The sequence below is a fragment of the Pantherophis guttatus genome, chromosome 6 (genome assembly GCF_059756535.1).
Source record: "Pantherophis guttatus breed Tessera chromosome 6, ASM5975653v1, whole genome shotgun sequence".
NCBI classification, from domain to species: domain Eukaryota; kingdom Metazoa; phylum Chordata; class Lepidosauria; order Squamata; family Colubridae; genus Pantherophis; species Pantherophis guttatus.
In genome coordinates this window covers 43,089,637-43,312,065 of record NC_142068.1, presented here as the reverse complement: position 1 = coordinate 43,312,065, position 222,429 = coordinate 43,089,637, and the positions used below count along the sequence as shown (strand labels likewise).

Sequence of the window (222,429 nt, the reverse complement as noted above, 5' to 3'; positions counted from 1 at the left end):
ACTTTTGACTGGTCCTCACACTTATGACCATCCTCACATTTATGCCCGTGCAGCATTCTTAACAACCATGTCACTCATTTCACAACTGCTTCTCTTCACCATGATGACAAGATAGGGCAAAAATGTAAAATGTGAGGACAGTCGTAAGTTCGAGGACTGGTCAAAAGTGCGAGGACCAGTCAAAAATAACTTTTTCAGCCCTCTGAGTAGTCCATATGCATAAAAGGATACAGTAATAGAGAGGGATGAAGGAAGGGAAGGGAAATTAGAGTAGGAGTGACGGTTAAGAGAGGGAGGAAGAGAGGAGGAGGAGAAAGGAAGAGGAAGTAGGGAGGAGAAAAAGAGGGTGGGGGGAAGAGAAAGTAAGAAGGAAAGAAAAGAGAGGTGGTAGGTTTGAGGAGAAAGATTGCTGTACAATAAAAAAGATGAAAGGGAAGAAAGCCAACCCCAAACAAATATAAAGATATTAAGATAAAGAATGAATTGTTAAACTTTAAAGAATAAAAGAGAACAAATATGAATAAATAGCAATAATTAGAAACACACATACATACAACGTATTTTCTTTGAACAGAATATTTGGCTGGTTCACAAATTTAAACAGTGTTTAGTCATTTCAATTAAATTTACAATTTCTATATTTCCTTTTTGCCATATGTATTCCTCATCTATTTTTTTAAAAAAACAATATTACCCTTCATCCTCATCTCTAATCTTAATCAAATTCAATTTTTCCCTTCTATTCTATTTTATACCCCTTCCCATTGTCATTTATTTTTATATCCATCCTCACATTGTTTAATTATGTAATTATGTAATACAGTTGTTTAATACAAATTCAACATTTTAATATAAATCAATTAGTTATATAACTATCTTTTTTGTATATTAATCAATATGAACATGAATATTCCAATTATTTCCATGCAATCCAATTTCTTACTGTAGGAAGTTAGCACCCACCCCTCTCCTGGAAGAGTGAAATATTTTAGGAAATATGAAAAAGGCAGAATATTATATTTCCCTGGGATAAGCATGTTTTGAAGCAGCTCCCATCTTCCTGCCCCCCACCCTTTGTCAATGGGCCATTAAGGCCTGGGCCAGTCTACTCTACATAACAAAGATCTACCTCCTTCAGGCAGAGCCATAGTAGGAATTGTCAAAGATAGGATTAGCCCTCTACACAATAGCAACAGAAACTAACACAATGGGACCCATCTAGACGAGGCTCACCACATGGCACCTGGGAAGATTGCATCAGCCAGCAAGACCCCCACCCCCTGGGAGTCTGACAACCAATCAGGATACTCTTTCGTGGCCCCAAGAAATGCAGAGCCAGAGAGCGCATAAAAACCCGAGGATTTACTGTATCTGCCCCTTTTCTGTTCAGGAACTCAAGCCATGTGATCCTGTCCACCATTAAACCATCTTTCCAAGCAGTCTCCATGTTTCCAGTGTCTGTTCTCCCCACTTGGAGCAGAACCCAGAAGGATGTTTCTTCCAACAATTGGCGACCCAGCGGGACTCCAAGCTAACCTAACCAATGGACCAGGCCCAGGTAAGCCTCCCTTGCTAGCAGCAGACCCATTGAGTCTGTGGGCATGTTTTCATGGACCTTGGCCATTTGGAACTAGGTTTTAAAGGGGTTTTGAGTTTGAGCTCAAAGGCTGCTTGGAAAGAAGGTGAGTACCTCTAAATTTTAATTTTGAAGTATGGAAAAGCATGGGGAATTTGTGTATGCCTGCATGTGTGTGAGTAAAGGCCCGTCTCCCAATCACAGTTGGATCTTGCTTTCTCTGTGCATTTCCTAGCCGCAGAAAGACTAACAGTCTGGAGAGCATGGGGGTTTTGCCAGAGCACAGGACCTTCTGTTAGGGAAGGAGGAAGTGTGTGTGTGGGATTCCACCTGGAAAACAGTCTGATTTCACCTCTTTGAGTGACCTCTAGCCGCCCCTCTGCCTACTGCTAGCTCCACCGAGCCATGACCGGTAGGATAGAGAAAGCAAGGGGGGGTTGCCAAACGTGGAACTTTGTGTTTAAAAGGAATGGAAGCCGAGTGAAAGCCAAGTGTATGAAGGGGGGGAATAAATTGTGAAAGGGAAACCCGGTTTTGTCCAGCCCAGACACGGGGCGAGCATGTGTGTGTGAGAGGAGGTGCCAGTACCACCTGCTGGGGTCAGCAGGTCCTCCCGGATCCCCTTTTTGGATCTGAAAAACTACGGCGATTCCCTAAGAGGAAGGGGCCCATACTTCGTAAGGGAATCGAAGTCCTTCCCAGAGCTTTTTCTCTGAAAACTGATGGCGTGCCACCCGGCTAAGTCGAAGTGATCCTTCTGGAGAAAAGGAAAGGGTCATGGGTAGCGATAGTTCGCGGGTGGCGGGGACCCCTGTGGAAGAAGTGCTCGCGGCCTGGGACGCCAGGCGGGTGCCCATATTGAGGGGCATGTATAAAAGGAAATTAGGAAAATTGTGTCAAAAAATGGGCTTTGCTAAGAGACAACACCGGGAGACAAATTTGGCTAAATAAAGGTACTTAAAAGAAAAGGGAAATATATAAATAGGAATGTTGGGGATTTTGTTTGTTTTGTTTGTTTGTTTTGTTTGTTTGTTTGTCTCTCTGTCTTCTATGCAACCACGTGGTATGTTTAAGATTTGTGCCTTCCCTAATTTAACTGAGATTTATGTGGGAATGATCAGTGTGTGTGAAATCTCAGAGTTCTGTTTTCTTCTCTTTGTCTTCCTTGTTTTATGTGTGTGTGTCTAAGTCTTTGTGCGCCCTTGAGGTAATTGTAACTGTAAAATGTATCTGATCTCTAGAGACAAGAATTTTAAATTGTTAGAAAAGGAAAAAAAAAAAGGTTGAAACAATGAAAAATGGGGGAGAGAGAGAGAAAAAAAAAGAAAGAAAGAGCCTTTGCCCTGTGTTTGTCTGGCCAACAAACACAGATTAAAGAGAGCATTTCATTTCATTTCTGTTTTTTTTTTCTCCTTCCCTCTCTGTATCTTAAAGTAACAACTCAAGTTTATGAGGAAACGTTTTAAGTTTGTTTACAAGGAAAAAAATCAGTCTTGCATTTACTGTATGTGTTTAAATGGGTTTACCTGTTCATCTCTTTCCTGAAGCATGTGAATCCAGTTTTTTCTTATCTGTTGTGTCTCCATTTTGTTGAAACTGCATTATCTGTTTAGTAACTGCAATACTGTGTTGTTTCTTTTCAAACTCTGCTTGCAAGCTATCTACAACCCCCCCTCCCATCTCTAATCCTGTTACATTGCCTTATCCTGGGAAGATTACCAACAAAAGGGGGGAGGGGACCCTGTTCTAATGTCTTTCAGCCTTGCACAAAGGACTCTGCAACTGTGGAAGCAGAGCACATGGATCCAGATGCTGCCTCCAAAGGAGACCTTCCATCGGTTTGAACCAGAAATTGGGTTTGAATCCAGTCTCCACTGAAAGTCAGCACAGCAACCAGAGTGGAGCAGACCTTTCCAAGCCTGACTGACCAGCCTTACCACCAAGCATTTTACCAGCAGACATGAAAGAAAAGACCCTGAGATGTACAAGTAAAGACCAAAAGACTTTTTTCAATTCCCAGAAGACAGCTGAAAAGACTATGGGGGGAGGGTGGAAATTCATTGTAAGGTTTTCTTTCTTGTCTCATTTATATTGTAATCAGTTTATTGTAAGAATTGTATTTGAGAGTGATTGCCACAGCAAGTTATGTACACTCTAGATTTCTGTCTGGTGGAGAGGAGAAATATGTCCAAAATGTTTGTATTGTCTGTATTGTAAAAGTAGCTGCATACACATGCACACACAGAGAGACACACACTATTCAGAATTAGATTGAAACTATTCCCTTCCCTTACCTCCACACAAAGCTTCTCCTAGGTTGATTTTTGCTCTGTGGCACTAAAAGCCCAAGGAGTCATATCTCCCTGCTAATTCGATGGGGGAGGGGGCAATCCCCCCTCAGGCAATTCCCTCACTTGAAGAGATAGCAGAAAAGTGATCTCCAAAACCCAAGCCCTGACTGTGACTCACAAATGATGCTGCCCAGTTGCCCAGTAAAGGAAGATATATTGCACTGGTGGTCTCATGAGTAGAAATCCCAGGGCTCATTATGTGTAACACCCAAAAAAAAAAAAAAAGAATGGATATTGTACACTGGCTAACCTCAATTTGGACTCGCAAATCCTGGATGCACCACAGTAAGAGCTAGGGCAGGTTCAGTAATCAACCCATGAAATGGGCAGCCTGTAATTTAAAGGAAAATCATGGCTGTGAAAAATTTTGGGACATGTGTTTGCTTGAAACCTGACTGGAAGCTCACAGAAAGTAATATCTGAAGTCTGAAATTAATTGGCATGGAAAATTGGATACTGTAAAATTCTTACCAGAACTTTTTTCCTGGCTGCTAGACCTTCATGGTTGAAAGCTTTTGGAAGCCACTGAAGGAATCCTTTTCTGTTGCCTCTATCAATGTCTTTCCCCTTTGCATTAGAAAATTAAAAGCACCCATTAAGCCTCCCTGATGTGATCAATTTTAATCTTTTGCCAAGAACTTGTTTCAAAACTCACGTTTTGAAAAAAAAAGAGTAGGGATTGTAGGAAGTTAGCACCCACCCCTCTCCTGGAAGAGTGAAATATTTTAGGAAATATGAAAAAGGCAGAATATTATATTTCCCTGGGATAAGCATGTTTTGAAGCAGCTCCCATCTTCCTGCCCCCCACCCTTTGTCAATGGGCCATTAAGGCCTGGGCCAGTCTACTCTACATAACAAAGATCTACCTCCTTCAGGCAGAGCCATAGTAGGAATTGTCAAAGATAGGATTAGCCCTCTACACAATAGCAACAGAAACTAACACAATGGGACCCATCTAGACGAGGCTCACCACATGGCACCTGGGAAGATTGCATCAGCCAGCAAGACCCCCACCCCCTGGGAGTCTGACAACCAATCAGGATACTCTTTCGTGGCCCCAAGAAATGCAGAGCCAGAGAGCGCATAAAAACCCGAGGATTTACTGTATCTGCCCCTTTTCTGTTCAGGAACTCAAGCCATGTGATCCTGTCCACCATTAAACCATCTTTCCAAGCAGTCTCCATGTTTCCAGTGTCTGTTCTCCCCACTTGGAGCAGAACCCAGAAGGATGTTTCTTCCAACATTACAAATCAATTAATTATACTTACCAATAATAATAAACCAAATAAGTTCCCCCATATATTCCTCCAAACCACAACTTAACCATTTCTGCTTTCAACACAGTATACAATTAATAGTATCTCAATTATTACAATTCCCTAGTTAAAAAGAGCTTTTTTTTCTTTTGTGTTTTAAAATCTTGAACTCTCCTCTTTTGCCCTAAATAATTTCCCATTGTTTACACCTACCTTTTTTGGTGAGGAAAAGGAAAATAAATCTGCTGCCTAATTTTCCAACGTTGCAAGCAAACAGCAAAGCCAACAGCCAGTTTCACTTTCGTTTTGAGCTTGGTTTGCACAAAGAGAAAAAAAAAACTGCTGGAGCAATTTAGCAAGAGCAGAGCCCTGCGCAAACCAGCTGAGAGGGGGAAGCCGAGCTAATCAACGTAGGGCGGCCCTTTGAAGCCCCGCGGCAAGAGTTTAAACAGGTTTTTTCCCTCTAGCCAGCAGCGGGGATTCAGGAGGCAGAATGAAAAATCGGGACTTTTTTAAAACGCCGCGGGACGCGGGACAAATTGCTCAAAAGCGGGACTGTCCCGCCAAAAGCGGGACGTCTGGTCACCTTAGTCAGATGCAAAGGGGTACAGCAATGCTGCAGTACTTTTTCTTGTTGTTTTTAAACATACCTATGGAAACACAAGCCCAGAATTTAAACTTTGCTTTAAACTTCAACCAAAGGACTCCTTTACCACTTTGGGGATACAGACTTAGAATTTGTCCTTTCTGGCTAGGTTCTTAATCCTGACATGATTCAAGTAAAAGAAATGAGTAGTAAAAGCAAGGAGTTGAAGAACTCTTTCCCTATATGTCAACTCAGGTGTGAATCAATGGGAATGTACATTGTGATGCAATCCTTCTCTATGGTTCCATTCAGCAGAATGAATAGGAAAATTCTTGGACCTAACAGAATTACTAACCACAATTTTCATATGAGCTAATCCAATGTTTTTCTTCCTAATGTTTTCATGGAAGTGCAGGGTCTGTTGTTTTTTTAAGACCGATATGCATATTACCAACGAAATAAACTCTCTTCTCATAGGATTATTAAACCCAGTTTAAAATTAGTGATTTGCACCTCTGCCAGATGATCTTACTTTTTCAGACAGAATCCTTGCTAACAGACAAACAAACAAGAGCTAGACAGGGCTCAACTTGAAGCAGGGAAATGCACTTCTACTCTGGGGGTATGCTTTCACTATAGGGTCCCATGTTTCTATTTTCTTTACAATGTAAAACAGAAGTATGTCTATTCCATGTACATCTCTATAAACTCACACAGACAAAGAAATGTATGGAGAACTATCACTTATATTACTGTTGGGAAAGAGATAGTAATCTTGGCATGACACTCATAGGAATATTATGATAAAGTATTTGTTCCTTTTTTACATTTCTTCTCCAGGTTTATTCTCAACATGGATATTTTGATTTGACATAGAAAGGACAAAAATATTTTAACTATGTAGGCAGAATGCAAAATGTTGGTAGCATTTGTGGTAAGTGTAAAATTAGAAGCTATGATTTTGCATTGTCTTCTTTCTTGAAATGTTTCTTAGTTCTATTTGGGTACTTCATTAGGTGTGGGTGTCTTTTTACAGAAATTTTGAAAGATTAATTGGTTGTGTTCCCTTCCATTCTTACTTTGAATGGTGAATCAGTAAATCATGTCTTGCTAAAAGCCTCTGAAATTGGTCAGAGCAAGCTGTGTTCCAGAATGGTTTTAAAAGTTTAATTATCAGTGAGGACAAATATTTGTGCTTCTCTCTCATGTTTATCATACTTATTTTTCTGTATAAATACTGCAGACCTTCCTAGAGGTATGAAAATAAAAGTAATCATAAAAGGGTTGAAGGACAACAAATGCTTCTGTTTTCAAAATTTTGTTCAGTATGAATTTAGACTGAAAATGATTCTTCTGAATTAAATTGTATATTTCAACAGGGGTTTTTCTTAAATACTGGTTCAAGTTAGATACTGTACATGTAGAAATTATTACTAGAGTTATCTGTATCCTATTTAAATACTTAATTAAACTATCAAGCTCTTCACTAATACTAGAAGTGATCATTTACAAGGGACAATGATTTTATGACACTGATGAAGAAGTCTGAACTCTCTGACTATATTAGGGTGAATGAATCACGAAGTTTCCTCATGAGTTAATTAGAAAGTCATTTTCCTAATATAATGAAGTTGTACTTGATTACATAGGATTGCTGTGGCTGTCAGATTTATTACATCTCCAGATGGTCTGCTGAGCATCTATTCCACCCACTCTCCACAAAGTTTTTTCATCATATTATGAGGTGAGACTATAAAGTTATAATACCAATCAGCTTCTGTTGGATTAATACTTCTTTGAGAATTGCTTCTAACTTGGAAGGAGGGAGGAACCTCAAGAAGGTACAATTTACTTTTTGGGACTACAATCAGTTCCACATGACAGATGATTAATTGTCTGACAAATGACAATTAATTAACTTAGACAGAGGCTGTTAAGAGCCAATCCTAACGAAACATTATGATTATTATAGACAATTTGTCCCTTAGATCAATGAGAACTGTTCCGTTCTTAAACTGACTGCTTATCATAAAGACCATAAGCTTAGAAAGAATGAAAACTGAGGGGTGGAAAAAAAGTTTAGATTTTCATAACAAGAAAAAAATGTTCCCAGGATGTTCCGTTATGATCTTGGCACATGATTGTTAGGATATTTGTTTATTTTTTTCCCCAGGGACCAATAATTACAAAACAATTCTCCCAAATGCTTTCCCTAAGATGTTAACCACTGTGCCTTCTCTCTTCCATCAGGATCTAATTATGTCATTGCACAATCATTATTATAAAGTGAATATCTTCTTAGAGTTATTGTGCTCCTGCCCTCTGGAACATTTTACCCACTGATGTGAAGTTGGCCCCAACCCTCCTATCTTTTCGTAAGGGCCTAAAGATGTGGCTTTGCCAGTCAGCTTGGGGCCCCAGTGGATGAACAGTGCAATGGAGGTGGTTGATTAATAACAGATCCTATCTCCCCACACACACACTCCCCCCCTCCTTATTTGTCTTTGGTTTAAATATTTGATTTTAACTTTGTAATGTTTTAACTTAGATGTAACTGTTAGCCGCCCAGAGTTACCGTATGATAAGATAAATTATATATATATATATATATATATATATATATATATATATATATATATATATATATATATAATACAAGTGGCATATAATTATTATTCAGTATTTGTGATGATCTAATACATTCTTAAAATTTTATGTTGAGGAATAATGTCTTTCTCGATGTTTATTCAAAGCACAATATTTTCTGTTAGCTAAATATCCCGCCTAAGAAATTGCCCTTATTCTTTCAGTCACCTACTTGATCTGGCAAGGAAAGACAGATACTCATGAGAATTGCTTTTTACTAATTGGTCTAGAAACAAAACACTTCTCACCTTTATCATATCTGAACCACCTCTAATACAGAAATGCTCAATTGCATTGTACAGAAGATACCATTACTAATTGGGCTCCCACATCTCAATTTCCCAACCTGTCAATTTCCAGAATTACAGGTACATACTCCCAAATTGGAATGCTAAGGAATTTTTATAATCGTAATTTGTATCTGAAAATGTGTTTGTATCTGCCAGCCTATAAACTGCTATTCCATAGCAACGCTCTACTATTCCATAGCAATGCTCTACTATTCCATTCGCCTTTTTCTTCATTGCTTCATTAAAATAATTGGCACATACTTATCCTTATTTTAAAAGAGCAAGAAAAATAGAAATGCAGCTACTCCGCCATTCATATTGTGTTCACTTGGTATTTCAATATTAAATTTAAATTATAGTCCGTTGGCTGTCACTAATCATCTGGAAAATATCTTAAAAGTATCAATACAGAGACCTCATTAGATTTTTTTTCTCAAGAAAAATGTCCCTCCATACTTGTAATGAATAAGATAATATAAATATCACCAGTTTACATTACAGCTTTTAGTATGGATTGGCAAATAATGTATATCTCTGCATTTTAAGAGAATTGTCTCTTACTCTGGGAGAATTAATACCTAGATGTGCTAACAAACTTGCATATATATACACAAGAGAAAGACCACTATTAATTCATAATATATTTTACAATCAATATGCAAAAAAGATACATTTTAAATTTAAAGAACAATATTATTTTCTTGGTTTTTCCTGATGCATGTACATCTTTAAAAATCATTTTAAGGCATTGTTTAATTTCACAATCAAAATTCAGTTCAACTAAATTTCTTTGCTGTATAAGGTTCAGCATAATATATGTTCCCAATCTATCATTGATCCGTCCTTATTTATTCAGCGATCAATAGGGAAAATTTAAACGGTGTTCCAAATCTTTCCTAATAGACTTTGAGGTCAGTAGAATATGTTTTTGTTTTTTCAAATAGTGATTGTTTTAAATGTGGATCACTTTTCATAATTTAGCCAATCACCTGTTAATTCACTCAGGTTATATTGTATTCTCTGTTTCTGTACAAAATATGCCCAACACAGCAATTGATCCATAATTAGAAGGAAAACCATGATGTCTGACATAATTATCAGCATATTTGAATCTGTAATTACAAACAAACAGAAAAGTCAATACTAAGTGGGGACCAGAACTTTCCCATTCTTTGTTATAATTCTTTCATGAATTCAAGATTTACCAATAGAAACAACACCATGCTTAACTGTTATCATTTGCTTTGCTCATCATTAAATTAATATTATGGATATTCAAAGCATTTATAGATCATGGACTTCTAGCCCGTACAAAAAATGTAAATATAACAATATTGCTTCTGAGAAGTCTTGATCATTTATGCCATGTGGATGGATTTCCCATAGATCTCAAGAGAATAAAATGCTGGGCCTTGGTCTGATTCACAAGTTTTTGAGAGCCATTGTTTTCAGTTTAAGCGGTATCATTAGAGCATCCACTGTTATTTTTATTTGGAAACGTACAGCTTTCAATGGGAGTTATTTCTTAAAGCAGTGTTTTTCAAACTTGGAAGCTTTAAGATATGTGGACTTCAAGTCCCAAAATTCCCCCACCAGCAATCTGGAAGTTGAAATCCACACATTTTAAAGTTGGCAAGGTTGAGAAACATTGTTTTAAAGTCATCATGTAATGCATATTATTCAAACTTACCATTTGCAAAATCTCTATCATAAATGAGTAGGTGCGTCCCCATACAGAATAGACAGCTGTAACATTCTGTTGACACATCTATAAATACATTATTCATTCATTCCTATGAGTTATTAATGACCACATGATTCTCAAGTGACATCGAAAATCCTGTCCACAAGCAAATGATGACAGATAATAAATAATACAAATAAATAATGTATCACTAGCAGTCAATGAGTGTTTGGCTTAAAGAACAATAATCTTACTTTTGTTGTATTTATTTTTTCCAAAAACGTAGCCTCTATTCCACAGACATCTCTTATTTGGTCATTCCATGTTTCTTGGTCAAGTGTATCTTATCTCTGTCAGCAAAGCATTGAACCACGAAGGTCAGCATTATTGGAAAGAATCATGTTATTAAGAAGTTGTTTTTTTTTTAAAAAAAGGCCCTGAAACATAAAAGTCAAGACTATCTTTGCTTCAAGCAGCTCTAAAATGAGCATTCAGGAGGGAATAATTCTGTTCCAATATACTGTGGAAGATATTAGCTTTGAATGGGGCAACTTGCCAAAGCTTTTAGCAACTTATAAATCTTGTGCACATGGAAAGTCTAGATCTCTACATCTACGTAATAAGTAAGGTGTGTAGATCAGTGTAAATCTCTGTGGTTATATCTCTCTGTGTTACCAAAATGGGAAGGAAGTTGTTTAAGATTTGTTTTAAAGTGCATTTGATTAGAAAAATCTGCTTTCATTAAGAATTTTCTCTGACAGGACTTCCGGCTTGCTTCTCGTCGCTGCCAGACGGTCCCTCGGGACCGCCAGCCCCATCGCCTGTAAAGAGCCGCCTTTACAACGGAAAGGCGGCTCGAAAAACTCCATTTCCAGGAGGAAATGTGAGATAGAGCAGGTGAGTGTAGGTAGAGCTTTCCGCGAAGCCCCCAGAGTTTTTTTTTTTTACTCTTGGGGGCGAGCGGATGAGGCTCCCTATATCACTCGCCGTTCGCTCCGGGCATTGGGAGACCTCTGCTTTTTTGCAGAGCAAGGCGACGAAAACAAGCTTTTCAAGAAAACTAACAGACTAAGTAAAGAGGATGAGATTTGGACCTGGACCTGTGACCCTAAATCGCAAGTATTTATACTTATTTTGCAAAGGATATTGAACAAAGTAAAAAAGAACTTTTAAAATGGCGACTGCCGAAGTTTGAGCAGGGAAGCTGAAAAGGGAAAGTCCTTCCGTTTCTTATTAAGCTACAAAGTAGCGAAATAAATACTCCTGGCTACAATTGAAGTAAAAGCTCCACTTTTGTGCTTTCTCTTTCCTGGAGATTTGATATTGATCTTGTTTGGAAAGAAACTTTTTTCTCTTTCTTTGTTTTTCTTTTCTTTTTTAAGAGAGTTTGTCTGTGTGGAAATATGGCGTTCAGACTTACAAAGCCAGACAAACAAGCAGTGGGGGGGGATTCCCCCATCTATAAACTACATGAAAAAGTTCTAAACCTACAGACTCAGAAAACTGATTTTAATATAATTGAATTTCTCTTGGAGGAGATTGTAAGAAGGGATGAGATTGTGAATCAGAACTCTGAAAAATTTAAGCAGGAAATTAAAGAAATGGTGCAATTAAAGTTTGATATTTTGCAACGAAAGATTGCAAAAGTGACTAATGGTTTTTCAGAAATTGTTATGAAGTTGGGTACAAATATTGACTTATTAGAGTCTAAAATGGAGGAAATTGAGGATAATTTGGACAATAAAATACAAAGAACTGAAAATAATTTGATAAACACTCAAGATAATAGCTTAGAAGAAAAACTTAAAATGGAAGCTGATCATAAGACTTGTAATGCAGAAAATATAAAACAACGGATTGAAAAAGAAGTTTTAATGATGCAATATAATCTCACAGAATATGCGATTAGACTGAGAGGATTACAGGAAAACAACAGAGATGACTTAAGGAAAATATCTTTTGAAATTCTGGCTGGGATCTTAAAGGTTCATCCTGAGGAAGTATTTTGTAGGATTGACAGAGTTTATAGAATAAACTCCTGGATTGCAAAGCAAAGGCAATTGCCAAGAGATGTGGTGATTTATTTTACAGACAAAGAAATAAGAAATAATATTGTACAAAAATCTTTTAATTCTACTCTGCATTTGTTTGGAAGAAAGATTTGGATATACAAAGAGCTACCACCTAAGATGTTATTGGAAAGAAAGAAATTTGGTTTTCTGGTGACTGAGCTTAAAAAGCGAAATATTCTATTTAGGTGGGATACTCCAGTTGGTATAATATTGAGATATCAAGGAGTAAGATATCAATTCAATACTGTTGAAAAAGCGGAAGAATTTTACCAAAAAATTTTGAAAATGAGTTCAATATTTTTATGCACAACACAAGATAAGCAGAAGGAGTTGAAAATAAAGGAAAAATATTGAGCTACAGAGGCCCCTGTAGATGAATCGCCTTTGGATTCTTTAGATACCTCAGCTGGATTATCCATAAATAAAAGAGATGTGGCATTGGATTCTAATGTGATGATTCATCAAGTCACAGACAAGCATGGAAATCAATTAGTTGATACACAACTTATAGAAAAGAAATATGAGTCACAAAAGCAAAACCAACAAGATCAAGTTATAAATCAGAATGAAAACCGATTAGTCGATATACAACTCGTAGAAAGGAGATTAGGATGGAAATCAAACCCACAACAAGTCAAGAAAAAAAGAAATAGATCTCGCAAAAACAAAAATTTCTAAATTAGGCAACAGTGAAGCCAGTTATTTAAAAGATGACTGAATACATGAAAAGATAGTTGAGGCGAAGTATTGGTCAATATTATCCTGAGGAGAGTGACAGACCTCTGCAATGCTGTAATTTTGGGATGTGAAAAGGGCCTTAAATTGTTGGATTGGAATTATCCATTTTGGACTTTTTTTTTTTTTTGACAAATATATCATGCTTATCCTGAGCTATATGGCAAGAGAGCTATGCTGGGGCATGCAGAAGATCTGGTTGTTACCCCATTATGATGGTGGGAATTAATAATCTTGAAGAAATCCACTATTACAGATATTATATGGAATACAATTATAATGTCACTCGGGTGGTTGTTTTCCTTTTTTATATACATGAAGATATTTATTATTGATGGGGGCAGATGATAACTGAGGATTTTGAACATTTTGTTGCAATCAGGATGCTATGTTACCCTAATATGGGTGATGGAGTTAACAATCCAGTGGAGAGACATCAAAGAAGATATTATATTATATGGATTATAAATTTAAAGTCATTGATTTTATCTATAAAAGGGAATACTTTTTTTTAATAGGGTGGGCAGAAGAATAAAGATATTAAGAATTGTTATGTATGGTAATTTTGTAGGAAAGTGGGTGGAGACAGGTTAGTTTATTGATCGTTTAGTTTAAGAAAAGGGATGCTTAAGAGATACATTTATGGGAGTGGAGGAAATGGATAGAGCTGAATAAATGTTAAATTAGGATTTATTATATAGCTTTTTAGGGGAAGGCTGCTTTGAAATGTTATATTAATATACATTAAAGATTAAATGGTAAAATAGGATTTATTATATAGTTTTAAAGTGGAAGGTTGTTTTGAAATGTTATATTAATATATAGATATATGTATGCGGGAGGAGAAAAAGGGCAGATTTTTGCTAAATTGGGAGTTATAATAATGTTATTATGCTAAACCAGAAGTTATTACACAATGTTACAGTAGAATGTTATTTTGAAATGTATGGTAAAAGGGGGATGTAATAATATTATTAGAAAGAAAGGGTCAGTATTTGAGGAATGGAGTAAGGGGATGGTAAAATATTATATAATCTGTTACGAATTTGGATTTTATTTTGAAGAAGTCACAGAGGGATGGGTGGTGAGGGGGGGTTAGGGAGGAGGGGGGAGAAAAAAGGGGGAAAATTTGTATTTGAAAAACTTTTTCAAAAAAAAAAAAAGAATTTTCTCTGACAGAGCTGCTATTCCCCACACTACCCCAATATATATAGCCCTTAGCACCATTTAGCCTTCTCTGCTGCAGCACCTGCCCTTTGTAACATCCTACCCTCTAGGGTAAGAGCTGCCCCCACCCTCTTGTCCTTCCACAGGAGTCTGAAGACTTGGCTCTGCCTCTTGGCCTGGAGACCAGATGGTGGGGGAGGGGGAATTTCACCCTGAAGGTGGCTGCTGGATTGATGGCATACCCCACCCCCACCTTGCTCTCTGCACTCCACAAGTCCATCTTTTTGTTATCATATTAATGTATTCTCATTGTTTTCTTTTTCATTATTTTTTTTTGTTCTATTATTTTATTTCTGTTTTGTTTAGGCTCTTTTCCTGTCTTCCTTTTTATTTTGAAAGCCTCCTAGAGTAGCCCGACAGCAAGATAGGCAGTATATATACATTTAATAAATAAATAAATTTGTAATGCAAATGTTTCAAGATGCGTGCTCTTTAGACATAGTCTTTTATTAACAATAGCCATTTTAAATGTAACTAGCTTTTTAAAATTTCATTTCAGTCATTATTTGGTAAACACAAGTTTCACAAATAATGTGAATGTGATGGGAATGCTGCCTGATAGACAAAAGAGATTCTCAGTAGATTTGGTTCAGTGTTGTTGCACCCTTTTTATGTCTTTTACTCTGACAGGTTTCTGTCACATTTAGATTCCTAATACAGAGACACATTCCTAATTCAGAGGCACCCCTGCTTTCAAACTGTAATCGCTATACACTTCCCATGGTAAGGTACAGCCCCATATGCAGTTCATTATCCAGTACATGCTCTATATTTCAATGATATTCTTACCCAGAGGAATATATATATATATAATACCATTAAAAAGAGGCTTATTCCTTAAGGTTGTAGCCACGAAATAGTGTCAAGTTGCTAGTTTTCTGTCTAGATATAGAACTAACCCAGAGATTGTTATCTGAAACACATTTATGAACATGTCCAAAGTAAGGCTTGGGGAAGTTATCCAAACCCTCATTTTAAGGGAAAAATGCTTTGACAGAATATAGAAGTTAAGCACTACCTTCCATCCTCTCTGTGCTCCACCAGACAAACAAACTGTACTTGGAATGATCAGTTTGAGTTAAGGGCAAATAGCAGGGAATAAACTAGATAAGCCGCTTCTCACATATTCACAAAATATCTTCTCACAGCAGAGGAAAAAACAAGTGAAAATGAGCTGATGAGTTGGCAGGAAAGGAGAAAGTTGCAATTTTGTAGGGGAAGAAGGTGGTTAGGGAACCAAAATAGACCTAGACCCATGATGGCGAACCTATGGCACACGTGCCACAGGTGGCACATGGAGCCATATCGGTGAGCACCCCAGCTGATTTTTGGCCCCACCAGAAGTTGGGAATCAGGTAGTTTCCGGTCTCCAGAGGGCCTCCAGGAGAGTGAGGAAGGCCGTTTTCGCCCTCCTCAGGCTCCTAGAGAGCCTCTGAAACCTGGGGAGGCCGAAAAATGGGCCTACCGTGTCATCACATGCCAAAAGTGGGGGGAACGCAGAGGGGGTTGCATGTGCATGCATGAGGGGGGCAGGGCGCATTGAATTATGGGTGTGGGCACACGCATGCGTGAACCCCCTGCACTCCCCCCGCTTTTGGCACGTGATGGCAAAAAGGTTAGCCATCACTGACCTAGACAGTGGGGATCTTGAAGATCTGCTGGTCTCGGGATAAATAAAGACCACAGAAGGGTTTTAGGGGGAATAGAAAATAACTGAGGATGGGGAAGGACCAGAACATAAAAGATCATTAACATGCCAGGGAGAGAAGAAGAAAATTCAAAGAAGGAAAATCAGCATCCTATTAATCACCAATTACCTGCTAAGCATAATCAATACTGTTGATTAACTATAAGGAAGGAGTTTAGAACACATAGTTCCCAGGTTATGATGGAAATTGGGACTGGACTTTCCCTTGCTAAGCGATGTGGCTGTAAAGGGTGAAATCATATGATTGCATCACTTAGCAATGGCAATCCTGGTTGTCCCCATTACCATTGCTAAGCAAGGACTACAGACCATTAAGCAAGGATCTCCCTGCAACTTCCTGCTGACTTCCAACAGGCAATGGCAAAACTGACAGGAAGTTGCACATCTCAGGCAGCTCACAATCAGGCTGGTAGGGAGGTAAATGGCTGCTGCCAAGTGGGAGAGGGCTATGAGTGGCTGGTGCAGTGTGAGTGGCTGTTGTGTGCAAGAGGGTGTGCAGGTGGACATAATTTTGAACATTTATTGAACAAGTGGTCATTAAAGAAGGACTACCCATAGCTAATATAGAAAACAATAGAATAGACTAGGCACAAAGACACTTGAAAAAACTGTAATTTGTCAGGTATGGAAATAACTATCCAAGAAATATTAGAGGAAGTAGCAATAAATCATTGTTTTTAATATATATGAGAGTCTTTAAGGCAGAAGCTAAAAAGGGGAGGAATGTTTGTGAATGTTTGAGCTAAAATATACCTATGCTGCCTTGTACGATCCAAAGAGAATCTAATTTTTTTACCTTCCAAAAATTTATGAATAAAGCAGGAGTAGAAAAAAGTTCACATGAAAGTTTTACATGTTGACATTTGTCTGGTTGGCTCCTAAGACCCTATTTTTCTCCTCTTTCGGGTCTCCTGACACTTTTTAAAATGATTTTTTTCCCTACCTCCACAAGGAAAGGTAATAAGCACCTACTAGGAATATACTGGAACGTTTTGCTCTGAATCTTCACAATTCTGGGAGTGGAAGGCCACTAAGGTTGAGAAAGACTAGGTTAAACAGAATATCAGGCTATTACTGTGGACAAAGAAAAAGAAAAACGTGTCTTAAATATGTTTCCTTTCCAGCCAAATTACACATGGGAGTCCAGCATCTTAAGCTTGCAGTAGGAAAAGCCATTGTTTAGAGGTGGAGAGCGGAATGCATTCTAAGCACATTCTCCCCTTCTCAGCAATATGGAAAACTGCTGCACCACAGGCCCAAAGGCCAAGCTTCTGGTTACCCATAAAGGAAAAAATAAATAAAAAAGCAAACAGAAAAACAAAATAAATCTGTTTTCAAATACTGTAGCAGCTGAGACTTGCTACTGCAAACTGAAGGGGGTGGGAGGAATAAACAATTAAGTCTGATTTCTTTTTTGTTCTTCATCCCCTGCCCTCATCATATTCATGAGTCACCAGCATTTTTAAGTCCTCTGGAGCTGCTTGTTTTTCCAATGCTTCAGCAGCACCTAAAATCTGAAGTGCATTTCACACATTGCCCAGTCAGCCTACTGGAGGACACTGTCCGAAATCGGTGCGCTCTAATTTTGGGGACAAAAGGTACAGTATTTCACTTGGAAGGCATAATAAGCAAGTAAGCAGCCATTAAAAAGAAAGCATCAAACTGTTTTTTGGCAGCTAGAAAGTCAGGCCATTCCACAGTGAGCTTTTGAAGAAACAAAGTGACAGTTCCTTTTGTGGGCTTTTCCTCTGTTCAAAAGAACTCTTTCAAAGAACGACCGAAAGAACTCTGAATGAAAATGCACCTTTGCAAAATATTACCACTATTTGTCATACCATTTTCAAACAGAGTTGTATTTATGAAACACAGCTCTTCTTTGATTAATTCCATAAATGAGAAATAAACTTTTTTTTTAAATTCCATTGTGACAGGAATGACTGCAAGAAAGCCCTTTGTGTAGCAGATTAGATAATGGCTGCAAATAAAGTGGCAATGTAGGCATCACTAAGAAAGGGAAATATGTCATCAGCCAGCAGCAGACAAAAGTACAAAACAAAAACACAGGTAAATTAATTTATAAAAGGTAGGTGCTAATTTTAAAATAATTATGATCATTATATAAAATGTAAGTACACTTCAGGTGATTGCATGTTCATTAGCTTGTTGCCTAGGTGCTATCAATTCCATGTTCCCTGCTCTTTCTGTTTATGATTTATTATCTTTAAACTGGACATGGGAGCCTTACAAAACTGTAAGTACATTGAACAACCACCCTACTGTAATTTAACCCCTATTTACTAGGGAGAAAAGAGAAAACATTGTGATTAGCCATGCTACTGGATAAATGTTCAGGAGTAGAGAGCAACAGTGATCTGTAAATGAATTTGCATCTTAATGCTTAAACTGTATTCCCATCACACCTTTTTGTGTCCATCCCACAGATCATCTAACCAATCTTTATGGTTTGTTACATTATCCATTTTGAATGTCCAGACACCAGGTTTTGTAACCTCAACAAGTCTTAGGGACAAGTCATAGTTTCCAGAAATTCAAAATGGCATGACCAACCCGGCAACACCCCCCTTCAATCAGATGCCGTATCTTCAAGTTATTGGATGTCCACAAGGTGGCAAAGACAGCAAAGTTATCAGGGTGGCAATTGACGCTCTGCCCCATTTTATATGTGCAGTGCACGGGCAGTGCACACATAAAAAAAACAGCCAGAGTTTCAATTGCATCATTGCGTCAACTCACATCTTGACTTTTTAAGTTACACTTTGCAGACTCCATTTGTGTATCTGCAGTGCACAACACACAATAGCTGGGTCTTTTATGAGCTAACTATTTTTACAATACTTTCAGTTGGTAAGAAATCATTTTGTCATTTCCTAATTTAACATTATTTTAAATAGAGGAAAGTTAAAGAAAAACCTTGTGGTATAATCAGGGTCAGTGCCAATCTTGCCAATTTGGAGCGGGGGGATTACCTACCTGGACCTGTGTCTTTCCATTTTTCCTGACACATATCCTGTTAAAATTCAGTTTGCACTATTTACAGGGGGAAGAAGAGGGGGGGTGGCATGGTGATGCACACTTGTTAACTGAGCTTTTAAACATAGGTAGGTTTTTTTTTATCACATCTTTATTTTCTGCCATTTAAGGAGGCATACATGAAGCCCTCTCTCCTGTTTTCCCCACAACAGTTCTATAAAAGAGTGACTGGACCAAAGTCAATCAGCTGATTTTCATGCCTCAGGGAAGACTAGAACTTACAGTGTCCAGTTTTTAATCCTGCACCTTTACACTAGTTGTGCTATGTTATACTGCATGAACACAGCTTTGTTTTCTTTGTTTTCACTCAGTTTGAAAACAGACCTTGTGGTGATAATACAAGAACAGAAAGAAAATTCAGATTTCTTATTTCAAAGAAATATTTCATTCACTGAGGAATAACAAGGTTAGGTGACATGTAAGAAAATGAAGTGCGTGAGTAGCAACTTGAAATTTAACAGATTTTCAAAAGAAGGAAAAAATAGAATTTCATCCATGCTTCCTGACTGAAAAGGAAGGATTATATTGATAGCATTTAAATGTTCCCCAGATTGGGTATGGCTCATCAGAACATGTTTTTTGGCAAGAAATTGTTTCTGGATGTATGGTACCATATGTTGAAATACCACCTTAGTCTTTAAGGACATAAATGAAAAATTCAATGACTGGAACATGTGGAGTTTTTTTTTTACTGTGAAATTTGTCCTTTTTGGTGTTGTAAGGCTTGGTTGATTCCTTTTCCTACTTCAGGATGGCAGAATTTGATTTATGAAGTCTTCTACAAAGGAAAAGCCATTTCCTTTCATTTGTATACTGGCCATCTCAACATGTGACTCTTGATGGAAAACAGTATTAAAGAATTATTTCATTCAATAATTCTGCATTATGAAAATGTACTCAAATTCTTATATATATAGAACATAGAACTTTTAATGAAAAATATTTCCTCCCTTGTAAAAAAAATCCCATAAAAATAAGGGTTGGGACGGGGTGAAATGCTCCCAGTTCGGACCGGATCGCCTGATCCGGTAGCGATGGAGGCAGGTGGTCGGAGAACCGGTAGCAAAAATCGCTAACCCCCCCCCCATGCCCAGCTGAGCAGCACAATCATCAGAGGCTTTTTTTTAATTATTATTTTTAAAAGCATTTTTTCTACAACCTCTTCAACCTCAGCCAAAAAATGCTTTTAAAAATTAAAAAAAAAAGCCTCTGATGATCACATGGCTCAGCTGGGATCTTCAAAGGCTTTTAAAAGAAAAAAACCCTTTTTTTCTTTTAAATGCCTCTGATGATCCAAGCTGAGTTCCCTGATCGGCAGAGGTTTTTAAAAAAGCCTCTGCCGATCAGGCAACTCAGCTGGGATCGTCAGAGCCTTTTGAAAGCATTTTTTACAACCTCTTCGCCGAAGAGGTTGTAGAAAAAAATGGTTTTAAAAGTTAAAAAAAAATTGGCCATGCCCACCAAATCACATTACCCACCACTACCAAGCTATGCTCACAGAACCAGTAGTAACAAATTTTAGATTTCACCACTGGGTTGGGACTATTCCATATGGTTTCCCTAAGAACATTACTTCCTTATTTCTATTGGAAACATTACTTTCCATATTTGGAGGAAGGTGACAAAGCCAAACAGAGGGAGGAACCAGTTTTGAAACCACCTCATTCTAGCCCATATTTCTGTAATTCTTATTTATTTATTATTTATTTATTAATTTTATTTCTATACCGCCCTTCTCCCGAAGGACTCAGGGCGGTGTACAGCCTAATTAAAAACACAAAGACAGACAAAATTTAAAAATAATTAAAATTATTAAATAATAGGCCCAATGTATAAAACCTCAAATTTAAAATCCCATTTAAAACCAATTAAAATCTTTACATTGATAGCCCAGCCTGGCAGAACAACATGGTTTTGAGGGCACAGCGAAACACACAGAGATCAGATATTTTACGAATTTCTGGGGGCAGATCATTCCAAAGGACAGGGGCTCCCACAGAGAAGGCCCTTCCCCTGGGTGTTGCCAGCCGACATAATTTGGCCGATGGCACCCTGAGGAGACCTTCTCTGTGGGAGCGAACTGGCCAGTGGGAGGCTACTGGTGGCAGAAGACAGTCTCAAAGGTATCCAGGTCCAATGCCATGGAGCGCTTTAAAGGTGGTAACCAACACCTTGAATCGCACCCGGAAAACCACTGGGAGCCAGTGCAGCTCGCGCAGGAGGGGTGTCACGTGGGCACAATGAGTTGCGCCCATAACCACCCGCGTGGCCGCATTCTGGACCAGTTGGAGCCTCCGGGTGCTTTTCAAGGGGAGCCCCAAATTCTTACCTGCACCATTAATTATTTCTGTCTTCCCTTATATTCTTCCTGCAGGTGTGTTGGATGGATGGAAAAGAAGCATGAAAGTGATGAATGACTCCAGAATGGCAGAAAAGCATTGGGCCTCAGGAAAGTTATGGGTAATCTTTGATTTATGATCATTCATTTAGCAATTGAAATCATGATGGTACTGAAAAAAGTGACTTATGATTGAACCTTGTACTTATGACCATCACAGAGTTCCTGTAGTCACAGGATCAGAATCTGGGCACTTGGCAAGCGGCATGTGTTTACAATGGTTGCAGAGTCCTAGGGTCACATGATTACCATTTGCATCTTTTGCAGCTGGCTTCTGACAAGCAAACTCAATGGGGGAAACTGAATTTGTTTAACAAGTGCACCAAAAAAAGGTTGTAAAATTAACATGATACAATACTTAAACATATAATTTAGCAGTGGAAGTTCCCAGTCCCAGTTGTGGTATAAATTGAGGACTATCTGGATTACCTTTGCCCCAGGCCCATTTGAGGGAATTCATAGATAGCATCCATATTATAAAGCCTCTTCCCTCCAAATATCTGAGGTATCATCTGTTAAACCTGATTGGATGAGGTTTTGTATTGATATTGGATGCTTTCCTAATTATTTCTACTGTATTTTATTTTTTTCTTTGTTTTCTATTTGACACTGTGAATGGCTTTGAAATTGGGCAGTGTCTATATCTAAATAAATAAATAGCTCCTCACAGATGTGTAAATGTCCATTCCTCACATTCTTGAATTGGCAAAAAAGAATGTCAACACAATTTGCATTCTCTCTATAGCCAAGTTTTACTGTGCCTCAACAAAACAAATATTTAACATGGGTTGATTTCAAAGCAGTAGCTAGTAGAGTTGTATTTTTGTTGCTGATAAACACGTGTTGCAAGCAATTTTCCTAATACTCATTTTTCTTCATATTTACATAATTAAGTATGAAGTACGCATCTATGAATTTTATGTTCTATATCAGTACGTATCAAAAGTTTTGCTCTGTTTAAAAGTGGTTCCAAAAATAAAAATTAGATAATTTCTTATGCAAATAAAACACAATTCTCTCTCCCTCCAGTGTTATTTCCTGCTGTTGCATAGAATTTGCTACTAAACTGTTTATTCAATTTAACAGCAAACAATTACCATACAAACTTGAATTCATCTCTAATTTCTTGAATTCTGGATTTCTAATGTAAATTCTTCCACAGATGAAAATATGCCACATTATATCATTATATGTAGCACTTTGATGGTACAAGTATTCCATCTATAGGTTTTTCACTGTTCCTTTCTTGTCCTAAAAACAATGGATGCATATTATTCCTATTTCATTAGCTGAGCCTAAAATAGGAAAAGCTTGAGGCAATTCACTTGGATAGTATTATTACTGGCAAAATATTGAAATGGCTCCTGGATAGATAACACTTTCTCTTTGCCTAATCTCTTTTTATTTTGTTTTGTGCCTTTTATAATTTTAAAGTTTTTAATTTTAACAATATTAATTTGTATATTTTCTTTTTAACTGTGTATGCCACCCAGAATCACTTGATTGTGAGATATGCAGCTATGTAAATATGATAAATGAATGAATGAATGCTCCTAGTAATCTATTTCATGACATGGAATTTCCTCCCCCCAAAATTGGTAAATTTCTCTGTAGCATCTGCTGCACCTATTGCTATTTTTTCCCTAGAAATGTTGCAATGATGCTTGTTTTAGGTTAAGTTTTAATTAAATTGGCTGGGATAAAATTCCAATTCGATCTCTGCCAACACAAACATCCAGGCTTCTGGCTGGTGGCAGCTAAAGCCTATTTTCAATGCCATCATCATATTTACCAGAGTAGATTCTCCTAGAGTTTATTTAGTTTGAAAATGGCAGAATCTATTACAGATTCAAACACAACACAAACACAGAATTAATTAAAAATGCTACATGGTATAAATTTCATTGGGATGTAATCATTGGTATGGATTGGGAAATATTTATCTGATCTAGATGGATTGGATCAGGTCTACAAAATGCAGGTTCTCTATCTCTGCCTTACATGTTTTGTTTGTGTTAAGCTTGGATTCTTAACATTGTGGCCATGGCCACAAAATGCACCACCAATTAATAAAATAATGGATAATAATGCACTGTAAATTTAGTACTTTATGAAGTACCGGTATGTGTTTATGCACAGAAAAAGAGATAAATGGAAGAAATATCTTATAGAGGTTGACAATGAGCAACCCAATATTTTTGAGTAAAAAAAATACTATTTTGTAACTGACTACATCCATCTCAACAGTTACATCACAACATGAGGCAATGCTCTCCAAATGCCAAGCCTGCCTCCTAGCCCACAACACTTGGTGTACCTTGAACTAAGTGCTACCATTTATTTAGAGAGTTATCTTTTAAGTCATGTTTTCAGTCTTAATTTGACATACAAACTAAAAACAGAACGTTTTTATTGAATGATTTGTCTACTTGAATCTGAGACACCAAGGATCTGATTATCCAAAATTTCCCAAGTCCTCCTAAACTCACAGCCCCTGCTCAAAGAGCAGGTGGCCGCCACAGCTAGGGAAACTTTTATGAAGATTCATCTTGTGTGTCAATTGCACCATTTGCTGTACTGAGAGGCCTTGCTCATAGTCACTCACATCCTGATGACACCATGTGGCTGTCTACATAGGGCTACCCTTGAAGACCATCCAGAAATTACAAACTGTCTAGTGTGCAGCAGCACATGCAGTTTTGGGTGCATCACGGTTTAGCCATGTTACACCATTGCTGTGAGAGCTGCATTGACTTTGTTTCTTTTTGGGTGTGGTTCAAAGTGCTGGTTATCAACTTTAAAACTTTTTTTTGGTAGCAGAGCAGGCTGTTTGCAGGGCTACCTCTCCCTGAGGGCATCTGCCAATTCCACTAGGACTGATAGGTTGGGCACACACTCTCTTCTCTTAAAAGTTGCCATCCAGTGGGATCTAGGTAGCACACCTCTTGGTAGCTGCCCCCATCCTTTGGAACACCTTCCCCTGTGAGTTCCATAGCCTCCTACAGGCCTGGCTTTCCTGAAGCTGTAAAGATCTGGCTTTTCTCACAAACCTTGGAAAATTTCTTTTTAATGTGTGGGAAGGGGTTGTGTTTGGGGTACTGGACTGTTATTTTGTTGGCTTTCATGCTTTTTATTGTTTTTGTTTTTTTACTATTTTATTGTTATTTATGAGTTGTTATGTAATATAGATAGCTATAAAAATCTGTTAAGTAAATAAAACCCTGTCCCAAAGGTTCTTTTTCAAAAGGATTTTGTTGATTTTGGACTTTGTTTTTCCTTGAAGATGTTTCACTTCTCATCTAAGAAGCTTTTTCAGTCCAAACTTAAACCCAATGAAGATATTTCTGTGGCTTGCCTTAACAGATTTAGAGTTGGTTAGTTTTTATTCTATTATTCATAGCTGTATGTTTACAACATAATGTATTTGATCTTGTGGTTTTATTCACATATTTAAATTTTAATGCATTATGTTGTACTGAAACATTCTACAAAGGGAGACAAATATATCCAATAAAATTGATTATTTTGAATTGCTAACAGAAAATGTCAGAATGATAGTGATAATTTTCTAAGTAAAGAGATTAAAAAACACTATTATTTAACTGATTTAACAGATTTTAATTCCAAGAGATAAACACCTATTAAAATGTGCATGAAGAGGAAACATGAAACGTCCCTTAGCACTAATGTGGTAGGGAAAATAAACAAAAATTAAAAGGTACTGATGAAATGTTGAAAGGGATGAGACATTGTTTACATTTTAAAATATTCAACAGCATGGAATGGATAAGGATTTGTTTTTCTACAATCTTCAAAGGTGAGGGACCATGCAAATGTAGCAGCTGTCTGCAACATTTTTAAAAAGCCATATACACTCCTTGGGAGAAATGTAACTGCTTAAGTTGTTGCAGACAGATGCTCTGTTGATACTCTAAGGCAGTGTTTCTCAATCTTAGCAACTTTAAGATCTGTAGACCAAAACTCTGCATGCTGCCTGGAGAATTATGGGAGCTGAAGTCCACACATCATAAAGTTGGCTGAGATTGAAGAATACTGTTCTAAAGCATCTTTTCTAGACTGAATTCAAAGCACTGCACAAACCAAATATATCACTCAATAATGGTTTTGGAAGCCAACCTCTATTTTTATCCAACTAGGTTTCATAAACATTTTTACCAATATCAGTTCCCAGAAGTGAAAGTGCACAAGCTTGGAAATAAGCAAATCTAAATATAAAATGTAACTAATATAAGTAGAGAAGTCAGGATCAGCTGTAGCCCATCCTTCATTAAAAACCACAATTGATTTAACAAGGCTTTTATATTTCCATTTATTTTCAGGTCCTTGTTAATTCTTGATGCCTCTTCCTAAACATGTAACTCACAAGCCATTATTTCCTGCTAATATCTAAATATCAAATTTCACTAGAACATTTACTAAAGGCTTTAGTTCAGGGCTGTCAAATTCAAGGGCTGTCCTGGAAACAGCGAAGGACCAGCCCGCTGTGCCTCTGCCAGGGAAATGGAGCTCGGGCGTCCATTTTCACTGGCAGAGTGCTTGCCACCACAGGCACACACATACAAGTGACATCAAGCTGACCACACCCACCCTGGCCATGCCCACCCCAGCCCCTGAGGTCAAATGCAACGCTGATGCAGGCCTCAATGAAATCAAGTTTGACACCCCTGCTCTAGTTTCTCCCTTGAAGATAAGAGCCAATAAATGGTAGGAAGGACAGGAAGTATTCAAAATTGGCATTTTTATCTTCCATTTGTCTTGGAGCTGCTAAAGTTAAGAAACAATAATTCAAACCATTATGACCTGTATATCATTTGGCATGACTATATCAATTGTAATGTAGGGGTAAGGGAAAACCGGCTTCAATTTTACTTTTATTTTTCATTTTTCTAAAACTGACACCATATATCCACAATCAGGATATATGCCATGTTAAAAGAAATCTTGTTTATAGGTAGATAAAGCATTCAGAGTAGCTAAAACGAATTTATTAAGGCTTTCCAAGTATCACCTTTTTAAAAATGTATAACAGTATTATACTTTATGATTCATTGGCAGTAAATACATAAAAATCATAGTCCAATTTTGAAAAGTATAAATTGTGAAGCTCCTAGCTTATTCAAGAATTTTAAATCTTTAAATTAAATCTTTATTTACACTTAAGACTTTCATCATATCATCCTGATTAGGATAGGCACAAATCTTCATGTTGAATCAAACGTTTGAGATGACAAATTCATTTTCCTCAGTTGTCCTCGGTGCTTCTTATTTTACCATATACTGTACATTACAAATAATAGTACAAAGATGACAGAACTAATCTGGAGCTAAATGCTTGCTTATCTATATGCACAAGAAAAAACAATCTGTAAGGGAGTTTGTAAGTCTTTTCTTTAGAGAGTATGGTAAGCCACAATTTATTCCATCTTTACAAAAAGAAAATAAAACTCTCTGTCCTGAATATGAGATGCTATAGTGCACCAAATTCCATTCTACATTACTTACACTGTGTTTATTTTCAGTATTGAGAATTTAAAGACACCCATTTTCTATTTTTCAGGCCATAACAGATAGCATGTATTATATACTTCTCAGGCTCCTAAGCAGCATTTTAAAAAACCCATAAAATTTGGATCATTAGTATACTAACCAGCATACTGACATAGTTGTATCTAAAATATTAAATAATATTAAGTTCAATCAGATTTTAAAGCAAAATATTAATGCTAGAAAATATTGTCTCTGTAAATTTACTAAAGATTGAGAAGGGCTAGAAGTGGCTGATAACTGGTAACTCATTTGAAACTAAGGATCTTAAACTGGTCACTTATGAATTCATACACTCTGAGTTTTGCATATACTCAGTGCCCTCATTTAAAACATTCCAGTTAAGATTATCTCATGTACCTGTATATTCATCTAGTTGTGCACTACAAATATTGATGGCTGTGTCTATGTAGCTACTCTGCATAATTCATTGGAATTTAATGGAATGTGTGTCCATTATTGCAGATGTCACTATAGGATGAATAGATGGGATTCTGATGGTGTTGGGCAGGGATGGGCAACTGTGGCCCTTTTACAACCTGTGGACTTCAACTCCCAGAATTCCTGAGACAGCTTGGCTGTCTCAGAATTCTGGGAGTTGAAGTCCACAGATTGTAAAAGGGCCACAGTTGCCCACCCCTGGTGTTGGGGAAAGTTTGGACTCTTAAAATGATAGCAGAAGTTTACTTTTATCAGAATGAATTGGATAAAGATGGGCAGCTACAACCATCACCTGACTGCTTAAATTACACAGCCCTAAGAGACAAAAAGCAAAATATCTGGTTTGGTCTCAGTACAAAATTTTATGAACCAAGATCATATGAGAATTAACCAAATGCACACCACTCACCAACACCTTGGATTCACACTGCCATTAACCCTTATTTCATGTAACAAGAGGGACAAATCAGTAGTTCAAAGTAACTTTCTCATTAACATTAAAAGGTGAATGGAATGACTTTAGAAATTGTTTAACTGTAGGATGAAGGGATAAATGCCACAACTGACTTTTCCAATGTTAGTATTAAGATCAATAGAACAGTTTCAAAGACCAGAAATGCATCATTCTCAACTGGGATTCTGCAAAACCCTGAGATTTTGCAAGGGATCAAGATTGAAAAAAAGCCAAATCCTTTTTGGACTTTATACACTGCACAGTGCACAATCAGAATTTTCACACACCACGACTCAGCTGCCAGCCTGCAGCTTTGATGTTGCTGTAAATGTTGTAAAATGTGGATTATAGAGTAGAAATGGAGGAGGTATGTATGATTTTATGTAGGAATTCCTTGAGACCTGAACATTATTTCAGTTTCCTCCAGGATAAAAAGATTGAGAAAGGCCATTCTAAAACAATTGATCCACTTAGGTACAGAATTTTATCAGAGGCTTGTCCTTACATGCTACTTAGATACTAATTCTCCAAGAGTGGCAACAAAGTATCCTGCCTCCAGTCCTCACTTACTGACCACAATTGGGACCAGCAACTGTCACCAAGTGATGTGGCTGTAGTTACGTGACCACTTATGACTTCAGTTCTGACCACAATTGTTAAGCTGTGATATTAAGCGAATCACCTGTGGTTGTTAAGTGAACCTCATGGGTCTGCGACTTTTAATTTTCTGCTAGTTCCCCCATTGACATTGCTTGTCGGAAGTGGTCTGTGAGAGTTGCAAATGGCAATCATGTGACTGCAGGATGTTGCAAGCAGCGTGGTAAATGAAAGCCATGAAAGCCAGCTGGGTGACTTCGGGCCAGTCACTCTCTCTCAGCCTAACACACCTCATGTGGGGAAAATAGGAGGAGGAAGGTTGGATATGTTCACTGCCTTATTTGTGAAAATAATAAAGGTGGGATATAAATAAAAAATGAACAAGTAAATAAATAAATGTGTGCCAGTTCCTGAGCACCTGAATCGCAACTGTGTGATTACAGAAACGTTGCAACAACTGCGACTTTCAGGACCGGTCATAAGTCTTTTTTCAATTGTGGTCAAACTTTGAATGGTCGCTGACTGAGTGGTTAGCAAGTGAGGACTACATGTATTTAGCTTATTAAACATTTCAACACAAACCAAAACACGACTTTTCAAATGAGGGATTATAGTGTGTCCTTGCATTATGATACAATTTTACAATGTTTTGAATCTTACAAGACTGCACTTTAAATTCTACTCTGTAGAATAATAGATAATGTGATAATAATAAGAATTCATGGAATTCATAATATGAATGCAAAATTAGAAATTATTGCTTGCACCGAAAAGTTTGCAATTTGTTCTCAATATCCAGTATTAGATGTGAATTGCAAACACTTTTTTTCTCTCACAGATTAAATTTTAAGTGGTTGGTGGTTTTTTTCTTCTTCCTGATGTTAATCTTTCTAGCAAAGGATATTTTCATATTAAAAAAAAACAAGTTATAAGTATTTGAAACCATTTCAAACTTGTAGGCAGTTGTTCAATATATCCACAATATGATGTTTTTCTACAAAAGTTGCTTATTTCATCTGAAAAGCAGTAACAAAAAGTATTACAAGTGGGGAGGAGGGAACATTACAAGATTGAACATTCCTTAGATACCATTTTACATAAATGTGTTTGTACAATTAAAAATTTGACCAGAAAGTTCTGCATATATAATATGCAAAAACAAGACAGCTACTACAAATATCAGATCCACAAGAGAAGAATTAAAGAAAAAAATATAGGAACTCTAAGGCTTTATTTACCTGACATCGCTGTTTTTGAGGGGAAAAAAAATAAACTTATCAAATTTACATAATCAAAAAATTTCCACAGATTTGCATGAACAAAAAGTACATTCAGTGAACGATGACAAATTACAGCAGTCTTAATGCCCTAATAATTTTGCAGTTTTCAATAAATTGGAGAGAAATGTCCTTTTAGGTTGTCAGTGGAAAAAGATGTTAAGAACCACAGAAAGTCTGCTTCATTAAAATACACATTTGCAAATATATATTTCAAAAGTTGTGGATTGCTTTGACATTTTTGCTCAGTAATGGGTTATCTGAGGTGATATTCACAATGTAATATATTTAAATAAAGAACTGTGACTTTCCCATTAGGACAAAGGCTATGATAAAAAAATCCATTTGACTTCTGACTGCATTAATCAGTCCAAAATATCATAAAAATCCCTGTGCAAATCTGAAAGAGCACTCTCTATTTCAGAATCTTGAAATGATGGAAATGCCTGTATTCTCCATATTTCATCCTCAAGGTAGCTACCCTTTCTCTGGACTCCTGAGAAAGGTGTAGAGATGTATTGACATAGATTGGTATAGCGTGGTAGACTTGGCCATAAGCTGGTAAAAGAGGCTTTTCACCACACTTCTTTTTTACTCAATTTCCATATCCTTCTGTAGATTCTTCAATCTCCCACAGGTGCAAAGAAAACCAGTTCAGCTAATTCAAATAATCCAGTTCCCACTCAATTGAATTGCAATTAATATGCATGACCCACACCTTCCAATTTTACTCAGCAGTTTTGCAAGTGTATTAAGAAAAACTAGTATTTGATAGAAAAATTGTCTATGAAATAGTCTCAGTCGGTATGTCACCATGATCATAATTCCCCATGCAATAGCGTGTCTGTAGAAAAAAACAAGAGAGAGAGAGAGAGAAATATGCAGGTAAATATGAAGAAGCACAAATATAATAACTGCATATCATTTAAATGCCATTAATAGCATAGGCCTGGCAATTAAGGTATTGTTATGGCAAAAGGATAAAATAAACAAGAGTACCATTCCTTCTATTACATTTTCTTATTTCTGACAGAGAAGTCTCAACTAGAAAACAAACATGGTTAAATTACACAACAAGCTCTACCTACAACTAATAAAGAGGCAAATGCAGAATGGTTCATTTTCAGAAAAAAAACTTCAAACTCATAAATGGACAATTATGCAATACATTCATGAACAATACTCCTGGTAGTCCTCACACTGATAGTAATTGAGACTGGGAACTTGGTTACTAAGTGGCATGTTTGTAGGGCACAACATCCTGTGACCACTCCAATTTACAATGGCAATTGTTGCAGTTCCAGTTGCTGTTATTAGGCAAATCCTGTGTTGATGAAATTTTCCGCAGTCAGCTGATCACCATTTGCAATCTCCTGTTGGCTTCACCATTGACTCTGCTTGTCAGAAGCCAGCAATGAAGCTCACAAAGGATGATCATGTCATGGTGGGATGCAGCAACATCATAATTTTGGGTTAATTGCCAAGCCCACCAACTGTGATCATGTGAATGCAGGGGCACAACTACAAGGACCGCTCATAAGCATCCCTTGTTCAGAGCCATCGTAACAGTCGCTGAATGAATGGATATTAAGCAAGGACTACCCATAAACAATATTAAGAAAAAGAAAGTTCCATTTCTATACTTTCACTGAAGTGAAAGCTTAATGCCTATTCAGTTAAAAAGGACTCAAAAAGTTACATATCACCAGTTCTTGAAGTATGTAGCTTACATTTAAGTTCTCCTCTAAAAATGGAGACTCAATGGCTTTAGTCCCTTTCTACTTTCTTACAATCATGTATCTCCTGACTTCTATGGGAAATACTGTATATATTTCTTAAAATAATGAATGCCATGAAAAATAATTACCTTTCTGACTTTGGGATTCCGTTTCATTTGTTGTAATTAATACTCCCGACTCCTTCTCTTGATGGAATTGATTATACAACTGTTTAATTTCTTGATCATAATCCTGCCATTCAGGGACAATCCTCATTGCTGCCTGCAGCTTGGGTTCTTTTGTCATTGGATTATTACACTGCAATATAACACATGCGTCAATGGCAATGGAGACACATAAGGGAAAAATGTACTGAACACTCCCTGAGAACTTAAGATTCAAGCATAGAATCAAACAGGGTTGGAAGGGACCTTGATATCATCTATTCCAATTACTTGTCTGGTAATGGGCTTCACTATTGCAGTACCCCTGACTGATAGGTAGGCTCTGCCTAAGACCCTTCGATGAGGAAACTCTACCATCTCCAAAGGCGATATCTCCCACTGTTGAACAGCTGTTGCCTTTATCATTTCTCTGATGTCCAATCAGAATCTTCTTCCTTATAATTTAATGCCATTGTTTCCTGATGTCTTTTGAAATAATTCTGAATAATTCTGCCCGATCTTCTACATGACAGCCCTTCAGATAACTGAAGACAGCTATCATGTTTCTGTAAGTCTTTTCTCTTTTAGAGCATGATTAATAAAATCTATAAATATAGCAATAAAATCGCTATATTTTTATTATACTTTTATCAACATAGCAATAAAAATCAACATTTCACTTCTTTTTCAGTTTCATTATTACTACATATAGTAATAATGAATAGGCTGCATTTTTTCCAGATTTGTAAAATCTTATCTTTTTAAAAAAATGAATTCCTAATAATGTCATCCACAAAAGGATACTGTAATTATACCTTTGATTTTTTACTGTATCATCAAATTTAAAACCTAGATATGATAAAATAACCAGCCAATGATGAGTGGTCCTTAATGTTACCTGGTTTGGATAATGAAACTTTTGCAAGAAAACAACAAAGCTCCGAGAACACCAAGGACCAGCCAACAAATTCATTGGTAAAGAGGAGTAAGAAGAATTGGCTTAGTAGCAGCTCATATGAGATGGACCTAAAAATGCTTTTGGATGCTAACCATGAATAAGCAGCATGGTCCAGAAGCTAATAAAACCACTGTAGTCCTTAACAAATATAACGAAGCACTGTGTCCAGTTCATAGAAGATAGTAGTTCGACTGTACTTTACACTGGCTAAACTATACTAGATATACTGTTCTGGGCACTGGCCTTCAACATGGAAATATTGGTGTTGGTTTACAGAAGAGCTATCTTGAGGAATAGTTAAGGAACCTGGGGGTTGTTTAGCTTGCAAAAGAGAAAACTAAAGGGGATAAAAATATCTGAAAGGATGCCATATGCAACAGAAGGCAGACCCTATTGAAACTGAGACAAGGACAAAAGGCTTGAAATTAAAAGAAAGTTGATTCAGGTTGAATATTAGGAGGAACTTCCTTAAACTAAGAGCTGTGAAACAGTGGAACAGTCTGCCTAAAAACATGCTGGACTCCTTCCTACTGGAGATTTTCTTTGGCAGGCCTGGTGAATGCCTATCCACCAGATAAGCTCCCCCTCCACACACAATATAATGAAGCAACTTTACCAGATCAATAGTCTTTGCTCTCTTCTTTGAAGCATCATCGCACCAAGTTTCACACCAAAGCCATTCTTGTGGTAGTGATTTAATGGGGACCTGATGGATCATGTTATTGGGCAAATCCTATAAAACATAAATTTACAGTTCTTTGCATATTTTCTTTAAAAAATTCAGTGTATTACAGTTGCATATAAATTAAAATTAATCCATTACAAATGGATTACAGACATTACGAAATGTCTGTTGATCAAATTTAAAAAACAAAAACAACAAAATATGCCCTAGGGGCAAGCAATTATATTGAGGAATACACTGGAGCTGTATTGCTCAGAGCATAGAATACGTAGACTAAAACAATAAAACCTTAGGATGAGCATGCTAGAAAAGACCAAGCATCAATGAAAAATATTTATCTTTAATTACCTTTGAGCCTACCTCATCCGCAACCATATCACTGAAGAGTTCCAGAAGTTCTTAAATTATATTGAGTTATTGTACCTTGCATTTAACAGATGGCAACTACGGCTCATCTGCGTGTCTATAGCAGATTAAGGGATTATACTTTGGAAGTTCATATATTCTAAAGCTCTATAAAGCACTTCTCTTCTTGCAGTGAGTAGCAGGGGGTAGGATTCTAACCAGAAGAAACAAATGGATGCTTATTTTTCTCCTGAAGCCTTGGCTGCAAGTCCCCAGAGTATCAAGAAATGAAGGAGCAGATTTCTTAACTGGGTTTGGGATTTCAGTCCTATGGCAAAAGTCCTGAGAGAACTGAAAGCAGTAAGATAAAGTTGGAGGGGAAGGACAGCAAAAGAATTTTGGTGTTGGCTTTGTGTATGTGGGATGAATTTCAGTGCTGTTTTACTCAGCTGTAAAGTTTTACATTCACTTGTACTTTCTTTTTCTCTTTCTGGGTTAATAGTTGCCACCTGTTGTATATAGATCTAAACTGCCTACAATTTGACTCCATTATGCTATTTCCCAACTGTATATTTTGATCTATTTTTAACATTAAAATCCTTTGTCACTACTCTAATGTTGTGTTTGTACTGCACCATACATTCCGAAGTTTTTGGCCATATTCATCCTGTCACAAGAAACAACACGTTTGTTTAAAAACCTAGTCCTAGGGAAGGGAGATTTTCTGTACTGTCCCATCTAAATTCCTGAAAACAGATGGCATCTGCTGAATCAAGAATAAGGATGCCAGCTTGACTAACCCAAATGGATTGCATTTGCTTTCAGCTATATCCATATACTCCAGAAGGTAGGCAGAAGGGATGGGAAGGTAGTTTGTGAATGCCTCCTTTCTACCATGCCTATCCTGCAGACCTATAATCAGTACTCCAGATGCCACTAATACATATTCCTATTTGTCCATCTACTAGTAACCATAATGCATATTCATGAATCTCTTCACAAAATATTATCTTCTTTAACTTCTCAGTATTTGTTATTCTTAACCTTTCTTATGTTTGTATTCCACAAAGCTTTATAGCTGACTGCCCATTCTACAAGTTTCTAATGGTTGATTTTGCAAAGAATAGCAATGTGTTTGCAAAACTCAAATTTTTGGAATCTGATATCTGCCACGAATGAGGGAAAACTCTCTAAAAATGCAGTATTACTGTAAGATTTGCATCTATTTTGAACAAAAGATTGGAAGTATACATATAAAAGATATAATTACTTGATCAAGATTGGAGAGGCTATTTGGATCCTGGCTAAGTCCTTGATATTGTCCCCTGAGTCGATCTCCAGCAGCTATCTTTCTGAACTTTTTTAGGTCTACAACATAAAGAGCACTAAGAACAAAAAAAGAACAGCTGTTAGATTCACTTGTACCTGAATTATACACTAAATAAGTAAAATGCAAAATAAATTCAGATTGGAATTTATTTGTAACATTCAAAATAAATTTACTATTTACTCTCATACTAAATAGATCAGAAATATTTGGGGTGCAAACATATCACCTAATATGATATTTTCTTCCAGCCAAGTGGCTTGCCCAGTATCCTGACTTCCAGAATCGGTAGCCATCCATCTCTCTGCGGCTTTCACAGAAAGGTGTATAACCATAAGGTGCTCCATCCAAGTTGAAATCTCTTAAATCCTTTAGGTCTGTACGCACAATCTAAAGAAAAAATAGTTCAGTTTAAAATTTTAGATATTCCATAGGAAATGTGGAATTTGGATCTCAATCTATCCACTTTCCTCTTAAATAAACATGATCTGTGGCAACAATACCTTTCCATCCATTCCCAAAAGCTATACCCCAAATATATGGACTTTTATGGGAAAGGGTACGTCCAAAATACTATTACATGACCGCAACCTTGGAGCTGCCTTCAGAAGAGGAATAAGGAATCATGTCCATTATCTCCACTTGTAGTCTATATATTACAAATAGTAAAACAAAAGCCATCTTGAACTCCTAGCATGGTACATATTTTTTAATCAATTAGTTTAATTTAATATACTTTAATTTTTTTTTAAATTAAATTATTTAAGTATATTAAGAGGGCCTATAGATTTAGGTGAACCCAAATAACAGACACCAGCAGAAATGAATTCATATCAGTTCTTACTAGAGATCACAAACATTTAAAATGTTTAGCCTGACAGCAATTGTTGTTTAATCTCCTACGATCATTTGAGAGCTTGCTTGCAAGTTAGAAGTTTTCATATCACCACTCCTTTTCATTACAGTTTCCTGCGACCATCATGCAGTAGATCAGTACAGACGAAAAAGGTTGTTCATCACACAGTAAACTTTATGCTGATTTTTAGTATTTCTTTTCTGAGTATAGAATTAATGAAGGCAACCAAGTTCCAAGTTTTATAGGGGGAAAATAATACACGTCCAATCAGAAGTCCAGGATATGATATGCAACTCCCGAAATAGGCGGGAGATTACTGTATATTCATTTGCTAGATATGTCAAATATGGTGCCATTCTTTGGCATGTACCAAATATGAGAATTTGGTGGATTAATTCTGATCTTACCTCAGCACTATCTCCTAAAAGATGGTGCTAAAGAGAATATTATCCCACTGATTTGTTAGGATTCCCCTAAGAATCCTAATAGATACTCTCATTACCGGAGATAAATCATCCTGAATTCTGGGGTCAGCTCTCATCATTTTCTTGTCATTAAGAAGGCTATGTAAATCATTAATGTAGGAAGCCAACAATAATCAATCAGAAGTGGTTTAAGGCAAGCATACTGTTGGTCAGTAGATAATCTAATGCAGGATTGAGTTTTTGCAGCTTTGGGCATTTGGTATCAATCATGAAGGATCGGGTGACCCTATAGTGGGTCATCTTTTATTTGTGGCTCATCTTGGAACTAGCCATAGCAATCAATACCTTAAACACCATTCAGATTACGAGCTGTGTTACATGTAGAGCTATGCTAAAAAGGTTTTGGAAACTGAAGTTATTGTGAAAAGTGGCAACCAGACTGCTTTCTGATTTGTGCTTTTGTTTAATTATGATTCTAGATCCAATTTCACTGGCTGCCATTGTGTTTCCAAGCATGTATCCAAGAGGCTGATCTTATAAAGCCTTAAACATTCTGGATTCTAGATCTTAGTTCTCATAGGAGTCTGTTTCGGATACACCTGTGAATGTCCCACCATCAACAGCGGATAACTTATGAAGACAGTGGACAAGGCCTTCTGTATATTAGCATTTAAACTGTGAAACACTCTCTTTAAAAAATTAGAAATGTAGTTTCTTTCTTTAGATTTAACTGTGCTATTAAATCATTTTATCCCATTTAATTTTCAAGAGATTTTACATTTATCAGCTATTTTTTCTACTTATGAATACCCGTGAAGTTTGTAAATTATTTTTAACATTTAAAATATAAGTTGTAGGGTGCCCTAGCTAAAAAAGACACCTCAGACATTCTTTTTAAAATAAATAACACTTGAGTCTTCAAAACCACTTACCTGGTCAGCATCTACAAAAAGGAATTTATCAACAGCGAGGGGGAAAAGCACATCCAGAAAAAGAATTTTGTAACCCCAAATAATACGTTGCTTCTCTGTTTGCTGATGAAGCCAGCGTGGCCACTTGTACTGGACAAACTCATACTGGAAATTGTACTTTTTAGCCATATATGGGATGAATTCCTGGAACAAAATATTAGTTACTGTCCTAACATCTTCTAATACAAATTACCAAAAACCCCATAAAGAACATGTTACATTATTCTTAACAAAACCAGATATTTGGCTATGAAAAATATTCAAAGATAATGGTAAATATGCAAGGGGTAAAAGCAGGAATCTTCACATTTTGCCTAAGTCTCATAACCAATGAAGTTTAATTTTCTTGCCTTCCTATATTTCTTATAAGCAAAGACTTTTGTGTGGAAAAATGATTTTAAGTAGATGAAATTAAGAAATATTGGTGTATTGTCCTTTCTACTACCCAGCAAAGAGGATTTTAAACTAGGAACAAAAACACCAACAACCAGGAATAGAGGTTTCAGTACACTGGAACATATCCACAGGATATTCCAGCGGAGTATTATTCTCAAAGAAATTATTCTTAGTTATCTATGCTGCCAAACGGGTGTGTGTGTGTGTGTGTGTGTGTGTGTGTGTGTGTGTGAGAGAGAGAGAGAGAGAGAGAGAGAGAGAGAGAGAGAGAGAAAGCTTTTCTTCCAACTCACTAGAATTAAGCTCATTCCCACAATAGTATTTGATCTCCACTTATAATGACTGTAGCAATTTCATTTCCCATCACTATTCATTATTGCTTTGAAATATGGTAGAGAAACCACTTTTAACTTGTCGGGAAGCTATTCACGTATATATAGTATATATATAGGTATATATAGGTATAGATCTGAGAGCCTGCTTACAAGATAGATGATAGATAGATATAGACAGACAGACAGACATACAGACAGACAACCATGTTTCCCCGAAAATAAGACCCTGTCTTATATTTTTTTGAACCCTGAAATAAGTGTTTGGCCTTATTGCCATGCGCTCAAAAGCCCGATTGGGCTTATTATCAGGGGATGTCTTATTTTGGGAGAAACAGGGTAGATAGAGATAGAGGTAGAGGTAGAGATATGCATGTTGTTTAATATATGTATGAAATCTGACACATTTTCCACCTTTATCAATGTACTCCTGGCACAAGAATGTGTAATGATTCTAAAATGTAATTTATTTTCCAGTTTGAGGAAAGTGAATAATGAATTACATTTTCTTACATTATTTGATATTCTGTGTGAAAAAAATAGCTAGGAATATGCTTGTAGTTCTAGCAATAAATGAGCCACATCCTAAATTAAACATATGTCTCCAGACTAATTGCATTCTAACTAGCTGCATTCTTTAGCTGGGATTTCCTATAACCTGGATCCAAAATCTTACTCCCACCTCTCAACCATTCTAACTACCTATTATCAAACTGAAATGATTAAATAAGAACAGATGGGAAAGTGTGGGAAAATGAATGGATGGGGACCTGGCTGTTTAGAAAAAATGAGAAACAGCCATGGAAAGAAAATACGGAACATGGAATAGTTGAAGATCTTGGGATACAAACAACAAGAATATGAAAAGGAAAAAGAAATCAGGGACATTCGGAGTTTAGAAAAGAGATTTAGCAGATGAGTTGCTTGAAATGCAGAGAATTTGTTTTCTATGGATTGAATGTTCTGCTGAAGCAAAAGCAGAAGCATTTCTGCTTTTTAAGCAAGTAGCTTATGGTTGAGCTCACTACTTTGCCTGTGATTATTTTGGACAGTTCTGTTTGTCCATATTACAACCCTGTTGTTGACTTGACATAACTTACAGTTTCTTTCCAGTGTAATTCAAGATGCAGGTTATTAGCTTTAAAGCCCTGTATGGGATGGGGCCAAGTTATCTGAGGAACTGCTTCTGCCTGGGTATATTTGCATATTCCACCAGGCTGGATAGGATGGCACACTCCGGGTACCTTCTCTCAAATGCTTTCATCAAGTGAGACCCATGAAATGCACCTTCTTAATAGTGGCCCTGCTCTAAGGAACACTCTCCCCTTCCAGATCCACCAGCTGGCTTAAAAAGCTGGCTTTCCCCCAAGTATTGGGACAGGCTGAGGCTGGAGCCCAATTTTGTCTATTGAGGTTTAGACACAGGAGATTTTGTGTGTGTGTGTGTGTGTGTGTGTGTGTGTTTGTTTGTTTGTTTTTTACTATTGCTGTGAGCCACCTAAGTTATGATTTGGAACATGGGCAACCATATGTTATTATTAAATAAATAAATGTAACTAAAATTCTTAAGAATATAAAATAGAAAACTTATTTTCTTACAACAAACCTTAACTGTGGGCGATAAATAATTCTTCAGAAACCAGAACTTCACCGGAGTTTCTGTGTGTTTCAGCACGGACAGCATCATTATGCTATTAAAAGATATAAAAAAATAATATAACAAATATTATAAATAACTAAAATACAACAGATAAAATCTAGAATTAATTTAAACCTTTATGTGTTATTTTTCACCCATTTTGTAACTGTAATTGCAAACTTATGAAAAATCTTAACAAACTGACTATCTTAAGAAAGCACTGGAAGGAGATAAAACTACTTTCGTACTTTAAAAGGTATAGTTAATTGCTTTAAGGCTGTTCTTGAACAAACGGCTGTAAAGAATGAAAACAGACCAGATTGCAGGATTTCCCATTAGCACCGCTGTATCAGAAGCTGTATGAGACTACATAAATTAGTCTATCGAAATGAAGCACTCCACATGATTTTAAAATGATTATATATTGTATTTTAGAATTATCATTTTTTCTGATTGGCTAGAATGATTCTGGATAATTTAAGAACAGGTATAGGCTGAAAATAGATAGGGATCTGGTAACTTTCTATGTACTCTCTCTAAGAGATTAGTAAGAATTTCTGATTTTCCACTAATTAAGATTGCTGAAAAAGACTTGGTGCAGATATGAAAGTAGGAAAACTTTTAAGTAATGTATTAAACATGGGTTCATATTTCTGGCTTCGTGAGCATGTAGTACCAAACCTAGAATGTTGAGTCTTTACTGACACCTCTCGGTTTCTACAACTAGGTGTTTTGGATTTCTGCAAATGCACAGTTGACAGATGGGGGGAGGAAATTTTTAAAATAAGAGTAGTTGCGAATTTAAAACACATCATTAAAAGATTGTGATAAGTTTTTTTAAAAAAATCTAGACTAACACTTGATTTGAAAAATTCAAAAAGATTTTTACTCTTTGAGTCAGATACCAACTGTTATAAAGCTTTATGAAATTCCACTGAAGGCCCATCCACTGATGAACATCAGTACTTATCGTATTTTTCAGAGTATAAGACACTCCGGGCTATAAGACGCATCTACCTTTTTTGGGGAGGAAAACAAGAAAAAGAAATCTGCCTCTGCCTCCCAGCAATTTGCCTCGTTGCAGCAAACAGCTGCTTTACTTTCATTTTCATTTTCAGCACAAGATTAGCACAAGAAAAAAAAAATCTGCCTCCCAGCAATTTACCTCCTTGCAGCAAGCAGCAGAGGCCTGGACAGAAATAGGCAATGGCAATCCCTGCAGCCTGAAACAGCTGAAGGTCGGGAGGCTGATCTACAATCAACTGCTTGTGCTAATTAGGCTGTGCTAAAGCTGAAACAGGCTGTTTGTTCTTGCTGCCTGCTGCAAGGAGGTAAATTGCTGGGAGGCACAGGCCAAAAGGTGGGGGCCAGTGCTACATTCGGTGTATAAGATGCACCCAAATTTTCATCCCCTTTTGGGGGGGGGGAAGTGTGTATTATACTCCGAAAAATACGGTATGTATGTTAAAAATGAACAGTCGGCGTCTTAAAGTCTCTCATCACCACCTAACAAAAGCTCATGAGTGAGTGTAGTATTAATATCTTAATACTCTTGAATAAATCCTCATTCAAGTGTAAGCACAAAACTGTTAAACCAGGAAAAAGTGTAGCCTTAGTACTAAGGAAACAGGAAAAGCCAATGTTGATATGGATCATACTAAAATAAAACCTATATGTCATGATATTGTTGTTTCAGTTCTTATTTATTTGTTCAATTTGTATGCCGCCTTTCTCCAAAGACTCAAGGTTTAAAAGGGTGCCACAGGGAAAATGGTGAGAAGCAATTTTCCACTGCCACTGAAACTAGAAATTAGGAGTCGAAATGAAGAGGTATACATTGCAGATATATAGGTTTCATTTAAATATAAGGAAAAACATTTTGATGGTAACATCTGTACAACAATCTTTCTATGGATGCTGTGGATTTTTTCCTCTGGATCTTGTCCAGGTTGTCCCTTACTATTCTACAATGGTATTAATCCATAATTGTAAAATTATTCTCTTATTTATCAGAATGAATCTTGGGTAAAATAAACTCCAAAACCTAATAAATGAAGAAAACAAAAAAATCCTGCAAATGTCCATATATAAGCAGCATTTTACAATTTGAGTAAAATTAATTCTAGACCTACCGAAGAAATCTCTCATATAGATGCCCCGATGCCACTGAAAAGATGTTGATCACATCTTCCTTATCCTGTCTCACTTCTTCTTTCTTCTGGCCTCCTGTAAATCCCCTAAAACAAGGAGAAAAAACTTTTTGCAATGCTCAATTTTTTTAAAAAAAGGTTTTGTTTCACGTTATGTTATTTTATTAACTACTAGTCATTATTGCAAAGAGTGGTATTATGGCTTTAATAGAAACATATTGATAAATAAGATAAACTGATTCCAAATATTCCTAAAATTATGTTGTAAGGAATTAAGTTCAGGAAATTCAAGAGGCAGTGACGGACTTGCAAGTATCTTTACCATTTCAGAGATTCCCAAAATCCAGACTCATTTTCATTAGTACCATCACTAAGTAAATCTTCATTTAGCATATCTGGCTTCTTTTGAACCTACAAAGACATAATAAAAAGGACAATATAATGTGCCGAGGATTGAACTGTTGGGTTCTTAGTGATCTATGAGCTTCTTTTTCTTCTTGCAGAAATATCTGTTAATGAAATGTCATTAAAAAACTAAAAGAAAATTAAACTCAGAGAACACAAAGAACCTGACAAAGAGAAAATAGTAAATTAGCTTAAGTATATTTATACAAAACTACAAAGAGTTCTTTTAACATTGTTAATATCCTGGGTTTTTTTCAACTATATTACAAATTATACCAGTATATAAAAATATTTTTTGAAACATATAAGGAAAATCTTGTTGAAAATAGTACTTTACCATCCTTTTCAAACTCACCTTCACTTTAATAATTTTGCTTTTAAAATTGTTGATAACAACGACAACATCACTGGCATCTGGAGGAGAATCTGTCTCATCATGACTAAAAATTAATTACATTTAAAATATTAGCTTTGTAATCACTACTTTGCTGCCACTTTTCTCTGCTTTGTCAAAATCTGTCTCAAAACTGGTTTTACTTCAAATAGTTTATGTTTCCCAAATTCTATTTCAGAATCATATTAATCCAACTATGGATATATACCTTCATATAAATTTTATTTATGAAACAAAAGAAACCTGACTATTGATGAATGTAAAAATTTTAAAGTTCAAATGAACTTGCTCAAAATATTTCAAAATCCTGAGAAAGAAATATTCTTATTTTGAATTCAGAATTGTTGTTTAAAGCTTGAAATTAAGCTTTAAACCTCAGAGTGTTTTAACTTCAGGGCATTTCTGGAATAGTTGGGACATCACAGCACTTCTAGTAAGTGTGGAACAGCTGTTCTAAACTGAAAGGAGGGAGGCATTTTTAGTTCAGAAGTTTTCACATTCAAAACTGTCCAATGATTTAATTAGGGAAGTGAAATGAAGCCAACCTGACTCTTAAAGTGCCAATTCATAAGACCACCCAGGTTCTTCTAATGTAGTGCCAATTCTTTGAAACTGCTTCCCTATGGAAATCAGGCTAACTCTCTCTTTGCTGGACTTTCAGAAAACTCTTTAAGACTGAGCTGTTTCCAAGATCCTTTCTCTGATTTGTTATAGTGCCATTGTGGTGGGGGTTTTTAAGTGGATATTTTACGGTGGGGTTTTTCTATTTAGAAAAACTCTATATAAAATTTTTGTTAACTCTTGTTAACAAGACTTATTTTTATTATGGTAGCATAGAAATACCGTATATTAAATAAATAACTCAATGCCATCTTGATGAAATGGTTATATACTTCAGAGTTTAGAAACAAACAAGTAGAATCATGATTTTTACCAACCTACCTGTAAATTTTGTAAATATCATCAGACCTTCCCTTTCTGAGCCTCAGAAACCAGGCACCAGGGTTGGCTTTTAACTGAAAATATCCCTAAAAAGGAGAAAGGGAAATGGAAAAAAAACACTCTAGTTGACCTCAGGCAATTTACCAAGTAGCAAACTTCCCATTATGATGCCTAATTCAGCTGGGTTTCGCTTGGCAAGTTGTGTGTATTATTTAATTAATAACTGTGTATTATTTAATTAATAATTAATATTACAATTAATAATAATTGTAAAATTATTCTCAAGATCTCAAGAGAGTATCAGTTATTCTCACCCAGATTCTTTTAAAAAAAAGGAGGCTAAAATGCTGTGAGAGATTCTAGCTGAGTAATTTACTATTTTGAATTGTATTTTATTATTAGATTATTTTTCTCTGTTATGACTGCAAGATGCTTTTTAAAAAAAAAAAATTCAAAAAATCTTTAAATTATTTATAATACTTAATGTTTAACTCAGCCTAGCCTCTCATTTATGTTTCTGGCTGAGCAAAAGCCACAATAAAAACTTTTGTGAAAGTCAAGGGGCAATGGGTTTTTTTTCTCTTTACATGATTACTTGCCTAGAAATAAAACAAGAGAATGGCATATCTGTTTACATGCAAGATATAAGGCGGAATATTGGCTATTCTGAATTTTGGATTCCAGAAAATGGCTTGCTTGTTTTATAAAACTGTCTGACATATGTGTGGCCAATTAAACATTTACAAATCTATTTCATATTGCATTCTATTAAACTTCATTAAGATGGTCAGTCACTTACTAAATTGGCCATGACAATGGTGTCAACAACAACAGGGTTTGTTGATGTTCCAAGAGTGAACTGAAGACCTCTGGGAGGCTGCCCTGTAGTGATATCATAGCAATGCCCTTCCAAAAGGAGGTGTTCTAATTCGTACTCGGCTGACACTACACTCTCCACCTATGTAGAAAGAAATAACCACTAGTTTAGCATTCAAAAGCTTTAGTAATTAAAAACAATGATCAGCATCAAGAAGCTACAGCTGAAGTAGGAAAAGTAAAATAAATAAGTCTATCTTACAATTTTAGATAATGCGGTATTCCAGGCTTCATATCTACAGCTAAGGAGACCATTCTTTTGTTTGCTTTGTACCCAGAAATATATACAAATATTCACAACTCTGCATTGTAAGAAAATGTCTACCACTAGAAGAGGTACAAATATTTTTATTTATTTTATTAATTTTAATATGACACCCAGCTCACCTGGAGGCAACTCTAACATAACATATGCTATGTTCTGTTGTTATATGAATACAGGTTTTTTTCCAATTCTAGAATCTGCAACCATCTTACTAAGACAGCCTTACACAACTATACATTCTTCAAAGATACTGGACTTTACAATATCTCAAATTTCCAGCAAATGGGATTAATAATTATGCCAGATAAAGAATTTTGGAACTTTGGAGCTCATTTGGGGAGTGCAAAGTTGGAATAATAGTTCTGGAAAATGCTTCAAGAGACCCTACCGACATATGTAGTCTTCGCTGAATGATGGTAGCAGCACTCCGCAATCATGTGATCTCCATTTGCTGCCTTCATTGTAGGCTTCCAACAAGAAAAGTCCATGGGGAACTGGCAGGAGGTCATAAATGGAGATCATGCGACAGCGAGATGCTGCAATCATGCAGGATTTGTTTAACAATTGTGCCAGCCACAACTGCTGTCATAAATCGGCACTCACGATATCAATTTTATAATTGACTTATTTAACAATGGAGTTGCTGGTCCAAATTACCATTGTTAAGTTTATTTAACAATTAGCATTCACAGTTTGCCAGCTTCACTTATCTTCTTGCTATTTAATATCACAGGAGAAATTTTCTAACAATGAGAACAATTAACTAGTGGAACGGCTTGCCTTCAGAAATTGTGGATGCTCCATCACTGGAGGCTTTTAAGAAGAGACTGGGAAGCCATTTGTCCAGAATGGTATAGGGTCCCCTGTCTGAGTAGGAAGTTGGAGTAGAAGACCTCTGACTAGGTGGCTCAGTGGCTAAGGCACTGAGCTTGTCAATCAGAAAGGTTAGCGGTTCAAATCCCTAGTACAGATTTCCTGTGTGAGCAGGGGGTTGCCTAGATGACCTCCAAGGTCCCTTCAAACTCTGTTACTGTTACAGCATTAAAAAAAAAACTTTATTGAAAAGCCTATTCTTTAATGGAAAAATCCAAGTCCTTGAAACAAAAATCAGAGTAGATTATTGGAAGATAAAAGCAAATAAATTATATGCATCTTATCCTCCAAATCATCATGCTGGTTAAGACAGTGCAGATTTTAATCTTCAATTAATTGACTAAAAAGTTTTAGCTGAAAGCTTTATGGAATATTTCTATCCTTCTCTAAAACTTGAATGCATATTAATAAATTTACCTCCTCCAAATAAATGTTGTCAAGATCATATGATGCTCTTATTGACTCCACCATCCAGCTCTCTGGAGTATTTAGATTCAGAGTAAATAATGGTGATTGAGGCATATCCAAGAATTTGGCAACTGGTCCAGGAATAAGGTGTTTTTCTGCTGTAAAAGTAATTTCTGGCTCCAGAACGTAGCGATAAAAGCTAAGAGGTAAAGATGACAAACACTTAAATGTTTTAGTATTAAACATTTGGTCTCTTGCTGGTTGCTTGCAGACATTTCATTACCAGACTAGATAATCTCTTCATCCTAGAAGGGGGTGGGGTTTGCTACTCTGTTTATATACAGTAGCTATTAGTATTGGTGGGGGTAGGGGATTGTGTACTCCTTGGTAGTTCTTTCATTGGACTGTTGTTTATTGCTTGATTCTCTGATGTTAATTCTGGTGTTAAGATTAACATCAGACAAACAATTCAGCAGTGAAAGAGTGAAAATAAAAATGAAATTAATAACTAGCTGTAGCCTGCAGTTTTCCAATATTAGCATTAAAAGCACAGTAATCATAATATTTTATCAGTATTACTATATCTTTATAGTAATATAGTAATTTATGTAAAGCCGCTGGGTGAGATCATCCGTGGTTTCGGGGTGAAGTACCACCAGTACGCTGACGACACCCAGCTGTACATCTCCACCCCGGACCACCCCAACGATGCCCTTGAAGTGATGTCCCGGTGCCTGGAGGCCGTACGGATCTGGATGGGGAGGAACAGGCTAAGGCTCAACCCATCCAAGACTGAGTGGCTGTGGTTTCCGACGTCCCGATATAGTCAGCTGGCGCCATCGCTGACTATTGGGGCGAATCATTGGCCCCCATGGAAAGGGCTCGCAACTTGGGCGTCCTCCTGGATTCACGGCTGTCTCTAGAAGAGCACTTGACGGCCGTGACCAGGAGGATTTTTCATCAGGTTCGCCTGATTCGCCAGTTGCGTCCCTTTCTAGATCGGGACTCCCTACACACGGTCACTCATGCCCTCGTCACCTCTCGTCTGGACTATTGTAACGCTCTCTACATGGGGCTCCCCTTGAGGTGCACTCGGAGGCTCCAACTGGCGCAGAGTGCGGCCGCGCGGGTGGTTATGGGAGCAACGTGGAGCTCCCATGTAACACCTCTCCTGCGCGAGCTGCACTGGCTCCCAGTGGTCTTCCGAGTGCGCTTCAAGGTTCTGGTTACCACCTTTAAAGCGCTCTATGGCTTAGGACCTGGTTATCTACGGGACCGCCTGCTACCACCAATAGCCTCCCACCGGCCAGTACGCTCCCATAGAGAGGGGCTCCTCCGGGTGCCGTCGGCCAAACAATGTCGACTGGCGGCCCCTAGGAGGAGAGCCTTCTCTGTGGGGGCACCTACGATCTGGAACGAGCTCCCCCCGGAGATACGGAGGATCCCGGATCTGCGCACCTTCCGCCGCGCGCTTAAAACGTTTTTATTCCATCAAGCTGGTCTGGCCTAAATCTTCTCCCTTTTAAAATTTTAAAATTTAAATTTTAAACACTAATTTTAATTTGTTTAATTATGGGATATTTTTAAAATTGAGCCAAATTGTTTAATCTGTTTTAATCTATTTTAAATTTTGTATTCCTGTGTTTTATCTTTAGGTTGTTCACCGCCCTGAGTCCTTCGGGAGAAGGGCGGTATAGAAATCTAATAAAATAAAATAAATAAAATAAATCTTGTTACATTTGACTTAGGTTATTATACCTTACCTTTTCAGAGGCATGTCAGAGAGTTTGGATTGACAGTTCATAAAAACTCTGAGGTTCATATTTATGAGTTTGTTCAATACCTAAATCAAGAGAAAAGGACACATAAATCTAAATGCAATTAAAGTACAAAGTTCGTGCAGTTTCTTCCTCTTCTCATATCCATAATGTTCTTTCTACTAGCTCATAAACATTGAAATGCACTCATATTTGCTATAGGGGAAGAACTGCTATAGGGGAAGAACTTATTAAATCTGTTAATTGATATTACACATATAGCTAACATAAGAAAACTTAAAAGCTAGTTACTTAACAAATCAAAGTGCTCTCTAAATGCATTCAATTTAATTCAAATCTCTTATCTCCTTGGGCTGTGCAATATAAAGGAGCACAACTGAATCACTAAAACAGCTGCACATTTTTTTAAAGTTCATACAGCTGCTTCATAAACTAATTCTTGCCTCCATATGTGTGTGCATGCTCAGGCTCTCCTCCTTTCTTCTCCCTTTCCTCAGTTAAGTGAAGCAGATGTGCAGAATAGACTCTGGCTTAAAACACAGAGAGTCGGATCTGGAGAAAGGTACATCTGTTTTATTTTTATATTTGACGTGTGTCATGTGCACCCTTGCACTTAATAAAACACTTCTTCCAAAGGATTTGCACAGGTCATGAATTATGTATTGCAGCATTTGCCATATTAACACATAATGCTTTTAAAATCTAACATCTTAAGTCTTTTTGTTTAAAGCTTTACAAGAGTGTTCTTAAAAGTTATTATTACTCACAAAAAACTAAGATAAGGCAAGGTAATAGTATATTTTGAAAATGTTTCAACAAGTGCCAGCATACAGGTACTTATGACCACAATTGAGCCCAAAATTTATGTTGCTAAGTGAGAAATTTGTAAAGTGAGTTTTGCCCTGTTTTATGACTTTTCTTGCCACATTTGTTAAATGAATCACTGCAGCTGTTAAATTAGCAACATGGTTGTTAAGTGAATCTGGTTTCCCCTTTGATTTTACTTGTCAGAAGGTTGCAAAAGGTGATCACATGACCCGGGACACTGCAACCGTCATAAATGTGAGTCAGTTGTCAAGTGTCTGAATTTTGATCACATGACCACAGGGAAGCTGCAATGGTCGTAAGTATGAAAAATGGTCAAAAGTCACTTTCTGCAGTGCCGTTCTAACTTTGAATGGTCACTAAGCGAACTGTTGTAAGTGGAGAACTACCTGTATTTTGCATGTTAAGGGTGACTTCTTTTACAATAGGTTTCACACATTACTTGTAAAATGAGCAGCTTATTTCCTCTACTGGTCAAAGAAAAAATATCTATAACTACCCAAAATATTCCAAACATTTTGCAGTTACCAATATAAATCATAATCATAATCATAATAGAGATATGTTTATGAATAAACATATGAATAAAAGAGATAATAATAATAGGATAGGATGATGAAAAAAATAATAGGATGCTAGCAGCAACCCATATCAACCATCAGCACCAGTCAATGATATTTGTGATATATTTTTAAATGTTCAGTTGACTGAGTTTCATGTTTAAAGAATAAAAGAGATAACAACAACAACAACAATAATACAACAACAACAATAATAGTAATAATAATTTCACACCATAAGCAATGGAGCAAGTCTTTGTGCCTCTCTAGTCGCGGGATCAACAATAGCCACAACATCAAAATATATTTCTCCTTCTTTTGGTCTCAACTTAACTGCACTAGAAAAAGAAAAAAGAAAAAGAAACTACATACAATATGTGCAATCTTGATGTTTGTATTTAGTCTATGACAGAAATATCAGCAAAAGTCTAAAACATTTATGAATTCCGTTTTTAGAACACTTAAAGAGTCAACTCATGTGTACATATAATCCGTTACTATTTTATCTTTTAAATACTTCCTTAACATTTTTTGAAGAAAACATGCCTGGAAATTCTAATGAATGAAATCTTTTCAGGATTATTTATATTTTACAGAACCTGAATGCATATTATTCTTGGCAGACAGACAAGACTAATTGCAGATTATTTTTACCTGTATCTGTCCTCAAAAAATTGGTATTCAATCCTCGCTTCTCCCTTTGGTTGTGCAGACAGAAGAGCATCCACCTTCATGACAAGGTCACTTGCACTGAAGAAAGAGAAAAAGACCATCCTGCCAATGTTTCCTGCCAATGTTATTATCTTTAAAAAGGTCACTTGAGATATAATAACAAAAAAACAAACAAATTGTAAGTGCTGCTTTTGCAAATGATAAATAGACCATATATGAAATCCTGTGGCTTAAATGCAAGTCAACTAGCTGTTTCTTTTTGCTTGCTTACAAGAGATATCTATTTCATTTCCCTTGCTCTGAGAACTGGCTTGGGAGGGGCACACAGGGATACTGGAGGATGGAAAGACCAGAAGAAGGATGAAGCCACAATCCACTGTTCCATTAGAATGCAGATAAAAAATCAACTTCACGCAAACCAGAAAGCTACAAGACAAAGGGAGAATAAGAGATGAGACTCATAACGGAGAATATTTGTAACTCAGAGTTGACATGAGGGGTCCTTAATGCTCTCTGAGCTTGCTTGTTTTCTTGCAGATGTTTCATAACTCAAACTAGGTAACATCTAGATTAGCACTGAAGTTACATAGTTGGGGTCTGCAAGAAAACAAGCAAGCTCAAAGAGCCCCAAGGATCCCAGATGAGACTCATTCTGTAAATAAGAGTGAAGTTGTTTTTCATTTGCTTTTCAAAGAGAAGCAATGCGGAGTTAATCCTCAACTTACAACCATTCATTTAGTGACATTCGAAGTTACAACGGCACTGAAAAGAGACTTATCACCGGTGTTCACATGACTGTTGCAGCAGCATTCCCAGAGTTACGTGATCAAAATTTGGGCACTTGGCACCTGGCATGTCTTTATGACAATTACACTGTCTCCGGATCATGTGATCATCATTTCTAACCCTACCTGGCAAAGTCAATGGGGAAGCCAGATTCAATTAACAACTGCATGATTCACTTAAGAATTGCAGTGATTTGCTTAGCAATTGTGGCAAAAAAGGTTGTAAAATGGGGCACTGTTTTGCTTAGGAACAGAAACTTTGGGCTCAATCTGGTCATAAGGCGAGGACTACTGGTATCATGTTTTATACTTTCTGCTCATGTAGTACTATTATAAAATAAGGTTTAAATATTTTCAGTCAAGTGTTCTTCGAAATACTATGAATGGGAGATAAACTATAATACCCCCTAACACATTAAAGATATTGTGCTACCAGGGAAAATGTAAAGAAAAATAACAGAATCAATATAAGTTAAAATCTTACAATACAATCTCTCTGCATTTAAAATCACCTGGATTTTAAAGGAATGTCTGTATCCGCAAAATAAATTTGGAATATACCATTCTATTTCTGCCTAATACGCCCTGGTTTTGCCAAAGATATTATTTTTCTGTTTTTAATACACAACTACCAGTACCATTATGTGGAGGGTGGCATGACAGAGGAAGAATCTCTCTTATGTATTCTACAAACACTGAAACTACCAACAGAGCTCAGTGAAGAATTTCACTTCCTTTCTATAACCTACTCAATTTTTACTTACAGATCTTCTTCCACTCCTAACTGCTGTACATGAGATTTTATTTTCTGCCCAGATGTCTTTACAATAATATTTTCTAGCAAGTGGAAGTCATCCTGGTTAAAAAGCTCCCCAGCTTCCAATGGACCAATAATCTGAAATGAAGATGAAATGGTATGATCATGATCACTACGAAGTAATCTGAACCAGACATATCCTGCAACATGCACAGTATCTTAACATGCATTACCATTGGGAATACAACACATACAATAGCTTTGCAATTTTTTTTGAACAGTAAAAAATGGCAATCTTTCATTTAGATTGGTATCAGTACTACCGTGTCATATCAGGTGAGATTTCACATGAAGCAGGGTCATTCTGATTATGCCACCTAGGCATAAAAATATTCTCTTTCAAGATGTTTGTTCAGTTTCTCTTAGTATTAGGCTCATTGACATTTGAGGTTTATTAACTTTTACTGCCTGTAGGATCAATGTGCTGCTTGATTATTTGATCCAATTGTTTTATTTTGATTTTGTTGCTAATTGTTGCTAACTACCTTGGTAGTCTTTCACAATAAGCAAATATTTCTACATTGAATGTCCCAAAGATGACTTTCTGGTTTTTATTTGAAGATGTTTCGCTTCTTATCCAAGAGAGCTGAAGAAGTTTCTTGGATGAGAAGCGAAACGTCTTCAAAGAAAAACCAAAGTCCACTTGCCTCTTGAAAAAGCAACTTTGGGACAACCATGACCTGGATGATTGAGAATCTGCATAGACTTCTACACTGAATGCTTACTACACACTATTATTAGTACAAAAAACCAGAAACATTTCACTGCTAGATGTTAAGCTGTAATTCCAATACACAATTTTAAAGACTGAAGCTGGGAACAGCAGAATAAATTAACCCTACCATAGCTTAAAATAATACAAGCACTTTAAATAGCTGTTAATATGGAAAGTAGGACATAAGTACTCTGCAGCACAAAAAGAGAAGGTAAAATGCCTGGGAAAATAAGATAGGTTTGTCTGGAATAGAAAATAATTGAGGGAGGACCAAATTTGCCTCACTGGAAAAGTATTTCAAAACTGGAAGTATAAGGATGGAGGGAGGGAGATGCCTTCAGCTTTACAGCAGTCTATTAAGTTCTTTCTGTGCAAATCTTAGTATCACAAAGGAGTTATGCAGGACAACATATTCTAAGATAAATGCTAATATAAACCTATTCTGAATAATCACCAACAAGCTGGAGTTGGAACATATTAGCACAGATTACAACACCACATTTGCCTATAAAAACTGGTCTGATTATTACACTCATGCAGAAAGAAGCAGCTGATTGTTCCCCAATTTTTGGAGATCAGGACAGGCAAACTCAGAAGTGTTTTTTGGTGCTAGTGCTGAATATTTCAAAAAGTTTTGGGGTAACAGCTGTGTCAGAGTAGTCTGCCTGTCTGTGCTTTGTGGATTTGATTTTTGCAACAAACTCTGACAAGCTGTTCCAATCTTGACCACCTTCTGAAAGATGTTCAAGACTTAATTTTTCCAAACGAAATTTGGTTTTGTAACACCTCTTTGTTAGGCTTTGTATGTTTATGGGTTTTAGATCTCTTGTTATATTTCTCTATTAATAGCTGTAAATTGCCAAGAGATTGTTAGATTATGTGGGGTAAAAATCTAATAAATAAATGAATAAATAATAACAGATCATCAGAACTTCAAGTTCAGAGATAGAGGATTCACAGTTGAAAATCGATAAACGTACACTGTAGCAAAGAATATACATAATAATTCTGTTTTAAGAAGCTCATTTTATCATCTTTGTAGAGTCCCCATAAAAGGACTTAAAATTATGGTCAGGAGTTTGATTTACATTAAAATGAATCCAAAATTAGCATTCTGTTGTGTAGAGGGGGAAAAAAGTACCACATTAGCACCAGAGATATCTGCAAGTAAAGCCTTTCTCGTTTTATAAATATAAGTTGCTCACCCTTCCGTTGCTAATCACCGCTCTCTGTCCTTTCTTCAGTTTAAGAACATCCCTGCAGTACACAGCATGTGAAAGAATAAAACCCACTTCAGGAGCTTCAAAGGCCTCTTTAAATGTATTGATTTCCATACCCTAGAAAAGGGAGGGGGTAAATATTTCATTAAAAGACAATGTGATGCATCTTATGCTGTCTGGTTACTTCAGAAGGAAGCTGGAATTTAGAAAGAATGTTGCTGTGTTTTGCTATTATTCCTACTGTGTTTGTTTATCTTACAGTAAAAAAGCCATCTTCAACACTTACTCCAACAGCAAATTCTGTGATATCTGTTCCATCCTCCAGCATCTTTGCATTTTCCTCTTTGAGTAATTTTGTGATAAAATTTTTGGCATTGTTTGATGTCTGTGTCTGCAAGGCTGCCCATATGGCCCTGGCAATGATTGTGTTTTCAGCTGCTGGGTCTTCACTGGGATTGTTAATCACACCAATCCGAATAAAATTACTGGATTTCTACAGAGGAAAATGAAATGCAGATTTAAAATGTTATTTTACAGTTCTTTAGTGAAAGAAAGAACTGTGACAACCAGCAAGTCAGCTTTTTTTTTAAAAGAGAGATCATAAGCCAGTTTAATATAGTGATTAAAACACTGACTCAGAAACTAGAAGACTGTGAATTCTGATCCCACTTTAGGAATGAAAATTAGCTGGGTGACTTGGGCCAATTAAGCCTGGATTAGATTTCTACATCACTGCACATCAGGGACCATGTGTGTCTGAAGTTCAGGGATGGTTGCGTAGATGCAAATGTGCATTTATATTTCTACAAATGTTAACATTCTGGCTAGGAGGTGCTTCCTCTACACAACACACATTTGGGATTTAGGAGATATGTGTGTCAGCCCGTCTGCAGCCATCTGCAATCTAGGCTTATCCATCAACCTCTTAGGTATGCGGCAACACCTAGGTGCAGTTATGTGTAACTCTACATCAAGCTTCATTCTTTCTCAGCCAAACCCATCTCACCAAGGTTATTGTTGTAGGAAAAACAGGAGGAAGGAATATTAGGTATGTTCACTGCCTTGAGTTATTTATTTAAAAAATGGATAAAAACCTAAAAACTAATAAGAGGAAATGGAAGATTGAAGCAGTCCTGAAAAATGGAGCCAATGACCATGGCAGAATGAAGAACTGGCATGGTGAGTAGACCAGCTGTTTGATAATTCCTCTCCACCCAAAGAGAGCTTTTGAGACCCTACACAAGGCAGTCCCCGTTTGAAAATATAAACGCCTAACAGTTTTTCTTGTCTATCTTATCTATCTTCAAAAATCAAACAAGTGTTAAACTCAGTCTTCCCCCTCTCCCAGTTTTTCGATGAAGATTGTTAGTTGCATACTTGGTGTTTGATAGCATCATATAACAATTGTCTTCCAGATGGTTTATCAAAATCTCCAACGATCCAAAATGTCACTGGCCTGACAAAAGTATCATCTGTGTAAGAAAAAGATAAAAGGAAGAAAATTGAATACGATCCTGTCATAATGCATAATGCACATATTGGGCATGGGCAATGCATAGAAAGCAGTTTTTAGACAATATCAAAATCACTGGGGTATTAGTATTTATGAAGAATACTACTTATTTTAAATCAAGCCTATTTTGCAAAGAGTGAAAAATAAGCATGTGCATGTGATATCTTATGAAGTTGTTATTCTAATGAAGTTATTCTAATGAAATTACATGACTAATTTCAGAATATTTTTTAAAAGCAATATAGAAAACCTGCAAGAAAGTTAAGAAATACGTTAATATTTATACAAATACTATTCATTCAAATTGTTATTCAAAGATTTCTTAAAAACAATATGCAATGATTTCTCATTCGCAATAAGTCCTAAGCCAGTAAGACTTAAAGACCACATTCCTTAAAAGATTAAAATTAGTAATAAAAGTGTGAGAAAGAAAAAGAAACACTCAAGTTCATTACCATAAATTTCCTTGGAGGACATTCCTGACAAAAGTAAAACAGGAAAGAGTGGAAAAACATAAAATTAGTTTACAGAATTGACCTCATTAAATATCCTTGAGCCATTGTAGGGCATATAGAACCTTATAACCAACTCAAATGAAAATCAACTAAGAATTACTTTGTTTCTATCAAAAGGAAAATAAAACTCCGTATCTCAAAAATGTATCGCATCTGATTTGAAATCAGGTTTCCCTACCAGCACCAGCACCTGACTTCTAAGGTCTGTTCTTTTTAGCTACACTTTTGAACTTCTTTTACTAGAATTATTTTTCTCCCTCAGATGAAAGAAAGACAATAGCCTAAATTGCTCTTTTCTCCCAAAGAAAGCAAACAAAATTGTTGCCTTTCCTTTGCCAGAAATATTGGTAACAATTTGCAGGAATGTTTATCCCTAATGTTAAAAGAAGATTCTTGCTTCACTTGTTCTTCTGTTAAACAATTATCTAGCATGGAATCTGCAGCCCACCATACTAGAAGCTTTCAGAGGTATCATAACTATCATAACCACTATTGCCATATTTGATATTTAAAGTCTGAGAGTAACAAAATAATACATAGGAATGTTTCACTGTCTTACCAAGGCCAGAAGAATGTGACTAGAAGAGTTTCTGCAGTGAAACCTAATCTGAAGCTAGCCAGCCAATTTCATGCTCTGTTGGATGAGACTAGCTACCCCTCCAAAAATACAGGCCCATCATGTCTAAAGAAGTGACTCCTTTAATTAAACTTGAACTATTCCTTCCATAAATAAAACTGAAATTTATTGGCCTAAACTAGGGGTGTCAAAATCAAGGTTCAGGGGCTGGATCCGGCCCGTGGGGTGCTTAGATCTGGACCATGGGGCCGCCCTGGAAACAGTGAAGGACCAGCCCGCGGTGCCTCTGCCAGCAAAAATGGAGCTCAGGAGGGCCGCCCGTTTTCATGGCAGAGGGTTGCAGGAGGCCATAGCAGCTGAAAACTGAGCACGGGAGCCTGTTTTTGCCTGCAGAGTGCTTGGGCCCCCACAGGCGCCCTGACACGAGTGATGTTGAGCTGGCCACGCCCACCCTGGCCTCCCAAGGTCAAACACAACCCTGATGCGGCCCTCAATGAAATTGAGTTTGACATCCCTGGCCTAAAGCGATTTCTACTGCAGAAGTAAGACAAAATTTTGGAGTAACAACTCCCCAGTTCTCATCTAGATTTTCAAGCTTCCATTACTAAAAGTCATTCAAGGAGTAATAATAAGAGAATAAGAGAGAATAAGAGAAAGTTGAGGATACCCATACACTTAAATGGTGTTTCCTAGACATTGGATGAAATATTTTTAGTATAGTTGCTACTTAAAAATCTGGATGTGCATATTAATTTAATTGGACTACTGAATTTGTTCACTACTTTTGCTCAAATGTTTAAGGTGATGTAGGAAACAGAATTAAATCAGAAACATCTGAGATACAAATATCAATGTAAAATATCAAATATTTCAGGATAGGATAGGATAGGATAGGATAGGACAGGACAGGACAGGACAGGACAGGACAGGACAGGACAGGACAGGACAGGACAGGATAGCACAGGATAGAATGGGGATGGGGATGGGGATGGGAAGGGAACGAAAGTGGAGTCATATATCAGCAATAAACAGTAAATATAATTTCTATTATGCAAAAAGATTACCTATCATCTTCTTTGGTTAGTAGGTGTCATAACTACAATAACTGGTAAGATTTATATATATTATCCTAAGCTATGAATGCTGAACTAGCCATACTGGTTTATTAACACATAATATTACAATATTATTCACAATTTAAATAATTAAATTCACACAAAATCCAAACTACATTTTGGCTTAGCAGAATCTGTGAACTCAGCTATTGTAGCTTAATCAGCATATCATGCTTACAACATGCAATGGTTTATTGCAGAATGTGAACAGTGTCAATTTAAGAAGTTTGGATTTTTTTTTCTGAAGAACTGCTATGCTTATCTGGCATAAAATTATTATATGTGCATTGGTTCCCCAGTATTCCTTATTTTCTCAGTTACGGATTATGATGATTGCAACCAACATGAGTAATATAGATAAAATTCAACGCTTATTTATAAACAACGTTGGCAGTTGACCACAGTTGGATTTATAGAAACAAATGCATAATATAGCAGGGCAGGAAAGACGTGGCAGAAAATCATGTATTGCAAATAAACAATAGTATAGTATAGCACAGTGGTCCCCAACCTCCCCGGCTCCGCGGACCGGCAGCAGCAGTGGCGTGGAGGGTAGGGAATGGTTTTGTGTGCACATCTGCCACTTGTACAAATGGAGCTTTGTGTACTTGCGTGCTCACCTGCCACTTGCGGGGCCCAGTTCCCAATAGGCCGCGGACTGGTAGTGGTCCGCGGACCAGAGGTTGGGGAGCCCTGGTAGAGCAGACAAAAGGTCAGAGGAAAATCATTTCACCTTGAAATGGAACCTTTTTTTTTCTAAATTATTCTAAATTATATTCTGCTCCACAAATTACAAAATGTAAATGAAGACTGAGAGGGAATATGGTTTAAACTAGCATAAAGAGTCACCAGAAAACCTTTAAGGCTTCATTAGTCTTTTCAACAAAATATAACTGTGCATAATATGGTATACATATTTTCTTCATCAGATGCAATACCCAAAGAAGAAATAACTCATAACTGTACCTTTTTTGGTTAGGTAAGTCATGCTGTTGGCTATAGCAGCTGTCTTGTCTTTGGAATCCAAGGTGCTAAATCTAGCATAATCATCCACATAGAAATTATCTAGAAAAAATAAATACAACTGTGATAAGTCTCAAAAAGAGAAATATTTAACAACGTGAGCAAGTAGAATAAATGAGACACCTTAGCAGCAAACCATTTATAAGCACAAGCATTGTCATATTAACATTTTAATGTTTGATTTTATAGATCTGACAAAATCAAAACTATCTTGGTACAGTATGCATTTTATGCAAACACACCTCCTCAAATATGTAAGGGATTTACATTCTGCAATTATTGCAATTCAGGTGGAATTGTCAATTATTCATCAAAATATTTCTGTCCTCTGCTTTCTTTTAATATCTTCTCAAATTCCCAATGCTGCTTTTGAAGGTTGCATGATATTCTATTGCTGATATGAAGAGACGTTCATGTAGGAAAGAAAGAAATAAAGCCCCCCCCCTCCATATGTGGATTTAAATATTTTTAGGCATGTATGAAGGAACTCTTTGCATCCCTTACATATTTGAAGAGGTATTCTGTTAAAAACTTCTTTAATAAAAATTATTTTAAAACAGAAGAAAGCTTATCTCCTGAGTCTTGAAAATAAAGATTTTAATAATACATTCTTTGACAGGCAAAAGATTGTACATGCATACATAATACTGCATCAAGGCAGACAAACAAATATACAACACATATTTCCACTCTATTTTCTGTTCTTTTTACAAGTACTCTCTACTGCTTTCAATCTAACCATTCACCAATTTATAATACAGCTTCAATGAGGTGCAAGAGATGGAGTCATTGTAATAACTTGGTCAAGAACCTAGGTTCAGAAGTCATATTAAATCATTGCCAAATGTGGTGCTCTCTAAACTTGGTTGTTTTCTTGCAGACATTTCATTACCCAGCTAGATAACATCATAAGTACAATAAGGGAATAGGATACTAACTCAGACAAACAAGCTAACAGTAAACAACAGTCTAGTCAAGGAACCACTAAGAACATTCCTACCAACACTGACAGGGCAAGCCACTTGTATATAAACAGAGACCAAACCCCACTGCTTCTAGCACTGACGATATTGCCTAGTTGGATAATGGAACATCTGCAAGAGAAAACCAAGCTCAGACTATTGCGATCATTGCAGTTCAACTATTGGTATCATTGCTAAATATTAGGTTCCTCTGAAATCATACGTATCTTCTTCTCTTCACCTAGTATGACTACAATAAGAGTTTGTAAATATTAGTTTTGTTTTCAAACAGCACCTGTTTGTTATTTCATTTAATCTATGACAAGCTACAATTAGTTTAAACAATAAACCAGGGTTTCTGATCCTGGGTTTTCTAAACATTCCATAGTGTAACCTTTATTGTTTTTCACAATAAAGGAACAATTGCAGTTGGTTTACAAAGGAGGGTTATGCTTTCAATTGCCTCCTTTTGATTAAACTAGAACTGGGGGGAGGTGGGGGGTGGAAGCAGACTTATGAACATTATGTGAAACAATGATTTTTTTTGTTATGTTCCAAATCAAGCTTATTAGAAATGCTTTATATTGGCCTTACTATTTGCAGTTAAATCTAGATATTCTCTGTCAGACATCAATATCCGAGAGTTGATTCTTGGAACAACATTGGGTTGGGTCATGATATATTCAACTACATCCTGATCATTGGACAATTCACCCTGAAACACAGATCAAAATCAAAATGCTGGAATTATTTGGAAAATCAGAATAATAAAAAAAAATCATTTCTTTAAAAAATTAAAAATCATTTACATGTTGTACTCCACTGTTATAAGATTGCCACCATGTTACTTCTGTACATCCACTAAAAAGCTGATTTATTTCTGTAATAGCTTATCTCATACCACATTAACTACTTTTTATATGCTGTATATTGTATATACGCCATTTAAAAATATTTGGTAGTACAGTGAAGATTGCTTGACAAATCTAGATTTAAAGCTTTTTTAAGGAACACAAAATAAGCTGTAACACAAAAATATTCTATTAATTTCTTGAAACTCTTGATAATCAGAAATCTAACTTACCAGGTACACAGCTCTTTGGAAATAGCTAGTGGTTTCTAAGATTTTATGCATAGTTACTGTTTCTAGTTCATCTGGATCCAGTTGTTCTTTTTGAAGTGGCATTCCATTAAAAAGCACAATGGGTAGAGGACCAACACCAGTCTGTTCATAGTAACTATATCCTTCCTGAAATACAAAGAAGACAGAGAAAGTACAATGACGTTCCTATTTTCTATTACTACATACTCCATTAATAGGTTTTATGAATAAACTGTACCAACATAGCACAATATCCTTACTGTACTTTACACATTATTTATGAAATTATTTATCCATTCAATCTAATTTAAATGCAAACATCTGGAAGAAATATTCTATAAGTAGACCAGATAGCCAGTAGAATTAGTAGTTCCTATTTGATAAAAGAATTTTGTGCTGAAATATCATCTATAGAAATGAGTTGAAAAGCAGGCTGAATAATTCTGGTAATTGAAGTTCACATATCTTAAAGTCGCAAGCCTGAAAAGCACTGATCTATGGGGATATAATAATGAAAATAAACTTTAAAATAATTTCCCCAAAGTTCAAAGCCCATATTTCTCCTATCTAAATCAGGTGTGATGGGACTACTATTTTAAGAATTCCAAACCATCATGGATAATACTGACATATCGGGGGAGGGACATACATTTGGTGAATATTTGTGTCAAGTACCATGCATAGAATTAACTCATCACATTGGTTTTCTAACTTCAATAATGAAAGAAGGTTGCACTGCTTGCTTCTTATTCTACCTGTATTTTGATATATAATCATTAAATGAAGATATAATCTTCACTAAGTACCTATAATTTATTTCCTGCACAGAAAATTATTTTACTAACTTTAATTTTTGATACTACCTCAGGCATATAAAAGTAATTCCTTTCCATATACATCTGAAGTATGATATGTATGCTTTATATACTGATGTTAAAAAGTATAAATAGTAACAATAATATGACTTCCTTACCTTCCTATTTTGATCATAGGCAGAATCAATTCCTAAAATGCTGTTTACTTCTACATAGGGATACTGTTTTTCAAGAACACTAATCACATGTTCCACCTTCAATTTTTCTCCTGCATTCACTTTATTATACATCTGTAACAGGAAATATGAAATACACAATCTTCAGAATATTACTGAAACATCCTTCCTCTAATACCTACTTGGCATCACTTTTTCTCTTCCTCCAAACTAGTTCAAAACTGGCCATGATGTCTAGTGCTTTGTTTTTTACTCACTCCCTCACCCCCACCCAATAATATATATCTACACAAGACAGTGTAGGAGTACTATATCTTTTTAACCTCACAAATATGTTCAGTATTCTGTATAGGAACAATACGTTTATTACCTGTTTTATTGAAAGATTGTGTAACCCTCAAAATTAGTGTATCACGCAACACACATTTTAAAATGCATTAAACACTGTTCTTGTTATAATTCTTATAGGTTCTTATTGATGAAACAATTTTTCCTTCTGACTTTTCTCTGAAGAAAGTGTCTAGTATGTTAGTATGACCTCATGAAGGGATAATAAAGTTAATTTAATTTAAATGGGCCTCTAGAAGGGAATCATTTATGAAAATAAACACCATTAAAGTTAGGAGAGATAGAAATATTCCCTTCTGTATATGAGTCTTCTCTAGAGATAGCTAACTTCTCATAGCATAGATATAACAGCAATGAAGAGAAAAGAGAGTGGAAACTGAAAGAGAAAGAGAAATTCTAACAAATTTCCTGATAGGTATATATTGTCCTTCACTGGTATCAATATAATTACAGAATGAGAAGGAGAAATGAAGATGCATTGGGTAATATTACATCTCTTTTTCTTAGACAAATCATAGGCAGTCAAGTTTATCCTGAAGAATAAAGAAAGATGCTTTGCCTTTTCAGAAGGAAATCTTTTCAGAAACAAATAGGCTTTAGGAACAAACTGAGTTTAACTCTTTGAGATTATTGTACACTGCCCAGAGTAACTTTCTGTGAGATGGGGAGTCATATAAATTTGATTATAATAAACAAACAAACTCAATAATACCAAAGAAACAACTCTCTTTTCATTATCACAACCAAGGGCCAAAGTATTTGAAATATATTTACATTCATATGGGACATATTACTCACAGATATAATTGTCTGAAATGCATAATTCGTATCTACTTCCTGTGCCACATAATTATATGCTCGAAGGAGAGCAACTCCAGCATCTTGTAACCCATCAACATCTTCGGAATTATCAACTACAAAGACCAGGCCAATCCTATTTAAAAGAAGGATTAAACTATATTCAAAAATTGAAAGTGTGAACTCGGTACATGATTCAATGGCAATGTCCATCATTTTGGTAAATGCAGATTCTGTCCATTCCCTAACAGCTATCAAGAAAACAGGAATGATTATGGATCTACCAAGCATAAACAAACCACTTAATCTCTGCTATTATTAAATATGTTAAGTACTCTGAAAGTTATATACAGCTAAAATTTGGAACAATCAGAATATTACTCAACTTCAAAAATAAACATAAACATTCTTAAACATGATAGATAACTTTGTAGACAGACCAAATCATGTGCTAGTGCAATAACAAAACCAACACACAGAAATGGTGAGGCATGGGAAAATGTTCTGATATATATAATTCACATTTGTCAACAAACTCAAAAGGGCTCTATTTCATTTTTCCCAGATGGTTAGGAAAAGGATGGGAAGATTGCATGAATACTAATGAGACTTTCAATATTCTGAAATGTTTTCTTTTCTCAGGATCAAAAAGGGGAATAGATGAGAATATTACTCAGCTTCAAAAATAAACGTAAAAGTTCTGAATGGAAAAAGCTACAATTTTACCTCAGTGGTATATGGTTAGACAGGAACATTTCAGCCACACCTAGCAATTCTGCTGAACTCTCATGGGATGGATTTAGGAGAAGCACCTGAACAAAATTAGGAATATGAATTTCATTCAATATTTCTGAAAGAATACAATGTATAATTAGGTCTAGCAAAAGCAAACAAGCCAAAATATAACATTTAAAATAGGTCTGTCTAATATATAATTGTTTCCAAGTGCGGCCAAATTCCAAAGCTTTTTAAATTAGGGCTTCAGTTGTCTAATAATTATATCTTTAGCTTGCAGGTCCAAGGAACAAATTAAAGCAATGTACAAATCCATGGCATGAACAACGACAATCTCCTTCCAAGTTCATATACTTTTCCTTCTCCACATGGTTAATCCTAACTTATACTGTTCCTTGTAGACAAGGATTTGTCCTGATAGCTAGAACAATGAACTCTGGATAGAATTAAAATGAGATAACATAACAACTGCAGTTTCTGAAGCTAATTTACTATTATTCCTAGTTTGTGTAAAAAAGCTATAATTAACTAAATGCAGAAGAATCTTCTCCTTTCACCTACATATTTTATACAAGCAAATGAACAAATGCAGACATTTGTTTTATCTGGCTTCATAAGTTAATATTGGGTGGACTATTCTCTCAAATTTGCCAGATGATTCATGAAAGAATGTCATATTTTAAAATTATAATCAGCCTCAAGAATACAATGAACACCCAGAATAAAATTGAAGTATTTGATCCAAATGCCCTATTAGAAGCACAAAACGTAAGCAAATATAAACCCATCTTATCTTGGATATTTAGAATACGGTTAGTGTAAATTAATATTACTCACAAAATTATGGAAGTTTTTTCTTATTTGTCGGATCACACCTGGGAAAGTAGGACGAAGCAGTTCTTGGACACTGGAAGGCCAGGAATTGTATCTGCTGTCAATTTCAAGATTATTGATCCACTAAAAAAGAACAATTTCCCAAGATTAAGACTAGCTTTTCTAAGCAGATCCTTTAAGCACAACTCCATATTCCCATTAACATGGCCATTTTAGGTCAGTCCAATTGGAAGATATTAAATTAGAGAAAAGTGAGCTAAATTTTGCCATTTATCTAAATATCATTTAGAGATTATACTTAAATGACACAATGAAATACAGTAGATACAGTAGATATGAAATGAAAATGTTGGGTGTGAATAAATACTATTGCATATGTAATATTATAATGTTGCGATACAGCATTGTTTCCCCACTATTTCTGTCTTAATATTCCATGCAGCAAATATAGAACAAAGTTACTCACTCTTAGGGCTTCTTTACTGAAGTGCAAATTCTCTGGACAAAGAATTTATTCTAATTCTCCTAGCAATACCATTGGAGTCATAGCATCACCATAATGTAGACAGAGCAATACTTACTGAAATTGCACTGTTTCTGATATCTACAGCATAGTCAGAGTCAGATGGCTGGATGTTCAACTTCAGCACATTGTGCATGGAATGCCCAACAATTCCTAAACTATGCAGCCCTTCCATAACACGAGCTTCATTCCTCAGGACATCAAATAAGCTAGAAAAATCACAAATCAGATCACATTAAATTTTAAAACATGGGTACTGATGTACTCTAGCCTTTTAGAATTATTATATTGAATTCTAAGCAAGAAGGAACATTCTGAAGAGTTCATACCTAAATATATCCTGTGTATCTAGATCTATATGCAGTCCATTGATGAATAGGGCCGAATCTCCCAGTTGTAAACCTAAAGTCCCTTTGAAGTACTGGAAAAAGAATGTAAGAAAGCCATTAATACAATTTGAGGAATTGAAATTGTCCATGTTTATATTGTTTTCTCAAACCGTTCACCCATAAAGATGTCAAATTGTTCATGTATATACATTTACGTGTATACATCCACACTGAGGGATTTGAGTTTGGTTGGCCTAACCTTTCCATTTTGAGTTAATTCATTTTGCCTATTTTCCTACTATTCAATAAAATGACAATATGCTATACCAGCTTTGATCATATATAGTGAAATAAATAGTTGGGCTTTCTGCAGAAACAGAATAATGGAAGAATGTATTTTAAAATAAGCATAGTCTTGCTGTCTGTAGTGAGTCATAATAATCACAAGTTGATTTTCACTTTAAGCAAGCAGCTAATCTGATTTACTTTCATGTCAGCATCAAGTGCTTAACATTTTGTAAAGAACATGGTAACTACTCCCTCTTTGCTATGTATTTTATTGCTATTATTTGTAAGATTTTGATTTATATGCCCATATGAAAGTAAGATGAAAGAAGATTCAATTCAGCCTTTTCAAACCTGGTATTCTCCCAAAGTATTAATACTGTACTGTAGCTCTCCCAACATGACTGCAAGGTGCCAGATTGGAGAAGGCTACACATCATCTACTTACCCAAGGGCATATAAATAAAACTTTTATTTAAACTTTTAAATATAGAGTCACAAAAATAAATATGTATATTTATTTGAAATAAATATAATCAGAGCAGAGATTTAATGTAGTTTTTAAAAAGGAAAGCAATAACAACTAGCTTTAAGATCTAGTTCAACAAAAGTTGAACGGCCTTAATTATTGCAAAATGGTCGACAAAAAAGGAAGTTTTATCCATGAAGACAAGGTGTTCTACACATACATAAAGGCTTTCATGGATGGCAACATCTAATATGATGGCTGAATTAAATCTAAATTGAACAGTTACAGTCATCACAGTTAAATAATAAATGCATGCTAAATCAGCTAAAATGATGAATTTGGCTATAATATTTCATCTTTTTAAGGGAAGAAAGCAAAAAAAGAAAGCAATATTTCTGCCATCTGACTTGGAATTTAAAGAGCTGCAGTCCCAGTCTATCTGGATGGTACCAGGTTGGGTGGATACTGATTTAAAGCAAGTCAAAGAGAATGTCCTCAATCATAAATGACTGCTCCATTTTAGTCAGACATCAGGTTATCTTAAAGTTAGTGTGACAATCCAATTCCTCTGGAGTAATTCTATTTCTAGAATAGGACTCTTGAGAGCTCATTAAATAGTATTTTTCACAGTCTGTGTTCCCACAATGACAGGGCAAAAAATGAAACAAATATTAGGCAACAGTTGTCAGACAAAAGATAGCTTTGGTTTGAAGAGACAGACTATAAATATATAGATGGAAAGGGGCTCACAGTATTTATTCTGCCAATTAGATCTGTATTGAATTAATCCTGAAACAGTTCATATTGAACCATAAATCTTGACAGACATGGGGAATTTATTTAAAGGTACAAATGTAACAACATCAATATCTGTATTATGATCTAATAGAAAAACCTACTCATAACACAGATGTCTAAATCTTCTCGCTTTCATTTTGTGTAGTACAATATAAGTTTCTCATGAGTAACCTTTAATTATTATCTCCAAAGAAATATTTAGAATCAAACTAGCTATGAATACATTGGCTCAATATTTTTAAGCATTTAGAACTAACAACAAAGCAGAAACCAAGTTTGTTTACAGTCAAAAAAAGAAAAAATACTATTCATCCTAATACTGCGGATTTTAGCTATAGCAGTATAAACAAATGTTCATTCACCCAAGACAAAATTTGCACATGGTCTCCCTATTATTAGCTCTTTCTACATTTCTCTTCCTCAGGTAATCATAGCCCCATATTATTGCTCACATAAACTGAAATCAGCATGTACTTCAACATACTCTGAAGAAAATTGATTACCAAGTTAACATGCAAAACCTCCAAAGTCTTTTTAATTGGCGTTTCTTGAAAAAGGAATCAAAATGTTTTTATTTTACTTTTATTTAACATTTAGATTTTATATACCATAATATTGGGAAGAAAAGTTTTTACATGACAAATGCTCAAACTCATATCCATATATTAGAAAAAGTTAAACAGCTATTTGATATACTGAGCAATATTTTTGTGTGAAAAGAAATACTCTGCAATTATTCTGCTTTTTTAAAATCTGAACAAGCTTTGCAGAAATCTAAAAAATATAAATATATATATAAAAATAGTAAACATTTTATTAGTACAATCTATTCTTAAAAGAACTATTTGCTTGAAAGTACTTAGCAGTATAAAAAGTTGCCTTGACAGAAAAGGAGAACAGGAATCTGGCAATAAATACTGTAGTGTATACGAACAGATTACTAGTTTACCTTAATGTTCGATTAAGACATATTCCCACTTAACTATGAATATATCCTTATGTACATATTCTTACCTTTTGGTTCTCTTCAATTTCTGATCTCAGTTCTGAAGGAACAACTGTCTTTGTTATTGCCCTACAAAAAGCCAAATACTCCATTAAATCATTGTCCCATTTCAGTTTTTCTTTTACTAAATTAACCTTACCGACAAGTGCATCTAAGTATTATGGGTAGAAAGAGCCCAGATAATCCAGCCCCTCTAGGAGTCCTCTGGAACTGTGAGCTAATCTCAATAACCTTTCTTAAAAAGGGGAAAGTTGGAGACTGAATAAAAATTATCTAGGTCACGGGTGTCAAACTCACAGGGTGCTTAGATCTGGCCCGTGGGGCCACGCTGGAAACAGTGGATTGGCCTGTGGTATCTCTGCCAGCGAAAATGGAGCTTGGGAGGGCCGCAGGTGGCCCTCATGGGGCCACCCTGGAAACAGTGGACTGGCCCATGGTGACTCTGCCAGTGAAAATGGAGCTCAGAAGGGCCACAGGCAGTTCTCCTGAATTCCGTTTTCACTGGCAGAGGGTTGCAGGAGGCCGTCGCAGCAGAAAATGGAACTTGGGAGTCCATTTTCGCTGGCAGATCGTTCGGGCCATCACAGCCACCCCCTGACATGAGTGAGGTTGAGCTGGCCATGCCCACTCTTGCCCCCCGAGGTCAAACACAAGTCTGATGTGGCCCTCAATGAAATCGAGTTTGACACTCCTGATCTAGATCCATTGGGTTCAGCAATGGCTTCTTCAAGAGGTAGCAAACAACCACATCTTTCAAGGTAAGCAGAATTATTGTCCCCTACAAAATGGCAATACATGTCTGGTCTCTTGTTACCAAGGGAGAAAATAGAAATTACTCAAGGAAGGAATTTCTTCTGATTACCCCCAAGGGAATGGACTATTCTAAAAAAAGGTTCCTGGCTGGCTCTCTCCAGGTATAATAAGGATGAAAAATTCTAAAGAAAGGCTTTTATCTGCACTGAATCAGGTTCATTCTTTGTTTTCTTTCAGCAAAACTCTAGGCATGTTTTATACTGCCTCATCACCCATAGTTCCTCTGAAAATCATAGAGCTTTTCTGAATCCAAGCACATAAGGTGTAATCCACTTCAAAGCTATTGTCGCCCTCTCATTCCAAGCAGCAACTAAGGCCTTGGCTGAACCATGTACTATGGTCCTAGAAACAACCTCAAGCTCCCTCTTAAGCCCAAAAGGGTCCAACATATACATAGGCTGGACTGATCAAATAGAAATGGATATATTGCCAAAGGGAAATTCCAATATTGTTTACCTCCCCCCAGAATATTTTTTCACATATTACGATGAAGACTCTTGTCTGCTCCCTTAACTCATATCATTTATATATCTACTTAAGAGCAACAAAAATAATTACCTAGCCTTTGTCGGAAAATTTTGACTCAGATCTTTCATAACTGTCAAAGCATCCATTGTGGGAGCAGCTAGAATACGAGCAGCAGTTTGGAAACTTAAATCTATCAATGAAAACAATTGGTTCAATCAAAAGTTAATTCTTTTAAATCAAACATGTAAGTTTGATGACAATGTTCACATGGTTGATGGACTCATACTTGTGGACTTTCACTCTATCAAGCTAGTATGTTAATCATTTCACTTTTTTAAGTATTTAAAAAATACAGGCAAACTGTAATTTTAACTCAAAAAGGCCACCCAAAGTAAAGATATTACCCAATCTTACAAGCATACCAATACCTGTTTAAATTATATTCTTAAAGACATTTGGATAAACACAATGAACAATATTATATGCTATAAAGTATTAATGTCGATGTAAAAGATAAATTCTGCAATGTTCCCTATCTTTCTATGGATTTTCTATCTATGGATTTTCTGATTTTCTGCCTAATCCCAATTGACTACAAATTAATAGATGAAAAGTGCTTTGAAGTTATTTTATTGAACTATGATCACAAAGTGTTCTCTGATAGAACAACAAACTTCACAAGTAAGCAAATAAACATTTTATCAATTTGATTACAGACATCTTGAATACATTAATTGAAGAAATGACAATTGTCAAATTGTAATTGGCTAATAAGGTTAAAAAAACAATTTGGCCTTGAAGTTGTCTTTTCACTTTATTAAACACCTGCATGCCTACCACCCACATATCACAAACTTACTGTATTTGTTTCTATTCCTATATAATCCTTGCTCTTATTTGCATTTTACAATAGCTTCGAACAAGCTGTTTTTCAAATGTTTTAAACCGTTTTAGCATATTCTAGATGCATTTTAAGATGGCTTCACATGTCTGCCAATATCTGCTGGCTTTGAGTTCCTGCAAAGTTTCAGTAAATAATGTTACTTCAGTAAAGAAACAAATCTTGCATCACTTCCAAATACATTTGCACGTGTGAATAATTTTGTTGTCACAAGAATACTTTGTGCTGAAGTTACAGAACTACTTCCAAAGCAAGGATGTGATCAATTTGTGATCAGACAACTGATCACAAATTTACATTAAGGATATTTTTCAGATTTGCCCAATACAAACCAAAGAGACAAATCTATTAAGGGCAGATTACCTTGTAACTGCCACACTTTTAATGGTGCCATTTCATTGGTGCTTTCCACAAGATGCTTTCTTAATTCTTTCAGTTCTTCTTCCAAATGGGGATGTGATTGCCTGAAAGGGCAAAAAACATCAGACAATCAATCTCAATCATCAAAAGAACAAACAATTGCTATGGTCAATATGAACTTAGGTTACCTTTCCACTATCTTATAGGTTTTATTTTTGGAAAAACAGAACTGCAAGCCACTTTTTGGAATGTTTGATTTGGAAATATAAAAAAACTTCAGCAGGCTTATCCACATATACTATGACATACCTTAATTTCCCAAACAGAAATCCTTGCACCTCATCAATTGGGTCACTGTCACCTATTACTGTTGAATTTATATCTGTACCTACAAAAACATGAACAACATGTAAATTATGAAGTTATTCTAACAGATAAGAAACAGTCAATAACAGAGAGGACCGGCTCGGGAAAAAGCTAGTCATTTCTATTTTTCTAATATGAGAATAATCACTATACTTTCTAAAATATAATGATCATTCCCCCATTTCTTAAGAATTTCATATTACTGATCTTGATCTTGTATTTTGTATCCTGTTACATATCCTGGCCACATTCTAACTGGGTGGCAATTTCCAATTAGTCCCACAACCTTGATTGTTCTGCTTTTATGTTGTTTCCTTATCAACCTTTATATGGACTACAAAGGAGATTGGTTTTGAAAACTTTTCTCTTAACTAAAAGAAGTCACTTATTTAAGTCATTCAGGACTTGAAATGGACACCTAACATCAAAAACATCATCAAAAAAGCACAACAAAGAATTCTCTTCCTACACCAACTCAGAAAACTCAGACTGCCCAAGGAGATGCTGATACAGTTCTACAAAGGAATTATTGAGTCTGTCATTTGCAGACGTGTGACGCATCTGGCCTGCAGGTCGGGAGTTTGATCTAGCCTAATATTGCTTTAGACAACCAAGAGACAAATCCAGAGTGACAAGAAAATCAAGCAACAAGGACAATGTTATTTGCTGACTTTTTTACTGAGTGTTGATAGTTTACTAACATTTATTTATTTATTTATTTATTTATTTATATCCCACCTTTAAACATTTACAAATAATTCAAGGCGGTAAACAGATGTAAAATTCCTTCATCTTATTTTTCCCTGTGAAGTGAGAGAGAGACTGTCTGGCCCAAAGTCATCCAGTTGGCTTTCATGGCTAAACTGGGATTAAAACTCAGTCTCACACTTTATAGAAAATGAACAGGGATAAATATATCAACAAAAGGCTGTCGGAGGAGAGAGAAAAATGGCATCTCTGTCAGCTGCAGCCCTAAGAAGTCAGATTCAGTAGACTTTTTCTTTCTTCACAGGAATTCTACTGAGTTGGGACAAAAGGCCTAAGACTGAGTAGCATTAAGAATGAGTACTAAGGTATCCCTTTCCCTTTTATATCATGACTTTTTAGTTCGTAAACCTGAGGAGAGGAACTGCCTTCTTTTATCGATATGAAAATTGCACTGCTAAAGAAAGGGGTATAAATACCAGTACTATATCCCTTCCTAGCTAAAGAAAGGGATATAAATACTATAAATAATGATTATAAATAAGTAGTCTTAAAATGCCCTGAAAAACTGTTGGCTATGAAGAGAATCACAATGAACTTTTCATCATATCTTATTTCATCATTAAAATATTACTACTTTTAAAGGTAGGAATTCACCTTTCACCTGGGTATCATCCTTAGCCTTATATTCTGTGCTTTTAATGGCCAACTCTACTCCGTAGCCTGACAGGTAGACTTTTTCCTTATTTGGATTCTACAAGGAAATAAAGATAAAATCATATTAATATTGTCCAACAAAACATTTGCTAGATTGTTTTTTATAACTTTGCAAGACTATGAGTTATATTATCCAACCACATTTAAACAATGCAGAGGCTTGTCTATGAAATACTTCACAAATTAATTCAGAACTTTCATTGATCAAAGGAGAATTATGGCCTCTGCATAACTACCTGCAATAGGAAATCTCTTGTTTTCTTGAAAGTTCCTTTGAATAGGAGAAAACAATCTACTTATCTAAAAATCATATCATGATACTCTCCAGCAAGTTCAGAAATGTAAAAAAAAAAAAAAAAAAAAGAATTGTAACAAAACATTATTCTAGACAAAAGTATTGTAATGCTTTTGATTACAATGGTATTCATTTTCAGATGGCAAGTTAATACTCTGGAGTGATTCCACTGTAAAGTAGTCTTGCAATTGTGAAATTTTTCCTAAAATTCAAGTGGATTATATTTTCTGTAAGATTAATCCATTGTTTTGTGTTTTGCTTTCTATAGTAAGAGAAAACAGCTTAAGATGTTCTCCATGAGATACTTTCAGGAATATAAAGAGCATTATCATACCTATAATATTCTCAAAGCTAAACATTCTGTCTCTCTTTGAAGGAAAAAAAATATTCTCTAATCATCTTAACTGCCTTTTCTGAACCCATCTTGACTTCCCAAGACCATTTTATTTTATTTTATTTTATTTTATTTTGTATGGTATTACTTGCTATATCTGATTTTGGATCATCTCAAAATCCCCACCTCTTAAATCATTAATAAAATGTTAAAAAGTAGAAAACTAAGAATTGAATCTTCTGGATATCTAAGCAATAACTAAATCCAGATTGACAAGAATGGAATACAATGATCTTTTCAGTTTAATTTTCTCTCAACTATAGAGTTAGCTACCACTATGCCACCATAACTAATAAAAATGTCATGAAGTATTTTGCAAAAGAAAACCACAGAACTGTGCAACAGTATGAGCAATTATTGATTTCAAAAAAGCCTTTAGACAAAATAAAAACCAGCACTTTCAATTTCAGACTAGAATACAATAAAGATAAAACATTTATAAACAATGAATATTGCTCTGTATTAGAACTTACAGCAACATAATGCCTAAGAATGTAGTTGATTTCTCCTGCAATGACTTTTGATACAAGAAGTCTGTGAAATTCAGAGAACTGCTTTGAGCCAATCTCAGCATACATGATTACAATAGGACTTTCAGAGTTTGATCCTGGGTACTTGTGATCCCCTTTGAACATAAAAGGTTTTGGCCTGGAGCAAGAAAATATATATAAATAAAACAGTGCTTTATTAAACCAGGTACCAGAGACACAAGAACAATATATAAAGGTTACTCAATTGTAATCCAATGTTTGATCAAAAAGAGACACATAAACTTTCAATTCATGCACATTTCAAACTTATTGTTCTGCTTTCTGAAATAAGAAAGTATAATTAATACTCCAAATAGATTTTACTGTCATTGGAAATATATATACTTCTATTACAATGGATATTTTCACAAGAAAACAGGAGAAATATTATGGTAGGAGAACCTTAGTTCCAACCTAATGAAAACAGACAAAATTGAATAGACAAGGCCTACACTTTCATTAAATTATGCTTTGATCCGAATTAGCCCAAAATGTTATTTTATTAACAGTTATATCTGAAAGAATACTATAAATCACTAAATGTGAAAGCAATCACTATAATAAAATATAGAGAAAAGAAAACTAAGAGCTCTGTTTGCTAAGTCAAGCAGACTGAAGTTTACAAATGAGGACTTTGAAGAAAAGCATTTATTTGTTTGCTTCTTTGCATATCAAATTAAATCCTTATTACAGTCAAGATATGTATAAAGAGGGTGGGGATCCCCACCTCTTATTTCAATAATTCTCCTATTCTTCTTTTCTAATCAATCTTCAGAAATCCTCATATTAAATTTTAAAAACTATTTCCATTTCTTTAGATTTAGAAAAAAGATCAAAATGCTCTCATTGGTGCAGTAACCCTGAAATCACAGAAAAATATCCATTCCCTTTAAGATCACCTCCACATTTTCCAAGTAATATCGAATCATTTAAAATAAGCAAAAATGTTTTATCAGGGCTTACATACTCTCCAGAAATAAAATCTACAAAAAGATCACATTTATTAAAACACCTTCATTAACAAATGAGGTCTTTAGGATGTCTTGGCAAAAAACAAAACAACCTTTTGAATGCTGTCTGTATGAGGGTTCCAAGACTGTCGGCTTCACAAGTCTTCTCTCCATGAACAACAAAGAATGCATTGCATTGTTCTGGTGCAGGCTCATCAGCGGCTATCTGTATTAAAATGTATCTGTTTTAATAAAATGATGACAGCTTCCATCTCATCATAATCAGAGTAATGGGACTTGTATATGGTATCTTATTAGATTCATCTGCATAGCATAATTTGATCAATAAAACTAAATGGTGAAAAGGAATTATTTTGATCAGCTATAACTTAAATAAGAACTTTTTCATAATTTTTCTGCTTTCAGTCCAGATAGATAAAAGCAAGTAATATAGAATTAACTTCTCCAATCTTTCCAGACATACATCCCACAGAGAAATCGTCACTTAATTTACAAATGAGGAAATAATCACTAAACTGTATGAAAAACAGGAAACAATCTTATAATAAACTGATTTGTTTTCGTCTACCTCTTTTAGGACTTTCTTTTCTCTTTGCAAATTTGTTTTTTTTTTCATGCATACTGTTCATGGTAAGAATGGCAGTCAGTAAGAAAGATAAAAAAAGGAGTTATTGGCTTTTGCAATTTTAACTGTTCCAATCTAAACGGGGGAATTTTCATGCAATAATTTTACAGTATTAATTACAATGACCTTATTTTTGGATCAGCAGCAAAATGGAAGGATAGAGAATAGCTATTAGGATAACACCAAATTTGATGCCAATTAATTAATCAATTTTAACAGTGAGGGGCAACTTTAAGGTATAGTCCTGTTAGGTTAAAAGATAAAGCAACCTGTTATTTTTCTATTGCATTATTATTGCTTAAAAGAAAACCTACATCATAAAGTTCCCAATGTTTTGTCTAACCTGCTGAAAGGCTTGAACTGTAGCTGAATAGGAGCGTAAAGACAAAGCAAACTTCAACAAGTTCTGCTGCAAAGGTGAGAGATTCTGGGAAGCAGCTTGCAGCACTGCATTGTAAGAGGAATAATCACTACCTGCCAATGGACAAGATAAGTTATTTAGTTTTCAGGAGAACACAAGAAGGATTTCAAACAACAATTGTTTCCAGTTGATTTTACAATCCAGCTTCTTCCAATAAGGAATACAATTGCCTAGAATAAAATGCAAAATCATAACATAAAACAATAATTAATAATTATGGCAGACCTACTATCACTGCCATCCACATCTGACTGCAGAACAGTCTCATCTTCCAATTATGCATATTAAAACATAGTATTCTGCAGTTGTAATGAAGATATTTAATTTTTTAAAAACAATCTTCTAGGCTAAATAATATATCTAACTGATAAGCCAAATAAGGATAAAAACAATTACCATCATGATTAGATGACTGAAAGTTTTGGCAAGTCTCAACAAAATTCCAGAATTTCTCGTTATCTTCTTCTGCTAAAAATTCACTGGAAAAAAAATAGTCTCATTTAAAAAAGATAGCACGGTATCCATTAAATTTTAAAAACCAAAAAAACATTGCAATTTAGAAGATGTTGATTCAAATGTTATTTTGTTATGAATTCAATGGGCATTTTAAGCAAACCAGTGCTCTTAACTTACCTGCGTATATTTACAATATTGAAATTATATATTGATTCATCAACTTTCTAAGACCATCCAACTCACAGCAACATATGATAATACTGTTAAGACATACAAGACTGCAACATGAATAAATGAGATTTTATATATATAAATAAAAAATTTCAGGGGAAAAAAGACACTGTCAACATTTTTACCTTGCTTCAAGTAACAGAGGTGTGGAAACCCACTTAGTAGATAAGGATGTTGTAACAGCTTTTGAACGTGCTTCAACTAGGGAGAAGGTCATCCAAATTCCAATAAGTGCAGTTAGAGTCCCCATCTTTAAAAAACACTAAAAAAGTGAAAATATGAATATTTAAAATGCAGTCCTTAAGAAATGTAAACCAATAGTTAAGAAGGCTGGCAAAGATTATCAGACTTCTATGCCAAAATTAAAAGCACTTCTAGACAGATTTAATGATAATAAAATCTATGGTACAGGAATTGCAATATCCACTATTCCTGTCTACTAATTCTGCTGGCTACAGTTCATGGAAGAAAGTCCAGTAACGCTTAGATAATTGAGAATCCTGATCTTGATTTAAATTACAGATTAGGAGTAACCAGTCTGGTGCCCTCCTTATGTGTCAGATAATTATTATCTTTAAATGTTGGTCACATAAAGTAGGAATTTATTAAAGTTGAACCCAGTGGAGTTCCAGAGGAAATTGGGAATCGTTCCTGAAGTTCTGGTGCAGTTTGACTAATTCTTCGACACACTTTGGAATAAAAAAGCAACAGCATTTTCCGACTGGATGGTGGCTATGAAGACTTTCTATGCATGGATGGTCCATGGTGTTCAAAGGCACTGCAGGATATGAAGTGGCGTATGATACAACTAGAGCATTGTTGATGAAACAGTGTCACTTGGTGGGAACCTCAGAAATATACATTCTCTGTAATGGCCCTTGCCTTATAGTAGAGCCACCCTTAGTCCCACTAGAGATGCACGCAGTCCCAACCCTGCTGACCTTCAGGAAAAATGTGAAAAATCTGTCTCTTCCCCAGATAAAGAGGTCAGGATGTGAGACAGTTGATGGAGCTGGCATACTGTGGTTGAATATGGATGTGAGTTTTATCAGAGCATCAGTGCTTTTGCAGTCAAATTGTTTTTATAAACTGTATTCTGTTTTGTGTATTTGTTAGCCCTCCAGAATTCCTTCTAGTAGATGGGTAGCCATACGTATTTAATAATATATATATATATATATATATATATATATATATATATATATATATATATATATATAATGTATTTAATAATTATATATATATATATATATATATATATATATATATATATATATATATATAATGTATTTAATAATTATATATATATATATATATAAATATAAATTGTAGGCACAAAAACTCCTCGAAAGCACGAGATAGCAAATTCCCATCGCAGATATTTCTGCTCTTCCTTACTCTACCTCCCCACACAAAGAATGGAAGCGTTCCGGCTTTTCCGATTCTCATTCCTTCCACGGAAAAGACACAGATCGTTTTGATTACGTTAAAAGATCGGACGATCCATTAACGCTCCATTCGCAACTGCCAAACTAGCAAGAGTTAAAAAAAAAAAAAGTCCCGATTGCTTAAGTACATTACATGACACTGGCACAAAAAAACCAGGAGGCACTTTCACTTACTCTTTGCAAATACAGGAAAAGGAAACCGGTTGGGTGGTTGGGCACATGATCAGCCTAAAACTGACGACAGGTTATTGGGCATAACTGAACTCAATGCGATCCTCCGCCACCCCCCACCAGAGCGTGACAGACCAGATAATGTTGTATTGCAGTTTCCATTATGCCCACCCAACGTAACCGCGAGGATTCTGGATGAAAACAATCCAAGGCATCTGGCTGGGGGAAATGCTGACGTAAAGTTTAGCAGGACGGTAGGGTTGGTTGAGGCAGAGGCGGTCCTCGAAGCCAGCCCTTCCCTCGATCCACTGCCTTACCTGCTGCATTAAGGAGCGGTGAGATCCCCTCCGGAAACGTCCCCAACACCAGAAGCACTACGACACGCACTGACACCGAGGGGGCTCGCTCCGGAGCGTGGCTTCCACTGCTGCAGCAAACCACCCTCCCTTGCCTCGGAACGATTGGGTCTCGGGGCGCCCTGCCCACTTTCGCCTCGTTGTGCGCGGCCATTGGCTGAGCCGCGGGTGGCGAAAAGAGCCTTGGGAATTGCAGTTCGAGATCCGAACGGCGACTAAGCCAAGTGTCGCGAGATGTCGAGAAAAAAAAAAAGAGAGAAATTTTAATTGGTCGCCTAGATAGCTTGGTGTCTCCGACCACCAACCCCGGGATTGGCTGCCCTACTCCATGCAGACAGCCTCGAGAGGCAAAGTCGAGCTTACGGGTTCGCCAGGAGACTGTGGGAAGTTGACTTCCCTCCTCTCGTTTATTAAATACCGTGGTGGGTTTTTTTTATGTTTGTCTCTCTTTTGTGAAGTAGCTGAAGTGCTGTTAATACTGGCCGTGTTCTTCCGGGATCCTGGATTCTTATTTTGCCTTTCTGCCTGTGAATATATTCTCATTTACATTTACAAATAAGAAATTGCATAATCTCTTTCATTGATTACCAATGGGAATTGCCTTCTTCGTTTAATCTTCTCTGTATATAGAGAGTGCACAACAGAATCTAGGAGTGTTCCAGTCCACCCCATCCTGTTCAAGGTGTTTACCTTACTTTTACACCTCAGCCTGGAGAAATCTAAAAAAACAAAAGTGAGCACTGCATTGCATTATTACTTAATACTGGCCAGAATAATGTTCAAGTTTTTTAGCCAAACTTATCTAAGTTTCTTTTCTCACAAATGAAAGTCCCTCTCACTTTGCACACTTCTAGCAATGCACATGAAAGCAGAGGCTAGATTCTAAGGCCTATGTTTTTAGGCTGCAGTTAGAAGAAAGCCAACATTGCTCTGTCCACAATCCATTTCCTGTTCTGTGGTCGGCTCATTTATTATGACTCTTCCAGTGAGCATGACTTTCTGAGGGTCATTATCTCCCATATAGCTCAACCTTTATTTTCATGAGATAGGAAGAAATAAGTAAGAGGCAGTGGGTTACCGTAGTTATAGCCCAGATCTTTCAGTGTCAATCCCCAAAATTACATCTCATACAAGCACTGGATAATTTATGCTTATAGGGAACCACTATATTATAACTGAAAAAATTGTAAAAGTGTTAATTCATGTTAGATTATACAAGACTTTCATTCATGGCAGAACAATATAAGTACCTTTAGATGCTGTCAGAACCCATTCCAACAACAATTAAAATGCTATAAAGAATTGTGTGTGGCTCAAGAGAAAGGCTCTACCACAGGGGTGCCAAACTCGCAGCCCACAGGCCAGATGCATCGTGCACTGGCCATGCCCACCCTGTTTTAGCAAAGTTGCAATACATCATGTGATGACATGCAGTCGCAAATTTGACCCCCCTTACAAAAATATTTTGATTTCCATATATTTGAAATAGGAAATTGTTACAGCTTGTAATAATTGGAATCATTTTTGTTACATAGTGCTTTTGAGTAATATTCTTTCTAATACAGGTTGAGATGTTTAGATACATATCTTATTAAACCTGGAACTTTTCCCAGCACCAGGGAGGAATACCAGTAGAAAAACCTTCGGAAAATCTTTCATATGTCTTAGTTTCTCCAAAGCGTTGAAAATAAAAAAATAAAAAAAAGTAAATGTTAATTTGTCATGTTCTGAAACCCTCTAAAACTGTAGAAACACACTTTCAAATCCTTCAACATGATCTATGACAACCTATAAATTCTGTTAATCTTCAGAATTAAAATAATTTGGCTAATCAGTCCAGCAAGGTTCACAATTGTTCCTGGATTAACACAGAAAATGCAATTTTATTTCAGACACCGGAGTCTACTTCATATGCGAAGCTCCTTTATACTTGTGAGTAAATGTTAGGGGATTAAAAATGGAGAAGGAAGAATTGAGCGTCTGAAATTCCTAAACATCACAACTCAACTGGGATTTCAAGCTGTTCCGATGGCCACACGTAGCAGGATGCTCCTAGTAGTTAATAGGCTGCACTAGAGATTTTTAAGGTTGCTACCTAACATTTGGCAGACAGAACGCGACGATTATTCAACCAATTGCTATTTGAACAGCGTATTACATGTTGTTGTAATAATACGCGCGCGATAGAGCAGGTCCGGCTCCTCATCAAATACTGTTTATGTATGGAGAAAAACTTCACGGCAGATTGGAAGATAATCCTGCTTTTGCTTTTCTCGTTCGGAAAGTAGACGCCAACTAACAAAAAATTAAAAAGGGCGTGCGATCTCCCTTCCCGCTGACCGACAGCAAGCCAATTTCCCGCCGTCTTCTAGGAACAGGAGACCCTCGCTCTGCCTCCCGAAGCCGTCTCCATGGGAGATGGCCAGCCAATCCTGGGGGTAGTGGGCGGAGACTAGCCTAGGTGCTCCGCCTCCTTGTAGACGGCCAATCGCATGCCTTTCTTTTGCTTCAACCTCTCGCGACACCTGACTTAGCCGCTGTTCGGATCTCGAACTGCAACTCCCAAGACTCTTTCCGCCACCCGTGGTTCAGCCAATGGCCGCGCACAACGAGGCGAAAGTCTCACCACGGTGGGCGGGGCGCCCCGAGACCCAATCGATCTGAAGGGGGAGGGGTGGTTTGCTGCAGCAGCGGAAGCAACGCTCCCGACTGAAGCCCCTCGGTGTCAGTGCACGTCGTAGTGCTTCTGGGAGTTTTTCCGGAGGGATTCCGCCGCGCCCTCCTCAGCAGGTAAGTCGTGGGTCGAGGGAAGGGCTGGCCTGGAAGACAGGGGTCTGCTCGAAGCCCTCATCGTTCCTTCTAGTCACGGTTCAGTAGATATCAACCCGAGTGATCCCTTTCTCTTTTATCCTAGAGGCTCTGCGTGGGGTTTGTTGTCGGTAGCTGCAGCTTTTTTATTCTGTCTGAACATCCGGGTCCTTTATTCTGCGCGTCTTGTTTCACATAGTGACCAGGGAGGGATGGGAGGCGGGCTTTAGCTGCCTCTAATTAGCCATTACTTATTTTCTTATTGGTAACCAGGCGTAGCCAATGTGGGTTTCCCTATTGGTTGGCCTGTAGTGCTTTTCTTTGATCCGGATTGGTCGACTGTTGGAAGGTGAGACTTTCCAATTGGCTGGTGAGAGAAGGGGGTGGACTTTAACGGCGGAGCCAGTGGGCGGAATTTATTTCAAGAGAATAATTCCGCCCTGATTTGAGAGAAAGGGAGGAGCTTCGTGTGACGCCTCTGTCGGGGGGGGGCTGTCTTGGTGGTGGGCTTCGCAGCTAGTTCTCCGTTCGTCATGATTCGCTTTTCGCCTTGAAAATTTTACTCTTAAAAGCTCTTCCGATCGCGACCTTCTCCGACACGGAAAGTTGGAAAGAGCCTTTAGCCCGGACTGCCTTATTTGGAAGGCGAAGGTCCCATTGCTAACGAGGCTAGGTCGCCTTGGAGCCGCTGCCAGCCAGCCACATTTCGCTTAAAAATACATTTGTAAGATGTTAGACTAGAGGTTGCAGCACTAGGTTGACCTTGTGGGACCTAATGGCCTGCGTTAGGGCATGCCTGCAAGGTAGTTTGAAAGGAGGCTGAAAGCTGAGGGAGAAACGCAGAGAACCGTAAGAAAGTCTCACGTTGGAAATTATAAAGTAATCGCCGGCTAGGACCTCTGACTGAGTCTTCGGAAAATTTCAGGCAAAAAGTACCTATTTAATGTGGATCAATGGTGTGATAAAATGACACTTTTTTTTTTACAATTTAATTTATTGATTGTTTTAAGAAATATCTGCTTGCAGTTCCCAGAAATAGCCAGCTTTTCCTTTTCAGTCTGGCACCTGTTAGACAATGGTGTTCCTTGTTGCTGCTTTCATTCTCAGCCGCCCATCCATCATTATCTAGTTTTAATGAGGACTGCTTCCCTAGAAGTGTATATAAAATTGCATTACCACTTTACAAAAATATGAAATCACTGATAATTATCCCCAGTTTGTATAGCTTGTGCCAAGCAATGAGTTAGATCTTTAGTATGTGACTTAATTATTAGAACAATACTTAAGAGTTCAGTGTCAGGCTTACACAACTTCATGGTGATGAAGTATTTATTAAGCTTCCTAAAACCGATTTCAATAGAAGAATTCACTCCAAACACATTTAGAACTCCATTCTCTGCAAACTTGATTATCTCTGAACACAGTGTAACTTATTTCTGAATAAACAGTTGATTTGCTTGACATTATTTGGCATTGATAGTTGTCTACTGAATGTCTAAACACTGATTTGATTTCCAGCTGCCGTTGCATTCATACATTTTTATTACAATTGTTACTAAACATAATTGAGCTGTTTGAACTATGTAACTAGAATTTTGGTTTGAGAATGCTTTAGAAGTCAGTTGTAAATAATATGATAAAAGTAAAAATGCAGGCAATAGATTTTACTGAGACTTCTCAACCAAGTATTCTGTAATGCGGGCATCTGAATTTCTTACAATTGCACGTGTGCTTCACAGGCGGAAATGAGTTCTCAGCAGTTTTCCCGTACTGGAGTCCCTCCCCCAAGTCTAGGTTCAGCTCCTCCAATCTCCACCACTGGACCTGCTGGACTGATAAATCCAGCAACAACAGGTAAAGCATTTTTACCAAGAACGATGTTTCATGGAAGTAAGTTCACTGAATCTAAATATGTTAACCAGTTTAATAAATTGTCACCTTTCATGGTAATGGTTCAAATTTTCTATACTGTTTTTTTTTTCCTTTTCCAGTAGTGAGTGATGAACCTAATCGAGAATTGGAAGTGACTCCCAGAGATCATGTGGTTCCTACTGGCTCTCTTCAGTCCCGTGAAGAGAAGCAGGAAACAGTGGTAGTTCGACCATATCCACAAGTGCAAATGTTGACTCAACACCATACAGTGCCATCAGGTGTACCAGTTACAGTGGCAGCTCCTCCAACTCATTTGGCTTCAGCAGTGCCACTTACCTTTCCTGAAGGGCTTATCAAGGTAATGAAAACTAATTTTATATACTACACTGAATTGTAAATATTTTTCTTTCACATTGGCATTTGATGCCTTAGGTATTTTTACTCACGCTGACTTATCACAAATAATTAATTTAAATTTCTTTTAGATTTAAAAGCTTTAGATTAAAGCTTTTTTTACATGACAGAAAGTAACTGAAAAAGGGAAAGAACACTATACAGTAGATATGTAGGAAAAGTATGTAATAACCCAACTTTCATGTGTACTACTAAATGTCCTTCTATAGATTTTTTGAATGTGAATTGGGAACATATATGTTTATATACTAATATGATGACTGGTTGCACAGTCAGCCAAATTAGACTGGATTTGGCATTTTAATCCATCTACTGAATCTATCCCAAGGACTTGAGATAGGCATATGTTGTTGTTTCATGGTGTTAAAAATATACTTGCTGTTCCAAATGAAGCAATTGACTAGTGTTGATTTTGTTAATGCCAATGATGTTCAAGTGGTGCTCCAGTTGTTTTGGGATTGCTCCTAAGGGTCCTGTTACTATTGGTACTATCTTTGCTTTCTTTTGCCACAGTTGTTCAACTTTTATTTGCAGTTCTTTGTGATTTTCTGTGGTTCTTCTCTTTCACTCTGCTACCTCCAGGTACTGCCACATTCACTGTTCAGAGTTTTTTGCTTTCTTAATGACATTTGTTAAGTCTGGGATGTTATGTGGCAGGTATCTATTTGAATTATAAAGTGCTAAGGCACTTCAGCATTTTCACTTTCTACTACTTAGTCTGTTTTATGGTCGCACCAGGTCTTGCTTGCAGGCCAGTGGTATTTCTTGCAGATATTCCAGTGCACCATTGTTGCTACTTTGTCATGCCAGGGTTTGTAGTCAGTCTCTGTGTGATCTTGTACAGCTAACTAGATGGTCCACTTGAGCTTCTTTGGAGAGGCAGCATTTGCTGTCTGTTTCTGTCTTCTCAGTATTGGCTTTGTACACATTTGTTAAGGAACATAATGTAAGCTGTCCCAAGTAAATCTGCCTTTTGCAATTGACTGATGAATTATTATGATGATTCTTTGCAGTCAGCCAGATATTCAGACTGGATTTGGTATTTTTGTCTGTCGAATTCTTTCCAAGAACCTGGGATAGGCAGAGGTGGATGTATGATGGTATTACAGATTTCATCGCAGCATGTAAACTCTTTCCAAATAAAGCCACCTATTGCAATTGATTGATAGTGAATTTGTCAATGCTGATGGTGTTCAAGTGGTGCTCCAGTTGTTTTGAGGTTGCACAGGCGCCTATGACTATCTTTGCTTTCTTTTGCCACAGTTGTTCTATTTCTGTTTGCCTTCGTATTTTTTTCATATTTTGTTATCTTCTCCAGTTTCTTCTGTTCCATTCTGCTTTTTCCAAGTATTGTCACATCCATTATCCAGACTTTTTTTGTGCCTATCTATTTGAATTCTAAAGTCCCAGGGCAAATTTAGCTTCTTCATTTTCTATGACTTTCTATTATATGGTCCCACCAGTTCTTGCTTGCAGGCAAATAATATTTCTTGCAGATTTTCCAATGCACCATTGTTGCTACTTTGTCATGCCATTGCTTGTAGTCAGTCTGTGCAATTTTCTTGCAGCAGCTAACCAGGTGGTCCACTGTTTCTTCAGCTTCTTTGCATTAGGTGGCACTTGCTGTCTGTTGCTGTCTTCTCAATTCTGGCTTCTAAGGCAGTGGTACACAATGATGACTTCCAGATATTGCCAAACTCCAGCTACCTTGGTAACATGGCCGTAGGGAGGGATGATGAGAGTTTGTAATGCAGCAATATCTGAAAAATCACTTGTTGCCTGTTCCTGCCATAAAGAAAAATAACAGTTACATACTCATGCTATTTCGATACAAAGAGAAAACAATTGTATCTTTGTTATTTGCAGCCTCCTTTGAAGCCCGCAATACCAAGTCGTCCTATTGCACCAGCCCCACCAGCCCCACCATCTACCCTGTCTGGCCCCACCAAAGTCCCTGGGCAGGTTACTGTAACAATGGAAAGTAGCATCCCACAGGCTTCTGCTATTCCTGTAGCAACAATAAGTGGACAACAGGTATTATTTTTTTTCCTGCTAAAATATAAAACTTATTTCTTAAGACTATGGAAGAGAATGAAAAAGCCTTGATTATGCTTCTACTGTAAAGATGTATACTTAAATTTTACCTTTGTATTTGTTTTAAAACTTCAGATTAACCATAGTTATTATAATTGTATAACTATACAATTAAATTAATTATAGTTTGTGAATTAAACTTTTCCAGTCAATTCTACACAAGATTTTTCATGTAATTTTTTAAAAATTATTTTATATGCAGGGGCATCCCAATAGCGTGCATCATATTATGACAACCAATGTTCAGATGTCAATTATCCGAAGTAGTGCTCCTGGGCCTCCCTTACATATTGGCGCTTCTCACTTGCCTCGAGGTAGTAAAGTTAATTGTACTTTCTTGGAGCAAATGATTATATAGCAATCTTGTTTGATAAGTTTTAGATATGGTTAATATAGATGTTACTCCTTAAATGAAGCATCTGGAGAAGGCTGGACTTGAATCTGAAGCAATTCCATTTAACTACATTCTTGTCGGAAGATATCATAATACATCTTTGTTGTATGGTATAGTTCATTGATCCTAAAAAAAATCTCAGTTGCTTAGGAAATATCACAATATGGTTATGGTTGTATGTTAATGTTGACTGCAGTTAAGGTCAATGAGACTCCCATTTCAAGTCCCATTAAAGAGATTAGTCTTAAACTGCATTCACATTATGCTAAACTCTAAGAAGAACAGTTGTTTAGGTTTGTCTTAGCAGCCGGATTGAACTGGTAACATTATAGTTCATAGTTTACCACAGTGTATGAGCCACTGTAATCTATCCAACCAATTATTAAAATAAGTCAGACCTATCTTCTTTGAAAACAGGCTATATGATCCATTGGGCAATTGTAAGAGGTGGCTGAAGGGCTGAATTTCTTTGTATCATCTTAGAAACATGGGGAGGATATTCTGACATTAACTAAGTTCAGATCTCCTGAACTAGATGAGAAGAGTTTTTTATATATATATATATATATATATATATATATATATATATATATATATATATATATATATATATATATATATAATTCCTAATAATTATAAATGAATATGTATATATAAATATATATGATAAAATATAATCGATATTTGCAGATAAGCCAATATTTTATACACTCTAAAAATACACTCCCAAAATTGGGCTCATAATATCTATAACATTTTTAGAAGTACAAGCATATTCTGTATATACTCGTGAATAAGACCATCTGTGGTTAAGCCAACCTTCAAATTTTTAGTCAAAATATCATAAAAAATGGGCCACCCACAGATAAACTGTCCCTCAAAATTTGTGGAATCTAAATCATAAGCCACTTGTGAAAATTAAAGCATACAAAAATCTCCTTAGTGTGGTCATATAAAAGTTTCCTGATAATATTGAATAGCCTCGTGTGTGTAGTTGAATTGTCTTTGGCATTGGACAGAGCCTACTTTTGAGGATTGGTTCACGATTCCAAAAAACTTGAAGAAATACAAAAGAGAGTATCCAGTATCATCAGGAAATGTTTATATGACCAAACTAAGAAGACTGAATATAACTATCCTTGAAAAGAGACTAAGAGTCTTAGAGGTATGGGTATATCTAGCACTGCTTAAGATTCTAAGCGGACACTGCGTAGAAAAAAGTTCTCTATGGTCTCTGTCATCCCATGTGCGGGAGTCAGAATAGTGGCCTTAAAGGAGAGGCAAATTACAATTAAATGTTAGGATATTTTTTCCTTATTATAATGAAATTGAAAATGAAACCAACTTCCAAGACAGATGATGTGCTCTCCTTCACTGGATAGATTACCACCTGGTGGTTTGTTAGGAACGTTCCAATTTGGAGTTCTGCGTGAGGTGTTGGATTAGATGGCCCAGTTGGCTTCTTGCAATCTGTGGTTTTAAATGTGGCTGAGCTCACTGTTGTATACAGTTGGAATCATGTGGTAGTATTTCTTATTACTTTTTTATCATGTCTCCTGCATAAAAGCTGCAGCTAACCTGACACTTTTAAAATGGAACATTAAATGTTCTTCAGTCATATGAATATGGTTTCTTTCAGGTGCAGCTGCTGCTGCTGTGATGTCAAGTTCTAAAGTAACAACTGTCTTGAGGCCAGCTTCACAGTTGCCAAATGCAGCTACAGCTCAACCAGCAGTTCAGCATATCATTCATCAACCTATCCAGGTAAGTAGCAGTCATGAGGTATTGTCATTTAATTGTTTTAATGTTTCTTTTTTGTCTCTTTGCAGACAATCACTTTGCAGATTCAGTGGCTCACTGCATAAATAATCTGGGAAATCTGGCAGCTTCTTTTCCTAACATTATAGAAATAGTTTTGGAGAAGCCACTGTAAATAAAATATACCTAATAATGAACTTCAAGATGTCTTTCTACTTAAGAGTTTCAATGTCTGTGATAGTTGATTAAGTATTTTTTACTCTTGTGTGAGATTGTCATGCATTTTTTTTCCTACTTCTCTAATAATAATGCCTCCTATATTCAATAATGCCTTGAATATTATCTAGGATATAATTTAAACAGATTCCGAAATAGTTGAAAGTTCTTACAATAATGAAATTGCAATGCTGATAAGATGCTATTTTTTTCTTGCCTACATAGTCTCGGCCTGCTGTGACAACTTCAAGTACTATTCCGCCTGCTGTAGTTGCAACAGTCTCAGCCACAAGGGCTCAATCACCTGTTATTACTACAACAACCACACATGCTACAGAATCTACCCTCAGGTAACCACCACAGAACACAGCATTAAGTAGACCAAGTATATAATTGGAAGATATATATGTATTTGCATGTTGATCTGTTTGCACCTGAGGATCATTTTTTACAATCTGGCTACTATATACAGGCTGTTTCAGATTGCCTTCTTAGATAATTGCTCCATGAACCAAGCCATTTTTGCACAGTATTTTAATTTAGGTAATGCACATCTTAAGTCATGATATCTCTTGTGTCATTAACTTTTCATTACCCTAAGTAAAATAACTTTTTTTTTACAGTCGGCCAGCACTATCAATTCAACAGCACCCACCTTCTGCACCTATCAGTATTCAGCGTCCTGCCCAGCCAAGGGATACAGCAACCAGAATTACGTTACCTTCTCATCCAGCCATAGGAACACAAAAACAACAGCTTCACCCCATGGCTCAGGTAAATTATTATGAATGCAGTCCAACCAGTTACTTCTTTTCCATTGAGGCATTCATGCATCACACTTTGAGAGCAAGTCTATTTTTTATTTTATTTAATAGGTTACATGATCTCAATTACTGCGTGTTATGTTGTATGAATGATGGCTTAATAAAGTAACTGAGATCATTCAGTTGTTACTTTATTCAAAAGTTGTTAATTTATTCAATAAACCATGGTTTTAAACCACATGTAAATATTATGTTTTATAAGGGCTAATAGCTTGGCGACTAGTTCAAGCATACAATAATATTTTTAAGCAAATTTTCAACAGTTTTTGATGTACAACATTTTTCTCTACAGAAAACTATTTTTAGTACTGGTACTCCAGTAGCAGCAGCAACTGTGGCACCAATTTTAGCAACAAATACTATTCCTTCTGTGACTACAGCTGGTAAGTATCTGTAGTTCGCATATTTGTAAAACTAAAAAAAAGTTATTAATGTTGCAAAACTCTGTTTAAACAAAATATTTTGTCTCACAATAGATTTGAGTGACAATAGCAACATTTTGGTGGTCATGAACCATATGTAACATTTTGAGAGAAAGCAAGATTGTAGGGGCACAATAGTCTAGGATTTGGGGTACATCCCTTTTAATTAGCCCCACAGTGTCATACCATGTGAAAAATACTGCTTGATATTTCTTTTAGCTTGCTTCTATCAATAGAATATATTTTCTTGCATAAATTATTCTGTTCTTCTCATCTATATTCATTGACATTTTCTACACAAAGATTTAATTGTATTACATTTTTCTTCTAGGTTCCATACCTCACACTCAAGCAGCCACTAGTACAATTGTCACTGTGACTATGCCCTCACATTCATCCCATGCAACAGCTGTGACCACTTCAAACATCCCAGTTGGTGAGTGGGTTCTCTTACACTGTAATTTGATTTATAATATTTAAGTATTATTTTATATTTTTCTCAGAGGTAGGCAATTTATTTATTAAACTTATGTGCCACCCATCCTGCCTAGAAGTGGCTTACAATCATAAAAAGAAGAAGAAGACTTTAAAATGATAAATATTATTACTAAAATTGGTTTAAAATTGACAAGATGGGAAGAAAGAGAGCAAGATGCACACAGGGGAGGAGGTGGGATATTAGTCCATTAACCACCTCCAAAATGACATGACCCCCCAATGAGGTCCCAGTCAGTTGGTAGAGCCAGGTCTTCAGGTCCTTTCAGAAGGCCAAAAGGATGGCTGTGAATCTCACATCAGAGGACATGTTGTTTCAGAGGACAGAAAGGGCTCTTCTCTTGGATCCCACTAGTTGGAATTCCTTGGCCAATGGGATTCACAGCATTTCCCTTCTGCCAACATGGGTGAGGTGTGCCAGTTCCATTGGGGTGAGATAGCCTGGACCCATGCCATGAAGTGCTTTAAAGATGATAACCAACACCTTGGACCCAAAAGCGATGCAATATGAACCACCATAGAGGCCTCAGGAACTGTCTGCATCGCTATATTCTGCACCAGTTGTAGCTTCTGAATACTCTTCAAGAGTAGCCCCATGTAGAGTGCTTTGCAAGCATGAGATGACCAGGGCTTGAGTGACTGCGTGCAGGGATTCAAGATGCAGGAAAGAGTGCAACTGGCATACAACAAAGTTATGCAAAGGCTCTCCTAGCCATGCCTGCCACCGAATCGTGGAAACATCCCTCCTGTAATGAAGAATTGAATCACTGCCTAAACCCAACTGGAAGTTGCTGTCCTGGAAGCTTTCAGTAGTCAGGAGAAACAGGGATTTAATTGGCAGGTGGTTACACTGACAGCATTGAGCACCCTGTCCATTTCATCAGGACCAACAGGATCAAACTGTTTCTAGATAACTGGGGAAGTCCTTTCCCCAAGTATTCTAATGGACCTGCACCATGCCTGAATTCCAACTGGGAACAGATACAAGTGACTGTCCATTAGGTGTTCTATAAATTTCTCTGCATGGCCTCGAAGTTGACCACGTGAGCCCCACAACCGAGAAACCTGGTAATTTTGAAAGCCGCTAGGCGACACTCTGCAGACACAAAAAGGGCAGAGAAATAATGGTGGTTTTGTGCTCTTACCACCACAAGTAAGGTCTTAATAGAGACTCTAGCTCACAGCTGGTCAGATTCATCCCTCATTTTCCTTCAGCAGTGCTATAGGTATCTCTTTGCCCATATAATATTTTACGAATTGTATATATCGCATTTCTATTCATGCCTATGTTTTCATCTCTAAATTCTCATGGACTGTCTTTCTGTTAAAAGGACAATACAGATAGGCTTGGTCCCTTGAAAATCATCTTCTGCATATTTTATTTTCTTAGTCTTAGTTTACTGAGTATGGTTAATAACTGGATTGTCTCTTGTTACTATACAGCTAAAGTCGTCCCCCAGCAAATCACACATACCTCTCCCCGCATCCAGTCTGATTATACAGCAGAAAGGAGTAATCTCATTCCTATATCTAGTCACCGTGCATCTCCAAATCCAGTGGCAATGGAAGCTAGAAATGATAATAGGTAAGTGATCTTATTTTCTTATACAGGAAACGAATTTCTTAATTTGGATAGATGGAATCTATATTATTACAGTTTCTAAAATAATTAAACTTTTGTATAATTCTATTGAATATCTGTTATGATTCTGAAAGAATTAAAATTCCCTGGGCACAAACTCATTCAGGTAATAAAAATAGAGAATACCTTGAATTATGTTGCTCAGTAGTGTGAATGCCAGGAAATGAAGGATAATTAAGAGCAAATACAGGCAGTCCTCCACTTACAGCCATGGCCTAAATTTAAACATGACTATCACCCTGCTCTTATGGTCACATGATCACAACTTAGATGCTTAGCATCTGGTACAGTTATGATCAATCTGTTGCAGCATCCTGTTGTCATGTGATCACAATTTTCTATTTTTAGCCAGTTGGTTAAGATGGTTTTGCATTTATCATCGTGGTGACTTGACTTAGGACTGCAGTAAAAGTGGCATAATGACATTCTGTTCTCAACTGTGGCCATAAGCCAAGGACTACCTATAATGCTCCTTGTCAAATCCTGCATTTCAAACCCTGCTGTATTTAGAAATGGATTGTAATATGTATGTGCTTAAAAATGCATTTCTAAAGTGTGTCAAATGTATACAGTGCTGTTCTAGATTAATTATCAATGGAACTGAGAGATTTTTTAAAAACCTGAGGCATTAAACAAGTAATATGTAAAAATCCTTTCCTTTACCCCATGTTTATTCTTTTAATTGGATTATAATGTGGCAAGATATAAAAAGAAATGAGTTGCTTCCACAATCTTTTCAAATGTCCTTCTAATTTTTTTTTCAAATCTCTTGTCTCCAAATAAGCTAACAAATAAGATTTATAATTTGCACTATAATAAAATGTAATTATCATAACTATAATTTATTAAATGATCTAATTGCAAGACTATATTTAATAATTCTCATTTCCACTCCTGTAGACAGTCAGTGCCTGTTCAATTTCAGTATTTCTTACCAACATATCCTCCTTCGTACCCTTTGGCTGCCCACACTTACACACCTATTACCAGCTCTGTATCCACTATCCGCCAATATCCTGGTAAGAGTTCATTAATTTCAGTAATTTACAGTGGTGCTTTACTTAGAGCAGCAATATAACTTTATCCATAAAAACAATGTTTAAGATGAAGGTGTGCAAATTATTGGGGTCTAAAAAAGAAACACTACCCACCAAACGCAAAAGTAGAAAAACACATTGATCATCTCTTGGTTAATTAAAATAATGAAACAAAATTTTGAGATTATTAAATATTTATTATTTATTTATTTATGGAATTTATTTGCCGCTCATCTCATATCTAAAGTCTCTGGGTGGTTTACAACAAAATGCCAGTAACTTATTCAACTAGTTTCTTCAGGTGTAAAAAAGCAGTACAGGTAGTGTTAATGGCAGTGTTATGGTATTTTTAATACCATAAAAATCTGAAATCTATATGAAAAATGCTTTTTCAGTGCTTTTCTAAGTGTCCAGGTTAGCCACTTGAATTATTTAGTAATAATTACAAAAGTCATATAAGAGATTAATGTTCTGATTTATGCATTGCAAAGAAACGACTCTGGCAATGAGCTTGTGTTATTATGTTATGCAAACAAAGCTCTCTACATTGTAAGTATAAACTGTATTGTTGGAAAATACAAGCTAAAATAATCCAATAAGATTAAGATCAATGGATATTGAAATGGATACTTTCTTATTTAAATTCACAATCACTGTATTATATGAGTTTTGCAATTATATGGTTTGTTTTCATCTATACTAGACTTACTGTATCATCTACTATAATAATTTGGCTAACTGAACATGCTGTGGTGAAGAGTTAGATATGAATTGAGTATGTTCTCTTGAGTTGATATGAAAGCAATAAGTTTAGTGGCACTAATCATGTTCATGCAAGTTATAACTTTAACAATATGAAGCAGTATAGTTATGTGTGGATTTAAAGCTATATCAAATGTATGTAAATCTTAAACTGTTGTTACGATCAAACTACTGATATATAATTATATTATCAGGTATGAAGTGCATTTGACAACATTGTACTTAATTACTCCCACACAAACCAGAAGATTTATTAAGCATGTCATTCCAGTTTCAGCCCAGGCTCCCAATTCTGCCATAGCAGCTCAGACTGGAGTAGGAGTAGCTTCGACAGTGCATCTTAATCCTATGCAGCTGATGACAGTAGATGCATCCCACGCCCGTCATATACAGGGCATACAGTCTACACCAATTGGAGCACAGGGGATACAGCCAGCACCCATCAGTGCCCAAGGAATACAGTCTACACCAATTGGAACCCAAGGGCTACATCCAGCTACACCAATTGGCCCTCAAGGTCTTCAAACAGCACCATTGGGGCCTCAGCAACCACAAACTGAAACCAAGACATCAGGTTTTTATTTATCATGATTTATTTGTGATGTAGAGAGATATAGACATAAATATAGATATATTCCAATAATTACAATTTTCTTTATAGATTGTAATATAAAATTTAAATCCATAAAAGATGCAGGCATTAAATCTAAAACAGAATCATCAACAATATAAAACCAAATTTCAGTAAAATTTAATAGTATGCAAAGAATTTTGAAAGCATACCATTTAAGGTGGTCTTCATTTAGTAGTAAAAGACCATAATGTAGGCCCCAATTAAATATTTTATTTTTTCTAGTAGCCATCTGCTATTTGGACAATGTGTTATTAGGGAAACACATTCTGAATATCTGCCTTTTTAGGAAGTTATTTTGATTATGCTGGAATTTTCAAGGAAACATACAAAGGACTGTAACCTAGGACATATTATTTAGAGTTGGACTGCTATTTTGTTGTTCGTACATGCAACTTTATTGCAAATGTTCTGGTGTCGTCAAGCAGGATAAAGTTTCTGCTTTCTTTTAATCTCCAAGATTAGAAATGCATATCACCTTTTTCTCTGAGGAAAGAGTTAAGTACAATCTGAGTTATTTGGAGACTTACTGAAAGAGAATGCTATATTGAACATCATTAGATTTAATTCTGAAAAAGTATAGATAAAGAGTACCCTATAAATTAAAAATATCAATATTTGTGATCCAAACATGGGTTATTTTAAGGAAAGCAAGTTATAATTTCCAGATAATCACTTCAACTAAATTTTTATTTTTCTGACCACCTTCACTAGTGGTCTTGGCAGATGGAGCCACCATTATGGCCAATCCAATTAGCAATACATTCAACTCTGCTTCAGCTTCAACTACAGTGGTGCAAACTCACAGCCAGAGTGCCAATTCTAGCACATCAGCTCAGGGTTCATCCCCACGTCCAAGCATTCTCCGAAAGAAACCTACTACTGATGGGTGAGTAAAATTGCAATTGCAGTAATATTTATGCAAATATTTATATTTATGATATGCTCATCACCATATCAGAAGTAAATTTATTTTGTAACATTTTATCAACCATATTTCATATGGTTGATAATACACTGCTAATAAAACATAAAAGAAGCTATGAATAACAAAATTTTGTATATCTGATTGTTTTTTTATCATATGAAGATCAAAATTAGAAAAAGTCTTTTTGTTGAAGCTTTCAAAATTTCTGAACGTAGTTTTGAATGAATGCTTTAGACTTGCAGAACAGAATAGTGTGTTACATTTCTTGTTTTATCGTCACTAGAGAGCTACTACAATATTTTAAAGTTAATTACAATGTTGATCTAAACTATTTACACAGATATTTGTGCTTAAAAACAAAGGAAATTTCATAGTAGTTGGCATGTTGTTTTGTAGGCTGGCAGTGAGGAAAAGCCTAATTCCTCCTCAACCAACTGAGGTAGCTGGCCCTCGTGTGGAAAGTTCTGTGAGAAGTGCAAGTGGATCACCAAGACCAGCTGGGTAAGATTCCCTCCTCCTCCCCCCCCCACCCAAAAAAACCTGCCATTTTAGCTTTGCAAACAAAAATATATTGCATGGTAAATATTTAAAACAAGTAATTTAAGCAAACATATGTATAAATGTTCACTGAGCAAAGTTTCTTTAGCTTGTGTAGTTCAAGATAACGTGATACAGTTTTCTGCAATTTGAATTCTGCCTCAAATTAGCTCAATCCATATCCATCCTAGCTCCTATAGTGGCTAAGCAGGGCGTGAGTTGCTGAATCCATAATATTAATACTTCTTTAAGGAAGAGGGTAATCCCATCTGCTTTAAAGGAGTGGTAGGGCATCTCTCTTTAAGAAGGTAATCTGGGATGCTGTTTCCACACGTGGTTTTTTAGGGAAATTATTGAGGAAATGATCCAAGCCCCATCATGGGAATGAAATTACTTCATCAGAACATAGATGTGGGGAATATATTCTGTTTTGATCCTGTTGGACCTGTAGGTAATGTTTAATTACAGCTTTCTACTGTATGTGCTGCAAAAGCTGGGAGTTAGGAACAGTATTTTAGAATAGTTCTACACAAGTAGATTGCTTCAGTGGTGATCATGGATGCAGAGAGCTGAAATCCACAGAAGCTCCAGCAGAGAATCCCAAAGCCTCAGGGCTTTTTCCCATGCTGTTTAATACTTAAATGAAATCAATGGGAGAAGTCATCCATTAGTTCAGGTGAGGTATCACAAGTATGTTGATTAAAGTCATTGATAATATATTGCCATCATGAATGATACCAGAAATTTTGAAAAGGTATCTGGAGGTTTGAGAACAGAGGTGGGCTGCTGCCAGTTCGGGCAAACTGGTAGTTCTGATTACCAGCTGGGCCTGCCCACCTGTCCCGGTGCTATCTCGTCCTATATATCTCACTCTCTGGCTCGCTTGCCCTACCCACGCAGCCCAGCTGATTTCCGCACCTTGCCTGCTCTACTCACCGCAGGTGATGTGCTGGAAGCTGTGCGCATGAAATCGCCGTGTTTGAAGCCACGCACAAGTGCGGAAGGCACATGCACAAGCGAAGCGTGCATGCTCACATTTTCAGTTCTACACTAGGTGAACCGGTTGTTAAATTATGGGAAGCCCACTTCTGTTTGAGGATCTGGATGGGATGAAACTGGTTTGGAATAAACCCTACCAAAACAAAGCTGCTGGTCATCAGCAAACATTTAGAAATATGGCCTCCAAAGTTATTCTGGACAGAGTTGCACTCCCCCATGGAGGTGGAACATGATTGGGAGTCATCCTGGATTCATAGCTCCTGGTTCAGCAGAAAGTAGAAGCTGGAACGAGGAGGCTCTTAATGAGAGAAAAGCACAGAACCTGTGTTGGGGAACGCTTCAAAATTTGCAGTGGGTTCATGGTCATTAATTTCTGGATATATATGACTCTGTTTATGTATATGACTCACTATACCATTGTACCTTTATTGTTATAGTATCTTGAAGAAAGAGTCTTAACTTTTTAATTTGTGTGTTCTGTCTAGTGTTAAACCTAAGCCAGAAATTCATGTGTCAATGGCCACTCCTGTAACAGTGTCTGTGGAGGCAGTATCCATACAGAGTAATGAGCAACCTCCTGTCTCAGTTCCTACTTCTCAGCAGCCACAGTCTGCCATTCCAACAATCATCACGGCAGCTAGTCCACCTTCGCAGCCCACAGCTGCTCTATCAAGCATTCCAGGAACACTTCCAGCTCCTCCACCTACTTCAGCCACAGTTGTAACTGTTCCTCCACCTCCATCAACCATAAGTGGTATCCTCTCTACAGTATTGGGTCCTGTTGTACCAGAGATAAAAATAAAAGAGGAAGTGGAACCTTTGGATATAATGCGACCAGTTTCAGGTACGGTTTTGTTTTGTTTTGTTTGATTTATAGAATCATAGGGCTGGAAGTGACCTTGGAGGTCTTCTAGTCCTGCTCGCAATCTTGCATCATCCCAGTAAAAGGGTTCTTCAGTCTACTTTGAAAACCTTTAGACTTGTTTAAATAGTTATAAAAGAGAGATTAGAATTGCTTAGGAAAGCCAACTTAAGCAAATTGATTTAATATGTGCCAACCAGTCACCTTTAGATGAGATAGGCTGCACATAAATCAATCAAATAAATAAATAATGGTGAAAAGACTTTCCATTTTAATTGCTTCTATATTTTCTATATGACTTCATAAAGAAGTTTACAAATTGCTGCATAAACAAAAATTAGCATATTACTGAAAACTTGGGGGGGGGGGAATTCCTACATAGGTACTGTAATTGGAGTATGTTAAAAACACTGTTAATGTTTGTGCAACTATGAGACATGAATAATAGTGAACTCCCCAAACATAGATTAGGGCTGCTATTAAAGTCTACCTCATGGTGGTACAAGTAGCAAAGCACCAGTACCTCTGTCCTTATTTCAGCTGCAGACTACTATTCTACCCCTGCTTCAGATGACCCAGACCCTCTTGGATAAGAGGAGTACCGCATAGAAGAATTTGCAGAGTTTCTGTCAGATAAAGATGTTTGGATTCATTCCCAGTTGGACACTTGGGTTGTCACAAACCCAGAGGAGATGTTTGGGGTGGAATCTTGCCCGGTTATCTGGAAACCATTTGAACCTATTTGGCTCCCAAAAGTGGACCAGCTCTTAGCACTGTGAACTTGGTGATAGAGGCGGTTGTTGAGCAACAATTTCAGAGAACTTTGGAGGAAGTGGATTATCTAGATCAGGGCTGTCAAACTCGCGGCACGCAGGTCGGATGCGTCATGCACTGGCCACACCCATGCCCGATTGAGCGAAGGGAAAAATCGCAATATATCACATGACAATGCCATGACGACGTGAGTTTGACACCTCTGATCCAAATTGTTCCAAAGGTGCTTTTTCCAAAAGGCAACTGGACTTTCTTGGTTTTTTCTTTCAAAACATTTCACTTCTCATCCAAGAAGCTTCTTCAGTTGTCAGAAATAGATGGGGAACAACAGGCTTCAACTAAGCCCTATTTCCCTTTTGGAGGAAGATGGATGGCTATATAAATTTGATTAAATAAGTAAATCATTGTTTTGTGTTCAAGGTAAAAGGGAAACTTGAGTCATTATGAGGCCTCAGTAGTAGTTTGTAGAGCCCCTGAGGTTCTTTTGCTTGTTTTTTTTTTTTACAAAAAAGAATTTTGCCTTAAGTTACCCCAACTTTATGTCAAATATTATCAATCAATATTATCATTTGACAATATTTGACATATTTGACAATATTATCAATATTTTATTATATTTATGAGGCTTGAAATTTTCATAGTTATTGTATGATTCTCAAATGTAATCAAAAAGGCTAATTGTTTGGTTTCTTAGTACAAGGCCGAACTATTGAAAAGAATCCCCAATAGGGAGACAGACTATTGCGAGTCCTTTAAAACATTTTGGAGAATAATTTTGCAGAATATTCTAAAGTGACTGTGTCATATAAATGCTTGTCACAAATAGAACAAGTGATGCAGCACACTGCATTTTCTGGAAGAAAAAGCCAGAAAATCTGGAGTATTTCCTAAACCCTAACTCTGAAATGTCTTAAGCATGTTTCTCTTTTCCTTTCCAGCAGTCCCTCCACTGAGCACAAATAGTGTATCTTCATCTGTTACACTGCTGGCCAACAATCTTACAGTGCCCCAAAGTGACTTGCCGCCAGGTGCTTCCCCAAGGAAAAAACCACGTAAGCAGCAACACATCATCTCTACAGAGGAAGGGGATATGATGGAGACCAATAGCACGGATGATGAGAAATCCACTACCAAAAGCTTGCTGATAAAGGCAGAAAAGCGCAAATCACCTCCAAAAGAATATATAGGTGATTATTTGAATTCAGAAACAAAACTTTTATTTTCTAGTTAGTCATCTCTCAAAACCATATCTATTCAGCCACCCAAATATCACATTTCAGGAGAAGGGGAAAAGGAAGAACTTGTTTATTTCCAAAAAACATTACAATTTAAATATTTTTCCCAGATTAATGCTGGAACTAGCATTAAATAAAGCAGAACTGACCTCTGCTTTAAAAGTCACTCATAGGATTACATTCATTTTTTGTAGTTCATAATACAAACTTCTCAGTGAAGCCTAAATAGTTATTCTTAAAATTTTCTTAGATGAAGAAGGAGTGAGGTATGTGCCTGTACGTCCAAGACCACCCATAACTCTGCTTCGTCACTATCGCAATCCATGGAAAGCAGCCTATCATCATTTCCAGCGATACAGTGATGTCAGAGTAAAAGGTATGCCTTCCACTACACATTTTGTATAGGTGTATTGAAATGATGTATTAGCCACCAACAATGCATGCAAAATCCTATTTAAAAGTATGTAACATTTCAACTGTATATATAAGGTAATCTACATCATTTTTCCAGTTGCTATTAGGTACAGTAATTTCCAATAATCTTGCTCTTTTTTTGTGCCCCAGCAAATTCTACATGCGACAAGTAACTTCACAAATACCCGGGTGCCAAACCATGGCATTTTATAGGTTGTTACAAGGTTGAATTTGTACCAGCCAAAGTTTCTAGCAAGCCCATGCATAACAAAAATTAAAGAAATGCAATCTGGAAATAATGAGGGCACAAGTGACTATTGTCTATCAAAAACTCTAATCATCTCTATATTCCAGAGATTGATAGGTCTCCCAACAGAATTGCTCTCCAGATTGTTGGGAATTTCTCATGTTTTCAATTTGATCAGAACATATGAACAGATCCTGTATCTCTACTGTGAAATATTAAGTAGATATAACAAATGATATCCGCCTTCTTGGGCAGGCATGCATGATTTGTAGAAGGGAAAGGATCATACTGATACATTAAAAATACCCAGTGCACTGATCAGATGTTTCCCAACTAACAGAAAGGTGGCAGCACTGGAGCTGGAGGCATTGGAGATGCTTAACAGCTGCCTTTAGGAGCAGTAAAGATGCAAATTTATTGACCTTTTTTTTTTAAAAAAAAAAATGCCAGTGAGTCAACGGGTGTTTAGCAGGCTTCATGCAGCACGATATTGTGTAGGCCTGTAGTAATATTGAGTAACCTCCAATTCTATCTCTAGGGACAGCAGATAGAAATTGTCCATCATCATCATCCTAGGAGTAGAAACCATCAACCACATATTGATTCAAGTGGCTCAGAGGGAATGACCATGTGCAGGACAATATAAAAACAACATTTCTACCTGGTCCTGCTGGCTCAACCATACAGCCATCTGTAAAACAGAATTTCTAGTAACTATCACGGCTCCAAATGAAAAAGTGCTACTCTGCCCTGAGGCTGATATGGTACCAGAGATCCCAGTAGGCATATTTTGGCATCAACATCACTCAGTACCTTCAGTAAAATTGTCCAATTTACATAGGCATCCATCTCACAAAATATATGATTCTGGATGGCATACAACAAAGACAAAACAATATTTAAAACTTATTATTATTATTAAAAAGCATTAACTATAAAAATAAAGCTAAAAATAAGAAGTAACAGAGCCTGTTAATAATAATGGAGCCACCACACTACTTCACCAGTCTCCTGGTGTCCCCAGGCCTACCGGCATCATGAAGTCCTAAGGGATCTTCAAAAGTGATGGAGCCAGTCTTACCTTGGGGGGGGGGAAGTATTCCCCAACACGGGCGCCATAGCAGAAAAGACCCACTGCCTGAGGCCAGCCAAATGCAGTTCTCTAGATGACGAAACCCAAACATGCTCTGTTTGAGCTAGTGGGATGAGCAGATGAAATTTGGGAGAGGTGGTCCCTAAAATGACCCAGTCCATGCCATGTAGGGCTTTAAAAGTCAATACCAGCACTTGAATTAGTCCTGGAAGCAAACTGGTAATCAACACAGCTTGCAAAGCAGGAGTGTAACGTGTTCGGCCAGAAACACATGTAACTGCTCACGCCATTGCATTTTCCACAGCTGAATTTTCCAGATACTCTTCAAGGGTAGCCACAGTTGGAGCCCATTACAGTAGTCCAACCAGGAAGTAAGCAGGGCATGAGTGGGGCCTCACAATCTAGGGCTGGCATTAATTGGTACAGAAGACAGGTTGTGCAGACAACTTCCTAATCACGATTGCCATCTACTCATCAAGTAGGAGTTGTGGGTCTAGGAAGATCCCCAAATTGCGCACATAGTCTGTTTGGGGCAGTGTAACCCAATCCACCACCAAAGATGGCATAGTCCTGTAAGTAGAAGGCCCTAAAACTCAAAGCCACTCATTCTTGGCAGGTTTCAGTTGAAGCCTGCTGATCCCTATCCAGACCTTTACAATCTCCAGGCACCAGGATGACACCCATAGCATTGCTTAATTCGCCAGGGGTAGAGATATTTTCAGTATTCTGATATTTCACCCCTTGGTGACAGATAAGCTCACCCAGCAGTCTGCTGTTGAATAAGACGGCACCAATCCCTGTAGCACCCTACATAGTAGGGGCCAAAGGAGGGACCTCTTCTCCCCAATCACCACTAACGGGAATCAACCCTGGAGAAAGGGAATCTGCTAAGAGGCCACATAAAACAAGGATGGATACACAACCACCCACCCACACCAAACCTACTACCTTCCATTAACCCACTCATAGATCTACCACTTGCTTTATACTAGTCTTTGCCTTGTCTCATCTCCCATTTCTCTTGCTCTCACCCAGACAAAGCGTTTCAGAGTTCTGTTGCTATCCTTTTTCCTTGGGGGAGTGAGAGAATTTATCTCATGCTCTACTCACAATGTAACTCACTTCTCCAGCCTAATCATCTTAATTATTCTCTGTCTTTCATCTAATTCAGTCCACTACCTCTGTCAGTTGCTACATGTCTTCCTTTCTTTAGCTGTTACTGTTCTGTGATAGTGCTCTCTCTCCTAATTTGTTGTAACCAATTTTTTCCCACTCCTTTTTGGGTCTTACTTAATACTCTGAATAGCAGAATTTTAATTGCAGTCTATCTAGGCATCCAGTTATTTATTGATCACCAAACAGCAATATTCACAGCAACTCCAGCCACAGTGGCTCTGAATGAAGAAGCCCACATTTCACATCTCCAGATACTCCTCCCAATGTACATGATCTCCCAGTGTAAATTGGAAGTGCTGACCCTTTGAGAGCTGTATGCAACGAAATTTCATTTTAATGTATGCCAATTAGTGTATATTGAAAGTAACAATAGTTATTCTAAGTGCCACATGATTCTGCCAACCTTGCCCACTGCCATAAGCCAGTGTTATGTTCTGTCCAACGTGACCATCTTGCTCTTTATTTTTTCTTTTTTTATTCATCTTTCAGCTCCATATCCAATACCTTTCTTACCATTCTTTATCCTCAGAAATCAACATTACCACCTAGATTGAAATAACTCTCCCACTCATTTCATCTGAATAGAGGTTTTGCTTTTGTTTAAAACATCTTCACATACTGAAATCAGAATTTGATTTTTAAGACTGTTCCATTCCAATAACTGAAGTTGACCATTATATAATCAATGTATAAATTATACATACTTCTACTAAACAATGTGTGTCTCTTTTTATTCTGTAAAAATAAAAATCTACTTTCTTTTTTGCATGGTTATTTGCTTCCTTCTCATCTCTCATTCCTTCTAGAAGAGAAGAAAGCTATGCTACAAGAGATAGCTAATCAGAAAGGTGTATCTTGCCGTGCACAGGGATGGAAAGTCCATCTCTGTGCAGCACAGTTATTACAGCTGGTAAGTGGGAAAATCATATTGATTCTGTATAAAATAATTCCAGAGCTTAGTAAGTCATTTGAAAAGTTACATATAGAAACTATCACAAATTGCCACGACTGTTTCTTCAAAAATGAGGCAGGTAAATTTGTATCACATAAACATAAAACTTTAGTAAGGGAGGTTTTGAGTCGGGCATAAATACTGATACATTTTGTTCAAATGCTTAAAACTTACCTCTGGTGCACTGGTTTAAAGAAGTCTTTATATTTCAGAAGTGTAGAAAGGAAAACCAAGATATGATTGTTATACATAGGCATAGTTGTTTTTTTAAATGAATCAAGATTTTAATCTACATACTAAGTGGTAGTTATATGAGAATTAAGAACTAAAAGCAATGGAGAAGGCTTGGGTCTCTATGGAAGAGTGGTATAGTGTTTCTACACTGTAGGCAGTTAGAATTCATGTTTTTCCATTTAGTGAATTAGGGTGTTCCTCCTTCTTTGAAACATATTGATGTCATTATCAATATCAAGACTTTGCTGCTGTTCTGCAAGCAATGAAATTATACTGAATCTGTTGAAATCAGATAAACACTGAATTGGAATTTCTAATTTTGTACTCTGTTGTGAAGGTTTGATGTTATCAAATTTTAATATTTTGTAGACTAATCTGGAACATGATGTGTATGAACGACTCACCTCCTTACAAGAAGGCATAATCCCCAAGAAAAAGGCAGCAACTGATGATGATTTGCATCAAATAAATGAATTGATACAGGTGAGTTGTATTTATTTTGCTAATTTTCTTTGGGCTCAGCTGTAGCTGCAGAATAAAGCCTTGATTTTTTTTTTTTTTGACGAAACAATTGTTTCTGTTAAAGGTAATCAATACAATATGTAAATTGAAGATTTACATATCATTTGGTTCCTTTTTTTCTTAGCAAACTGATTTAATTTATATTTTCCTGGACTGTAAATCAAAACTGAACATCTTTTGGATAAATAGATATTTAATATCTGAAAAATAAAGCTGCATGTACTCAACCAAATGTTATCATAAAGAAATAATTTGATATTATTAAGTTTGTTTTTTAGGCCCTGATATTAGAACCTGTTATCAACCCATTCTAAATTATTTCTTTTATCAGACATTCAAAGCATGGCATTACATAATACAGTCCATATATTCGTGCATGCTAAACTATTACAGAGCTTTTGTGCTATACATTTACATTCAGGCCACCCTTTCCCCTTTCTGGTGTCCATTTCTTGTTAAACACAGTTGAATCTTTCACCTACACTATAAAATAAGAAAGGGAATCTTTTTCAACTGAAGTTCCCTAGGCTCTGCATAAATACATCTGAAACTTCATTTTAGTGAAAAGCAGAGTGGGGAAGGGGATGTGGGGTTGGGGGACAGAATTATGGTGTTGGCATGTGGCTTCCTATACAATACCTGTCATTATTTACCTTGTTATCATTTATAATTTTGCTGTGTGCAATAATTTTCATATTTTCTATAGGAACCAGTTGTATTAGAAAACTGTCAGCAAGAACTGGGGAGGCGTGTTACATGAGAACAATGTTCCTTCTCATATGCTATAATAATACTTCAGTTCTTCATTTTCGGTACTTTTTGGTGTTTCAAGATGATTAAAGATAAAATGCAGTACTTTGAAGTATTAACATTTTAAATTCAATGTGTTATATTTGTTATATTTCAGGGAAATATGCAGAGATGTAAACTTGTAATGGATCAAATAAATGAGGCTCGAGAATCCATGCTGAAGGTCTTGGATCACAAAGAGCGTGTTCTGAAGCTCCTTAACAAAAATGGAACTGTCAAGAAGGTATCCAAATTGAAGAGAAAAGAAAAAGTTTAGAAACAAAACTAAAAGGACTGAAAACAACATGTACAGAACAGTGTTAAGGTTCTTTTATTGGAGGTTTCTTGTAAGAAGCAACATTTAAGTAAAAAAAGATGATGAATTAAAACATGGAACCCAGTGACCTTAAGAGACTATTAATAATCTGTCAATGGAACAAAGATTTTTCTCAGGCTCATCCCTGTTTAAACTCTTCAGTCTCATTTTGTTTAGCTCTCTTGATATGTCCCAGTGCCTACTAATTGGAACCATTGACGCAGGTGTGATAGTCCCCTTCCTTTCATCTTACAGTTTTAGACATTACTTCACTGATTTGTACAATGGATTCCTGCAACAGACCTCAAGAGCCATCTGTCTTGAAGCAAACTGTCATAAATTGGAAAAAGTTGGGGAGATGACACTACTTCCACTAAGCCCTGCCCATTCAGGCTCCTTATGAACTTGCAGTGGCTGAAGCAGCCTTCATAAACCAGTGTCCTTGCACTGGCAATTCTGCTATGTTTAGAATCATAAGTGGTTCTGCAGTCTCTAGCTGTCTATTTTTAAAATACATTTCAAAGTTATTTGTAGTGTTGTGAATTTTGTGCTGTGCCCATGTTGGTGCTCCAGGATATTGTTTTCAACTACAGCACAGTTCTTTCTGTAGCTGGTGTGATGCTGTTCATTATATTGCATAAAATTGTGCTATATAACATCTGAAAACGTAAATAAAGGATTTGGAGGATTTTGTATAAGAATAATGGTTATAACTGTGTGGAAAAATGGAAATGGCAAAGAGAAGAGTCTGTATTAAAATATATATTTCCCTTCCAAAGTGTTAAGACAGTGATAATACTCTTAATCCATCACGATTACAGGTAATTTGATGATTTTTAGAAGCCAATTGTTCTTTTAATCCAATCTTATAGTTATTATGCTAAAGTAAGATAAACAAAAACATCCAGACTGTATAAATTTGTCATTTTGACAGAAAGAATAAGAATCCAAACGGTAATTGGTGAAATTCTGCTCCTATTGATTTCATTTAGGACTTCACAGAATAAGAAGATTATGCCACTATTAAACAGCTCATATTAATATGTATGTGTAGTTTTATCAGAGTTTCCCATTATGCTCATGATCCAGTCTCATGCAGGTAATCCAAGATTATCATTCTCTACATCTGTATTTCACTTTTAATTCTTCTTAAGCTTCAGGTTGCTCCAATTTTTAGTAGTTGGGAAGAGAGACCAATCCACAAAGCCCCCAAGCACACACAACTCTTACTATTTCTATTTTTTTTTTTTTAATTTGATTTATATGCTGCCCTTCTCCAGGGACTCAGGGCGGCTTACAATGCGTTAAGCAATTTATTTATCAATAACACTGAATACCAGGCAAGAAAAGTAATATCAAAATGGACATATGAAAAATGTTTATTTGGATAATAAAACCATGTCAACTTCTATTGAAAAGATTAGCAAGTCCCACAGATCAGTGATGCCACAATATCTTTATGGCTCTGGAAACTTCTGCAATTTTAGGTCCAAACATTGACAGCACTCTGTAGATTCCTATCATAAAAATTTTGTTGCACTTTGACATTTAAAACCTTCCCCCTCTATAAAGCTCATAAAACAGAAAATTCTCTAAGACAACCCTATCTGCTATGGAACATGCTGTTGTTCAATATGTTAAATGTTAATATTAAATATGACTCCCTATTACCAATAATATGCCTGCCCTCATTTTACTGTTGCAGATCCAACACTAAAAAGCCAACAAAGACTTTTGAAATGGAACAATTTAAGTGCTACATTATTCTGTTACACAATTCTAGTGTTCTACTTACAAAACAATTGCACTATTGCCAGTTCAGCTAGGAAAGCAACTTAAAGAATAGATTTACAAGGACCCCAAGTATGTGGTAGATTTATTGTAGCAAAATTAACAAAGATGCCATGCCACAAAAATTGCAATGACTTCTCTATAACAAATGCGAACTCTAATGGGATAAAAGTTCAAATTCTTGCGCCTCTTATTTCCGGCCTGCATGTGTAAAGTTTAAGTACCACTCTTTTGCACAAGATGGGTATTTTCTTTGTAACAGACTGCTCTGGTATAAGGCTTTTTGCTTGTACTTGTGTGAGAGTTTGTGTAGCAGTTGTGACAGTTAAAAGTTGAGGTACAGCTTATGTATGCATTTATTTCTGTGCAAATATTTAAAGAGCTATTTTAAAATACAGGCTATTTGAATTAATGTAGAAAAGACCATGCAAACATATAATAAAATCCTGAAGCCACATTTTCAGATCAACCCATTAGCTCTAAAAGGACAATTATAAAACAAGAACCTTAAACTGAGGATTTCCTCTAATGTACAAGCTTCCTCAATTAACAATGAACAGCAATAAATACCCTTTTTATATGCTCTCAGCTCAACATACAATAAACCTGATGGATTCTATAGCATGCTGCCTATCTCTACAGCTCAAGAATTCTTATATTCTAGGGCAGCATCAAGGGTTCCTTGACATCTTTTTTATATGAAATCAAAAATTACATTTGATTTCACAATTTTTATGTAAAAGAAAAAGGGAAAACTAAGAATTTTGTGTTCCCATAACTCCCTAATTCTAATAATAATATCAAAAATTACTTAAATTCAAATAATTCTGCAAAGGTACTAAGATTCTGGTCTGCAAACAAATACCACTGGGTTCAGAATAATTTTTTTCTATGTGACAGTGCAATTCTATGTACTTAGAAGCAATATTCTATAAGATTCAGTAGAATTTTATACATAAAATCAGACTTTTTAAGGCTTGTTCTATATTTGCTCACAAGTGACTCAATGAATTCAACTGGTTTATTTCTAAAAAAGATGTAAGGGACTGTGTTGTTAGTAACTTATAGTCCTTTGTATTTGGATAGCCTTATAAATCTAATAAAAATAGTAATAATTGTATTATTAAAGAGGATCAGATCTAATAAGTACTGGGATGATCACAATCGCAAATCACACCCATACTGATATCAAGAAAACAGAAAAGACATAGCCATGTATTCACTAGCAGTCAATCTGGGAATTCTTTGCTCTATTTTTCTAACATAATACAATGGTACTCATCATCCCCACAGGTACCATTAGCAAATCTGAGGTGAAGTCACAGTTTGGAAGGACTTGCCAACAGAAGCATCTATGAGAATTTTATCCCAGAGCAAGATCAACTTTTTGTAGAGTTTTGGGCCTGAGCGCAAGCCTAATGCACAGACATATCCCCTTCTTGTAAAATTGCACTACTCTTGCCAAAGGGCAAGCCAGTTGCAGATGATTCAATTCTGCTGGGGGGAAAAGGAAGGATTTCTATGCCATTCATGAAAAAAACAACTTTTAGCCATGCTGTCCCGACCTTCTAGGTGGTAGATAATATATGCCCATTTCAAAAATGGAAGGGGAGCTTTGAAACCCCACTGAGACAACAGATTCTGCCCACTAGTCAGGCCTGTAGATGAACCTGCTGGAACATTTCCCAATCTAACCTAAATTAGGTGCCCAGCTCTCCTTCTCCTGGCCAGTATTCCCTTTTTTTCTTTTTCTTTTTTTTGGGGTGAGGGGGGGTATCAGGTCCACTACAAGCTTTAATCCTGCAGGTCAACTTGCAGGTTTAGCCACATTCCAGCCTTGAGCTTTAGGGCCAAGATTAAGGATACAGCAAATTATTTGGGGAGAAGCCTACTAGACTCTGTGCATATTGAAAGGAAATGAATTTATTTCCTTCCCATTGTCATATGTTTAGTCAGGTAGACAGGCTGCAAAGGAGGATGAAATGCTGCTGAGACAGAAAGCAGTCCCTAAAGGAGCAATTTACATGAAAGAGGAAGGGAGATGACTGACTGACTGACTGACCTGTGGATTGTCCCCAGAAACCTCAGTTTGTCCCAAAATCCATACTCCCAGGAGCAGAGTTGCAAGCTGTCTTCTACAGAAATACATAGGAGGTATAAAATGCATGAAAAACAATATATGATGGCTTTTTGCAGCCTATGAATGCTTTACTCTGTTTCCCAAAATTGCTTTTTGAATCAGGATACCTAATTTTATCTTGTGTTCTGGTATGTTGTGGTTTCACTCAAAGCCTCCAGCTTTGTGTCATTTTCTCAAATAGGAGTACTGGATATAGGAATTGTGACCCTTACCTACAGTAATCAAGCTTTATCATTTTAGGTGGTCCTAGCAATGCAAATTATGAAAACTCCTTAAAATGCTGTGTCACAAACATCTGCAGTAGATTTTGCCTGCTCTACAATTCAATCTGCTAGTACAATTACATTTGTCATTTAAATCTGCAGCTTTAAGCATACTTACTAAAGGAAGTTTCTATGAGTTCAGCTGAATGTACATCTCAGTAAAAATATGTAGTATTGTCAGCATCTTCCTGAAAATAGCTGATTTAATTATCTGCAAAAAAAGACACTTACTTAGTCTTATGTTATCAAATTTATCTTGAATCTTTAAATTTTGATTTTAAAATTTAAAGCGCAGGCATGCTAACCAAGATATGCTGTCCTAGAAATGTTTTTTCCAATTGTATATGTCTGTGAAAATTGGACTATTTGAAAATCTGAATCAAGAAAAATTGATGTCTTTCAACTGTAACGCTAGAGAAAATTAATGAGATCACAGAACAAATAATACTGAAATAAAATCAGACTGCTAACTAGAAGAATAATGAAGTTAAAACTTAATTATTCTGCAGAGATGATGCAGAAATAAATGTTATTGGAAAAGAACCTGGTTTTCAGAAAAATTGAAATGTATACGTATTTGTTTTATATTGCTATTTTAAAGCTTATATTAACTAGACTCTAAATTTTAATTTTTCTCCTTGGTTCAGTATGTGTAGCCTGAACACACCCTTAGTATTTTATCTTTTAATCAAAATTATTTGTTTGTATATACCTTTCCTAATTATTCTGGTATTATCAATTATGTTGATAATTGATTAGATATTTGAATTCTAATTCTCTTGTGCTGGTTAACAAATGCAATAAGTTTCAGAAAAATTGAAGACAATTGAAACAGAAGTTGACAGGAAGAAAAAGTGGTTAAATCATGTCACCAATCACCCAAGCACAAGCTCATGCTTGGGTGATTGGTGACATTATTTAACCACTTTTTTTGTAAGTACACACAAGTCCATGCAAAACAATATTCATCAGATCACAAAAAGTCAGAACAAGTCTTAAATAGAAGAGTTTCATGTACACAAATGCATGACATTAATAATAATATATGCACTTAGATGCAGCATTATGTAAATCTTATAGTTTATTGGCTGATCTCTGTTTTGAAATATTGCCAACAAGAAGCTGAGATTAGCTTTGTGGAAAGCGAGGTATTTCAAAGCTACAAGAAAGTTCTCTTCCATTTGGTTCACCTTACTTTCTACAATCAGGTAAACTGTAGCTATACATTACCTGCAATGTATATGTTGTAAAATTTCAGAAGAAGTCTAAAAGGCATATTGCTGCACGATTGGGAAAAAAAATCCCACTGAGGTGTGCATAATGCTATTAACCGCAGTCAATCTTCATTCCCATGAAAAATTGGCTATATGCAAAGAAAGACATATAGCCTAGCCGGAGCTTCTAAATCGGTAGTTTGGTTTCCTTTTTTTTTTTAAAGAGTGCACTTGAAGTGGTGAGACTTTGGGCTGAAAAGTAATGCATTTCTAGTTTGTGTGATAGAATTTTAAAAAGGGGGAAAAAAACCTTTGATCGATAGAACAGAGCGTTTTTGAATTGCCATACTAGAATTAAAAAAAAAAAAAAATCCCCATCGTTAGCTAGACGAGCGCAAAAGAGGCCAGGGCTTCTAAACATTGAACGGTTATCCCGAAGTAGTTTTCACGACCTGTTTTCTTCGCCTACATGCTGTTGTTAAAGACGTAGCAAACTTGTCCTGATCATCCTGAGGCTGCCAGCTCTTAACCGGTGGACCGACAAAACAGGCTTTTGAGGAAATTCCAAAGAAAAAGCCGAACATACGCAATCAACTCTCGTTATCCGTTAAAAGGACGGGCCTCTCCCATTTCCCTTCGTTCTCTATAGTCGCCAGGGCTCCTCACGTGACCTTTTTAACGGCCGGTGGAAGTTCCTGTCATCTATGGTTCTTTTTGGAGAAACTGTCCTCGCTCTGTCTATGGTTTTCATGGGGCCGATGGGAGGTCGGTGTGCACATTCCTCTCCCATTACCTCACACTCAAAGAAGGGGCCGCCGGGAAGGTGGAGGACCTGGGGCTCTCCTGCCTTGCTTCAGCTCTGTTTAGCCGGCGGCCACTCCGCGCTTCTTCGTCCGGTTCCGCTGTGCGGTTCTTTCCCACGGCCTGTCTTGTCCTCCCTTCCCCTGCCCCGCTGGGTCCACTTCTCCAGCTCTCGCCCGCCCTGGCCCATGGCTCCATGAAGCGCGGGGTAGTAGAGGTGGCGGCGGCGGCGGCGGCGGCGGGGAGGCAAGAGCAGGAGGAGCGGCGGTGGCGGCGGCGGTGGTGGTGGCGACGGCGGTGGTTAGGTTGAAAAGTAACTGGAGTAGGGAACCGTCTTCGCGTCAAGGAAAGAAAAGGTGCGCCGCGTCGGGCTCTTTTTTTTTTGGTCAGCCCCGTCCCTGGGGGAGGGGAGGGGAAGGGAAGGGAAGCGGGGAGGCAGGCAGAGTATAGCCAGCCTTTCGGCTCTCCTCAGATCTCACCGCAGACCGCTTGCCTCGCCTCTGATCCCGCAGGCGAAGCTTCAGACCTTCAGGTGAAGCGCGCCGTCCTGTCTCCTTGCCTGTCGGCGATCTTGGAAGCAGCTTTTCCTTTCTGCCTCCCTTTCCTGCCAGGCCAGCTGGTCCTTTCACGTTTGTTCTGCTCTGCTGCTTCCCTTAGGGTCCGGGGGTCTTGAACCTATTTGATTGCCAGGTTCTTAGCTAGCAGGCGGTAGCCCCATTAAGGATCAAAACGCCCCGGTTGGAGCGGATCGAGCTCCCTGGGTGACTTTGGCAAGCTTCCTTTTCCTTGCTGCTTTCCTGTCATGTTATACAGCATGGTGTTGGGAAATCGTATGAATGAAGAGAATCCAAGTTAGATTTTTGTTTTGCATTTGCTAAAATAATGCAGGTTGTTCCTTGCTCTGTACTGTACCGTATGTGCAGTAGTGCCTCTATACAGGAACATGCCCCACGTCAGTACAGTTGTTCCCTAGTATGTTCTTAGAATTGCAGCTACAGTCAGCTAAACTCATTTACAATATTCTACCTTTTTTTTTTTTTTACTTGGTGTGAGGAGTCAAGGGAAACTTAAGTATGCATATAATTGTGCTTTAATGAGAAGTAAAATTCAGAATTTGAATGTTGCAAGAAATATGCTGAGGATTTTCTGAAAACTCTTGATTTCCTCTGTAGACATTGCTCTAATAGTGGTTTTCGTTATTCCAGATCACTTTCTTTTGCAAATGCTAATCTTTTTATTCCACCAGTGTTACATATTTTAGTGATAAGTTCAAGTCCTTGTCCCTCCTTGTTCTTGGATATTTCTAATAATTTGTATTCTTCTACTTTACTTTTCCCATTTTTTCTACAGTGCCCACCATATATGCTATATATTAAAGAAAATTGGTTCCAGACACTGAGATAGTTACTTTAAAAGAATACATGTATGGGGTGTGGGTGCGTGTATACATTTTATTTGTAATATAAAATGTATTTAAATAAAGATTTCAAGAGTGAATATAAGAAAGATGAATGGAGACAGGCGAGACAAGGAAAAAAGTTTTCCCCTCAAATAGGAAATATTTTACAATGTATTTTTAGTCACTTTTGCAGGTCTGTTGACAGTTTAACAGTCTAATGGTGTTCAACTACATCTAAAAATTTATGGGTTTTATTTCTTTCTTTTCAGATTTGGAAACAGGAATGGGCCGTGAGAAAAGGAAATTCATTCCAGAAATAAAATAGCTTCCCCTTCCACCTGTCCACTTCCCCCTTGGCAGTACAAGGTTTCTGCTTTCAGTAAGCATTTATCTGAAGCCTAATATACAAAAGCTTGTTAGTATAAAGAAACAAACAGCTTGTATATGGTGATGCTAACAGTTGTGACAGCTGTTGCTGTTCCACACTCCAGCAAAGTGGGAAGGTCATCTTCTAGCTGTGTAACTTTTCCCTCTTATTTTCTTTCTCTCTCAAAAGGAACTGAATAGGTATTTAATTCTTAATTTTTTGAAGACTGATATTTACAAATATTTAACATGAAGTATTGTGTTAAATATCTGCATTGTGTATACACATTTCAAGAGTTTTTGCACATAGTATTAGTATACAGTTCCTTCACATAGTTGTAAGCAATATCAATTTAGTATAAACATATATTTATAAATTTATTGCATGCTGAAGTTTTACTCAGCATATTAATTTAGCTGCCAGTGGAAAAATGTGTAATTTAACATTTTTTAATATTTTTACAAACTTTGCATATCCTTATCACACTTTGGGTGTACAATTTGTTTCAGTCTTGTTCAATAAAAGTTTGAAGCCTACAGCTAAGACTGTTTTTCTGCTCACCTTATAATTTGAAATAAAGGTAGTTATGCTGCAAAAACAGCTCTTCTACCAGAGATTGAAGTATCTATGTTATCATTTGGGATTTCTTGATCAAAGTCATTAGGGATCGCTTATACCACATTGCACAAATTGCCCAATTATAACTGAGGAAATAACACTTCCAAGTATGGATGCACTCACTAGATATAAAGATAACAAGATACAGCCATTTTGTTTCTAGCAGACCATGCAGGGTAGCTGCAAGGAAGGAAAAATTGTCTTTGTCTTAATAAATAGCAGATCCGGATAACCATCCGTCTTGATCCAGAATATTTTTTTAATAGGAACAGAAGCCTAACCAAGAAGAAATATTATTCTTGGGTTTCTCTGGCTATTATTTCCAAAAGTAGAAAGTAGAGATCTGCACATTTTAAAATTTTTCAAGTTCAAATTTCACAATATGTCCCATTTCAAGTATGAAACATGCAGTTTCAAACATTCTGGTTTGAAACTCATTCTGGTTTCAGCTTGGAATACTTCAAAACACTCAAGTAGCCAAACTATCCAAAACAACAGTTTTGCACTCCAGACAAGATATTAGTTGAAGCTTCACACTTGAAAGCTCCTCTCCTACCTCCTGTAACTTGCACAGCTTGCATTGGCCTTCCCAGGCCTTCTCTTGCTTGCTGTACTCCTGCAACACCCCTCTCCTGTGTCACTCCCATACACCTTCCCTAGAACTCTTTCCACTTACCAACTAGCATATCTCGGGTTTACAGTGGTAACTAAGATTGCCTTTGCTACGTGATGTGTTCATGTGACATCACACTTTATGATGACATTACTTAGTGACAGCAATCCTGGCCCCAATTGCTGTCATAATTTGAGGACTACATAAGTTGGTAGTTCAGTGTTTTCTGATTAGTTTTGAATTGCTGATACATTTTTAAATTAACTTTTGATATAATGTAATTTCAGTTTGTTTCTGTTTAACTTTTGGCTATGTCATATGCCAGTTTTCTTGTATAATATGTATGTTATAATATGAACTACGCTGTTTTATTACTGGAAAAAGTACTTTCTTGTATATTTTTTTCATTAATGAAATGACATATGTTGCATATTGTGTGTTTTATCAGGGTTCTACAGTGCTTCAGACAGTAGGTGCTGAATCAGGATGGGAAAAAGACGCTGTGTTCCTCCACTTGAGCCCAAGTTGGCAGCAGGCTGTTGTGGGGTAAAGAAACCCAAATTGTCTGGAAGTGGAACACATAGTCACGGGAATCAAGCCACAACTGTGCCAGTCTCTAGTTCAGGTCCTCTTCAGAACCACCAGCATGCAGATGGGGGCAGTGGAAGGGAGAATGTATCAGATTTGACTTTATGCCCTGGAAATTCTCCAATTACTCGAATGAATTCCACTTCAGGAGCATTGAGCCCACTTGCCCGGCCTAATGGAACTGCCAACAGCACCAAAAATCTAGTCGTGACAGCGGAGATGTGCTGCTACTGCTTTGATGTACTCTACTGTCATCTTTATGGTTTCCCTCAGCCACGACTTCCTCGATTTACCAATGATCCCTAGTGAGTAAATTTATGGGCATGGGAGGGAAACTGAATATCCTTCCAAAAGGATAATGGAAGGGTTATTCAAAATACAGATTATCTGCTAAGAAATCTAAAATAGTCGTTTTTGTAGATGGCTTAACGTATACAATAAAACTCTCTGCTATAAACAGAAAGCATGCATTATATTGATGTTTATGAGATAAAACAACTCTGCAGTTGTAATTGGAGAGCATTAGAACTTGGAGGGCTGAGGAAAGAAAGTCCCAGCAAGAACAGAAATAGTTATGTAGCACTAGTTTAATATTGTGATAAGGATAGAGAAGTATGCAAATGATAGAGACTGAAGATCTGCTAGAGAGTTTTTACAAATTACCTAAATATTTCATATTTATACAATATAGTCTTTGTTTTTTGAGTGGGAAGATATACAAAATAGTTCAGGAGTGTTCTGTTCTACCATTTAGGCTGTACTGAAGCTCCTCTGGACTATGCTGTTCCAGAGGCAATTACTAGTTTCTAAATGTAAATCCCCTGAACTGAAAGTAATCTGAAGCATGGTATTCCAAAATCCAGTTTCAAGGATTTTTTTTCTGGAAACTACTGAACTACTGAACAGCACAATTTAAAGGGGAACAGAAGGTTCGTGAGTTATCCAGAATGTTCTTTTCTTGAACCAATGAGTATTACACTTCCTTATTTTTTGATTTTTTTTAAATTATTATTATTTTTATTATTAATTTTTTAATTATCCATTAATTTATAGATTATTGATATTTACAGCATCCATGTAGAAAATGGAATGCAACAATGGTACCTTGTTGCACTTCTTTTCTAGAGTTTCTGATGTATATGATACATTTCCATGTCTTTTTCCTACATCAGAAATCTGGATACAACAGCAATTTCTCATCACTGCTGTTGGATTCATGATGGATACCAAGGAAGATTGAGCTTGTCCTGATTCAGGATATGTATTGCTTTTTTTGAAAAGCAAAGAGTTTCTTAAAGGAATAAAATCTCATGTAGTATAACTGAAATGGTCAGTTATACTGACCAGTTATACAGCACTGATCCCCTGTATTACTCATGTAATCAGTTAAGAATCATTCTGAATTCAATTGTTAAACAAAATCAATTATACATGAAGGCCTCCCCAGTACAGCAATAAGTAGTATGTTGAATGATGACAATTTTACATAGTTTCTTGCATATAGTTGGGAAGCATTGCTAGTTACCAAAGAGATGGTATTGGGATAAAGTAATATAATCTAATACAATATAGTATATATCCTATGCTTATTAAAAACATGCTTATACCAAGAAAAATTGGAGAATTCAATATCAGATTCAAATATCAAAAGTCCTGGTTTAAATAAACATATAGGATCAATTTATACTGTTTCCCAGTTTTGTAACTCATACATTTTCTGAAGCATAGTTTGTAATTAAAGATATGCAGGGTGACTTTGCACAATATTCTAGGATAAAATATGATTGGCTACTTCATGGTTTAATAATGTTTATTACTATGCTTAGTTTATGGTTTAAAGTGTTGTGTGACCCAAGCATTTTGATTAATGCAGTAATCTTTGATTAATGTAGTGTTCAACCCTAGCTACATCAAGATGTGCCCATGAACATTTTGCTGTGTACAGTTATATTTTTTTAAAAAAATAGGAGAAAATTGTGGATATATTAATAACTGGAAAGATTTGAATAATTAATAACTGAAAAGACTATAGTAAAGGAGTATATGTTAGTGGTGAACATGTTGAATGACGTCTGAGGAGACCTAGGTTCAAATTACTCTCAGCCATGGTAGCTCACTGTGTGTTTTTGTGCCAGGCCCTTTTTTGCCTAAACTCCCCATGACGTTGTGAGAAGTATTAGAGAGGGAGTGTTATATATGGTACCTTGAACACCTGAAGGAGAAGTCAGGTATAAATGTAATAAATATCTAGACATTTACTTAATAGAGTTTTATCATATGGCAAAATATTTCTGCAAAATATTAATATATATATATGAATGCTGTTGATACTTTGACAGTTTCTTGGTCCATGTGTTATCAGCCACTTATAACATTTGACTTCAGTAGTTGGATATTTTTTCCTGTAGTTTGTATTCTCTATAACAGTGATGGCTAACCTTTTCCAGGCCGAGTGCCCAAAGCGCACGCCCAAACCCCCAAAATGCAATGCGCGTGCGGCCCCCACGCATGTGCCCTTTCCCATGCGTGTGCAGCCCCTGCATGTGAGGCAGAGACTTGAAGACCAGCTGGCCGGCAGGAGGCACGCACGCATGCGGGACAGAGCTGAACTGGGGCGATGGCTCGCGTGCCCATAGAGATGGCTTCACGTGCCACCTCTGGCACATGTGCCATAGGTTCGCCATCACAGCTCTATGAAATGCTACTTGTATAATGTAAGGGTTGGAAGTTAACTTGGAGATTCATTCTCCTGATGATACACAAATCTACGGTAGTACTACAATATTGCCTAAACTGCTAATCCAGCCTCTATTTAAACACCACCTCTGCTTAAACAATCCACCACTTCGTGAGGCACTCTGCTCCATACTGAACAGTTCTTACCAATTTTTTTTATGTTTTCTAGTAAAACCTGCTAAATCAAACTCATTTTTTGGTTGTCCTGTTTTCTGGAACAGCTCTAAACAATTACGTCTGATAGGATTGCCTTTCAGAGATTTGATGACATCTCCCTTGTCTCTGCAGTGTTTTCTTCTTCAAGCTAAACATACCAAAAACCTCCACCTCCTCATAATTTTTTTTTTTTTTTTTTGCTTTCCAGGCCTTTTATCATATTGGTTGCTCCCATTGGGCATGTTCTAGTTTGACCATGTCTTTTCTAATATATGTGCCTACAACTGGATGTAGCATTCTAGAAGTAGGATGATTCATTCAGAAGTGAGAGGAACAATGATTTATATTGATCCTGATAATGTACTTCTATTAATACAGTTTAGGATTGCTTTTTCTTGTTTCATTTTTTGGAGCTGCACAACATTGTTGGGTCATACTCAGCTTGTAATCTAGATCCTTTTGCTATATATTGCTGCCTGTATCATACCACAGCCATGCACACGCTTTTAATTTTTTCCTATTTCAGTATAAGAGTCTAGATTTGTTGCTGTGAATTTCATCTTGCTGCTCTTGCTACTTATTTGAGTTTATCAGGATCTTCCTGAATCTTTATATTATGTACTTAGAAGTTTGCTGTCCCCCCCCCCATCTTCATGTCGTGAGCAAATTTGATAATAATACATAGTAACCCTTTAATCAAATTGCTTACAAATATGTTGAGCACACAGGACTTAAAATGAGTTCTGCAGTACGACAGTCAGATCTAACTTCCAGCTTAGAATGGCCTTAGCTGAACAGCACAGGACCTAACAGGGAGTTACACTGGCCTTAGCTTAACAAAATACGATTCTGTAGAAATAATTTCAAGATGTTAGATGGAATCTAACTAAGATGCCCACCACTATGGTAGACATATTAGTGGGAAAAATAGGATTTAATGAAAGTTTCTTTTGCCAACTGATTTTGAGATTTACTCTTCTGAGTAAAAATGGTAATACATAAACCTATTCTTATTACTATGATGTTCTGCCAGTAGGATACTATAAGAGGAACTGTGTTTCATCCTAATACTACTTCATCAGTGTAGCATTACACTGATAAAGGGATTGGTGTGATTAGAAATATTCCCTTATATTTAATGGAGAGCCAAAACAAAATCATGACAGAACTGCTACGTTGCTATGGTGTAGTTAAGATTTCAATTAACCTTGCCTTTAATCCCAGTGTATTTTTGCCAGTATATAAACTCCAGACAAGATTTCTAGCTGAAATATTAGGGTATGCTCTTGTTTGTGTATGTGAGAGAAGGAGGGAGGGAAACAGTGTGATAATGAGAATGAGAGAACATTTGCAACTGACCAAGGGGCTGTGTGGTGATGAGAAATACAGAGGAAGAATACTTTGCACAATAGTTCAACCTATCCAGAGGACACTGCTGACATTTGTTAGAGAACTCCCAACAGTTACCTTACCTTAAGACATGAACGTCAATTATCAACACTACTTCTACAACTGGGATAAAAGGACAAAGCATCTTGAACAGGTAAGCTATGTATGATGGAATGCCAAAGAGGCTTTGGGAACATAGAGAGGTAGCAAAACAGTTAAGGGAGGAGGAAATAGGGATACTGAAGCAGATTGTTGAGTCTGGGGGAGAGGAGAAACATAAAAAGGTGACCAAGATTAACTTAATTACAGTCCATACAAGCTATGAATTTACTTGGTAAACATTTCAATTTTCAATTTTCTTACATTACTCTATAAGCAATAAAGAACTTTTGAGGAATCTTTTCATATTTTTGTTTCCTAAACTAGCCAGACTTCTAGGGCTTGAAACCATACTTAAGAGTACAGTTTCCGTAAATATTCCCACCCTGTCCAATAAAAAATGAAAGCTGTATTTTGACTAATTTTATCAGCAAATTGATATTTTCTTCTACAATACTTTGACGCAGGTTTAGTGTATGTGCTCCAATAGCCATGAAAACAGTAAATGCAAATAAACAACTTTTAGTGAAAGCTAGATATCCTAAATCTTGCCCTTTTAACGATATGATCCCTTTTGCCTCACAGCATCAAAACCTGAACATGGGAATAACAGAGGTTTTCTTCAGTGAAAGGTGGGTATTTAGGGTAAGATTTGCTATACCATTTGAGCACCTACAGCAGTATTAAGTGGTTTCTTCACAAATAAGTACTATGTGTTTAGATTCAGAGACTTGTGCCTTACACCTGCTAATTGTTATTCTCTCTTTATATCTTTAGATTCCTACATACTCTATTTGCTAGATGTGGAGGGCTGGATATTTTCCATTCTCAGTGCCATACAGACTAAAAGGAAAACTTCCAGCAAAACCAGACCTATGTGATTCCAACTATTCCATTGTATGGTTGCCAAATATATTCCAATAGGTTCCATATTTCAGCAACCATTTACATAACAAGTGAAACAATGTTCTCTACGGAAGATTAAGCAAGAATACCCACACCCACTACTATTATAGAGTTTTCCGTTTATAAAATGCGACAGGGTGGTTTGCAATCCCTTCTGTGTGGTTTTATTTTAGAACTACAGCACTATAAGTGCTACATGTAGAAGGGTGGGGCATATATTTACAATAAAAATAAGGATTTCACTTTATTGCAGTGTTTGTCTTTTTGTTAGTATAGATGGTAATGTTCACTTAACACCTGATTTCTATTGTTCAGAATCGTACTCGGTAAAAAGATTTCTTACTATTAAGGTTTGGTGCATGGATGGTTCTATCATCTAGCCACTTGAGTGTTAGTTATACTAAGGAAGTAGGCCCTTCAGCTTTCAACAGGAGGCCTGGTTTCTGGTTCTGTAAACAAGACAGTCATTCAGCATTGGTTGAGGGAGAAAATATACCTTATTAATAGCAAGCTGTTGTATGCATGCCTATTTGGCATTCCCTTGGTTACTTAAGAGAACATATCTATATCTGTTTATGTGGACTTCTCCCAATGTCTTTTGTTGTGAGACTGCATCCAGAGCTTGAAATGAAAGTTATTGTATATGTGACTGCTATAATACAATAAAGATCTAATGTTCCTTTACAGCCTGTGAACTAAAAATGTAAATAACTGAAGGTGTATATAGATAATATATAGGGAATATATTTGATGATGGAGTAAGGAGTTGCTCTAGACTGTAGTGTGGGTTCTAGTTCTGCCTACTATTTCATGCTTGTGTCTAACTTAATTTTAGCTATCAATGTATGCGGAAGATGAATTGGATCTTACTCTATCATTTCTCACAATAGAGCTTGAATTTATGTCTTCGAGTTTTTAGAGCCTCCTTGATAAATAATTATTGTTCCATACAGTAAATGAAAATTGCATATTAATTCTGACAGACTTATACTTGCTAGATTTCTGCTATCTGAACCTCAGTGTGCCATGATATATAATATCTGTATTGGTAATCATGTTTTATTTGGTAGAAAAAGGTGATTGGGAATAGTTTCTTATCACAGTGCAGAAGTTGCTAAATTACTCTTCACAGTATTAAAATTGTTTAACCTTGACTGTTGAAATAAACTCTGCTTGGTGAGTTCACACACAGATCTCACTAAAACAAAACAAACACATTTATTTATTTATTTATTTATTTATTTATTTATTTATTTATTTATTTATTTATTTATTTATTTATTTATTTATTTATTTATTAGATTTATATGCCACCCTATCTCCAGCCGGACTCAGGGCGGCTCACAACAGTTAAGAAACATCTAATAAAAAGTTAAAAAATTAAATCCAAATCTCATAATTTAACAGTTAAAAGTACAATTAAGACTAACAAGTTAAAATTAAATTAGAATTAAAACCCCATCAGTCCAGGCCAGCCAAACAAAACAGCCAGATTTTCAGATTGCGGCGGAAAGAGCGGAGGTCGGGGGCCACCCAGAGGTCCGGGGCAGTTGATTCCAAAGGGTAGGTAGGCCCACAGAGAAAGCCCTCCCCTTGGGGGTCGCCAGCCGACACTGTCTGGCCGACGACACCCTGAGGAGGCCCTCTCTGTGGGAACGCACCAGGCGATGGGAAGTTGTTGCTGGCTGCAGATGGTCCCCCAAATATCCCGGGCCTAAGCCATGTAGAACCTTATAGGTAATCACCAGCACCTTGAATCTCACTCGGAGGGCAACCGGCAACCAATGCAAGTCACGTAGGAGAGGTGTAACATGGGAGTGTCGGGATATTCCCATCACAACCCGCGTGGCCACATTCTGCACCAGCTGAAGTCTCCGAGTGGTCTTCAAGGGCAGCCCCATGTAGAGGGCATTGCAGTAGTCAATACTTCATCCAATTATGGATGAAGTTCTTTGTGCTTGGCTACTGTTGATGGGGAAGAGAACATTTTCTCCATGTTAAGATTATTATAGGTTTGGCAGTGTGGCGTGCAACAGTTTTTACTTCTATATATGCGTTTTGCTTTTTTCAAATTTAGAGTCCCCTGTTTTTATTACAAGGATAGGTATCAAATTATATATAAAAATATGCAGCAAAATCTAGAGCTAAAAAAGGCTTTTGTTCTATAAATGAAGCTCTTTTTGCAGTAAATAACATTATCCAATAATGAGGAGAAATAATTGGGAATCTTCTGTTAACTCTAAGGTTTGCAAAAGTAATGGAAAAGCTTCACGGAAAAAGTGCTTGAGAAGAGCAAGTGAATGATGCACATTGTCCTTGCACAATGTATATGAAAGGCGAGCAGATAATAAGTGTAAGGAGAAATTACCCTGAAAAAGATATTAGTTGTTATCCTATACAAGAGCATTCTACATTGCAATGTTTTGCTGCAGATTCCACTTGAAATTTAAATTAAATTTACAATGTTTACAAGACAGAGAGTGTTTCAAGAGGCATATTTTTTAAGTCATACCCACCTAAAAGGTCTAAAATAGACCTTTTGCCTAAAAATCTATTTGAATAGTAGCTCTGAGTTCAAAACTTGTTTGCTACTTTGTAATGTATCAGTTGGCCTTAATTAAGATACTATACCGTTTGTTATTTTTAACAAACATAGCTATTTGCCTGTATGCCTATATTTTAAAGTTAACTTATTTTTTACCCTATTTCCCCGAAAATAAGATCTCCCCAGATAATAAGCCCAATCGGGCTTTTGAGTGCATGCTCTAAAATAACCCTCCCAAAATAAGCCCTCTCCAAAAAATATTTAAATGCATGTGCAGCTGGTCCCCGCCATTTCCTCTGGTTAGGGTTAGGGAGACAGAGCTGGAAATCAGGTAAGATGGCAAGAGGAGTCCCAAAATAATAAGACCTCCTCAAAAATAAGGCCAAGCGCTTATTTCGGGGTTCAAAAAAATATAAGACAGTCTTATTTTCGGGAAAACACGGTAAAAGAAAGATGCAGTTTTTAAATTCTTTTACCTCTTACTGTTTTTTTAAAATATACAAGAGCCATTTCACTGTATCTGTTCAATCCATGGCACTGAGAATTTATTAAATGTTGAACCAGTGGCTAACAATCCTAGCAGTACAGAATTCTTGGCTTATAGCTTGGAACACCAAAACATAAAGTCAGTGATGTACTGTAGTCAATAAGTTTTTGGAGAAAAAAAAATCATCTCTATTTCTGACTATGCTTTGTTCCCTTTGTTGGGATAATTCTAAATCTAAAGAAATTCTAAGCAGAGAAACTGAGAAGAGCATGGGATTACTGTTGTTATCAAGGATTTCAGGCTCATTTTTAAAAATAGTTTATGTTAACAATAACATTACAAATTGTAAGAGCTGATTTAAAATATAACAAATGGAAGATAAATGTTAATAGATTATTTGCTATTCAGATAAAGAAATGGAACAGCAGGCTTATTTTTCAGATAGACATGACAACTTTAATTTTCATACAGATTATTGTATGCTTGAATTAATTGTCTAGCGAACTGGGTTTTTGTAGCATTTTTTGCCATGTTGTTAAAAATAGAAACAAAATTGAACATTCTATACTAGATAGCTAGAACGAGCTTCAGATTTAGTTCTGGAATACTTATTACAACTAGTTTAATTCCATTGATGATATTCTTAATCATTAGATATCAACAGAAGTGTAGCATACTGAAGAACTCAGAAACTAGATCAGGAGGTAATACAGAGGAGAATAGTTAAGATTTATTTAAAAGCACATTAGCCTAATATAAAATTAAAAACACAGATTTGATAGATGCATGAATATGCATAGCCAACAAATTAAAAGCAAATGGTACCACAATTACTGTGTGTTCTCTGATTATCTTTAAGAGTTAGAAAAAACGACACTTAATCTAAGTTAGGCATGACATTATCCTGGCTTTAGAATTTGTTCATAAAAAATAATTCTTGAAGACTTTATTTAAGATTTGATTCAGAGGACCACTTTGACACTGTAGCAGTTCCAATTATCTGTCCTCTTAGGATAAATAGCCATCATGGAAGAGCACTCTAGATTAGAATCATAATGGGGAGAAAAAAGTACAAGAATCCCTCTAAAAAGATGGCATTCCTTCAAAAAGCATCCGATTTATATTTTCTTCACTTCCGCAAGATCTGTCATACACTATTTAGTTTGGTCCTTAAATATGGTTTCTGGCAATACTGTATGACATGGAAAGAGAAATAGAGATAAAAGTATATATGTATTAATTCATTTATAGTTGACTATAATTATGGCTTATTTCTTGAGTTCCATCACATATTACTGTTTAGCATTTATGTGTGAGAACACTTGAAACAGAGTCAGATTGTTAAAAAATTCTATTATGCAGGCCACCTAAGTATTCTTAGGCATTGTGAAAGCATATTTTGGTTGTTTGTACAGGCTTCATATGACACACAAAACAATTGCCGTTAGAAGGTTACTATATTAAACTTAAATATAAACAAATTAGAAAAAACAGATAACATGGTAGTAGAAACATTTAGTATATGCTTGATTAAGCAAAAAACACAAAATAATAATACAGATAAATATATTTGGAGAAAACGTGTTAAAAGGCTTTATTGTAAAAAATATAAATAGCAAAGATAAGATTGTTAAACAACCTGCACTGCAGAAATAAGTACAAAATGCTATGGATCCATGACATTTAGCACCCACATAACACGACTCTTGAAACAGGATCTTATTGGTCATTATAGTCAGAGAACTTCCCCAAAGTACAAAGAGTCTAATTATTTAGGATTTTATAAATCAAAAATAGCACTTTGCATTGGGCTTGGACATCGAAAACATAACCTATATAAGTTTAAAATACATTTACTTAAGCAATTCCAATTCTACATTTACTAATAATTGGATACATTCAAGAGTTTTCAAATTATCTTTAAGAGAAGCTCCACGAAGACTCAAGAAGTCTAAAAAATGTCTGGACTGGGACAACTCGCTGCAGCTAACTCGTTGCGGCCAACTAGCCACAGCCAATTCACTACGGTCAACTCACTACAGGACAACTTGCCATGGGACACTTTAACAATTCAATTTAATTATTTAAAATAAATAAAAAAAATTGTTTTAATTTTTGTCATTCACATTTCATTCTGTCCCTCCTTTTGCATCCTTTCTTTAATATTAGTGTAACTCTTGTACTGCAGTGAGTTGGCCATAGCGAGTTTGTCACACAGCAAATTGGCTGTGGTGAGTTGGCTGTGGCAAATTGTCACAATAGACAATAGACCCAAAAATTTCAGGCTTGGGTGCACCTTTTTAATGTGAGCTTTCAGATTCTTTCTTGCCAGTGATAACTTACTATTTTATACAATGTTCAAGCTTAAACTAAAATACAAGTGTAATTTGCTGTTGACTATAGTTCATTGTCGTCGTCTTGTGCCATATCCGTCATTGGACGTTGGCGATCATGCTGGCAATCCTGTTTTTATCAACAGCCGCATGAAAAAGTGTTGCTGAGTTTTGTCCAAACCAGTCCCTTAGGTTTTGAAGCCATGATGTTCTTCTTCTGCCTGGACCTCATTTGCCTTCAATCTTTCCCTGGAGGATTAAGTGAAAGATGCTGCATCATATGTCCAAAATATTCTAACTTTCGCTTTTTAATGGCTTTGATGATTTCCCTTTGCTTTCCCAGGCGGCTTATCACCTCCTCATTTATGATTTTGTTAACTCAGCTTATACGTAATAGCCCAGCCGTCTGTAAATCCACATTTCAATTACTTCTAGTTTCTTCAAGTGGTTTTCTGTCAAAGACCATTGTACCTGACTGAAAAAGTGACCTATTTAAGTTTTAACACTACCAATAATTCCAAGATGAAGCTATGTCTGTAAACAGAAAGTGTAAAAAAAGGAAATGAAACACAAAAGGTTTATTGTCCAGTCTTTAGAGAATTAGTACATCAGGACTGCAAACGTTGAAAATGTTTTAGAAGCTTTCCTGCCCTCTCTCTCTATTAATATAAAAAGCCCAATATTTTCAGGCTATCCAGTGAATGTGAAAAAAATGCTATTGCTTTAAGGAATCTGCTCATTAAATTTAATATGAAAGCAACAATACCTTTTTTCAGACTTGCATAAATAGCTAGAAATATCCCTTCCCCCAGTTCAAAGCTGATATTTTAGACAAAAGAGTTTATTGTCTAGGAACAGATATTTTTCCTGGCAGCAATTAAGTGAGTTGTCCAACTCTTCTGTGGTAACTGAGCTTAAGTTTATTTATCTGCATGAAGTCTAAAGTGCTCTTAGAAATGCAATTTGATTGTCTGATCAGACTTTTTAAATGTATTTTATATCCAGAGTAACAAAAATTCTTGTAATATTGATTCTGGTTTCTAGCCTGATGCCTTAACCACTACAGCAAACTGGTTCCCCGGTGTGAACAATATAGACAATGAAATGAACATTGAAGATAAGATGGCTTCCATGAGGAAGAACATCATACTCCCAACACTTCTGGAACCTGTTGTCTTGAGGAAAGAGCCATCATAAAATTTTGCTTTCAGACTGGAACATCAGTCAAGTACTAAACCATTACCAGAGCTATTAAATGTCCCTAACAGAGCAGCAGGAAACCTGTGGCCTTTCAGATGTTGCTAAATAAAAACGATCAACAGTATGGCTGGTAAAGAAACAGTAAAGTTGGTAGCTGACATTTAGCAAAATTTGTTTGGGTCTCAGATTCCCTGCCCTTCATTTGAACACGTCAGAAGAATCAATAGTTGTCTACCTAACCTGATTTAGGTCATCCAAACATATTACCAAGTCCTGCCCCAAAAAAGAAGCAATTTTCTCTCTTGCACAGAAAGGAAGCAGGTAAAAACAATATAACCTGTCATTTTAAGTACTTCTAAGGTTTTGGAAGATATAAGAAGGAAAGCAGATTGTAATTTTCAGCATTACTTCAGTGAAACGGAGGCATTGAAAGCTGAAAAAGGCATACATTGGTTTTTCATTACAAATGCAGTCATATTTTTTGTATTTTAATTCATTTTTCTTAGCAAGAATTATTTGAAGCTTTTGTGTTATGCATTTTTAGCCCACTCTTTGTGACATGGAAGACAGGCCGAGACAAACGACTTCGGGGCTGCATTGGAACTTTCTCTGCCATGAATCTTCACTCAGGACTCAGGGAATACACATTAACCAGGTAAAATCAACTGATCTCTCAGAAAACCATGCCTAATTTGTTGTGTGTGTGTGTGTGTGTGTGTGTGTGTGTGTGTGTGTGTGTGTGTGTGGCACTTCTTTTAGCATGTATAAATCGGAAATTTTATCTTAAATCTTAAATTTGACTAAATAATTCTTAGAATGTAGTAAAGCTTCCAAGTTATACTATGATGAGTTGTTTTATATATGTTTCTGAGGATGTTCTCTTTCCACTTTAGTGCACTTAAGGACAGCAGATTTCCACCCCTGACTCGTGAGGAGCTGCCTAAACTTTTCTGCTCTGTCTCCCTCCTCACTAATTTTGAGGATGCCACTGACTACTTGGACTGGGAGGTAAAACTGTGAATCCGAATTTTCTATCGCCCTTTTGTGCTATTTGGATTCAGATCAATATTTTGTACTATGTATATAGTAAGGGTAAGTTATAATGATAGAATTTCAAGAATGAAATTTAAAAAGGCGATGATTTAAAACTGAATAAATTACTTCAGTCCCTCCCAAATGATTATTACCTTGATACATAGCCAGGACTTCATAGCTTCAGAGAGAATGGTGCCAACTTGAGAATGGTGCCAACACAAACATGGATTCCTCATAAGGACACCTAATTAAAATCAAAATCAAAATCAGAAGAATAGATGAAGCTAAGAGTAATTTACATGTGAGCTGATAGGCCTCCATAGAAATAAAGGATGCCAACTTCCTAGGAAAAGGTGCAGGAAGAACTGAGATTGGAGAAACAAAATGGTTCAGTATAGAAAAGTGAATGAGATAGAGATGAATATTTTCCCCATATTTGTTTAGCAAATATGCTATAAGAATTGAAGAATTGGATGAGATAGCAGCTGAAATAAATATTAGAAGTCAAACCATGAGCCAATTGTGATATGGAAAATATATCATCATCTCTGAAAGTAAAGAAGAGAGAACAGCTCATTATGAAAATGAAAAAAGCAAAGTTAATGTTAACGGGTGATACACAGCTTTCTTTTCTTAAGCTAAGGAATAAAGATGGACATTTCACTGGAAAAATAAAAAGGACAGTTCTAATGAGGAAGACAAATTTAGAAATATGCATATCTTTAATGATCTTGACAATGACAACTGAAATTGCAATTAAAGCATTGCACACTGTAGAAAGAAAAGAAATGGGTACATTTAAATTAGGAATTTGGAAATAGTTATTAAGAGTAACAAAGGAAGAAGGATCAATTGGTCACCTTTTATTCTTGGATAATAAGTACCAAGCAAAAAATCACCCTGAGAAGCTATCTGTGGCCAATAGGGACTAATACAAGAATTGAAGGCAAGGCAAGACTTTTTTCGGATTGATGTTTGAATAAGATCCATGGCAAGGGTGAATCGGGTGAAATGTAAAATTTGTTACTACCAGTTCTGGTGGGGGTGAGGGTGGGCGTTAATGTGACTGGGTGGCCAACTTTTTTTTTTTTAACTTTTCAAAGCATTTTTTCTAATGCTTTGAAAAGCCTCTGCCAATCAGGCAATTCAGCTGGGATCGTCAGAGGTATTTTAAAAATATACCTCTCTGCCGATCAGGCAACTCAGCTGGGAGTTGCCAGAGACTTTTCAAAGCATTTTTTTTACCACCTCTTCGGCCAAGAGGTTTGCAAAAAAAAAAATGCTTTGAAAAGCCTCTGATGATCTCAGCTGAGCCGCGCGATCATCAGAGGCTTTTTTTTTTACTTTTAAAAGCATTTTTTCTTCAGAAGAGGTTGTAGAAAAAATGCTTTTAAAAGTAAAAAAAAAAACAGCCTCTGATGATCATGCAGCTCAGCTGGGCATGGGGGGGCGGGGCGCACAGGGATTTTTGCTACCGGTTCTCCGAACCACCCGCTGCCATCGCTACCAGATCGGGCGATCCGGTCCGAACCAGGAGCATTTAACCCCTGGGGTGAATCCATTTTCCCAGAAAATATATCCCAGCTGACTTAATATTTCTATTTTTAGGTTGGAATCCATGGGATCAGAATTGAGTTCATCAATGAGAAAGGTGTTAAACGCACAGCTACATATTTACCTGAAGTTGCTAAGGAACAAGGTGAGTTAGGAATAAAATGTAATTCTATATTAAGTAAAAATTGTATAAATAAAAGAATGTAAATCATGAGATGGTGTACACAGCTACTGAATAAAACCATTTCATCTTGGCTGAAGTATTCAGAGGCTTTGACCTTAAAAGGTTCAAAATAGTAATATGTTCAGTGGGTGGTGATTTTTTAAAGATATTTTATTTTTATTTGTTAGATTGATATGCTAATTTTTGTTAAGGAACAAGGTGGCAGTCTTATTTTAAATGCTGCATTATTCATAAGTGTTTGGACTTTTAAATATTTCAAATAGTGAAAACAGATTATGGTTTGAGTCAATGATTTATTTTGATGTTTTGCCCTGAAATATAATACAATTCCTCAAATTATTTATTCCAGCATGCAGAAAATAACATTTTCTCTTCCTGCATGAAAATACCAAAGTATAATTTAAACCCTACAGGGAAATTTAGTAGATTTTAAATTTTAAATTAAAGCTATAGTATACTTCATTTTTAAGCATGATTAGATTTGTTTACTATATAGATAAAATAGTATGAATCCCTCTAATATTAGAAGTGATAATTTTGGTTGTTTATTATTGAAATAAGTATGCATGAAGTTTTAATCATGTAGTATTCAATATTTACAGTTCCTATTCTGTTTATCAGTAGCTATTTATCAGCAGCTAATCAATAACCTGAGTAACTTGAGCTTTCTTTAAGGGTTATCTCTTTTTTAAATTAAGCTTGTATTTATAAGTCTGCTGCTGTCATTTTCAAACAGATTGGGATCAGATTCAAACAATAGACTCCCTGCTCAGGAAAGGTGGTTTTAAGGCTCCAATTACCAATGACTTTAGGAAAACTATTAAACTCACCAGGTAAACTTTCTTGTTATTTTTGTGTTAGTATTTTCACTGCTTCTGTTTCTAATTGGAAGAGCATATTTCTGAAAATTGTTTTTTTTTCCATGCAAGGTTTTAAATTTTAAATTAGATGTTCCTGATCCTATAGTTACTACCACCACTATCACCCCATTCGCCAAATTGCCAACTATTTGAAATTATTAGAATTTATTTTACATTTTTATGGATTTTTTAAAATCTAGAAAGGAATTTTAGGGAAAAAATGAATAAAATTTTATTTTCTTGAGAAAATAAAATCTGTGTTATCTTTTAATGTTTATTTTACTGTTTTAACAGTATTAAACTGTTATTTTATTTATTTATTTATTCAGTTTCTGAAGCCGCCCGTCTCAGCCAAGTGACTCTGGGCAGTTTACAATCTCTGGGGTTGGCACCATTCTAATCTCTGAGGGGAGAATATTCCAAAAAGTAGTGGCTACAGCAGGGAAGGCCCATCTTCTATTTCCCACCAGTCGATACTCTGTAGTGGGATCTTGCTTAATTTTTCTACCGATTCGAAAACAAGATTTTTTTTCAATAATTAACAGTTAAAAAATTAAAAAAGACTATAAAATGGAAACATTAGGGAATATTTAGGCTTTGATATTTCTAGAAATAAAGTATCATAATGTTAGGTAGACTAACCACTTTATTTTAATAGCATGAAAATTAATTGCTTAATTTCATGAATTGTAAATGTCCTCTTCCATTGTTGCTGTTTTGTAACAGGTGTTTAAATCAGCTCTTGTATGAAAAGAGTAGGCAGAAGTGGGGGGCAGTGTTTATTTATCTATTTGTTAAATTTATTTGCTGTAGAGCTATTCTGGGCAGCTTACAACAATAAAATGCAAAAAAAATGATAAAGAATGTAAACATAACAAGAGCAAATAAAAATAATAAAAATAAACAAAGGAAGTACAATAATATAAAATTAAAAAGACAGGCAAAGGGGGTGCAGGAAATGCAGGGGAGAGGTAGGGTCAGCTAATTAGTCCAGTAGCCACCTCTAGTGACATACTACCCAGCTGGGCTCCGAGGCCAACCTGCAAAGCTAGGTCTTCAGGCCCTTGTGGAAGAATAGGAGGGTGGGGCAAACCTCACCTCAGAGGGCAGGAAGTTCCAGAGAGCTGGCGCTACAGCAGAAAATGCTCTTCTCCTAGATCCTGTCAGTTGGAGTTCCTTGACCAACAGAATCCTCAGCAGGCCAGCTTTAAAGGTCATAACCAACACCTTAAATTGCATTCAGAAGCAAAGCAGCAGCCAGTGTAGGTCACAGAGCAGTGGCATAACATGGGTCATTCTACAGGCCCCACAGTTTGTTCATGTTGCTACACTCTGTACCAGTGGAAGCTTCCAAATGGATTTCAAGGGTAGCCTCATTTAAAATACATTGTAATAATTCAGACAAGAGATTATTAGGGCTTGAATGACTGAGCACAGGGAGTCCTGATCCAGGAAAGATTGCAGCTGGTGCACAAACCAAAGCTGTGTAAAGGCTGTCCTAGTCATAACCACCAACTGAACTTCAAGCACGAGTTGCGAGTTCAGGAGAACTTCTAAATTGTGAACTGAGTCTGAATGGAGTAAGACAACCCCATTCAGACCCGAATCTTGAAACTCCATTCACCCAAAGCCATTCAGTCATGCCAGGGTTCAGTTGTAGCTTGTTGTCCCCCATCCAGGCCCTAGCCCTCCAGACACCATGAGAGGATACCAACAGCATCACTTGGGTCACAAGATGTGGACCATCAATATCAGCAAATTGATGATATCTCAACCCATGGTGACATGATTTCACCCAGAGAATTTATGTGGATGTTAAACAGGAGTGGAGAGAGTACTGAGCCTTGTGATACAGTGTAAGAGAGCGGCCGGGGGCTGGATTTCTCACTCTCTATCAACACCGATTGGGAGTGGCCTTGGGGAAAGGAGCTAAACTATCACAGAACTATGCCACCCAGTCCTAAGCTCTGTAGCTGGACCAAAGGATACCATCATCAATGGTCTTGAAGGCTGCTAAGAGGTCAAGAAGAATCAGGATGGTTGCACTACCACCATCCCACCCTCACTAGAGATCATCCATAATTATGAACAATGCAGTGTCTGTCCCATAGCTGGGCCTGAAACCAGATTTAAAAGAATCTAGAAAATCTGTTACATCTAAGATCGTCTGAAGCTGCCAAGCAACTTTCCCTAAAAAGGGGTAAATATGTTATCAATGTAGAATCATTATGTTCCCGCTAACGGTCCAAGTCCAACTCCTTTTGATTCTTCTGTCACTTTAGTATTGAACTTCAGATGACTAGATTAATGTCAGGCATAAAGAATCAGGACATTACTTAAGTTGCAGTTCAGAAGATTTTTTAGTCAAACCTATACAAAAGAATCCAATCAACTAAAGTTCAATACCAAATTGGCATCAGATAAGCATCATCAGAAGTTATGAGGGATTAGGCCATTTGTGGGAATATAATAACTCTAAATTTATGATGCACTTAACTATCTCCCCCAACTCTGTGGAATGTTTTAGAGCCATCTTTGCTTCTTGAGGTAGACAACGGCCTTAATATTAGTAATCATTGATAATCCATAAACGTATCAAGTTCCTTTTTCAGATTCTCTAAACTAGTATCCATCTTCACATGTATTGCATCTGTTGGTACTTAATTTTAACAGTCTAGCATTGTACATAATATGTCCTTTTTACTGCTCATGCCTAATTTCACTTGATTAGCTAATGTTCTGTTTTTCTATTCATAATTTCTGTACATGTGTGCTGGTACTTCTTTACTTTTTTTCCAACATAACATTAACAATTCCTTCCCCACATGTTTACATTTTTAATCCAGTAGTGAGTGGAATACCAGATAGCAATAACACCTGCCATACTAATGAAAAGAACATTGAGTACTATTGGTCACTACTGCCATTACTGGATTTAGTTGAACTAAAGGAAGCACAAAGAAAAAGACGGTGAAACAATACTAAAACTATTCAATTATAGTTGGTTCCTTCTATGATTTTCCCCTTATCAAGCATGCATCAATATTAAATTGGAAATTATATGGACTGAAAACTATTTCGATGTTCAGAGGAGTGGGAGGAGATAACCTCTTCTCAGCTTGGGCCATTTCACTACAGAAAGCACATGGATCCTTCAACTCTTCCATGTCTGCCATACGCATGCAGTTTGCTGCCTGGGGTTATAGCAGATGACTTCTCCAACAACTATGGCCAGTCCTGAGGTCCAACCTCCAGTGAAATACCAACATCCTCCCTCATTTCACCACTGCACTCTCCACAGATGTACTGGTCAACAGAGACTGCACCCCTGGGACCCAGTTGGCCTAGACACCAGAGGGGATGTTAGCTGCCCACACTGTTTACCCAGTCCCACAATCCCTTCATCAAAGCAGCAACCATCTCCAACCTTCCTAACTAATTCAATCAGGTAATTTCTCCCCACTCCCTCTCATAACAATCTTCTTTTCCCAGATGCTAATGGGAAAATCCAAAGCATTCCCAGGCAGGCTGCAGACTCACTGAACCAAGCACATACGGTAACTAATCATACATCAGAGGCAAAATAAAAAGAAAGCCTATTTTGGGACTCCCCAATTATTCCAAGTCATGAGGGACAGAAAAGCTACACTGTTCCCCATTTCTCCTATCAGAATTATTTCTGAGTCCTTGGTTGAGCAGCTAAGGCCAGAGTTGAAAAGCTAATTGAAGCAAGGTGGGTTGGTTGCTGAATTCATTGGTAACCAGTCACAGTATGTTTGTCATTGACTTGATTATTGTTTTTATTCAGTTGGTTTTATGATCAGCCATCTATCACTAATGCCCCTTATCCTGAAAGGCACCTGTAGGGTTTTCACATAGATCTCTATTTACACCTTTAAAAAGCATTATAATCTTAAAGCTAAAGGGTAACTCCATTACTTTGTAAGAAGGGATCCACTCTCAGGGATCCGTCTGGAAGATTCAACTGTAGAATTGCCTGCTTCTGCTGTAAGAAAATGGTACACTGAATTTATATACACATCACATTTTCATAACCCTTGCACTTTCTGGTTTGTCATTCCAAAACCTGTAAGGAAATATCTCCTCACACCAGAAGCAACTTCAAAGCCTTTTTCAATTCTGCTTCCAGAGTGAGTAGAAGGCCACTTATAGAAAAAGGGTAATAATTAATATACCACTTTTTATTGGAATATTGATCTTTTCATGTTATTTGAGTACCTAGCAATATAAAAAGCCTTTCCTACAAAATTAATATTGTCTCAGTTTATTGGACTACAGCTTCCATAACTCTGAAGTTCATGTCTGGCTGATAGCAGATTGAAGAAGCCTAAATTAAGAGAACTGTATTGATAGAAAATTTAATAGGTTATTGCATCAACATATAGCAATAGGATTTCAGTTTCATCTATGGCAAATTTGATCTCTTTTATTTATAAATGCATTTTTAAAAATCCATCATTTTTTCTTTCAGATACCGCAGTGAGAAGGTGACAATCAGTTATGCAGAATACATGGCTTCACGACAGCATTGTTTTCAAAATGGCACTCTTCATGCCCCACCCCTCTACAATCATTACTCCTGACACAAAGCTGCATGACCAGTCCCGACCCCCAGCTACCAGCTACGACATCATTGGAGCAGATGCCTCCTCTTCCTGGTCCAGTTACTTCTATTACTGCACCATTTTATGATGCTAGCTTCCGTTGCCAAGTCTGCCTTCCAGTTGATTATGGGTGGTGGGGGCTACCAAGTGAGTGCAACTGAATTTCAGAGGCCCAAGCTTACTTCATTTTTCAGAATGAGGGTTCATTTGGACTGAGTACCTGGGACCATTGCCGTTGGATAGAGAGAAACTTGAGGAATGGCAGTACCACTTCAGATTGCTCTGTCTCTGTGTTAAATTGCACTGTGTTCATTTGAATTGTTAATTACAATGCCCCCTGATCAAGTAGGAGATTTCTTCTGGCAGTCTGGCAACGGAGTCCAACAAAAGATTTTTAGGTTATTTGTATTTTCTTTTTTTTTTTAATCTCTAATATTTATCTGCCATAAGCTAAGTAGTCCTAACACGTCCCAAGCAAACATGTTAGGACTTGTTATAAGGATGGTATGTCTGGAAGTTCTCCTTGCAGAGGATGGCAATTAATCAAAGATTTAAAAGGTAAAATAAAATTTACTGCAGATAAAATGCATTGCCTATTCATATCCGGAAGGTTTTAATTTATACACCTAGCTACTTTTATTTTTGACAGAAAAAGAAAGTAACTTACTAGATAAGATACTGCATGCAAGAAGGCAAACCACTATGGGTTGTGTATGGAAGTAGCATAGGTTTCCTTGTATCCCAAAAGTATAATCTTTGGGGGGGTTGGGTGTCTTACTTAAAGTTCAGGTAGTAGGATTTGCAAATGAATTGCAGCAGATCTTTTCCCACAAAGCTATCCTTATTGTAATAAAAAGAGTGTGGATTTTTGTTATTGAAAATATTCCATGAGACCTATGTTTTTCATAGGCAGTGGGGTTTTTTGCTAGTGTAACACTAATAGGTAATAAAACACATTACGGTAAATGTTAGCTGAAGTGGGTTATCAGATCTGCATGTGTTCTTGCTGCACTGATGCTTCAGTTCTAAATAATATACAGTAATTGGAAGTAAAACTAATTAACTTAAATTAATTGCTTCCAGTTAATTGTACTTAGAATTGAAACCTAAACAATGTTATTTACCCACCAAAAAATTTAACTGGGATCCAGGTTTTAATATCCTGTAGATTTTCAACTTTTCTATTGTTAATTGAATATGCGGGATACTGAATAGTAAACAGAAATTTTTTCAAAATATTCACTATCTCAATTTGTGTGAGTCATTGTTATCATAAGAACAATAATATCCCCAAAGTTAATTCATAAAATGGTAGCATTAATCTTCTAAATGAAATGAAATGCAGGGTTTCTGAAAAAAGTGATAATCATCTAGAAAACCAGAAACAATCAGATAATGACCTCAGCATAAGGGCAATATGATATCATATTGCCCTATATGGAACAACAGTTGCTTTTGTAAAAAAAACCCAAAAAAGTATCTAGAAATTCCATTTGAATACAGGATAAAAAAAATCTCCATCTCTTTGAACAAATTAACCTTATCATGGCGAGACAGAAGAGTAAATGCAATCTCAAAGCAAAGCTTCTAAGGCCAAGTAAATGCCCCATTCTTAGAAAGAAGTATAAGTAAATATGAATTGCTTATATATTGAGGTAAACATTATTTGTCAACACTTAAATTGTTGTTTTGAAAATGGCAAATGTATAGTATCTTCTTTGCAACAGGCCTACTTCAGAGAATCCAGGATTCGTTCAAACTGCATTATTTTTCTAGCACTCTTCATGTATTTCAGGAAGAAAAATCATATAGTTTATTTAATACTTGTAGAAGGAAGGGGTAAATGAGGAATACACACTAGCCATGCACAATATTGTTATAGCGTTTAGTTTTGCATTGGGATTATTAATTTGGATTACTACTTTTCCCCTTTTTATTATGCTGAGAAGTAAATATACATGAAGGGATTTTTCCACAGTTTCCTATTACTGAGAATAAATTAGTCTTCTAAAAAATTAAAGTGAATTGTTACTACTCTTACTGCTGCCCTCAACAGAAAAGAAACTGTAGAACGGGAAGGGAAAATTAAACTCCGGTCATGCCATCCATCTCTGCTCTCAGACAGTATTGAACTATAGGGCTACATAAATTACTATTAGTGTTCTATGTTAGAATTTCAATTGTAAAGATTTTTTTTAAAAGCAAAAAGGAAAAAAAATGGTGCTAAACTTTCACCCCTGAGCACATTTGGTAAGACTGGTCATGCAAGCATATAGTGCCGTATCAATATTGCTTTTTTTAAAAAAAGAAAATGTTTGCCCTGTTACATGTAATCAGCAGTGTATAGCATTAATTATTTGATTTTGTTTTAATGAGTGTAGGGGAGTTTAGGAGTCAGATGGGGGCCTTAATATTTTAAAAAACAGAATTTTAAGAGTGACAACTTATTTGATCTAATTTTATCATTATAATGAAATAAGTCAAAATAGTTTTGGAGTGAGAGCTGGTCCCATTCCATGCCCCCGTTTCCAACTAATCCCCTAATCCATAGTAATGGAAATGCCTCTGTTAAAGTTGGATTGTGATTTTCTTTTAGTAGGTAAAACAGCAACAGGTAATGGAGCACACAGAACAGTAAGAGAAATGATATACGGTAATTACATTGATCAAAAACAGAGTTCAGTCACAGTATGGTATGTCAATGCTACAGAATGAATTGATCATGGATCTATATATATTATATACATAGTAGTGATGTACTGTGATGAGTCCAACACAGAAGAGATATGGAAACCAACAAAAAAGCCAGAAGAGCGCTGTCTTTTCAAGAGTCCTAAATGTTGTATTTTCCATCTGATTAAAGAGTGATGTAACTCTGTACAGCGAACTTAGCAATAGTATTCTGGTATGATTGGGAAATGGCTCATCCTTAGCTACAAGCAAGTGCCTTTTGGTCTAGAAGATTTTATTTTAAGTGGTTGAGAATCTCCTTTGTTGCAGCCTAGGAACTCTTAAGGGATTTTATTTTTAGTTCCCATTCCTTCCAAGTAACAGCAGAGGATATCATTAATCATCAGAGGTTCACAATTTTTAATATTTTTCAAGAGGTTTTCTTTTCATAATAAATAGCAATCTCAATAGAGGCATTTCAATTCAAAAGATGTTACAGTCAACATGTTACATCTACCTGTTCTGAATATTATTTTTAATTGCATATTTTAACCTTCCACATTTCAAGTTTTGCACATAACCCTTTTCCCTACTCATTTTAACATTGCAGTCTTCTCTGACTGAGTGCTGTTTTGTACCTTTTCCCCAATTCTAAAATGAATAATGCTTTGGTTAATTTAAGTTGTTCCTTTTAAAGAACCTCTTTAAACCTTCAGTGAAGAGATGTCAGACCAATTCTTTGTTATTACACTTGGTTGCCTCCTAGCTATATAACTTCTGAGTGTAAATCATTGAACTTTACCCTCTAATGAAGTATTGTAGAAAATAAATTGTAGTGGATACATTTTTATCTTGTCCCTTTTTTATTGGAGTCTGTCCGTTTTGACTTTTCACACAGAAATCTAATAATTCAAACTCTCTTTCTAAAAAAAAATAAATTGAACTCTAAGATGGTGGCAAAACCAGCATGAAATGGGTGGGAATCATTAACAGTACTGTGCTTTACAAGATAGTCTCAGAAAGAATGAAATTCGACATTTTGTTTAAAAAATAAAATAAAGCCTTCACGTTTGTTTGGCTGTGATATTTTGTCTTGTGATCCATACAGAAAGACCTTGTATGGTTTTTTCCCTTTTATAAACAAGAACTGAGATTATTATTCCAGAAATACCAGTATCAATGCAAATTATTTTTAAAATCAGTCACTTAAGACAGTAAAGTTTGTCTTGCCCTTTTTAGTTTATCTAATAAAGCATTTTATATCAAATTAGAACATGGAATGTTAGCAGCATCTCCCTTGGGAAAACTCAAAATTGTAAAAAGATGATTAGAGCAAACATAGACATCCTTGGCATCAGTGAATTACACTGGACAGGCAGCGGTCAATTTAAATCAGATGAGTTTATGGTTTATTTTTCTGGAAACAGTATCAGATGAAAAGGAGCTGCATTCTGCATAAGCAAACAAGTTACTAAATGTGTTGAAAATCACAGAGCATACAGTGATTGCATAATATCTATCCAAATTCAAAGCAAGCCACTCGACATTACCATACTACAAATCTATGCTCCAGCTATAGACTTAAATGTTGATAAAATTGAACTTTTTTACAGTGAGCTTCAATGTGCTCTCATGCAAATACCAGAAAAGGATATTTTGCGTATTATGGCAATTTCAATGCAAAAGTAGGCCAAGGAGAAATTGCAATAATAGTAGGCAAGTTTGGGATAGGTGAACTGATTGAAGCTGTCAATTGCCTAGTCCAATTTTGCCAGGAAAATCATCTCGGAGTAATGAATGTGTGGTTTATTCAGCAGAAGCGATGTTTATACACATGGACAGCACCAAATGGACAACATTGAAATCGGATAGACTTCATTTTATGCCAACGATGCTGAAAAGGTTCAATTGCATCTATTAAGATGCTTCCTGCCACTGATTGTAGCTCAGACCATCAGCTATTATTGGCTAAGCTGTAGCTCAAACTATGCAAAGTGAAAAAGGTACTATCCCCATCCCCCCACAATTCAATGTGGACAAAATGTCACCTATGTATATCACAGAATTTAAGAATAGATTTGAATCACTGAATCTAGAAGGGAAAGATCCAAATGAACAGTGGCAAGAGATCCAAAGTAGCATCATGAAAACTGCTGGAAAATGTGTCATGCCAAAAACCAAAGAGAACAACAAGATATGATATCTGATGGTACTATCAAAATAGCTAATTAGTGTAGGGTGGCCAAAGCCAAAGATAATAAAGATGAGGTTAAAAGGCTAAATGCAATTTTCCAAGTGAAGCCCGGAAAGACAAAAACAAGCAGTGGGAGAAGCAGTGTCAACATCTGGAAGAAGAGAACAGGAAGGGGCATAATAAGGTCATATTTGCTTTAGTGAAAATGATTCGATTCAGCTTTTTAGCATGGCAAGGAATTGTTGAAGACTGCAATAGGAATGTACTAAATGACAAGCAGAAGATCAAGAACAGGTGGAAAGAATATATAGAAGAACTCTACAGCAGTTTTGATTTACCATCAAGATGACAATAATGACAGCCCAATTAATAAAGAACCAAACTTCTTGAAAGAAGTAGAATGGGCTATGGAGAAATTGCTGAATTGGATAGTTCCAGGTATTGATGGAATGAATACCTGTGGAATTCATGGCCCTATGTCAAGAAATATGGTCTACATGTCAATGGCCTTACAACTAGAAAAGATCTGTTTTTATCCCATTAGTAAAGAAAGGTGGTGCCAGAGACTGCTCCAACTATTGCACAATTGCATTGATTTCTCATGAAAGCAAGATTAAATTGGTTTGGGATCAGTCAGGAAGTTAGACAGGGATACATTTTATCACTATTTTTTTTCAATCTGTATGCTGAAGTGATCATGCCGAAATTAGACCTGGAAGTACTTGATTTGGGCCTGAAGATTGGAGGAATAACCATAATTAATTTGAGTATGCAAATGATACAATACTATTGCCTGAAAATGATGACCTGAAAAAATGATGCGGAAAATAAGAATCACAGAATTTGAAGGGACCTTGGAAGACTTTTAGTCCAACCCCCTACTCAGGCAGAAAACCCTATGCCTTCTACCCTCTCCTTTCAATTGGAGATTATCAGGAATTATATTGTATGAGGCTTTTGCAAAGAAAGCAAATCCTGTGCATTGAATTGAGCACTCTAGTAGATTCCAGAAAATTAAACTTGCATGCAATAAAGATTATTTACAACCTGGAGTGGGGGGGGGGAGGGAGGATGCAAGAAAAGTAATTTTCCAAAACAAGTTTCAGTCACCTTAACCTACAGGAAAAGAAAAGGTGTTTTGAAAGGTTTATTGTGAATAATTTTCATGGCGAACTACATAATGTTGGGGACTATCAAACCTGCAAAATACTCAGAAACATGTATTATATCCATTCACTTCGGAATAAATCATACTGATAGCAACGAGATCAATTTGAATAAACATTTACAAGGATTTGGTAATTAGGCAACGAATAACCCTAAGGTAGCCTAGTAATATTTTCTGACTTTTTTTCTTGTCATCCTCTCCATGTTTTAGACTAGTCTCCCTTTCTAATAGAATAAGATAAATAAATTTTAAAAAAAGATGTAAACCTCACTGAACTAAAGCTTTCAAACCCTGAATTCCCTTATGAGGAGGATGTATGGATTCTATGGAACACATCAGCTAATTTATTTCGGACAAGCGCGCGCTTTACAATACGAGCGAATTGCTCTCAGCATTACGCCCGGTTTTTCCCTCCGTCCCTCTGAGGCCAACGTCATGGAAGAAGCGGTTTGTTCTGCCTCCTCCTGGGGGCGTCGGTGCTAGTCGCCCGTGTTTTTGCTCGTTGTTCGTATTTCCGGCCTGCGTTCGGGGGGCCAGATGAAACGATGGCGGTAGGAGGTACTGACATTCGGGCCGTAGATGTGGAAGAGGATGCATCGCAGCTTGTTTTTCCCAAGGGTGAGCGGCAAAGTCTTGGGGAGACTAAAGCAGCCGGAGAAACTAAGGAAGGTTGCCTAAGGGAGATTCCCGTGTAGGGACTTAGAAGAACTAGAACGAGATTGTATTACTAGACAATCTTGAGGATCATTTAATAGTCTTTTCCCGTCTGGTGCTCTTCAGAATTGTAAGGGTTGTGCGGCTGCGAATTTAAAAGCTGACCTGGCGGGGAGGGGGGTGGGTGGCATAAGATGGGGATACCTTGCAATTTAGTGTTATCCATATCAGATGTATAAAAAGACCCTGCCATGCCTTTCAAAGCCCGCTCTTGTTCTCATTCCATGCTAGTTATGTGGGCTAGAGCACAAGGGATAGCAAATTTAAAGCTAAGATCTCTGGCTTTTCCTGGGTGGGGGACTGCTTGAAATCCTTTTCTATATTTATCGTCATTTATTTTATTTTATTTTTTTATTTTTTATTTTTATTTGATTTATATGACGCCCTTCTCCGGAGACTCAGGGCGGCTTACAATGCGTTAAGCAATAGCCTTCATACTTTTGTATATTTATACAAAGTCAGTTTATTGCCCCCACAAACTGGGTCCTCATTTAACCTACCTTAGAAAGGATGGAAGGCTGAGTCAACCTTGAGCCTGGTAAGATTTGAACCTGCAGAAATTGCAGGCAGCTGTGTTAATTACAGGGTGCATTAAACCACTGTACTACCAAGGCTCCTATAATTCCATAATTCCATAGATGATTATAATCATCTATTAGTCCTACTACTACATACATGCAGAGGATAATTGACTGGCAACATTTTTTGTGAAGAACTACATAACTTATACAGGCAGTACTTGACTATTTATTTTTTTTTAATTTGATTTATATGCCGCCCTCCTCCGGAGACTCAGGGCGACTTACAATGCGTTAAGCAATAGCCTTCATACTTTTGTATATTTATACAGTCAGTTTATTGCCCCCACAAACTGGGTCCTCATTTTACCTACCTTAGAAAGGATGGAAGGCTGAGTCAACCTTGAGCCTGGTGAGATTCGAACTTACAGTAATTGCAGACAGCTGGTGTTAATCACAATGCTATCAGTCTGCTGAGCCACCAGGCCCTAACTGACTTACAACAGTTCATTTAGTGACCATTCAAAGTTACTTACATCACTAAAAATGACTTATGACCATTTTTCACACTTACCTTTGTAGCATCTCCATTATCATATGATCAAAATTCAGATGCTTGGCAACTGGTTCATACTTACAACCGTTGCTGTTTACCAAGTTCATGTGATCACCCTTTGCAACCTTTTGACAAGCAAAATCAGTGGGGAATCCAGATTCTCTTAACAACCGTGTTACCAATTTATCAGCTGCAGTGATTCACTTAACAACAGTGAATCACTGTTAACAACAAGAAAGATTGTAAAATGGGGCAAAATTCACTTAACAAATGTCTCATTTAACAACAGAAATGTTGGGCTCAGTTGTGATCGTAAGTTGAGGACTACCTATATTTTGGGAATAATTGGAGATTTTTAATTATTTTTTGTCTGTAAAACTAAGGTATTACTCTTTTGGCAGCTATTTCACTTGTTATCAGTTCTACCAATAGTGGAGATATATGCTTATCTAATTGAATTGAAACTTGTGAATATCAAGGTAACGTTTACAAGTTCTATTGTTTAAAGTGACTGGGGATCACAACCTTTCTGAATCTGCAGTAATATAAACATTTATATGTGAATGCCATTGCTAATATAAGATGAAGCTTTGAAATTGATAGTTGGATATATGAAAGTTTTAGGGAAGATGATGTATCATAAATTTTACAGTGTGCTTTGTACATTTATATCTAGAAGATTATTGTAAGATTTATTGTAAGAAGTGATATATGCTTTGCTGCAGAATGGGGATGATAAAAGCTAACTTGCTTATCATTTCAAGAAGAAATCACATTTTCAGTTCTTTCACATATGTAAAAGTTTCTATCAGGTGATACAAAGATGTACACGAAACAATAACTAGAATCTTTCAAACTTACATTTTCTACATACGGATTGATGGTTTGCTTTATTTCTGTTTGATGTGGAGATGCATTTAGGTAAAGTAGTTTTCACTCACAGCTTGAAACACTATCATGCTGTTGCTTTGCATACAGTCAAGAATTAATACCAATATTAATGTATCTTTCTTTCTTTTTTTTAATCTATGCCCCTGGCACCTATATTACCATGCAGAATTTGAAACTGCTGAAACTCTTCTAAATTCAGAAGTGCACATGCTTCTGGAACATCGGAAACAGCAGAATGAGAGTGTAGAAGATGAGCAAGAACTTTCTGAACTGTTTATGAAAACTTTGAATTATACAGGTCGCTTCAGCCGCTTCAAAAACCGGGAGACAATTGCTAGTGTCCGCAGGTGAGTTAGGTTTTTTTTTTTAAAAAAAAAATTAATTAAGGTAATAAGAGAGCTAATATGGTCCTTTTAAACTGAAAAAGGATAGAATTTAGCACAAAATTATTTTTTACTATTTGATAAATAGTCCTTGCCTAATGATGGTCGCTTAGCAATTTTTTGAAATTACAATGCCTCAGAACGGGTGCTTTGTAGCCTGTAATGCACTTCCAACTGTCATACACACAATCAAGGGAAGATGATCGCAATCTGGGTGCCTGGCAACTTATGACCAGTTACCAAATGCCTTGCAGTTACATGATCACCACTTGCAGTCGTCCCTACTGATCTCAATATCAGTGGAGGAACTGTCTTCCGTGGGACCACAATGCACAGAGCATAAAGAGCCCTCCTAGCTGGTGGCAGACTGAGGTTGTTAAAGTGAGGTAAGCCCACCAAGATCCAGGGTGCTGGTGGCAAGAGGCAAAGATGCCCTGCACAGCATGGCCAACAGCCCCTGTGATGTGGAACTTGAGGCCGTTTGGTGGAGGAGAAGGGAGGCCACAATGAAGGTCAGCTAGAGTGGCATCAACGGGTAGAGAGTGGTAGGAGAATACAGCAGCAGCAGCATACAGCAGTCTTCTTTTTCAGTGAATAAGAACTCTATTCGTAATCATCCCAAAGTTAAATAAAAAGTGATAAATGACAATCTAGATTTGGAGAGCAATATAACTTTGTCTTAGGTATTGAGGAAACAAGTTGAAGCAATGTATTTACCACCTTGAGTTGTACAAAATAAAGATGGGTTAGAAATATAATAAATACAAATAATATAAATAAAATATATAGATACTATCATAAATAGAAATGGACAGAATAATTGAACAAGTTTGGAACTTTACTGTCTTCCACTTACTTGAGGGCAATATAGTCTTCAAGTAAGTGCAAGACAGTAAAGTTCCAAACTTGTTCAATATAGTCCTCAAGTTATGGATAGTTATGGATCAGAACAGACACAAAGTAAAAAAAAAATCAGTTAAAATGATGTAACTGTAATTGATGTGTTATATATCAAGCCAATGTTAATATAGAAGTGTTATTTTTTGATGCAAAGATTTTTATATAAAGTATACCCACACACATAAATATATTCTGGGTGCTTGTGGATGTGTTCTTGAATTGCACTGTAGGAGGGAACGAGTCAGCATACAGGGAAGAAGTCCAGAAAGTATCCACATGGTGTTCAAAAACAACTTATATCTAAATATTAGCAAGACAAAGGAGATGGTGCTGGATTTCCGGAAGCACAGAGAGGAACTTGCCCCACTGTATATCAAAGGGGGCCATGTGGAGAGGGTTTCCTCTTTTAAATTCTTGGGAGTGCTCATTAGTCAAGATCTCACCTGGAAAAATAACACATCCCTGGTGGTTAGTAAGGCTCAACAGAGACTTCATTTCCTTAGAGTCCTACAGAAAAATCAAGTGTTACAACGGCTGATGACTTCTTTCTATCAGTCCATGATAAAGTGTCCTCACATACTGTATAACAGTATGGTACACTGGTTTAACAGTTGCGGGCAGGAAGGCACTATAGATAGGCACTATCATTTCGGCACAAGAAACCATTAGTTGCTCTCTAACACCATTGGATGACATCACCAGGTCTCGCTATTTCAGCAGAGTAAGGAAGATACTTAGGGATGATTCACACCCTGGCCAGTGTCTCTTTTCACTTTTACCATCGGGGAGGACATCGAAGCATAGCCAGCCAGCCAAACATTTAAAAACAGCTTCTACCATGCGCTGTCAGACTCCTAAACACAATCACAATCACTCCACATACATATAGAAACGTATGGCTAGTTTTTTCCCCCAAATTACTTGTATAAGGATTATTCTCTATACTATTCATGTTGTCTTGTATTTTCTGTTATGGATTGCACCAGTAGAAGCTAAACCAATTTCGCTGTATACATGATGTACAATGACAATAAAGGCTATTCTAATTCTATTTTAGATTATATCATACTCTCACATGCATGAATGATAGTAACATTGCACTGAAAGTATGAGGTACTGTAAAAAAAACTTTTTTTATCGCAGTACAAATCTACATCTTTTCAGTTTTAAATTGTTTTTTTTTCTTTCAGCTTATTGCTCCAGAAGAAACTCCATAAATTTGAACTAGCATGTTTAGCTAATCTAGGTCCTGAAACAGCTGAAGAGGCCAAAGCTTTAATTCCCAGGTGAGTTGCCCTAATTAAAAAGGTAAGCTTGTGATGATACAAGTGAATTTGAATCCTCAAACACCAGAAAAAGAGTTATAATCTCCTCATCTAGTTAAGAAACAGAATTTAGACTTAACTATCTATTCTTCAGTCAAATACTATAATATTATGAAATTAAAAATATGGATCTAATTGGAAAAATAGCCTTTAAAATTTCTAAATTGAATTTCTTAGCTATATTTATGTTCTGTTTTAATTAAAATTATTTATAAGTTTGATTCTATCAAACAAAAAACAGGTAGAGGAAACCTGAATACACCCTTGTTTAAATATATTCCTTATTACTGTTTGAAGTTTTCAACTAATCTGTTTTTATAATTTTATCATATTTTAATAATTAAAATATGTGTTATAAGACAATACCAAGGTGGAGGGGAGAAATTTGATATTTTTGACTAGTGACATGTCTGGTCTAAATTGAATTAGTCTAGCTTTAAATAATATTGAGAGGAAAAACTCCTTATATTTTATTGCTAGTTTCTTTCCATTCTCGAGATTGGTGTCTTGCAGTTCTTTTTGAGAGTTGATATATCAGAACTTTTTTTATAAACAGAAATACACTGCTTATTCTTATCTTTCAGCTTAGAGGGTCGGTTTGAAGATGAAGAGTTGCAGCAAATTCTTGATGACATACAGACCAAACGAAGCTTTCAATATTAAAATGAATTGCCAGATTCTTCTGAACTGGGTGGGGTGGGGTGGGGAATTGATCTCATTCTTGTTTCTTTGTACTCTTTTTGAGGTCAACACATATTAATATAGTATTTTGTATTTTGACCAAGTTATGTTTTCCAATTTTATGAAGTTTTTAAATATGAAGAATTTAAACAGTTGAGTGGCATGAATCGCAGAACTGTGGAAGGTTTTACCTGATTGGAAGTGAATATTAAACATAATTTGATTTTAGGAGTGCAAATAAGTTTTTGGATCCAGTAATACCAATTTGAATATGATGTGTGTAAAGTAGGATAAATATTACTATATTTAATTCATATTGCTGTTTGATAATCGTAGCAGTACAGTAGAATCAAGATAAACCTATGGGGTTTTATTGTGCTTGTTCTTCAGACTCAGTTTTCTCCTTCAAAAATAATTGAAAATTAAAGTAAAATATTTTTAACTAAGATCTTGTGACTGTTCTTTTTCATTTTTTTTAAAGATGGGAAGCAGAAAGGGGATTACTTATTATTAAACTACATCTAATGTTTTTGCTATTGAAATACAGGTAGTCCTCAATTCATGACCACAATTAACCCCAAAATTTATGTTGCTAAGTGAGATATTTGTTAAGTGAATTTTGCCCTACTTTAGAATGTTTCTTGCCACAGTTGTTAAGTGAATCATTGCAGTTAGTAACACGGTTGTTAAGTGAATCTGGTTTCCCCACTGACTTTGCTTCTGAGAAAGTCGCAAAAAATGATCATATGATCTGGGAACTGCAACCATCATAAATATGAACCATTGCCAAGCATCTGAATTTTGATCACATGACTATGGGGATGCCACAACTGTTGTAAGTGTTATGGTTAACAGTTATAAGTCACTTTTTTCCAGTGCCGTTGTAACTCTAAGTGTGCACTAAATGAACTGTTGTAAGTGGAGGACTACCTGTATTATATTAAATATTTACAATATATGCATTTTGAATTCACATGCATTTGAAATAAAATGATTCTAGTTTTTTTTTAAACTGAAGATTGGAAAGCAATAGTGCATATTATTAAAGGACCAAGTTTAGTGCATTATCTATTCATATTGCTTCTTAGTTCATAGAAATTACTTGCTTGAAACAGAAATGCAGTTATTATAGATGTTATCTTACACATTACCAAAAATACTACTTCCCAAGGCAGGCTGTAAACGAACTGTTTCAATGACTTTCTTCAAGTGTCACAAATAACACTTAGAGTAAGAGCAGATACTATTTTAACACGCAACCTCCTTGCAGCAATGAATATAATTTTAATAATGATGTCCCTACTCAATGTTAAATAATTCTTTGTATATTTTTTAATAACATTAAACAGAATGGGTGATTCTTACTTACGAGGCAGTAATATAACGTGATTAATTTTTCCGCGAATACTTTTATCCTCTTCCATGTAAGCATCTCGTTTTATGTTTGACAACTTACTACTTTTGTTTGCCAGTGATTAATTGACATTCAACCATAAGTATATTCTTACCCAGCTGAAATTGTGACTTTTTGAAACTATAAGCCTATATTGTTTCCCTTTCCGTTCTTTGGTTTACATTAACACTTCCCTTTCCGGAAAGCTAGCCGGAAGCCCCTATCGCACTACTCCATGGTAGTCGCAAAAAGATGCCGTAACGAGCTTCTATCAAAGGGCGCATGCGTATCCTGAAGTCTTACCTCTGCCCGCCTACTTTTGGTTGGTGTACCTGATGACGTTCATCATGTGCACCGTCTCCAGTCGCTGCTGGGGAAGATGGCGGATTGTGGCAGAGACGGCTCGTGAGGCGGCAGCTTCCGGGATAAGATTGTTCGGGACGTCGAGGCCCCACGGTATAAAACTCCGTGAGCGGCTGTTTTTTGTGAGTGTTTCACATCAAGAAAATTGGGGAGTAGCCTGGAAGCACCCAGTACGTCGGAAGATCCCAGCCGTTTCCGCCATTTTTAGGCCGCGAGGGCTGCTGCTGCTGCTGCTGTTAACTGGCGGCGAAGGGGCTTGAGAGTGAAAGCCGGAATAGGCGGACGTCGTGAATGGAAGAGGAGAGGCTAGATTAAAGCTACGAAGTGTAGCGCAATAAAAGCCGCAAGGCCTTCCACTGTAAACGAGAGGTGAAATCCAGTGTCTGGAAGGAAACGGGGGGAAGCAAGCAAGTAGCCAACTTCCTGTCCTTTTCCTTAGGACGTGATTAAATAGTCACATCCTAAGTTTAAGAGGCGGAGAATACTTGTAGCGGAGGTTCTTCGGTCACGATCAGTTGCTATAAGTGTGTAATATGAGCCGAGTTTTCCTGTTCACATCTCGTCTCCATTGTGCGTTCTCTAGTCATTGTTTTAAAACGTGCAAACTTAATGTAGTTTGGGAGGCATTACACTGATAAACTTGCAGAGCTGCTACAAAGATTAGAGATTGGTAACATTGGAAGTTACTTTTAGATTTCCAAAATCCTTACACAAAGTGCAGATATATTACCATCTTCCTTTCAAAATATGATACCATGATACAAACATGTAAGTTAAGGTTAAGTAGAGAGGGCAAGAGGCTATAACTTTAAGAAAGAGTGCAGTCCTAAATTCACTTAATGCAGGGGTTCCCAACCTGGGGTGCTTGCACCCCCTGGGGGTGTGAGACAATATTCCAGGGGGTGTGAAAAATTGGGTTTAGAAGTTTGAAAATTATAGTGTATATGCATAATTATATGCATATAATTATTTATTTTTGTAAGGGGTGTGAAAATATATTAGTGTTCTAGGGGTGTGGGGAATAGAAAAGGTTGGGAACCCCTGACTTAATGGATCAGAATAAGGTCCTGTTGAGCACATTGAGACTTAAATTTCTGAATAAATATGGATAGGATTTTTATTACAAATCTTAGTTTAAAAAATGAAATGTAAGTTCATTTTGAATTTTGAATATTAGTTTAGAGTTTGTGCTAAAGGTTAATATATTCATTGTAAAATGTGTAACTTCCCAATACTCATGTTTACATATTTTTAGAAGCTAGGTGCTTATAGTTAATATAATTATAATGCCTTTTTCCAATTGTGTGATATGAAGTTCTCAATGTATTTTTAAAACTTATCATTTGTGCCTAGTCTAGGTAGAAAACAAATGGGGTCATTGCATTTTACTAGAAACTTGAGGCTCTACAATTAATCTTCAGATAAAACATAACTACAACAATGAAGTATTTACTACACAGTAGTTCATATCTATTAGCTTAGTTCTCAAACATCCTGGTTTTATTTTATTTCAAATAAAATGGTTCAAAATATTTTTTATTTGAAGAAGCAGCTTTAATTTCACATATTTGTAAATTTGGCTAATAGTCACATGTGGAAAGTAAGTTAACCAGGGAGAATTTGTATGAAGTTTCCTCAGAAGAACTATTTTTCCTTTATTAAATTTGAATATCAAACTAATTTGTGTGGATTTCATAAGTAGTTCCCTGTGTGGAAATGTCTATAGAGATTTTCAGTCATCCAAGTTATGGTTGTCCCAAAGGTGTTTTTTCAAAACAACTGGACTGTCTTTGTTTTCCTTTGGAGACGTTTCACTTCTTATCCAAGATAGCTTTCTTCAGTTCTGATTGAATGGTAGAGAATGGAAGGATTTATATTTATAATGGATGAGAAGCAAAACATTTCCAAAGAAAAACAAAGTCCAGTGAAAAAGTACATTTGGGACTTCCCTATGGAAATGCTATTGGGAGGAGAGGGCAATACATACAAAATCAATGCGTGTTTAGTTAAATACTGAAATAATGTCAGTTATAGTAATGCTGCATCTTTTCGGCATTTAGAGAAAGCAGTAAACTAAATAGATTAGGCTCAGACTCTATTTTTCATTATAAAAGTAACTGTTCATATTAATAAAGAGCTTTGTAGGTTTTTCTGTTCATAGAAAAACAATATGAAATGCAGGGCTGTTTGTCCAGCAGATGATCTTTATAACAGAAGGTTATTTTTGCAGTTTTCTTTTTCTTTCTGTTGAAATGCTCCACATTGTTTCTTATCTGGTTCTCATCCATCTACAGTTGATTGGAGTGGAAAGAAAAAAATGGCTAAAAGTATTTCTTTTTTCTGTTATGGTTAGTGGGTACATATTCATAGGCCTGTATTTTTTTAAAAAACCCATGTCTAGATAATCCCTTTATTCTACATATAATTAATTTAATAGTTGACTTTTCAGTATACCAGCTATTTAAAAGCTCGGGTTTTTTTCCTAATGTGATCCTGTAATAATACTTATAGAAACAATTAAAATATAAGTCAGAGGAAATACTGTTTGATCTAGAAATTGTCTTCTGGCATTTTAGAAATATGAACTATAAATAAAGTTGCACTCCATAAATATGTAGAATTAACTTTGTTTTTAATGGTAAATTCTCCATCACCAGAGAAACTGAAGTTTCTAAAGTTAAATTAGTTGATTAACTTTTTCTGCAGGTAATTTGGAGAGATCTGGGATTCTTAATTACTATATTTTTGCACTAGGTCGATAGTTTAGGAAACGACATGCATATTTAAGTATATGGAGGATTAACATACAGTAAAGTGTTTCCAAGATTTTTAACTGCAATGCTGTAAAATTTGAAAAGCACAATTGTTAAAATTGCATGTAAAACACTTCTAAATAGAAATGGCTTCATACTTTATCTGAGTGAAATTGAACCACGGTTCTTCTACCTCTGCCAGCAAAATGATAAGAGTATATGAAGAATAATTCACTGTTTTTGAACTTGAAATCTAATAGTGATATCTAATATTTAATGATATTTATACTTGTATTTTAAGAATTGCCACCAAAAAAGTGAATAGTGTATTTTTTCTGGTATTCTTTTGTACCTTGAATAATGGGGGGGGGGGGATTGGACATTTTACGTTATAGAAAATTTGCTTTAGATAATCATACATTAGGTGATAATAAAGAAAGCAATCCACAGACATTATGTGAGTGAAAAGAGCAGGGTAACTACCCTGCTTAATTATTTAAAAGGTCAATGCATTATTGAAAATTCAGGAAAATACTTTTGAATTGCATTACAAATTGGTTGAAGACTATAACCAATACTAGTACAATATACTTTCACTGAGATGTTAGTTATTGTACTAATTGCCAGTTATACTTCTCAAATAATCAGAATCTTACCCCAAAAGACTGAGCCTGAAAAAAAGGGACCACATGGCTTGATGCTAGTTCAGCAGGTCAGTGGATCAAATCTCACCGGCTCAAGGTTGACTCAGCCTTCCATCCTTCCGAGGTGGGTAAAATGAGGACCCAGATTGTTGGGGGCAATATTCTATTTAGTATACTGTCTTTGGTGTAAGCTGCCCAGAGTCCTCGGAGAGTGGGCGGCATAGAAATATGAATAATAAAATAAATTAGATAAATAAGCAATTTGTGTATACTGCTGAACTAGTTTTAGGTGAGTAATAAGTTACCATAAAAACTAAAACCCAAGCTAGATTTTATGTATTTGTAGTTTTGAAATTTCTGTATACTGCTAAGACAAAACATTTTACTCTGTTGTATTTTTCCTCAAATATATACCTTACTTTACAAAGCTATTAGTATTCAAGAATGATTTCAAAATTTAAATTAACAATTAGTCTTTGGACATACATATGTATGTAGTAGTTACATTCAGACAAACAACAAATATGCCTTCCAATTCTGGCTTTTGAGAAGAAGCCAACTTTTCCAGCTTAAACATAGCAAATCATGAAAAGATTTATTCAGGGTTTATTTAGATAGTATTGTGGCTAAGGTGCGCAAAAGGAACATTTTGGGGTATACTTATAAATTCTGCTTAAATGTAATATAAAAACAGTTTCATAAGGTTAGGTGTCTGACTTAATATGCCAACTGTCATAATGTGAATAAGGCGTATTCATCAAATGTAAACTGAACTTTCAAAATTAGATAATGTTCATTTTTTTAAAAAACAAATTGCTCTATTTTGTTAAAATCCAGAAAGTGCATACCATATCATTAATTCTCCATATCACTAATTCCCAGATTAATATCTACCTTGTGGAAACATCTGACAAAAAGCCATATATTTGTGTATTAGCAATATAGTACCATTCATTCCATGTGACTAATTTCTCTGGTCCGGATGAAAATCTTTGCACAGTTCTAAGCTGTTACATTACAGGGCCATTGAAAGGCAGGCATAGTATTGCATTATATTGACAAATATTTGAGATGGTCATTCATGCTCTAGTTACCTCACAGCTTAACTACTGCAATGTACATGTGACCACCCAAAAGCTTCAATTCATACAGAACACGGTGGCATGGTTAATGATGGGCATTGTTTGGTATGCTTATATAACACCTCTGCTTTATGAGCTACACTGGTTGCCAGTTTGCTTCCAGTTTTGATTCAAGGTGCTGCTCACTACCTATAAAGCCCTACATCTCATAGGGCATGGTTACTTCAAGAGCAACCTATCTTCCATAATATCTGCCTAGTTGATCTGGTATGGCAGGTCTGGCTGTTCTGGGTTATTTCAGTTAAAAATAATAAAGGCGGGACCCAAATAAATAATAATGTCATCTCTCAGCTTCCCAGAAGCACACACCTACTGTAGCCCCTTCCCTCTAGGATGAGGTTGACTCCACTCTGCTGGTGTTTCAAAAGGCCTCAAAAGACCTGGCTCTTCACCTAGGCCTTTGGTAAGTGTGCTTGAAGCCCCATTTGCTGCATCTGGGTTTACTATCTGTGCCATCTTTGTTCTTTTCTGTTTTGTATTATTGTTTTAATATGTTTAATAATTTGTTAACTAACCGGAGTTGCTAGGAGTTGCAATTATTTCAGTCAGATTACTCTATCAGATTGTGTATATTTCAAGTACACCTAGAAAGAGACTATTGTGGATTTAGATTTATTATTTATTTATTGTTTTTATAGAACATTTATGAGCCATCTAGGATTATCATGTATAAGATAGGTGTCCATATGTGTTTTCCAAATAAATATATTTAGATCAGGCAATGGTAGGTTGTCTAGTACAGGTAGTCCTTGACTTACAACCACAATTGAGCTCCAAATTTCTGTTGCTAAGTGAGAACAGTTAAGTGAGTTTTACCCCATTTTATGACCTTTCTTGCTACAGCTTTTAAGTTAATTACTGCAGTTGTTAGATTAGTAACATGGTTATTAAGTGACTCTGGCTTCACACTGGCTTCGCTGGTCAGAAGGTTGCAAAAGGTGATCATATGACCGCCGGGACATGGCAACTGTCATAAATACAAGTCAATTGCCAAGCATCTGAATTTCAATTATGTGATCATAGGGGTGCTACAGCACTTATAAGTATGAAAAATAGTCGTAAATCACTTTTTTCAGTGCTTTTGTAACTTTGAACAGTCACTAAACGAACTGTTGTAAATTGAGGATTACCTGTAGTGCACATCTTGTTTGTCTTGTTTTTGAGTTCATTCTCACAGATCAGTCAAGCTTTCAGATTCATTATAGATGAAGTAATTATATTAGAAACTAAGAATTATGTCTTTGCTTGTGGTTTTCTCCCATAGGGGAGTTATTCTGTTAGGCAGATAACATCAATTTAAACATTTATTAAAATTGATTAGCTATACCTAGATTAGGTTATAAAATAGTTTAGCCCAATTTAAATACAACAGTAATCCAAATGTTGGTGTTTAGGGTCAGATGTGTAGATTCTCCTGCTTCTTTACCTGCTCACCTACGTGGAAAAGCAAATATCAATCACTTTCCTTTCCTGAGTTTTAAGAACATGTGGTTCTCAGCAACAACGTTCCACAGATAGATTTTCTCCAGGAGGATCTGTTCCCAACCTGGTCTTTCCACCAGGTTTTCCACCAGTTCATCCATCACTGTAAATCCATCCATTTTGCTGCTGGTCATCTTTCCTTTCATCTTTCCAAGCATCATAGATGTATCCAGAGACCTGGGTCTTTGCATAATGTGTCCAAAGCAAGATATTTTGAGTCTGGTTATTTGCACCTTAAGGGGAAACACTGTGTTGATTTGTTCAGTAGTCCATTTGTTTGTTTTCTTGCTATCCATGGTGTTTTCAGGGGTCTTCTCCAACACCCAAGCTCAAATTGTCAGTACTCTTTCTATCCTGATCTTCATTTCCAGCTTTTCCTTCCATAAGGCATTACAGGAAGAACCATTGTCTATACAATTCTGATGTCTGTAGGCTTCAGAATGCCTTTTTCTAAGGCCTTTGTTGCTTCTTTACCAAATGCTAATCTCTTGTGTATTTCTTGGTTTCTTTATTGCTTGTAGATGAACTTTAAAGCTATCCACCATTTCAGTATCTTCACTGTCAATTCTAAGACTTGTTATCTCTGTTGTCATTAATTTGGTCTTTATATTTAAATTTATTTCTATCTTTCCCACTATGCTCCTTAACTTTCATTACCAGGCGTTGCAATCATTTAGATTTTTGGCTAACAGCAGTGTCATCAGCATTGTGCAGGTTATTGATGCCTCCTCCCTTAGTTTTAAAACTATGCTCAAAAATAGCTAAAACTGTATTTCCATTCCCATTTTCCTTCATTATATGTTCAGTTCATAGGTTGAATAAATAAAAAGATAATACATAGTCTTGTCTCACTTTTTTACCATGTATAGACTGTCACTTTCTTATCTGTGTATAGACTTTGAATAAGCACATTGAGATGTTTTGAGATTCCCATTTTTCTAAGTACATGCCACAGTTTGGTATAGTTGAAACAATCAAAAGCCTTTCTGTAATCAGTGAAGCACATACTAGCTTTTTGGTATTGTTTGACTTTTCTCATGTTCTTTGGCTTTTGAAAAGCCAATTTGAACATTTGGCATCTCTTTTCTATGTAAGGTTCTATATGTGAAATTACAGATATTATTTGAGTTTCCACACTCAAAGTCTCTTGTTTAGTATTGGTGTGTAGGCTGACTTTTTCTATTCTCTTGGCCACTGTGTCATCCTCCAGAATGGGCGGCTTAGTTTGGTTAGAACAGTTACAGATACTTACTTTATTGTTTGCCATATTTCTGTAGTTATTCCATCAATTGATACAGCCTTCTGACTTGGTAATGATTTGGCTGTTGTTCTGATTTCATCTTCTGTACTGGTTCTGGAAGCAGAACTTCTAAGTTATTTTGGATGCGGACATTTCTACTTTACAGAAATAAAGTTTCTACTTTGCAGTTATACTTCTATGTTTGACCTATTGGGATCAGTTACTGTCTGTCCATTGTTGTCTTTTAGCATACAAGTTCAAGATTGGGACCTCTTTCTGAGTTTAGAGATCTTTTAAAATACTTTCCTTGTCTGTTTCCATCTTCAGTGTCTTTACAGATGTTGTAATACTGCTTCTTGTCACTTCTGACAGCTTTTTGAAATTGTTAGTTCCCTATCACCAAGGTTCTTGATTTCCAAAGCACACTCTGATGTTCTTGAAAATGGTGGGTACATGATCATGGAAACTGATAGGCTTTCTTTTTTAGCTTAACTTGGAACTTGCAAATAAGCAGTTTGTGATCTTTTCTAATGTCATACCCTGACCATGTATATGCTGTTATAATTATGTTTTTTCCTCTCTTTGTATCAATAATAAAGTCAGTTTTATTTCTTTGCATGCCATCTGGTGATGTCTATGCATATAGACATCATTTTGCTTGTTGAAAAACTGTGTTAGCAATGAAAAAATCATTGAATGGCCAAAATTGATAACTTGTTCTGCTTCATTTTAATTCCCGAAGCCATAAAGTCCAACTGCATTTTTCTTAGTATTTCCAACTTTGTCAGTCTACTTTCCAATCACAAGCGACATTTTTTGTTCATGTTCTATCAATTTCAAGTTGAACTTGACCATAAAACATCAACTTGTTCTCCTGCACTAATGTTGAGCATAAACACGGATAATTGTGATATCTAAAGATTTTCTGTGAAGTCTAATTAATATTCAGTCATTTCAATTTCCTGATGCCTAAGATGTCAATGTGCAATCAATTAATTTCATTTTTCACTGTAAACTTACCTAAGTTCAGTTTCTTCACTAAACTTTTGTGTTCCCACTGTAATTTTGTTTACACCTTCACATTTTCTTTTCCTGTATAGCAACATCAACAGCTAGACATTCCAAATGTTTTTAATATAGTCACATCATAAACACATTAATACAAGATCCTCAGCTTGTTTTTAGTAATATGTTCAGTGCTACCTGACTTGATCATCTAAGACTATATTGTCAATTACTTTATATTTTTATAAAAATATAAATTTTACTAGAGTTTTAGAAATACAAAGATAAGACTAATAAAACTCAGAAAAATATAAAAAGTAAAGAAAATAAGAAGTGCAAAAAGATAGAAAATAAGAAATAAGAAAAAACATGCCTCCTCCAGAGAAACATAAACAACTTCAGTAACTTAACTCTTCTCTAACATTTTATTAAAAAAATATTTTTCTTCCCATATCTCATTCCTTCTCAATAAGCAAATTATAAAAACTCATCATTGAGTTTTTACCAGAGCTAACAGTTAAGAGCTAACAGAAATACTAACATATTTTAACCTGAATCTAATAAATCCATTTTGTATACCAGTTTAACACTTTCTCCAAGAAATCTTTTGTCATTTATATACAGATCTTTAAAGGCTCATTGTTCAATCATGGTCAAAAAGAAATTCCATTAATAGCTGTTAGAAACCTGATGAAATAATCCACTTTTTATTTCTTGTCTTTATTTTATTGATCCTTAATCCCATCAAATAATGTCCCACAAGTTTTTTTCTTATTATTTTCCCTTTGTCTCCTCTTAGGAACAGCTTCATTTGTTTAACACTTCCTTTTTGCAAGTCCAAAGTAAGAGTGCTACTCAACTTGTTTCTATATTTCCTTTAATTAATAAGGCATCAGATGGTTTCATTTGTAAATTCATTATGGTATCTTTTTTCATATCACTCGTATAGTCTGGCATTTTAAATCCATTTTCAGATAGCATCTTTTCCCTTATCACTTTTGTAAATCTGACATTTTTTAAAAATCGTAATTCGCATTCGGATCAGCCTCAGTCTTCATTTTATCCTATAAAATCTGTTTTTCATCTGTATCCTCTCAGTATCTTAAACCCGCTTGCTTTAGTTTAGCAGCTGGAATGACCTTCACAGTTTGGATGACCCTGTTTGATTATACCTCTTAGCTTCCTGGCATTCTCCACTCATCCTTTCTAGGAATGCTTCCATCCCCTTATAATGGTAGGGGAAGGAAATGATATCCATTTTACTTAGTCTTTTAAAAAGAGGCAATTTGGTAAAAAAAAAAAAAAAACACAACCTTTTATCAATGAAAGGAAATGAGGAAAGATTTAGAAGTGGATATCTGATTAGAAGGTGATAAGCAACCTGGCAAACCACAACAAAATGCCTGTGGGAGGCAGTGACTAACAACACCTGTGGGAGGGGGAGGAACTTGCCACAATGCATAATAGCAATTGATGGCAGGTATTTTTTGTAGTGAAATGGAGCCAGCAAACTCAATAACACTGTCTGAGCTACTACGTTAGAAAACACTACAGGAGTCCTTGATTGAGGATCATGAGCCATGGTGGTGCAGTGGTTAGAATGCAGTATTGCAGGCTACTTCTGCTGGCTGCCTGGAGTTGGGTAGTTCAGTTCTCACCAGCTCAAGATTGCCTCAGCCTTCCATCTTTCTGAGATTGGTAAAATGAGGACCCAGATTGTTGATGGCAATATGCTGACTCTGTAAACTGCTCAGAGAGGGCTGTGAAATAGTATATAGGTCTAAGTGCTAGTGCTATCCCATAGTGGTTTAAGCATTTCATAGTCATATGATTACCATTTGCAGCCTTTCCTGCCAGCATTTCACAAGCAAAGCCAATCGGTAAGACTGCAAGTCACTACCTATAATGGAATGTGGGAATGACCTGGGAGAAACGGGGGAAGAGGTATTGCCTAAGGAAACAATAAAGCAAGAGGAGCAGGATTCCCCCAGTGGTTAACAGTCAGAAAAGGAAACTTAGAAAGGACCCGCCCTAATGGATCAAGCAGTTAAAAATAGCAGTGGGAAGTTTTGTACTTTCAGACTTGCAAGGTTCTATTAATGTAACCTTATAATAAAGTAGATATAGCTCATCTAATTGTGTTTCCTATCTGGTTTACTCTGGAGTGATGATATTCCTACCTTTTTGGCCAAGGAGCCCCACTATGGAATACCGGTTCCCGGGATCTCCTATTCCATAGGGCGCTTGTACCACAGCACCCCTTCTCCAGCCTGCACTCACTTGCATAGCGCCACAGCTCCCTCTCTCCAGCCCATGCATATTCACCGCAGTAGCCCTCCCAATCTCCCTTTATAACACCTGCTCACTGGCCAGCTTGACAGCCACCTGGGATTTGCAACTACCAGTCAACTTCCACATTCATTTTGTTTGTGGGAAGCCGGTAGAAGGTCACAATGTGGAATCACATGAAATTCTTTAATGTCCCCAAATTTTTGCTTAATGACAGAACAGGGACCGCAGGGATTGTTTTGACTAAGCAATGCACTCACGTGATGTACTTTAAGTCTGCATTACTTAATGACTGAAATCTAGTTGAAATGACCATTTCATAAGCAAGAATACCTGTAGTTTTGATGCCAGGCAGAATTGCTGTCCTAATGGGCTGAAAATTTATTCCTAATCTTGAAAGCAGCCTGCAACTGAAGCCACAATTGATGGTTTATACTCAAACTAGGATGGATGCTGTAGTTTAGCTTACAATAAGCTTCCAGCAAAAATAACCAAACAAATCAGGGAAATTCTGTTTGAAACAGGATCAGTGGTTCACTCTTTTAATCATAGACTTGTTTTATAATTTAGCTTCTTAGAAGACCAGGAGTCTTTAATTTATTAGGCATGCTGTTAATAAGATTGGTAAGTAGTGTTTGCGTAGCATGTAGCAGCAATCCTGATAAAATCTGGAATGTCAGATGCTATATCTAAATTGTCCCATACAGTCCTTTAAATACTGTTTGTACTATTAATATGCTTCAGCTAAATGCATTGTGCCACTCCTCATTCAAGAGAATGAATTCAGTAAACAAACAATATGAAGTTTCTTTAGTTCCCGAGGGAAATGGGCAGTTCAAAAATGTGAAAAATAAAACAATTGAGAAAAATCAGTTTGAAATAGTACCATTTACAAAGGAATACAGGCCTATTCGGGAAAACTGTCCTGTTAATTTCAGGGTGAAATCCTAAGTAACATTTAAAGTTTTATTAAGAAAAGTAGCATTTTTACATCACAAGGTTTTCTTGAGAAAGTACATCCCCACACTTTATATATTTAGTAATTCATTTTCTTCAGGCTTAAATTCAGCCTTTGTAATTTAATCTGATCAGTTTTATAACCAAAAACTCTTTTCCAGTACGAGCAAAGATCCAAAACATATTATGTAATTATATTACTTCCTCATGAAGTTTCCCCAAAGCCTTTACAACTCCTTCCCAGAGTAGTAGTCCTTATGTCTCTTCCAAAAATTTTTAGGATTAAGGCCTGCAAGAAATCCTCTCACTTCAAAGACACATTGCCTGCTAACTGCCATTCATTCTGTCCCTACATTGAGATAAGGTCTACTGCCATCTGTGGAATGGATGAGGCTGTTTTTAGACAAATGAATCTTAGTAACTTAAATGAACATATGAAGTAGAATGGTTTCAAATTAAATCAACTTGAAATAGTTGTTTCAGATGTTCAGTTTGAACATAATAGAAACTTATGATAAAGTATAGCTTTCTATTCATATCTCATTTTTGCTCATTAAAATTTCTCCTACACAGACATTGCCCAAGATACCCAGAAAAATCATTCTTAATTGTTTCAGCTGCAAAATGCTCCCATAAATTCTTTAAAGGTTAAATATGAGGATATTTTTTTGAAATTATTTTGGAACGTTCATGGATTCTGCATGTAATAAATTTAAGTGGGATAATTTATCTTGGGACCGGTCCTATTATCTCTTAGTAATTATTAGTATATCAGAGTAAAATTGTTTTAATTTGGTTCATTAGGATATGTCTAGTTGCAACTGGGTTCAGGTTAAGAGCTCTAACAATAATGTATAACCATGGCTTTTTACTTGTCTCAATTATAACTTCTGATCATGGTTGCTATTAATCAGGTAATAATTTGCCAAATCAAGATCAGGATACTTATACCACCATCACCCCCGCAACTTTGCTATTCTAATTTAGTTATTACTCTACCATCATCATCCATTTTACTTAAAAACAGAGGTTACTTTTTACAACAAAATAACTAAGGAGAAATTCACCTCCATTCTGCTGGATCTTATCTAGTTAGGTCTCCATAGTCTTAATTTTTTTAAAAAAAATGAACGAAAGGATCTGAGGGGGAATGTAATTCTTTATGGTTATGGTGCATCTAATCACAGTTGGGCCATCATGGATCTGCAAATTGTTCCTGTTGTTTTAAAGGGATGCCAGATGTGAGTAATGCTTAACCAGTCTTTACAAAAGTGGATGGATATCTGTTGAGAAGAAGGTAGTGTTGCAAATGACTATAGATAGACTATAGCTTATAGATAAGGGTGGTCTGATGTCTTGAGTATGGACATGAATAATACTAACCATATAGTATTATATGCACATGCAAATAAAGGGTTTTTTGAGCTAATATAAAATTGTATTATTGATTATTAAAGACATTTTTACTTATTAATTTTTGGCTTTGTTAACATTAAAAACTATATACTGGTTTTATTTATATTAAGTCATGATATCTTTACATGAGTTTTCAAGTAAACTGCAGTTTGCTGGGTTCACAAACCAAAATCATAATTTACAAATCATAGAACCAAATTATATTTTGCTTGGCATGATACATAAACCTCATCCTGTAACTTCACTAGATGGCTTCAGGCAAATTTAGGATTTAACCCACTCTTACAGTTCTTAAGAGAGAACTGAAAAAATTTGATTGATATTGTCAGGTCTAATTTTATATAAACAATGCATCAAAAACGTATTTATTTGGAAGAATACCATTGAATTCAGGAAGTTACAACTCCAAGTATTCATGCTTAGGATGTAATCCCAAGATCAGGGGTGAAATGCTCCCGGTTCAGACCGGCTTGGGCGAGTAGGTAGCGATGGCGGCGGGCAGTTCGGAGAACCGGTAGCAAAAATCCCTGCCCCCCCCCATGCCCAGCTGAGCCGCGCGATCATCAGAGCCTTTTTTTCTTTTAAATGGCTCTGACCAGCCAAGCTCTGACGATCCCAGCTGAGTTGCTTGCTAATCAGGCAACTCAGCTTGGATCGCCAGAGCCATGTAAAATAAAAAAACTTTTTTTCTTTTAAATGGCTCTGCCTGCTAATCAGTAGCAAAAATCCCTCCCCTTCCTTGCTTACTTTAGCTGCTGGTCGCAACGCCTTGCTGTAATTCCTGCAATCGATTGCATCAGCAAGCAACTGAATCTCCCTGCCTGCAATCAAGCAGGCAGGGAGTTGTGGACTTCAACTCCCAGAATTCCTCAGCCAGCAAAGCAAAGCTGGCTGAGGAATTCTGGGAGTTGAAGTTTACAAGTCTTAAAGTTGCCAAGATTGGAGGCCCCTGTTCACTTGGGTAAGTTTTTTTCCCCTTTGGGAGCTTTAAAAAAAATAGTTAATTGGGTTTTTTTTCAGTTGTTCTTTTTTTAGACCTAGCCATTTAAAGTTTAGGAAGTTTTAAATTTAGCTGCTTTTATATAAAAATAAAAATAAAATAAAATAATATTTGTGCAGCTTTCTGAGATTTAGTGTGTTTCTGTAGTGTTTCACTCTAACTACACAATCACACAAAATCTCACAAAGCTGTATGTGGAATTTTGTGTGTATAAAGTGTGAAAGTTGATCTTTTGGGCTTTTTGTGGCTGTGTGAGGTTCCTGCTTGTTGCAGGGGCCATTTTGGATCTAGCACAGCTGCTTTTACATTGTGGGTGAGCCAGTTGTGTTGTGTTGTGTTGTGTGTGTGTGTAAAGTGTGGAAGTTGGTTTTTTGGGCTTTTTGTGGCTGTGTGAGGTTCCTGCTTATTGCAGGGGCCATTTTGGGTCTAGCACAGCTGCTTTTACATTGTGGGTGAGCCAGTTGTGTTGTGTTGTGTTTTGTAGGTTAAAAAAGGGCAAAGAAGTGACATTGACTTGGCCACGCCCACCTGACCAACAAGCCACACCCTCCCAGTCACCTTACCTCCAAGCCCCGCCCACTAATTAAGCCACGCCCATAGAACCGGTAGCAAAAAAAATTAGATTTCATCCTTGCCCAAGATGCTTGTCACACTTTTATATTCAAAAGACGTCTCCCTCTGTTTAGCCATTTGCTAGGCAGCCTAACCCACTCAGGATAAAAAGAGGAAGTGCAATAAAAAGACTTAAATGTTTATATATACATTAATTTGCTAGAAAATATGTCCATCAAAAATTATGATATACGTAGAAATTTAAATTTCAGTTCAATAAAAACAAAAAATCATATATATGACTTCCCTTTGGGTCACAACAAATATAAACAACTTAGTAACTTATTGTCTACTCTTAAAATATAGCAAATGAGCTCTTTTCTCATATCTAATCTTTTATCTATAAACATAATCTTAAAGCGTCCTCATTCAGTCCTTGTCAGCAAAAGTTCATTAAAATAGATCTGTTATTAGAGGCAGCAACATACCTATTTTAACAAATAAACCAACTTTATATTTCTGCCCTTACTCTTTATGTAAGGAATTTCCACTCCTTACATGCATGTGATACATTGAAAACAGGCAGACCTCAATCACTGAGCATGTTTTGTTAATATTTTGCATTTTAACAGATACCATATTTTTTGGAGTACAAGATGCTCCAGACTATAAAGACGCACCTAACTTTTGGGGAGGAAAACAAGAAAACAAAATCTGCCTCTGACTCCCAGCAGTTTGCCTCCTTGCAGCAAACAGCAAACAGCCTGGTTAGCTTCAGCACAGCCTGATTTAGCACGAGCAATTGATTGGTGGTTGGATTGGCCAGAATACTGACAATCAGCTGTTCCAGGCTGCGGGGATTGCTGCTGCCATCGCCACCCATTGCCGCCTCTGCACTCCCCGTTTTCGGCTTCCCCACATTCCATTTTTGGCCTTCGTGTGTCCCGTTTTCGGCTTGTTCCATGTGGGGGGGATTGCCGTCTATTGCTCCCGAATTGGACGTACAGAAAACGGGACGTGTGGAGGCCAAAAATGGGGTGCACAGAGGCCGAAAATGGGACATGTGGAGGCAGCAATAGGCAGCAATCCCCGCCACTTGGAACAGCTGTCGGTATTCCGGGAGGCCAATCAGCTGCTCATGCTAAATCAGGCTGTGCTGAAGCTGACCAGGCTGTTTGCTGTTTGCTGCAAGGAGGCAAATTGTGGGAGCCAGTGGGCTTCAGTAATATTCGCTCTATAAGACGCACAGACATTTCCACCCACTTTTTGGGTGAAGGTGTGCGTCTTATAGTCCAAAAAATGCAGTATATGAAAGCATAACTAAAAAAAGAGAAATGGAAGAAGGAACAAAAAATAGTGAAGAGATTTGGAAGCTATATAAAATGGAATAAGTATTTATGAACTTCACATTAGATAAATATTTTATATAATAAAATATTTAGCACTTTGAAATTGTTATCAAAATCAAATTAATATTCAATAATTAGCAAAGGCAGCCAATAACAATTGTCAATCTGTAAACAATGGATGTTTCTAATATGAAACTCCTTATCAGATGATGCAAGCTATTATATTTTAAAGCCTTAACATTAAGAGAAATCCAACTTGAGAAATGGTACAAGTCCATGTGTAAAATTAGAGGCCATAGATGAATTTCTAATTTTTTTTAATTTTTTTTATTTTTTTGCTTTAATTTATATGCCGCCCTTCTCCGGAGACTCAGGGTGGCTTACAATGCGTTAAGCAATAGCCTTCATACTTTCGTATATTTATACAAAGTCAGTTTATTGCCCCCACAATCTGGGTCCTCATTTCACCTATGTTTGAAAGGATGGAAGGCTGAGTCAACCTTGAGCCTGGTGAGATTTGAACTTGCAGTAATTGCAAGCAGCAGATGTTAATAACAGTGCTTTAGTCCACTGTACTACAGGCTCTTCAGTTAAATTCAGTATGTGATTATTTCGCGCACACACATGCACACACACACACACAGCTTAGGCTGCCATTCTTCTCAGAAATGAAATAAAGTGTTGTCTTGATTACTTAAGACTTCACTGTCTCATATTCGTTATGTTTAACTGCTTGATTTTGTTGCTTTGTTATAATTGCTTGGTTTTGTTCTGTTTCAGATTTTTCTAAGCAAAAGTCATCATGGCCACAGAGATTGGATCCCCGCCACGGTTTTTCCATATGCCAAAGTTTCAGCACCAGGCCCCTCGGCAATTATTCTATAAGAGACCAGATTTTGCTCAGCAGCAAGCAATGCAGCAACTTACTTTTGATGGAAAGCGTATGAGAAAAGCAGTGAACCGAAAAACAATAGACTATAATCCTTCTGTTATCAAATATTTAGAGGTATGTTCAGGACTGCTTCCTCTTCATCTGAAGTTCAAATACATAGTGCTTCAAATTCAGAGTTAATGTAGAAAAGGAAAATAACTGCTACCCGATTTTAATTAATTCTTGTACGCTGTACATTAAAATGTCAAATCAAAAATGTCCTGCAAAAAGGATAAAAAGTATTCCCTTCATCCCTTCAAAATTAACAAGCTTCTTTGAGCTATTAGTTATCTGGCCACATTTCCTAAAGTAGCAGCAACAGCAGTGGAAGTCCTAAATCTTAAAATAATTATTTAAAAGAGAGAAAAAAGAAACACCAGTGCTTCCTTTCATTTCCCCATAAAGCTGACTCTAGATGGAAGAGTATGAAGTTTTAATTCTTTTGAGAAACTTTCTGTTTCTCAATAATTCCATATTGACCAGTGCTCTGATTTAATTAAATGATTTTTCTCTTCATTTTCAGAATAGAGTATGGCAAAGAGACCAACAGGATATGCGGGCAATTCAGCCTGATGGAGGATATTATAATGATGTGAGTATATGTTTTGTATCATTTATACATTTATATGTATAAATGCAATATTGCAGGCTAATTGTGCCTACAGTCCAGAGTTTGATCTTGGCCAGCTCAAAGTGGACTCAGTCTTCCATTCTTCTGAGATTATTAAAAAGGGGACCCAGATTGTTGGGGGCAATGTGCTGACATTGTAAATTGTTCAGAGAGTGCTATAAAGCACTAATAGCCATGATGGCGAACCTATGGCACACGCATGTGCGCTCCAGCCAGCTGATTTTTTGGGCCTTCCAGGCCCACCGGAAGTTGGGAAACAGGCTGTTTCTGGCCTCCAAGGGGTGGGGAAGGCCGAAAGCCTCTGAAGCCTCAGGAGAGCGAAAAACAGCCCTTCTGGTCCCACTGGAAGTCAGGAAACGGACTTTTTCCGGCCACTGGAGGGCCTCCGAGGGGGGATAGGGAAGGCCATTTTCACCCTCTCCTAGAAAACCTCAGGAGAGCATAAAACGGCCCTTCCGGTCCTACCGGAAGTCAGGAAACAGGCCATTTCTGGCCTCCAGAGGACTTCCGGGAGGTGGGGAAGGCCATTTTCGCCCTCCCCAGACTCTTAGAAAGCATCTGGAGCCTGGGGAGAGTGAAAAACGGGCCTTCTAGTCCCACCAGAAGTTGGGAAACGGGCTGTTTCCAGCCTCCGGAGGGCCTCCATGGGCGGGGGGTAGGGAAGACTATTTTTGCCCTCCGTCCTAGAAAGCCTCAGGAGAGCGAAAAACGGGCCTTCCGGTCCCACCGGAAGTCAGGAAACAGGCCATTTCCAGCCTCCGGAGGGCCTCCCAGGGGGAGTGGGGAAGGCCGTTTTCACCCTCCCCAGGAAAGCCTCTCAAGTCTGGGGAGGGCGAAAAACGGGCCTACTGGGCCCACCATGCCATCACATGCCCAAAGCAGGGGGAGCGCAGGGGGGAACGCGTGCATGTGCGGGGCTGCAGGGCGCATTGAATTATGGGTGTGAGCACGCACACGAGCGATCCATCTGCACTTTTCCGCTTTTGGCACGCAATGGCATAAAGGTTAGCCATCACTGCACTATGGAGAGGTATAAAAGTCTAAGTGCTGTTGCTATTGATATTGATTTAATGTCATCCTGAAAGACTTCCTATAATGGTGGGAGAGAGAACTAAGGATGGATATTTATGTTAAACAAACCTTATTTGAAAAACCTGTCTGAAATAAGTCCATTATGTTCAAAAAGTGCTTTGTTTGTATGTAGCCACATATTTTACTTAAAATTTTAAGTATCTATTGAAATCTATTTTGGAGAGTTCACCATATAATTTAAGGGTAGTTTTTGTGCAGAATGGGCCAACTCGCTGCTGCCACTTCACTGCAGCCAACCACCACGGCCATCTTGCTGTGGCCAACTCGCCACTGGACAACATGCCACAGAACAATTCTATCTGGGATAACTCAATGTGATAAATGTTGTCTGCCACTTTTTCTTTAATATTATTTCCACTGACAAAAATTGAAATAATGTTGACGAAAGAGTGGAGAATAACATTTATTGCATTGAGTTATCCCATGTGGAATTGTCTTTTTCTTTCTTTTTCTTTTCTTTTTTTTTTTTATTAAACAAAATTAAAACATTTTTTTTTTACAATTTTCTTCTTTACAACATTTACATATCAGCCATGTGGAATTGTCAATGATGAGTTATCCTGTGGCAAGGTGGCTGTGGCAAGGTGGCCATGGTAAGATGGCTGCAGCAAATTGGTCACAGCAAGTTGTCCTAGACTCTTTTTCTACAATAGGAAAATATAAAAATGCTCAGAAAGTGATGTAGGAATTGGCAAACACACCCGGACATCAACTAAGTAAGTTCTAGTGACTTGTGCAGCAGTTCAAACTATGTGAAAAAGGATTTTAGAATCGGTAGAATGTGTGACTGCACTCAAGATATAGTCATAAAAGTTGACCCTGCTTTGCTTCCATCAACAATATATGTTCTTTTTCAGACTGAGAGCCACATATTTATTTTTATTTTTTTATTTTACTTCAAATTTATATACCGCCCTTCTCCCTGGGGACTCAGGGCAGTGTACAGCTAGATAAAAACACATAATACAAACATTAAGAACAGATTAAAAGGAAATATCTCAATTTGGCCCAAAATTTAAAAGACATACGAATTTAAAATCATTTAAAAGGATTTGTTAGGCCAGCCCGGCTTGTTGGAAAAGGAAAGTTTTAAGGGCACGGTGGAAGGCACGGAGGTCTTGGATTCTCCTTATCTCTGGGGGCAGCTGATTCCAGAGGGTGGGTGCCCCCACAGAGAAGGCCCTCCCCCTGGGGGTCACCAGCCTGCATTGCTTGGCTGATGGCACCCCGAGGAGACCCTCTCTGTGGGAGCGCACGGGTCGATGGGAGATCGTCGGTGGCAGAAGGCGGTCTCGAAGATAACTAGGTCCTATGCCATGGAGCGCTTTAAAGGTGGTAACCAACACCTTGAAGCACACCTGGAAGACCACTGGGAGCCAGTGCAGCTCGTGCAGGAGCGGTGTTATGCGGGAGCGCCATGCAGCTCCCGTAATTACCTGCGCAGCTGCATTCTGGACCAGTTGGAGCCTCCGGGTGCTCCTCAAGGGGAGCCCCATGTAGAGAGCGTTGCAGTAGTCCAGGCGAGAGGTGACGAGGGCATGAGTGACTGTGCACACGGAATCCCGATCAAGAAAGGGGCACAACTGGCGAATCAGGCGAACCTGACAAAAGGTCCCCCTGGCAACAGCCGTCAGATGTTCCTCCAAGGACAGCTGCGTATCAAGGAGGACACCCAGATTGCGCGCCCTCTCCCCGGGGGCCAAAGACTCGCCCCCGATAGTCAGCGATGGAGTCAGCTGACTATATCGGGATGCCGGGAACCACAGCCACTCAGTCTTGGAAGGGTTGAGCTTGAGCTTGTTCCTCCCCATCCAGATCCGTACAGCCTCCAGGCACTGGGCCATCACTTCAAGGGCATCGCTGGGGTGGCCTGGGGTGGAGATATACAGCTGGGTGTCATCAGCATACTGGTGGTATCTCACCCCAAAGCCATGGATTATCTCGCCCAGCGGCTTCACATAAATGTTGAACAGAAGGGGCGAGAGGACCGACCCTTGCGGCACTCCACAGATGAGAGGCCTCGAGGTCGACCTCTGCCCTCCTGTCAACACAAACTGCGACCGGTCGGAGAGAAAGGAGGAGAGCCACCATAACACGATGCCGCCCATCCCCAACTCTTCCAACCGGTGCAGCATGATACCATGGTCGATGGTATCAAAAGCCGCTGAGAGATTTAATAGGACCAGAACAGAGGAGCGACCCCTGTCCCGAGCCCTCCAGAGATCATCAACCAACACGACCAATGCTGTTTCCGTGCTGTGCCCAGGCCTGAAACCCAACTGGAACGGGTCTAGATAGGACGTTTCCTCCAGGAATTGTGGGAACTGTCGTGCGACCACACTCTCAACAACCTTTGCCACAAAGCGAAGGTTAGAGACAGGACGGTAGTTAGCCAATACTGCCGGATCCAGGGAGGGCTTCTTGAGGAGAGGCCTCACCACCGCCTCTTTCAAGGTAGCGGGGAAGTGACCCTCATTCAACGAAGCGTTGATAATTCCCTGGAGCCAGCCTTGTGAGACCTCCCGGGAAGCCAGTACTAACCAGGAGGGACACTATTAAGTGACAGTGCAGTCCCAAATCTCGATTGTCCAGTATAAAAACTACATTTAATTTGATCTTAAATTTAAATTAATTTAATTTTAAATTAAATTTAAATGTAAAGTAATTTAAGATTAAATTAGTGTTTTAAATTTGAGATTAAATCATTACTTACTATGTTTTTAATATATTATCCTTTCTGCCCTTTATTAATTGTAGTTTAAAAACAGCTTTTGGAAGTGCTCTGGATTTGCTCTCAGAGCTTTTGATTGGAGATGGATTTTTATATTTTTTGAGTAATAAAAGCTTATAAATATAACATTGCTATGTTGCTTTGATTAAGCTGATATAACCTTTTTTCTTCTAGCTGGTGCCCCCTATAGGAATGTTGAACAACCCTATGAATGCTGTAACAACAAAATTTGTTAGGACTTCTACCAATAAAGTAAAATGTCCAGTTTTTGTTGTTAGAGTAAGTATAATGTTAATACTATATGATATTATGTCAAATTGTTTAGTATGTCAATCACTTTTAGTCTGTTTTACACGACCCCTTGTTTTGCTGAAATTTTATTTTATTTAATTGAAGATATTGGTAATAGAGCATGGGACAAAAATAATGTTTGATTCTGTGTGTATAAATAGAAACAAAACAACATAGACAGTTCTGAAAAATATAATTTTAAATATATATTATCTACCTCACAATAAATTCTGCAGTGGTATTGCAACAATTTTGTCCTAATATGCCCTTAATTCATGTTCATTATTAGTGGACACCTGAAGGAAGACGCTTGGTCACTGGGGCTTCTAGTGGAGAATTCACTTTATGGAATGGTCTTACCTTCAATTTTGAAACAATATTACAGGTAAATTAGTACATAAATTATGTGAACTGTAATCTTTCTATATTAAAATAGAAAACATTTTATGTGTATGGGGAATAGTAAGTAAGAGTGAAATATTTCAAGTTTTATATTTTTTACCATTAAATTTTTATAAGATCCCTTGATTCATGTACTGTCCTTCTAATATGAGAGACTGTTCTTTTTGTTTCAGAATAACTGACCCTATATAAATATATATCTGCACACAAAATGTTAAGTAGCATATCTTATAATGCTGTTGACCCTGTAATAATAGATTCAGTGTGAGATAACAGCTAGAGAATTAACTTAGAACTAGAGAAACCCATGTTCAAATTTTGCAGAGCTTGATGTAGGCAATCAACAAAATATTTTTTTTTAAATCAACCATTGCATACATCTAAACACTCCAAAACATGCTGATGTCTTAGCCCAATGCCTCTAAGAAAATGCAGATTTTTAGTGCCTAACTGAAGCCATTAAGGTCAGAGTTATCCAAATTTCAAAAATATGCTGTTCCATATGACAGGCACAGCAATAAACAAAGCATGCTTCCTAGGAACCATCAGATCTTTAATTAAGGGATCCAAAATATGCTGTTTCTATTGGATCTTTTGGGATGGGAGGAAATCTTCCAAGATAGGGAGTACTACAAATAACCCATTTCTGTGCCCTGAAGGGCTTTACATAATGACCTGCACCTTGAATTGCAGCCAAAAACCTACTCACAGCCAGTGCATCTTGCACAATAATTATAAGGGTATACATATATACATATGTAAAGTTTTAAATATAATAATACAATTACCATTAAAATAATGTGTGGATGTATATATGCTTTATTTTCTTTTCCAAGTGTGCTTGCAATACTTGTAGTAAAAGTGTTTATGGTGTCACCAAAGTAATTGTTGAATTGTTCTTTCTGATTTCGCAGGCTCATGACAGTCCAGTAAGGGCTATGACATGGTCACACAATGATATGTGGATGTTGACAGCAGACCATGGGGGATATGTGAAGTATTGGCAGTCCAACATGAACAACGTCAAGATGTTCCAGGCACATAAGGAGGCGATTAGAGAGGCCAGGTTTATACACAATATACAATTTTCTGTAGTTACTATTTCCATGGTTAAACCGTTCTCTAAGTGTATTCTGGGTGCCAACATGCATGGGTATTGTCAGATTTTGGGAGATATCTCACACCATATGAACTTATTTTCTTTTGTTTCTATGATTTTACAGATATGCTGGTATTTCTCTGAAATAGTGTTGTCCCAGTATCTGCCTCTGCAATATGTTAGAGATGTATTTTTCTACTGCATTTTGCATTGGTATTGGTTTCATTTATATATGGTCACAATGTGTATTAGATATTCTTTTTTTATGCTATTGTGTAAGATGACTATTTCATTCCAAATAAAGAATTCAGTCTTTAAAAATATAATTGAATAAAATATAATCCAGAAATAAAAACAGCTCCATAGTTCTCACAATATTAGAAAGCAAAATAAAGTGAAGAACTGCTTGGCTTGGTGAGGCCAACATGTCCAGTAGCATGAAGGATCAACAGAGATTTCTACCTTCAGAAGTCATGTTTAATACTGAATGTGTTCTTCAAGTTTGGAATCTAAAGCTAATGAGACATCTTTAGGACATCTTCCTGGTTCAGTGTCAATACTCCGGTTGTCCAAACATATAAGTAGATGCATGTGAAGAATGTTAATATTCTAAGTGAGGAATACAGAAAAAGGATTAAAAAAATATTAAACTCTGCCTGAAGAGGAACTGGAGAAACAAATTAAAACTACAACAGTATTCCCTTGGGTTTTGGTACTGTGCTATCCATTGGAGAAGATAATTATCCCTGAAGTACTTTCCACTGAATTTGTCACTCTTTTTTTTAGATTAGAATTCTTTATTGGCCAAGTGTGATTGGACACACAAGGAATTTGTCTTTGGTGCATATGTACATAAAAAGAAAAGATACATTCTTTCCATCTTGGTTCAATATTTTCTGCAAAAGTTTAACAAGAAGTGATTTCATTTAAAAGCAAACTAATGTAGTTACGAAATGGATTTCTTCACATACACTTAAGTTCCACATATTTCAAGGGGACCACTGTTTAGGCAATCCAAGCAGATTCTTCCCAAGTCACTAGAAAGGCAATGATATCCATCCATAATTAAAATAGCTCCATAAGCATTTGCAGATCATATTTTCATACTTATATCAAGCTTCACCATTTTTGAAGCTTCTTCCATCATGGTGATATTTCATTATAGAATTCAGTCTTATCTAAATGCCTTTTTTAAAAAAACATGTTGGTCTGACATGATTTTTAAAAAATCAAACCGTATTAGCCCTTCCATTTGTCTTATTACAGGAAACCATTGATGAAGAAGAATTATATTTATTATTAATTTTTCCAGGATTTCTTTTTATATACTGTAGTTTTTTCAAAAGTAGAAAAATTTACTTTCATGCCTCGGTCAAGGGTAAACATGGCAAGGTTCTGCAGACATTATCTCCATTTAATTGAGGAACCAAATTCAGGAATAACTGCTTTGCTCCACAGATGTCTATATGGGAACTCTTTTACAAATGAACTCAATTATACCAACAGGATGAAGTTTTTATTTTGCCATGCACCGTATGTTCAGATGCCTCCATCAATATATTTTTACACGTGAACTAAATTTTGCCCTAAGAAGTTTAGATGATCTGTTAAATGCTGACTTCTTTCCCCTGCTGTGTGTCTTCATGTAACAGTTTCTCACCTACGGATAATAAATTTGCTACATGCTCTGATGACGGCACTGTTAGAATCTGGGACTTTCTCCGTTGCCATGAGGAGAGAATTCTTCGAGGTATGTTTCCAAAAAGTACTGATTGGGATATTTCAGAAAGGGAAAACTCTTTAGTTGCCCAATAAGAACTGTACAAACTAATTTCCACTCCAAAGTGTGACACCATTTTCTTAATCCTTCAAGAGGTTATGTCATAAGAATTTCAAAATTCAGTACTATTTATAACCTAACTTTGTTGTCTCATTGGAGCTATTTGTATTATGGTTATTTCTATCCCCAGCATTGTTGAAACATCTGTTGAGGAATTCAGACTGAATTATTGATCTAATGTTTCAGTATCCAGCATTTATAAGTTATTCCAAAAGCAGTCACTCAAATAGATAATTATTTGCCCCTATTTTTTCCAATTTTTATAGTTTTAATTTTAAATATGTCAGCTTTATACCACCTTTGAGAAATAGAGATTTTCAGCAAGTAAAAACCACACAAACACAGCCTATGTGGAATTCTTTGACTTTGCAACTTATGTGGTCACTACACAGTTTATGGGTATATAGTATTTTACCAGTTAATAAAAGAAAGTTAGATAATACATTTTTAAAAGAAAAAAATGTTCAAACAGTATTCCTGGAATTATTAAGGATGTGAAAGCAATTTTAAACCAAGAAAATAAAAAGTTGTCATTCCACTGCTTTTATTTTCATCGTATTTGGTACATTTCGCACTGATTTCATATTATTTAGAAATAAACTTTAGATAAATTTCTAGCATAGCTTTAGACCTGGATTGGCATTGTAAGGTTAGAAGTAAATAGCAGCAACTATCCAAAGACAATTGTTTTTCAGAAAATAGCACCCTTGCTTTGCATTGGGTTTGTTTTTGATATATCATCAGCAAGACAATTTGAAATCCAATCTAAGAAAGTACCTCTCTGGTGCTTTCAAAAATAAATATATAATTTTTTTTTTTTTTTGAAAAATACAAGAAATACATCTCCAGTCTTCAGGTTTCTGAATTGTAAGAACTTTATTTTTGCACATTTCAGATTCTGCTCTTGTCTTATTTCCACTTTAATAGGTTATACATATATTACATTTATTTAGTGTCTAAAACCAAAACAAAAGGAATATTTATTGCAATTCAGTCAAACACCTCATGACTAAAAAAAATGGGAGCATTGAAAAGCAATCCAACTTTTTGCTCACTGTAATTCATTCCTTCATCATCTCCCATAGAGCACAATGTGCTCTACATGGGGCTACCTTGAAGACCACCTGGTAACTTCGATTGGTCCAGAATGCAGCAGCATGCAGAATAATGAGCCCCCCCTGTGTTTCTCCATATAAATCTTCTATGTGAGTGGCAGTGGCTTTCAGTTTGTTTCTGGGTGCATTTCAAGGTGCTGGTTATCACCTTTAAAGTCCTATATGGCACAAGCCAGGTTTTCTGCAGGATCACCTTTCCTTAAAAACATCTACTTGTCCTACCAAATCAGATAGGATGGGCACGCTCCTAGACCCTTCCCCTAAATATTGCATCTTATGGGAACTAGGAAGCATGCCTTTTCTGTGGTAGTCCCTAAATTCAGGAGGCCTCTACACTCCTAGCTTTCCATAAAGCTTTGAAGACCTGGATTTTCCGCCAAGTGCTGGGATAAGATGACGTGAATACATATCAGAAATTCCACTTGGTGCCAGTTTTATTTTTAATACGTTTAGATTTTATAATTTTAATATGGCTTGATTGGGAGCTGTCCAGAAAGATTGGTTATAGGATGGGTAGCTGTGTAAAGATTTTAAATAAATAAACTTCTATTGAGGCTTTATTCATATTGTGAATTAAATAGAAGCAGTTACATTTAGCAGCCTTGCCATAGTATATTTATATATAAGTAACTCCACTGAACAGTTGAACTTGGTTAAAATTGATAAAAACTAGATTGAAAATGTATTGGTTTGGATATTCAGTTGCTCTTATATGAAGAGGGATGGAGTGTAGTTCTAAGAGCTGCGGTGTCACAGTGGTTAGAGTGCAGTACTGCAGGCTACTTCTGCTGATCACCGGCTGCCAGCAGTTTGGCAGATAGAATCTCACCAGGCTCAAGGTTGACTCAGCCTTCCATCCTTCCGAGGTGGGTAAAATGAGGACCCAGATTATTGGGGGCTATATAATGACTCTTAGAGAGGGCTGCAAAGCACTGTGAAGCGGTATATAAGTGCTATTGCTATTGCTACATTTACAGTATTCTCTACTACATTGCACATCATTCCCAAAGAATTTCCAACTTTTCAATCACAGATTGAGAGATGTGGACTAATGATGGCAGCAGAAGAAAATCATTAGCAAATGACACATAGCTTCATTTTCCTCTTATTCATTGTCTATAAACTCTTTATAAAAAGTATGTTTGATATTGAAGAAAATAACTTGAATATATTGCAATATATCTTCTTTGATATAAATATGTGCAGGCTTTGCAGCCTTGGACTCTTATTGTTCAGGTGCTCAGCAGTCAATTGTTGCTGATTTTGGAGAAAATAGGAAGAGGAAAGTGTGTTGGATATATTTGCATCTTGAGTTATTGGTGGGAAATAAATAAATAAAATAAAAAATTAGGGAAATATGAGTGCTTACAATAGTGCTCATTGGAAAAAAGAAACATATACTTTTCTCCCTGTTCTTTGCAGTAGATAGAAAATAGCTATTTTCCTTAAAATTGTAAGCGACAAAGCCTTTAATCACTTTTTCTTAGGCAACTTTTTAAAAGACTGTGTTTTCTACCATTCCAATCTGTCCTAAGATGCCATAATTCTATTCATATAATTTTGAAAATCTGTTTGCCCAACCTGAAGGGCTACTATAACTGATCTGCAAAAATCTAGTTGGCCAGTAGATGGCAGTAGAGCAATACAGAAAATGCTAAAAAAAACAATTAGTGTTCCTTACAGGAAAATATAGAAGGAAATACTTGAAATCAGAAAGTCTGAAAATAATAGATCACTACTATTCATATTTTATGCTACTGGAAATGTTTCCAATAAAATCTATATTGGAGAGTGAGGAATCATAAATTATATAAGTCTATTTTCCAGTATGAAATTACATTCTTGTCGATACTGTATTCTCTATTACTTCACTCACAATGTTTGTAAACTTGATTAAGATAAATTATGAAGCTTTCCATGTAGCTAATTCTTGGAGGGGCGTTGTTTCTGATATGTTATTTAGGTTTTTCTTATAGGAATAAACCTGTCTCATCTTGGATGTATATTATATAGAATGCACTGTTCTGTAGACAAAATTATGTGAATTTGACTTAAGTAGAGGCCACTATTTCATAAACTTTCATAAGAGTCCCTTGGGAGTTGGGCAGCATAGAAATGCGATAAATTAAATTATATTAAATTAAATTAAACTCGGGGGAGGGGAGGGGGGAGTAAACTCAGTATTTTTCTTTATGTATTGATTAGATTAAGTGTTACCTTCCAGAGCTCTACTTCATTTGATTCAGATGTCATTCATGACATCATAAATACAATACGACTAAATGTTCTCTCACCATTTCCCTTCTTTATTTTGTCAGGTACAAATGTATAGCAATGAAGCAATGACTTCATCATTACAACTAAAACAGAGAAAACTGGCTCCATAATTAACACACTTGGAAACATAAGCATAAGCATTGAAGTCCAAAACTATCATTCAAATGAATCCAATATGTTTACTAACATAGATAATTGTTACAAGCAAGTGGGTTGTTCTTGGTTGGAAAACCTTAATAGAGATTCTAGCTTTAAACAAGCATCCATCTTTCCCTGAGTTTTTGATTGCTTCAAATTCAGTCTAACTTTCTACTACTTCCCAGTCCAACCTCCTGAAGTCATGAAGTTTGCTATTTTATACTTTCACACACACACCTATAAGCTATTCTTGTATATATTTTAATTTCATTCCTAAATCAGTCATGATAAAGAGCTTGAAGCCATCAATACTTTACTGTTATGGAAGGAAAAAAATCCATAAAATATATTGCTTTCTTTTCTTTTTTCATTTTCAATACCATTAATGAAGTGCTGAAATGTTTTGGAAACTAGATATTCTAGAACATGTTAAGGATACTTTTTGTGTTCAGGGCCACCCTTTTTTCATAATCCACTTTCTGGCTCAGGGATAGAATAACATAACTGAAAGAAGCAGCATGTAATTTTCTAGGCTTTAATTTTTTCTCCGAGTTCATGGATCTTTTTAAAAAACTAATGTATTGGTTTTGTGCCTAAACACACAGGAAATCATATTTGTTACATTGTTCAAGGCTCTTCTAGCTGCTCATGACTCAAGAAACATGATCAGGATTGTCTTTTAGTCAGTACTGAATTAAGTTCTTTTAAGATCATGTTTGAATTATCAGTGATGGTATCTAACTATCTTATCTTTTGTTGTCATTTTTGTCTTCATTTTTCCAAATTCCAGCAGCTTTTACAATGTTTTTTTGTTATAACACTAAAATATTTTTTGTTATAACACTAAAATATTTTAATTTTAGTTTCATTATTTGTACTTCTGTGAGTAGCCTGCATTTACTTCCATCTATTATAAATATTGTATTATTTATCATTCTTGCAGTCCAAATATTTTTATCAATTTTCTCCTGTATCACAATTCATAGCCATCAATTTTTCTTCATTCTGCTTTTCTGATAGTCCAGTTTTGCAACTGAAAAAAAAGCTATAGAGATAGCAATACATACCTTTAATATTGTAAGCTGTCTAGAATTACCCTTTGGTAAGATGGGTGGCCAGTAAATTTAATACATACATACATACATACATACATACATACATACATACATACATACATGCTGTTTGTTCTGAGGTTGCAAAGGGAATGTGCAAAAAGCATACTTTGATAGCACACATGGACTATCTTCTAGAAAGATGTTTTTGAAAGAGAGTTCTCAAAGAACATTGCTGTTGTGGTTTCTTCAGGAATTTGTAAGGACATGTCATTCCCCTATTGTGATAATGTAGCTTTATAGTTTTGGCCCCTTCAGATAAGAATAAAGCAGCTGAAAACATAACGTAGCAATAGCTAGTAGTACTTTTGAATTAAAAAGTACAGTTCTCCAGGTTTTCTTAGTATGACCCTACAGTACATTTAGGTATTATGCACATTGAATTGTAGTTATGCTGAATTTGGTGACTTCTGATAGACAGATCTAGATTTCATCAGCACATATAAGTGAATACACTAATATCTGGGTAATTTTCTCTGAATCATCAGTTTTTATATCATAGACTTTACAGTATATATATCACATGTAATTATGGCTATGTTCACAAATCACACACAAACCCACATGCTAGGCTACACTCTAAATAACTATATACTTGATGATCTGGTAACAGAGAATGGGGAAAAGGTGCCCTAGTCTTATGAGACATCAAACTGCTCCATTTGGGTGGGATGTATGGAATATAGTTAAAAAACCAAAATGTCCCAGCTGGATTCTGAAACACTACAAGTTAAGGTGCATAGGTCTCTGTTTACCCTTGTGCCCACAGAAATATAAAAGGGTAGAGGTTTACTTCCTGGTAACTGCCTTCCAGGGGTACATAACAGAACCAAGCAAGGAGATAATTTGACTAACAGTTGCTTTGATTACTGTTTAGATTTTGGGTTTGCCCCTCTCATGCCCCAACCATGATCAGGTTAGTCGATTTATATCGCATACTTTTGACTAAAATAGCTTATATAAAGCCATTCCCATCTGTTCAGTTTGTATAGGTAATCTCTTGTTACTGTGCGCCGAGTATGATTTCATGTGTTATGGCAATAGCTAAAATTATTCAAGCGTGAGATATACATACTTCAGATTAAAATATGTTCATGTATTTTTCATCAAGAGAGAAGAAATGCTTCTCGTGTTGCCTTGAAAACAGTAAAATCAGGTATTCAACCACTAGCAGTTAACTACAGAATTTAAAAACATCCCACTTTCATGTGTTCTCCAAAAGTAGAGCCACATATATTTTTTCAGCTTTAGTTTTTCTAACATCCTGAACTATCCGATGACATTATTCTACTAACAAAATGGCATCCCTCTATGAAACATCCCCTAGGATCATGGGAGCCCTAGCAGATTGGGGATTTACTCAAGGGGTTGAACAAGTGCAGTCTTATGACACAATCTGTTCTCATAACATTATATGTAATCCAAAGAAAAAACAATTTTGTTTAAGCAAATGACAAGCATTCTGGATTAACAGAATACCATTGCCTGCTTCATCTTCTGAAACCTGACAATTTTGTTCATTATTAATTGCCTGAAATATAGGAGACAGGTTGAAACTGCAATTAAGTTGAGTTGTTACACTTCCACTGGCATAAAAGGCTGTGTCTGTATATAGTCTGATTCAGACCATTCTTAATAGTCAGTAATTGTGGCAATTGATTCCAATTTCCTCCCAGAGAATATGATCCAGAATTTTCTACAATGACCTGGAATTCTGCAACAGGGATTAAGACTTCCCCACTTTTTACTTCGCTTATGTGGAAATTATTATTATTTGGTAAGGGGAGGTTTGGAGTTCACTAATACTAGATCTTTACATTAGGAATTTATGTTTGTGCAGCTCCTTTTTAAATGGATTTATTTTACTATCTGACTTAAGGACACTGAAGTTAATAGGACACATTGCCAATTATCCAATTACATAGATTGTGCCACCACCTGTGTTATATCAAATATTTTTATGCTTCCCTTAGAAACAAACTGTGTGAGGGGTATGCTTGTAATGTTTTTTCTTCTTTTTTCACTTCAGTCAGTACTGTACTATTTCAGTTTTCCATTTTATTTCTTCCCAGAACAAAAATTGATTTTTTAATGTTTCTTAATAATCAGCTTTGCTAATTTTGTTCTGTCTCCTGAATGTGAGAAGATAATTACTTATAGCAGCAAAAGTGAAAAAAGTGAAAATTTAGTTGATCAGGGTGAGCCATTGATTGGAGGTCAATGAATTAAAACTATGGGCAAAATACAATAATGTTAGAGAGTGTCAAGGTATGGATTTGGGTGGGTTTTCCACTACTTGAAATAGATTGGCTGTTTAGGTCAGGTTCTCTTTTGATTAAGTCATTTGGCAGAGTTGATGATGTAGCATTGCTGGAAATTATTGAAGAATCACCAAAAGAAATGTTGCCAGAAAAGGGGGAAATGATGTACAGAATCAGAACAGGAAAGTTAAATGTCTGCAAATCATCCTTGTTTTTAGAACTACCCTTTAACGTTGGGAGCATTGATAGTCAGTTAGTGTATTCCCCAACTTAGTGGTGGTGTTATTTATTGTCAAATTGGTCTGTAACAAAATTAAGATTTTTAATGATTTAATTTAGCATGCATTTGGAGAACTCTGAGAGTGAGTTCAGTAAGATTCTTCCACATGCTAAAGATAAAAATTAAGCAGTTACATAGAACTGGCAGATATTATAATTTTGCTAGAGAATTCTATTATCAGTTGTCCTTGGCATTAAATTCAATATGAAGTCACTGTAAGTGAGTCAACACACCACTGTGGCTTCTGTGTGAATCATGTAGTCATTGGCCTAAACCATCGTATAGAATTTAGCCTTAATTTAGTCTTTTTTCATATCACATGACAGGTTTTACCAGTCCAGTTGTCATTGTCAGGTAATTACTTGGTCGAATGTGGTTTTATATCACTTACGCTCCTGGGTAAGTGATGGACCCTACCAATACTCTGGAAACTTTTCCTTAATTAAGTATGACACTATGAAATAGCAGAATATGGAGCAAGCAACAGGCATGAATGCTACAGATTATCTCTCTGATATCATGAACCTGAGTAATCATGCTTTTCTAAATAACTTTAAACTATAAAACTAAGTTAAGATGGCATCTAACTGAAGTTGACTGAGCTATTATTATTTGTTTCGTGTTAATACAGACAAGAAAGTTTCTTTTGCTGCCTCCATTATATTTTACATTTTCAGCAGAACTTTTTCAGTCCGTATATTGCCTGGAAAATGTTACTACAGTATTTAACCCTTGAAAATGTGGGTATCTCTTAGTGACCTGCTGTAAAAATGTTTCAAAGTATTTCTAAGAATAAATTGTTTATTGCTTTCAAATGTCCAATCAGCCATTCTATTTATAAGAAACAAGATATCATTTTCAGCTTCTATAGCTTTAGGATATTAACAGTATACTTACAACTGTTTTTTTACTCTTACCTACTTTGATTGGATGTTCCAATGTTTGATTGAAACTAGGAAGTATTGATTGTACAAGTGTGTGAGGAGAATGCCCCTTTTTTCTTGAGAAGAAAAAAACGTCCTGCATCCTGAAGCTTATAAATATTATTGTCTTAAGGGTGAATGTCTTAGGGAAAAAATGGTCAAGAAAACGGTATAAATCCAGTTACAGATGTCCTAGAAAAAATACCGATTATTCAGATTTATTTTACTCTGAATTCTAATCCAGTTGGGATATGGAATTTGTTACCTTAAACAGCACTATTGGGAGAGGGAGAAATACATTGTGTCTCTTACTTGATCTTGGTACGTTACCATACTATTCTCCTATATTGGGTCTTTGGATTGAAAGTGGAAGACATTTTTCCCACTTTAACTTAATACCCTGTCCTCCAAGAAAGAGGAAATCACTGAGGAATTTTTTGTGACAAAAATTTTCCTTAAGGTGCTATTTGATCTCCAGTGCTATCTAATATTTATGAAAACACCGCATTCAAGGATCTGGGATACAGTATCACTAATATTCCAGTGACATCCATTTTTATTTCTTGAAATCAGAAGAGATTGCATATGATGAAACAGCTGCTTAAGCATAGCATGGTCAATGAGGCCTGTGATTGGTTCCTGCTTTCAGAAATTAGAGGAATACTACTATGGACAGACACTTATCCAGAAGGAACAGGTTTGCATTTTGTGATGCTCTTGAATCTGTTATTGCACTGAAAAGCCAGTTAATCTCTATATCTCCAAGCATTACTACTAGCTTAGTCCACACATTCCTGGGCAAAAATTGCTTGACCTCTACAAGTTATTCATTGGATGCCCCCAAACAGGATTATTTTAACTTCATTGGATTACTCTTGAGAGTGACCTGGAACCTAATTTTAAGGACAAATATAAATTAATTACTTAATTGCATTCTGATTTAGGGCTCATCCCCAAAGCACCCCCAAATTTTGAACCTGAATCATTCTAAGATTCCATTCAGCACAGTTTAAACTTCTGCCTTCTTTCTGAGCAAGAACATTTCTGGACATTCTTGGATTACATTTCAATATGGTTATCATCACCCACAGCAATATGATCAGCATAAATGTGTGTGATTCCTCAAAGTTGTCATCTGATGTGTTCATGTATTTGTCAGTTGTGGTGAATAAGATGAAGCTTTGAAGAAAACTACAGACAATAACCTGTTTTCAAAGAGTTCTCCGCTGCTTTTAAAATCATATCTGCAGGATTCATTAAAAAACAACGAATCCAAGTTATATCCTATGTAAATATTCGGAGTATACCAGATTGGTCTAAAGAAAAAAGAAAAGGAAAAAAGAAAGACTTAGAAAGAAAAAGGAAAGAAAGAGAACGGAAGAAAGAAAAAGAAAGAAAGAAAGAAAAAGAAAGAAGGAAAAGAAAGAAAACTCCAGCCAGCTTCCTATACCTGAAAAATTGAAGTGAGATTGAAAATGGATCTAAATTATTAGCACCAAAACTCTTAAGAATTAAGATGTCATGAAATATTCCAGCACCCAGACCAGGAATGGAATGGAATATTGAAGAATGGCCGGATATTATCCAAAATGAGGGAGCTATTTTTTTTTAAAAAAGGTCTCACCAGAGCCTCTTTTGAGCATGAAGGCCTTACAAAAGAAATTCTTTAGTTACTGACTCAAGTAACTGACTACTTCAGTTGCTTCTGTTAGCTAGGAAGAGCAAAACACAAGCATACACATGGTAGATACCACTTCCCAAGATTTCTGTTCATATTTTAATAGTAGATATTGAAATGTTTCATTGAAAGTTGTATTTATTGAACTGGCATCAATCATCGTGTCCACATTGGTAAAATATTTGACAATTTTATCTACAGACTCCTGTATAAACTGGTCTCAAAGCAATGTGAACCAGTGCTTTAGCCTCTTGATCCCTTCAGAAGACGACCTATTGGATAACTATATGCAAATGCAAGGGTGTCCCAGAAGAACAATTGCTACTATCACTACTACAGATACAGATACAGATTAAGACAGTTGGAAGGGACTTTGTAGTCATCTAGTCCAACCCCCCGCCCAAGCAGACCATACACCATTTCTGACAGATGGCAGTCCAGTCTCTTCTTGAAAGCTTCCAGTAATGAAGCTCCCACAACTTCTGAAGGCAAGCTGTTCCATTGGTTGATTGCTCTCACTGTCAGAAAATGTCTCCTTATTTCCAGATTGAATCTCTCCTTGTTCAGTTTCCATCCATTATTCCTTGTCTGGCCAAATTGTTCTAGATAATGGTCAGTTAAATTATTTCTGACTTTTCTGACCCAAAAACAACACTTAGAAACAATTATCATGCCAATGCCCCCAGGCATTCCTTATTTACAGAGAAAAAAGGCTTTAATTAAATTGCAAAGGTAGTTAGAAAATAATTTGGATTTATCATCTGTTGTAGTTGCATTCTCTTATAAAGTCTCCCAGCCAATAAATTTTAACATATAGTGACTTGTAAATGCTATTAGATCTATAGGAAATTGATTTTTTTATCGTAAAAAGCATTTAAAATACAAAATCCCATTTGATGTGTTTCCTACTGAATGAATGCAACCATATGCCAGTTAGGATAGTTACATTGTACTGACAGAGTTGACTGACAATATGATCACCATATTGAGTTTTCATATTTTTATGAAAAATATTTTGATAACTATTGTAAATACTTTACTACATATGAATTTCAGTTTGATTTTATCCCTTTATGGTTGCTCAGAAATAGAAACCTATCATTGATGTAAATGTACATACTGATTTTATCTTTATTTGGCATAATATTCTGGCCATAAATAAATGTCTTGCTTTTTTCCTTATATTATAATGTTATGGTTAATTTGTTATATCTTAACTTGGCCTATTTCTGGCTTATTTTGTATGTTGTCAGAAACCTAGCAATATGGAAGCTAAAAAATAAACTATTTTTAAATAATTGTTGTTTCTTGCCTTTATTCAGACATAATTTTCTATATTATCTTCTTTCCCTCTTTAAATTCCTTAAATACTACATTTTACTGAATTCCACTGGTAATTTTAATATGGAACTATGTTTTCTCTTTTTAATTAGTTTCTTACACATCATACCAACATTGTGCATATGTTTTATGAAACAATTGCAATTGAGGACAGGAAAAGAAGTTGTTTTAATCCTGTATTTTAGGACAAAATATATATGCACATTTCACTTTAGGAATATTTATTTTGGAAGCCCATGAAAATGCAAAAGTACTGTAGGTTGACATAATTAACTACAAGGTGAGTAATTTTGCTTTTTATTTAGAAAAAGGAAGAAATAATGTCTTGATTTTGATGATTATATCTATATTTAATAAGCTAAAATAAACTAATGTTTTTGTTTGGCATGGGGTCCCATCCCTTTTTTTCATTGTAAAAATTTCAGTCAAGAATTCTTTTGTTAAGCATAGTTTATTCTTACAAGATTTTTTCCACCTTTTTTCTTTTCCTAAAAAAGAAAGTTGTCTTTTATGTATATGGCTACAAAAGGTTTCTCTTCAGTCAGAGTTCATTATAAGAGTACTGATACAGCATATATAGGCTACAACTCATATGTTTTCCATCATGAGTATAAACTTCAAGACATTTATACTAATGCTATATAGAAGTATATTCTTAATGGTTTCATCAGAAAATATGTATATTCTGCATTTGACACTACATGTGTTTTAATAGAAATATAATGATGCTAATTTATGGGAATAAATTTATATCCCATAATTTATGGGAAATGATTATGTTCACCTAGTTGTCTGTAAAAAAAAAAGTGCAATGTTACAGAACGAGAAATTATTTTCACAAAATTAAGGAAGTGGCTTGAAGGAATGGAAAAAGTGGTTTTACAAGCATTTCCCCATTTATATCAGAATATGAACTTCACCCTTTTAAAGTCCAAAATTAAGTCATATTTCACCCAACAAGAACTATTTGAAAATACTTATAGTACTAGAAGAGAGACAGTTTGGTGTAGTGGTTAATGCACTAGACTAGAAACCAAGAGACCGGGAGTTTTAGTCCTGCCTTAGACACAAACTCAACCTGGGTGACCTTGAGCCAGTCACACATCCATTAGAGGAAGGAGGCAGTGGCAAACCATTTCTGAAATCTTGTCAAGAAAACTGCCGGGACTTGTCAAGGCAGTCACCAGGAGCAAACATTGACTTGAAGGTGTATATGCACACGCGCACACACACACACACACACACACACAGGGAGAGAGAGAGAGAGAGAGAAATATGGCCTTTCTGTCCATATTGCTTGATAATTCAAGCAATAATATAAATTAATGGACCAGTTTTATTTTTTCATTTTATTTACCTGATTTTAGACTAGTAGAGATTCATTTTTATCTGAGACATATTCTATACCATACCAGTATAAAATCCTCAAAAATAATAACAAAAAGCAGAGGGAAAATATGCATTATGAGCTGTTTTCCTTCTTGAGAAAATGTAATGCACAATGTTATACTTCTGTTGCAAATATATTACTGTCCAAGAGAAATAAAGCTACATTCAATTGGGTGTGACAACTGAGTTATAATATGCAAGCTCATAGTAATTATTATGAAATAACCCCACAAAATTCTTTGTATTTATTCATTCTTTTATGTTTCCCAAAATATCTTAGATTTAGGAAAATTTAGGGAAGGGGGTTCTTGAATTCAAGTGCATTACAGAGAAAGTGCATTTAGTGCATTCACTAAATACGTTTGACCAAACCTGTTTCATTGATATACAATTGGAAGACTATTGATAAATAGGTCTGAATATGATCCATTATATTCTATATTGGCCACAGTTAGAAGAATAAATTCACATATCTGCAATGAATTTGCAATTAAGACAATCTAATGAAAGTGCTTCACTATTTTTTTTGAGGGAAGTTTTTTAAAAAGATAATTGTCTTCAATTTCGTGTAGTGGTAAAGGTGCTGGACCAGTAACTGGGAGATGATGTATTCTAGTCCTTTCTGACTGAGTGACTTTGGACCATTGATTGTCACCTCACAATCAATGGTTGTGGTATTATTGGAAAAAATGGAGTTATGTATTCTGCCTTGAGTTATACAAATAAAATGGGATGTAAACTTAATAATTTATGTGATCATGTAATTTAGTTTTGATATTCTATAGTTACATAGAGAAATAGCTGCATTAATTCTCTGTGAAATGAAGTACTGTTGTCTGCTAGCTCTCTTACTAATAAGAATTGTCAAAAATACCTTGAAATTTTCTAATAGAAAGAAAAAACTTCGTTTGAAAACAAAGGCTTGAATACAAAGATCTGTTTGTGCAGAAGATGTGTGCTCAGTAGAGATCAACAATTCTGTCACTTCATCTTCAAACATTGCTACCTGTGAAAGCCAATCTAATGTATTGTCCACTTTCATAAATACATTTAAGAGCAAGTGAACAGGTTTTACGCTAGGAATAGGATAAACTATAACATGTATAAACACACATTTTTATAGGACATTGCTTTAGTTAGCAGACTAGAATCTTAAAATGCAATACCCTGTTTCCCCCAAAATAAGACATCCCCTGATAATAAGCCCAATCGGGCTTTTGAGCACATGGCAATAAGACCAAGTGCTTATTTCAGGGTTCAAAAAAATATAAGACAAGGTCTTATTTTCGGGGAAACATGGTAACAATTGGGTTCTTCCACTTACCTTATATTTTACACATTGAAGATCTTAAAGATATATTTTCAAAAGTAGAAGTTTTTAAGTTGCTTTCACAGGAGTACTTGAGAACAAAATGTTTTACTTAATTCTATTTCAATTAACTGTGAAAAAGATTAACTGTTCTCTAAAATATGATTTAATTTAAACTATGATTTGCTAAAATCTTGTCTTAAATTGATCTGAGCTATTGAGTGATCCTTTTTCTTGTTGTAAATAGGTGACAAATTGGAAATAAATCAGCAATTGCTCTTTTTATTATAGATTCATAGATTTGTTTGTCCAATGGTTTCAATATTCATAAATTTTATCTGAATTCTTTCAACTATCTGTAGTTTTCTGCTCTTTCACCCCACTTGTCAACTTCAGTGATGCTTCCTGCTAGTTTGGAAATTCAAAGATTTTGCTTCCTATCTACACATTTTCTTTTATATTTCCTTTCCTCGCCACTTCCTGTCTGAAGGAAGTTTTGTTAAATTTTAAAACCAGATTGGGGCAAATATTATAAATTATTTTCCAAAAATATTGTCAGGATCTATACTTTTAAAAAAAGGTTTGAATAGTATGCTACTCTTTTGGCATAAATACTTATAGACAAAACAACCTTACTGGCAATAGAAGCTTTGAAAGTGCTTCTCAGGAGTTTTTTTTATATATTTTTTATAATTTGAGAGGAAGAATCCATATATTATATGAATGTAATGAATGTATTATATTCTAGAATGATAACCTGCCAGTTATTTCCTACAAAACAACACATTTTATGACTCATTTAATTATATAAGGATCAAAGCCTAGTTCATCAGGCACATGTAATACACTCTTGAGAAAGGGTTATTGTATAATCCTATGTTTTTTTAATGATTATAATTTTATGTCCTACTTATAGCCAACTTTGGCTGACAGCATTTAGTCACAACACAAAAATGCAATGACACTTTTTTTGTTAGTATTTGATTATGTATTCTGGGTTTTAGGCTGAAAAGTGGCAAAATAGGGAAGTTGATTAAGAAAAAAATGATCCATTGATTATCTTTTTTCTTTATGAATAATGAAGACTTCTAATTTTTCTTTCCCTCTGGTTCCCATGTCTTGCTAAAGCATAATGTTAAATTCTTTATTTTTGAGTTAGGTTAATGTGTCAATTGAAGTATTATTATTTGTTTAAAAGGTTTATGGCATAGTGTTATAAACCAGTTAGACTAGTCCAGCAAATCATGGTTCAATGAGGTTTAATTCTATCCTTGATAAAATTATTATTTTAGACATGAACTTAATGGTGAATTCAATGAGCATATTTGTATGGCCCATTATAAATTAATATTGAGGCAGAAAATATGCCTCATGAAGAAAAACAGAATGCTTTATCAGAATGTAGCCAGTTGGATTTAGAACAAAATATAACTCAACACATAACTGTCCCAAAGGTGCTTTTTCAAAAGACAGTTGGACTTTCTTTGTTTTTTCTTGAATATGTTTTACTTCTCATCCAGGAAGCTGCTTTAGTTCTTACTGAATGGTGGACAATGGAAGGATTTATATTGTTAGCACTCTCTCTGAGAATCATTGAGGCCACTTGGAGGTTTATCTGTGCCCTCAGTGTCATCTGAATAGTGCAAATGGGTGTGGAACCTTCTTGGAACTGCCTCAAAGACTCTCAGACAACAACCAGATAAATGCAAGGAATATAAATCCTTCCATTCACCACCATTCAGAAGCATCTTGGATGAGAAGCGAAACATCTTAAAAGAAAAACAAAGTCCAGTTGCTTTTTAAAAAGCATATTTGGTACAACCATGACTTGGATGACTGAGAGTTTCCATAGACAAACACAGTTGTGTAGAATTTTCACTCTCAAACAATCATTATGATTTTTATTAAAATTTCCAAGATATAAGGATTAAAAAACAAATACTGTACAAACTAAGAAAAATATAAAAAGAAAAAATAAGTGTAAAAACAAAATGTAAAAGAAAGAGAAAATATAGTAAAGAAAGGGAAAAAGATATATTTATCTATTTTTATTTATTTTATTAAATTTCTATATCGCCCTTCTCCCGAAGGACTCAGGGCGGTGTATAGCCAGAAATAAAACCATGACAGTAGAAAAATTAAAAACAAGTTAAAACAATTAAATCAATTGGCCGAAAATTCTAATAAAACAACCCATTAAAATAGTAAAAATATTATTATTATTTAGGCCAGCCCTGCTTGTTGGAATAGTAATGTTTTTAGGGCACGGCGAAAGGTACGCAGGTCGGTAATCCTACGAATCTCTGGGGGCAGCTCATTCCAGAGGGTGGGGGCCCCACAGAGAATGCTCTCCCCCTGGGGGTCGTCAGCCGGCATTGTCTAGCTGACGGCACCCAGAGGAGCCCCTCTCTGTGAGAGCGTACCGGTCAATGGGAGGCTATCAGTGGCAGAAGGCGGTCTCGTAGATACCCAGGGCCCATGCCATGGAAAGAAATTACTTTCCCTTTCATAGAAAATACAAATAATTCCAGTAGTTATCACTTTCTCTGAAAATATATCAAAACATTACTTCTTCTGATATCTTTTGTTTATCATCGTTCAGTCCTGGTTAAAAACAACACTAAAGATTACCAGAAATAATAACATATATATTTTAATTTTGATCAAATAAACCAAATTTATATTACTTCCAGTGGTGAAATCCTCCGTCGGTTGTCACTGGCTCACTGCCCACACATGCGTGTCGAGTGCCAGATGCGTGCCATGTGCAGTGCATGCCGGATGCATGCTGCGCATGTGCGCATATGCACAGTCCGCACCAAACGCATGCTTTTGGATTTCCTGTGGTTTTTTTTTAAAAAAAAGTTTTTAAAGCATTTTTAACTACCAGTTCCGGAGAACCGGTAGTTAAAAATACTGTAAAAAGTAAAAAGTAAAAAAAAAAAAAAGTTCGGAAGATCAGCTGAGCAACGCACCATCGTTGGAATTTTTTAAATTTTTTTTTACTTTTTAAGCATTTTTTTTACTACCGGTTCGGGTGGCATTTCACTCCTGATTACTTCCCTTTGCTTTTAACAGTCTCTATGTTTAATTCCTTTGAATAGTGTTCCAGAATTTAATTTGTCTCTTCTCAGAAACGCCTTCAAAACTATTTAACATATCCCTGTTGTTGATCCAGAATAAGAAAATTATTCAAACATTTCTGGTTTGTTATATGTATATGCCTTTTAATTATTAAGACATCAGCTGGTTTCATTTGTTAGTCCAGTGTAACATCATTCTCTATAACATTCTTGTAAGTTGTAACTTACAATCCATATTCAAATTAGACTTAGAATCATTCTTGTTTATTACAATCTGTTCCTCTTATGTAGCCTTTTTCAAATCCATTTTCATGATAGCAGGCAATCTTAAGTGTAACCTCTAAGTATATTGTCCCCAAATATCTTTGAATTCTTAAAGAGTATTTTGCTCCATTCAGGATTGATGACTCTCTTCTCTTTTAATTATAATCTTTAATTCTTTGTGGTTCCCTTTCATATTCAACCTTCACATTCAAACATCCATTTTATCTTGCTTTATCTAAACTTTTTCCCACAGAAAGGTTTGTTATACTTAATTTCAAAAATTATCTTCTCATCACTATGGGTGGTATGTATCTTTCTTAATTCTTGGGTCCTCTATCAGAGGCCTAGGAGTTTGAGGGTTCTGTGCAGTATCTTAACTGTTCCTGATGCTGCAATCGTCCGGACAGAGAACTCTGATGCTAGGAATTGTTGCAGCCACTCTCCCAACTTAGGAAACACAGACCTGGGTGCTCCTATCACCACTGCTACCACTTTGGTTGAGGAGGTTCAACCTACGCAGAACAGTAGCAAGGACAGGGATTGCCATGAGGGCTCTGTTGGCATCTTCTAACATTTTATCTGATGATACTTCTCCACTGAGCCTTGGTAAACAGTCTCAAGGGTTGACTATAGCTATGTATTTGCTATGAAAGGGAAAGTAATTTTTAAATGTATATTTTTCCCTTTCTTTACTATCTTTTCTCTTTTTTCATTCTTCATTAATTCAATTTATATGCCACCCATCTCACTATCGAGCAACTCTTATGCCGTGCTCTGTAATAGAGTGGGGGGCAGTGACATTTCAACTTTAGGTGTTGACTGTACATCCACCAGCTCTTTCAGTTTGGCATGTCATATGTAGTTTGTTTGTCTAATGGAGTGAGAACAGCTTTATTTTCACATGTTGAAGCATTGGATAACTATCTTTTTTCTCGCATAGATGCAGATCTTCTATCCATCCATAATTCTCCCATGTTTCATATATCCTCTCATTAGGCCTACTGTTGTAGCAATCCATCAATTCCAGGTTCTCTTGTCTCATCGTATGTTTTTTCCAGTAACCAACTTATTGTCAGATTGTTCTGGTCTCCCACAAATATAATGTGGATAATCTATACAATTATTAATCTATACAATGTCTAAGCTGACATCTCTCCTAGTTCATATCACTTTCCTAGTTCATATCTGAGATAGGCAAGTGAAGTGTTAGGAGGTCTTTGTCCAAGGACCGTTACTGGTAAGGTAGGTACCAGCTGGGATTTATTTTTATAAATAACACACACACACACACACACACACACCCCTCTACAGGAAGGATTCATGTAATTAATTTCAAATTTTCAAAAACTTCCTTTCTCCAAGAATTGATGGTATAATAGAACTTGCCATTCTGAAGATTCTTAATCTCCAAAAAATGTTAACAGATTTCCAAATATGATTAAGAAAGGAAGTATGCAAATCCTTTCTATAAAGTCACGAACCGCAACTTGGGCAAAAATTGCAACCCCTTGGCACCCAGAATTCTAAACCCTCTGGAAATTGTTGTGCTACAGTCTCCTCACAAGGATCTACTGTCTGAAGTGTTTGTGAGCAATCTCTTATCTAAAGAGGAATTCCAGGGAGCTGATCCATTTACCAGCTCTGTGTTACGCTATAGTTGTTGACTCTGTTATCAGTGGAGCTGTCTTCAGTTCAACTTCACTTCCCCAGATGTTTAGCACCAAGCAGTCATGAAAGAAAATTATACTAAAATTATTTCCAACCTCTGTCTGCTATTTTGGTCCTATTTGGGAAGAATGGCACCTATTTGTATGCCAAGGAAGGGAAAGGTTGTGGAAACTTGAGATCTGTGGTTCCTGCAATACTATGATTTATAATGTGGTCTTGATTTCATCTAACTCATGCTATCACCCAAATTCTGGTTAAATAAGCAGGATACTATGTTATTTTTTTAATGTTCACTATCCTTTTTAAAAAAACCTGAATCTTTATTTTTAATAATCGTGGTACCTTTTTTAGAAGGAAGTTACCTCATCAAAACATTTTTTGTAACTCATGTTCAATCCTGCACATTGACTGGAAGGTATTTTTGGCCATTGTTCTTTACAGAACTTCTTCAGCTCATAACTACAGGTAGTTCTTGACTTACAACAGTTCCTTTAATGACCGTTTAAAGTTACAATGGCACTAAAAAGAGTGACATGACCATTTTTCACAGTTATGTAGCATCCCCATGATCCATATGATCAAAATTCAGATGCTTGGCAATTGGTTCATACTTATGACCATTGCTGTGTCCGAAGGTCATGTGATCACCTTTTGCAACCTTTTGACAAGCAAAGGCAATGGGCAAGCCAGATTCACTTAACAATGAAGTTACTAACTTATCAACTGCAATGATTCACTTAACTGTAGCAAGAAAGGTCATAAAATGGGGCAAAATTCACTTAACAAATGTCTCACTTTAAAAATTTGGGCTCAGTTGTGGTCATAAGTCGAGGACTACTTGTATTTCTGCTTTGCCTTGTATGGGATAGTTCACAGTTCATGTCATGTAACAATATTTCAGTTGGATTACGGTCAGGACTTAGAATTGGTCATTCCAAAATGCAAATTTATGTCTTAAGATCATTTTAATGCTTTGTGACATATATTTCTTTAGGTTTCAGGTCATGTTTAGGTACATACTCCTATACAGTTTGCTAGTACAATCCAGTCTCCCTTGCCTCTCAATGATGGAGAGTCATCTAGATTTTGAAGTTGCAAAATAGCTCCAAACCTTGATAATTCTACTATTTTGTTTCATGGATAGAATGAAATACTTTTGTTAGAACTTAATTTTCTGCAAAAATACAGATTTACAATTCAATTTTTATTGCTTTCAGGGACCAGCACAACAAATTCTCACTAATGCTAAAAATTTCTGTCTGCACAATATTGTTCCAATAGGCTATTGGATCATCTAGATGGTCTAGTAAACGAGACAGGAAATAACATGTTTTGTAGAAAATAAAGAATTCTTTCTTAGTTTCCTCCCTTGTATATCATGTTTGTTCAGTTTATTTATTTTTATCCTGAAAGTGTACTCAAGAACACTTGCCATTGAGCGGCCTATGGGTATTTTACCATTTCTTGTTATTCTTTGCATTCTCCCCATGAGTTATACCATTTGCTCTCAGAGTGAATTCTGTGGGACACAAGGAAAAGCAACATTTTGCATTTTGTCCATTTAGTTATTATTTGCCTGACTGAATTGATGGAGGCAATGGTTTTGTAGTCTTTTTCAGCTTTATCATCTGCAATCTTTTTTATGAGATCTGAGAGCCATGATTCACTTCTGCACCTGTACTGTGAAAACCATTTCCAGTCTGGCAAAAACAGTTTCCAGTTTGTTTTGTACAGAAAAGCCTCTCAAAACCAAGTTTGATTATCATCTCATGGATTGGAACATCAAACTCAACTTAATGTCCTTAACAGTATTGATTGCCTGCAGACACATTCTTGTTTCAGCAAAGACAATGAATGTTGGTTTAATGTGTTAAATAAAGCCATGACATACAATGTTTTGTGTGTTGTTTGTTTAGCCAGAATTTTTATTAATAGATTAAGATTAAGTTGATGTGATTGTAGTACTGTAGGATTTCACATAGTTCTATGGGGTTCACAAACGTTCTCTCACCATTAAAGTATGTAACTAGCATTTTTTTTAAAAAAAATGGCCTTGCACTGATATAGATAAAATTGGTAGAGATTACCAAAATCTCTGAAATCAAAGAATCTATTTAGAAATTTCAGTGGGTGAAAGTTAATTTCATTTTTTTTTCATTTATTCATTTCACAAAATGTATTTTTGTGAATTTTTAAAGAGGGCAAACAAATCTTAATTGCTGATTCTTGAACAGAGATTTCCACAACACTAATTACCAGGTTCAATAAAACTGCTTTAAAAGCACCCACATTTTCTGTTGCTGTAACAGTCACCAGACATAAATTGCTACGAATTAACATGAGATGCAAGCATCTATTAACTACTTTGTTTTTGTGCTGAAAAGACTATTATGTGTTGCACATCGCATTACCTTAAGGAGCATGACTGCTTCCATTGTCACTTTTTAAAATTTTTGTAATATTTGGAATTCTTTTATCTGATTTCTCAAATGATCAGTATAATGACTTGGATGTTATTATATTGGCATATAGACATGTTCATGAATTAATAAGATATTGTATTTTTCTGCATTAAGGATGCATTCCTAATTAAATGTAGGATAATATGTGAACATGCATCCATATACTTTTTTTGCCTGATTCACTATATTTTTTAAAAATAGTGCATTCTGACAGAGACTTTCTTGTTGAAAAGATAAAATAATTATATGGTCCAGATTTTAATACACTCCTACTACTGCAACTACTAATACTACCAGTTTATACATTACATTAACTTAAGCACCATGATTGCTTCTGTCGACACTTAATATGTATACCTTTTTAAAAGAATTTTTATTAAATAATTTTCAAACAATAAAAGAAGGAAAAGAAAAAATTAGAATAAGAAGTAAAGATAAAAATGTGGAAAAAACAAAAAAGAAAGAAAGAAGAAAGAATAAGAACAATGCTCAGAAAATTAAATGATTTCTAACATTCTTTGCCAGTAGAAATTAACAAACTTATTATTCAACCACTCTCCTTAACAACAAAAATCTCTACAGCTCCTTGTTTAGCATTTTTCTGCCATGAGATCCATAAATTATCACTTCACTTTTTTTTATTTTCAGCAAAAAATTCATAAAAGAAAAAAGTAGTTTTGTTTTATCCTTAGCAAACAGGTCAGTTTTGCCATTTCTGACAATTCTGACATCTTCACAACCCATTCCTCCATTGGGGAAATTTCAGAATTTCTCAATTGCTTTGCATATAATAGTCTTTCTGCAGTGATCATGAATAAAATCAATCTTCCGTGAGTTCTTTTTTAGTTAGCTATCTGTAAGTTCCAATAAGAAATGTTCTGGTTTTTTCTCAATATTAATCTTTCAGACTTTTTTTGTATTGTATCTATTCGTATCCAGAATTTTCTAGCTTTTTCACAAGTGCACCATGCATGGTAAAATATCCCTTTATGTTTTTCATATTTACAATACTGATTTGAGGTACCTTTAATTTGATACTTTCTCTTGGTCATATACCAATAGTACATTGTTTTATAAATATACTCTCTTAAATTATAACACAATGTGAATTTCATTCCATTTGTAGACATCCCATTTACACATTTGGGTATTATAATTCATAGCCCATTTTATCATTACAGTCCTTAACTTGTTTTTGTCATTTTCAAATCTTAATAAAACCATATACATTTTTTCAACCATATAATCATCATTTGTACATTATTCATTTTCAAACTCTGTCTTATGTTGCTTAGTTCCAATTACATTTTTATTTATTTTAAATTTTTCTCTTAATTGTGCATATAAAAGCTATTGGAAAGTATACCCTTCTGCAGTCAATTGTTATATTGACTTCATATACAATTTTTATCCATGTAACTAATATTGGATCCATATCTTAGATGCCGTTACCAAAAATTAAGAAGTTTGGCCTTGGTTCCTGTGCAAGATATCAGCTATATTTGCACACTATAAAGAAAGCAACATAGAATACATTCAGGAAATTTGTATTTAGGAAACATCACTGGTCTCATCAAGCTAAATTGTGAACATTTTAACAGAATAACAGAATTGGGAGGGACCGTGAAGGTCTTCTAGTCCAATTCCCTGCTCATGCAGTAAACCTCGTATCATTCCAGTCACTTCTTAAAAGCCTCCAGTGATGGAGTACCCACAACTTCTAAAGGCAAGCCATTCTACTGGTTAATTGTCATCATTATTAGGAAATTTCTCCTTAGTTCTAGCTTGCTCCTCTCCTTGATTAGTTTGGTTCCCAATAACATACCAGGACGATATTGTTAATATTATGCAAGAATGAAAGGAAATACATTTTGATGACTGTTTTTAGAAATATATTATTTGTTACTATAAATAATTAATACATTTGGCATCTTGGAGAAATGAATCACCATTTTGTTCTACTAGCAGTATACCTACCAATCAGTATATGTATTTAAGAATTATATAATAATAATTATTATTATTTATAATTATATTTATGGTATCTGCTTCCCATCTTGCGGTTCGAGGAGACTCTGAGGGTTTATCTTGAAATCCCATTAGTTGTCACTGGTTTATAAATTTTTCTTCAATGAACTAATTAATCCTTGGTACATAGAATAAATATTGTTTGTAGATAAAGCTTGGCTTGATTTTTTTTCCTTTCCATAGCAGTTTTGTGTCAATTTTGCTTGTAATATTTTATTGTAAAAATACATTTTTTACATTATAATCAGCATAAAATCATTTCATTCATTATATAACTATAAAACTAGTTCATTTTTATATCTGTGGTAATGTCCAAATGTATGTTCTGATACTGATTTTTTACATTTACAATAGTTATTCAGGACATTATTTGTGAAAAGTGTTAAATTCTGGGGAAAAAATTCATCTGAAATTAACTTGTCTTTGAAAACAATTAAATTTTGCTTCAGTAGAGTATATCTCTATAGGTATCATAGTGGTCACCAGTCCTGCTTCCAAAGACTGACCTAATTTTAGAACCCTGAAGCTGATGTGGACTAGGTAATAGCTAAAGAGACAGACTATTATGCATATTAGCATTCTGCTCTATATTTTTTTCACCACCTGATTGTGCCTTATTCCAGACCAGCATGGCCTCTTGCCAAAAATCACTATCTTCCCTCTGTCAGTAAGGCCTACATTCAATGAAGCCAGTTAGTGTCAGTTATGAACATTGCTGTCAAGCCATGATATCTGTCCTATTCATCCTCTTCCTCCCCTAGAAAAGCTTGTGCTTCTCTTGATTTCTTCAGCAAACAGATTTTTAGGATGGCACACATTTTGGCCTTCAAATTTAACAGCTACCTCAGGTGATAGAAGACTTGGTGTATCAGTTAGTCCAAGATGGTATCACCTCTCCAGGTCTTACTTCTGATTATTCAACTCTTGCTGAAGCCATCTTCTGTGCCATTGACTTATCATTGCATTTGGAATCTTTACAAAGCAAAGAGAAAGGATGCCATTTCTTATTCCAACATCTATCATCTAACTTTTATACTGTAAAGTGAAAGTAAACATCACTTTCAGCTCCATTCTGTATCCCTGGACCAAGGATGCCGAAAATTAGATATGTCGGATATAAAAAAGTCTTCAAACTTTGCTTCACCTATACCAGTGGTCCCCAACACCTGCGCCACAGTCCACTAGCGGGCTGTGGCCTGTTCAGAACTGGGCCGCATGAGCAGCTGGCTGGCACATGCACATGTAGCTCAATTTGCATGAGCATGCATGGCTGGCATGCACGGGCACAACTCAACTTGTGTGAGTGGTGGCTGGTGTGCACATGTAGGCTGGCTCCCCTACCCCCGCACCGGGCCACCAAGCTGTAAAGGTTGGGGACTGCTGATCTGTACTGTACTATGTATAGCAAAATGGCATCATTATTTCGTAAGGGAAGTCATCCCATTCATATCTTATTTGCTAGAAGACAAGAAGATATTTCAGGTTTTTAAAATAGAAACAGCTTGCTTTGTTTGTGATTAATTGTCATTGAATTTGGCATCTTCCATTGTATTATATCACGCTGGTTTGCTTAATGACGGAGTCATAAGTCTTTGATGAAGGACCTTCCCTCTTATGAGGATTAATTGTAGCAAACTTGTTTTTCAGTGAGGATAGATTATTCAATATAATAGTGATGATACCCTGGGCAAGGTTTCAAAGCTTAGTACAACAATGTACAAATGGGGACTGCAGCAAACCTGCTTCATCCCATCTTGCTACCATCTATGGTCCCACTTCCAACTCAGTTAAAAGGCCACCAGTCAAGTCAGATGGAACATTTGCTCTTGCCTCTGGTCTGAACCCAGTACAAGGTAGTCTTTGACTTACAATTTTTTGTTTCATTTGAAATTAGAATGACACTGAAAAAAGTGACTTACAACTGATCTCCACATTTACAAGTGTTGTAGTTGATCACAGTCATGTGATAAAGGCACTTGGCAATCAGCATGTATTTACAAAGTTTGCAGTATCCAGGGGTCACATAATCGCCATTTGCAACCTTTCTAGATTAATGGGGGAACCCATATTCACTTAAAATTTGCATGATTCACTGAACGGCAGTGATTCACTTAACAACCATGGCAAAAATGGTCATAATAAGGTGCAATTTGCTTAACAATTGCCCTAGCTTAGCCACAGAAATTCTGGCCTCAATTGTAGACATAACTTGAGGACTACCTGTGCAATATTTTTAATTAGTTAGTTGCAACCCGCGTTTATTATTTTTTAAATACATAATTCAAGACAGCAAACATACCTAATACTCCTTTCTCTTCCTATTTTCCTCAAAACCATAACCCTGTGAGGTGAGTTGGCTGACAGAAAATGACTGATCTAAAGTAGGACTAGAACTCACAATTTCCTGGTTTTAGCTTGATGCCTTGACCACTAATCAGACTGGCTCTCAACATAGGGATAGACATCAGTTCAAGGGTCTGAGCAGTATTTTGTCCTTCATGTTTCTTCATAATACCTTTTAGGTGACCGCCTCACTTAGTAACAAGAGCTCAGTAACAATGACTAAGTTTGCCTTGTTTCTAACATTCCATATACACCAATTGTATATATATTTTCGCAGTATTGACCTTTCATTTCCACTCTGGACTCAGTAACAGTTGGATGTTCTTGTCTTGCGGTGACTAATATATCATAGTCATCATCACATACATATAAATGAGTGTGTTTTGTTTTTACACAATTGTATTTTTTTGGAGAAAAAAAAATCTATGCTACAAGTTTGGTGAGCACCTCTTTATAGATAGTGTTACCACATAAAAGTTTATATTCTGCACAAAACACATACATGTGTTCCAAATGCAAACATGTTTCAGCTGATAAGTTACATTTAATTGTACTAATCTGTTTTTATATTTCACTCCTTTTTGAAATATAATGAATACAAATTCTCAAAAGCTCAAGATGTAGCCTTAAATTACAATTCAGTACTACTTTGTTTGGGAATAATCCCTAGTGGAATCAAAGGGATTCTCTTCTAAGTATCTAAAGGATCTTGACCTACTTAAATGTTTTAAAGTCTATGCTTAGTGAATGGATAGATTTGAAATAGTTATTGGAATCTGTTTAAAATAAATTATCTAAGAAAATATTATTAAAACTGACCTGTTTGACAGTTGCCTATCCTGAAAACATCGTATATTTTGCTAGGCTACTGTTTTATTGCATTCAATTGCCGATATGAAGATTAACAAATTGATGAATAACATTGCTTATTTTTTGTTTTCCATATGAAAAGATTCTTAATTTAATTAGGTTTTTCACCTTCCACATAACAACTTGCAGGAGTTCTTATTTACTTATATTCCTTCAGTCACTAACATTCCCAAGGTATTTCATTCTATGCATGCCTATGCTCCCATCATTCTGTCCCCTGCAGTGTCATGCAGAGCTCAGAAAGAAAGAAGGAAGGAGTAAACCACAAAAATAAGAATGTAGATCAGAATGAATGAATTCATCCCATTCACCATATCTCTTCATTATTTGTTTATTTATTTATCAAATTTAGACACTGCCAATCTCACTATTTTTTATCTATCTAAAATAAAATAATAACTTTATTGTCATTGTACGTGTATACACAGTATGCCCATACAATGAAATTCACTTAACACCCAAAGACCAAGATCAAGTCCATTACACTTCCACCCATCACAAATTCCCCACCCCTAAACCACCCAAACATCCACACAACAGACCAAGTAATGCTGTCCAACAGCTATCTATCTATCTATCTATCTATCTATCTATCTATCTATCTATCTATCTATCTATCTATCTATTTAATTTATTGTCCACCCATCTCACCAGAGGTAACTATTCAAGTAATTTTGGAAGATTTATGGATACAAGTGATAAAACCATATAAAAGACAAATGATTAAAAACTGAAAAATTATCCTTGTCAACTGTCCTTGCTTCCACAGTACCTGAAGTACATTTTTTTCCTTTAATCTTTTTCTCTCAGTGAAAAACTATGAAGCTGAAAAAAGAGTTGGATTTAAACACCAACAATCCAAAACATACTTCCAAATGAATCATGAAGTACTGATAAAAAATATTAGACTCTGTTCAGTTTTGTGTGCAACTATATGTCAATCAGAAGTAATGGGAAAGCAGTTCATCAGATGTAGAGGGGTTTTATTGAGCTCTTCCAGTGATTTTGGATGTGTTTTACACTTAGGATTTTTAGTATTTAGTAGTACAGTATATAAAATAACAGCTACATTCATTTAACCCTACATTGATTGTATATTCATTAATCCCTACATTATTGGAGACCAATATAATATTATAAAATATTAAATATTAAAAGAAGTTTAAAAATAATTTTATAAACTCAAATCATATCATATTACATCATTTGGTTAGAATGATTAGAAAAACAATAATATGTTACAATAGTTCCCTAAATTTTTAACATATTTACATTTGCAATTACTTGTGTATTATATTTTAATAAGGACAAATTTTACTTTTTTTAAAAATTTGATTTATATGCCGCCCTTCTCCGGAGACTCAGGGCGGCTTACAGTGCATTAAGCAATAACTATTTACTATTTCCCAAATACTTTGGAAATAAACAAGCTTTATGTAATTTGAAAATGTGCAAACTTATTTAAAGTTTATTAAAAGACCAGTAGAGCTTTTTCAGAGAAATTTGCTAATCCTTAATTTGGTTAGATTTTAATTACTATGGTTGCTGTGTGAAACATTTAACTAATTAATTGTTTTTGCACTGTTAAAAGGTCATGGTGCTGATGTCAAATGTGTTGACTGGCATCCAACAAAGGGGTTGGTGGTTTCTGGAAGTAAAGATAGCCAGCAGCCAATCAAATTCTGGGATCCAAAGACTGGCCAAAGTCTGGCTACACTGTAAGTGTAGTTGTTTTCTAATTATTTTTGTGCTTTTAACCATGTATACTTCTTCAAATTCTTTGGAAAAAAGGTGGGAAACAATGCAATCATAAATGTTTAATGTCCCTCTTGATCGTGCCTTCAGTAAATACCTAGTCTAATATTGCTCAACCATTAATGCAGTCTTTGCCTCTTATAGCCTGGTTTTTAATGTAGAATGACTTTATAACAGATAGTGGAAAATAAGACATTGGAAGTCTTTGATCTAATCTTCCATCTCCATAAAAGAGGATGAGGGGATTTCATTGGGACAAAGGTACTGCAAGGAAGTTAATCTTTTTCTCCATGCCATTTTCTCAATATTCTATTTCCCACTTACTAGCTAATATTCATGGAAAATACACTTGAAAATTTTGCTAAGGTGGGCTTGCATTGGAAAATATGAAAGAGGGATTAATCCTTATTCCCCAAGCACTATGGTCCCAACACAATCCTGTCCCTTCCAGGCATACTTTTGTAAAAAAAAAAAAAAAAAAAAAAAGTAGTGCAAAAGCCTCTCAGGAGCCTATTAGTACTTCTTAACCTCTGTGTTCCTTTTATGGCTATATAGAAAGAGTATGCTAAGGATGCTTGAATCAAATAATGACAGCCCTTATTTCAATAGCAATGTTTTATAAGCTTTTTCATCAGCTTATTACTTATACTTTTTAGGAATTTTATCTTGAAAAAGAAGTTAATATAGTTTCTACAGTACTCATCCCTTTTCTATTATGAGATTAGCAATTCTGACTTCTAGTAAAATAAAAACTTGAGCTATTTGAATTAAATGCTAAATTCTAAGTGAAACTGTAATTACATTTTGAGAGTCTTGTCAGTTTTGTATAATTGTTACCATATTACAATCTGTACTGTTATTCATTAATGCCATTTCTTCCAGACACGCTCATAAAAACACTGTGATGGAGGTCAAGCTGAATCTCAATGGCAATTGGCTGCTTACAGCATCTCGTGATCATCTTTGCAAACTTTTTGATATCAGAAATCTGAAAGAAGAACTACAGGTTTTCAGAGGTCATAAAAAGGAGGCCACAGGTTAAAATTACATTTCTGTTGGTTGTTTTTGCTTAAGCCCATCCTAAATCATCAAACTGATGCAATTATAATTCTACTTTGTTTGCGTGTTTGTGCAGGTATATGTGCTATGAAATGTAATTGATGCTACAGTTTTGAATCATTTCACTTACCTCTGAGTAAAAAGGACATAGAACATTTAAACTCCAAGGCATACTATGATAATGCTCTACACTTCCATTATGCTCATTACTAATCACTAACCTTCTCTGTCCTTCCAACATGCTAATCCCTGTTCTCCATGTTGGGCATCAAATCTCAAGACAGATTCTGTCATTTCTGATCTAGCACTGTATTAGAAAACAGAGAACAGAAAGTATATGTATTAATAATGTTTTCTTTTTTAATTGGTAATATAGCTGTGGCTTGGCATCCTGTTCATGAAGGTCTTTTTGCCAGTGGAGGATCTGATGGTTCTTTGCTGTTCTGGCATGTTGGGTGAGTATCTCATTCACATCATCAGATGTGAAATTGCAGCAGACATTCAGCATATTTTAATGTAACTTTTTCAAGCTTCAAGATTTATGTTCCTAATTATTCTAAAAATCTAAGATAGCTTACTTGGTCTTTGGTATCATCAGATGTTAGATTAATTTTTCTTGTAAATATTTCTATTTAACCTTGGCACACATGGAAAGAATATCAATTATATGTAAAGGTTCTGTAAAAACTGGAAAATTAAAAAAATCAGAACTCATAATTGAATAAACTTATTTTAAATCTGCAACAAGTGTTTGTATTCAACAGAAAAAACATGCATTGACCAAGATTATCGACCTTAAGAAGTTTTATAGAAGTTGGAGGCTTGTTTCAAAATGTTTAATTTATTTTTTTATTCATTTAACTACTGCTTTTTATGTTTCAGGGTTGAAAAGGAAGTGGGTGGTATGGAAATAGCCCATGAAGGAATGATTTGGAGCTTGGCTTGGCATCCTCTAGGACACATTCTGTGTTCAGGATCAAATGATCACACCAGGTATTTTGAGTGCAGTATGATGCTTGGTACTCTTCTGATTCCAAGAACATTTCTCTCTTAATTAACAGATATCATCATCATTGTTCTCACTTCAGTAAGAGATAAAATAAGGCACAATTAATTTTATAAGGTTACTGAAAAATAAAAATGGGATTAGAAAAAAATATAATTCAGTTTGAATTATGAATTATAGAGAAAGGGTAACATACTTGCAAATATACGTTTGGAACAATTATTTTTCATTAATTTTAGTAAAAATCATTTCAGTTATAAACCTACTGTAATTATCTGCAAACATCTAATTATGACAGTTTATATTTCAACTATAATTGGAAATAAATGATTTTTAGATTCATTCATTTAGATTTTTAGAAGAATATATTGTTGTCTACATTATTGCAATTTCTGGGCCTCTTCTTACTAGATTAATAAAACAAGAAAATAGCAGTTTCTCACAACACTCTCAAAAACAGTAATGCAAATCTACATTTTTAGCTTCATGTTTATTGAAGAACTTTTATTTGCTTATGTTTAAATTTAGTCAGATTACCAACATCTGTTTTTTATTTGCCTGGTATTATTCATACCTAAATATAGTATATACATACATACATACATACATACATACATACATACATACATACATTAATAAATGTATATTTTGATATCTAAAGAAATGCATTTTCCATCTGCTCTGTGTACAACTAACTGACAGTTCAATTCCATAAGTCATTATCGTTTGACATTGCAGAGTAAAAAAATGTAGAAACTAGTTCCATTCCCATTTGTGTGCTTCTTGTCTTGTCTGAAAGATAGCAATGACTCATCTGATGGCTAACCCTCAGCAGGAAAACACCTGACAGAGGAGGAGGAGGGTAGATTTAATCCTCATAACAGACAAAAGAGAATATATTACCATGTAGTTTTATTTTGACAGCAAATTCTGGACCCGAAATCGACCTGGAGATAAAATGCGAGACCGATATAACTTGAACTTACTTCCAGGAATGTCAGAAGATGGAGTAGAATATGGTAGTTATTTTTGGTCTATACAGCATATTATAATTGTTTAAGATAGAATTTAGATTTGGATTATGAAAATTTATTCAGATCAAGTCCCTATTTGATATGGAAGAATCACTGGGTGATTTGGCACCACTTACTTTCAGTCCAGTCAACATTACTGGGTTGTTGTTGTGGAGGGAAGATGAAGGAAGACCATTGTGATACCTTGAGTTCCCAGAGAAAAGATGGCATACATGTACGACAATTCAAATTCAGAAGGGAGTATGCATGATCACAGACCCAATATTTATTCCATTCTTATTATCTTAGTACATCCAGTATAGATCTTGAGAAGGAAATGTGCATTTTCTTCAGTCTCTCTCTTTATATCTATCTATCTATCTATCTATCTATCTATCTATCTATCTATCTATCATCTATCTCGATTGATACTAATGTTATAGAAAATAAATAATTTCAGCATGTTCCAAGGCAAACACTTCACTTGATAATTGTATTTTTTTTCTTTCTAGATGACCTAGAACCCAATAGCCTTGCAGTGATTCCAGGGATGGGAATTCCTGAACAATTGAAATTAGCCATGGAACAAGAACAGATGGGTAAGAAAGAAACTATGTGGAAATAATACATTTTTGGAAATCTATTACTTGAACACAGTGAAATATTACTGCTGAATAAACATGGATGACATTGCATTGCTACATCTGAAAATGATTTTTTTCTGAATAATAGGAACTGGGGAAATTACTTCTTTTTGTTTTGCCATCTTATTTGGGTGGAAAAATGTGAAATATAAAACTACAGAATTGATTGTTTCAACCTGTTTTTGAAGGGAAAGATGAGACAAGTGAAATTGAAATGACTATCCCAGGATTGGACTGGGGTATGGAAGAGGTAATGCAAAAGGACCAAAAGAAAGTACCACAAAAAAAAGTTCCCTATGCAAAACCAATCCCTGCCCAGTTTCAACAGGTTAGTATGCTTTAAATATTTTGATTGAAATGAGGTTACTGCTTTGACATATTGGTGTTTAATAATTATTTCACATGCCACTACCTGTTAGAATGTAAAAGACAGATGCATACTAATGAATGAACTCTTGATAATATAAAAGACACAGCTAAATTGAACATCTGTACTCAATATGCAATATTACTGATTTAGATCAATTGTCATTAGGCCTTTAGGTTCACTGTTCTTATATGGACAAAATAATGCAGTGGATTTCAATTCTGAAACTTCTTTCAACATTTTTCTGCCTACCTTGAAATTATGTATTTCAAAAAAATCTTGCTTGCATTCCAAAGTCTTTTATATATAAAAGTTTTCAGAACACACAAAATATATGACATATAGATATTTGATAAATCTCAAACTATTTTTGATTAATCATTGCATTTGCATCCTGCCCTTTCTCTTGACAGATGAGACAGAACACATGGAGAGGGCTTCATTTTAATTTCACAAAGGCAGGAGAACTCTCAGGGCTTGAAGCTGCCTTAAGTCTAATGCCCCATTATCTCAAGTCTTAGGGCTCTTTGTATCTTATAATTGTAATTACAAATTTAAAAAAGATTGACCAGAGTGTGAGAGAAATGATGATTTTAAACTGTAAGAATCCACATTCTTCCTGTAACTTGGGGCTGACACAATTTGGATTTTGCCAAAGTTTTGTTCCCGCATTCATCATCATCCTTAGCATGATGCCAATTTTAGATACAATTTCTGTAGCAAGGTTGTTAACTTTCTGAGCAGTTTGGCAAACTGGTTGTTGGAAGAAATCATTATGGCAGAAAACCGGTTGTTAAATTACTTAAATCCCACCACTGCCCTAACCCCAAATCACCAGAAGGCCGTAATATTTTATTGTCTTTCACTATTTTCTTCAGCGTTCAGTAATACATAACTAATTTACTAATCTCAGTAGAATAAATAATATCAGTATTAGTATACCCAAAGCTTTAATTATTCTATTTAGGCTTGGATGCAGAATAAAGTTCCAATCCCTTCACCAGCTGAGCCTCTGAATGATCGAAAGGAAGATCTTAAATTAGAGGAGAAAAAGAAGACACAAGCAGAGATAGAGCAAGAAATGGCAGCACTTCAGTACACTAATCCACAGCTTCTAGAGGTATGTAAAATAAAATAAAATTAGTCATTGGCATTCTTCAAAACACCTATATCACATTAAAGAAATGGAAAACAGCAGTAAGGATGCTGCTAGGACATACTGTGTTATCTTTGGAGTTATAATACTTGTAATATTTGGGCTAAAGAAAACAATTGCTATTATTTTGAGTTGATTGGATGAGAAAGTATCCAGAAATATAGACTAAAGGCTTTGGAAGAAAAATAGAGTACTAAACCATTAATACTTAATATATGGATAGTGCTCATTTATTGTGTGTATGAGTACTGCTCCTGGCAACTCCTTTTTGTGATGCTATAACATTGTGATGTTCAGTCACATATTGCAGTCTCTTGCCAGTCAGATTTTCTTAATTTGTTCCAGTTGAACCAACAATTAAAAATAAAAACTACAAATAGAAATATTGGTTTCCATTTATTCCTAACAATTTTAGGCATATGTGTAACTATATTGCTTTTTTCCATAGCAACTGAAGATTGAGAGACTTGCACAGAAGCAAGCAGAACAGAGTCAACAGCAACCTCCTCCGGGAGGACCTGTTCATGGACCCCAGCATTTCCCAGGACAAGGTCCAATGTCTCAGGTACCGCAAGGATTTCAGCAAGCCCATCCACCTCAGCAGATGCCAATGAATATGCCTCAGATTGGACCACCAGGGCCACAGGGACAGTTCAGGCCTCCAGGACCTCAAGGACAAATGGGACCTCAAGGTCTTTCTTTACACCAAGGAGGTGGTGGACCACAAGGGTTTGTTGGGCCTCAAGGACCACCACAAGGACTTCCAAGACCTCAAGAACTTCATGGACATCAAGGAATGCAGAGACATCCTGGTCCTCATGGGCCCATGGGCCCTCCAGGCCCACCAGGTAGTACTGGACCTCAGGGTCACTTAGGCCCACAAGGACCACCTGGGCCTCAAGGTCACTTAGGTCAACAAGTTCCACCTGCACCACAAGGCCATTTAGGTCCTCAGGGGCCACCTGGTGGTCAGGGACCACCTGGCCCAAGGGGGATACAAGGGCCCCATGGAGTACAGGGAGCTCAAGGGATGCAGGGTCCTGTGTCCCAAGGACCTTTGATGGGACTTAATCCAAGAGGCATGCAAGGTCCTCCAGGACGAGAGGCCCAAGGTCCTGGTCCCCAGGGGATGATGATGGGACATCCACCACAAGAAATTAGAGGACCTCATGGTTTGTTGGGGCATGGCCCCCAGGAGCTCAGAGGTCCTCCACCTCAGGGTTCAATGATGGGACCTCCACAGGAATTGCGTGGGCCACCAGGTACACAAGGACAACAAGGACCTCCACAAGCTAATATGGTACCACCTCAAGGAAATATGCAAGGGCCACCTGGGCCTCAAGGACAACAGAATCCTTCAAGGGGGCCCCATCCTTCCCAGGGTCCTCCACCTTTCCAGCAACAGAAAACTCCTTTACTTGGTGATGGTCCTCGAGCCCCATTTGGTCAGGTATGTCTGGGAGAGGTAGTTTTTCTTGCATAATAATTTGTCAGGAAGAAAATTATATCAATTCAAAGTATATAATAAATTCATGCTTTAAAGTAACAGTTATCTGAGAAAGCAATAATTGGGTCACCAGGTCCAGTTGGAAACAGTGTATTAATACTGTTGTAACTTCAGTACTAGCAAAGTTAACTGGAAATTAAGGGACACAGCTTAGGTTTCAAGTCATAAAAAGTTGATTTTATCATGGACTTGTAAAAATTCTATTCTAATCAGGGCTATGTAAAAGCACATTGCTAAGGGAACTCCAAATAATATTTTGTCTAACTGACCATGACAATACAATTTGTTGTTCTAAGCATTATGATAGTTGAACATCCAAAGGTTAGGAAAATCCAGAATTTTCTAATATTTCAGTAGTAATTGTTTAATTTATCTATGTCCAGGTGAATCATTAATACACTTTTAAATTTCTTCAATACAGGTAGTCCTCACTTAATGATGTTCATTGAGACTAGCAACTTTGTTGCTAAACGATGCGATTGTAAAGTGCAATGTCACATGATAGCAGTTGCAGCAGTTCCATTTGCCATCATTAGTTGAATCCAGCCTGGTTGCAGCACGGTCAAATGAGACATCATTTGTTACTTTCTGATGACTTCCCCTTTAACTTGGCTTATTAGAGGCTGGCAGTGAAATAAATGTCAATCAGGTGACCATGAAACGCTGCAAAAATTGTAATTGCAAACCAGTTGCCAAGTGCCCAAAGTGCAACCACAGGACACTGTGTTGGCTGCAGTAACAAGGAACAGCTGTAAGTGCCCTTGTTCAGCACTGTTGTAACTTCAGAGGGTCACTGAACAAGTGGTAGCTGAACAAGGACTACCTTATATTTGCATGTTGTTTGTAAAGCAGTACATTAAAAGCTTCTGTAGTTTGAAAATGATATAGGAGCTGGCATTTTGGTACTTTGTGTTTGTTGTATACAGTATAAAAACAAAGAAATATAGAAAACCGATGGCAGAAAAAGACCTAGTGGTCCATCGAGTCTGCCCTTTGAATTTATTTGTTTTTTGTTATTTATTGGTTGGTTGGTTGGTTGGTTGGTTGGTTGGTTGATTTTTATTGATTTTTATTTATTTATTTTTTATTATTTTATTATTTTTAATTTTTATCAAATGATGGACATTTGTTGATCCCAAGCATGTTTAGACTCAGTTATTGATGATTGGTCCAGTACCTGCACTGGAAGTTGGTTCCAAGCGTTCATTATTCTTTCTGTGAAGTAAATACTTTTTAACATTACAGGTAGTCCTCAACTTACAACAGTTAATTTAGTGACTGTTCAAAGTTACAACAGCACTGAAAAAAGTGACTTGACCATTTTTTACACTTATGATCATTTAGCATCTCCATGGTCACATGATAAAAATTCAGACACTTGGCAACTGACTCATATTTATGATGGTTGCTTTGTCCCAGGGTCACATGATCACCTTTTGTGACATTCTGACGAGCAAAATCAATGGGGAAGCCAGATTCACTTAATTCAACTGTGGTGATTAACTTAACAACTGTGGCAAGAAAGATCATAATAAGGGGCAAAATTCACTCAACAACTGTCTTGCTTAGCGATAGAAATTTTGGGCTCAATTGTGGTCGTAAGTCAAGGACTACCTGTACTTTTGAACTTAAGTCATGGATGTCTCTGATATTAAATTAAATTTATTAAATAAATTTTAAGATTTGTTCATCTTATTTTTTTTTCCAAGTCTCCCACTTGATTAGTAGGACAGGCCTGTACAACTTGTGGAGGGGAAAGGGACACATTGATAAATTTAAAACCATCACAGGCTGCAAAGAAATACCTAGCATACCGATCAGTGGAGCTGGCAATAACTGTGATACCTATTGGTGGTGCTTCCAGTGATCTTTGTATGTGTGTGTGTTAATTTATTGACTTTTTCAAAATGTGCTGGTGTGCTACACAAGGCTTGTTGTGCAGGCCAGCTCTAAGAGGATGTACTGCTTGAGAACCATATTACCTTGTTTCATTATTCAAGAACAAGAAAAATAACTTCACTTTATTGTGACTATTTTCTGACCTTATTTACACAAACCCATAAGAGTAAGGCGGTAGTTTTTATGGTACCCATAAAGAATAGTACTGTATATGTAAGTTTAATTTTTTGTTTCATTTCATCTCACTTAAATTAAACTTACAGGAAGGACAGAATCCCGGTCCTCCACCATTGATACCAGGATTGGGACAGCATGGAGGACCAGGTCGTCATGGCCCTCACAACCAAGGACCTGTTTCTAGTAAAGGTAATGAAATACATGGTTTGATCAAAATGGATGACCAAATCATTTCTAAAATGATTTAGAAATCATTTTATAATGAAAATGAAATCATTATAATGAAATGAAATAAATGACCTAGACATACAATCTTCAAAACCATGAAAAATAATATATTGGTCCTTCTTCTGTGTATTCAGGGATATGCTAACATATAAAATCTTTAATTGTGACCAGAAGTGTAACAAATCTAATGATCCAAATACTTAACTAAGTGTTTCAACTAACTAGCTCTGAGCAATAATTGAACAGCAGGATTATGAATAAAATTGTCTCATGGGAAAGCCTCTGATAACAAACTTTTATTATAAGATTGCAGTTAAAAGACATAATAAATTATGACAGGATAATAAGGTAACCAATAGAATGAAATAACTGAATATGGTATGGGACATGCTTAAAGAAAATCATTCCCATTATTTCAGTAAGGGATATTGTGTCTGATTCTAACTCAGGTAGCTTAATTGGTCATATAGCATGCATTTCTAACAGAAGTTTAGGAATTGTGAATTGTGATTCCCTGAAGGATTGGGAGCAAATTGAGCATGGTTCTAGGTAGTGTTCACTGAGCTGCTTGCATTAGACCAGTCTAATAGGTACCTTGGATGCAGTCCAAAAACAACTGGAGCACCACTTGAACACCGTATGCATTGACAAATTCATCAGTCAATTGCTAAAGGCATCTTTATTTTTATCCTATATATATCTTCCTTGTGAGAGTTTGAGGAAAAGACAGAATCATAAGTAGCTTGCTGTCAACCCTTCAAAACAGAAAACCAAAATCATGGATATTAATGTCCTGAAAACTAGGGAGAGTCAATTCTGAGATACTTTCTCAAATTACATTTCTGATGTGAACTCAGATTTTATTTATCAGACCATTGTCTAAACTGCAGCTCTTCCTCCTGTCTCAAAGTTATTCTGATAGCCTATTATACTTGCCTTTTAACAGCTGAGAGGGTTTTTTTTTTTCATAAAACTGCAAAAGTACATATTTAGTGGACTAAAAAATGTTTTAAATATTTCAGTTATTTTTCATTCATTTTTAAGGTGATTCGCGTGGTCCACCAAACCATCAAGTTGGCCCACTCTCAGAAAGGAGACATGACCAGAATAGTGGTGGCCCAGATCATGGTCCTGAAAGAGGTCCCTTCCGAGGTGGTCAAGAATGGAATGATGGTAGAGACAATAGGGGTATGCAAGACAGAAGGGCACCTCATTCAGATTTCCATGATGACTTTGATCGAACAGATGAATTTCGTGAAGACTTTCATCCAGACAAGCGATTTGGGCACCGTTTACGTGAATTTGAGGGAAGAGGAGGTCCACCTCAAGAAGAGAAATGGAGAAGAAGTGGTCCAGGCCCTCCTTTCCTTCCTGATCACAGGGAATTCAATGAAGGAGATAGTAGGGGTCCAAACCGTGGACCTCCTGGGTCATGGGATGGACGGAGAACTTCAGATGAGCGATTCTCTCATGATCCAGAGGAAACACGATTTCGAGGAAGAAGAGATGAAAAGTATGAATTCTAATACTTTTATTAATTGAAAATTAAGCAAAATATTTTTTCTTGTTTCATATTTAAAGAAAAGTATTTAATTCTAATAATAAATGAGCTAGTTTAAATATTTGCACATATTAAAATTCCTATGGATGTGTCTATCTGATCAAAGTTATAAAAATGATTTTCTACAGCACTTATATCTTAGTACTTATCTCTGTAGTACCAAATAAAGGAATTGGGAAACAGATTTATTAGGAATACAGATCAGTCCCTTTGGTGAGAAGGCCAACTGTTTTAACTTAAAGTTAGAGGTCTAACAATCAGACCTTTAATTATTTAATCTGTAACACTCCTCCCTTTCTCTGCTGATGAAGTTATACCAGCTGAATTTTGTAGATTTCATAGTGAAAAAAAGGTCTAGTTAAACTGGTATCAGGCTGAAGATGTTCACCTTCAAACTACATTGTTAATGGCATATATAAATTTAAACTAAATCACTTTGAAAGAATGCTTCCCTGAAATATCTTCTTGATTTTGAGGTACAAATTTATAGATACATAAATAAAAATAATGCTATTACCAATAATTCAGCATTTTTATAAAAAATCCTATCTTCAGAATGTTGGAAAAATGAGCTCACCAACATTTAGTTAAGTATAAACTCCATTCTTGTAGCTATTGAGCTACATTTTATTAAAATCTGAATACCAAAATAGAAACATTTGTTTACAGCCTGGTGATGAAAAAGATACAATGACTGAAGTTTTAAGATTTCTTTGTACTTTTTTTCCATAGTCCCTCTCTGAAACAGCTTTAATTGTTTGATATAAGAAGTGGAATACCAATTAAGTTAGATAATATTGTTAATTGAGTTTAGTTAAAATAAAAAATTCTTGCATATAAATAGCAACTTTTATACTATTGCACTGCTTCATGTTTACACTGTTGCAGAAATAATAGAATACTTTAAAAAACAGAAATAATTGGATTATCTTGTTCCTAGTTCTTATAGAAGTCAAGATATTTGATGCTTTCCCCTAATTTTTTTTCCCAATATTCATTCATTTAATTTCTTTTAGGCATACAGGAACAAATTAAGGAAGGCAGATTCAGAAGCAAATAGAAACTTGTGTTTGTATTAATAGCTACTGCATAGTACTTCTTACATATTCTGTTTGATGTTGTGGCCTCCCTAAGATCTTACACAGTGTTCTGAGTAGATTTATGTTTGAACTGTAAGTTCATTTTGCCAAGCGCTTTGAAAACCACACAAATTCTTTAGTTCACATATGTGTAGAAATCATGTTCTGACGTTCCAAGCTATGCAACAAGGAACTTGTGGCCTACAGCTACTTTTTCATTTTAGTTTTCTATTCACTCAACTCTCACCAAGCTAAGTATTCAAAAATTTACCTCTCTATACAACAATTTTAATTGACTTAGATATAACAAGATATGGTTTACATCAATGATACTTTGCTAATTTTGAATCTGGTTTGCAGTTCAGCTGCCAGTTCAGTTGCCATTATTTGTCAACAGATAACCCACTATAATTCTTATCTGTAATTTGCTTTTTTATTAACCAGTCATGATACTGAACCCTTTTTTTCTAATAGGCAGTGTGGTACCACGATGCCTTGCTTGTGATAATGAATATCAGAGGCTAATAAAACTGCAAATAAGACAGAGAAAAAGGGAGCATAATACAAATATGGTTTGAATGTTCACAAATTTGAACACATTTTCATTAGGTTCTTTGCTGCAAATAGAAATAAGAAAATCCCCTAATGAGATTTAAAAGAATGTTAAAGATAAGTTTGTCCCTTTCCACCATGGATAAATTAATTATTTACACTTTGTCCAGAGTTTTCAAACTCATGAGTTTCATATCACATATGAATGTTCAATTTGATTAGTTAATTAATTGGAACTCATATGATCAAACACATTTGTTGTTGCAAAGTCATTTTGTGACTTTAACAGAAAGTTCTGTTTTTTGTAAATAGTTGTTAATATCTACATTTGATTTCAGCCAAAAGGCTGAAAGCCTTTCCAGTTTAATAATGTCATTCTGTGTAATAATTGCAGTGTTTCAAAGTTTTTTAAAGAAATTAAAATTTCAACATAATCTTGATACCATGGACTTCTACATAATGCAATATTCTTTCTTTGTTTGCTGAAGCTTTAGGAGAGGTACACCCTCAAGGCATGAAGGCCGAGGACCAAGAGGAAGAGATAGTTTTCCTGGACCTGATGATTTTGTGCCAGAAGAAAATTTTGATTCATCAGAAGAAAATGCAAGGGGAAGAGATCACAGCAGTCGGGGAAGGGGTCGGGGTACCCCAAGAGGTATAGTTCACGTTCAATTGAAAACAACATAATACGGTCCACATAATTCTTAAGCCTTTTTTGTATTTTGTAATATCCCATATCTGTTTTTTTATTTTAATATAGGAGGACGAAAAGGTCTTCTTCCCACTCCAGATGAATTTCCTCATTTTGAAGGCCGAATGGATGGAAATCGAGAACCAGGTGAAAATTTTAAATTTGTCGTAGACTTGAGCATCACAGAATACTAGTGTTCATGCTTTATTTTCTACTTGCTTGAAAGTAATGCTGCTTTCACATCACTTAAAAAGTAGCATTCTTAAAATACTTGATTTGAAAGACAAATGCTATGCTATATTTCTTTCCTCTTTTCACTTATCAGAAGCTAGGCGGACTGGTTAGATCATTCTAGAAAGCTTCTGCCTTATCCGTCACTTCAGCTTACCTTTAAAAAGTTAAATAATATATTTTACTCTATCCCTTTTGACCTCCCTGTATGTGGAATCATAAAGACAAGAAATTTAATATTTCACTTTATTGTTTCCCTTATAATTTTCAGAAAGACCAGTCACAATTATAAAAAGTGTTGAGTTGCAGTAATTGTAGTTAAACAAGGATCAAGCCTTGGTGCTATTGTTCACTTAGACTCCCCTTACATTTTTGAATTACCCACAGAACTTGTGATGACCTGGGGCAACTCAACGAAGGCTTAACTCCCCTTTATTGTTCCAACTTTCCCCCAAAAGTACCATAATTCCCTGCAAGTCCAGGAGCCAACCTCTAAACACTCACTTCCAATAGGTCCTTGCTATTATTAATTCAGAAGAGCAGCACAGTTCTGAGAGCAGCCATAGTTCAAGGAGTTTGGTTTCAGAGAGTCCTTGTCACAGGAAGGGTTCACTGGGACTGCACCACCACCTGGAGTATAACTGTCACTGCGACCTCACATGTAGCCAGGCCAGCATGGCAAACAAGGCAAAACACAGCAAAGTATCCAGACATCGGTAATAGCATGTGAGGCTGGAAAAAGCAATGCTTGTTCCTGACAAACGCTCTCCTAACAGTGTCTCTTTAAATCGTATTCCCTGAGCCTTGTGAAGAGGGGCAGGGCGCCTTCCTCCCGAGTCGTTGGGTTGCCCTGCGCTGATCCCGCCTTCTCTCCATTCTTTGTGCTCAGGGATCGGGGGGGAGATAATTGCTCATTGCTGGAGCTCCTCTGCTCCACTGCCTGCCCTGTCCTCCCACCTTGTCTGGTCCTCCTGTGCCACCTCTCCCTTGCTAGCGATCCTTCCCAGGCCCAAAGGACCAGGGACTGCATTGTCCCGATCCCCCAATTGTTCTTCCATTGGCCCTAGCTCTATCTCATCCTCCTCAGACTCAGGCACTGACGGGGTCATGCAGAACTTCTGATGACATTGGCAGAAGTATACCAACATTCATAAAAAGTTAAAGGGAGCAAATTCTTTTTTTTTTTTTTATTGAAAAAGTTTTTCAAATACAAGTTTTTCCCCCTTTTCCTCCCTTCTTCCCCAACCCGCCCTCACCACCCATCCCCCCCTGTGACTTCTTCACAACAATAAGCTAATTCATAATTAATTACATAATATTTTACCATGCCCTTACTCACTCCTCAAAGTACTGACCCTTAGCATAGTATTCTTATAACTCCGCTTTTCTCCGCTTTTCACAATCTACCCTTTTTCTCCTCCCCCAAACTTATAAAATATTATTATTATTACAACAACATAACTTTTACTTTTATATATATTAATTTAACATTTCAAAGCAGCCTTCTCCAAATTTATTCAGTTCTATCCAGTTCTTCCACTCCCCAAAATATATGACTTAAAAATCCTTTTTCTTAAACTAATCAATCACTAAACTAGCCTATTTCAACCCAGTTTCCTGCAAGATTACCATGCACTACAATTCTAAATATAATCCACTGCCCACTCTGCTGAAATATACATATGTCTATATATACATTCCATTTTATAAAAAGAGAAAAGACAATAACTTTAAATTTATAATTCATTTAGTATCTTCTTTGATGTCTTTCCACTAGATTGTTAAATCCGTCATCCATAATAGGGTAACATAGCATCCTGGTGCAACAGTTTATTCAAAATCTTCAGTCATCTTCTGCCCCCATCAATAATGAATATCCTCATGTATATATAAAAGTAAAAACAACCACCCGAGTGACATTATAATTATATTCCATATAGTTGTAATTGTGGTTTTCATCAGGATTATAAATCCCCATCATCTTAGTGGGTAACAGCCAGATCTTCTGCATGCCCCAGCATGACTCTCTTGCCTTGTAACTCAAAATAGATATAATATATTTATCGGTAAAAGAAATCCAAAATAGATAGTTCAAATCCAACAATGTAAGGCTCTTTCCACATCCCAAAATCACGGCATTGCAGAGATCTGCCACTTTCCTCAAGATAGTATTAAACAATAATTCGCCTCCAATATCTTTTCACATATTCATTTATTTATTTTTTAAATCCCTGGCTTCACTGTTGCTTGGTTTAGAAACTACTATTTCTACGAGATCTGTTTCTTTTCTTTTTCTTTTGCGGGTTGCATTTCCATCCAGATTTCCTTCCTACAAGTTGTGTATCAGCTGATCGGTTGTCATTCTGCTTTGTAAATTGATCTTGTTGGTTTTGTTTTATTATCTCATATGTCTTTTCCATCACTTGTATATCAACTGGGTGATTTACGCACTTGTCTGTAAGTTGATAGTTCATCACATTAGAATCAGATGACACTGCTCTCAAATTTATAGACAGTCCAGCTGGGGTATCCAAGGAGTCCAAAGACAGTTTATCTACCACAGCCTCTGTAATTTGATGTTTTCCCTTTATTTCCAACTCCTTTTGCTTGTCCTGTGTTATGCCTAAAGATGTTAGATTTATTTTTAAAATTTTTTGATAAAATTCTTCCGCTTTTTCGACAGTATTCAGTTGGTATCTTACTCCTTGGTGTCTCAATATTAAACCAACTGGGACGTCCCACCTAAATAGAATATTCCTTTTTTTTAACTCATTCACTAGAAAACCAAATTTCTTCCTCTCCATTAACATCTTGGGCGGGAGTTCCTTAAAAATCCAGATCTTCCTTCCACGAAATTGCAAAGCAGAATCATAAGAATTCTGGACAATATTATTTCTAATTTCTTTGTCTGTAAAATAAATCACCACATCTCTAGGCAATTGCCTTTGTTTTGCCAACCAGGAGTTTATTCTATAAATTCTGTCAATCCTGCAAAACACTTCATCAGGTTGAACCTTTAAAATCCCAGCCAGAATTTCAGAAGATATCTTCCTTAAATCTCTGTCATCTTCCTGCAAACCTCTCAGTCTAATTGCATATTCTGTAAAATTGTATTGGATCATTAAAACTTCTCTTTCAATCCTCTGTTGTATATTTTCTTCATTAACAGTCTTTTGATCAGCCTCCATTTTAAGTTTGTCTTCTGAACTATTATCCTGAATGTTTGCCAAATCCTTTTTAATTTTTTGGATCTTGTCATCCAAATTCTCCTCAGTTTCTTTCATTTTAGAGTTAGTATTTGCTTCCAACTGAGTCATAAAGTCTGCTAAGCCATTAGCTACTTTTAAAATCTTTCGATCCAAAAAGCCAACCTTAGATTTCACCAATTCACCAATTTCTTTGATTTCCAACTTAAATTTTTCAAGTTGCTGATTCACAATCTCATCCCTTCTTACAATCTCCTCAAGAAGAAATTCTATTATATTAAAGTCAGGTTTCTGAGACTGGAGAGTTAAAACTTGTTGATGTAATTTATTAATGGGGGAATCCCCCCCCCACTGCCTGTTTGTCTAGTTTTATAAGTCTCAGTGCCATTTTTCCACGCAGACAAAATTTACTGGAAAAGAGAGAAAAAAAAACTTTTTTTCCAACCAAGATCAATATCAGATCCTCAAAGAGAAAAAAGAAAAAAAAGAAAAAAAAAACAGAAGTGAGAGTGAGATTTTGCCTTCAGTTACAGCCAAAAGTATTCATTCCGCTACTTTGTAATTGAAAACGGAAGGAGTTTCCCTTTCAATCTCTCTTCAAGCCGCAGCAGCAATCGCCATTTTTAAAAAAAACTTTTTTCCCTTCACTTCACTTCTTAGGCAAAATAGAATAAAAAGAATACTTGCGCTTCAGGATCAGAGGTCCAGCTCATATCTTCTTTAATTAATTTATTTGACAGATTTACAGGCTTGCTTTTGCCCCCTAGCTCTGCGTGTAGCAGAGATTTCCCAGAGCCCGGAGCATCGGCTGGGGATACGGGGAGTCTCTTCCGCTCCCTCCCAAAAGTAAATAAAAAACTTTTGGGATTAGGCAGAGGACTCTACCCACTCCAGCCGGCTCTATCTCCGTTTCCTAATGGAAACAGAGTTTTTTCGAGCCGCCATTCCGCTGAAAAAGGCGGCTCTTACAGGCAGTGGGTTCGACGATCCCAGAGGAGCGTCCAGCGGGAACAAGCAGCAAACCGGAAGTCAAAGGGAGCAAATTCTTTTTCAAGTAACTGTGTGTGTGCATGTGTAATTAAGAGTTGATAGTAAATGATATCTAATTGAAAGAAATTTAAGGCATCCATCTCTGTCACACTCACTGTCTGGTTTGGTTTGGTTTTTAACAAAAAGGAGTTTACAGAAAAATTTCCACTATGAAATTATTTGCTTGGACTAAATTTCTCATCTCATTGTCTTTTGTCATGATCAGGTCCCCGCCAAGATCATCCTTCTCACGATGGACATTCTCCTGCAAATCGAGAACGTTCCTCCTCACTGCAAGGAATGGATATGGCCTCACTACCACCCCGCAAACGACCTTGGCATGATGGACCAGGAACCTCTGACCACAGAGAAATGGAAATGCAAGCTGGGCATCCAGAGGAGAGAGGAAAGGGTAAATTACAATTTTTTGAGAGATTGAGTAGTATCATATATATATATATATACACTAACATACTGTATAAACCAATACACGGAAAAGCCAACCTTCAAATTCTTAACCGAAATGCCATGAAAATTCACTATCTGCAAATAAACCAATTCTCAAAATTTTCATTATATTTTCATTTTCACAATTGGCTTATGTCAGGTCATGCATTTTTCATACTATTTTGGTTAAAATTTTAGGGTTGACATCAGCAAGTGTATATGGAATATATGGGTACTTTTAAAAAGTATGGTATTATATACTCATGGATAGGCTCATCTGCATAGAAGCCCAACCAATTTTGGGGCTATATGTTGGTACCTAAAATCTCAGCTTATCCATGGGTATATATAGTAAATGACATATTGAGAAATGCTGGGAATGAGCTAGTTTGATCTAGTGATTAAGGCACCAGGCTAGAAAGCAATTTACCCATGTCCCTCTTGGCCATGAAAGCCAGCTAGGTAACCTTGGACCAGTCATGCTCCCAATCCAACCTCCTTTACAAGGTTGTTTTGTGGAAAATAGAAGGAGGAAGGTTTATTGAATATGTTCACCACTTTGAATTATAATAAAAACAATAATAATAAAGGGACGTAAATAAATAAAATATAAAATAAAACAATCTTAATAAAATATTTAAAAACTATTACTTATTTTATTTTTATTCTTTTTAAAAATTAAATCCATATGTAAAAGTTTGGAATGGCAAAACAATTTATTCCTACAGTTCTCCCCAATTTAAATTTATCTAAATAAATGAAAGTAAATTATATTTAATTATTTCAGAAACTAACTTTCATGGGTTCCCTAGGATTGATGCAGAGACCAAATAAAAATCTTATACGGTAGTCTACTTCTGGGTCACTTTTGGTCACTACTCCTTCATTGCTTAACCTCTGTTTTTCCCCTCTTAGTATAGTAAGTATTTACTTTGAGACTGAGAGCATAAGAATAAGAGTCATTCCCCACAAAATAATAGATTTCATACTGATCCATAATCAAGATATTAAAGCCAAAAATATTTCTATTTATCTGATACAGGTAACATTACCAGGAAAAGTTAATTAAAACTCTGAAACGACCCAGGCTAACTGCCATATATACTGTTTATTATAAAGTAAATGTAGCATTAAAATGGGGAGGGGGAATCTGCGTAGCATCACTGTTGCAGCATACTGAAGAAACAGGTATTTATAGCAGTTTCCTTGGTTCTTCATACTATGCTAGAAATAAGAATAACTGGAAAGGGTTGATGTTGAGGAACATTCAAATGAAAGGCTAAGACAGTGAGGTGATGCTACCCCACATGCTGGTCATTAGTTTGAAAGATACCATTGAAGAGTGTACATCATCTTTAGTTTCCAAAGACTGTGATCTGACAAAGCATGTAGTACAGCTTTCTTCTATAGCTATAAATTCTAAATAACTATTAGGCAGTACAGTAGCAGGACTGTATCAATAACTTTTTAAAAAAATATTTGTGGTCACCCTATCTGTTTCTCTCTCTCTCATACAAAAGCACACACAAAGATTCTGAGCTTGTAGAGTGTAAAAAATTGAGATGACATTCTTTATATTTTCCATCAGAAAGATAGCAATAACATGATCTAATTTCAATTTGCCCTTTTTTATTTTAGGACGTGTAAAATCAGGACTTTCACAGAGAATGTCGAAGTCTGGAAGATCCAGTTCTTTGGATGGAGAGCATCATGATGGATATCATAGAGAAGAATTTGGAGGTCCTCCAGGAAACAATCCTTCTAGAGGAGGAAGAAGTGGGAGTAATTGGGGAAGAGGAAGTAACATGAACTCAAGCCAGTCAAGGCGAGGAGGTTCTAGAGGTGGAGGAAGGGGTCGATAGAAGAGGTCATGACTGGGAAAAACCCAGTCTTTCCACTTGTTGCAGAATCATTGCAAAAATAATTCTGCAATCCTACAAACATGGACTCTAGATGGAGATAAGTGATTGTTCATTAGTTCCTAAGGTCTTTTCCAACATTAAATACCAGCTAATAATACCATCACAACAACCTTTGTTTCATTTCCACACCATCCCAATCCTTTGTCATACTTGTATTTCTTAAATTGATATCTGAAGATAAAGCTGGGTTTTTTGTTTTTGTTTTTCCTTTTAGTGATGTGAGATATGGAGCACATCCAGATTTCAGTTCATGTCAAGAACTTGTTTCTATATGTACAGTTGTCAGGAAAAGTTAAGTTGTTTTTGTATGAATACAGAATGCAATTTGTCCAAAAATTAACAAGAGTGTGTGATTTTTCTATACACGTTTTCACATATCATAGAGGAACCATCTCCTAAAATTTCTATGGACATTTTCTGTGTTGGATACATGCACTGCCACAGAACTAGCTATCACAGCTACTTACACAAAGTTTTAAAGCCTCACAAGTTCAGTTAGCATGTTATAAAAATATGTAAATGAAAATCACTTTTGTTGATTCCTAGAAATGTCTTTCCTTTCAGTAACCAAAATGAGCAGAAGAGTTTCATATATAGATTCCCTAAGTACTCCTTGGTCCATAGAGTGAGATATTTGTATATGGTACAGTAAGGACATATAGCTAAAACATGAACGTTGTTCTGTGATCTGATTATTAGTGATCAATTCTGATTTATTCAGAAAAACATCCCAATATTCTGCCATCTGACTACTTTGAAATGCAATGGAATAAGAAAAAAAAACGTAGCTAACTCCTAATTGAAGTCTGAATGGGCTTCTAAATTAAAGTCTTGAATTTGTTGTTTCTGAAGCCATAATTTAACCAAACCATTTAATATTATTTTTTAAAATGTTTAGATGAACATAGCTTCAGAAATATCAAGAAAGAATATCTAACTTTAGTCTGAATATCTAGACATAACCTAAAAAACCTTTACATATTTTCCCTATTTTCTTTAAAGGTGTAAGTACAGTTTCTTTCCATTATAGTACTGTATCTGTTTTACACTTATTTTACAATAAAATGTCCTCAGTTAAGATGTTTATTATCCAGTATTCTGATTGAGACTATTGAAGCTTTATTGATAAAAAGTTGGTTTTACACATCACCATATGATTTGCCTTAGAATGATGTGACAATCCATCACGATTTGGCATAAAAACAGGGCAAATCACTAACTTAATATATATGATAGGATCAGGGGTGAGATCCAGCAGGTTCTGACAGGTTCTGGAGAACCGGTAGCAGAAATTTTGAGCAGTTCGGAGGACTGGTAGCAGAAATTTTGAGTAGTTCGGAGAACTGGCAAATACCACTTCTGGCTGGCCCCAGAGTGGGGTGGGAATGGAGATTTTGCAATATCCTTCCCCCAGGAGTGGGGAGGGAATGGGGATTTTGCAGTATCCTCGTGGGGTGGGAATGGAGATTTTGCAGTATCCTTTCCCTGCCATACCCACCAAGCCACGCACCCAGAACCAGTAGTAAAAAAATTTGGATTTCACCACTGGATAGGACTTATTGTAAACAATTGTAGCCTAGGAATTTCTATATATTGTGTACATAGATGTTGAGCCATTAAAAGATAAATGTGATTCAGGTCAGATACTAAGTTAGAAACCTAGCCTTGATAAAAATTTAAAATATTTTAGAGTCAGCTGTATAGTAAGCCAACTAACTTATTCAAAACACAATGAATAAGGCAATCACGCTCATTAGGAGTATGCAAAACAGGCATATTTCTTCATTTTTTGGAAGTAGTAAGAGTGACAAAATCAAAACAATGTTTTGTACCTACACTCC

General features: G+C 36.1%; 5 protein-coding genes and 5 long non-coding RNA genes across 31 annotated transcripts; 7 read left to right on the top strand and 3 right to left on the bottom strand.

Moving 5' to 3' along the window:
- The first annotated feature begins 6,109 nt into the window (after window positions 1-6,109).
- On the top strand, window positions 6,110-18,195 carry LOC117678552 (uncharacterized). Its single transcript, XR_009620462.2, has 4 exons — window positions 6,110-6,391; window positions 6,610-6,703; window positions 7,419-7,513; window positions 18,063-18,195. It is a non-coding gene; the product is annotated as an uncharacterized LOC117678552 (long non-coding RNA).
- Window positions 18,196-21,584: 3,389 nt separating this feature from the next.
- LOC132709445 (uncharacterized) lies at window positions 21,585-36,955 on the top strand. Its single transcript, XR_009620463.2, has 3 exons — window positions 21,585-21,642; window positions 36,077-36,119; window positions 36,872-36,955. It is a non-coding gene; the product is annotated as an uncharacterized LOC132709445 (long non-coding RNA).
- Window positions 29,850-77,782, bottom strand: UGGT1 (UDP-glucose glycoprotein glucosyltransferase 1). Of its 2 annotated transcripts, XM_034439784.3 has the most exons (41): window positions 77,528-77,781; window positions 75,717-75,853; window positions 75,301-75,383; window positions 74,827-74,957; window positions 73,951-74,063; window positions 72,831-73,005; window positions 71,609-71,705; window positions 70,190-70,268; window positions 69,884-69,984; window positions 68,710-68,809; window positions 67,347-67,407; window positions 64,781-64,872; window positions 64,510-64,660; window positions 63,932-64,051; window positions 63,086-63,171; window positions 62,360-62,495; window positions 61,196-61,327; window positions 60,205-60,369; window positions 59,715-59,835; window positions 58,102-58,200; window positions 55,384-55,407; window positions 54,793-54,887; window positions 53,702-53,908; window positions 53,401-53,532; window positions 51,428-51,558; window positions 49,861-49,956; window positions 49,442-49,544; window positions 47,807-47,886; window positions 46,053-46,242; window positions 44,421-44,579; window positions 43,622-43,707; window positions 42,641-42,725; window positions 42,203-42,291; window positions 41,863-41,967; window positions 39,698-39,782; window positions 37,325-37,507; window positions 35,341-35,501; window positions 35,055-35,169; window positions 33,371-33,487; window positions 31,782-31,950; window positions 29,850-30,758 (listed from the first exon to the last, which is right to left on the bottom strand). In XM_034439784.3, exons 1-41 carry the CDS (start codon window positions 77,534-77,536, stop codon window positions 30,733-30,735), a joined length of 4,626 nt encoding a protein of 1,541 aa, XP_034295675.1. In that variant the 5' UTR covers window positions 77,537-77,781; the 3' UTR covers window positions 29,850-30,732. The 2 variants fall into 2 exon arrangements, with proteins under 2 accessions (XP_034295675.1, XP_034295676.1); XM_034439785.3 differs by lacking the exon at window positions 55,384-55,407 and having other exon boundaries at window positions 77,528-77,782.
- Window positions 77,783-79,458: 1,676 nt separating this feature from the next.
- Window positions 79,459-104,711, top strand: SAP130 (Sin3A associated protein 130). Of its 14 annotated transcripts, none has more exons than XM_087872749.1 (21): window positions 79,459-80,356; window positions 82,114-82,228; window positions 82,366-82,604; window positions 84,527-84,694; window positions 84,957-85,068; window positions 86,788-86,912; window positions 87,348-87,472; window positions 87,746-87,896; window positions 88,239-88,329; window positions 88,700-88,804; window positions 90,307-90,448; window positions 91,406-91,524; window positions 92,576-92,878; window positions 93,650-93,824; window positions 94,260-94,364; window positions 95,885-96,243; window positions 97,977-98,087; window positions 98,521-98,646; window positions 102,007-102,110; window positions 102,756-102,869; window positions 103,816-104,711. In XM_087872749.1, the coding sequence occupies exons 2-21, from the start codon at window positions 82,120-82,122 to the stop codon at window positions 103,972-103,974; spliced, it is 3,042 nt and encodes a 1,013-aa protein (XP_087728875.1). In that variant the 5' UTR covers window positions 79,459-80,356; window positions 82,114-82,119; the 3' UTR covers window positions 103,975-104,711. The 14 variants fall into 14 exon arrangements, with proteins under 14 accessions (XP_087728875.1, XP_087728870.1, XP_034295666.2 ...); XM_087872744.1 differs by having other exon boundaries at window positions 97,977-98,222; window positions 102,010-102,110; XM_034439775.3 differs by having other exon boundaries at window positions 97,977-98,222.
- LOC117678549 (uncharacterized) lies at window positions 81,348-110,223 on the bottom strand. 2 transcript variants are annotated; one of them, XR_009620423.2, is made up of 4 exons: window positions 109,438-110,223; window positions 108,326-108,418; window positions 107,867-107,939; window positions 81,348-84,445 (listed from the first exon to the last, which is right to left on the bottom strand). It is a non-coding gene; the product is annotated as an uncharacterized LOC117678549 (long non-coding RNA). The 2 variants fall into 2 exon arrangements; XR_004595053.3 differs by lacking the exon at window positions 81,348-84,445 and having other exon boundaries at window positions 105,375-107,939; window positions 109,438-110,151.
- AMMECR1L (AMMECR1 like) lies at window positions 110,218-137,430 on the top strand. 4 transcript variants are annotated; one of them, XM_034439778.3, is made up of 9 exons: window positions 110,460-110,578; window positions 111,891-112,000; window positions 113,668-114,112; window positions 126,203-126,313; window positions 126,552-126,666; window positions 128,302-128,392; window positions 129,168-129,264; window positions 132,593-132,739; window positions 133,784-137,430. In XM_034439778.3, the coding sequence occupies exons 3-9, from the start codon at window positions 113,706-113,708 to the stop codon at window positions 133,893-133,895; spliced, it is 1,080 nt and encodes a 359-aa protein (XP_034295669.1). In that variant the 5' UTR covers window positions 110,460-110,578; window positions 111,891-112,000; window positions 113,668-113,705; the 3' UTR covers window positions 133,896-137,430. The 4 variants fall into 4 exon arrangements, with proteins under 4 accessions (XP_034295672.1, XP_034295669.1, XP_087728877.1 ...); XM_087872751.1 differs by having other exon boundaries at window positions 111,891-112,188; XM_034439781.3 differs by lacking the exon at window positions 132,593-132,739 and having other exon boundaries at window positions 110,218-110,578.
- On the top strand, window positions 118,107-119,054 carry LOC117678550 (uncharacterized). Its single transcript, XR_004595054.2, has 3 exons — window positions 118,107-118,242; window positions 118,773-118,819; window positions 118,965-119,054. It is a non-coding gene; the product is annotated as an uncharacterized LOC117678550 (long non-coding RNA).
- Window positions 122,559-147,477, bottom strand: LOC148113098 (uncharacterized). The gene is made up of 3 exons (XR_015728617.1): window positions 147,286-147,477; window positions 126,846-126,937; window positions 122,559-124,707 (listed from the first exon to the last, which is right to left on the bottom strand). It is a non-coding gene; the product is annotated as an uncharacterized LOC148113098 (long non-coding RNA).
- On the top strand, window positions 140,410-146,362 carry POLR2D (RNA polymerase II subunit D). The gene is made up of 4 exons (XM_034439782.2): window positions 140,410-140,566; window positions 142,794-142,974; window positions 145,101-145,196; window positions 145,820-146,362. Exons 1-4 carry the CDS (start codon window positions 140,494-140,496, stop codon window positions 145,896-145,898), a joined length of 429 nt encoding a protein of 142 aa, XP_034295673.1. The 5' UTR covers window positions 140,410-140,493; the 3' UTR covers window positions 145,899-146,362.
- A 146-nt stretch (window positions 147,478-147,623) lies between the features above and the next one.
- Window positions 147,624-220,924, top strand: WDR33 (WD repeat domain 33). 4 transcript variants are annotated; one of them, XM_034439764.3, is made up of 23 exons: window positions 147,657-147,794; window positions 152,503-152,614; window positions 164,282-164,507; window positions 164,956-165,024; window positions 169,061-169,165; window positions 169,467-169,562; window positions 170,494-170,645; window positions 172,331-172,428; window positions 200,651-200,777; window positions 201,697-201,851; window positions 202,250-202,328; window positions 202,756-202,866; window positions 203,804-203,898; window positions 204,405-204,491; window positions 204,725-204,864; window positions 205,871-206,023; window positions 206,508-207,509; window positions 209,729-209,831; window positions 210,915-211,383; window positions 213,551-213,717; window positions 213,823-213,900; window positions 218,446-218,631; window positions 220,305-220,924. In XM_034439764.3, the coding sequence occupies exons 3-23, from the start codon at window positions 164,304-164,306 to the stop codon at window positions 220,526-220,528; spliced, it is 3,900 nt and encodes a 1,299-aa protein (XP_034295655.1). In that variant the 5' UTR covers window positions 147,657-147,794; window positions 152,503-152,614; window positions 164,282-164,303; the 3' UTR covers window positions 220,529-220,924. The 4 variants fall into 4 exon arrangements, with proteins under 4 accessions (XP_034295654.1, XP_034295657.1, XP_034295655.1 ...); XM_034439763.3 differs by lacking the exon at window positions 152,503-152,614 and having other exon boundaries at window positions 147,624-147,794; XM_034439766.3 differs by lacking the exon at window positions 152,503-152,614 and having other exon boundaries at window positions 147,635-147,765.
- The last annotated feature ends 1,505 nt before the right edge of the window (window positions 220,925-222,429 follow it).

What these genes read in the sequence shown, in the direction of transcription:
- SAP130 (XM_087872739.1), top strand. Translation starts at nt 82,120, where the DNA reads ATGAGTTCTCAGCAGTTTTCCCGTACTGGAGTCCCTCCCCCAAGTCTA. An exon ending in CAACAATAAGTGGACAACAG is followed by an intron (nt 84,695 to 84,956) that starts GTATTATTTTTT and finishes TTTTATATGCAG; the next exon opens with GGGCATCCCAATAGCGTGCA. An exon ending in GAAGCTAGAAATGATAATAG is followed by an intron (nt 90,449 to 91,405) that starts GTAAGTGATCTT and finishes CCACTCCTGTAG; the next exon opens with ACAGTCAGTGCCTGTTCAAT.
- POLR2D (XM_034439782.2), top strand. Translation starts at nt 140,494, where the DNA reads ATGGCGGTAGGAGGTACTGACATTCGGGCCGTAGATGTGGAAGAGGAT. An exon ending in ACAATTGCTAGTGTCCGCAG is followed by an intron (nt 142,975 to 145,100) that starts GTGAGTTAGGTT and finishes TTTTTCTTTCAG; the next exon opens with CTTATTGCTCCAGAAGAAAC. An exon ending in GCCAAAGCTTTAATTCCCAG is followed by an intron (nt 145,197 to 145,819) that starts GTGAGTTGCCCT and finishes CTTATCTTTCAG; the next exon opens with CTTAGAGGGTCGGTTTGAAG.
- AMMECR1L (XM_034439778.3), top strand. Translation starts at nt 113,706, where the DNA reads ATGGGAAAAAGACGCTGTGTTCCTCCACTTGAGCCCAAGTTGGCAGCA. An exon ending in AGGGAATACACATTAACCAG is followed by an intron (nt 126,314 to 126,551) that starts GTAAAATCAACT and finishes TTTCCACTTTAG; the next exon opens with TGCACTTAAGGACAGCAGAT. An exon ending in CTGACTACTTGGACTGGGAG is followed by an intron (nt 126,667 to 128,301) that starts GTAAAACTGTGA and finishes TTCTATTTTTAG; the next exon opens with GTTGGAATCCATGGGATCAG.
- UGGT1 (XM_034439784.3), bottom strand. An exon ending in GTCCTCCAAGGAAATTTATG is followed by an intron (nt 54,888 to 55,383) that starts GTAATGAACTTG and finishes TTTCTTACACAG; the next exon opens with ATGATACTTTTGTCAGGCCA. An exon ending in TTTTTTGAGGACAGATACAG is followed by an intron (nt 49,545 to 49,860) that starts GTAAAAATAATC and finishes TTCTTTTTCTAG; the next exon opens with TGCAGTTAAGTTGAGACCAA.
- WDR33 (XM_034439763.3), top strand. Translation starts at nt 164,304, where the DNA reads ATGGCCACAGAGATTGGATCCCCGCCACGGTTTTTCCATATGCCAAAG. An exon ending in GTCCAGTTTTTGTTGTTAGA is followed by an intron (nt 169,166 to 169,466) that starts GTAAGTATAATG and finishes GTTCATTATTAG; the next exon opens with TGGACACCTGAAGGAAGACG. An exon ending in TGAGGAGAGAATTCTTCGAG is followed by an intron (nt 172,429 to 200,650) that starts GTATGTTTCCAA and finishes CACTGTTAAAAG; the next exon opens with GTCATGGTGCTGATGTCAAA.